The 263,052-nt window shown below is 33.8% G+C and overlaps 17 protein-coding genes across 20 annotated transcripts; 8 read left to right on the plus strand and 9 right to left on the minus strand.

The window, feature by feature from the left end:
* The first annotated feature begins 1,116 nt into the window (after nucleotides 1-1,116).
* Nucleotides 1,117-4,626, plus strand: LOC137932896 (cytochrome P450 4C1-like). Its single transcript, XM_068776583.1, has 9 exons — nucleotides 1,117-1,276; nucleotides 1,565-1,674; nucleotides 1,804-1,894; nucleotides 1,967-2,149; nucleotides 2,830-3,197; nucleotides 3,285-3,353; nucleotides 3,444-3,612; nucleotides 3,684-3,863; nucleotides 4,451-4,626. The coding sequence occupies exons 1-9, from the start codon at nucleotides 1,117-1,119 to the stop codon at nucleotides 4,624-4,626; spliced, it is 1,506 nt and encodes a 501-aa protein (XP_068632684.1).
* Nucleotides 4,627-5,728: 1,102 nt separating this feature from the next.
* On the minus strand, nucleotides 5,729-9,449 carry LOC137932897 (neuropeptides capa receptor-like). The gene is made up of 4 exons (XM_068776584.1): nucleotides 8,720-9,449; nucleotides 8,426-8,526; nucleotides 7,591-7,710; nucleotides 5,729-5,799 (listed from the first exon to the last, which is right to left on the minus strand). Exons 1-4 carry the CDS (start codon nucleotides 9,447-9,449, stop codon nucleotides 5,743-5,745), a joined length of 1,008 nt encoding a protein of 335 aa, XP_068632685.1. The 3' UTR covers nucleotides 5,729-5,742.
* A 5,930-nt stretch (nucleotides 9,450-15,379) lies between these two features.
* Nucleotides 15,380-24,801, minus strand: ninaB (neither inactivation nor afterpotential B). Its single transcript, XM_068776585.1, has 13 exons — nucleotides 24,699-24,801; nucleotides 24,202-24,313; nucleotides 23,352-23,498; nucleotides 23,006-23,113; nucleotides 22,827-22,924; nucleotides 21,763-21,843; nucleotides 21,596-21,676; nucleotides 20,906-21,030; nucleotides 19,170-19,346; nucleotides 18,621-18,777; nucleotides 17,987-18,048; nucleotides 17,668-17,766; nucleotides 15,380-15,559 (listed from the first exon to the last, which is right to left on the minus strand). The coding sequence occupies exons 1-13, from the start codon at nucleotides 24,799-24,801 to the stop codon at nucleotides 15,380-15,382; spliced, it is 1,530 nt and encodes a 509-aa protein (XP_068632686.1).
* Nucleotides 24,802-31,558: 6,757 nt separating this feature from the next.
* On the minus strand, nucleotides 31,559-36,228 carry LOC137932899 (malate dehydrogenase-like). The gene is made up of 7 exons (XM_068776586.1): nucleotides 36,076-36,228; nucleotides 35,228-35,431; nucleotides 34,600-34,794; nucleotides 33,554-33,751; nucleotides 32,726-32,858; nucleotides 31,938-32,112; nucleotides 31,559-31,709 (listed from the first exon to the last, which is right to left on the minus strand). Exons 1-7 carry the CDS (start codon nucleotides 36,226-36,228, stop codon nucleotides 31,562-31,564), a joined length of 1,206 nt encoding a protein of 401 aa, XP_068632687.1. The 3' UTR covers nucleotides 31,559-31,561.
* A 6,980-nt stretch (nucleotides 36,229-43,208) lies between these two features.
* On the minus strand, nucleotides 43,209-103,856 carry Plc21C (Phospholipase C at 21C). The gene is made up of 21 exons (XM_068776791.1): nucleotides 103,511-103,856; nucleotides 103,199-103,345; nucleotides 72,518-72,655; nucleotides 67,930-68,063; nucleotides 57,777-57,962; nucleotides 56,234-56,425; nucleotides 54,331-54,513; nucleotides 52,534-52,796; nucleotides 51,706-51,869; nucleotides 51,344-51,545; nucleotides 50,950-51,107; nucleotides 50,241-50,378; nucleotides 49,686-49,919; nucleotides 49,164-49,340; nucleotides 48,495-48,656; nucleotides 48,243-48,393; nucleotides 46,915-47,104; nucleotides 45,881-46,082; nucleotides 45,520-45,657; nucleotides 45,213-45,332; nucleotides 43,209-44,900 (listed from the first exon to the last, which is right to left on the minus strand). Exons 1-21 carry the CDS (start codon nucleotides 103,604-103,606, stop codon nucleotides 44,853-44,855), a joined length of 3,423 nt encoding a protein of 1,140 aa, XP_068632892.1. The 5' UTR covers nucleotides 103,607-103,856; the 3' UTR covers nucleotides 43,209-44,852.
* Nucleotides 103,857-104,529: 673 nt separating this feature from the next.
* LOC137933096 (la-related protein 7-like) lies at nucleotides 104,530-109,478 on the plus strand. Its single transcript, XM_068776882.1, has 7 exons — nucleotides 104,530-104,900; nucleotides 104,996-105,163; nucleotides 107,028-107,309; nucleotides 107,579-107,906; nucleotides 108,512-108,633; nucleotides 108,861-108,953; nucleotides 109,182-109,478. Exons 1-7 carry the CDS (start codon nucleotides 104,592-104,594, stop codon nucleotides 109,395-109,397), a joined length of 1,518 nt encoding a protein of 505 aa, XP_068632983.1. The 5' UTR covers nucleotides 104,530-104,591; the 3' UTR covers nucleotides 109,398-109,478.
* Nucleotides 109,471-113,652, minus strand: LOC137933095 (VWFA and cache domain-containing protein CG16868). Its single transcript, XM_068776881.1, has one exon. It carries the CDS (start codon nucleotides 113,522-113,524, stop codon nucleotides 109,955-109,957), a length of 3,570 nt encoding a protein of 1,189 aa, XP_068632982.1. The 5' UTR covers nucleotides 113,525-113,652; the 3' UTR covers nucleotides 109,471-109,954.
* An 879-nt stretch (nucleotides 113,653-114,531) lies between these two features.
* Nucleotides 114,532-127,782, plus strand: LOC137932956 (uncharacterized). The gene is made up of 9 exons (XM_068776648.1): nucleotides 114,532-116,075; nucleotides 118,027-118,168; nucleotides 118,485-118,613; nucleotides 119,463-119,666; nucleotides 120,273-120,413; nucleotides 121,033-121,088; nucleotides 121,549-121,658; nucleotides 121,931-121,994; nucleotides 126,235-127,782. The coding sequence occupies exons 1-9, from the start codon at nucleotides 114,532-114,534 to the stop codon at nucleotides 127,355-127,357; spliced, it is 3,513 nt and encodes a 1,170-aa protein (XP_068632749.1). The 3' UTR covers nucleotides 127,358-127,782.
* A 2,309-nt stretch (nucleotides 127,783-130,091) lies between these two features.
* LOC137932900 (TLC domain-containing protein 5-like) lies at nucleotides 130,092-133,467 on the plus strand. The gene is made up of 4 exons (XM_068776587.1): nucleotides 130,092-130,302; nucleotides 130,677-130,905; nucleotides 132,865-133,102; nucleotides 133,408-133,467. The coding sequence occupies exons 1-4, from the start codon at nucleotides 130,092-130,094 to the stop codon at nucleotides 133,465-133,467; spliced, it is 738 nt and encodes a 245-aa protein (XP_068632688.1).
* On the minus strand, nucleotides 133,448-134,867 carry LOC137932858 (RNA-binding protein 7). The gene is made up of 2 exons (XM_068776543.1): nucleotides 134,643-134,867; nucleotides 133,448-134,575 (listed from the first exon to the last, which is right to left on the minus strand). Exons 1-2 carry the CDS (start codon nucleotides 134,727-134,729, stop codon nucleotides 134,048-134,050), a joined length of 615 nt encoding a protein of 204 aa, XP_068632644.1. The 5' UTR covers nucleotides 134,730-134,867; the 3' UTR covers nucleotides 133,448-134,047.
* A 1,114-nt stretch (nucleotides 134,868-135,981) lies between these two features.
* Nucleotides 135,982-142,072, plus strand: LOC137932788 (RNA-binding protein 42). The gene is made up of 8 exons (XM_068776462.1): nucleotides 135,982-136,130; nucleotides 136,210-136,276; nucleotides 136,446-136,671; nucleotides 137,799-137,993; nucleotides 139,188-139,319; nucleotides 140,395-140,511; nucleotides 140,643-140,781; nucleotides 141,300-142,072. The coding sequence occupies exons 2-8, from the start codon at nucleotides 136,230-136,232 to the stop codon at nucleotides 141,431-141,433; spliced, it is 990 nt and encodes a 329-aa protein (XP_068632563.1). The 5' UTR covers nucleotides 135,982-136,130; nucleotides 136,210-136,229; the 3' UTR covers nucleotides 141,434-142,072.
* A 1,642-nt stretch (nucleotides 142,073-143,714) lies between these two features.
* LOC137932901 (phospholipase A1 member A-like) lies at nucleotides 143,715-154,859 on the minus strand. Its single transcript, XM_068776588.1, has 7 exons — nucleotides 154,802-154,859; nucleotides 154,027-154,193; nucleotides 150,001-150,124; nucleotides 145,937-146,182; nucleotides 145,448-145,630; nucleotides 144,485-144,644; nucleotides 143,715-143,952 (listed from the first exon to the last, which is right to left on the minus strand). Exons 1-7 carry the CDS (start codon nucleotides 154,857-154,859, stop codon nucleotides 143,715-143,717), a joined length of 1,176 nt encoding a protein of 391 aa, XP_068632689.1.
* Nucleotides 154,860-158,054: 3,195 nt separating this feature from the next.
* Ccdc85 (coiled-coil domain-containing protein 85) lies at nucleotides 158,055-160,609 on the plus strand. The gene has a single exon (XM_068776497.1). It carries the CDS (start codon nucleotides 158,381-158,383, stop codon nucleotides 159,629-159,631), a length of 1,251 nt encoding a protein of 416 aa, XP_068632598.1. The 5' UTR covers nucleotides 158,055-158,380; the 3' UTR covers nucleotides 159,632-160,609.
* A 508-nt stretch (nucleotides 160,610-161,117) lies between these two features.
* LOC137933005 (radial spoke head 1 homolog) lies at nucleotides 161,118-162,764 on the plus strand. Its single transcript, XM_068776731.1, has 4 exons — nucleotides 161,118-161,212; nucleotides 161,523-161,673; nucleotides 161,767-162,243; nucleotides 162,495-162,764. The coding sequence occupies exons 1-4, from the start codon at nucleotides 161,165-161,167 to the stop codon at nucleotides 162,734-162,736; spliced, it is 918 nt and encodes a 305-aa protein (XP_068632832.1). The 5' UTR covers nucleotides 161,118-161,164; the 3' UTR covers nucleotides 162,737-162,764.
* A 5,898-nt stretch (nucleotides 162,765-168,662) lies between these two features.
* Nucleotides 168,663-219,571, minus strand: LOC137932698 (anaphase-promoting complex subunit 11-like). 3 transcript variants are annotated; one of them, XM_068776344.1, is made up of 3 exons: nucleotides 215,263-216,609; nucleotides 213,012-213,189; nucleotides 168,663-169,335 (listed from the first exon to the last, which is right to left on the minus strand). In XM_068776344.1, exons 1-3 carry the CDS (start codon nucleotides 216,483-216,485, stop codon nucleotides 169,195-169,197), a joined length of 1,542 nt encoding a protein of 513 aa, XP_068632445.1. In that variant the 5' UTR covers nucleotides 216,486-216,609; the 3' UTR covers nucleotides 168,663-169,194. The 3 variants fall into 3 exon arrangements, with proteins under 3 accessions (XP_068632445.1, XP_068632444.1, XP_068632446.1); XM_068776343.1 differs by lacking the exon at nucleotides 168,663-169,335 and adding an exon at nucleotides 211,829-211,987; XM_068776345.1 differs by lacking the exons at nucleotides 168,663-169,335; nucleotides 215,263-216,609 and adding exons at nucleotides 219,132-219,368; nucleotides 219,435-219,571 and having other exon boundaries at nucleotides 213,099-213,189.
* Nucleotides 219,572-220,227: 656 nt separating this feature from the next.
* Nucleotides 220,228-224,582, plus strand: LOC137932971 (protein YIPF6). Of its 2 annotated transcripts, none has more exons than XM_068776664.1 (6): nucleotides 220,228-220,353; nucleotides 220,861-220,980; nucleotides 221,433-221,511; nucleotides 222,383-222,557; nucleotides 223,386-223,543; nucleotides 224,376-224,582. In XM_068776664.1, exons 1-6 carry the CDS (start codon nucleotides 220,327-220,329, stop codon nucleotides 224,492-224,494), a joined length of 678 nt encoding a protein of 225 aa, XP_068632765.1. In that variant the 5' UTR covers nucleotides 220,228-220,326; the 3' UTR covers nucleotides 224,495-224,582. The 2 variants fall into 2 exon arrangements, with proteins under 2 accessions (XP_068632765.1, XP_068632766.1); XM_068776665.1 differs by having other exon boundaries at nucleotides 220,260-220,353; nucleotides 220,871-220,980.
* Nucleotides 224,583-225,631: 1,049 nt separating this feature from the next.
* Nucleotides 225,632-242,764, minus strand: Tps1 (Trehalose-6-phosphate synthase 1). The gene is made up of 12 exons (XM_068776667.1): nucleotides 242,336-242,764; nucleotides 239,336-239,492; nucleotides 233,407-233,688; nucleotides 232,814-232,931; nucleotides 232,265-232,712; nucleotides 231,440-231,682; nucleotides 231,042-231,236; nucleotides 229,446-229,635; nucleotides 227,668-227,805; nucleotides 226,760-226,946; nucleotides 226,541-226,647; nucleotides 225,632-226,426 (listed from the first exon to the last, which is right to left on the minus strand). The coding sequence occupies exons 1-12, from the start codon at nucleotides 242,464-242,466 to the stop codon at nucleotides 226,136-226,138; spliced, it is 2,487 nt and encodes an 828-aa protein (XP_068632768.1). The 5' UTR covers nucleotides 242,467-242,764; the 3' UTR covers nucleotides 225,632-226,135.
* Nucleotides 242,765-263,052: the final 20,288 nt, after the last annotated feature.

Consider the following 263,052-nt stretch of genomic DNA (forward strand, 5'->3'; position numbering starts at 1 on the left):
AAATTATATGATTGAATTTTATGATATACTCGAGATCGGTGTCCGATTTAGAAGTTGCTCCCGCATACTGCTCAACGCACAGCTCACCGTGATGGCAGTATATGTTTATCAATTTTCTAATATAAACTTATGTGACAGCTGCCTTTATTATAAATAATGGTAAGAGGGAGTACTACATTTATTCAATATATGTTGAAATGGTAATAAATAAATTATTGTTTAGCCAGGATATGTATACCTGACTTGTATATTTAATAGATTATTCAAAATTTAAAAGTTTTAAAATGTGTAGGAATAGGCAGATTGTTCCCGTACTCAGTACAACCGATACAACAATATGACGCCGTAAGTAATCTTTATTGATTTAACAGCATACAACCTAATGTGAGTAAAGAACTTGTTTATTAATGCAGAGATCATTCCTAATCGATTAACATGTGTTTTATATGCGATATAAATTGATTAATAAAAAATTAAATAAACCTCGTTTACACACTGTACCGAATATGGAGTGAATAATATATAAACACCTAGAAGAAAGAATGTGATCATTACAGGAAATCGCAATTATGGCAATATTTGAAATACATATACAGACAAATAATCAGTATGTTTATCATTTTATAAAACATACATATTTTTAAATAGTATCTATGTAAAACACTTCGTGATAAATTTTAGGGTTAGTATCGGTTTATGCGAATACGACCAAGTTCCAAACACGCATAGAGAATGCCAACATCAAGTAGTGTTCCTGCGGCACTGTGATAAAGCCGAAGATTGTTCTCTTGGATGAGCACCTGTGCTTTCCGTGGCAAAATCAGAAACTCTTATGGAATAAGGACGACCACCGAGCAGAGCACGTTTTTTCAGGGTCGGAAATCTTGTGTACAAAAGATTATACTCCGTAATGTTAACTTTTCTCGCATATCAACCTAAAACATGAATATTGAGACATTTTTGAAAGAGACACAGAGCAAAAGGTTTGTTTAGATAATTTTTTACCTAAGCGAGAGAGGTCGGGCGCGAGTTATGGGTTCACTGCATCAACTAATACATAAAAGGGCGTTCTAGCGAAGCGATATCGCATAATGTGTTATTAGTTGAAGAATCAAGATGATTGCGCTAAGTGTTGTCTTAGTAGTGGTTGTTATTACCGCACTGTACTTTTGGACAAGGTTTAATTACGCAGGGAAGCTGATGGCTCAAATACCTGGACCGACAGCATTGCCGATCATTGGGAACACCTTGACATTATTATTGTATTCTACACCAGGTATTATATTTAATAAGTAGTATTATTAAGTCGAAGCAGATATGTTTATGGAAAATCTCTCAAATTTTATTTCATGAATTGAAGAAAATTACTTAGTTATGATTTTTTTCTCATATATTATTACAAAAACCTCTAAAAGTTTTGTGTATATAGATCGCTTATTGATAAATAAACGAATTTCTTCCTCCAATGCATCATTCAAATAATCAGTAACCAATGTAAAGTCTTCTGTGCAGATTAAATAATATTGAAATAAGCTAAAAGATCATTAACTTGTCTTGTTTTCAGAAAAACTCTTCATGTTTCCTAGAATCCAGTTTGTTAAATACGGAGACATACATAAACTAGAAGCACCCGGTTTTAGAGCCGTTGGCATTTATAATCCGTGTGATGTTGAGGTAAACAATTTCAAAATATTTTATTTTTTAAAACTTGTTTCAGTAATTAAATGTAAAGTGAGAAATACTAACAATAGATTTACATATTAGATATTTATACCAGAAGCTTTACTTTTTTCTGTATTCCAGACTTTATGTGCATCGACAACTTTTATTCAAAAAGAAGACCCTTATAATTTTCTTAAACCTTGGTTAAACGAAGGACTTTTAACTAGCAATGGTAAATATTTAAACTTAAAATGAATTTCTTATGCATGGAATTAAAAAGTATAATAAAAAATTGTGCTTACAGGACAAAAATGGCAAGAGCGAAGAAAACTTTTAACACCCGTCTTTCATTTTAATAGATTAATGAAATATTTAAGGATATTTCATAAGCACACGGACAGCCTTTTAAGAAAAATCGAAGAAAGTGGAATTGAGCAGACAGATGTAATGACGCTGGTATCAAACACTACTTTGAATGTAATGTGCGGTAAGTATTGTATAAGTTATTAAGTGAAGAAATAATTTTTAACTCGAACACAGAAAGACTCCTTGACTGCTCCTTTTTATCTAGATTTAGTTAAACTCATAAGAAAGTTTTTTTTGTATATTGCGTAAATACAAAAAATCTGAGAGATGCGTAGACGACTTCATTTGTCTATCAAACTGTAGTCTGGTTCTTGAAAATTCCCTAACAGTTTTCTGCAAACGATTCACTTATTATATATAAAAAGAAGTTAAATGGTAATTTGTTAAAAGTTCGTTTGTGGTGAATGAATAGTTCAGTTTTAAAAGACAAAAGCTTTTATCTGAAAACAGAACGTTTGATTTAACTTTGAATAGCGTCCAATTGCCCTTTTTGCTATCCTGGGCCTATATTTATGCACCAATCATATGCTATAGGATAATAAAGCCAGCATGCCAAATAATACCGCATCAGTAGAAATTTTCAAATCGTTAAAAATTTTATTAATAACTTTAACGAATTCTTAATGGACAGACAAGTCCAAATTGTTTTGCAATATTTGCAAAAGTCAAGTTTAGAGTCTGATTTCTTACTTGATTTTAGAAACAAGTGTACTGCAGGTACTATCGCTAAAAATATGTTACGAAAATCACGATACTCATAAAATAGCCACTTAACTGAACTAAAGCATTTACTCATTACAGAAACCTCTTTGGGCTTTTCTATGAATAAAGAAAAAGAAAATGGTTTGCTAAGGTATTTCAAGGCTCTGCATGTATTTGGTGATTGTGTAGCTTACAGAATAAGTAAAATCTGGTTACACAGCGATTTCATGTTTCGATTTGTTAAAGCTGGTTTATCTCAAAAGAAGGCTGTCCAAGATTTACATGCATTTACTACAAACATTATAAAGGAAAGAAAAACCTGTTTAAAACATGAAAAAATAATCGATAACGTGGGATATGACCAAAAGAATCAACTCGCCCTGTTAGATCTTTTAATTAGAAACGAAAATAAAGGAAAAATTGATGTCGAAGGTATCAGGGAAGAAGTCGATACGTTTCTTTTCGAAGTACGTAATACTCGTAATACCAAAAATGAGATGTCCAATAATAAAATAAAATAATTAACAGTTATCTTTGTTTATCTTGTTCAACAGGGCCACGACACAACCTCAGTAGCTCTAAGCTTCATGATAGTTAGGATCGCTAATGAGCCGACGTGTCAGGTTTCTTTTTTTGGATATCAATTTGAGCAATCTTTAATTCTGAAAATACGATATATATCTATTTATAATTGACATTTAACTTTTTTTCAGAATCGTATATATGAAGAAATTATTAATATATTAGGCGATACAAATCGTGAACCGACAATCGAAGACCTTAGAAATATGAAGTACTTGGAATGTTGTATTAAAGAGTCCATGCGATTATACCCCAGCGTTCCATTCATCGCTCGGTTCACGACGGAAGATGTCAAACTAAGTATGTTCAATTAAGATAACAGATAAATTGTTGCTGATAACTTTTTATAAAATTCGCTGTCAATTTTATAGGCGGATACCTAGTACCAGCAGGCACTCAATGTCAAATACACATATATGACATCCATCGTCGCGAGGACTACTACCCCGAACCTGAGAAGTTTATACCGGAGAGATTTACAATCCAGAACTCTGTAAAGCGTCATCCGTATGCCTATATTCCTTTCAGCGCCGGGCCAAGAAATTGTATAGGTTAGTAAAAGAAACCAAAGTTCACAGCGAAATGTAATTAAAATTTACTTAATACGCTATTTTGCGGTTTGCTTATAGTTCTGAATTTCCTACTGCGCCAATGAGAGCGCCCACTGTATTGACTGATCCAACTGTTTCCGTATGTGTTGCCGGTGCATTTTACCACTTAAAATACAGCGCGGCACTTGGTTTACTTAGTACAGAGTTTGAGCCTCTAAGACAGGTTCAATGACTGCTACTCAGAAGGCCGATCTAGCTTTAGTTCTCTTTAAAGCGTTTCTTCTTCAGCTCCTCCAGGGTCAGATAAATGAAATGCTGGAGGAAGTTGATCCCGAGTTTCTGACAGAGCTACAACTCTGGACAAAGGTACCATAATAACAAAATTGTACTTAATATTAGTAAAAACGACCATTTCTATTGTGGAACGTTTAAAAGAAACACAAGGCCTTTTTAAATTATACATTTCTTAATTTAACTCATTACGTTAACACCAAAAATACTGCTACAAGTTTTTAAAAAAAAAGTACGTATTTTGTTGCTTAAAAAATCTGTAGTATACGTATGATATGTAATATCTTTTTATACAGGTCAAAAGTTCGCCATGATGGAAATGAAAATAATGATGTCAGGATTACTAAGAAGATTTCGCTTGGAAGCCGTAACTAAACCGGAGGACATAATCTTCAAAGCCGACCTCGTCCTCAGATCTTCAAAACCACTTCTCGTACGGTTTCATTCCCGACAAAAAACAGAAAAGATTTAAGTAATGTCACCTCGTTTAAATAACACATAAGTTAGAAAATTATTTTCAATAATATTCTACTCAACGGTAACATGACAGCACTATCCGTCAACAGATATTGTCAATATCATATTAAAACATTCCTAACACGGTGAATACGATATTCGATAGTATTTCTATACAAATGTCATACAGAAAAACGTATAGCAAAATATGTATTTAAATTCAGAACGTTATTAACACTATTAATTTTTCTGTTTTTTCTTCTCAATAAATTCGCTCATTTTAATGGTACATTAAATATCGAAACCAAAGAAATAGACCAAAAGATGTCTGCATAATAGCCACCAAATAGCTAACACAGGTCATTCATTCTCTTTCCGAACTGCTGTCACCACATCTGGGAAACTATGTTTAAAATTTTTGATTAGAGTAAAATTTTATAAATATTTAAGCATCCTAACTACTCCTTACTACGGATTTAGCCATAGCTTTGCGTGATTGCGAAAGTTGATTACTATTTCATTTTCGGTTTTAGTATTTATTATGTATATATCTAAAACTTGTGTATCATAAAAAAATTATTCCAAATAAAACTTATTTATTAAAGACAAAAAATATTCCCTCCACGCTATTTAGCCGTGCCCTGCAGCGTCCACGATCATATATATATATATATACATATATACTTGTTAATTGTAAACCTTTTCAAGAATTATTGAATGTGCTATAAATTTATTAATAAAGATATAATAAATAAAGATTGATTGTTAGATTGCAAAATTTGATATAAACAATCATATTAACATCAATGCAAATACAATTAAATATAAAAGCTATTTAATCCACAATTTTTATAAAATATTATGGAATATAAAGTGCCGCTACCAGCTAATGGAACTAAATTATAGATAAAGTCTCAAGTTAATGAGCTTGCTTAAGGATGTTGTTCGTAATTAACCTTCATTCCGCCCAAGTTGACCATTTCCAAATCCAGCTCAAACATTATTAGTTTAAACCTGTTTAACCATATGTACACATTAACAATCTCCAGCTTGATTCAGTGATTATCTCTAAATACGTTAGATATCACGTGGAAAGTTTATAATTAAGTTTAATTATAGTCAAACACACCTTTTATATAACAAACGTTCTTTGTAATTCTAAACCATCGCATTTTGGAGTCCAAAGTTTCTGCAAATAAAAAAAAAGTATTTAAAATAAATGAAAATCTTGTTAAATTCCTGTGATTGCTATTCTTAAATTATACATTTTAAAAAATAAAAGATTTAGTTCAAACATGTCTGATTCTTTTTATGATACGTTTTAGAAAAGAAATTGATAGATATATAGGTATAATAAAAAAAATACAGTGGCAGTGCATACAAACATAGTACATAAATAACGGGTGGTCTGGTCGCAGATTTATGTTTAAAAACTTCAATTAAAAATGTTATTCTTAACATGTAGTTTTAATAAAAGCATTGAATGTATTTATGTGATTCAAATGTTTCAAGTTGCACATACTTGACACAAAGTTTCAGTTGTTGTTTTCGAATTCCGTTTAAATGAAAATGAGCCTTTTCGCTCCTAAAAATGGAATTTACAGTGCGGAACCGCCCCAACAACCTTTGATGAAAAATTTCAGTTCTTGAATGATTTGAATTTTTAAAAAAGATTTAGTTTTTTTAAGGTTATTTAGACAGTTTAGATTAAGATAATTATTTCAAAAAGTAAATTTAGAACTTTCTCTGAAATTTCATAAATCACTCTTGGAGGTGAAGCTTTACCCAATTATTTGCACTTGGTCTATCACTTGTCCTTCGAATATAGAAGTGTGAACAAAATTCTCGACGAGCAGTTACGTAAGAATTATTACTCTTAAAAAATGCCTAGACGGTGAACGCGCCATGCTCACTCGACCGCCGCAAGATCGTAACTAAGTAATAAATTTGCTTCCGATTTCAAATACACCACTCTCCCAAACAGCGTTAATAATCTTTTGCAATAATTGTATTTAAAAACTTAAATCTGGCACCAGAAACCCCAGAAAAAGAAAAAATAGCAGTAAAAACTTCATTTATAAAAATAGTACATGAATAAAACACGACTCATAATAATATTTTATTTATAAAAGGCTTTAAAAACTTCGTAAAAAATGTACATAATAGAGAATCTAGAATATCATTCTTTTGTTATGCAAGCGTAATCGAAACTTTAATTCGATAAACAACTATCAAAAAGCGAAGAAAAAAGAGAGTCTTTTCCGTAATAGTGATTGAAAAAGAAAAGTTTAGTAAATGCAAAATCTTACATTCTCAGAATAATTATTAAATTCTCAAAAATTACAATCTCAAATCAAGACAATTGGATATAATATTAAGCCAGTGAATAGAAGGTGTAGCTTGCTTTTTTTTTTAATCATAAACATCTATTGTTTTCAGGTCTACGTTTAGACTCCTCGCTCTTAGCCATGAGGTAACAAGATACAATATCCAATGAAAGCTAACAAGCACTAAAACTCGATTTACTTAGAAAATGCGTTGATTTTTTTATGGATAAAGACTGTGTCTGAAGATTTTCTTCAAGTACGATTTCGTGATAAATCTTTACCTCTTGCAATTTTATGAATGTTATTAATCAGCAAGAGCCCATTATAACATGTTATGTGCTTCTCGATCTCCAGCTGTAGTAGCTAGATAGTAGATATGGTTCGACGCTTCAAAGCTATGATATTTATACAACCTCTTTTCATAAATGATACCCAATACCCCATTAGTCTAACCTTTGATAAAAAATTATGTAAAAGTAAATTCCCGTACGATTATGTTATAATTACACAAACTATTTCACATCAAATGTTGCTCTTCTTTATTTAAAAATAAACACAGTATACGAGTACATAATAATATAAAATATTCGGCCAGTATGTGTCATAACTTGACAAGACATACACCACTTAAACTTTAAATATAAATTACTAACCTTTATACGTAATTTTAGTGATTTTCTGAACTTAGTTGACATCAAACTAAACAGTATAGGATTGAGGACGATACTGAACCAGTTATGAAAAAACATGACCCTCTGCCCTATACTCCACCACTGAAATTAAAAACGTATAACTTTATTAAATATTGCTTTTATGGAAAATTAAAATATGCCTATTTCGTTTTTAAATTATGATTATGATTCTATCGTAACATAATAAATATCGTGCATCATGCCAAATAAAGTATATAAAATACACTTCAGACATCATATTTTATTTACTAGTGTACATTTAATTTTTTTAATTTAATGTATCTTCCAAGTTAAAAATAGTTATATTGTTATGTACCAAATATTCATGATTTATATTTTATCATACAAAGTGCAAACATCTTATCTAACTGGAATATTTGTGCTTAAATTTAATATAAATATTTAACGAGAACACAGCACAGACCCCAAGCAGCATCTGATAAGAAACTGCTATAAGATAATAAGATAATATATGAACATTAAATTTACAAGACATTTTTTTAAAAAAATTGTTAAGTAAAATGCATTTTTGATACACTACAATTGTCATTTATTGTTATAATTTTACATCATAAAAAAACACACAAGGAAAATGCATTAATAGCTGATTTGCATTTGAAAAATGAAGTTCCGTACAAGTTTATATACTCGTAAGATATCACAACATAGCAGAATGTTATTTTTTAGTAAAGAATGTTTTATTTTGAGGATATAGTATGATCTATATTTTAAAACTTGATTGTTGATGATTGTTTGTGCCTTTGATATATATATAGGAAGAAACTCAATCGCTCACCTTTTTAAGATTCATCAGCTGACGCATGTTGTACACGAATATTAAGACCCGGAAGATGCAAAAGGGTAACCAGCACACCAGGAACGACAGCGTCAGTGCTGCTAACCCACCAAAATTATGTATAGTAACCTCGGTAATTTTATTCTAAATTAAACAAATAAACTCGAACACAAACAAGTTGCCGTTTTATTAGCGTAAAAGCTAAAATTTAACAGATATGAAAGTTTTACTTTCTCGAGTATTATTAATGAAAAGTTTAAATAAATTCCATTAATTATTAACAAAATTACTTACTAACAAGTTTGTTTACTTTTCCTCTGTGATCTCGATGATTAAAAATCTGTGTTCTGGAGTTGGTCTTTTCAGCAAAATTTACTTTTAACGCGATCATAACATATACAAAGGTCATGATTACCAAGGGTATTACAAAGGTTACCAACGCCAGCACACCGTTTACTACGCGTGCAAAGGGTGTTGGCACAGTAAAGCATACAGAAGATTTCTTTGTCTTCACCAACTCGACCGTCCACACTTCGGGGAGTGTCTCCATTATTGCAATGATCCCTACAATCGCGATCACTTTCATGACCCGTCGCCAGTCCGCGTTTGATTTAAGCATGAGAGGATGCCATATAGCTATGTACCTCTCGACAGCTAATGCAGTCATTATTAAAATGCTATTGTTCCAAAGCAAAATTACAAAGAAAAAATGTAATTTGCACGCTACGTATCCAAAGCGATAGGAATCGAATAAATGTTCGTACAAATCAAAGAGTAAGGCGAATGTTGCTAACAAATCAGATATTGCTAAATCAAAGAGGTAGTAATTTGTCGCTGTATGCATGTTTTTATCATAATATATGACAAAACAAGTAAGAACATTTCCCACGAGGCTTACGAAAAAAATAACCAAAAGGATCGTAGTTGATAATACTATAGACCATGTGGGCTCCTCTCCCCTCACCCTCGCTAAAAACTGGGACCATTGCTCGATATTAAATTCACTTGTCACTTCTGTGCTCATTTGCTGGCAATGCAACCTATCTTGATTAAGCCAAAGTACTATGAGATGTTTAACCTGCGCGTGCTCTTTTCTGTAAAGCTAATACCGTAATGAAGCCAAGTTTACAAGCCATCGGAATGATTCCACGCTAATCGTGTTTGCCAAATTGAGCATACATTGCTGGATTAAACTATTACAATATGCGAACACAAATGTTGGGTTTAAACTTATCTCCCGAATTACTCTTCTAATTTTAATCTATCCGAATGTAAAGAAATGCCTCCGCGCATTTTCAGTAAGAAAAGACAATTTTTTCACACTAGCGGTGTTTTCTTAGACAACATAAACAAGGTTATGCATGACATTTTAATTTCATAGGTTATTAAATAAATTCGTTGACAAATTAATAATTATACATATATAGTACAACATTATAGAGACATTTGTACTTGACCTAGGACTTTCCAATGTACCTTACGTTGGTAAGTCGTATGTTTTCTTACACAGAGTTTTCGTATAAATAGTTGTGTAGCTAATAACTTTGATTCTTCTCCCTTACTACGATGTAAATACCGAAACAAAATAGTTATGCACTGTTCTGTCGCCACGACACGACAGAAAACGGCGGTGGTAGTTATCTAGGAAGCATATTGATAATGATGTGTACCACCATGGAGAACACCTGTAACGATTGAAGGACATTTATTTAAAAATAAAGATATCTTAAAAGAAACCAGCTTAACAGTAACGAAAATAGTAACGATATTGTCAGGAGAATATGTTTTAAGTAAATTATAAATACTCACACTACGTGCACTTGTAGTCATTAGTAGTCGTAATAAAAATTCGAAGACTAATTCAAATAGGGTAATAAAGGAATAATATGGAATCATGATTTGAGAAAGATAGTAAAGTAGCCAACCATTCTCTTTAATGGATGTATGTGTCTAATACTATTTTAAATATGTGGAGGTACGAGTACTAATTTACATGTTTTATGTTGCTCTAGGGCTATAAGTAAAAAGGGAATAACAATCAGTTGATTGTACAACAACGCAAGATGTAAAAAAACATTTTGCAACTGCAGATTAAAAACGCTTTTATTATTTCAAAAGGCTAATTTGCAGCAGTAGATAAGCGGGCTGCAGAGAATAAACTAGACGCTGAAAATACAAAAACGCATTGAAAATTTATTCACAAATTTACTGCCTAAAATTTACTTACCTGTCAGAATAACACTTTTGTGTTGTTCTATTTGAAAGCTACCGTGATGTACACACACGCTATTACGACATATCTGAATAATGAAAGTAACAAATGCGTGTAAAAAAGATGAGATAGCCCGTTTCCTGATGGAGCACAAATGAACATCTTGCTCTTACAGGACACTTCTCAAACCCTCCAGGCGCAGTCCTAAAATGGCTAACTATCACCTTGTCAGAAATGACAGAACTCCCAAAAGGGGCGGAGGTACCTTAATGTACATTGAAAGGCCCCCCTTCCACCTTTTACCCCTAGATCTGCCACTCTACAAGAATTTAAAAGTCTTCGCGTTCAGAATATCCCTCATGGGACACCCACCACAGAACTTACTCTCGTCTTACCTCTCAAGTCACAAAGCTGTTCTCTATTCGGACCTTAGAATTCTCACCTCTCTAGGTTGATTACCGGTGACTTGACAGCAATCACGGCGGCTGAAATCCCGTAACGGACACAAGCTCTTTAAAATAGCTGGTGAGCTAAATTTAACCATAAAGTCTCCCTCCACAACCACCAGCTATCTTTGATATATCCTTCCTCATTGGGCATCATTGATATAGCCCTTTTCAACGACGTAGCGTCCGGAACATAGAAACGCTCTGTATTTAGCGCGCTAGTGAGGTTCCTAAAACCCAACAAAACGTCAACTGGAAAAGTCAAAGATATGAACTTCCAGCATCTCTCTGACATCCCAGACACCATCAACTTGTCCTGTAAAGCGATACAGGCAATATATTCAATTGCAAGTCTTGTGCAATCAGCCACCAAAGAATCCACCCAGAAAACAGTATGTAAGTTAAAGACATTTTCATTGATAATACATTAGAGTTCCAACATCCAACGCCAGTCACATCATGCTGCAGACACCCATAACACTGTAAGCACCGTTTCCACTACATCAGCATCCACTCTGCCAGCATCATCACAACGCATACATAAACGCGTGCGATGTAACAAAGACAAGCATACACATAAACCGATACGTATACAGGGCGGTCCATCCGCCCCAACTCCGCAAAGAGCGAAGGCGATCTGAAGTTGGATCAGTATCCTACCTTAAATTGCCTACTGGTCCTCGCTGCCCACTATCCCGCACACTCACATGCACTGCACTACACATAAGCTCGTGTTGCTACCTTCGTACGATCGTCATTATGCAAATAGGAATACAACTGTCTGGTTTAAATTTTGAATAGTTCACGGAAACTTCCATTCCGTGAACTCAGTAACGATGACGCTTTAAGCCCCCAGGGCTAACAGCATCAACATCACCCGAAACAATCCATGAAATGCGAGTAGATTATTAATTTTCCACACTATCGATGTTGGAACTTATGAGCAAATCAAAAAAATTATTTTCAACCTTAATTACAACAAACACTGTTCCTGACATTGCTAATATCCCGATACTAAAGATTACATATCCTCGCCAAACGTAATTGAGCCATGACTGCTGAAGTTTTCATATCACCACGTGTCCCCACTGCCGACGTCATTATTGTTAGCACACGGTAATTCCGACGAGTATGAATAAAATATGCAATTTCACAACAATAGCCCGCATTCGTATGAGCCGAATGCTCTTAGCAAAACTATGGCCAAATTAGTATCCGACGCGGGTAAATAGAACCATGTGTAACCGTTTGTCATTTCGTAATACATGATGGTGCAAATTATAAAGTTCCGTATCAACCTCGCAGTAGCTATAAAGTACTCGGCCACGTGCCTTCCTTTTTCCTAGAAATATTTAAAAACTTCACACAACTTGCGATATCAAATTCTTTTAAATTACAACCGATATCTTCTGCTTTTAAGACTCAAAGTAACAAAAAGAAAACCTTATTATCTTATACTATGGTGTTAATGCTTTTAATGCTTATATATTTCTCAATTGGCCTTTTTACAATAATGTAAAAGTCTCGTGATCATTGTGTTTACTGAATAAAGTGAATCATAAGGTAAATAACAAATACACTATAAAATAGCGGTTTGATATACCAACTATTAACGGATTACTATTTGGTTGCCATCTATGTGATGAAAGTTCAATCAATAGATTTTACTTCCTTATACTGTCAGTGTTATATTCCGTATTTATGTATAAACACTATTTCTTTTTGTTTTCATTCCAGAGATTTAAAATCAGTCTACCGAATCACCAGAGTAATTTTTAATATTCAACTTAAAAGTAATGTTTGCACATTCGATAAGCTATAAAACTAGAATGGAACAAAATAGCAAAAACAGAAGTAAGCTAATCTAATCACGAAACGCCTCAAAGAAATAAACAAAGTATGTGTTAAGTAACTAAAGCTTATTTAGGAACAAATATATTAAGATCCCTTTGTATAAAATATAAAACAGAAATCCCGATTTTTATAAAGTTGACTTACCTAAAAATCTAGAAAGGAAAGTAACAATGTAAGAAAAGAGAGATTATCTATACCTAAAAACAATTATCAGTAACATCGTAAATGTAAACCGAATTTCTTAAAAAAAGGCAAGAAACCATATTGAACTGTTAAATTATATTTTGGTTTGTTGTAACAGGTAGATGCCCAAATATTTTGGATAAAAAAAAATTCTGGAAAGTACTGACTCCTAATACTACGAGGTAGGTTATCATTGAAAAAAAATACAATAATTAAACTTTGGATTTTTTTATTTATGACTAGAACTAATTATTTTCATTATCGAGGCAAGTTGTCAAAGCAATATAACAAAAATAATTCAATTTAATTTTTAAGTATCAAATAAAAAAATATTTATATTTGTTAGTATATTCCTATTATTACAATATAATTATTGTAATATAATTACTATTAGGACCATATATTTAATGTAAGTGTGCTTTTGCTGAAATATATGAAAATAATTAAACTCGATGACGTAAGACGTAAAATCTCACGATTTAATGCGAAAATACTCCAAAAATATTTAAAGAGATTTTATTTAAATTACCAGATATTTCGATCCTTCACTAATACCAGATATTCGACACATACAATAATTACCTGTTACGAAACACGCTCTACGCCATGCATTTTTTTCAAAGATTTCCATTACTAGAACTTTGCAGATAAAAGTATTTTTACATCAACGTAGTATTGGGATATTTTTTTAATAATTTATTGAGGTATCCTAACAAGCTATTGAATAGGTTAATAAAGATTTAGATTAAAATTACTTATGCTATTTAACCATTAAATGCATAATGATGAAAAACTGCAACATACCACTTTAACGTAAAACGTACTACACTTTAAAAAGTAAATGCATAGTAGTAAATATCTGCAACGTAAAGTTTTTTTTTATAAATCAGTTTATAAAATGTTATATATATAAATACATATTTGTATTATTCTCTGCATTGTAGTGTATTTATCTGCAAGATATATATTTTTTTAAAGTATAAAAGTCGTGCATTTAAGGGTTAAAAGAAATCACTGAGACTTCGCTTTATTCAATAATTCAGTAAAACATTATAATAAATATTTTACCCCGTGTTGCTATTTGAAGGTACCGCAAGGAATGTATTTGACTAGTCATAAAATGTAATATCTTTTCCAAGGTAAACGCCTGTATTCGGCATATTGCTTGCGATTGTTAATTGCGTATTACTTGTTGTTAATTCTTTCTTCTCTTTTCCTTGTCAGAGTGTTCGTAGTCATGCCCCTGTCGTTTCTGATGCCCCCGCTCAGTTCGATATTAGGAGGAGTGAGATTTTACTTTAGTTTTTATATTGTTAATTAACCACTTATTAGCACTATGGTAAAATACTTAATCTAGTCTTTGTTTTAAAGTTTTTCGTGGTGTATACTGCCTCGTCTTTAAAGCTATTTAACAAAGGAATTATTTGTGCTATGTGATATCATGATAACAATCTTCAAACATTGAGTGATATTACGCAAAGGCTCGATTCGTTAAGATACACATTTTGCATTGTCATTAGAAACATATCCATATATAATTTTTAATAAATTCAAACTAATTTTCTTATTTACACATATATTATACAATACATTAAATTTTTAATTATTATATTGAATGAAATATAATTAAAGCCATTTTAAGAATTAAATTTCATAAAACTTACTATTCCACTAAAGTGTTTCCGATCGTTCTTATAGGTTTTGGTACAATTTAATTACTATCATAAATTATTGTTACCTTTATGTCAATATATATATACTAATGGGCTCATTGAGAGCTGTTATCATTATATGTTATGGTAATAAAAAGGTAGTTTCTTATTATCATAATACAGTATTAAGTGTTAAAAAAACCTTATAATAATCATCGTGATTCTTTTCAGCAGTAGAGCGTCCACTGCTAGATATAAGCTTCCTACACAGATTTTCTATCAGAACAGATGGAGGCTACATCTAGCGTTTTCCGGGAAACAAAGTCACCTGTCTACCTTGTGATTGGACGTTCTACGCTACGCTAGCTTTCAACCATCGTTGGCTATTTTGTGAGAAAGACTTTTTTGAAACTTGCATTAAGTAAACGAAGCAAGTATAAAAGTTTTATATTGGCGTCAACGTGATTAAATATAATACAAATATTTTCAAATTTACTTTAACATCTATTATTGTCTTTAAAGAGGAAAATTTAAGTAAATCTAAAACTTCTTACTTAATAGATTAAATCAATAAATTTATAATTATCATTTATCCGTTGTTTACATATTAATCACGCGCGTGGTCTCGCAGGAACCAACCGTGCAGACACTTGGGCGCCGGCGATGGCGTTTCGAAATGTACGACCGCGAGCTGCTGCAGCGTGCGCGCGTCCAGCACCAGCAGGCCCACGGCGCACTCGCGCGAGCCCCACACCAGCGCACACAGCAGCACGCCCGCATCCTCTTCCTTAAGTACAAACACAAAAACCGTTTTAATAACTTCCCTGCACGTACATCACTAACATTGCGACGCATATTCAATATTCGAATATCAAATACACGAGATACTACAATTCGAAAGATCATTGGCGCCTACTGATTCTATAACCTCTTGTTTGTTTTCTGTTTGTCTAAGCAACAGGTAATTTCATCCAGCCTCCGGAATTGCCTAAGAATGAATATTCGAACTACAGTTGTACTTAGATGTATTTAAGGCGACTACAAAGACAAAATTTACATGTGAAACTTAACAGTAATTTATTAAATGCAAATGGAAACAAATAAACATTCGTCGTTCGCTCGCTATCCAAAAGTAGTTCAACAAATATGTCAGAACTATGTAGTTTCGTCCGGCGTCAACAGATGGCGCTAGTAGTGTCGTCGCATAAATGCATAAAACGGGCATCGCGCGGCAAAATCGACATTAATAAAGAAGATTCGACATCGACCAGCGCTACCAATGTGCGGGGAATTCTTCGAATTGCGGGAAGTCGATATGGGATTGGTGTGGGGAATGGCACTATACGGGGAAAACGAGGGGGTTCTTTAGCCGATCTTTTGTTACTACGAAAATAGAAATATTAGTCAATTATTAGTTAACATGCTACCGAATACTTTTTCAATATAGGACACTCCTACTTTGTGTATAGCAAGGAGGTGCACCACTACGTGGGGAACCCCTTATCTGGAAACTAACACCATTACTATTCCATGTAATTGAATCTGAATCACTCACACTTGTGTCGTGTCCCATCCTTGTTTTATATTGTGAAGAGTACTTACAATATTTAAGTACAATTACAGATTAATGGTTGTTAAAAAGGAATCTGATGATCCTAAGGTAAGTAATTAGTAAAATTTGTTTGAATAATAAGCGTCTTGTCAGCCGAATCGCCACTTTTGCACCGATTAAAGCCAAAAGTCGAAAAACTGTTAAAGGAACTGTCTTCAAACTACCTGGCAATGAGTTGCTTTAAATCTTTGAATGATATTTTAAACGCTGAGTTCAAAAACACTAAATATTTACTGAATTTAAAGGATATAGGAATAAAAGCTTCACAAAGCATGGTAGAATTAATAGACGACAAATGTACCCCGTTTAGCTATCACCAATTTTTATAAAACGTGTCAAGACTTTTACATGCAGTTAACATCGAACATTGCTAAAAGGATTGATTTCAGAGAATGCCTGTTCAGAATAATATCGATCGTAGATTCATCAGAAGCCCAAAAATTTACTATCTACTAATCTTTGACATCTGTACTTCAGCGATTTTCTATTCTGGAAACATTTGTATCAGCCCAGGATATAGATGATGAACGGCGAGCTCAGGCTATGCTGGATTTCACTGAGCACGGGCTTCATGCGGACATTAATGCTGAATGCTCTTTTAAAAACACCGCAGGACAAGATTTGTTTCCAAATTTGAAAATAATGATCTAGTTTTTACTCGTGTTTCCATTCGCTAATGCACCAGTCGAGAGCAGTTCAGTGACTTAAAACATATTAAAACAGCAAACAGAAACAGACTACATACAGACACGATGGTTCCCCTTAATAACTACTAGAGACGCAATAAAAAGAAACAGGGTGGTATTGTCAAGTTTATACCTTCTAAAAATAAGCTAAATTCTAAGGTATGGCAAAAGCCTGAATAAAAACTGCATGATTTTTTCCCTTTATTTCTGTGTGGGGAATTGGGTTTTTTCACCCCGATTTTGGCGAATATCGCTTTAATTTTCGGGAAATTCGGTGAATAGGTAATGGCAACCCTGACAACGACATAACATATATTAATTTCCAATTTTCTTATGGTACCCAAAAAATTGCTTAAATTCACAAAGTGTATCTAACGTAATAAAAAAGAGGTTTCAGCAAATAATAAATAAGAATGTTTCAAAGCCTTTACTGAAACCTCTACTTCTCCTTGTTTAAATTTCTCAAAAAAACTGCATTATCAGAAAATCTAGATAATCCGTAACTACTCTACGAATGCAAAATAATACAGCATCACTAGCCGACGAGAGAATGGATTTTTACCTTTAGGTCTGTACTATTTATTGATAAATACTCGCCTTGCTACCGGGTTCGGGGATGAAAATCGGTTCGCTGGCATAACAATCGGTGTCGAACCACTTCATCGTTTCACCGCTCCAAGTGTCCACCTTGATTATCTGTAAGATAAGTTTTGTAATTATAATGTCTGTCCTTTCATTTCATTCTAGCTCTCGCGTGGTAATTTTGCAAGCCAATTTAACCATGCTTGATTAACACTTGTAACCGGAAATTTACTAATGAATGTACAAATTACAATAGTGACAGTCAAATAGTCTAATTAAAAGCTTTTAATTTATTCAACAATAAAAACATCATTTATAATATTAAATAACTTACTGCTCCAGGATGATCTGCGTCGACATCCGAACTAATAGCATAGAAATATCTGTACGGGCGTCCTGTTAAATAAAACATAATTAGGAAGAGATATGTGTATTTAAAAATAAAAATCACGAATTATAAAATCGACGCCTTCGTTGTATGAATTCATAACGAGGTTCAGCATTTGCAATTAGAAAACTACGCAAATTCAACGCATCTTTAATTTATTGCATTAGTTTTGCAATTTTCCCAGCTGCTGGAACACAAGCGTCCTCTTAGATTGATGATACTTGTCGTAATATACTACTGCGTTTGACGACTGTCGCAAATATTAAGGACTGTCAACCATGTTATAAGAGAGTACTCAAATTTAATAAAAAACAAAGTGTGTGTCTTCCGGCACTCACACACGCCACCTATTATTTCAATAACTACTACGCTACCATTGCACGTTAGTTTTATTGCAATAATCACATTTAAATTATTACCAAATTATTTACCACGGATTTATTATACTTTTATGAACAGGTTAAGTCTACAGAACTAACAATTGTTCTATCACGCAATCCCTTTAAATGTATTTGCACAAAACCCATCAAGAGTAAGAGAATGCATTTTAATAATGATATAGTAAATGTGAGGATCTCACCATTGCACATTTCATAATGTATCCTTGGCGTTTCGCAGCCAACGTCTGCCAGCAGCCGTGGTGTCACCATGGTCATAGACGGGGCGAGGAGAGACACCTCAAGCCGTTTCGGTCTAGCGCGAAACCATTCGGCGTAGTCAGCATTACTTTGCATTGTCTAAAATTTTATGAACTGAATTAATTTTCAATGTTTAATTATTTATAAACAGTCCATCTTAAGTTTATATATAATTTTTACAGAAATTTTCGTATTAGGAGTTTGTTATAAAATTTTTAAGATTTGGAAATAAATTGGCTTAATTTATTTATTCATTGCTCCGATAATGTTAAACCAATCCCTCCAATAAGTTTAATTGAACTTTAATTTAATCGTGTAATCGCATCAAGTACATTATCTGTGTATACAAGATTACGTGTCACTAAATAAAAAGAAATATGTTTGCACGGCAAAAGCAATTCACGGAATAGAAAGTCACATTAAAAAGCTGCAAAAAGAAGTATATATTATTTATAGTTGATGATATTATACAACAATAAAAGTTCTCTTACCTCAATCGCTTTCACATACATAGCGTCTATAGCCTTCGCATTCTTATAAGCACATAAGTCCACAATTAATTTGCCGTCCTGCTCGAACGCGTTGATGATATGAAGGAAAAACATAGTTTCTGTTCGGAAACGTTTCACTTCTTTCCCTGTTTTCTTGCTTATGAGGACTATATTCGTCTGCGTTCAAATAATAACATAAATCGCTTCTATCAACTTGCATTAATTTGGCAGAACTCTGCTCGTTGTTATCGTGACAAAGGACCAGCAAATTGCGAAAATGAAAATAAAGAAGTACAATCGCTACAAATCTACAAACGTACAAATATGCAATAGGTTAATTAATATACTAAATAAAACTCCTTTTGCCATTTCTCTTTCAAAACTTAATGTTGTGCTAAATTAAAGTTTGTGAATAATGATAAACTTGTTGATCGTATTTTTTTATTTGATTAAATAGACAAAATTACAAAAATAGTAAATTAAAAATAAAATACGAACTATCGCTATTTATTTATGTCTGCTAAAATGGGGAAATCCATCGATAAATTAACTTTAAAAGGAACAATCTATACAAATATAAAAAGAAGTGTAGTTGCCATTAAAGCATTGGAAGCAAAATAATGCACCAATATTTAGCCTCTATGAACACTCAACAAAACTAAACACCGAGTCACTAATCTGTGTAACAACTCCTGAAGATGCCCCGTGGAGGGATGAAACACGTGTTGAGTGAATTTACGGTGGCGGTTGTGTAGTTGGCATTGTCTGTCGCATGCGCATTTACGAGCGGGCTAGCGGGCGGTGCACTTTCATGCACGACAACCACTGCATGTGCGGAGGTGGCTAGATATTGGTCCTTTCTTATTTAGGATGGACTTCCGCAATGTAACGCCTGAATCCATTAAATACAAAATAATGCATCTACCATGTAGCCCTAATCTTAGAAATTTCCGATTTTTTCCGGTAGTGTAAGGTTAACATCAAAGAGAATTGAATATACGCTTTCTTTCTTTCAGTTATATTATTAATACTATAGAGTTTGTTTCGACAGTCAGCGCATTTCCAGTTGTTTTCTAATTGTTTCTTTCATTACTCATTAAGTGAATCCTTGTGCTATAGACGATTGTGCTGTCAATAGCACACATTGACAGCACATGTTTACAATCATGACATGTCAAGTATTCTCTACTTTCGAGCTTTTTGAGCATATATACGCCATCTAGCAGTGATTGATAGTAGGTGACGTATCAATTTCAGAATAAGAATTAGAATTGTTTTTCTATCATAGTTTGACCAGAAGTCGCTAGATATCACTATACGTGAGCAGTTAATAGTCAGCTGATAGCCAGCTGTTATTTGTTTATTACCCACTAACTTCAAATGTTCAAAATGTAATAACTGAAATACACCTAAATTGTTATTGAATATTTATTCTAATTCACAATATAATAAGTCAGACACTTGTATATGCACTTAGGCGCTGGATTTATTTTTAATATATTTGGTAAATATTTGTTGTTTATATTTCGAGTAAAATCACTTCTCACATCAAATTCATTTGGTACAACTCTCATTGTATTCCAATAAAACAATTTAATCATACGAAACTGCTAAATATATTTTTAAGATAATTAATTATAACGGAGCTGAAGTTGATTTCAATGATAAGTATTTTTATAAAACCTAATATCTATTTCAATATTAAAAAACTATTTATAAAATAAACCAACATTCACCTCATATTCTGGATACCACTGCAGATTGGAAGCTAAAGGTTTATTTTTTAACCGGTTGCAAACCACGCCGCACAAGGAGATTGCCATTGGCTGTTCGATAATCACAAAATAATTTTCCGTAACGCCTAAAATTAATAGTACATTAGTTAAAATTTGATTTTCATATAAATAAAGTTATTTAATACAGAATAATTAAAAATACTTTTTTATTTTGCATTATTAAGGCAAACGTAAAAAATTTTCCAGGTTTAAGGAGTCAATAAATAATTTTTAAGTATTTACTGTGGTTTTAGTAAAGTCCGGCATAGTGTACCGTTCATAAATAATTGAGTCGTTTATGCCAACTAACCCAAACATCTGTATCGTTGCTAATAATAACTTGACACTCGCGAGGTCCGGCAATCTTCTTAAATCGGAATAAAAAACTTCCTCGCCACAGATATCGGAGATACACAGAATCGAAGTATATCGAAAAATTGCTCGTCTGGCAGTAGGCGGTGCGTATCGGACGATATGATCGACGGTCGTCAATGCCTAAGGGTTCTGGCAGCCACGAGCTGGTAGACAGGGCGTGGGTAAGCCCCTGACTATGTTAGCCTACGACATAATCAAGGACGCAGGAAGTCGCTGTATTCAGCAGCTGACATTAATTAAGGAATGAATGATCATTAGTAACTGATATATACAAACCGAAAGTGTGCATGTAGGCAGGGTGCAGCGCCCAACGTGTTTTCATAGATCCGACGACCCTTGCACGCTCAAACATATCACCTGTTATTGATAAAAAATCACTTTCAATAAACCTCCTCAAATGTATTTCTAGTATAGGAATAATAAAATTTCCAAGTTTATCATACCTTTTTCTATGTAAGGAAACTTAACCACTACATGTTTTAACTTGCCCTCGACAACGGACATGCCTACGTTAATAACATCACCTGAAAATAAATTCAATATTAACAAAATTCTCAATAATGAACATGAACTAATAGGAGAAATCTATATGTGTATTTATAAAATTTAATTTCTTTTTTCGCTGGTCGCGCCATAACTAGCGAATTTTACCAATTTAATTCATCCTTTAAATCTGTTTGCACAGCGCAATTTTTAAATTGATTTTATAAATTATATAACTATAGAAATAATAATACATAACAATTTAATGTATATTAGGGGGACCAGAAGGTAATGTCGACATATTCTACAGAAAAACCGATTGACTTTTACTGCTCCCTCATTGAAAATTTGTATACTAAATGGAAAAGGTTGTTCATAACGAGAGGAGGACATTACTTTCCGGTTCCCCTTATATATAACTAGCTGATCCCGCAAACGTTGTTTTGCCAAGTATGTTATTTCTAGGAAACATTAAAAAACAAATAAAAAATATGGGTTGATGGTAGAGGGATGAAAATTTAGGGATGCAAGTATTTTTGTATGTCGTATCATAAAAAAATAAAAACAAAAAAATTTGTGTAAAACATAAAAAAAAATTTTAGGGGTGAACCACCCTTAACATTTAGAGGGATGAAAAATAAATGTTTTCCGATTCTCCACCCTGGCTGATATGCACGCTACTATTCACGAAAATCGGTCGAGCCGTTTCGGAGGAGTTCAATCACGCACACCGTGACACGTGAATTTTATATATTAGATAATTTAATATATCAATATATAATAATATATATTTTTAAATTTTAAACTATTTTATTTTATAATAAAAAAACCATTGAATAAAGATCCCGCTGTTAATTTATACTGTCGTGTAACTGCTATCCCGGTTAGAATTGATCGATCACAAAATGAATTTATTTATTGTACATTTAAACAATAAATAAAGTGATAATTCTTAACGACGTTACAATAATTTATTGTTCTATCAAGATAGCTAGTTCTTCATTAATAAATTTCACCAACTTACCGTTAGGCATGACGTGTGGATGGGACGTGTGGTTCACAAGCGCAATGCACTTCTTCATGTTTTTCCTCTCCAAAGTGTCAAGAGTTTTTGGATCTATTCTAAAATTAGTTACGTTGAATTCATTTAATTTTTTTATTAATATTAATTAATGAAATAACTTTATTAATTATTTTACTTACCGATGTATAAACGGGCCCTCGGTGAACGTATACATTTCATCACCAAACGGATACACAGATATCATGGTGTTATCCGACAATTCAGGAGGCTTGAAAATTGACGCAACTCTGAAAGTAAATATTAATCACATTTAATTAAAAATTACTTTGAAAAAAATATACATATTTTTCTTAACCAATTAGTCAGATACTTTGTCCGGAAAAAAATTGAGCCACCTTTACGTGTCAGTCCACTGTCTAAGGTTTACGACTGGAAACGACTTAATTTTTAGTCGGAAACCAAATTAATTGTGTAACTCTTCAGCCGAAGACTACTCTATTGGGAAAAAAATATATCCGTACAGACCTGTCAAAGATGGTATGACAGGGGTCCGGCACAGCTTCTGTACCAAATTCGGTGACAACGATTCGGGCCGCCATCCTATTCTTTTTAAAAGTATTTGTTTCAACAAAACGGCACTGGTACGTCGCTCCGCCGTCGTAAATTGCAAATCTGTAATTATTACCTTTTAATTTACATTTAAAGTTTTAGCTATATTAAAAAACAAAACTCTACTACATAAAAATGTAATCCTGAGACAGATGAGCTAAATTTTGACAGATAGGGACCTCATAAAAACACTATCAAAGATTGCAGCTTACGGTCACAGTGTCCTTAAAACAGAAACACTTTTTGGTTGTTTAAAATCTCTTAATCGAAAGCAATATTTTTTTAGTAATTTGTTCGAGATATAAGGAAAACCGTACACAGTGTCGGTCGTAGGCCACCGGATATGTTCCGCTGCACTCGACCTTGGGTAATACTCTTTCGTTACAGCCGCATCATGGAACATTTGACACACTTTAAACCACAAGGAGACAAGTATCTGTTTACTTAAATGAATAAATAATTAAGTATGGATATAGAATGAAAATTATCAGATACCAAAATATAACGGCATACGACGGTGGAATAAGGGATAAATAAGAAATAAAATGACATGTAGGATTTCCTAGTATCACTGTTTGCACTATTCTAAACTTATTTTTTACGTTACGACCTTCAATCACTCAATGGCTTATTTACAAAACTGTTCGTCGCCGAAAGTTGGCGATAACACCCGCCTAGACCTGAAAGCTTTCTAAAGAAATATACTCTAGTGAAAGTGAATTCATTTATTAATTATGAAGGATAATGTTATAGGTTTAATAAATACCTATGGACAAGTGCAGAACTGTCGAACAAGTGCTCGAAGCGCATTGATCCGACTTTCAAAGAGCCAGGACCATTTCGGAGTAAACTTCCTCGCAACCAGCAAGGTATTTCACCTAGAAATCATGGCACTTATAATTCGCGACATATCTAATTAAATCAATCAAATATTCCACACTAATATTGCGTATAAGAACAAAAATAATTTTCCGAATCATTTTTTTTAAAAACATCAATCAAATAAAGAACTGCGGATTGAATGATTGAGATATGATGAGATTAAATATTTTTGCCTTCAATTGTAAAATTTCAACAAGCACGTATTGTTTTTATTGTACATGCTGTTCATTTAAGTATTTTCATTATTTTTTTGAAGCAATATAGCAATTAAACTCACAAATTAATTAACTTGAAAATTTAGTTCGAAAATACAGCTTAAAGTTAATAATAATCACTGACTTTTAATAATAAAATTAAAAAAAATGTTTGTAGTCATCTTACCTGTAACCTTTCCTGAGAGCGGTTCTGACACCTCCTTTTCGCAGGACCTCAACCAAACCGTACTGTTGCAATTAGGGTACAGCATCTCATTACCCTCCGTCATTTCTTTAAACAAAAAAATAATGTTCCTCATTATTAACTTCACGTGAAAAATTTAAGGTATACTTAACAAACTTATTGAGTAAATAACAAAAGATATATATAACCTAAATAACTTAATAATCCGCCTTTCAATGTTTGATATAAAAAATTTCACCTAAAAATCATAAAATGGCGGATTCCGATTTTCCCTCCTGGATATCTGAACACTGCCGCAGCCCAGAGTAGAGTGCTGAAAACTGCGTAAGGGTAAGTACGTAGTACGGTCGCCCACCGCGTCGTTACCCCACACCAGTGACCTTCTGGGCATCGTTCTAACGAGTATAAGTAATCCTTACTTTGAATACACGTGATCGGTTCCGTAGGGCGCTTGCACGTGTTTCGTGAAGTCTAAAAATATAAAATTTTTATTCACTTTTCTCAACTTTTCAGAATATAAACTGTTTCACCAAGTTTTTTCAAGGTTCGTTGAAAAAACCAAATATTGAACTATATAAATAGGTATTGAGATTTTGAAATTGTTTAAAACATCATCGGCAATTTCACAAAGCGTAATGGCTTGTTGGAATAATTATTGTATATGGGCATGTATGACTTAGACTTGTACAACTTAATATTCTCTTTTTTAAAATCAGGCAACAGCCAGCTTTTCTGTAACTTATCACCAATGATATAATTATACTTGAAAATAATTAATAAACAATAAAATATATAACTCGCCTAAAATTATAAAAAGATTTTGAAATAAACCCTTAGTAACAACTTGACAACCGTTATTATCGTGAACCATCATTAAACTATTTATAAGTTTTTTTTTGTTACAGGGAATTAAGAAATTTCATACGTACGGCCACGAGGACACAGTGTTAAGGCGCATGACATTGAAACATCGGGAGGGGCAGCTGATTATTGCAGTCCGAGGAATAAGTGCACAGCGATATTTAGTTATACTGAATATCACTGTGCACGTAAATCAGAGAAAATTTCAAAGTAAAATAACATTTTTTTACCAACAGTTTTTGTCAATATATAAATAAAATATTAGATTTTAATTCCGTTCTCTATTTGTTGCAGGTTCGAGTAATGCTCTTCCGTCGTTTCGATAAGAAGTCCATTTTTGACCATTTTTTAATTTGATTAAAAAATGAGTGCTATGATTAGATGGCACTTGAAAAACCAGCTGTAGCGCCATTAAATCGTCTATCAGACATTACATGTTTATAGGAAAATTAAACTCCTTATAATGCTAAATTAAAACAATGACAAATGTTAAATAAACCCGCTTTCTCTTATGATTTTGACTCGATGAAAATTGAATCCGGTGGGATTATCTGGGCGCCGGGCGCGGGGGTTCTCCTTGACTTTAACAAGGCAAGGCCAGCGATCAAGTTCAACGTTATTATTTTTTCTGTTCCTACCAAAAAAAAACATCCGTTTGACTATGAGAATTAAAACAATTTATAATGCGATGCTTTATAATGCGATTATGGGGTTCAAAGATGGCAATTTACTGTATATATCCTTGTTATAGAAGGGAGAACATTACTTGTCCTAACAGAACATCACAAAAAACAAGACATCGCTAGAGCATAACATTTAATACATTTCACATTGAACCGTGATCCGACCAACGAAAAGTAGAAGCCAATTGCAATTCATCCATGCCAAAGACAATTACTTTGCATGCAGCTCACGCAATTAGCGTTCAACGATCCATATCCTCAGGAAAATTTTCAAACGCCCATAGAAAAATTTAATGACTATGTCTGTAAAGTACAATTTACTATTGCAATTAAACATTTAGAGAAAACTGTAATAATGTCTATATATAGTAAAATAGTGATTATTGTGCAGAATATAAATCCTACGCAATAATCACTAGTTTTATGTACATATGTTTACACCCTCTCGAGTATTGAACATTTTTCCTACTAAGAAATTGTCCAAATATTGAAAACATTAGAAGTCGGTCGATAATAGTTCTGGTAGTACAGTGAATGTCGCTAAACTAACACTAGTGGCTTAGAGACCGTCGGATTTGTGGACCGTGTAAGATCGTGCGTTTTCATGTGGAATCTGCGGCACAAACGATTTACCAAAGCGGAACGAAGATTTGTGCCGTACACGTCTGCAGTAATGCTAGTGTCATTATAAATCTGTGAGAATATAATCGGCAGTATTCTTTATAATACCCATCACTTCTGTAGGAGTAAGCTACCCGATCTTTGCGCTGAAACTTGCCTATTGCTTAGGTTAGGTCTAACCAACATAATAATCACTAACGATTATCAAAAAGAATCCATTTTTCATATATACTAATAGTGTGGCTGTGCATGTGAAACCCACATAACAAAAGTTCATCTTGCGATTAAGAGAGAGATTGCGCAGAAACTGGGCCGAGCTGTGAGTTATCTCAGAGCATGAAACACAGCGCCGGGGCCCGGTGGAATACCGGGTTGGGTCTAGCGAAGCTATACACGAGTTTTTTTTTTATGGGCCCCGCTATTGGGAGCCTCTCGTACCCCTGTTTTGTTAGGGACAGGGACTTTATTTACAAATAATTTTTTCATGGTTTTATCTTTATTCTACACTCCTCTATACACGAGTTGTCTCCGCCGAGCCACGTTGCCACACACCACGCCTTGGAAGAAGGCACGATTGATCCTCTTAAATAAAGAAGGCAGGGCCGCCGAATCTTCCTCTGCGTACCATCCCATACTGCTACTGGACGAGAGCAGCCCTTACCAGAGACAGGGCGGCTTTCCAGATACGGAGTCGCAAGTGGGTAGACTGAAGGCCCTGAACTTCCACTTGCTTCAGCGAGGGTTTCGGGGGTAGCGTGGAATACGCGTACTCCGGGACGAGCTACCTAAGTGGCAAAGTGCAAAGTTAGAACGCATGGTGATCCCTGATGGTAACGGTAATTTTCGGATTGATTGACCATTCGGACTGTAGAATGCAATGGCCAATGCTCTGGGTTAGATTGAGCCGCTATTCCTACCGCGGCGGTAGTCTGATGGTTTATGTCTCTGTTTATCACCGCCATTTTTTTGAAGCCTTTAAAGATCGAAGTTGGTATGTACAGCCTGCGAGTATTTGAGAACCACGCAAGTCTGGAGCCCGCGAAGGGCTACATAAGCTTTAGGTGGTGACTTTAGAAGTCGCATTAGACACTGCAGGCTTGGTTACTAGTAGCATAGTCATCAGTGCCGCCCTTCATTGTCACGTTAGACGAATAAAAGGGAAAACTGAGGGTGTCGGGACTTGACGCCTCCTCGGTTGGAGTGCCTTCGCAAAAGAGTTAATTACCTTGAGAAGAAGCCATTCATATTCAAATTTCCCTGACAGAAACTTTCAAAGGATATCGTGAGTTCGGTTCTAATGTTGACACCATTAACGAAATACGCACTGTAAAAATATTTCTATGAAAAGAAATTAAACGCAACGATAACAAAATACTAATTGATTAAAAATTATTAACAAATGACTGGATACAAAAAAAGGCATACGTTTGAAATAAGTATATAATTTACTAGCAGCCATAAAAAAATTATCCAAATACTGGCTGTATTATAAAACGTCAAGTTAATAGGTAAAAATCGATTATTAAAAAAACAAGGCATAAAAATATAAATGGCGGAGTGAAATGTCGTAAAGCTTGCAGAAACACGTGTACTTTTAACGTGCCCAGTGTTAAGGACACGTGCCTCATTTCTGCCGCGAAGACATCTCAAACTTGAGATGAAAATAAACAAATTTGTTTACTCTTTATTTTTTTTTTCCTCTTTAATTTCTTTAGTTTTTTGTATAAACATATTACTCGGATACTTACCAAATATATGTTTGTAGTTCACAGGATACCTTTTAAATAGAACCTTCGTTTGTCCACCCTCAATTTAGAAATTTATAATCAAAAAATTTAGTGATATACCACAATATTTCAGTAGTAACAATACTTTATAATTAACTAAACAGAAAGTTTTAAAGTACATTGTCGAATAACAGTGAAACCGGACGAAGTACGCGACCTCGAAATACAATAATTTGAGTCACAATATTTATTTATAATTGTACACGCGTCCTGTACGCACCAATTTTATGAGATATTTAAGTTAACCATAGCGTACACAAATTAATGTCTGTTATGAAAAACTATGAAAATTTGCATCCTTGGTTGCATTTACTTATTACATTATTCAGTACCAAGAAACATTTACGTTAATAAGAAACATAACGGTTAACATTGCGTTTCATATTTTTACATCCTATATGTTTTTTTTTCGACATTCAGGTAATTTTTAAGCATTCTTAGCAGGTTCTTTGTGCGCTAAAAATAACTACAGCCGGGCTATAAATAATTCATGTGGATGGACTTTCACGCCTTCGTCGAAATGTACATCTATTTGTCTTCATTTGGATTTATTTATATAATTATCAGTCGCAAATATGTGCGTTAAATACGGTTTTAGCCACCACAGAGTATCCTTCCATCGTGATATCAATCTATCAAGATTTTCAGAAAACTTTCCTCACCGCTCATTGCAATGTTTTGAGGTCCGATACTTTCTCATTTAATGCCTAGATCAGAAAACTTAAATAGGGTGGTAATCATATTACATGTAAAAGCTTCAGTATTCAACCATTATGACCCCTTTGATACGAATAGCGACAATTTTTTTGTCTGATCAAAATTCTTCGAAAACTATCGCTACAGCTGACTTCACCTGTTATAATTATGGACGCACTTGACGCTATCTCTATTTCCTCACGTACCAAATACGTACAACGCATCACCTTCAGTCAAGTTCATTCATTTATTCGTATTGTTTTCCACAAAGTTACTGTATGCTATGAGAATGAACGCCTAAGAGCTTAATTTTATAGAAATTAGAATCAGATTAAACTCCCATATAGAATATTCTTTAACTTAAAGCTACGAGGGTTCTAAACACGCCCTGATCTTAGTAAAGATTTATTCCTATGCACTACTATCACTGAAGACAACTTTAAACTATAATAGGATTTACATTTTACAAGTTTTTGTTTTGTTTATTTCAAGATAATTTAGAGACATTACACAAGAGTGTATTGTAATAACGTACACAGTAGGTCGCAATACATTTACTAGTTTTATAAAGCCTAGAGAAAGTTATATCAAGGTTTTCTTTATTTTTCTAAATCTTATGTACATTCAGAAGGGCCACCACCTCGTAATACCTTTTACGATGTTTGTTGTACACAGCGTCAAAATGTAGACTCGATTATCATAGAAAAATATTATAATTATAATAATTAAGCTATGTATGATTCAAACAAAAATCCCAACATCACAAGTTCATCTCATCAACATAAATGAAACGAGTCTCGAGTTTCAAAAACTTGCCTGTAAAATGTAATAAGCCGCTTGCAAAAAGTTGCTTTTAATTTTTATGTAACTTCTTTATCATTTGCCTGTGTAAGTAAAATAAGCGTTAACATATGGGGTTCAAAGGGTGTAATTAATAAATATATTTAATAGACAAAATTTCGCTTATTATATATCTAAGAATTGAAAACGTATTTTATTTACAGTTTAATGATATAAATGTAACCTTTTCTAATCCATTAACAATTCACCAAACTGGGTTCCAACTGCAAACACTATTGAATATACTACGAATTTCAAAAACACGGACGTCGAAAAACGAAAATGAAAAACCCGATAAACATGATTAACAATGCACGCCGCGGACAATTGTAGAGGTTTGTTGTTGTAGTTCTATGACCAGAGTGATATCGTAGTCACTTGTAGTGTCGGTGTGCGCATTATATTGTTCACCTCCAGAACCACCACTTCGCGCAGGTCAAGCTGGAATAAACCAAGTACGCAACAACAACAAGCAAGTTTTAAAACGCATAAAGAAACATTTTTTATTATTAAAAAAAATAGCTTTTGACGACAGTTTTATTGACAGTTGTATTCAAACAACTTTTTTTTAATATAGAAGGTTTAATCAAAGGTGCACGTTTATTACAGTGCTCTTTGTTTAATCTAACCATGACACTATTGTTCGGGCGATAGCATTGAGTAAAATCAGACAGAGACGTGTACGTAAATGTAATGAGAAATCAAACATCTGAGAATGGAGAGCGAAAGCCTCAAATACCACACAGATCGGAAACAAAACACTACACTGAAACAATTAAATTAAACACCAAAGATTTTCATCTATTTTATATTCAAGTACATTTGCATACACTTTTAATAAAAGTCAATCATCTGTTTGAGATCCAACTGCGGGGCACATCTCTCGTTGAGATGTTATGAGAGATAATATTCGTTGTATTCTTTCAGCTCATCTTGTGGCTAACCATTAATTAGTACCAATACTTGTCATGTGATTGTTTTTTTATGTTGCACATATTGCAAAAAAATTACTGACATAATTGCCTAAAGTGAACAGAAGTATAAAGACAAACTGAACGTTTTATTAATTTGTAAAGTATGAACGTTATTTTAATACACAACTCGATATTATAAAGCAGCAACATTACGAATAAGAAAACAGTTTCAAATTTCCAATAGTAAAAGGAGTAAAAAATAGCCTGTACTTTATGCTTGAGTCACAAAAAATGTTCACCGGGTACAAGAGACTGTCTGGCGATGTTGCTTGTATCTCAAACCGACATTATTTTAGCAATCTGCACATATCACATGATGTCACAGCCCGGCCATCGACACAATTGCCTTATTAGTATTAAGATATATGTTTTCGTAGCGCTGTTTATTTTGGTTTGGACTGGTTTTTGGAGGCGCACACCTCGCACGGCTTGCTCGGGGTGCAGTAGTAACAGGTCTTGCAGGTGTGAAGGTAGTACTCGTCGCCGACCGCGTAGCAGCGGCCCAAGTTCAACATGTCCTGCAGGTCACATCTATAGCGGCAAAAGTGAAATACTTTCAAAATTAAATTACTTACTAATAGAAAAATACAAAATCAGTTTTCCTTCTGTAAAAGCATCAGAAAAAAAAATTGTCTCTAACAAGTGTCCAAATCTACCTTGTGAAAGGAAAGACGACACTGTTGCAAGATAGGAGGAATAAAAGTTATTTTATAAAAGCATGTAATAAAAATGAAAGATTTTATAACCGTTTGTACGTACTTGCTTTCCTGCAAAAGCTTTGTCTCCATATCATTGAGAGTAGGGACCGCATACTCGACTATGCCTCCTTTGCCGATGGTCACAGGGGTGGCGCAGACGTTCATGTCGTAGCACTTCTTCGGGTCCCCTTGTTCTACTAACGCGCTGTCTATGAATGTTGGCTTCTCCATAAGACCTTAAAAATCAAATAATAATTTTGTTTCCTTAAAAAGAGATTACAAAAAAGGGTCAGTGTTTTTAAAATCAAATTAATCACCAGTAAATTGTAACTGAATGAAACGGAGACTAAGTTGCGCTTGTACGAGTATGTCGCGCCCGTGTTTGTACTTCATTTGATACTAAGGATACAAGTCGTTATTATTCATAAAGCAGCAAAAAACTTTTCCAAAAATCTAAATTAATTTTAATTCAAAACTATTGTAGATAAAGGTATTTTAACAGCAATTTAGGTTATGTTATTACATCTAATTTGAAACTATATTTGATAATTATGATTGTATTTAAGTTATTAAAATAAGAGATGGTATATTGTCAAACCTTCAACAATGTGTGCGTGCATACAACGTCATAGTTTACAAAGCCAGTGGATAAACCACATGAATATTCCAATTCATTCATAGTATAGATTCTATTTAAATATAAAAAAATGAAACAATAGTTCCGAGTGCGACGAAATTTTATAATCCAGAAAAGTACAATAACGAAAACCAGAAGCCTCAACTAACTAAATGAAAAAGAAGTTCAATGACATTCTACATGATACGGGTAATTTTAAAAATAAAAATAACCTTTCATTATGCAAGTAACAAAGCGAGCCGTCGAGAATCCGATGGAGAGATGCCCTTGTTCATTATTACATTTCACTTTGCAAATTATTTCATCCGCCTCGCGCACCAACTTCGTAAGACATTCTACCTGCGTCTTTCAAACAATTTTCACAACGATTAATCAGAAAACTATCACCACAAGCAGTTTTACATTATTAATAACATTTAAATGAAAAACAGTATTTTTGAATGAATTTGTGTGTTCGTTAACCTAACGTTGAACCCAATGGAATACTTAATCTTAGGTTAAGATGCCGAAATAAAAGCTAAACTTCGTCTATAATTTAGAACTATTTCATTTATTATTAGCAAATATAAATTCTGTGTGTACTGGCACTTCGAAGTAACATCACAATATTTCAACGTGATAACTTTATAAACAGAGGAGCATTAATATTTAAACTTGATTAATTAATATTAAATTGTTGCATAATTATTTTTATAATTATCATTTATATTTATTTAATGTGTTTATATTCACAAAAGTCATCAATAGTTTATAAATCATAATTTAGATCTTCTATGTATGGACACCGCAATTGTATTAAAACGTCTGTAAAGCGCTAGTCAAACGCATGCTTTGTACATAACCTACAGTAAACGTAATCCTTGCTTGAAAATACAGTTTATTCAATAACTAAAATCTTTCAAATTTGCTCCGCGTTATGTACGTTGTAAACACTGCATGAATTATATAAACTTTTTTGCCCTGAGTGGTATTAATTGTAAAGTGAAACAATAATGATAAATAATGTGGCCTCTCCTTTTACGTACGTCTTAAACATTTACCTGAGGAAAATTTCCTGCCTTGTTCTTAGAAAAGACAGGCACGCGCGTGCACCTGCCGGTGCCGCAGACGACGGGTGTATGGGACGCACTGGGGTCGGAGCCCGTAAGCGAGGAGAACAGCTGGTTGGCACGCATCGAGTTGATTGCGTTCACGCCCAGCACTCGCCGTTTGTCGTACGTCCCGGCGATCTTTAAAGTCTAATTTAAATGGAGGGATATCATCAGTCATTAAGGTAAATGATTTCAATGTCTTAAATTTGCACACATGTAGTCAAGACTTTAAAAGAGTCCCGCCCATTAAACCGATTAAATAATTAACTTTATATTGAAGGCACTATAAACAACTTTGCTTACCTAAAAGCTGTAAGTAGGTAAAATTTGATGTAGACATACTAACACTGTATAAATACAAACAAACAGCTGGTCGAAAAACTTTTGACGTTGTAAGCGACTCAATTATATTTCATACGTTATATTAATTGCTAAAAAAATGTTTTTATTGTTGATATAAAAACGATTTATTACGGCTCGGTAATTAAGTATTAACTTAACGCTTTTTGCTGTGCATTTAACATTGCGATCCAAAATAAATTTTAGCAGCGCAGAAAGTACAAAGGGAATTCTCATCATTCGAGACAATTTCGGAACAGACGGAAGAAGGGCACATATTAATAGTTTTTATTAAAATATTTACTTATTTTTGTATTAAAATATATGTATATCTTATGGATACAATGAAACATTTTTTACTTTTTATAGTTATAAGCCTTGCAATGTTCTCACGATTGAGATTCATGCCTCTTCGTAGATTTACGGGTCGCAGATGTGACATATTTCTTTAACTTTTGTAGTTTCGTCACGATACTTAATCAGTGATACTTTGTACATGTCTTACTTATTCAACTTGTGTATTATTGTATATCACAAGACAACCAACATCGTAACTGACGCAAGTTCTTTTTAATAATATAAAAGACTCTAGATCCGCGAGCACTGTTTCGCGACCAGCGCTTAATACGAGTCGGATTATAAATCAAACTGCTAACATGCATGCACAGCGCAAAGTTGCAGTCGACGGGAGGCGTCTGTACGGCGATGACGGCGTACGGGCAGAATCGCGCGCTCGCTATACTGGCCACGCGCACGAGCTCCATGTTCTTGAAGAAAAGATCCCGATCCAGAGTGCAGCAGCTCGGTGGCTTCACAAATTCACCGCCGCATATCAACACAACATCTGAATCCTAGAGAAGCCATTAAATTTTTTTTAGGAATTGCCGCGATCGATCCACTCCCAGGAGTTTTTAATTAATATTGTGTAGCACACTTCAGTGTTCAATATTTTGTTTTTACGACATCTCCGCCAATTAAAGAGAAACCTAGTATTGCTTTTAATAAATGTACATTCGTTTTTTTCACCCACAGAAAACATAAAAATCTTTGGGGTTGCTACCATCGTTGGGAGAGAACCTCTCCGAGGAGAAAGAATACGGTCTGTTTCTTCACAAAGGGTTTGGTGCGTAGTATCTGTTTTCTTGTGACGTTTCATTACAATTTGTATTGATTACATATTAGATCAATAATGTACGCTTGTCGGAAAAGAAATCTACGACCTAGGAGAGTTGAATTAAATCGATAATCTACCCCAGTATAAAAATGAAAAAAAAAATTGTTTACGTGCAAGGCGTTATTTAAACACGTGCGACCCTGGTAGACTTCCACCTCGGGACTTGTGTCCATGTATGCAATATCATTGGCGACTCCCAGCACACGGTTTCCAGGTTCTTCGTCGTAAAGTATCAGCTTTTTGATCACTTTCTGCTGCTTAAGGAACAGAGCTGCGATGCGGCCGACGTCACTACCTGCGCCGATTATTGATACCTATACACCATTAATAAAGTATAAAAATAATACTTACATACACCTATGTTTAGGCTACATTATCTCGATTGAATAAATAAATAAATAAACTTATTATGATGCACGAACTTGTCCACGTTTATGGACCCGTTGAATTTTTTGTCTTATACGAATTTTAAAAGTACAACAATACGAATAGCAGGTTGAAGTGATTTACCCGAGCACGTTAGGAAGGAAAATGATAGTCAAGATTGATCGAAGAGTTATAAAGAAAGAAGTACAAAGAAGAAAGAAGTATGAAGAGTATTTATAATTTACACAATCCTAACGCAACGGCAGCAACCATTGGTGGCATCCGAATTCAAATCGGCATTCGATTTTAAATTAGAACGCAGAAGAAGAATTTTACATAAAAGTTTTGTGCACGTAGAAAATCAGATTTCTTAACAGGTCGTCGGGGGACAGATATTGGCCATTTGTGGAAGCCCTGGTTTTAAAGAACACCTTAAATATTTATCTAATCAATTAACATACTGTAAATGTCAGTATGTAATATACTTAAACGTGGTATTTGTTATATATTGGTGAGTTTGTAACACTGCAAAAGTTATTTACTTCATGCAATGAACTATACGCAGTTTCCGTCATGTTTTGGTTCCACTAACCTTATGCGGCGGCACCCGTGGTACTGCGCAAAACTTTTCACAAGCCCTTTCCATTTGTGACAAAACATCAGAGATAACAAAATTTTGATATTTTACTTTTGGTACAATTGTCCAGTTTGAGAGTACTAGTCGCTTGCAGATTTTATGAAACATTTTTATAAGATTTATGTAATATTTGAATTTTAATATTTATAACATTTTCGAGAGGAATTGGTATGTTGTTGGAAACAAAATAGTTGAGTGTTGTCAGTGTTACGTCATAAAAAATTGTCTTTTTTCAGGACAGATTGAAAATAAAGATTGTCTTCTTTTTAATTTTAATGAATCAGAATGTTTCTTTGATCATTTTCATTTCAGCCGAAAAGTGTTCAATACCAGACAGGCCTCCCTCAGACATTTTCATTCGTTTTTTGTCTCATAAATGGTTGAAGTAACAAACTGCAAAAATACCTAGTGCTTCTCAAATCCTCTAGTGTCCGGATTTGTAATCTATAACTGCTATGATGACTTACTGACGTTAGATATTTATTATAATTGTCGAGCAGAAATGCGTCGGTGACCATGATTTTGTAATTCTCTTTGTCGGCCGATGGTGCCACTACGGATATGTCCAATGACCAAGTTGCAGATGTGTGCTTGATGACTTCAGTGATGATAAGATCATTAAGGTTTATTATCATCATTACGGTTCGTTATCATCATTGTTATCATGTTAACTAAAAGACGCCCACTGCAAGGCATAGGCTCAAAGATCGCTATGATGCCTGGTTGGCGGTACACGAGGCATTACATTTTTTTTATAGATCGTCAGTGGCAGACTAGCGTAGACATCATAGTACGCGATATTTTCCGATTATGTTGACTTCAAGTCTTTGTGATATTATGGACTTAGAATTTATCGACAGAGGACTGAGGAAACACCCTACGCGGCCGAGTAATGAAAGGGCGAACCGTAATGAACCGAGTGATATTTTTCAAAAAAAAATTAAAAAAAATTATCCTCTACTGCGGGTATCTTACTTTACCGTTGGCCACTACCAAATTCAGCTATTTATAAGGTGTAATACAGTCATAACTTTACGTTGTCTCCGATGGAATAAAAAAAATAAAACAAACATTACTTTTTATTTTTTAAAGATAATTTTTATGTTAACATTTGCAAACGGAGCAAACAATGTATGTGTAAGAGTCATTAAAGGAAAAAGGAAGGATTTTGTTTGTAAATGAAACCACAAATACAACAGACATCAATTTTAATAGACAAGTTTGACCTATATATAATATTCATAGTGATTAATATTATATTGTCCACCCAATACACTGGCGTACTAACTCATACACAGACACGGAGGAATTCAAAATGACTAGAACTATTCGATGTGAAAGCCCCCAGACAAATTGCACGCACGAGGCTTTGCGCTTCACAAACGCTTCTTATTATTTTTTTCTGCCATTACTGCATTACATAACAATAGGTCTGTGAAAACAAGCATCACAAGTACAGACATTAATTAAACACATTTAGCGGTTATACATACGACTGTGACTTATGTAACTTCAACAGTTTTTTTTTAATAAATTATAGAATACGATAAGATAAAAAAGAAGCATAGATACCATTAATTTTATAACAACGATTCCTTTGGAACGTAATAAATGCTATACGTAATATTTGAAAACGAACAAAAATTACAGAAGTCTAAACAAAACCATGTGGGTGTATTTCTCTACAGATAAATAATTTACAGAAACTATATATCATAAAACGAAAAAAAAAACCTTTTCCTTTCCCATCGTTAATAAAAATCTAAACAACTTTAAACATAAAAAAGAACACTTAATACAAAAATTGTGAATGAATTAAAAATAAAAACGCAATATTAACAATGTAAAAATAAAGGTAATTCTGTTTAACCTAGTGTATAAAAATAATGAAAATTATGACTAAATTCATTCTATTTAACTATTGTTGTAAACGTGAAAATAATTGTGATTGAAAAAATAAAAGCATTCCAACCTAAGATAATTCAAATACAATATACGTCTGTAAACTTAACTGTGAAACACAAGACAAATATTGTAATGTATTTTTAGGAGTATCAGAGTTATTTTCAGAACTTTGACAATGTAAAATTTTAAAGTTAAAAACTTTAAAATTAATAACGCGAACCATTTAAATAATAAATTATTTCAATAAACAGTTGCTATGGGTATATAAAAAATAATAATAATTTTTCATTATAAATAAAAAGCTGCAAATATTTCTAATGTATTGAGAATCTCCTTAGCTGCACGTAGCACTTTATTTTACTAAAGCTTCTGAATGCATGTCAAGCGTACTAATTATCCAAGATTAAATCGTAAACGTAATAAAAAAAGGCATTTGAATTTATTTTTACACCATGGAGCATATTATGGTAAGTACATAGCATTCAGGAGGAGCTTTAAATTTGATGGCAACTTTGTAAACACGTTCGCACACACGCACACACACATAAATGCCCACATGGCATATCCAACAGTTTCGACGAGTTTGCAATGGGTCAAAGATTTTGACCGAGATATTTTCATAGCAAGTACACCATAAAAGCAATGTTCCCGCAAAATTTAACCCAATACAATATTTAGCCATTCTAGAATATTTTGAATCTCATTGTTTTTCAGTCATTTTCGTATGTTTTTATCTTAACTTCTATAGACTTTCTCTCTTTTGAGGCTACAGTCTTCTCTATTAATATTCTACTCATATTATTCTTCTGCAGATAAATTTCATTAAATTAAGTTTAATTTTTCCGGATCATCGCCTTTAAAACCTTTGATCCACTCTGCACAGTTTTATCAAAATGTAATAGATTTTATCATATGTTATATTCACGTATACATATCGGAGAAGTTCGTCAAGAAGGCTCACTTGGAGAAACGCTAACCTCTGAAACCGACTGCAGCAATCACAAGCGCACTCCAGACCTCGCGCACTGCACAACCCGCCACTTAAGAGTACTTCATAAGATATTTCGTTAGACTATTATAAGAATTTCAAAATAATGCTACAAAGAGGCGCTACGCACCGAAATTATGAATAACAAAGTAGTAAAGATTTATAAAACTCATATCTCTGAAGAAGAGAAAAGAGTACATCATGCATACACGTGTGTCAACAGCCGCAGATATCGGCGATATACAATTCTCAAAAATAGCCCATAAGACGGCAACAAGTGTATAACATCATCAAAAATAATGAATGTATTACAATAAGAGTAACAAAGTAAGGTCTTCACATCTATGGGGATCGCCCAATCAACCAACAGCACCTACCACACGCAGACCTGTGCGGGTTCACTCACCCACTAGTTGTACTACGCAAACCCGCACAGGTGTGATAAGTACTGTTGATTGATTGGGCGATCACCATACATCAAATACTCCAAAAAATAAGAAATTCGGTTTAATTTTTAAGGTGACTATGGATAGATATAAATTAAGTTAATTTTTAAGGTGACTATGGATAGATATAAACTAACGACACGTCACGAAGCAATAATAGTCGCAAATGAATCAGTTCGCACAAAAAATAATTTTACTCTGGACAGACAAACGTATATGACGGATATATTTCACGAAAAAATTGTAGACGTGATGCGATGTTTTAGTAATATCAATTATTATGACACTGAAATATGCCATCACCGAATAATATTAATGTTTGTGCAATTCCAAATTTGAGTTTAAGTGATATATATAAGATTGGCAACTTGCAAATTCTGGTTATAGAATGGTATAGTAGAATATTATATTTGTTAAGTTTATTATGTGCATTTATTTACTTTACCTATAGTAAAAATCAAGAAGTTCAAATTCTGTGAAAAATAATTAATTTTTAAGCTGCACTTTGATCTACCATAACTTCATTGCTGTCTATTCAAATGATATATTCGAAGATATGAACAATTTTAATAAAAGGGTTATGTTCGTTAAAAACATTAATTAAGAAAATAGTTTCGAAAATATCAAACACACTTTCCTTCCGCAGCAATAAATCTATCATAAGACGCGCGCATATTTCTTACCATCTAAACCACCGACGCTGTACCGATCGACACGCGCTGGCTGCAGTCGGACATCACACGCTCAAAACTTTCCCGCCAACGCGACTATCTTACAAAAGGCAGGAGTGTGACATCAAATTGATTACACCGCGTACATTAAATATCGTTAAGATCAAACAAAAGAATGAGATTGTAATACTTGAATGAGTATACTCTGAATGCTTCAGCCATCAGGTTAATTATTTAAGACTAGAATTATTCATCTAACTGCTGTCGTGAAACGTCTCACCTTAATTAAGACGGCTATAACATGTAAAAACATCTGTAGCGAATAATAAAGTTCAGTTTATATAAAACTAACACGTTATTTCTAAACAATAAAAATGCGCCACTGTAATAATGTACGAATTTCAAAAAGTGCACGTGGGAGGAGGTCGGGAAAGAGTATTTTCGCAGATACTACTTTCACTTGTAATATAATCTCTTTGGCTTTACTATTTGTCTGTCAAAACAGGAAAAATGTTTTGCAAACCGGGGAAAAACTTTGTGACGTTAATAGAGCTAATGCAGTATCAGTGAGAGCACAAAGTTGGTTTAAACGTTTTCAATTCGGAAATAGTGATGTCAAAGATGGGCTTCGTCATGGTCGTCCAGTAAGCGATAAGTAATGACATTTTTGAAATAATAGATCAAGATCGGCATATCAGTAGTTACAATGTAGCTGAAGATCAGGGGCATTATTTGTCATGGACTTTAACCGCCGGGCAGTACCATCGATTCTTTTGGAAAATCTCTTTGCTGTCATCAACTGAGAAGATTTAAGCAGGAAGTCGAGATAAAACGGCCGGAATTAATCAATAGAAATGGTATGGCCTTTACCATGATAACGATAGATCTCGACCTTAGCCACTCTGCAAAAATTAAATGAATTTGACAGTAAGGTGTCCCCGCCATATTAATAAACCTGCACTTGCGCTTTCACATGTCCACTTGTTTCGATATCTTTAGAATTCTTTAGGCTGTGGTAGTTTAACATCAAGAGAGATTTGCAAAAACTACACGCCTTGTTTTGATTTACAATAAGAGCATCCTGTCATTACTTACGAGCTGACAAGAAGTCATCGAAATAAATGGTGCCTACACATTATAATTAATTTTAATAAAATTTTGAATAGATACTTCTAGACTTTTCAAGTGAAGTGCGAAAGAACTTTTTCCTCGACCTTTTTATTATTCATCTTGTAAACACTCCGTATCTGATAAATATTTAAATTTCACGTAAAATTGAAATGGTGCAATGTATACGAGATGAGAAAATGTATTTTCGAATTAGTAGGATGCGAATGGTTTCATAAAATCAATTTTTTATTTAAAAAATAATGCTAAATAATATGCACGGCGTACAACATCACGAGGGAACAAAAGGTTTTAGGCCTCATTTGAAAGACGCATCTACGAACATCACTAGGGAAGACATTTTCAAGACAATAGTGACAACTTCTACAACTTTTTACCTATAATAACAAGTACTTCATATTATTTCAATCAAGGCAAGATTAAGTGTAATGTGTACGTACACGTTACTATCCCTACTCATAAACATTTTATTTCAACTACACTAGTTCGTGTTGTTTTTTCCTAAAACAACCTCAGACGCGATTATTGACGAGTTAGAGGTAAACAACACCAATATTCAAACGCTATTCTGTGGCATATTTTGATTATGGGCAGACATGCCCGTTAAACGTTTTCAATAAATGGAAAAACATGGAATATCTACAGATTATACAGATATACAAAGACAGAAAAAATTACATTGGCAGCAAATAGCAAATAATTTTACTTCCATTTTCCAAACACGATCGGCCGAAAATTCTACCATTCTACTTCTTAAATGTTAAACGTTAGATAACCGCGACACTAAGGCCTCAAACTGTACGACCAATGGTACGACCGACATAAGGCAAAAGTAAAAACTTTCGACCTAGCGTCCACCATGAGCCAGTGCCCTAAACGAGTATTGAACTTTTGACTTGAACGCTTATGTTACATCTACTTGTCATTTAAACCAATAGTTTCGTGCGCTGTTAGTGTCGGCTTTAGTGAATTATCTTAGCAGAAACGACACAGCGACCTACTAAAATCCATTTGTATCTTAAGCGTCGTAATTCAAAATTAACCGATACTAAATACATTCATTCTCACATTCGTAACATCCGCTATGTTTAGTACAATAATACAAGAGTACAATAATAGGTATAAAATAGATAAGAAGTTCCCTGTTTTATTTTAATCCAAATCAAATATGACACAGCGTTATCGAAATCTGAAAATGTACAATTAAATTTCCTTCATTTGTACAATCATATTAAGAAATAAAATATCTCTTGTACTCAAACAGGAGTTTATATTACCTTCGTATTTACTTGAATGCCTCAATAAACTTCAACCCGCGGGTTAATTACTAGTGTAGAAAATTTTTATTTTGTGAGAATTTTCGTCAAGAAATTTAATAGCGCTGTGTCAAGATAAGTTACATATTATTGATCATTCCAGGAATAACTAATGTGAATTCACTATACAGCTTGTAGCTTGACATGTGCCATGAGAGCCAACAAATGTTTCACGCGTTTTACACTTTCGATAAAAAAAATACAATAGAGATAACAGTAAAAGAGTACAGCCATTAGAAAGCGTAAAATACTCGTAACTCATGAATGATAGATGAATACAAACGGATCACGTTTAGCACTTATTTTACATTAACAAGTATTACTTTTACAAAAACTTATTAAATTGTTTAAAAAAACCATAACAATTATAGAAAAAAAATGATTTTCGAATAATAATAATTTTAAAATAGAGTACAAAATATATATTCAAAAATGCAAATGTTTATTATTTATGAAAAGATAAAAAGTGGCAATATTAATTTTATAAAAATTAAGAAATCTCTTAACAAAAATTAAATTACAATACAATTAATCGATGAGAGAGTAATCGATGTTTCTCAGATAAATCCAAACTTTCAAATTATGATTATTTGTGAAGCGGACATTACAAGTATCAATAATATATCAGTTTATTAAAATATTACAGTACATTCCTAGTTACATGAAAGCACCATAGACAGATTAGTACTAATTCATTGAAGTTAATATTAATTACAAAACACCTAAAATTGTTGTTAAAGATAATAATTGTATAATTTGTATTTTTTTGACGCAAGTTTATTTGTGATATTAAATAGCAAGTGCATACTGTACAAAAATGTAGGGAAAAGATTAGTGAAAAAGAAAGCAAACATGTTTATGGCCCATATGGTGCACAAAACTTATATCAACTTCATCTAGTTATTGTGTGTCTATGAATATATCCCACCCACAAGCAAAAAAACACAAAATTACTAAGAAAACTAAACTGAAGATGTGAGATCTATTTATAAATAGATAAAGCGGACAATTCACTAGAATGCAGTAAAAACCTCAATATTTTGGCACATTATAAACAAAAAAACTAGCTTTAGACATTATAATAAAGTAGATAAAAACACTCCTCACTATTACCCCACTAGTCCACAAGCATCCAGTGAAAATATCAGAGGACGGGTAAAATATTTATGAATGGAATGTTAATCTACAACCTACGCTTACCCACAACTATTAGCGCATTTCATTCAAATAAAATTACGAAGAAAGATACGTATTTTTTATGCAAATTATGTCATTTCGTAACATAAATAAGATGAATACATTACATAAGTTAAAGTTAGATTTGTGCACTTAACACATATGCCGTTCAAAAATTTATAAAAAAGCATACATTTTTAATGTGCCTGAAGCAAAACTATCACTAACCTGAACATTGGAATAACCATCATAAGAATTTAATTTCATTATTTTACTTAGTTAAGGGGAACAATCCTCACTACGTACATAATTAAAATTTGAAACGAAGTTTCGTTCCACACACAACAATACTAACTCGTAGCCTTTTGTGCTTACGATATGTGTTACACGTTATATTAGACTGCATCAGAAGGTAGGAACAAAGTTTTATTAAAAGTAATCACTAAGGCACAGGTTATCCTTTACGAAGGGTGTGTTGCCGCTCAAATAAAACGGTATTTATTAGTAAGAAGTAACTAATCATAGCTTTTCCAAAGTCGTTGCCCTACCTTCGTCAGAAGTAATGCAGTAACCAGTACACAAAAATGACTGAAGTGTTAAATGCTAGTTTTAAAACGATCATCAACACATTTGTGCAATGTACACAGCCTACCAAACATGTCATCGGATATTGTACGTTATCAAAACTGTGCTTCATGTCGTGAAACCTACAAACAATCAAAATTGCTTGAACAAAACGGATTGCCAAACCCGTTAACGCAATCACACGACGAACTCTCTAAGACATTTGTAGGACAAAACTATAACGCACACAACTAAAGCTACTGAGATTGCAGACGTAGGGAACAATACTGCGGCGACTCGGTACACCGGAGGCATTTCATAGACGAACACGCCGGTCGAGTCGCTTCAACTTGCTGCTTAGGAGATAATATCACAGATTCCTAAAAAATTAAACTCAATGACGACATAGAGATCCACCTACCCGACGAGGTACTCGGCTAGAGTGCGGGAGTGATTCGTCGGTGAGCTGTGGTTCGGGCTGCGCGACAGGAAGGTACGCGGCGCGGGGTAAAAGGGGAAAGGCGCACAAGAATGGGCCTTAGCCCTCAGGCGCGCCACCGCATAGTCGCTCCAATTCAAGAAGTTCCTGAAAACCATTAACGCGGGTATTAACAAAAATAGAAATGAATATGTCATTAGCTGTCCATGAAGTTAATTGTTCGTTTTGTTTTTTAAACGAAATGTAGTAAATTATAGATTTTATAGCCTGTACTATTTGTCTCTTTAGATTACATTTACTATATAAAATATATTAAAAATATATAGTATAGGCTATAAGTAGCAAATTTAGAAGTGCAATATTTTAAAAGCTAATGCAATTTAAACATTCAAATAGTGGATGAGCATCCCGAAAGGTGTGTCAAAATAAAGCACTTGAGTGAAAGTAAAATAGTTGCACCTGTTCGCGGTGTTTGTGCAACATGGCGCGCAGGCGCTCGTGCGCGAGCGCCATCTGCTCGCGCCGCCGCGCGTACGCCTGCTCCAGACGCGAGCACTCGGCCACGCCGCGCTCCACCGACTGCCAACAATAGATCAAAACAATTAGTTACTACAATATATTTCATTTACATTTAATTGTTATATGTACAAGCGCACGTGGTTTTTTTTATTTTATGGGCTATATAATTTTATTATAAAGCCTATAAAATAAATACACAATTTATAATTATATATATAATTTTATTTATGGGTATACTGTTTCATACCTGTGAATGTATTTCCCTTTTAATTCTGAGTATTTCATCTTTGTCTCTATTAGTCTTCTTAGCTAAAGCTTTCACGTCTTCCTTCCTAGAATTCGCTAACTTATTTAATATCTCCTTCTTTTCTGCTTCCAACATATCCTTAAACAATAAACAAATTATTTTTAGGACATGTTTGACATGATTTGATAAACTATAAATTTTAACCATCTGTATTATTCGAATTTAACTTTACATGTAAAAAAAATAATCTAAAATCCCATGTCTTTAATGGTTCATTAAACATATCATGAGTCATACAGCTATCGTCAACATCATATGAACGCAATATAATTGAATAATTAAGAATTAGGCCAAGCATTACCGTAAGCGACTTCATCTCGTGGCGCTGCTCGGTGGTCAGTATCTTCTCGAGCGCGGCATAGATGGCGTGATGGTAGCGCAGGCGCAGCTCGCGCTCGGCCGCTTCGCTCGACTCGTCGACGGCGGGCGCGGCAGGTGCAGGAGCCGTACCGCCGCCACTCGCTATGGACAATCCTGTGCCGCTCGAATTTGCATCGCCACTGCTGCAAAACAAAATAAAAATCAAGTACCACTATACGCTGTTATCATTGCATCATTGCAGACACCGCCACCAAATTCTGGCGAATATATCTAATTAAAAGTGAAACGTTCACCCATCTAAGTTAATTGTTAACCACTGTCCCTCGATTAGAACAAACTATTTGTCATTTCTGGGTTATAAAGTTATAATCTTGAATGCGTAATATCTGTTCTTCCTTCAGAGCTATAGTTAATCAGACAACCCTTAAGAGCGATAATCGTTTACCATTGTTTTGTTGTCCCATCTCTATCTATCCTTATCCTTATCACTTACTACCACCTACCATTGTTCTAATTCCGTCTCTTCTTGATCTGATCTTGGTATCTTCTATTAACTATCGTATTCGGCCCTTTAAGGCTTGGTGAAGCCGAAAACAAACGGAATTTTCTTTAAGGATCGAGTTGTATTGACATAGTCAACTTTTAAACCAAAAACTGATTAAACTTTACGGCTTGACAAGCTAAAGCATGCACCTTCGCCTTGGCTCACTAGCAATATCACAAACATAGTATATGCTTTTATTTTCTTTTTCAAGTAGAATGAATAGGTTAATAGAGAAAAGATTCACATTTGTTAATAAATGACAGTTTTTCAAATTTTGATATTAAATTTTATATTATTTTGCTTTTTTAAACAATAGAGTTGTAAATTTTCCTGTCCCGGATAAAACACCGTTATAGAAATAAGTGAGTCACAATCGCGCATCAAATATCAACCGGTCTTCTGACACGTGTTTGTATTGAGAAAAGACTAGCTACTCCCAATTAACGCCGCCATCACATTATCATGCTTACATGTTCTTAGAGGAGAGTCCTCTGCGAAAGAACTTGGAGAGAGGGCGCTGGTCGCGCTTACGTCGCATCAATTCCAGCTTGCGGGCTAGCTCGGCGCGCTTGTCTCTCGCCGGCTTGGAGCTTAGCAGTGCCGATAGCGCTGTTGCTAGAGCTGCTTCAGAAGAACCGTTGCTCTCGTTCTCTTTCTCCTCTGTAATTATTAAATGAATCAGCGAAGTTTCATTGAAGCCGTCGCAATTAAGACAACAAATGTGATTTTTAAAAAAATGTAATATGAAGACATAAATAAAAAACGAAACACTTTTCCGCAGCACCGGACCTTTAAATTTAGTATTTCACTACATACTACGCTCTCTTTAGCGACACTTCAATACGAAATACTGTTTAAAAGTAACTGTTCTAGATGCGTGACATAAACGCACAAATAAAAAATACACAAGTAAATAACTTACATTTTTATATGTTACATCTCAATTTTTATGTTTATGTTACGTGCTAACGCACAGCTTTACACAAATATATTTTTGAGTCCAATGAAACAGTTATTAAAAATAACATAATTGAAACTACGATACAATGAACTCGTGGATACACGGTGTTTTTTTTTTCGGTAGAATCGAACGAAATACGAACACAAGTTTTCAACAACCCAGCATGAAAGAAACAATGTTATGATGCATGCATGTATAGATTTGCTTTCTTAGCGAAAAGCAACTATGGCAAATCAAGCTTAATGCAATTTTCGTGCACTTTCCCTGTTTAAATATATTTCATATCTTAATAGAAAAAAATTAAATCTAGAAAACCGTTTAACAGGAAGCCAAATATTCTAAATTTCGGTTATCGCTAAACAAAATAAAAAGTAAATAGTGTAGTAGAAAGTAGCAGTAATGAAGTATTGCAATGCCTATAATCTTTAATAGGACGTCAACTTAAAAGTAAACAAAAAGGAAAAGACGGTTGTCCTTGTATGTGGTTCGAAAAAAACATTAAGAGAAACAACAGCCAAGTGTCGTTTAGTAGCTAAGTCCTTAAAAGAAAAAGATTATTGCATATTATGTATATAAAAAAAAACTCAAAAAGAAGAGAAAGGGACACGGCTCTCCGAGAGGCAAGAAAATTAACCGTCTATTTTTTAAAGAGAAAAAACGTGTGTGCACAAAAGACCTAACTCTTATAAATACTTTAATAACAATAGAATAAACAGAATTTGACATTTTTGACATGTTAATTGTAACACTTGATTACAAAGATTTTTATTAGAAACCTTAAACAGAGCCCAATGTCGCTATCTGTTACCAGTTTAGTACAATAATACAGTAACCAACCTCGTGCAAATTTATCGTCTAATGGCAGCGGTGCGGGCACGGAGGTGAGCGCGGGGGACGGCACGATCGTATCAATGTCGAGAGACTTGCGCATATCTGCTCCCAGGCCCAACTTGTTGGGGCTCCCTTCTAGTGTACTCTCTGGCTTCATCTGCAAACGAGATGCACACATCAGTGTTGGAGTGAGTAACTTATATCGATATTTCTTATAAGAAAAAAGAAAGAGTAGCTCGTCAGTGTTATTGTAACTACCGCGGAGACGGGGCGGCGCGGGTCCTCGTGCGCGGCGGGCGGCTCCTCTGTGTCGTCGGTCAGCACGGCCAGCTGGTGCTCCCGCTTGTCCAGCTCGCTCTGGTACTTGATGGGATTTGCCAGCGCCTCCGCCAGCTCCGACAGCCGGTCCGGAACGTAGTCCTATGTACATTAATGAAATATTAAATAAATTGCATTTACATTTAAAAAAAATGTTTACACAAACATATCAGCAATTTAGGTGTAAAATAATTTTGGTATCGAAGAATGTTTCAAAATCGCCAAAATGACAGAGTACACGCTACCAGTGTACGGAAGCTCAAAACATCATTCAATCATTATTTCAGTGCACATTTCTGTTAGAAAGCAATAAAACGCAGTGCCAAAGTTTATTAAAAAAATAAAGTAGTTTGTTGAACTCCAGGCCTTGATCGTTCGGATTATAAAATATGCATTTGTTAGAGAGTGAAGTGTGCGCTTGACCGCAGAAAAGACTTAAATCCTTGATAAGAGCAGTGAACGCAATAGACCGAATATTGTGCATACAGCCATCAATCCGAGGCCTGGACAAACTAGAGGAAGGTATCAAAAATACAGGTGCACATTTTGAATATATTTTAACGCCCGAAGATTTAAAACAAGCAGAATAACATAAATGAACAAATGTACCTTAACGACGACTAGCAGCAGTAAGCTGGCCGGTAAAGGCAGGCCCAGCTCCGTCCGCAGGTTCACGTGACGGTAACCCGGGCGCAGGCCCAGCACCGGCAGCACCCGGTGCCCCAACAGTCTCCCGCTCTCCTCGTGCGCCGCGATACGCAGCATCGCCAGCTCGGGCAACACTACCTGCGTCGGGAACAGCGTTACTCAAATTATTTATCTCGTAAATAGGTAATAAAATTACTTAGCTAACCAGACGTGTCTAAACACTAGAAAACCAAAACAAACTTTTTATTAGTGATATAGTTATATTTGAAACAACTTTCAATTAAATACTTTTAAAAATTAAATAATAATATTTAGCAAAGATGTGTGTAAAAAAGCAAGCATATTGCAAAATATAAACATATTGAAGCATTCCTCTGGAAGGATTTACATATGTAGGTACCATATATAAATAATAACAAAACTTTGTCTGTAGATGTTGGTTCGGCTTATAATTTTTTTTTTTTGCGGAAAAGCTATCATCACCTTCTTGAAGACGAAAGGCTCTTCCCCGTAAACGGGGTTGATGCCGTTGTTGGGCGCCACCCTGGTGCGGAACTTCTTGCGCACGGTGTCGGCGGGCAGGCCGAACATGTCCGCCTCTACGTAGGTGCCGCAGCGCTTGTCCGTCAGCAGCTGCCCGGAGAGCACCGTGACCGACAGCGAGCCAGCGATGATGCCGTCCACCGTGCTCTCGGCGAACGGGTCCAAGCGACGGTCCTGAAGTATTGTGAAAAACAGGTTCGTTTCACCGCTGTTACATCGTGCGCGTAAACAGGTACATCATAACCTACAGGCACTAGCCTACTATTACTAGCACAGCGTACCAGATATAATCACTGTCGTAATCAACCATAACCACTTTATTCCTTGTCCTGTCACTTACTTTTTTATCAATTTACTTAACTTTAACCGTTCATTATTTGATCTTCGTTGTACAAATGATAGCATTCTGTAATAATAAAGCAAACAGTGTACAGTGCTGTTTGTTTTGTACATATTATTACAGTTTTCAACAGTAAATGTAATAACAAAACTCACTTTACGTCGCATAAACTCGGGCTTTAGCAAATAACCGCAACGACGATTGTATTCGAAAGCGCCTAGGTTCAGCTGCATCGCAAGGTCCAGCGTTTGGTAGTTCAGAGCCACCAGTTGACAGCCAGCGTTCCAAAATACCTACAAACATAACCCATAAGTAAAAATTGTTTTCAAATAAACCGACAGTGGGGCAATGTGACTGCACATTAAAGAAAAATTTTAAAATACAGAATCAGATTGCTCTAAGGCTAATGCTTACAATAAATAATAGCCTGGTGACCTTTTTGATGCGAAAAATCACAAACACGGGCACTCATAACGTTCGAGTAATTATGTCGCACTAGAAAATCAAAATACATCAAAAATACAAAGTTAAAATTATATTTCTGGACAAACCCTTGTTTTTAAAAGGCATTATTTTGGTATAAATTATCATTGCATTATAAAATCTTATGCCATCCTTTCAAATGTTTCATTGTCAGCCAAATGATTTTAAGTGATATACGCATAAATTAATTTATAAACACATTTGATATTTGTTAATAGATTTCATTATTTATAATTAATTTAATTGCTTATTTCAAAATTAGTCAACTATAAAGATGAAACACTCGGCAAGTGCTTTATATAATGATTGACAAATGTTTTAAGTATTTAATGAATAATAAATGCAATATTATCCAAGAACAAAAAGCACACAAATTTTCACCTGCGGCATGAAATTGGAAGAATCGAACCGCGTACCGGCCGGATAGACCCGCGAAAGCTGATGTTTGTTGTAGTTGACGAACTCTATGGGGCGCTCCTTCAACAGCGTGGTCGCTTGCTTCTCATCAAAAGATGACATTTCGTAGAACCGGTTTTTTTCTGCGAATTTTAATTTCATGTTATGATTTATTATAATAAACTTTAACGATGCACCGTGACACTGCTATAAATACTGTACAACGGTGACATTACTCTTGCCCTTTTCTCTTTTTTCCATAAAGTAGCTCAAAATAGATTCTGTACCATTGGAAAGTTGTATAGGAAAGTTACCAATAAGTGCTTTATTTAAAAATGTAAGTTATTTTAGAGCAAGAGCAAGTTCGATAGGCACTCACTCTCGGCATTTTCAAAGGAGCTAAAGTGCACGGGCTGCACGTAGTTGACGAGCGCGGATATCTCTGCAGCCGCGTGTGTCTCGGGCGCTGCCCCCGGCGCGCCGCCGCCCGCGCCTTCGCCGGGGACGTCGCCCTCCTCTTCGCCCGACGACGACTCCGATTCGGATGACTCCGACGACTCCTTCGATCCCCGACGGGCGAGCTGCAAAAAGTTTAAAATTATATTAACGGCTAAAGCGACGACTAATTTTATTGTTCTGAATATAAATATTCAAATTGTCAATTTGATATGATTTTTCTTTGAAAAATAAAACAGGTGTAAAATAAAGCATATAGTTAAATTGTAAAAGTGATATAAATACCTGTCCATGCGTAATCTCTCCGTTGCCCTGCGCCTGGGCCTGTTCTCGTGCATCCGCCTCGTCGGAGCCCTCAGAGCCATCTTTTTTGTGGTGATGATGGTGCTTCTTCTTATTCTTTATAATTATTTTATGCCGCAGTAAAGATGGCGGGGGCAACTCCCCTCCTGATAAAAATATCGGCCTTTACAAATTATAATTTATATATAGGTACCAAATATTAAAGCCCGTATTTATTAAATATGCATGTAATGATCTTTTACATTAAGTTGAATCAGTCGACATCTATCAGCATTCAGATGATATGTTATCAGAGGACAAATAATGCTGTCATATTCGATGAAAATATCTACATTGCCATATCCGTCCAGATTCCTCGAAAGCGCGCTGGCAGGATGTTCCCGAATATAAGGAGCGGACTCCCTGCGATTGCAATGTTACTATTCACGTCATCACATTTTATGATTTTTTTTTTTCAACATAAGCTCGAAAAGCTGCATTCTCCACAAACTAGAGGAATAACGACAGTTTGGTGCCTAAAGTTTGTAAGACATTGAACGCTGCACGTATATTACAAACTTACAAATCGTTTTCATATCGATTCGACTCCATATTTTGTACTAGTTTAGGTATTACGTGTAATATGTTTGCACTATCCTCAACATGATAGAGGATACTAGAGGCCCCAAAAAACGGAGCCATAAAAATATGTCGGAACAATTAACAGGCAACGGCTTACAAAAACGTTAAAAGTTTCCTGTAACGATAACAATGACCTATCATCGTAACGAAAGTATGACCAGCGCTGCGATTAATAGTCATTTTACTGACCTGGCTCCAGCTGATGCGAGTCTAGTGGTCGATCCAGCAACATATCACCAAATATATCGCGACAGTAATTGGCAATCTTTGCTTGCTGGCGAGGATTGCAGTGGTTCTCGAAACTTAAGATGACGGGGAAGTCAGAGGTCTTGAAAGCACTCTCGGCAATCGCCTCCAGTACCTCACGCGCGCTTATCTCTGGCACAAACGTATACCCGTGGACTATGACCGGTTCCTCGGTGCGCCCGTTCCAGAAGTCGAGTTCTACACACCTGTGAAATTATTTTACATAAACCTTACCGTAACTTTATTTACTTTTGTATTTTATTAAAAATACGTAATTCTTTTGATAAATCTAGAGCTGTTAAAAATTTAAATATATCAATTCAAAACCACTATTCGATTGTAATGCTTCATAAGAATGCAGTCATAAGAATAACAAAATTTAAATTAAAATAAACTTATTGTAAACTTGTGCAAGGTAACGAGTTTGTAACTAGAAAACTTTTAACGAGCAATTATCTCCAGTACATTGTAGCCTAAATGCTTTTACAAGATGATTTATTAATGCAGTACGTCTCCAGATTAGTAAATACAACGTAATCACATCAAATTTATAATAATGTTATAATATTAACACGATCGTGCCCCAGCATTTTTTTAAATATTTTCTATTCAGGCCGCGTGGAGCGTATACGACCCAACCTTTAAAAATTAAAACAAAGTCGTTTAAAGCGTATGCTTTACACTTTTTCAATACTACAAAGCCATAATTAGCGGGAAAAAGTTATAAATTTTAGTATGCATTACGTACGCGCATACGTGATGTAAAGTTATCTATATTCGACCCTACAATTTATTTTTTAAGAATCCTTTATTTTTCTATGAGAACTGCAAATGGCCTGAACGCAAAGTACAGCGGGGGTCGTACACGCCTCACATGGCATGGAATGTGTTAATACTATATTAAAATTTAAACTCTGGGGGACAGAGTCGTTCTAGTCCTCATGCGAGTCCTTGCATTCTAGTACGTCTGTTCCTAATAAGAAAATACAAATTTTTCTATTTTTTTACCATCATATACTTATTGTATGAATTGTTAATTTTCCAGCACAGTTCGCTCTAGAAATTCACTGCGCATGACGACGCCCCAGCCTTTCATTTACATTCAAAGGCTAAGGATATCCGAAACCCGTTGGTGCTCACTCAATAGTAATTTAAATGCAATCCCGAGCGTGCACGTGAGGTTGTCTTCTGAAGGATTTAGAGAGAAATAGCATTTCCTAAGAGGTCCTCCCGTAGATCTCATGTTTAATACTAACTGCGCGAACGGACTTCATGGTATCAATAGCTATTGGGCAATCACAATCCAACAAGAAAAGAAAAGAATTATCTAATAGGTATTTCAGAGTATTGTTTTATTTACTTTATAATGTTAACCTAAAACGAAAACTTACAAAAATAATGTATACATGTTAAGTTTTTTAATTTACATTGTAGTTTTGTGGGATAATATTATAAAATTTCACTCTCTCATTAATAAAATAGCAGAATTAGTAATTATTGAATCGGGATTGCGCTCAGCAATACGTTTATTTAAAAAAAAAATATGTTACTTTTTCCTCTATTCAGACCATTGAATTTTGAATATCGTTTATGTATCATACTTTAACTGTCTGCAAATGAGTTTAAAGCTTTTTACACCTATTTCCAATCATGGTGTATACCAAAATAAGAAAGAGTTAAAATTTGAAATATTCAAAAGACATGTAAAATGGTACATTTAAAAAGCTGAATAGAATGTACCTGCAGCCTGCGAGCAGGCTCTGGCGATATATCTCGACGCTAGACTTGCCGGTAATCTGGTGCCCGGTGAGGTACGTGTTGTGCGAACTGTTGATGAAGTAATGGGCGAGCGGCTGCTCCATGTCGTCGCAAAGGTCCATTTTACTAGGGGCGACAATAGGGTTATCCTCTGACATGAGGAACCTGTTACAAAATAGTACTTAATAAAATATTTTTATTTTATGTACGATAATATGTAAAAAATACCGTGACAAGTAAAATCCGGGAAAACCACGGTGGAACCATGGTGGTCTACGCTCTCAAGAAAGAAGCGATATTTATTTATTAACACTTTTGTACACCATAGATAATAACTACAGAAAAAAAGAAATAATTCATATAGAGGTACAAAAGGCGGTCGTACAACTCGAGGCCACCTCTACCAGGCAAACTTTGGATGGAGATGAGAGACATGAAGGAGAGGGCAGTTAAGGGTGTACATACAAATACATACATTACTCTACACACATATGTACAAGAATACTTATATATACACATATACATATCTATACATATATTTACGTGGAAATGGTATCACATTAATACGAATAAATACAGATGCTATACGATATCAATAGCGTTAAATGAACGCAGAGTAGGATTGTCATTTTAAAATAGTAGTAATAATATACTTTGTTACTAATTCAATTAACAACGGACACTGGTGCTAATCATACAAATATATCAAGATGAGAAGACAAAATTACTAATTAAGTTATAGCGTTCATTTCATTACAAAGAAGAGACGATCGAACTGTTTATATGAAAGATATGGACCACCTAATACTAGTTATACTAGCCAGTTAGTAAGACTAAGGTGTTACTAGGGCTTTGCAACAGAAAACCATATTCTAGAATGATTACATATACAGCGTCCTTGTTAGTTATGTGAAATGAATGTCCGTTCCGTTAGATGATTTGTTACAACACAGATTTTAAAATAAATTATTTAGTAGAAATATATAATTATTTGTTAGAATCAGGGAAACACTGCACACTACGGTCAGTCGCATACACAGATAAACCATAGAACTAATGTTTAGATTAATATCGAAAATTAATACAATATCAACCGCACACTGCAGTCAAATCCGTAGTGGTAACTCTAATATTAATAGAATACTTACAGCATATATACTTTAAATAAAACAGTTAAATTTAATTGTATGTTTGCTTTGGCATTATCTCCATCAGAAATTAATAACAAAACTAAAATTTCCACGTGGCATAATCCTACTATAGCTGATTCACTCGTATTTGTATATTAAGAACCTAACTGTACATTTCGTTCACCGCAAATCCTAATACATTGTAAATTTTAAATTTAGAATCCTAGACGTATTTTAAAGCATTTAATCTTCTATAAATACAAACGGAAGCACGTAGCATATTTCACTCGAAAACAAACAAATCAATGCCGAACAAATTTATCCCCGGCGTCGACTTGTTAACCACTAATAAGCGTTGGTAGCACTAAATAACCGGACGAGTTCACATTGACGCAATATCATCAATCAATTTAAATAAAGTCACACCCGAAATAATTTAAAAATACATCAAAGTGTCTTAAAATGAAACGCATGATGCCTATAAGGCAACGTTATAAACGCTCCACGTGTAAAAATATAATGAATGGCCCACACATTAGTCAGATGTCTTGATATAGGATGGATAAAGCGGTGGATTGTACTTAAAATGAAAAACACACAAACAAAAAAACACATAAAAATGGTAAATTATAAATTAGTTTCAGGTAAAAAAAAAACTTACTTAATGTAACATATATTTAAAATAATAAATATAGGTAAAACATTTCAATTTATACATCTCCCTGTAGTCTTTTTTTTAAGTACTCATTACCCACCTGAGAAATCCGTCGAAGGTGAGTTGGGATCTTTGCTGATGGTACTTATTGTATTCGTAGGTTCTAATGAGATCCTTCGCTCGCTGGATGTCCGCGTAGGGATGCAGTATCTCGTTGAGTCGAGGGTCCCGTTGCACGTCATTGAGGAAATCGACCAACTGGTTGGCCGACAAGTGCGGCTTGTTGTCGGTGCTGAACGGTACAAGTTCGTAAATTGGAATCTATACAATAGATATTTGCCAAGTGGAAGACTACAGAATATTCAAGATATTAATAATTTCAAATAATCGGATCAGAGATTTCTTTTACTAGTATCGCTCCCGTATTAGTGATCCGCTTTTTACGTTGGTTTTTTTTTTATTTTAATGTTTAATATATATATTTATAAGCCACAATAGAAATAGTAATTATTATTTACTATATAAAAATTTACACACATTTTGATTCTTATAGAAATGGTTACATTCCGATTCATAAACAAATAAATCTTTGTCATCAGATATCTCACGGACGTGTATTCGTGCAAGCATTTTTACTCATAAGTTGTAAAGAATATTTATAAAGATTACAATATAAAAATATATATACAATATATAAATATATACAATAAACTGTTAAATAAATAAAATAAAATAGTTGGTGAGTTTAATTACGTAAGTCAAACAATAACAGAAAAACGCGTTTTAGACATAACCAGATAATTTTTTCAAAAATCAATACTATTGCTATTTGTATCGCCAAATAAAAAAGGTGAAGATGATATAACCAATAAATAAGAAATAACGTGTTCGATAATAATTACAAGCCAAAGAAGCGATTGAACTGGCCTTAAGTTATAACAATAATTGAACCATTACACGGTTTTTCGTTTTTTTTTTTAAACAAGTTTTTTAGCATAAACACTTCTTTATTTAAATTATAACGGATAAAGTTTCAGCAAAAGCATATGACGAGTTTTTGTTGCTGGCCTAAGACAGGCTTAGATCAAATACTTTTAAACATAAAAAAACAATAAGGAAGAGTGTGATTGACTTTACAAAGTACAAAAAAAAATGAAAAACATCTTTCAATTTCGCTTTATATTTATCATTAGTTCATCAAACTTTTGTGAAATAAATTCGGAAAATAATTGAAAGGAAAACACAAACGGTGACCACTGACGTCATTCGATTTCGCCGGAGCCGTACGGTACGCTGTACACATCCGTCACCAACAAAAACGCCATAAATATCGAATTTCGACAGTGTTATTTTCTCGCTGATGAATAACTAAATCCGTAAATCTTTTTGGAAGAGAACAAACACTACAATAAATTCATAAATAATATTTTTACTAAAATTTCGGACGTTACAATGTTTGAGAAAAAACAAAGTCGAAGGCGTTTTAGGCTATATATGGGTCTATTCTTTCTTATAGCGCTTGGAATTTAATTTTGCGTAAGCATTTCATATTTTTTGTGTCAAGTGGCTATGCTCGCTTTATACAGATCGTCCACCCACATAAGAATATCAGAAGGTAATACGCAAAACTCTGTCATACTTACAGCCCGTTAAAAATCTTCAATACTTCTGTCCGTTGGGTTAGGCTTTTGTAGAAGGCGAAGAAATCTTCAAACTGGAATTTCGACTGACTGATGGTATCATTCTTTCCCGTCGGCAGACCAGACTCGCTCAACGCTTTCTCTACGCGCTTCTTGTCATCTTTATTTTGCGCGAACAAGCGGACTATACTGTAAACAACACCTTTTTTGAAATACCAAATTTAATATAGAAAGAGACACAGTGAAATATATTTAACGTATAAAAAAAAATTCTATTTATAAGAGCAACACGACTACGATCATCGACGCTATGTACGTCGTTATCTACGTAGTCGTCCAAGCTACGAGACGTTACATCTTATCAGCTTAGTAACTTCACTCGCAACAGCGTCTTTTAAATCGGATCAAAGGAGGATTATAAAGTTAACTGGAATTTTATAAAATCAACTACTCACTATGCGCTTTCATGTTAAGTTAAGTTATTAAAGTCATAAAAGACATTCTTGGTGGGCTTTATCATAAACTGGTGAAAGGAGGCCTTTCATGCAATGTACAAATGTTCGAAATGGACTTTACAGATTAGGAATCTTAAACAGGTCGGTATCCTGTGCGTAGTAGGTAAAATTGATGAATGAAGTTCAAAAAAAATCTTAATACGCTATAACCGATAATTTCTCGTCTGCTGAATACGTCTTTGATTTATAGAGAAATATTCTGTGATAAATGTTTACTTGAGACCAGTTAATAACATTTGTTTTATCAGCAATCCGTAGCGGTTTCCCAATTCAAATTAAACACACGCGACAGTTGCTAACAAAATCAACAAATGTAACGTTAAAACTTGGATCACTTTAACGAATTCTAATTCAAAAGAGAAATGACTTATAAATAAACTAGTGTGTGTATTATCTTTTACTGCATTGTTACCTAAAAACGCTAGTTAAAATAGTTACTATAAAAACAAATAATGCATATCAACACCAATAATGTTATTAGAGTCAACAAGCGACTATTTTTCTGCGCTTTACTAGGTTCGCACAAGAATTTACTTGGATATGACATGATCTCCGTTGTGTGTTTTGTGCCGTTTTTGCAGTAATATGACCATTTTTTGTTCATTCGCAAAAATATAAAAGAGCAGATTTATAATACGGTATATGAAAATGAACATAAATTCCCTTGAATAGTAATGAAACGTTTACTCAGTCCTTCCGCAGTAATTTTTCACTACAAATATGACGTAGGTGCCTTTAAGAGATGAATGAATTGGCATAAGCTACTTACTACCTAAGCAAGTGCTTTTGATGATGAAAGTATATAAAATGCATTGAAGCAGTTTACTTCTATAAAATAGTCAATTTTAATTTTTAGTTCAACCGGGCTTTTTGTGGCTTAAAATTTATATTTAATAAAAAATAAACACGGACAAAACAACCGTAAAACATAACTACTCTTCTAATCACTTATAATTTATTTTTACATATAAATATTCATCATCATATTAGCTAATAGACGCCCAACTACAAGACAGGCCCCACCAAAAAATCTCCACGGTAACCGGTCTTGCGATGTCCGCGTCCAGTGATTTCTCCACAGCGTGGGCGAACCGTGATTGGATCCGGGTCCTCTTCGGCTCGCCTGTGGTCCACGCTACCGTCCCAACCCGCAAGCACACTCCAGCAACACACCACGTCAAAGCTCTACCGCGAAGAGCCTTAACAACGTGCGAGCGTCCCCGTGTATCTGGTAGGCGCCCCACCAGCTTTTAGTTTCTAGTTTTAAATTTTGTTCACGGACCCTTAAGCTCCATGAACTCAGTACCGATGAAGCTGTAAAAGCCTTAGGGCTAACACCATTAACATCTTCAGAAACAATACAGTGACTTCCTAATAACTTAACTATGCCAATGGCCCGTGGTCGCAACTTTAGAGCCCTTCGGCCCCAACGGCCTTCGTATGCACGAGCGATATTAAATAGAATATATTACAAGAAAAATATATTTCAGCGTAAATAAAGTATTTTATTTTATTTGTGTTTGCTAATTTTACAGTACATGCACAAAAACACGCAGACACAACTTAAAAAGCCACAGATAAAAAGTAAGAAAATATACTGTATATTTTAAACCACAAAACACATGTAATTGTGATCAAAACGACGAGGTAAAAATCTTCCTACACCAACAAGTACGCGTCTATTATTTTTTAATGGCTCCCCCGGCAATGAAAAGATATAACGACGAAAGTGTTGGTACTCTCACACCCACAATTAAATAAACATGAAATGCTGTCATAATTATATATTAAAATAAAATATTTTCACGGGTTCTACCGTAAAATGAAACAATTCTATTTATTTCTCGCTACTTTAAGGCATGTGCCCAATGTATTTCTAAAAGAACATCATCTGTGCTGTAAGTAGTCATTGGTAACACAAATTCAAAAGCCTTTTATACATAACGTAATAACATATTATTTCTTATATAAGTCTTTTCGCAAATATTATGTATAAACCATGAGAAATTTGAAAGATTTTAAAATTTTACTATGAAAAAGGAAAATGCAACGCAAGTCGCGAAAAACTTAGTGACTTTTATATACTTAAGGCAGTGTCAATAAGTAAAGTATTTTCAATTCGCGAATTTTGATGTTAAATAAGAACTTCGCTCTGTTCGGCCCGTTACGAATAAAATAGACGCTATTTTCTAAAAACTGGATCAAGATCAGATTATCAGTAGTAACGATCAAGATAAAGCATAGAAAAATGATCACAAAATATTTTTGATCCATTTTACAAAAGCTCACCGATAGAAATCTAAAGAAAAGGAAATGAACTCATTTATGATCTTCATTGAGACGTTTTGAAACCCGGTTCGGTTTCAGATTTTTTAAGAGATAGCTGGTGATAAAAAAATTGATCACGTAATAATGTAAGGAAAAGATCGTGGTTGAAGATCGGTTATGATCCACATACACATTGGCAGACTGTCACAAAACCCGTAACAATGAGGTAAGGGACTTGGAAAGACATTATTGTGACATTGCATTAAGAACTTTTACCGCAGGCTATTTATTTCGGTCTCTTCGAAATTTTGTTAACATCAAAGAGGACTGTTTAAACTAATTGTCATGTTTCTTTGGCAGAAGTCGACAAACGACATCATGCATGTAAGCAAAAAGTGATTTAACTAAATTTTAATTTTACGAGCTGTCGAATAAAAAATCACATTTTTTTTTCAGCCTATTTAAAAAACTACTAGGATTCATGTAAAATAAACCCTAAGAGTTACATTTAGCTAGCAAAACTACAAAAAAATTTATTTTACGACATTAAAAAATATTTATTTGAGTGAAGGAGTAGCGAAAAATTATTTTAATTAGACGAATGACTTAATTGTTGTGTAAAGTGTTTTGATCAAATTTAATTACCTGGGTACTAAAAGTTAACGCAGAAATATATATATATATTTTTAAATAATGTAAAACGTCAAATTAGCAGTACGACGCCGCATTTCTTTCAGTGCAATAAAACACCGTGCCACTATTGCTCAAAATGTGAGAGGATATTTAAATGATAATTTTCCGCGAGGATTGATTGGCATGGAGGGCCTTTCCGGTCACCAGATCATGATCCTGTACATTTAGGGACTAGTAAACATATACTATTGTTGAAAATTACGTTTACGCTTAAATAAAAAAATTAAAACTCCAAATGTAGAAGTTTCTACAGCTCTTTATTTTTGAAATAATCCTCAGTACAAGCTGTAGCTTACAGCTACAATGCATAGCAATGTACTCTAGCTATTACTAAAGGTCATATTAAAAATTTACTGTAAACTAATTTAATAAAAAAATATAATTATATTGTCTTTTCCTTATTATTTAAATGTTAAAGCATGCTACAATAAGAGAGTACGTGTAAAGTAGGCATAACCCAGGTTTAATTAACCAATCCAGTGCTTTTGCATAGACAATATGACACTAACTAATTAATTACCCCACTTTGGATATAAACTATTGTTTACTGATAGGATATGACTATTGTTTACTGATAGGAATCGCAAATATCTATGTAATTAGCTTAACAAAACACTATCAAAGAAGATATTTCACGTAATCAAAATGTTTAAAATTCGTTGCTTCTTCTCTCAATTTAATTTAAATTGTAAAATTACTAGCCAAATGAAATTTTCGGGAATTATTTTATATGAGGCCTTGCAGGTTTTAAGATAGGTAAACATAACAGGTTTTGTGCTTTTTACATTCCACAGCCCTTCAAAATTAATGTTAATTTTTGTATAAAAAATGTTATAATGTTATTTAAAATTTTATATAGCAATCATCAACTGCAGTTACATGATACAAAAGCTTAGCATTCAGCATTTACATTAAGTTTTCTACAGGAATGGGATATTTAAAAAAAAAAAACAAGTTATTAGATATCAGCCAAACCAATCAAAATTGATAAATGAGTCCAAAATAGATATTGAGGTCCCCCCATTCCTGGGCCACGTGTGATCCACCGATCGTATAACCCTTTATATATCCATCTATCAATACAGTTTAATTTTGTGTAAAATAAGATCGAGACGAGTACATGCCCCCCGCGGGTAGTTACACATTACCCACAGGCATTATTATTTCCTGGTTCGATAGCGCCACAGTTGATGTGATTACTGATATGAAATGATGTAACGATGTCTTGAATGTCAAGATGACCAGTGCTAATGTAGCATCATTAAGAATTTTGTATTACAAAATTATGCGTAGCACCGCAACATGACTTTCCGAAATACGGTGTTACAAGTGTGAAAATTATCTCCAAAGGAGAAAAAATGAAATATGCTGTCGGCGCAATCGCAGCGCAGGATGTCCACGATGTGGACAGGCGGCCCTGTTAAGGTTGTCGGAAGACGCTGGATGTTTTTCCAATCGGTCCTATTGGAAAACTCTGGTGGAGGTCCGAGTCCAGTAGTGGACATCTAATGATTACAATGCGATGAAAAAAATAAACTGAGCGTCCCATCCGTAAAATAATACACCACCACACACTATTATAATTCTATATTCAGCATATCAGCCGCTTCGGGAAATCAGATTGCACGGTAAATTCAATTTGTGTATATATTAGCATACACATCATAGATTAAATTAAGTAAAACGCCATCCGTACAACGACGACGTAACAGTGTATCTCATGTCATTAATAACGGTGATAAACGTTACATATAAACGCCCTTTTATTTCGAATAAGAATCAACAAAATTAATCTTTATCAGTAGCTCACTACCCACTAGAGACCCTATGTACCTCAGTACATAGGGTCTCTTTAAGCGTGATTCGATAATACTTGTGCATTATTTCTTATTGGCATAATCATGTGCTCAGGTTGTACCTCCCATCGAAGTCCTCTAGCAAAATATAAGTGAATGGTAATAAACGAATAAAAGTCGACATCTATATATTGATATATGCTATTTATAAAAATTGTAACAGATTTAAAATATGTAAATCTACGAGACGCGACTTCGGCAGTTATCACCCAAATAAATACCACATGAGTAACAAGTAAGTGTTATAATAACTATTGCAATCCACCTGTGCAGAAATTAAATCATATTAAAAAGTTTTAATTTAGGATTAAATACGAAACACTCGAAATTTTTTGGATGTTTCGATAGCCAATATTAATTTATTATTTGTCTTCAAAAGTAAGTCATTGCATATTATATTATATAACCATCTGTACAAATGAAACTATTACAGTAGAGCAATATCTTACTAGGCAAACCATATTCAACGGACTATAGTTATATAACACCGATTCACAGGATTGCAATACATATTAACAAGTAGTTTATTGAAATAAAGTCAAGCCATACCGGATAATTAACGACCGCCACCTTGAACTACCTTTTTACTATAAATTCATATGATAGGCAATGGAAAATTCATAGCCCCACACGACACTCGAGAAAATTGCATAAAACTTTAACAACCTATAATGAATGTTTGACACATTTAAAACGCATAATGCTCTTGAAAAATTATTTGAAATGAGCTTTTATTTCAAATCTTTCCTTTTATTTGCAACAATACCTAGACACGGGAACTATATAGGATCACAATGACCGAGAAATAATCGATCTATTTGAAGTTATAAATATCTCGGAGTTTTTTTCGCATTCGAATGAAAGAAAATAGAAAATACATAAACGCCTATATACATTTGGACGACTCCGCCTTAATCTTGAGGTGGAAATAAGAAACTAGAAGAGGAAGGTGTCCCCACCCTTATGGGTGACGACAAATGACGCTCTCCATTCCTAAAGTTCTGCAAAGTAGTAGTGCTGCAAACCATCAGTAGAAACAATAGTAAGGACTAAAATAAACAGTCCACAGAGACCACAAGGACACAAAATATTATCGGTGTAATTTAATAAATAAATAAGAAGTGAAATTACAAATTAAAATAAAACAATGTTATAATAAGAACCAAATAAAACAAGGAATGAAGATGATGGAAATAAAGCGATGTGCGAAAGAAGATTAAAATGCGATGAATGAAAGAAATTGTAAAGAATTTTATTCAACAAAGTTATGATTGTACAACGACACCAATTTATTCTCATATAGACTTGCTGCAATAGCGACAAGAAAAGCATCAAGTTTTGTGCCACATGCGGCTCATCCTTTACAGCGCCAGTGCAGTGACACCCTCGAAGATTATAAAACTATTCTATATTTCTTTATAATACGTTACATCAATAATTTTATACTGTATGTAACAAGTGGAGGGCCGCCGTTTGTACTCCTATAAAACTACGTTCAGTATGATTCCAAATACTATATTCAATGAGTGCGAAAGAGAAACATGAACACATGCCGAAACATGGACGCGTGAAACAGAACATTTTGTATGTAAAATTAGCTTAATCTGGAGCATCTCAAGCTGGGGGAGGCGTTCACATGCGTACTAACAAACATATTAACTTTGTGATTTATTTCAGCAGTTTATCTTTTGAATAAACATTAAAAATTAGTTTGTGCGCGACATGTGTTGAAAATGAAACAATACCGCTTATTCTGTGTTCAAGAGTGTGACAAGACTAAAAATGCACCTCGAACTGAAACCTAAGAGACCACTACCACGTCCTGAAATTGCACTTACTTAAAAGCGTATTCCGGAAACTAAATCTTTTACGTGAGCTATTTAATATGAACAACATATTAAACATCATGCTCGTTTAGATATGAACAAACCAAATTTCATTCTTTCTTTCTGTTCGAAAATCTATTGTTTGATTGTGTGGTATTTTATTAAAAAAAATGGGGACATTAGTAACAGCTGACGGCACCGTTGCTTCACTTCGACTCGTTTTGTAATTTTCATTTAAATCTGTTTTTGATGAAAGGATAAATGTTTTTGTATTATATGCACCATTCCTATGACATCAGTAGAATGTGGGCGTTGTTTTTAGACGACAAATTTACAACGTTTACGCGGAATACTATGGCGTAATACCATTTCAATTCATTATGTATGACAAATCGATTAATTAACTTCAAATAAGATTTTTACAAGATAGTAATAGAATACAATGCTTCGGGGGAATTTCTGTACAGGTAAAAAAAAAATGATAAACTCTTTATTTTTCGTTTATTTTTTGTGAACCCTATGAAAAATGTCACGAACCACCTGTTTTGTACCACATGGCTTTTAACATTGTCTCCAATGGGGACCCAACATCCTTGACGCAAACAAACTTTATTATATGGACCATTTGTTTTAAAAGTAGTGGTCAATTTTTGAAAAAAAATGTAAGACATGCAATTCTTGTTTAATTTAAGGTAAAAATTTTTTTTCTTTACTAATTTGTATTTAATTTCTTACAACTTCCATTGCTCGTACATCGATTATGAAAGTGATATAAGTCCAATAGAAAGGAGTAGGTGGCTTAGCAGATTTTTGCCGATCAGTAATATATTATTTTACATTATGCGTCAAGAGTTACTAGTTTAGTTTACTTGTTCTATTTATATAAAATAGAAAACTTCATTTATAAATCACATTTAGAAGGATTAGGAAAAAATATTGAACATAATTGACGGAAATATTTACTCCCGGGGCATTTATACCTTCAGAACAATGCAAAATTGGGCATTATCAGCATTTTTCAACACAACACAGATTACTATCATGCATAAAGACAATGATTTACATTATGATAACGGTAACATGATAAATTCTTTTCTAGTAAAAAATCTATTAAAATCAGAAAAAAAAAATCAAATTGACACAAGATAAAATAATTGCAAATATGTCTTCACCTAAACCATCGATTATATTAACTATGTACCACGTATTTAATGACTACTAAAATTAAAAGAAATCTCCTTGGGACTTCGTATCAAGATGCCAAGCGCTTATGAAAAGTGTAAAGATGTCAAGCAGTTGTTTAAAAGGACTGTTTGATATATCTATGACTATAAATTAAAAAAAATATCAGCATGTCATATTTGTTTTGCAACATAATTTTCGTTCTTAGATTAATTAATGCCTTTAATAAAGCGTTTTTAAGTTATTTTGTCTGGCTCTTCTGATTGATTTTCATGACCTCTTTTGAGCGACCTGAACGTAAGGTGTTACTTCCTGGTACTACCTCAGTACACCACTTATTAACCAAACAACCAACCAGAGTTTCCATAGTATTTATTAAGTATCACAGTATTTACCTTAGTTTCAGTTTTTTTTTTTGCGCAAATAGTAGTGCAATTTAATGGGAACATATTTATTAAAATTTACGAGATTGTCTTTTTTTAATCGCTGTCAAACACAATCTAAATGACACCGCTTGTTCAAAATTTCAAAGCAGCCTATTAATAGACGGAGGTTGACGCCAGAATGGTTGCATTTAAAGTTACTGCGAGGAAAATTCAAAAAAGTCACAGTTATGAAACAGTTCTTGTACCTCTGGTGCATCATGCATATGACAGTGTTTCGAAATATACATGATGCAGAACACAAGTAAATATTATCCATGTCCAATTTTAATAACGTAACTAGCGTTTAAAATTAAAAATGCTACTTCGGATTTTTATCCTTTCAGTATTTGTAAAGAAAATTGCATGTATATGGGATATACTTCAAGAGCTACGATTTTTCAAAAGAGATGTGGATTTACAGCAAGGGCCATACATTAGCCATATATATATACACACATACATGAATGGCTTATGTGTATATATATTGTTATGACTGCATTGTCATTTTTTTCGTCGTAATTCCTGTATTATGCCTATTATGATCCACTTTTAATGGAGCGAAGTTTACAGTTTTGACCTCAATATTTGCATTGGAAACTAACCCAACACAACCAGCATTATTTCTCTTATTGTCACTGTATTAGGTCCATAAACTTAACATATTTTTTCTGGCTTGTATTGCATTTTTAAGACAAATTTTTGAATTTATTGAACTTATTAGATTCATCCTAGTTGATACGAAGAAAAACGATTAAAAATACCACGAAACGAAAAGTTGTTATCTTTGTTTTAAGTGATAACGTATTTAGTATTCTGGAAACACGTCGGATATGAATAGATTTCAATGAAGTTTTATTTCTAGCTTATTCATGCTAAAATTTTAGAGGTCTATTTCTCCTACCTAATAGTTAGGAAATTAAAACAAGCAAAGTTGAATTTTAAAACCATTTTAAAATTAATTTCCTCTATAAATTGTTAACAAGAAATTTGTTTACAAAAAATAAATAATTGTTAGTAATCCGTAAATATAAACAATGTAGTAGAGAATATTTTGCATATCATATGAAGTGTATTATTTATGCTATTAAAAAAGAGTTACTATTTATTGTTATTATCATGTTTGCTCCAGTTTGATTGTGCCATTACTCAGTAGCGGCTTAGTCAAAGTTGCAGGGGGCTGCGATTGTTCGCTAAGTTCTTGCAAACTTCAATAGTCTGCGCCGCTGCCGAATTTTGGTATCTCGAAGTTGTGCTGGTTTGGTGTCGTTCTCTACATCTTCTACAAATCAATTACCTTTGTTCAATAATACAAAAGCCAGAATTTTAGATGGTACTTATTAATATATAAGTATCTACATGAATCAATATAAAATATAACTTAAATTACTTACTTTTTAACAAGTATCTTCCCCGACTTGTCAGCTTTGAGGACAATCTTCGTATGCAGCTTTTCGAGGAACTTGATGGTTGGATTGTTTAGCTGATTGAGGTTGTACGCGATAGCAAACAGTTCCTCGGTCCACATCTGACGGACAAAATATTACATCAGTAACTTAACATTTATAAGTGGGGATGGGAATTACAAAAAAAAAAATTAATTATTGACTCAACGTGACAGGTCGCGAAGCGATGTATTTAAATTTTTGTTTGGAAATTACGGACACGAATAGACCACATGACTCCATTATAGATAATCAGTAAAACATCAACCCTTTCTTTACCTCAGTCCTTTCCGCCGAAGTGATGCTACTGAAACGGGCATGTGCGCCGCGAAGCACATTGCATGGCGGTATGCTGATGTTCGAATTTTGTCATTCGTGTTACATATTTAAATAAGATTCCTGATATATTAATTATATAAGTTACGATAATTCTTAGTAATTTATCTGGCTGTTAGGATAAATCTTAAAACAGGGTTCTACACATAAGCCCACATTACAAGGTGGAATGCCAGTTAACTCCGGCGCTGGTAACGAAAGGATTAAATATAATTAAACGCAATATTGTACAAGTACATAATAGCCGTTAACAACAAAGCAATATATCCACAGAAATGGTTGACTGTGACTATTTGACTTAACAACGCAGATTGAGTTTTAGTAATGCACATTTAAAATATGTGGTTATCAAAATCTGCGTAACTATCTGAATACAGTTTTATCGCTAACAAGAAATATTAATGCTCTGATACCGCGTTCAACGTCTTCACGATTCATCAAGCATGACATTTTTACCAGATTATACATAATGCAAGGGCATTAAGTTAATTGTTAAGGAACAACATGATGCTATACAAATGTTCACATAATAGCATTTGGTGCGTGACGGTGCCCATCTATTCCAATTGATGCTAAAGCCTTCCGCTAATCGTTCTAAAAGAGAACTGAGATGTCAACAGCAAGATTACTTGGGTAAGAATTTTAAAATAAAGTGCAACATGTGCAAAACAAGCGTAGCAGCACTAGATAACATATGTTGACAACCAAAGGTTTTAAAATCTATATTTCATTGAATTGAATTCGAGTAAAGGTCAAAATTTATATATATACACCGTTGAAGTAGATTTTTATTCCTCACTCTTGTAGCTACGAGTTTAACAATAAACTTTGCCTCATGTTACTTCATAAAAACTCATACGAGGGTTTAATTTTCATTTAAACCCTTTCAACTTGCATTTAAGTAAAATTTTGCACCGTTTTGTTTGATGACTTTATTTTTTGGTGCACCAAACAAGATGGCAAGATGCATCTTGGTACATGATACTGTTGCTATTAATATTTTTATCATTTCTGACAAAAAACGCGGCAAGTGATAACAGCAATTTTTTAAAGTAAATTTCGCACTGCCTAAAGAAGTTACGTTGACTTCCCAACCAATCTTAATTTATCATAATTGACCACAAAACCTTCTAATGATTAATTCCGGCCGCTTTCTTCCAACATCTTAGTTTAATCACTCCAGTTATTGGTAGTCTTAATTGATGGTTTTACTCGGCAGTAACAGCTCCTATTAGATATGCCCCTCTAATCCCACCATATACGAGCAAAATCACTTTACTGAAAGTTAATACCAGTTTTGTCACAGTCTATAAAGCCTGACCTATCTTCTGCCACGACCTATTTCGCGCGTTATTGTCGTACGTAATCCACTTTTCATCAATATTTATCAATCTCTTTAAAAACGGATCGGTTTTATTACCTTAATAAATAATCAGTGACGAGTGCACAGTTGTTTAGGTTACTTTCTTTCATACTAGAGCTCGCGTGGAAGTCAAATACCGAACCCTTTTGTATACTCAGATTTGTTCAATTAGGTGAAAACTGTTTTGTAGTCAATTTTTAATACTTCGGCTTCGTCCAAGCTACAGATATGCCAATCTTCTTCACCTTTTTCAAATATATCGTCCATTTTATCCGTTATTAGACTGCTGGAGAGGCTTGAACTACCTTTGTACTACTCCCATTTATCCATCTATCCCATAAATCTATGAAAATTCATAAGTCATAAATTTTAAATCTTTGTTTTAAACAAAATTTTAAAATGTTTAAAATTTCTTACATTCACTAACACTTTTAGTATGACACGATAGCAATATTTCGTTTTCTAGTTGCAATACGTACGTATTAACTAAGTATAGTAGAAAAATAAATTGTTGACAATTTTTTCACTTCGTTAGGTTGAAGAAAAATTTTTATTCCATCCAGGAAATTTTATCTAAAATAAAATTAATTCCATAGACAAAAACTCCAGAATATCTAATAGTAATATTTTATACAATTAAAAAATTAATTCGTTCACTTTAGAAGCCGTGTTTAAGCCGCCTTAAGATATAACGTCCGGTGTATGGACGCTATCATAAATTTGTCGACTAGTTTTAGCATTTGGCCGAGAATAGCGATCCAATTTGATACACATCTTACATAAATAATCTATGATTAGAATTCGGATAATTGTTATTTATGCCGCCACAGCGATCTGAGCACATTCTTCGGATGGAGCGTAATAGTAAATGACGTTGACAATGAAAAATAAAACTCTGACACAAATTATTTTACATCGAATTACATAATCCACAATTTATTCCACTTATTTTAGAACCTATGTTATGACTATCACGCTATCTAACTATAAGCTACTAGCTATCAAGCGTATACGGTATTAAATTTTGGAAATAGAAATTAAACTCTTTATTCAAAGACGCATTAACTAAATAAATATTGTTATCTGGAAAAAAAGCACCGTTTGTTATAAGACCGCCCGTTAAACTTCATTTTTATGCCAATTTCATCTAAATTTCTTTTTATGCTCTCTTGATGAAGAGTAGACAATGAGAAAATAAATATTTTAATATAATAAGCTACGGTATTTACGGCGATTTTTTAAACAAAAATGAAGATATTATATCTGGAAGAAAATAAAATGCATGTAGATGACAAATTGTTTTATGTAAATTCAGGTGCGTGAGTGAAGAGAAAAAAAAAAACCTTTTAAAAAAGTATTGAAAATTAATTTTAAAAAGGTCTCAGCGAAATTGCTTTCCGCGCTCACTTTATCACGGCATCAAATGCAGTCTATTACACGCCCTAAGCTGGCAGACAGTTCAAAGGAATTGTAATAGCCTCGTAAACAACTATTGATTTTGTAAATGCGACGTATTCCCAAACGGTGGCAAAGCCCCGAAGGCAATACAAAACATAATGGCAGTTTGTATACATTTGCTTTGTCGTAAATTTATACTATTCGAAATCTTTACTATTTGAGATTCAAATCTAAAACCTATTAACGACAGCTCGCTCCCTTGCTTATTTTGCTGTCTCCGTTTCATTAGTTCGTTGTTATTCACATATATATTCAATATATAGGATCAGGAATACATTCGGAATTACTGAACAATTTTTTTAATCATTGCAACGTTTTTATCCTTATTTCTAGAAAAAAAAGTGCAAAATGAACTTTTATTATCCGTATCTTTTATTATTATCGATATTAATAACAGCAGCGGGGAACATTAACATCACGCCACACCACACCAAATTTAACTTAAAGGTCTTAACTTTATGTGAGATCATTTTCACAGCCATATAAGTAAATAATACACAGGATCAAACATATATATATATATATATATACATATATATATATATACACATAAATATATATACATAAATATATACACATAAATATATATACATAAATATATACACATATATATATACATATATATACACATATATATATACACATATATATATACACATATATATATACATATATATATATATATATATATATATATATCATGTCCTATAACTCTTTCTAAAACTTCTGATTATATAAATTAGATGAGTATTTTATATTTACTTAGAAAAGTTATTCCAATTTAAAAATTCAATAAGACAATTACGCAAGCCCCAAAATATTCTTAAAGTAGGAATGTTGTTCTCAAAGGTACTTTGGAATCGCTAATGTTATGAGAGCTTTTAAAGATTCGCAGCTGAAGCCAATGTATGTGAAAGCTTTATCGAAAAGTTCGTGTACCCGAATTTGCTATTTGAACTTCTAATAATTATAATAGTGTCTTATTAAAAAACCAAAAGTTGGCCTTACTGTTTACATTATCAAATAGAATCAAGTACTCCTAAATACGATAACCATTTGGCTAACAGGAAAGATACACTTTGCCAAATTAGAATAATAGATATTATCTTGCCCGATTCCACGAACATTTTCCTGTTTAGTATTTGTATACATTGTGAAGTGGGGATCGTACCCTGAACCTACAATTCAGTAAAAACCCATTATCATTGAGAGCGACGAGCACGCTGCCTCAGCGGTGTATGCTTTAAATAGATTGCGGATCTTAGCGAAGCAATTCAGTAATTACCTTAATGTTGTATAAAGTTAATAAGTAATACCCTCGTCACTCTCACAATGCTTCAGGGTTTCAAAACTTGCTAGGAATAATTCTGAACGTCTTACCTGCGCGATATCTTTCCTGGTGCAGCAAAAGTTGACGAAGGTGACATTGACAAAATCCGCTCCGTAGCACACTGTCACAGTCTTCTCTTCCAAGGAGCCTTGCGAGCCGATCAACACCACATGACGTATCTTTGGGTCCTGGAGAAAAAAAAATTTGTTCATCGGCGTTCATTTGTTCATCACTTACTAATATAAACACGAGATGATATACTAATAAGGTCTCCATTTCATTTATATGATCTTGATGATTTTATTCGTAACAGTGTAAAAGTTAAATTATAAACTACAAAGTAACAAACAAATAAAAAATGCCGCGTATAAGCTAAAAGCGATAAATATCAAAAAACCAAAATTTCACATACTATGGGACTATTAAAAACTTATTTTTGGGTTTTTATTGTTAATGGTCTTTGATTATAAAAGCATGTTAAAAGCTGCCAATGTTCGACCAATCTTTGTCAACATTATTTGTCATTCACGCCTTACAAAAATGACGATTTACTATGGACACAAAAAAAAATAATTAGGCCGCATGGTGTTTTCAAATTTAGATACGAGTCTATTGTTTAAGGTACAGATATGGGTGTCGCTGGTGGCCTAGGAAAAGCGGTCCTATACCTTCGCGTACCGCAAACATTCCCGGTGTTGCAACGCACCAGTGTCGTTTGTGTATATTGTTAAAAACGGATCACTATATACTCTAAATACCATAGATTACTGTCGGTAAAAGATTTATTCGTTAAAGACAACGTGTGGGTGCATTACAAAAACTATTTCAATATAGATCTTAAAGAAGTATGGGGAACTTAAATATATATAACCAATTTAGATCTTATGCATGAGAAGAGAAAAAAGTTAAAGTTAAACTGAACTCTCTTCCGCAGAAAAGAAGTTATATTTAAAAATAAAAAATACAATTAAAATGGAAGGTTGCAAAAAAAGAGAGTATATATAAAATACGGGTGTCGTAGAACCTACAATACCTCAAGTTTGTTACGCATGATTGATGATGCGGAATAAGAGCTCCATCCAGCCCTGGGTTGTACGTCTACATTACTCGTATAAGCCGTAAAGTGAATCACGATAAAGGTGAAAAAAACTACTACTCTAATTAAATTATTTTCACACGCACTTTTATACTACATACCATTTTAATATGTTGGAACATAACTTTATGAAACACACGTTATATTAAACATTACATGTATTGTAAATATTTGTACGATTTGTTGGTGCGTGATTCTAATGCTTTAGATCGACAATAAACAATAAAATGAGGTTACAGAGATTTGTATGAAACAATTTCTCCCCTCCCCGCCTTGCTCTAATGGCTAATAGCATTCGATTTGCCATCTAACGAACCAATTTTTTTATAGTCGCTTTGGAAATGGTTTCCCATTCTTCTATCAATACGTTTAAGTTCTCGTCAACGTTTGAAGGAGTACGTTTTTTGGCCCGAACGTTTTATTTCAATATATCTTACAGATGCACCGTAAGTATACCGACTGCATTGAAGAATTCCCTAGTGACACGTACAGTGTAACGCCGGTCATCATCATGCATGAAGTTATCCTAATGAATACGGCATAAGAAACGCGTATGATCCGCTCAGAAGTCATTCTTTCTCCTCGGCAACCTCTAGGCAGAGAAATGATCTCCGTTTTTCATCAAAGGTAATCCTAGCCCACATTACATCGAATCCGCCGGGTAGGCAATTTTTACTAAAACAACAATGCAGAAACCCTTTATCCAATACGTCTGTAGAGCCAATTTCTATCTCTACTGTCAAATTAAAGTCGAGCTTGCTGGTATCTTGTGGCCAAATTGGGTCCTATAGCAAGCAGCCTGTTTTGAAATGGGCTACGCTTCTTTCAGGCGTCATCTTATTGTCCACTCACTGACAGCTACCCTGTGGACATGCTCACAGAATGAGATAGGGGGTCCCAATCAAAGTGTAATAATTTGTGTCTAACGGCCAACGACACATGCGGTTTTAATGAAGAAGACGCCGCGTCGGTTCACCAATATGGCCGTTATTCTGCTATAGCGGCTTTCAATTGATCCAGCTCATGACAATGTGTTCGTATTGATCGTACCGCCTTGAGAAAGGTACTCGTTATACACCTTTCCAGTCTCACCAAAATGCACAAGAGAATTTTCTTCGGATGAAGTACAGGCTTCGGTTCGAAGTTGAAGGTCTATTCTTTTCTAATGAAATCCGTTTTTCATGCACATTTTAGTGTAAGATCTAAGTCATCTGACAAAGGCGTAAGTCCGGTTTTCGTTTATAGGTGTCGAAACCAGACTTCGTACAGATTCGCATATCATCTTGTGGCGTATACTATCTTACACACACAAGATCGCCGATTTTCAATGAGTAGCGCTAATAATGAGTCTAATCTATCTATATATAATGTCCGTATCCATGATTGCTGGGCGGCCGCGGAAGTTTTCATCATTCAACCCGCTTTAATTTTTTTAAGATTTTGTGGAACCTGTGCAAATCTCATATGCCGTCTGCCTTTTTTAAAGTATTGAACCATAACAAATGCTATTTTTGACTCTCCATATAAATAAAGAAACTCAGTCACCAACGAAAGGTATTTGAAATAGGTCAGGGACAACTAAGATACATAACAGCTAAAAGACAAGCCTGCGTGTTTACATAAACACAACCACTTAAGAGTCACTCACAGCGTGGTGCGGAAGAAAAGTTATGGTTCTATCGGTAATATAATGAATTAAATATTTTTACATGTAGCTGCTTTTGAAAATACGACCGTCGAGGCATTTATAACATGGCGGGACTTGTTAAAGCAGTTTAAAAAGCGAAATATTATCAATTATCTGCAACATAAACAATAAAAAGCAAATCTATTGCTGCGTACAATTTGTATCATCATAAAAGGTTAATCTGGGATAAGTACCGTACGTTCTCAGCTCTAATCATTTAATCGTTTCACTAACAACGCGTGCTGGGGACAGATCGTTGATGGCTTAATATAATATAAATAACCCGAGAAGATATCTTGTAGGTATTGGAAGTTTAATTAAAATAAAATCTACATAGTTTTAACAATAATTAAAATTACGTGATTTAGTATTGAAAGTGAGGATAATATCGGAGAAAACAGAATGCCCGCTTCTGTTGCGGACATCGCTTATAAAAGCGAGCATTAGCGTCGAAGACACCGTTTTATATTAATCGCTGCAATTGAAGTGATATGTTTGACATTTATGCCGTTGTAAGATGAGTTTAATTAAATAAAAGTATAATTGCGTTAATTCTGACAGATTTACTCGGGAGGCTAATTGCGTTCCCACGCAAATAATTTCAAAAACCATTATTGTGTTTAGAACACAGACAATCAAAAACATCTCAGAATAAAACGTATATTCATCGCGTAGTTCTATTGCAGTAAGTTAGATGTGATATCTAGTTCGGATTTTTGGCCTTCTTATATGTTTTATCTCACTTTTTCATTCGCAATTGGTTAATAGCAGGCATATGCATCTATTGCGAGTATTCTTGTTATACAATAATGCATACCTTTCCAATTTTTCATACATTCGAATGCCTTAAACACAAACCTCCCACCGAAACCTTTTACTACTGATCAAAATATCTCTGTCATTAAAAATAAAGTAAGCTTTTTAGCTTACTTTATTTTTAATGACGTTGGTGAAGAAAGTTAAAGGGATACTTTATTTATGTTAGTGATTTTTTTTAATTACTGTAAAAAGATGGGTTGGGGCAATAACGGGTAAAAGTAACTAACAAAAAGGTTAATTTTTGGCTTTGATCACCTTCTAAAACCTAGTATAACTTAACACAACATTCATTAAAATATCAAATACAGTAATAGAAAGAAAATATTTTTCATCGTCAATTTTTCAGCCATTAGAAGCCTGTCATATATTTACAAAAAAACCGGTATTTTTAAGATACATCAAATAATTATGTTTTAAACACAGATAGACAATATAAGTATTTATGTAGGTCAACTGATCGATTTTGGTGTAACCGTCATACCAATACAACGCCACGAATGTAGCTTGCTAACTAAACCTAAAATTATGTATGACGTACATGTATGAACCCTTCAATACTTGGTCACCATGGATTTTTTTTAAAATAACCTAAAGTATTTACCCGCGAATGACGATTAAATATATATAAAAATTAGGAGCATAGTTATATTATCCTTTTAATAGTTTTTGGAACATGTAAAAAAAGGGAAAAAATTTTAAAATGCGTAAATAATTTTAATGGAAACTTACAAAGGTTTTAGCTTCATCATAAAGTAATGTATTTACTAACCAGATTTGTATTCTCGCCCCACTTAAATTCGTTACGAAATTCAACCATATACTAGGACCGACGGCTCTAACAATAATGTTGGTTTAAATAATAATGGGTATAAGTGGGTCACTACGAGGGTGACCTGCTTATACGGGGTGACATCTCCAGGACAAATCGAAAATAAAAATCTGCAAACATTCTCAAACCCGTACACCATTAGTAGATTAATTTTCGAGATGACAGAGGGATTAAAAAAAATAATTCGATGAAATCATAAGATGCCTCTGGCAGTTAATATCAGATGCAAGTTTTATATAGCTATTCGGAGAAACTAGAATGTGGGTGGATCATTTATACTGTTTTAATCAAGACAAAACGTTTTGTTGTCAACAAGTGTAGCTGAATAACGTAAATTAATCGATCGAAGACAACCCTTACCCAATGGTGACACAGATTGCACCGGGCCATACGGTACTATATAAATAAAGAAAAGCGAGACATCATCACGCATTGGCGAACTACTATCCTTATACACTGCTGCTGGATACCAAAAAGGATCCGCAGAGATTTATGCTTAGACGATCTATAGGAAAAAACCTTATCTTCGTAATTAATACAAAATTTAACCTCAAATTTCTACATTCTTGATTTCTATTTTTAAGGATTGATTTGTTTTCAGTTACAACTAGAGACGAGTAGTATTTGTGGAAAATGTTTTTTCAGTCTTTGGAAATAAATAGGGTATCCTACTAGCGATTCATTTATTAACACTTTTTGTACACCATAGATAATAACTAAAAAAAAAAGAAACAACTCATATAGAGGTACACGAGGCAGTCTTATCGCTCGAAGCGATCTCTACCAGATAACCTTTAGATGAAGATGAAGGACATGAAGGAGACGGCAGTTTGGGGTGTACACATACAGGTAAATATATACATACATATACACAAAAACACTCATGTATAAATATATATATACACATATATTCGTGTGTGTACGTAAAAGGTATTACATAGATACGAATAAATAACATGCTAGACAATATCCCTACAATATCAATAAAAATGCTGCACAATTTCCTATTTTCCATACATTCCATAAACCAACGAAATGCTCTTTTACCATTTTTATCGGTTTACGATCAATAAAATAGTTATTTTAAAAATAACAAAATGCTTATAAATTGTTACTATGAAAAAATAAACCTTTGACAAAATAAAGCAAATGATTAAATGTAATACCAATGTGTTGAAACATCAAATATTTACAGACAATAAATATATTCACATTAGATCGATTGCTTCTATTGAATTAATTATTGTAAAGAGAAGAAATAAACACTCGATCGAGGCCATGATGATGCTTGTACTAAATCACTTGAAAGCAATGTCGCAACTATAAAACATTCTCCAAATAGAAGAAAGGTTATGACAGATGCCTCCGCTATGTAAAATGACGCAATCGCACACCATTTAGACGGGAACTGCACTCAGACTAATATTACTGAACATGAATTCAGCGACGTCATAATAACATGTCGACAAATATCAAAAGTTGGCTGTTGTAATTTACTATTTAATGCGATATGCTATCTAATATAACATCGTAAATATAAAGTTACAGTATTAGCTCTGTCACTTTCCATTGAATCAATTTTATAGCTCTATATTCCTAATAGGCAAGTTGAAATGAAATTCGGCAGATCACATACCGAGCTAACTGGTATCTATTGACGTTAATTTTGTTTTAATACTAAAAAAAACGACTTAAAGTTACTTCATTTAAAGTTTAAATGGTAATTATATCTATTGCCTAAATTGGAAATAAATTAATTTTAAGATAAAAAAATTTAATACCATATTTGAATTTTAGCTTTTAAATTTTATTTTAAGATATCTAAGTTTCCTTTAAAAACATTGTACATAAATATATTTGTAACTAAACAAGTTTAAAATTATTGTTTGAATCGCGTTTTGTTGCCTTTTACTTTAAATTTTTCAAGTAATCATCTGTTTTGGATTCATTAGTTACTAATAATAATAATACTCCTATGTTACGTCGTCTCGACTTAAAGAAATACACGAATTATCAAAACTTAGATACAATCTGAAACATCCTTTGTGTCTAATATCTAAATGTTATACGCTAGGTTACAAATAAGGCATCGTGAGTAGTAGTTTGGTTTTGTGAATTTTCCCAACTAATGGCCTCACTTTGCAACGATTGTTATTACACAGATACATTTAACACTATATTAAATAATTACATTATTTTAATTTGTTTTAAAATTGCTGCATTCGAAATACTGTCTTTGAAACTAAATCCGGATTCAAAATAAAATAAAGATTGAAGCAGATACACGACAATTGCGTTTCAGCTTATCTTCATCAACTTCATGCACTTTAAGCTCATCATCAGATTACAGCAGCTCATCATCTTCAGAATCAAAACTTGATACGACCCCTGGAGAGTCATGTTCCTCGTTGTTTCAGTCCATGTACGCTCACTTCAAGGCATAGGCGTCCTCCAAATATGAAGGGAAAATACCATAATAGCCACGCTTGGCAGCTTGGGATTTCACGATCATACTAGATAGAAGCGTTGCTGGAGTTTCTTCCGCCACTTCTCTCAGCGGTAACGCTTTCCGAAGTGTTAGTAGTGATTGTTACCCAGGCAATAGGAAACGCCCAAGCCGAGATTCGGCCTTCTCGCCCTGTTGTAGGAATGCTAAGCGGATATAGCCCAGCCCGAGGTCCCCTCGTGGGGGCTTATGAGCTTGATCTCTCCTCACTCCATGGACCGCAAACCGAAGCGATCTAAGAGCTCGGCGACCTCCCAGTCTGGTAAAATAGTAACATGTAGCGACCGGAGCTGTGGCTCCCCCGGAAGCCTTCGAGCTTTGCTACTTCAAAAGAGACCTTATGCTAGGCGTACTCTACGCCCTGTCACCTCATACCCGCGGAAGTTGCAAGTGACATGTACGACGCAGTGTAGTATTATGGTATGCAGGGGACGCTCCTGTCCATCCTCTGGAAACTTGTTTGTGAACTGTGGCAATCTTATATAACGAATGCACAAAGTTTGATTTATATAAGATTGTGACCCGGGAATCAAACTCGCGGCCTACGATCGCAAGTCTTAGTCGTCACCGCTGGGCCAACACTGATATGTCCCAGTACAATAACAAACGAATAATTGTTGAAAACATTATAATTATTCCTTCATATGATGTCCCTACTTAACACGTCTACGCAAGAAGTCTGCCTAGCTCACGTTATATAGTAATACATATTCGTTAATCTTAGTTGAATGTATGTGTTACATTAAATGGATAGTCGGACCTTAAATATAATAATAAAATGGTAGTCTTTGATTCAACAGTCTTATTATTATTTTTACGGTTTTACTATAACTTTTTTAATTTAAAAATTATTACTTATAATCTAAATAACCGAACGTAATAATAAAAATAGCAGAAATGATCACAGATATTGATGCAAAATGAAGAGCAATATAAATCAGTTTACGTGATTGGATTTAATAAAAAAAAATGTAATGGAGAAGAGACAGCAATTAAGAATGAGACTTTTTATTCTGACAATTTCTGTGGACCAAACAAATAAATTGAAAGCAATATTATGTTTGTACGCTGTGTTAACATTAAATAACTCAAAAGTTTATTTTACTATTAAAAATACTAATGAATATCCAACGTACAAGGAAGTGTTCCTTATTTGTTTACTCTAACAGTATTATCGTTATAAGAAACATAATCTTTAAAATAAAACTCCCTATGATTATAAAAATGAATGTAACATATTTCTAATAATCAATCTACAATATGCCTTTAGAACAAGATAGTAAACAGAATATTATGAATGGCTTTTTAAAAAAAAAGATTAGAATTTAAAATAAGACCTTAATAAAGCCTCATTACGAAAATACCGTCATCACTTTACCATTAAAGTACCGAATATTTTTTACTACATTATCTTAGTTGCCCTTGAAAACTTCTGGACAGGATTCTTGGATTTATTTCGGGTCAAAAACTTATTTATAAATAATATCAATAAATTAAAAATAAATAGCCGTTTTAACAATAAACTCGAAGAACTCTATTTCAAATATATAAAGTGCCAAACCTAAATGCTTTAGAAACATTCCGATGTCTTTTAATAAAGTGCAATAACTTTTTAACCGCCTAAATTCTTAACAACTATATGTTTTATAATAGAACGAATAAAGTATGCAACATATTTTTAAAACCTTATATTTTAACTTTATTTACGTTATTTTAAATATTAGGATTTAAAAATTACATTCAAAACTTTAAAAGTGATAAATTAAATATAAGCTATGATGGATAATTCTATTGGTAGTATTTACTTTGAAGTAGAATCGATCAATTTCGCCTTTTTGATGGTTTCTAAAAATATGGACAGTCGTATCCGCAAAACTTCAAAAGTAATTTTTTAATTATTTTCGTTTATCATTAAACGTGCAAAATGTTTTGTGTAACAGAAAAAAAAATAATTCTCTCTTGTTCTATTTAAGGCTAGGCTAATTATGGCATATGAACAGATCAAGGACATTTCGACAAGTGTCCGGGAATAACAAAATCCATGCTATGCTTTCATCATCGATTTCACATTAAAATAGGAAAGTGTGATTTCAAACTGGTCCCATATTTAAAATATCAAATTTTATAATTGAGAAGTTATTAATTGTGGACAAGAACATTTATAAAAGGTTCCAAGAACATAATGGTTACCGTTTAAGTACGTATTTAAATCAGTTTATAACAGAATACATGGGCGCATGTATCAAAGAAGGCCATTATTATCTACTAATTATGCGATCCGGTTGGCCATTTGTTTCACGAAGGCAATAAACAATGAAGCGAGGTGTACTTTCGCGGATGTTAAAAACACTTGTGGCGTAATTATCTTTTTGTAGCCACCTCTGTTCTGCGGCTGAGGGCATTTAAATGAATTCTCTCTCGCTGATTACTGACGTTTATTGTTACAAGATTAACACTCTTCAGCACTTGCACAACTGTTAACGAAACCGTACTCGCAATTTCCCACTCTGACAACTAACTGCCCATCAAATGTACATTTATTTCGTAAAATAATTGTAATTTAATCATAATATTATATGTCAAGAAGCACTAGGAAGGATTTTGATAAGGTTGAATGATAAAAATTAATACCAAAATAAAATGAAATTTTTGTGTCCTATATACCAAACATCTAGTCTAGACTATGGTAATGTTATACAATAAGCCATTTAAAATAAGAAAAAGAATTTTTGGACAAAAAACTTAATAGGCACCTTCAAAAATTATAATGATATTTTTTATCATAAGTTTTCTTTCAAAGCCATAATTTTACAGGAATAGTGAAGATATATAAATAGAGTTACTAGTGTCTATAGCAGCAAACAAAATATTTCCAAGGCAAATAACATAAACAAATTACCCTGCAAAAGCTTATCGCTACAATTTTAGTATCGATGTTTAAAACACATAAATTGGTAAGCACTCTGTGTAAGAATATCGCAAGACAAGCAGCCCATAAACATAAAATGATCGTGACAGCTGTACTCGGTTCATCGCGAGCAACAAGTTGGAATGACGTAATAACTAACCAGGTCTACCGTAATATTATTAGATTCATTTTGGACTCCCAGACATGGCCGTGAGATGTAATTAGTAGGTTAAGTTGATGACCAAAGCTACAGACAAATTGACGATACATTAACCTTTAAGTCACAACGTAGGCGAACAGTAAAGAATTGTGATATGAATATGTCTTTGTTGTTTTTTTAGCCATTAACACGATTATATATTTTTAATACAACACAGTGGCGGGATGACTAAGTCATTAATAGCTGAACTACAGCCATTACTTGATGGTTTTTTTCTCGAATAGCTCTTGAATGGCCGCCGCTATTGGAGACATTTCGCTCTAACTTATCATATATATAGAACAGGGCATTACAATCCCATTACAATATATAACATTCTTAACCAAAACACTCATTCACATTCACAATTAAACAATTTTTGGATATTTTAACTTTATCTATTTCACACTAGTATTTTTTTTTAATTCTTTTTTTTTTAAGAAATTAAAATATAAAAATTATAACATGGTGTGCGGATATGGATTATGAGCACAAACTCACGTTGATAGGTAAAACAACAGTATGCAGATTAATAAAGGCGTCGACGAATTAATTAACAACCACCTTCTAACTTGTTTAACAGCAGCTTCTATTGAATAAAATCTTAAGTACTTTCCATTCATCACAAATCTAAGGACAACTGCAGAGCGATGTGCAAACATACTTATTCGTTAGAGCACACTTACTACACAGGTAATAAACACTTAAATGTATTCTAGCCGTGCTACTTCGTGTGATGTGATGTATGTAAATAGTACCGCTCGCTTAGGTGTTTTCTTGCTAAATATGCGAATGAATATCGCTTCTCGACGATGCGATGGTATCTTTCAATATCCGGCGGCCTTCAACCTGAAGCGTTCAACCGATTTTATCACAAAAAGTTTAATAAATAAACGAAGATATTAAATATTACGCAGGAAGGTTAATAACTGAAGCACCTGACTCGTCATTTTCAGCTCGCTCAGTAGAAGAGCGTCAAACAATCAAGCCGAGTGCATTTCCGCCTCGGGTATAATTAACTTCTTTGTTTCCGATTTCGCTCGAAGGGCGCGCTGCGCACAATACGATTTTTCCTTAGTATGGTGGTTTTTATTGATGTTAATCAAACAAAAGATTTTTTTTGTTTTGAAATTCGATCTTAATTTTTTTTTTTTTTTGAAGAAATAAGTGTAATAATTCTCTAACGCGTGATAAAGATATATCTATACATATCTATATATATATAAATAAATCTTTTCTGACTGCAGCCTTATCGTCGTCTAACGCTACTTGATGACTCGAAATCCTAGTTTTTCTGTCAAGCGTTGTTTATTTATTTATTTATACACTCTTTTTGCAATATTTGTAATATCTCTACCAATCAACCTAAGTATATTGCACTAATCTAAACACAACCTTGCTAATATTACAATTCATCTGGGTAGCTCTCCGTTAATATATGACTATAAAATAAAAATATAAGGGGATGATAGAGAAAAAAACCAGAATCGATTAAAGAGAATATGATACTTTTAACTTTACACTCGCGTGGGTAATTTATTAACATATTTTTCTTAATTTCGGCAATAATTCTTCATTTTCGAAAATGAAGAGAAGTGAAAGACCAGCAAGGACCATGAGTCGTCTGTCGTCTCGTTTGCACGTCTTCAAAATCAAAAGGAAATCGCGGCTAATGCATAAGCTTGATCGTTAAAAGTTCATTCAATTTAAGTTCCATGTTTATTTTAAAAAAGGTTGTTTATTTTGTTCTAATGGTTCCTCACTAATTTTTTCTATAATCGTAGCTTATGTACATTGTTATTTGATAAACAGTAGTAAGCAAGTATAACTGTGATCCAGTGTAGGCGGTGCAAAAGATGGCAAATTCAAGCCATATTGTATTTAAGCTTTGGTTTATTACAAATGAAGGGAAAACATTTCAGCGCAGAGTTAAAAAAAATTCTCACTACACTGAAATAGAAGTAACTTTAATGCTCAATTTCCTTTAAACCATTTCTGTTTTGAATGCTACTTCTTGTCCTGTTCTTCAGATACTTCATTACAATTGGTAATAGTCCATAGATCTATATTTGTAGTCAAGTCTTATATTATTCGTTAATGTTTACTTATTTAGCAACACTATTGTACAACGATAAAACATTTAAAATACGCCTGTACATAAAATTTAATTATCATTTTTTGTAAAATTCTAGCGGCATTGTAATTACACTAATAAATTAAACTTAGATAACAAAGGAAATAATTGATTACGTATTTATAATATCTAAACACTTGTTAATTTGTGTTCTGTATTATCAACATACACAAGTTACGCAATTAATATTGGATTTACCGATTAACGCTGATAAGCGTGTGAGTAAACAATTAAACTTATAATTAGTCAAACCATTAAAAAGTCGTTAGTACATTTTGTCAAAGCGATATAAACCAGCGCATATGATTTCAAGCACGTCGACTAAACCTTCTCACCAATAAAACTAAAATTAGTATATTTGAAAAAACACTTTGCATTAGCATGATATATAACTTCTTTTACTAGTTAGTAATTACATAAATTCTGTGAGTTAGTAAGCATAACAAGAACACTCAAAGTTTTTTTTAAATTAATTTGCAGCAAAATAAACTTTTTATAGAATATTACATAGCTACCGTTAAGGAGGCGGTACACAAAGTTTGGAAGTAAATATATCACATACATCTTCTACGCTATATATCATTTTCCATTGCAAATTATTATTTTGTCCCCGGTTGTATTGTCTCAAGATAATAAATTTGAAGAAATTCTAAGCCGTACGAACATTAAAAAGAATAATCAAATTAAAGTTTATTGCATTCAAAATTATAATTCTTTAATTTTTCATGCTAAAAATAGAAATAGTGAATCTTACTGCGTAAGACAACGCTTTAATGAAGTTAATTATGCAATGCACTTTCTCACCGCCCCTCTATTCCTGCGGCGACTATGTTTAGACATAGTTCTATTTATTATTATAACTTTATTGGAATCTGTTCCCCACCATTTATACGCCACGTTCTAATTGCTTACTTTACTAATGAAATGTTTATCTTTCCATATTGTAATACAGCTTGGTGACAATAAATGCTATAACTGGACAGTATTACAGCGATTGGATGTAATTTCTCCAGTATATTTTTCCGGTTTTTAAATAATAACTTCATTGTTTTTGCCCTTTATCCAAAAATGTTAGCACTGAAATTTTCGGCCGCTACGGGACTATGATTTTATTACAGTTACCAACAGGTTGCTACTGTATCACAAGAAAATAAGGAAAAACACTTCGCTGTGATTATGTTAAGCCTCCATGTAATATATTAATAAATATTCTTTTATACAGCAATTACAATTTATTGTTTTACATGTTTAAAATATAATTGTTTTCCGTGCCTACCGTCTTCGTGAAAGAATTTTGAATATTGAAATGTGAAATTGAATACTGCAACATCATTTAAGATCGACATTTAAAACTAAATAAAACTAAATAAAAATTAATAAATAAAAAAATAAAAGCCTTTTTTTTCTAAAAAGCAGGTATAGATTACATAGTACAGTTTAATAGTAAAAACTTAAAATATAGTTTAAAAAATGACAAAAAAATTATAAAATTAAACAGTCAATACAATCTACGGCATGATTTTTAATCTTCTACTAGAACCCCTCTGTAGGTGAAGGCCTCCTCCAAGGACGCCCAATCTTCTCTAGATTTACCTTATTAGCACCAATCTGCACCGGCAACTTTAATTGCATCATTTTCCCATCTTGCGCCGGAAAGAAAGAGAGGAAGACTCCTCTTTCTTTTGCTAAGTGGGCCCACTTGGCCAAAGTAACAGTGTTACTCTTTTGGTCTATCTCTGATATTGCACACGTGCTACGTGACCGGCCTACTGCCATAAAAGCTTGTATTAGCCTATCTTTGGCATTTGTGGTTTCTCTAATTTTTGTGTGTCGTATTTTTTGGATTTTTTTGATGTTCAGCATGCTACGCTCCATTCCGCGTTGACATGTTACTATTTTTCTTTTAACGTTTGTCGTAAACTCCCATGTTTGGCAGGCGTATAACAAACATGGTAAGAGGCAAGAATTCATGAAAACTTTATTGTAACAGTCCATAAATCATTCTTTTTTTCACTGCAATTAGAACCTATTATCTTAACAATAAAGGTTTTTACAATATGTTTGTCAAAATTTCTAATGTTTGCTATCATTAAAAATTTAACCATGTAAGGAGTTCTGCATGGAAAGAAACAAATGGTAGTCTGAAGGCGCAAAATCAGAGCTATACAGTAGATATGACAAAACATACCAACCCAGTTTCGATAATTTTTGGCGAGAAGCTAACTCCGGGGTAAGCTTTCCATTGTTGTGGTGAAATAACAATACCCTTACGATTTGACAATAGCGACCGCTTTATTGAATCGAAAACCGGTTAGCTGTAATTATATTAAGTCTCTATATAATAGGACCCATATAGTCAGTTTTTAGGACGTCCTTACATTTTATATAATTGTTTTAAGGTGAGTTATGAATAGGTCAAAACAGTGGTCAATAAACGATTTGTGAATAAAAATTAAAACAAATACGATACTAAAAAATGGAAAAGATAACTATTATCCATAGTAGAACTGTTCGAGTGCTAGGTTTTTAAACCAAATTAATAATAGGGGTTAATGTTATATAAACGTAGTTATGTGCGAAACGACAACCAGCGGAATACGCTCCACTTGATTGATCGATACCACTGCGTGAAGACATTCGGTAAAGTGATTGATTTGTTTCAGTTTGCACTCAATAATATCGACAGACATGTCTAAATTTACGGTTAAAACATAACTGTACACAGTAAACAATATAAACAACTTCCCCTGCGTAATAGCGTTACCTTAGCCTAGTATATTTTAAATAACATAACGCACTACGTATTTGTTAAAATTGAATGTTACAAGAGAATTCAGTAATGTGCAGTTGCCAGTATATACGTGATAAGCCATAAAAACCTTTAACAAAAAGCTGATATTTATTGCAACGGATATCTTTTTTTTTACTTAACACAAAATTCAAAATATCAATGTGCACATTCATGTACCATATTTCATTGTACGTTCTTTTAATATTATCGATAAAATGTATTTAGTTTTTAACTATAAAGATACAACTTAAATATGAGAGAATATTTCCATCAGCAATTTTTAAATTTATATCTAAGCTTACCTATCTACTATATAAAATTGATTAAGCCATTTATTTTTAGTGCATCTAGGAATGGTAAGCTGCTACGACTATTGAATACTAAAAGATTCGATGCATAGCGCATCCGAAAGACGGTGGGTAAATGCTAGATATTATTTTCAAAAAATTAAAAAGAAATTAATTTATTCGACAAATTATTGAAAGTTTGTTAGAAAATTACCCTCGTATTGAGTCATTTTAGTGTATTACAATAAAAGTTCCTTCTTAATAAGTACCTTTACTATTATTTTTTATTTGTTAAAAATATAGATTATTCAGTCAAATACTGACCATTCTTGTCGATGACCTTTTGCCATGGTTCTACGAGTGACAAAATTCCGTTCTTAAAATTTCTGATCTTTGCTACCAAAAACATAATTTTAATGACATAATTAACGTTTTTAAAATTTGTAAGGAGTTCTGAATGGAAAGATACAAATGGTAGTCCGAAGGCGCAAAATCAACAACCTTTGGATGAAAATGAGAGACATAAGGGAGATGGCAGTTTAGGGTTTACATACATACAAATACATTACTATATAAGAACATATTTATATAAATATATGTTAAGTCCATCAATGGACAAAATTGGAATTCACTTAGTTGTCAACTTATTAATATAGCTGTAAGCGTATTTAAATTACATTAGTTCACTTGGTTATGTTTTCGATTGGATCCAATATCCGTAAAAACCTAACCCTGGTCCTTTGAAATACTGAAAGTCGTAAATAGCCTTAAATACCTTTCAGGCTGAAACAAAAAATATATGAAATTGATATTCGCAGAGTAATGAATGATATTACATAGCTGAAAGGGGGCAATTTATTGTAAGAATATAAGATTTAAGATAAAAATTTAATTTTATGTTGCCTATTGGCCTGGCAGCTGAAAATAATATAATTACATCGTAGAAATCAATGGAAAGGTCTCACGTATATTGCCTTTCAATTTGTTTCATATTTGAATATATGGAAACTCCTGAATATCCTTAAAATGCTTTAACATCTAATTGACACAGCAAATAGATTTTATTCCAGTTGATTCAATAAACACATTTTCGGACACGTTTTAACATAAATAGTATATACCCTTTCGCATTTTGTATAATTTTTTGCCTCTAAAATGTTACTCAAAACCGTTTTTAATATTTTTAATTCATGAATAAATATAATAACTAAAACATGCATTAACTAAAACATCCTATTTACAAGCATATAGTAAAATCTCATCTTGAAACTTCACATTCAGTAAATGTTGTCATGTTAATTAATTATAGGAATTATTAAATTTGGCTAGTTATACATTTTAAATACCACTAAGTAAAGCTATATTAAGATATTACATAATAGGTCGCGGAAAAGTTCTTTCGCGTGTTATTAGGACAATTTTTTGTAAACTTTTATTTATAAACACAACTGTAGTATATACAAGGTACTATAATGTTCGCTGATTTTTGCCGCGTTTTAAGTAATGACATGATGCCGCTGTAGAAGTTTTGTTAAATCTGATAAATAAAAATCATGACATATACTTTTGGCAGTCCCCTAGATCTGACTCGGTAACCTGTATTAAACGATTAAATGCTACATTTCGGAATATCAAATGTCTATAAAATTCTTTACGCTTTCATTAAAACTAATCATGGGTAAAACTTTTAGTTCCAAAATAAGTAGCATGATAGGGAATATACTATCAAAAAACACTTCTTAAATTGCAATATACCTTTAAAGCACGTAATCAGTGAATTTCTTTCGTTAACACGCATCTTTCACTCAAAGAAGAACTTCTATGCTTGTCTTTTTTAATTTGCTAATTCCCTGGCAACAAAGGATCGCTTTAAAACAAGCCAGAACAGGTGTAAAGTGACGGCAGTAAAATACACAAAAGTTGACAACAGACGTTAGTTGTGTGCCGTAAAGCTCCTAAAAGCGAGACGCGCGCGAGGTGTCCCTGAACGATGTTTATCGACGCCGGGTACTACGGTCTTTACGTGACACCTTCTTTTTATTCGCCCGTCTCACGCGAGCGTATATAACTATCGAAGCTTTTAAAATACGTTGGAAAGAAAAAGGATCGCCTAGTCTCCGCTATTCATTTTAATCTACATAGTAAAGATATACAGCCTTCTATGCCTTTTTGTGGAATATCATATTTTGAATTGATATCCTATAAAATAGACTTCACATTAAAAGGAATTCTCAATTGTCCAAGTTCATTTCAACATTCATTTAACCGTGATTATAAGTATTTTTATCAATACCAGTATAAATATGGACATAGTGGTTGCCTCTACCCCAAGAACCGCTAGTCGAATCAACAATCAAGAACAACAGTCGGAATCGAGCAATGCTTGCCAGGTTATAGAAAGGAAGCCACTGCTGCTCAAAAACAACAAAATTATCGTAAAAAGAACATTCTCAAAAACGAACATTTAGACTTTAAATAAACACGTTCTCCTGTAAGTAATATTTGAAAATTGTTAGATACATAAGGTATATTATAGTGATTAATAATATAAATTTTTGGAACTAGAAACACATAAACATAAACAGGCACATAAACTAAAATCATAAATTACTTGTAAACTTACACCGATTTCGTACATTATTTATGCAAAGATAACACTGAATGAAAATAATTATGCGAAATCACGACGAAGCATCAGTAAAAGAGATGTACGCTTAAAAGAGCTTTGGAGCGGGTGCGGACGAACAAATATTTACAATGCACATTATCGACGTCGATCGGTTTTTTTTACAATTGAAATAAATTAAATACAAAATCATTAGCTATCATGTGATAGCTAATGATTGTGAAAGAGAATAAATATTTTGGCAACACTAATTTGTCTCGATGCTGAATCGACCAATTTTTCGTTTGCTTATCTTGAATACATTACTTTCTGCTCGCGGGTACTACACGAGCTCTTATCGACTGAAACCACACGACGGAGCTTTTACAATATAGAATTGCTAGCCACCAGTGTTTACAAATTCCCCGTGTACTACACGCTGATAACCTTTCATATTAGATAAAACAGTGATCCTATCCATAATATTAGCTTAAAATCAACAACACAATATCAAGCAATAATTAGTAAATCCATCGTGATTAATAATATAAAAAAAAAATTTTGTCGCCACCTAAGTTCAAGTATAATACTAGTTTGGTTTAGTAATTACTGGTTCTTAAACTGTATTTATATATGATGATTGGTTAGAGATGTAACAGGTTTAAAGTTATAGCATCATTTGTGAATAACAAGCTATAAATCCTTTCCACCTTTTTCCAATCATATTTACAGTGACTTTATATGCCTAAAGTGATCACTCTAAAATTTGTAACATTTATTTATGTTGTAATAACTTCTGGTATTACAGAGTTTACAGGAACAAATACTAAACAATAATTAATTTTACTATGAAGTGTATAAACTGAATTTTAAAAACGCTTTTTGTACTATATTATCATAACATTTTTTTATTTTTTAATAGTGTATCATGCGGTAATTGATAGAAAATTAGTTATAAATTCACTCCTTCGAAGGTTTCATAGCTATGATTAATCACCTTTTGTACTGTTGCAAACAAAAAAACAACATTATATTTCAGTTTGAAATTTCTTATTATATATACGAATATTAAATATAAGAAACCTTGTGCGATTTTGACACTCTATCCGCTTAGTTTTGATCGAAATAAATACTGGAAAAAAATAGTCTCGAGGATGAAGACAGCATGTAGATACAGGTCAAAAATTTTAAAGTTAACTTACTAACAAATTTATAAATACTAGTCATTATTTGATTGATTACTTAAAAATGAATACGAACATGAAATCAAGAAAGCTATTCAATTGGTTAGCCGAACATAACGTAAACATGTTCAAGCTTCAATAATGGTTTGATGGAGGCGTTAAACTATCAAGGAGTGATCGATCAGTATATTTGTGGTAAACATAGGTACTGGTATATCACGATTCTTGATAATGCAATTAAGGCTCTTAACAAGACTATGTTTCTATAACCAAGAACAGTCCTGTAAGGACTTAGTTTTTCGTTATAAAGTTCAACCAAGAAACTTAGCTGGTAGTGAACTTTACGGACATTATTAGAGCTGGAGATAGGTCGTCATATAGTCCCAATTTAAATATGGCGCGCTCTAAACGCCTTAATAATGTTGTGCTTGACCCATAACATTGACAATGAACAATTTCTTTCTGTACACTATAGATAGATTGTCCCAACGTTTAATGAGAACAGAGTTGAGCATAAGTTTTGTAAGTTTATTGTGATCACTTTAAATGACCTTAGCGTATTTAAAGTTTTAATAATGTATGAATAACACATTTTTTTCATTTGTACCCGTATCTTGTTTTGGGACAGGGTTTTTATTCCTCTTTTATTATTTTTTTTCACAACCTCTTTTATTTTTTTGCCCTTCTGTCATTTTTCTTAAGATCTATCTTTCCTCATCTTACATTCTACAATTTTTTCTCATTCTTTTCTATACTAATTTCCTTTGTTTTATGCTTTATTTACATTACAGTCATATTTCTGATATGTAATAAAATGTGTTATGTAGTATAAAAAAGGATTTGTCTTGTAACAATGTTTATGACTAGACCTATGTAAAAAAACATTTTTGTAGATTCATTATTTTTTTAGTTTTGTATTACAAAATCCTCGATAATAATTCATCTATATATTACGTACTCTAATGTTTTAAGAAAATATAAATAAATACAATTTACTTCTTTAAGCATCAAAAAGAAACTGACGAATGATAATACGAAGGAAATCAGTTTAATGGCTATAAACATTAATAATTGATTCAGTTTTAAAGACTTAATCGCTCAAAACTTAAGTGCATGATAAACGATAATAAAATAAACAAATAATTCATTGACACTGATTAAATAACTAGCTTAATACAGTGGATTGCATCATTTGGTGAATTCCACAAAGACAAACTATTACGTTCCTAATATTAGATTTGGAGTGACAAACTATATCAATGTAAATCTATCCGAACGTACGCCGGCTTGTAAACTTCTACATATGTAGAAATAAATTATTATAGGTGACGATGATATTAATAACTTAACCCTTTCTTTACCAAAGTCCGCTCCGCCGAAGCAACGCTACTGAACCGGGCAAGTATGCACATTACATGGCGGTAAGCTGATGTTCAAATTTTCTCATTTGTGTTACATATTTATAGATTTTACTGGTTTATTAATTAAACATAGAAGTTAGAATAAATCTTAGTAATTTATTTGGCTGTGATAAATCTTAAAACAGGGATCAACACATAAGTCAACATTACAAGGTGGATGCCGGCTAACTCCGGCGCTGGTAACGAAAGTGCTAATTACCTAGACCCACAACGTTAAATCATATATCATTAAATTCACCGTTGCAGACGTTATTAGTAAAAATCATTTTTAAAGCTGCAGATATCAAATAACATTTAACCAACTGCGAACAAGTGAGATTCTTCAATCAGTCGAAATCGTTACCATCATGTAAGTCTGTGTTTATTTAATCATAAGTTGGTTAATGAACGTTCTTTACAATATAAAGATGTTATCTGTAATAAAGGTGGTCTATATAAACTGCAGCGAGCGTTAGCGACGATGACAACTCAGTGCAGTGGGCGGTGTAATCAGAGGCGACATCATTACTGCCCACTAAAATAAATTGTACACGCAGTAGTTTCTAACCCAGACGCAATTATGACAATTACATCCTCGACGCTTCAAAAGCGATTTTATAACACGGGTAGGTGTACATAATGCAACACACAATTCCCGTAATTAGTTTTGATTAAAAACGTGACAATCACCTGAATAAAAAATACATGTATCGCCCGTCTTATTTAAACATGATAGTAATGCCTATATGATAAAGTTAAAACTTTTACTATTATGTGTAGCTTCTTTATAATGACATGGTAATAGGCGAAATTTATGGGATATTATGCCTATTACCATAGAAGACTTACTAATCAGTACTGAACTAGATGAATACATATTTCATTTTGATTTCAATTAAAGTTATTTTTTACAACAATTTTCTATATGAACTATGTCTGACCTAATATGTTAGGATTCGCGGCTAATTATTCGTTATTTGATATTGCATAGAATATTAATAGCAATGATAAGATCGGTAACTTAAAAGAGACTCAAAGTAATTGAATGCTCCTATTGATAATTTGTTTTTGATAGTCGTTTCGCAACGATCGAATTTTAAATTTCAAAATATATTTGTTTTAATTTAGTTTATTTACTCTAAATTGGACTGCAGAATGCCTTTTATTAGTTACTAGCTGATCCCGCAAGCGTTGTTTTGCCATGATGTTATTAACAAATAAAAATAAGTGCTGATCATAGAGGGGTGAAAATTTAGGGTTGCATGTAATTTTGTACGCTGTATCATAAAAAAAATTTTGTCCAAAAAATTAAAAAAAAATAGTGGTGGGCCACCCTTAACATTTGGGGGGATAAAAAATAGATGTTGTCCGATTCTCCGCCCTAGTCGATATGCACGCTAAGATTCACGAAAATCGTTCGAGCCGTTTCGGAGGAGTTCAATCACGCACACCATGACACGAGAATTGTATATATTAAATGTATATTCCACTTGTTTAAAAATATAACTTTATTCAGTTATATCAGTGTTTCCCAGCGTGGGATCCACGTCCCATAGGGAGGCAAATTGATCGTTAAGGGGTGCAATTCGAAAATAGACTCAACACAAGTTTAATTCTTTCTCTCTGAGATAAAAATTATATAAGTTAAGTAGGTACAAGGATTTTAAAGTAAGTCATAATACGAAAAAGCACTGAGGTAGATACACCACGTTTTTTCGATGACATTTTGCCGCCGTTCTGGTAGTGTTCAAATTCTACGTTCGAAATTAAACATGATCTGATATCATCAGTGTAATAAAAATTTTAACTTTTAAAGATTTCTACACGAAATAAATGGTAATCTGAAAGCGCAATATCTGGGCTATATGGTAGATGTAACATAACATCACAACCCAATAATTTTTGGGAGTGGCCAAAGACGTGTCGTGGGTTTACATTATAATGGTGGGAAACAACACCATTACGATTTGACATTAACGGCCGCTTTTCTTGAATTATATGCTCAGTTTGGCGAATTGTTGAACGCATACGTTAAAATTGATCGTTTGGTTTTGTGTCATAAATTCAATGTACAAAATTCCTTTATAATCCCACCAGACTGATAGCATAATCTTTTTTTAGTGAATCTTTGCTTTTTATGTCATATTTTTAACGCAAGCAATTTGACTTTCAGAAATGGATTGGTTTCGTTGCGTTTCACAAGCGCATCGCAGATGTTAATGTGTGACCTCAAATCAATTTCCTTAAGCTTTTAGGGGGTCCATAATTTTTGTATCGACTATAGGCAAAGTATTTGACCTTTGTCTCGCCTGATGTTAAGTTATGAAAAAGTCTACGATTTTAGACGCTTGCTTAGAAGAAACCTACACACTAAACTTGAAAATTCCCAAGTTATAGTCAGCTGGAAATAACGACGCAAGTAGGTTGTTCCATAATTTGATTGTTCGCATTATAAAAGTATTATCAAAACGCTTAGTGAGGGTTGAAGGGGTTTCATTAACCATGTGTAGGTGTCGTAAAACCGTGCATATTATTGTCCTATGAAAAAAAAAGTAGACGGGGAATTAATTGATGTAACATGGATGTACTAAGTCTTCAAAATGCAGTCTGTACAACGCAGATAAACTGGCAACTTTTCGCCGATACTCTAACAAGTCGTTAATTTTCAGCAGGGATAGGATTGCAGAAAGAACTGACCTCTGAGGGTCCCCGGCATTGATTACCAATTAATTGAACATGCAACCATTAATGACTTCTCAAATCAATCGATCTCTTAGAAGTTCTGATATACACGCACACAAGCCTGAGAATAAGCCTGTATGTAAGTATGAAAGAAACTTGCTGATCAGGCTGTAGTGTTAGACCAGTGGAAAACCGTGCCTCGAATCCCGCTGTCCGAAGTTAGTCCCTCTTTATGTGGCTGCATTCGGTGCATCATGCCAGATAACGGTCAGACTTTTAGCGACATGCCTTTGTTCGGTCGGTGGTTAAAAGCCGCAACGTTAGACTTTAACCAGAATGTTGTCACTCGTTTAGCGCCACCCGGGAGACACGTTTAGAGTTCAGAGGGTGAACATACGGACACGATCTGAGACGATAATGGCCTTGGTTTAGATCCCATCGACTTCAACTGAACCGGGGAGAAATTGGTGAGCAATTTTCTCGAGTGAATCCTATCTATACACTTTTAGTTGCTGTTTTTACTCCATGAGAAGTAACATTATTCTTTATATTAGTTTCTATTCTTCAGCCTTAAAATAAACTTTAGAGAACACCTCACACAGTACAGTCGTTGATTATATATGCTGACTTTTTTTTGATGATTTTAATACAATTAAAATCTAAAGCGTAACAAATCTCTAGATTTCCCAGCCACGTGACACATTGAAATTTCACGTAACATTTGCACATTTTAATATATCTAAGCTTTTATTAATAAAAAGTTTAAGGAATTAGCACTAAAAATATTTCCCTATTCTGTGTAAAAATAGTTTGCCGGTGTTGATCATACACATAGCATAGCATTTGGTGCTTTCAGGAAAAAATATAATAGGCAAATACAAACCTAGTGAATCATATAAAGATGGCTTTATTATATCTCAAAATTTGTTAGGATAGCAGTCATGCGCATACCTAGGCTAAAGACCAAAAAAACACGAAGTCAATCGTAAGTAGTCTTGCCAAACATAAAATATGTACCAAAGTCAGTAACAGAATCCAATCCATAACAGCTAGAACGTCACGCTCATGCAGTAGCAGTTTATATAAGACAAACGAACCGTGTATCCAGAACTAACCGTATTTGCATTACGGACTTAGGTCTAACTTCAACCACAACTAAAGTCAGTTTGCAAGTTCATCTTGAAAATCTAAATCCTTTTACTGTAATAACGATGTTATCTTTACTAAAACTCTTAAAAACAAATAAGACCAATTATCGTTAAATTTTTACTAATTTCGATAATTGCAAACTTTACGTTACTTTACATTTAGTTAATATTAAAAATTTAAAAAAATACCAACCTTTTGCATAGAATATTTTTTCTAAGCGTGAGTTTTATTTACAACTACAAACATACATATATATACATGGAGAATTGTGTGATAATACACTTAGTAATCAACATGAAGGACGAAAAATGATATTTGTATGTATGTATATATATATATATACACACACACACATATATATATATATATAAACACACATATATATATTTGTGTATAAATATATATATATATATAGCATTTTGGTATCATTTGTCTATATGTTTATATATACGTACATGTGTCATATGGTCAAATGATTTATGTGATCAAACGGGTAAATATAAATAAATTTACAAAAACTATACAGTAAACACCGTTCTTGTTTATTTATATTACGATTCGCTTATTACATGCGTTTTTTCCTAACTGACTTCAATCCTGAAAGTTTAAATCATACATGTAAAATGAACATGTTCACAGAGCAGGAACCAAAATTCCTATTTCTACAGCTGATATAACAAGAAAAAAACCCGTATGCACCGCCGCCACGCGTCATTACAAGCCCCGGCAAGCCTGCAGCTCCGGGCGACAAGGTTCACGTGTGCAAGAGATATCAGCGAAACCAATTTCCAATATTCACGTTATTCCCTGTATCCGACAGAATTCAATATCGGTTAATTTCGTTTCATTTTCAAACAGTAACAAGATTATTTGCTAAACGTCAATAATTTGTGTTGTCTGTTTAATTTATTTTTAAATTCCTGAAGATACTACTATAACAACCATTGAATTTCTAAAATAGCAGCATCTCCAGAAAACATGTTTTTTTTAATGAGGATCTTTGCAAAAAGTGTCTACAGTGACTTTATCAATTGACAAAAGAATGTGCTATATATATATAGTTGGTATTAGGTATCTCTTGTAAAGTACCTTCATCAACATTATAGCTTCCTCTGAAAGCGATATGCTCATCTTAAAATATTTTTACTTGCACTACCAATTAATACACTACCAGATAAAAAAAGTTTGAAATATAAAGTAAAAGGAGATAGTAATAAGTTTGCTGTATTTTAGTCTAAATTAGTTTAACGAAAGTAATACATTATAAATCACGCTATATAAATTACGTTGCGGTTATGTGTTTTGAACGGCGGAAATCAAAATGAATTATAGAAAGTGGTACAAGAAACAAGAAAAATATAACACAAATGTGATAAAAAACGAAGAGTTTAAATGTTAAATAGTTCGGTTTAATTTTATAACCAATCTACGATAGATACACTGCAGTGCCTTTTGAAAATAACTCTACCAGAGATTCTCTGTACTAGTAATGAAATTCCATGTCTGTTATGCTGAACAGCTGCGTATCAAGAGCCAGTATGCATTGTATGAATAAACGTTAATCATAACACGAAATGTTTGCTCGAGTCATAAGCGTAACCCCGTGTACCGGGGCCGGCCGCCGGGGTGCGCCTGACTCGCCTCCCTCTCGATATCGATTCAGACAGCGAAATAAATTCCTTTTTAGGAATCCTTTGGCAACTTTTAATTTATTTTACAAAAATACGGTCATATGCAATATTGAATTTTGTTCTAGTATATTCTATTGTTTCCTTGTATTATCGGATGAAATCTTGCGTCGAAGTTACCAGTTTAAAGAATTAAAATATTTTAAGCTTTGGCGCATGGCGTTTTACTATGTATTAGACTATACATTAGCTCCCACGATTTTTAATATTAAGCAACTAATGTCTTTTAATGTTTAAAATTTATGCTTTTTTAAATAAATGATATTTGATAGTGATAATTTTACATTAAAATATATCTGGTTTCGGAGTAGCTTAAGGCAAAGACCTCCTCGAACGTCCTCCGAAGCTTCCGGACAGTTGCGACCCTGAGCCACATGGGGCTTGGCGTCGTTATTGTTTTGGTCCTCTCATCTTCTGGCTTTTCGAAAACGACCAGATGGTCACCCTTTTGCCACATTTCATCTTTGCTACGGGGATTATAACCCGTCCACCACTTTTGTTAATAAATTCGTGTCAGAATGTCGGTTAGCTTTCTTCTTCCCCGTATGTCTTTATTTCTGAATATACGGATACTTTATTATACGAGTATTTCTTCCTGATTCTGAGAGCGTTCTCAGCCAACATTAACGCCTTTTAGTTAGTTACCACCACAGCTTACGGAAACATTTAACTTAACACAATAATTTAGATGTAACATTAATTAATCATATCTATAATAAACATAAAATTATCATAATCTTCAATACTCAAAAAACAAACATAAATAATTTCAGCGATCAAGCAATCAATTAAATGACAGTTCTGCTAGATCATTTCTTATTCTACTGTACAGAGGAGAGTCGGTTTTTACATGTGTAATACTTTATTCTCCCCCGGGTGGACGTCGGGCTGTCCTTACATTTAAACTTATAAGTACTTAGAAAACCTGCCGTGTACGGAGTAGGCGGTGATCGCATCCAGAAAGAATATCTAAGGGGTGATATAGGCGTCTGTCCTCCTCTGTAACGGCAGTTCCACTCGTAAAGCGAGTCCGTACGAATTTAACGCTCAACTAAACAAACGGAACTTATAATGCGGTTGTGTTTTTAATTTTGATATTTAGCTAACTCGTCTGTCTTCTCGTTACCCTTAATCGCTGCGTGAGCTCTAGATATAGCTGTTTTTTTTTTTTTATTTAAAATCGTGCGATGCGTTATCTAACATAGAAGTCCTATTCAACAACATTATTTCATATTTCTATCTTTTATATCTATTGACTTCACAGTATTTTAGTTATGCTGAGGGAGTTGTCAGCATTCCTAGGACTAATCGTGTTGGTCAGTTTGATCGAGCTGCATGGGGAGAGGGTACATTGTTCGTTAAATAACCTCCTTGCGTCTTTGCTTTAACCTTCACCGACCAGAATTCTCTCAGCGTAAGCAAATTTTAATGATCCTATCAAAGCTGTACCGGAAGCGCATTTCAGAAATATGCTGATGTTCGCTCTTACGTTCGGCCTTAATTCTTCATCAGGTTAAAGAGTTTTCGCTGTTATACCCTTTCTTGGTCCTCCTGTCTCTAACGAATATGAATTCACTGTCAAATTCCTAGTTATTACGTTAAGTTAGTTCAAAGGTGCGTCTTAGTATCTTCTAAATTATAGACCTCCGATGTTTTCTTAAGTCGTGTCTCAAAGTTAACTCTTTACGCCGTTTTAGTCTACCTTCAACAAACTATTGGTTTATTCACACCATAGACAAGGAGATGCCTGTTTAGACTTGTTGTTAAAAAGTTGTCATAAATCCAAGCTTTTTTTGATATTACTTATAATCAATATACATCTCAAAATGAAGTACGCCCCTGATTTTCATACATTTATAGGAATTAAAATGAATTCGATAGATTATTCGTAGAACCTCCCTGGCTACCTATAGATACAGATAAATGGTGTTCATTTTCATTATTTATTGAAGTTATGTATGTTTGTATATTTTCTTATACAGATCCTTACCTCAGCCGATTTAATAATTAGTAGTACTTTTTATATACGTAATCTTTTCATGTGGAATACATTAATGTTTTTGTCTAGGAGCTCCCTTCCTTTATTAGTAAGTAAGTGCTTACTGTCGATGCACTTTTTTATTTTATAAGCCTACAGCTATTATTCCAATTAAGCATTAGATGTAGAATTTTACTCTTTTATACCAAAATCATTTATTTTACCATTGGCAAAAACTTACATTACAGGCGCTTTTGAGAAAAAGTTTCTATAACTTATCATCAAAATTTTAAAATGGCTATAAAGTCTATTTTATTTTTATTATAAAAATATTATACATAAGATACAAACTTTTATTTTAGTCTTATCTAGAGTTAGTCTTTCTTTATTTACTGCACTCCAGTAAACGCGCGCATTAAAATATTACAATTACAGTAATAGGTCTTAAGCAGTTGCAAATTCTGATCCATTTACTTATTTGAAGGTGCATACAACAAGTATGTAATATACTATCGTCCTTCCTTTTGAATTTAAACATACAGAGACAAAAAAATTAGAAACACTTGCGTCTTGTCGGTCTTATATATAACATTGGCTGCCAACCGTCGCGATAAGGTCCACGGATCGCGATTATCTATTTTAATAAAACGCTAACAGACGAAAACCGTAATTAATTCACGTTTCACTGATAGCGCTGAGCTATTGGGATGCGTTAGCGAGATACTGTTCGTCAAGGTCGCAAGCAATAAAATCATCGACAAAACGGAAAGATAATTTATTTATTGTATAAGGCCGTTAGATGCGTGTTAAAATTGACGCGTAATAAATTAAGTCTTCTTAATCGACATCGGTAGAAGATTAAAGAAAACTGTATCAGAAAACGGACGGTATACCTAATTTTTTTTAGGCAACAAACCGGTAAATCATGACACTACCCGCTCAACTGTCGTCATTATAAATTTTGAAAAGCGTTTACTAAACTACCTTGAAAGTTTTGCGAAATAACTTTATATCTACCGCTGCCAGATATGTATTTTAAAATAAATAAGCAGTAAATAATAATCCTAATGACCGTTGGGGCCGATAGGTTCTCGGTGGCGACCAGGAGCGGGTTGACTGGGTGCCCGACGACATAAGTGAGGTAGCCGGAAGTCGCTGGATGTAGACAGCGCGGGGCCGGCCTTCATGACGATCTTTGGGGTTGAAGAGAGAAGAATAATTCCAATATTAACATTCATTTTATTCAGTTTATTAAAGGCTTTGTCTTCAAAACGTTACAATATTTTAGTATCCGATGATATCTATAAGATTAAACTTAACAAGGCAAAGACATCGTGCCTGTCAAAGTTGATTCTATACGACACATTGCTCTCTTGTAATTTAGTAGTCTTTTTGTGATTGCCAGTGTCTATTTTTCAACCGTATTTAAGTGATGAGCTGAACAACATTCAAACCATTTTTATGTACAATTAACTATTTACATTTTTTTAACAAAACACAAGCGAGTTGAGAATAAATACCTCCACAATACTAATACCAAAAATTTTCTAATGCAGGCTTCGACATTATTTTTTTTTATTTTCTTTATCATGACCTGTGTTACTTTTTGACAACGCATTCGGGTTTTATTTAGTTCTTCAAATGTATCTAAAACCCCAATTCAGTTTCCAACACACGTTTTAATAAAGGCTGGTGCCCTGATTTGTTGTACGAACTCGGCCGCTTTCTTTAGTCTTGTATTGTGGAATCTTCAGCTATTACTGTGATACCAAATCAAATAACTGAAACTTTTTCTTTCTTTTGCGTCTGACTTTTATTTTAATTAAGATAATGGAAGTTTTTTATTCAACGTTCGAAATAATATTGGGCTATGTATTCGGGTTGTAAATAATACTAAAGAGTCTATTTAAAAAAACCGGTTAAGAATGAGCGAGCAATTGGACTAACTAATAGAATTATTATTTTTTACGTAATATAAGCCGTCACCGCACTACCACGGCGTCCGCAACTTCCGATCTCCTCGATCCAAAAATATGACTGCGTTCCAAACGTTGTTTTGCGATTCACTTACATCGCTCCTTGCGTTTTAACTATTTTAGAGCGTAAATAACCCGAATCGTTTTTTAATGATTTATTAAAAATAAAATTTTAATTAATTATTAAAAATGTAACAGTCCTCTAAATTATTATTTTTTTAAATTAATATCACATACAAAACAAAAAAAACAGCAACCAACATTATTCTTTCAACAATGATTATATTTTTGGTCTATAACAGAAAAAATAATTCTATGGGGTAGTGTAAAATTTTACAATTAATTTCCACTCATGAGAAACAAAATTGTTGAACTCTTTTTTTACTGTTTTTAATTGTGTAAGTAAGCTTTGAATAAAATAATTATATTATTAAATCATGTAAGGAAGTTATAGTTTCAAAAAAATTTAAAATGTTATTTTTATACATTTAATATTTTTATGTGTTAGTAGTTTGCACCCAATTAAAGAACCTTGCATTTAATGCAAAAGTATCTATTTTTAAATATATAGTTTGGTCTAATTTTAAAGTCCCAAAAAAGGACAAAAATATTCCTCTTCCTTAAAATGAATGTCCAGTAAAGAATACTCCATAATAAATGAAGGTAAGCCATTTATAATTTGCAAAAAATTTTTTGACCTTGTTCAAAATGTCTAATATTGTTATTATTAAAAAAAAAAACTCGTAGTTAATATTAAACATATGTACCATGTAAACAATATTCAACTGCTGTGAATTAAATGAAAACACTTACCTTGGGAACTTTTGCATGGACCCCAGTTCTTACATCTCTTATGGTAGCTATATCAAGCATCTCCACCTCCATGTTCTGGTCCGTCCAGAACAAAAAAAAACCCTTAGGATCCACACGAAGCGTAACTGGGACGCCTGCGCCGGAGTCCTATGACAGAAAACTATCTTCAGTTATTAAGACAAGACAAGACCGACATGTTTTTAAATTATAAGCTTAAACAACCGATTGCAATGTGCTTAACTATATTTCTTAACGAACGTAATTTCCATTTAACTCATACATTTACGAGGTTAACAAAAATATTAAACTCACCTCATCCCATTTTATAAATTTTTCACCCTCTTGCAAAGCTTTCGGTACCTCGACAGGTTTTAAGCTCACTTTAGACGATTTTATAGCTGCAGACATCGTGAAAATTAAACAATTAAATGAAAATAATAACACAATAGTAGAAAAAAACCGTCATCTTCCTCCCCGTGCTATCTATGAGATCTATGTATGAAGGTTCAGAAAAGTCTAAAATTCATGACGACGTACGATGTTTCATCGAATAAAAAACATTGGACTAAAAACCGTTTTCATAGTAAATATTCCGCCAAAACTCTTTACAAGCCCACAAACAATACTTTATTTCACATAATATTCGCGACGCGACGGAACTGAACCACTAAAACTGGAGTAATGTCAAATGTCTATTGTGTTCGTTCGGATACTAGTTGACAACAGAAGAAATATGATAAATGCATAATACTTATCTATTGCCTATACTTTTGACATTGAGATATTTTTAATTTTGCATAAAAAAAATCGTAAGTTTTAGTTTAACTAAAAAAATAACAAATCCCTATTAATTAACTAAACGCATATTTCCTTTTTTATACGTCCCTTGTATGAATACAATAATTGTTAGTTATATTTAGTATTATAGCTACATAAAATTATACTATCTTGGAGAGATCACTCAAACGTGTATAATTTTAATCTGTAATTAATACCCTTTTCTGTGTCAGTTATACATATGTTACCATTATATGAAAGAACCCATGGTATAGGCTTTTCAAAAATTGGTTGTAGAACCAATTTATAGATATATCTACAACACTGCCTGTATAAGTAATAATGGATATAAAAAGGACTACTACAGAAAGGCTTATTAGCAGGTCGAACAATTTCTTAAATTTCATCGCCACAAATTGCATAATCGTATAATAATAAATTGATTTATAGAAAATTGCTAGTAATATTATACAAAAACAAGTAACTGATTTACTCTGTATACAATCTAGTTTTATCGTTATCTATACCAAACTGTCATATCTGTCAAACAATTTTCAATGAGTCCGGCATTCTGTGGTTGATATATCTTTTCCTAAATAGTTTAATTATAAGAAAGATGTCTGAATCAGAAACAGTTGAGACTGTAGACCAAGATGCGAAACTCGAAAGTAACCATCGGAAAAGGGTTCGACATCGAAAGCGTCAATTGTATGGAAGCATATTAAAACAGATAGAATTTTATTTTAGTGATGCCAATTTAAGCAAAGATCGTTTTTTTAATGAATTACTTAAAAATGACCCGTACGTTTCAGTCTGTGAATTCTTAAAATTTAACAGAATACGTTCAATGACTCAAGATGTTCATGATATTGTCAAAGCATTAACCCATTCGACTACCTTACAACTGTCTGAAGACAAATTGAAGGTAATATTTGGTTTTTAATTATAAATAAGTTTTATTCAAATCAGAATTTTTTTTAACCTTGTCTGTTTTATTCTTATGATACCTGTGTTTTTCAGGTAAAAAGAAAAGCTCTATTTGTGCCCTATGATGCTGATGCAAGAACTGTCTATGTGGAGTCTATACCTGTGAAAGCAACACAAGAGTGGTTAGAAAAAGTATTCTCTGATTATGGCCATGTCGCATATATATCTTTACCAAAGTTTAAAAATTCACAAAAGATAAAGGTAAAATTACCAAATTTTATTATTAGATATCAACAATAATTTTGAAAACTAAAACATGTAGTAAATGCTTGTGAAGTTGAGTCTGCTCAAGAAGTTTTAACTTATCATTTTCATCCAATAGCAATAAAATGTCTTCACTATACTCAACTGAATTTTTATATTATTCATAATTTGCAAAACAGCTCCTGTATAATTTGATTCAGGGATATTCCAATTAAACTCATCTTCAAGTGAAACATATAGGAGCTCTACTAAATTATGGAACTCAAGTTGCTTTTATTTTAACCCTTTGTGCTGATGAGTCTTATTCACTATGGGTTTGATGCTGCAACTTGAGAGGTGACTGTCATTCATCACTTAGTTGGGTGGGTGATTTGATACATCATGGTAATTGTTTATGTCTCGTTTCTTCATGCTCCACATAAATATCAAAAGACATGGGCAGTCTTGACTGTGCTGAGCTATTAGGTATTACTAACTGTTTCTTGTGTAAATCTGTAAAATGGAAGCATAAACTGATTTTAAGTGTGTCTACAAATTTGCTATTAAACAATCTATTAAGATTGAAACTAGCCTCTCAATTACTCGAGTTATGAAAAAACCTTAGTTCAGTAATTGTCTGGAGATTTACATTAACTCAAAATCCACTTAAATGAAAAACAAAAAGTACTAGGCAAAATGGCAGGTTTCACTAAAGAAAAAAGATATTAAACAACTTACTAGTATGATAAATGTCCCCAAAAGCCTTGTACACATCTTGGAAATTGTTACATAAAATATCACACCAAGACACCATTTACAAAGACTAATTATAAAATTTTCTTCATAAAGATAACTAAGCAATTTTATGTGAGACTGTGTATGATTTTTTTAAGTTTGAGGTGGTAAATCTACCCAAAGCACAATGAAATTCCTGGTGTTGCTAATTGGTCTGGGCAGTAATGGTATTGAGTTCAAAGGGTTAAGAATTAAAGTTACTCTATTAGTATATTTATTAACATAAAAATAGTATAAAAGGATTCAATAAAATAATCTTTTTACTTATTATTCACCACTAATTTTATTGTCTCATTTTTTAAATTAGTTTTCTATTATATATATTAAGTTATTCTTCTTGATATTTTTTATTTTTCTTAATTGTGAATTTGTTTTTCTTTCAAATCTATATCTAATATATAAAATTCTCGTGTCACGGTGTTCGAACTTGAACTCCTCTGAAAGGGCTTTACTGATTTTTACCAAATTTTATATGCGTATTTAGTAGGTCTGAGAATCGGCTACTATCTATTTTTCATACCCCTAAGTGATAAGGGTTGTTCACCCTTAAAAATTTTTTTTTATCTTTTTGACGAAATTTTTTGTTTTTATTTTTTTATGATACAACATACAAAAATACATACAACCCTAAATTTTAACCCCCTCTACGATCAACCCTTATTTTTAAATTGAAAATTAAAAATATTTTTTTTGCAAAACAACGTTTGCGGGATCAGCTAGTATATATATATATCTAATATATAAAATTCTCGTATCACGGTGTTCGAACTTGAACTCCTCCAAAACGGCTTGACCGACTTTTACCAAATTTTACATGTGTATTCAGTATGTCTGAGAATCGGCTACTATCTATTTTCCATACCTCTAAGTGATAAGGCTGGTCCACCCCTATATTTTATTTTTAATTTTTTAGACATTTTTTTTGGTTTTTATTTTATTATGATACAGCATACAAAAAATACATACAAACCTAAATTTTCACCCCTCTACGATCAACCCTTATCTTACATTTGTTAATTAAAAACTTTAATTTTTTTTGCAAAACAACGTTTGCGGGATCAGCTAGTATATATATAAATATTTGCAGGGTTTTGGCTTTATAGAATATTCTAAGCCACAAGAAGCGCAGAAATGCATTAATGCTTTTACAAAAATGGGTTGTAAACTACCCATTTGTATGCCTCCTGAAGAGTTGTCTTCTATTAAAATGTTTTCTGTTAATGAAGAACTGCCTCAGGAGTCTAATGAGAGTAAGAGTGAATATGAACCACCAAAGAAAAAAAATAAAAAAGGAAAAGACAAAAAGAAGAGTCTAGAATTAAAATTAGATCAAGATTCTGATTCCGATAGGCATATGGATACATCTGCAGTAAGGGTTTTCATTTAATTACATGCCCAAATTATATAACTAATAATAAAATCTTTGATTTCACATTATATATAGAACAATAAAATTTTAATGAATATAGACATCAGGAATAATTGATTAGTTGTTCAAAAATTTCTTTTATTTAAAATGTTAGCAATATAGAGAACAACTGTTAAGATCAATTCTATTTTATGAAATTCTTTAATAATAGATTAGTATAGTACAACATTATTCAATGTTTTATATCATTTAATTAAAAGTTTTTTCAGGATGGAAAAACTACGGATGCCGAATCAAGAGATGAAATAACTAGTCAAGATGAATCAAAGAATGAACAAGAAACAAGTAGAAAAAAGAAGACTAAAAAACGAAAGAAGAAAAATAGCTCTAAGGATAAGAACAAAAGTAAAACTGATGTTCAAAATGGATTATGGGGATTGCAAGTACTTCCAAAGAAAGAATGGAAAGCGCTCCGAAATAAATATCTCAACTTGCAAAGGAAAAACTTTAAAGAATTTAGAGCTAAACTGCATACCAAAAAAGATGTGTATACTGCAATACCTGCATCAGCTGCACCCTCATTAGAAGGAGATTCCGGTACATTTTGGTTGCAATTTATAAATGTTATATGTATTTCTTATATTTAAGGGATTTTCTTATTTGTCACACTAATTCAAGGGTGATTTTTATAAGTTTCTTTTACATTTGAATTTATTATCACTTCTCCAATTATCCTCATTAAATATTTGTTAAGTGACTAGAGATGATTGTGATTATAAATCAAATCAAACTTTTCCCTCTTTCTTTGTCAGTCTGATGTCTGACTCATTATTTCTGCTCACATACACAACACAAATATAAAAAACCAAAAAATTATAGTAGTGAAGGCGTCTTTTTAAAATGTTATCTAATGATATTGAAACCTGCTTATTCCATAGTACAAGAACTACAATGGAAGAAGTTTCATTGGACATATGTGTTTTATTTTACCAGTCCAGTTACAAAATCTTTGAAAAGTTTGTTTACCTCTCTGTAAGAATTTATTGTATAATCTCCTATATATTATCTCTTATACATAAATTAATTTTTACCTACTGACTTTAAAATTTGGCTCTCACAATAACTTAAAAATAATTACCAATTAAAAATTATTAAAGACGGTCAATAAAACTTTATTAACTTTGTTAAATATATGATTCCAGCAATAAAAATCAAAGGGATAGAAAGCAGTAAGATAATAACTCCCTTGGAAAGAATAAGTGGTGTGTTTGTAGAAGAAGTTTTACCAGAGCCTTGTCTTGATGTAAGACTTACAAAAAGAACTGTAAGTAACTGATAATAATGAAACATAAATATTTTTTGTTTGGTGGAAATCATTTTAAATGTTTCTTATATAATAACTTGAGTTGAAAGAAGACTAATGAAGAACTAAGAATAGCACTTTGACATTTTAACATAATTTTAGTGCAAGATAGGGAATTAATATTTCACAAAACTTAAAACCCGATACTAATTTAAATAGTTATTGATCTTAAAAATGAATATTCATAGATAAAAAGCAACATACATGCTCAACATGTGGAAGCAAAGGAGGGACAAACTGAAGTTATCATACGTTTTGATTCAGCAAAAGCAGCGGATGAGGTGATTTTTATTCATTTACATTTTTTAATACTGGCTTTCAAATTTGTTCAATTACAATAGCTCTGGTAGTAATAGAAGAGTATGAATTTTTCAACACAATTTTATATCACACCTATGCTCACCATGGCTTAGGGTGTGATAACTCTCTTCTGTTGCTTAAATTTAAACAATTATTTTTTTGTTTGTTACAAAATTTTGAATGGCTCAAAATTAATTTTCATTGTTCAGTACTGCACTAACTCAAATAACCGTGCACGAGTGCTCAGTGGTGCTGAAGAACAAGAGCAATGGATCCGTGCGGAGGCTAGCCGAGCAGCAGGGAAGTCGCAGGAGCGTCGGGCCCGCGTTGGAAGACATGCAGTAGTAGCAACAGTAGCTTCATCACCCATACTTGCTCCTGCTTCTCCTCAACCCACTCACACTCATATACGATTTGATGAGTAAACAATTGTTAACTGAGTGAAAATGTTTCATAAGAGATTTAAGGTTAAATATGGATTTAAGCAGCAAATAAAATTTTATTTACGAAAATTGCGTTTATTTTACAATTTACATCAGTCAGTCTTAAGAATACACACAATTACAACTTACATGACTGCGAGAGGCACTGGCACATATAAAAATCAAGTTAAGAATTAACCTTACATATCAATAGCGACATATAAAGATAAAAATATAGTATACTAATATACCTGTATACAGAAACCATCCTGCTTCATATAATTCCTCCACTTTGAAATAATATATTGAATATGACAATAGTATACATAACTTTAATTTTAAGTAACATCTTAAGTTGTAAGTAGTGTCAAAACCTATATCTAAGTACATTCTGTATTCTATGGAACATTAATACCATAAAAATAAATGTATTAAATGAGCACCAAATTGTCAAAGAACATTGTAAGTAAAAAAGTCAATCAAAAAATTGGCAAACAAATATATCACAACAATTAATCTTATTTGATGTCAGTATTATGTACATAAGAGGTAGATGTCAATTATGATGCTTCCATATGCCTATGGACAGTAACAGGAGCAATTACACTGTTTTTACCACATGGAACAATAGTGGTAAAATCTGATTTCAATCTTGGTTTTATTTTAGTTGATATAGGACAACTTATGTCAGATTTTGTGTCATCTGATAATATAATGGGATCATTAATTGAAAACCCTGTCGCCTCAGAATCTTCATGAGGAGTCATAGTAGAATAACCTTGGTCTGAACCACCTGCCGTGTGTGGTCTTCTGTAACCGGTAACAACGCGATATGGCGAAATTGGAGCTTCTATTTCCATAGCAGGTAACAACTTATCTTGACCTGATTGATCGGGTAAATCATCAGATTGCAAATGACTCATTTGCACATCGGCATCATGCCAAGTTTCAGCTGGACCATCTACATATAAATTATGGCAACTTGCTGAAGTTACATTTTGCCGATAACAATATATTGCCACTGCTATTACTAAACTTACTGTTATAATACAACCTGCAATTGGCCCTATTGCGGAATAGCTACCTAAAGCTTCTCTGTTGGCATGGCCGTAAGTACTTTCACCATATGGAGTCACAGCACCTAATACTCCATTGAAACATGTTGATTGAGATGTGCAAAACGGAGATGACAAGGGTGTTCTACCATCAGCATCTATCTGACACCATTCACAACCTAAAACTCCTAAACAAGTTGAGTGTGTTAAGTATGTTTCACACTGAAAGTCAAAGCAGGATTTCAAATTTTCTGCAAAATTAAAGAAATAATGTGATTTGTGATTATTATTTTCTGGTATCATGCCACAAAGTGATATGTTTTGGTTGACACTGGGTATGTTAGAGTCAGGACATTCATACACTTCAGAGCTACACTCGCAGGGGCACTCACACTCGGTTTGTTCCATTCTATTACAATTCAAACAAAGACGATCTACCATGCTGCATGGGCAAAATGCGCCCACATTACAAGATGCGTTAACCAAACCAATGAAAGCATTAGTACCTGGAATTGCAGCAATGTAATAATGAATACAATGATCCCCAGATACAACATTGGAGAGAACATGAGGCAATGAAGTATTAAATTCATAAAATCGTTGTATAGTCTTATCAAAAAAATTATTACACAATCTTTTTGTAACAAAACCTTTGTGATTTAACATATCAATAGCTATCATGGATTCTTTATGAGTAATATGCTGTTGCTCTATGGGTCCTGAACTATTGGGATCCATTAGTCCAGGATGTGATACTAAGTAACCTCGATTATTCATAATCAAACATTTAACATACGACATAGCACATAATGGTAGGCTATCAATAAGTACTTTATATAGGAAACCCATGGTAATGTCCATAGAAACAACCATTGTTGGATATACTGAGCTATTTACAGCATAAGAAATTGATACCACATATCCTGCACCACCAACATCAAGATTTGGTGGAGTTAATATAATTTTACCAGGATTTTCCATAGCGAAAGTGTACCAAGGCCTCTTGACTGGTTCATAATCATACTCTAGAACAGTACCCGGATACATAACTAAAACACCACTTTCTGTGACTGCATATCTTCTGACTACATACTTTGAATAAGGTCCATGTAAATGCTGTCTTTTAAAATATGACAGAATAGAGTTGAGAAACCCTACATCTTGCTGTATCTCATCTTTAAGTCCGGGATTAGACAGCAAACCATGGGCCACACTTTTCAAGTAAGCTAAATAATTTTGCATGTATGTGATAGCTTCTTGCCCATCACTCATATCATAAAGGTATGTAAATGGCGATTGAAAACTTGAAGGACTAAGATACACAGTACCTTGATCAATGGTAGCTATTTGTTTGAAATGACGGCACATTGTACCTGACTTTGGAGGGAATAAATCAAGCCTGTGAAAAAGAATTTCTTTGCCACTCCTTGTAAAAAATATATTTGATTTATTCAATGCATTGTGATTAAGAGACTCAGTGACTAGACACACAATATATAACTTTTGTACCCATTTCCAAGAATAAGTTATTTGCCTAATATTATCTCCGTCAGGGAATGTACTGTTGCCTGCTGAGTTTGATAGCATATCTTCTTTAATTTTTTGTAAAAATTCATTAGGTTCTATTGCTTCAACATTTGTAAATTTAATTTTTTCTGAAGCCGCTTCAGGTCTTGGGTAGTATGTGTGCATGAGAACCTTACCAGAAAAATCCATAATAAAAGCTCTTTTCCACTGGTTTATACCTTTAAAATATATGATGTCTTCTGCAAGATCAGACCAATGTAAATCTAGACCTAGTATACCAGTTTCAATTGGGTAGATAAGGGACATCATAAAATCCCTTTCTGTAGCTTCCCAAGCAGGACCCTCCATTTTAATTTCATTTCCACATTTTTTGGGTAAAAGAGAAATGAAGGCTGTTGCCATTTGGCCTATGACTCCACTATCATTAATATGCAACCTCATTATAGTATGATTTTTTGAGTGATTATGACCTTTATCAATATGCAAGATTTCTAAATAGCCATTTTTATTATTTTCACTTTCATTTATCAATCCAATGGCAAATTTTATATTATCGTCATTATGTTTCCCATATGGAAAGATCTTAAGCCACATTGCACTTTTCAATATTTTTGAGTCTGTTAATAAAATGAATAATTTCTGACTAGGCAATCTTTTTTCAGTCAATATCTTTTGGATTTCTGTATTGATTACTGGTGGTGGCACATGAGAAGTAGATACATCAATTGTGGTTAAATATTCTCGCAAAAGTAACTTGTTATTTTCTGTAGCATTTCCTAAATTTGACATACCATAACTGCATGAATCCTCAAATTTAAAAAAATCAGTTGTATTGGTTATCTTAAGGGCAATTATATCAATATTTTGTAGAGCATAAGCTGTTTCTTTGGTTATAGCCAAGGCATGAGAAAGTGATTCTGCAGACATGTTGTTATCAATTATAAAAACAACCAACTTAGGATCAGGATGAACTACCCTGTGATAAAGATACCTTAAATTTGAATGTACTACAGTTTCACAATCTTTGTCAGTTGCATAATCCATATGTGAAAGAAAATATTGTCTTTTTATTTTCAAGTCCTTAAATCTGTTTAACATTTTAGACTTAAGTTTCATGTAAGATATATTGTCATAAGTATTGGTCTTCTTAATGAAAACAGATTTACGAATAGAATTAAAGGGGCAGGGGTGCGTATAGGACGGAGTATTGCTCTGGTTCATCTCATTCTTCATCTCCAAAAGTATATTGGCGGCCGCAGCAAGCTTGTTACTTAATTTGTTTGCTATATTTTCTAATATAATATTGTCGCTGTACTGATAGCGACTCACCTTAAATGCATTCCTTAATTCGAAGTGAGTGGTGTATTCACTTCCAAGTTCTTGAATCACCATTTCTCGGAATTTATTGGAGAGTGTATCCGACAGTCTACGTACGTTAGACTTATAATCACAACGGCTATCGCTTCTTGTACAATTTTCATTTTCAGCAATTACTAGATGTATGCTAAGGAATCCAAATAATAAAAATATCACTGATATTCGTTTCATCTTCTCGTCATTATATTGAGCATACTTTACATTTAATCACGGATTCTTGGATAAACTCGTTAAAAACATATTATCAAAGGTTATGGATTACATAAATACTTAAGCATTATTACAATTTTTGTGTTATTTTGATAAAACAAAACGATGTAATGGGTTAGAGCAGAGGCGCCTTTTTTAATTTGTAGTCTATGCTTAAAGGCTTTTAGCCAGAGCAAAATTTATGAATATTATTATCGTTTTGCTATCTTAATGAAATTACTACTATTAAATTTTGACTGATCGTAGATTAAATTAACTGAAAATATTTTTGAAACTAATAGTTCAGATTTATTTTGTTTTTTGTCGTCAAGAAACTTAACTCAAGAGCCTATTTACAAATTTGACTTATATCTACAGTAGCTGCAGAAATTTTTACATTTAAAATTTACCTGTTAAGCCTTTTCATTTTTTTTGTAATTTAGAAAAAAAAAATTATTTAATTCGATAACATTTGAAAATATATTGTTATTTAATTTTCTTAAGCAACTGTGTAATCAAAACTGATTAGAATTAGAATGTTTTTAATAAAACCTTGGGAAGATCCCATATAAAAATCTTTGATAATACTGATGTTAATAAATTTTCAATATTAATGCTATGGAATTTTTAAATAGTAGGTGACTGCAAAAAGCTAAGCTATTGAAAGTACATGATTATTACATAGGACAAAAAAATAATGTTTGTGGAAGAATTATTTTATAATCGCAGATGACATCTGAAACTAAAACTTGTTATCCATCTTTTACAATACGACCTTGTACGTAGCTCCATATCTTCTATGTAGACTTTACAAAGCCTTGGAATTCGCCGCTTTTATTGTAAAGAAATAGTAAAGTCAGTGCGTGATACGGGGCTCGCATTACACCAGCATCGATTGGTCAGAGGCGGAGTGACTTACCGTCCGATCATTAACCCAGTTGAACGGCGCGTCGCGGCGCGGGCGGCCACGTTAACCCGCAGTCCGCGCCATGCAACTGCCTGAAACACCGCCGCCGCCACTAGCCCCACTTTGGGACCGGGTACTACGTGCACGGGCATTGCCTCCGGACCTCGATGTTGATCTCCTCTACATCGCAATTAGAGATCGTCTCTTACACCCCGAGTGGGAAGTGCGTCTCCATGCATTACGAGTACTCGCCGATCTCTTGCCGTTATCAGGAAACGCTCTTTCATTTCCTTTCGATCAAGTCGTCGACAACTTAGGACACGGATCCCCTAATGTTAGAAAAGCTGCATTAGATGCACTTAAAGTTTTCTGCACGTATTGCGAAGATACGGAATGCGCGGCAAACTCTATTTTAGATAAGTGTTCATACAACAACATTAGACCACATTCCGCAAGTATCGATACCAAAGTTAACGTTATCACTGGTTTAATCCTTTCCATTCCTTCAGTGATGGCAATTCTTAAACGCAGGAATGCTGGGCTTGATTTATTTCCAGTTTTTAATGTATTGGGAGATAAGCTATTTGATTCTATGCACAGAGATGTAGCATTGCGTTCTCTTATGAAGCTACGGAGGGTTTGCGGATCGCGAGACTACATGTTGTCTTTTTCGAGGCTTGATTCAAAGGTTCAGGATAAGTTTCGTTTATTATGTGAAAAGTTCGACGAAGATTCTCTCGATGTCTTCTATGCTCCAAGAAGAAATTATAGCATACATGATTCAAAACCTATAATGAAAATCAATCATATTTATAACAATAATTTAACCACGCCTGTTCGTTTTTCTTCTGATTCCTCATCCGAAGACTCATTCGTTGTGCCTTATTGCACAAACGATTATGGAAAAGTTATAATCGAAACGGAAATAAAATTCGATTCAGATACAGCAATTACCATGACTGTATTAGAACAAAACGAGACCGAGTCCGAGAAAAACACAGGAAGTGAAGACGATGACGATGACAGCATTGATCGAAATATGTTAAAATACAGCGACGTTGAATCCGAGGACTCCGATGTTGTCGTTAAGAAGGTTAGGTTTGGTGGCGAAAGTGTGAAAATTCGAACACCAGATAGCGACAACTTAATTACTAGCGAAGAAGATAGTAATCATAATTCTATGGCACCAAGGAACCATAGCGATGAGGAAAATTCACAAACAAACCTTAATGAAAATAATTTAAATGACACAAAAAGAGAGTCGGTTGAAAGAGAAATTCGAAATCACGTTAAGAAAAGTGCAATACCTCTTCCTATAATTCAAAACAAAATACGGAAACAGATCGATATAGTGAACAATAATGCTATAAAATCCAAATCTAAATCGCTGAGCGAATTATACGAATATTTTAACAAGAAAACTGATAGTGAAAATAATTTCAATAGTAAAAGAAGAGACAGAGATACGTCGAAATTCGCTTTAACGTTATCCGAAGTGCGGTCGCCAGAAAAAATTCCCAGCCCTGTGGAAACGCACAAGGAGATTGAGGTTCTACACAACCTTCAGCGGAGTCCGTCCACTTCTCCGAGAAGACAACGAACTAGAGTACATATAGAAAAGGACGGGTAAGCAATTAAAGTAAACCTTACAAAATCTCTGTGCCTACAAAATAGTTTAATAGTTGTTTAAATATTATTAACATCAAACAATACAAGGTATCTTATAGGTAAAACTCAAATTTAGCTGTAATAACAATAAAAAATTTATAAAACCATTACATATGCCTACCGCTTATGGTCTGGTTAATCTGGTCAAGGTTCAAAATTAAAATATTTGTAATAAAGAAATAAAACTTTTACTGAAAAAAATAATCTTATGTTACATACATTGCATACTCGAGATTACAGCTATTGTCGTAGTGTACATCATCGAATCATTACGTAACAAACCGAATTATAACAATCCAGCAACGTTTAAGCAATTTACTAGTCAAATCTCAGTAATATGTACTGCGTCGACCTAGCACAATTTTGTAATTTACACATACGTGGGTCGCTCGAATTGGACACGAGGTCTATTCGGTTACTAAGGAAGACTATTTAAAGATATTATCATGGCAGATATTTTACCGGATCATTGAATAAGTCCATACTAACTTGAGTTTAAGTTTACAATTTTTTTGAATTGCCGCCGATGTCACGTCATTATTACTTTGTCTATCTAGTCCGTTTCTTTATTTTCATCTTGTGTTTTGTTTTATTAGTAACCAAAAATCTTTTTTCTGCCGTGTACGGCAGAGATCTTAATCTACGAGAAATAATATATAGAGCTATTTATATATTAAATTTTCCCTTATCTCTAAATGTTATATATATTACGCGGAAATTCTTTCCGAACGGTGCGTCAGCCTATTGCGTGCTCTGTAGGACACGTGTCTGGCCCAATTGTTCACAGGGCACGGGGGATTCTTGGAATATCTACATAGGTTTGAACTCAAGAAGAATCCCTCGTGCATCTGTTACCAGAGGTGAACCAGACGATGGTGCACCAAGAAAGATGATAGGACTCATCGCATCTTCTTGAGATATTGTAAAAAGGTAATAAAACAAAATAAAACTTAGGTAAGGGTAGAAGAAAATACAGGCAAGAAATAAATTTTGATAATAATATAGGATAAAATTGTAAATGTAAATATAAGCCTCTGTTTATTAGAATATTAAATTACGGAGAAAAATGTTAAATAAAATTGGAAATAAAATTTTATAATGTAAAAAGTAAATATTGCGAAATGTGGCCAAATATGAGAGGAGATGCACAAATATTATATAAATGCAAGCCGTGAGAGTGACAGACAATGTGAAGGATGAGAGAAGAAAGAATAGAATAAGTTGTGATGGACGAGAGATAGAGAATAGTAATAAAACAAATTACGAAGCAGTTAATTTAAAAAAAATTCTGTCATAAACGGAGCCATAAAATTATATTACATATTACTTTTAAACTCCTAAATACTTTAACAGCATTTGTATATTTTACGTTTCTATTTCTATTTACTTATCGTCTAATTATCTTACATCTTTATTTTTCCTTTGTTCAATGCCAATGTATTGCTTATGTAACATAAAATATAACTTGTAATTATTTTAATTCTCTTATTTATCTTACATCTAACATTTTTGGGGTCTAATTGCTAAATTGTTATTTTAAATAATTCAAAATGTATTATAAGTTTCTCTACTATTATAATAATTGAATATGAATAATCATACAAGACGTATTAGCAAACGATTCTTACGTAAACCGAGTACTTAAACTAATGCCGTTAAATCTTTTAAAATTTTTGTGTATACATAATAACAAAAGTTAAAGTCATGGAAATTCATCAAACATCGCTTAATCAAATGTTTTTAGGAATGTCTTCCTTTTTAATGAAATATATCCTTCCTTATGGAAATAAGTTATAACAATAATCGCGGTTTTATAACTAGTTTACTATAAGTATCCCTTAAATGTTGTATAAAAGTTAGTTGTAAAGAATATGAAGTATTTGTTTTAATATAAAATATTATGACAAAGGTTTGTACTGAATTTGGTTGCATCGTCTCCCCCCGAGTCGCTGCTGCTGTCACCGCAGCCTGCCTCCCCGCTACGAAAACGCTACGATTGGGAAGATTTGGAGATAGTGCCGCCTTACACCTGCGAACAGCTGCATAATACGGTGTGCTTTATTGTAATTACCAGCACGTAATTCAAGCATAATGAATTTTAGTCTTGTTTATCATGAATTAGGGAGCACATTTATAATCTGTTTGAAACAAGAACATCATTAAACTACACTCTTAACATTTCTCCTGTTCGAATTTTTTATGAACAACAGGGAGACATTCAAATATTTTAATAAGTATTAAAATATGGTTGCACCAAGATAATGGTATGATCACTTTGGAGTTTTGTTCGAGAGGTGCATGCAGGACACTTGTTATTGTAAGCGCATTACAGTCTTTTAATGTGAAGGTGTTTTTTTGAATGTCTAGGAGAATTGGATAGCGGCGGTAAAGGCTGCTGATCAGCTGCACAGCAGGCTACTCGAGGTGGACAGCGTGCACAAAGTGGAACCTGCGGCGCTGTCGCTTGTGGAACACATGTGGGCTCTTAGTGACGCGGTTAGTCTCGCCTTTTTTGATCTAACTGTATGTAGCTATTTTGTCCTGTCTTCGTTAAAAGCAAAAGTAAAGTACACTCACCAAAATAGCTGGAAAGTTTTTACTCTTTTAGTGTATCATTCCTAATGCTAAAATTTTATATGTGTAATGCACATAATCACGAAATGAACCTAAAAATAATCCATTACATATCAATTGTACTAATAATTAATGTAAATTTAACTTTTAAAATTTTCATAAAGCAATACATTTGTACTCATATGCGTCAATATTTTAGTTATGGGTGCCTGATAGGACAGGAAGGTTTATAAGAGTTTGCGTTTAAGTATTCTTTATTCTTTTTTTGTCATGGCTATCGCTGTTTGCTCGTTGATATTGACCCGGCAAGGTTTTAGATAGCATAGTGCTTAAGGCGTTTATTCTTAATCATGTAATAGTAATTGTGTTTGAGAGCTCCCACACTAACCTCGGCACAGGCCTTTACATTATCTATTTGAACTAATCGGGAGGCTCCAAATCAAATAAAAATAAATCCTGTATACCTTATATCGTTATATATAGGCACGTGGACGTGCTACGACTAGAACAATGATAATGACATTGAGGCAGGTGTTGCCTGCAATTAGGGGTAGCTCTACACCTTTAAAGCATAGGATGTCGTTCACGCAGATCATATGTAGGGCTAGTCCGATAGACGTAATGCCAATCTTGTGGCAGCTCATTACGAAGGGAATGAGATTGGGAAAATACTCCCTCATCTCATTAATTAAATATTTAATCATTGAGGAGGTCTGATGCACTCAATTTTTAAGATTCCAATAAATAATGTGAAATTTTATCTTTCACAAGGTTCCTGCGACTCGGGGTCCTGCGGAGAGTGCAGTATGCGCACTAGTTCGTGGTGCAAGCAGCTCGTGCACGCGCCAACTCCTTCCATCGCTGGTGGCCCGTTTAGGACGCGAACCGTCACCCGCTGCACTGCCCCACGCACTTCTACAACGGCTGGCCCTGCATCATCTCATCGATCTCATTTTCGATACAGAAATGATTGGAGTAAATCACTATTATTACTTACTAGCTGGTTTGATGTGCTTCGTTTTGTAAAAAGTAATTGGCGAGTCGCAAGTCAATAAAGATATACTACTCAAAACAAAATAGGGCCCACCATCATTTTGCCCCTTAATTTATGTGCATACATGATTATTAAATTTTTACAATTAGTCGATGTTGAATTAGGGTTTTGCACATTAAGTAAACACAAAATAACGTTTGAATTGCTTAATTTTATCGCAATACACTCAAATACACATTTTTATATTAATGAAAACTTTTTAGACTAATCACATTATTTTCTGGTTTAATGTCTCATTATTAAACAACAATTATTTTGAAAAAATATATTTTCTACTTCGTAAACGGCAAGGCGTGTAAAAGATTATTCTCAGGTGGCAACCACGAGGCGGTCCCTCATCAGGTAGACCGACGACATACCTTGAGTTTTAATTCCTCTCAAATGCAGCTAGGGAAAGAAATTTTAGTATACTCTAGGTGTTTGGTTGGTGGAAAGTTTTTTTACTCGGTAATTCGAGGACATTTATCATTGTAACGTGTAAAAGAAATGCTTTTGACAATAATGACAAGCTGCATGGCATATCGTAGGTGCGAGAGAGCAAGCAAGCAGAAGCAGCTCAGATCCGCGCGGCGCTATGCGTAGCTCGCGCGGCGGGCCCGGCGGCTGTGTTGGCCGCGGTGCGGAGACGGCTGACCGGCACGGCCCGAGCTGATACGTTTTGTCGACAAGTAAGAACTAGTTATTATAAATTAGTTATCATTTAAATCAATTTAAATGCTAAAAAATGTTTCCAACTTTGTCAAATTAACTATAATTTAAATTTCCGAATGCCAATTTAAAATATCTTTATTCGAGTTTTCATTTAAACGAACTTTTGAATCGTCGATTACTTTAACATTACAAGTAGTAAGCTACCACCGGCTCGGAAGGCAGGTCTGCTGAGAAGAGACCGCCTTTCACAACCGTTGCTATATATAAATGAAATTTAAAAATATTTGACGACATAATAACAACTTTGTTACAAACCAAGTTAGACACATTTAGACCAACTAAAATCTCTTGAAGGCTGTGACAAGACTTACTTAGAAATATACTTTTTATATGCTTACTCTCAGACCCGTTAAGGATTTGTTAATTTTTTGGGTTGATTTGGTCTTTAATTCTTTTTTTCATTTTAATGAATTTATAAAACATGATAATATTAATCAGAGAAGGCGCGGCTGATGGATCCTTCTATCTGTCTCCGTACAGATTTGTTACGCAAAATTACTTAGAAAAAGCAAAGCAGTCTTCTAACATTAAGGCTTCCTTTTTAACTACATTTACGTTTTTTTATTTATTTGATAGCTTCGCGAACGACTGAACAAGCCAATTGAAAACATACGGCCCAGCCATTTTACCAGGTGCGTGTTACTATTTTATTATGTAATAGTATTCTTTGAGAATAAAATGACAATTTATTGTTCTTCGATGAGATCAAATTTCATTAGACGCAGAGGTTTAGAGATAACAGTTATTGTCAACGGTCGGTCCACAATTGCATTTACGGTATAGTTACGTTAACGGTTAACAGCTGACGTTGGCTAAGTTATTTAGTTTAAAGAACTCAGTACTGAGTAGATCCGCTTGTTTTCAATTACACCCAAGTAAACTTATGAGAAGGTTAAAGAAAGTCTGAAGTATCAGTGCGTGGACCGGAAGTGGTTACGTGCCACGAACCAGTGGACGCAGCATGGCGCAATGTCGCTGAAATACCAGCCATCGTGGCGTTGGGAATCCCATGCCTTGCAAAGAGTGATAGGATGGTATTCTTGTATGTGCTTTCCGTTAAATTATATGTTGACTAATAATTTCTGATAGCAGGAGTTCTCACCTTCCGGTGCCTACGCGACGCGCAAGGTCGACACCGCCCGCGGCGCCACCGCCCAAGCCGCGGCGCTTGCGACCCCTGCCTGATTCCGCACCCTTGCCGGGTAACATTTAACTTTTAATACTACAAGTCATAAGTTCCTATTGAGCATGTTCTTTATGGTAACACTGAAATAGGCAGTTAAAAAAACAAATTTTAAAACTTTTATCACCACTACATTTTTTCACTTAATGTAATCAAAAAATATTATTTGTTATCGTATTTTACGAAGCTTTCGTAATGTATGAAGTAAAAAAAAAACGTGTCTAATTTATAAATAAAACAATATCATTCGTCAAATTTACTACGCACGCTAATATTATTTATTTATCGTAGGCATTACGCAACCAGGAAGAGATGTCGTGTTCAAACCTCTAACGCCTATAGCGTTAAACAATGGGTAAGTGTGATTCTTCTAGATCGTCTTACACATTAATATATTTGTGTAAACAGTAACTGCTTATTTGGCTAGGATCTGATTAGATAGTTTTTCTTGGCACTATATAACTAACTAAAATATTTTTAATATGAAAGAATTTATTTTTATCTCTGTATATATTTTTAATATAGTAAGCGTCTTTTTTTCATGTGAAAAACTAAGCCTTCACAGTTTTGAAGAAATGAGATTTTGATTCCGGCGGACTTAGTCGTTCGGACCGCACATTGACTAGTGTGCTGTGTCTGGTGAAGACGCTTGCGCTTTAAGAAAACCTTTACAAACTTTTAAAGGGTCGAATTCTAATATTACCTTACTATAGAAGTAAGTTTTTATGATGCTGCGGTTCGGAATCTCTGGCAGATGGCATCGATATTAATGTCAGATAAGTAAACGTTGTTAGCTCAACACTACGGATATGTGGAATATAGTTCCTTGGTGCGCTCCAATCCCATGAATATATTGGATGCGGTACCGAATCTTTCGATCATTTAGAAAGCCTAGTATTATGGTGGTCACACATATTAGCATCGTATAGTTTGTACACGAGACCGTTGCGCTAGACTTTAGTACTCTTTAGCCACGACAAGAAGAAGAATTTTATGTATAAATTTTTAAACAATAATAAATAAAACTAAGCACAGTACAATGTGTAGATTTATTCATAAAATAGAATCAATAAAGATAATGTTATGCGTTTAGTACTTAAGAGCTGTTTAATCGTCTTGTTTAATCGGCTGTGTAAATTGTCCTTAACTATAATAATCCTCTATTTTATTATTGTTCGATTAGAACAAGGAAATAATACTTTTTATAAACTAAACAGGAATGCGCTATCCTTTTATTAGAATGAAAATTAAAATAGAATAGAAGACACATTGTGCTTTGTCAAGTGCATATTTGTTTTAACAATATTTTGTTATTGTAAACATTTATTTCATACAAAAACATATAAAAACAGAAAAAATGAAGACGAGTTTGAAAAATTAGGTCTTCCTATTGTTTAATTAATAATTTTTCATAGCACCTGATAGTAAATGATAGTACTACTCAAGTTTTGTGACTTAAAATCCTGTACAGCATCACATATAAGCTTATCATCCTATGGCGAAGCACCTCGTTAGTTAAATAATTATATGCCTACATATCGGGTACTAGCAAAGTGTGCGTATTGTTGTGTAAGTATCCATTTATACACTACTATCTACTAGTAGAATTCTATCATTATTCTTTTATAATTTACTACCTTTTCTCTTTTCACACTCTGCTATCTACAAGTATATTTAAAGAATTTAGTCATAATTTTTTTATTTTAATCTCAAAAAGTAATTACCTTTACTACAGAAAGACTTCATGACGGAAGTCAAATTCTGCTGGTAATGACGCACCTTTGTACAGGTCCGTTTTATATGAAAAACATTCGCGTTTTCTTTGAACATCGCTGATTGTGACGTAAAAGAAATCAATATGATGACTGTTTTTTCGCAGTAACATCGCAATGCCATAACTAAACCGACGATGAACAAGTTGATGATCATCAACGACTTGAAAATCAACTCGATTTAACTGACGATGATTTTGTAACGAAATGTTTATAAATGTCGTCTTATAAATGTCAAGTCAATCAATATTTAAAGAACTGATTAGCGAATGACTTGCCTCGAATAAATTTATTAGCTTTGTCTCTTTTTCAAAAGATCGTATAAGTGAACAGCCTTGTGGAGCAATTTTCTATGTGGAAATTATAATTTGAGGGCGCCATAACTTTTTATATTATTTAAAACTTTTATCTTAACACATTGTAGTTTGATCGCATGTTAAGTCCTTATTAGTCGACTAGTACTAGAGAGCGGATCACATATAAATATGTCTTTCATAGACTGGCGGTAGAATGCGGGTCGCTTGTAAATATGTATCTGTACGTACTAGTGAACCATTTCGCGGGAATTACCCAGGTTAAAAGGTTAGGTAACATTTCTAGGTAATACAAAAAGAAACATAAAAATCAAATGGGTATTTTCCAAATTATCGCAATTTACCTGATTGTCGAATCCCGCGAAAAATGCCCGCTCCACGCGTAGTCTCACGGCGCGAAGCGCCCGCATGCAATGTGTTAATATATACAACTATCTTTTGATTGAAACGAGCGCACAATTAGTGCCGAACAAGATTTTAATATTTAAAACTCGGGTCGCACCGGCCAGATCCTTCACGTACCGTGCATTCATCTTCTGGTAAATGTCTTGCCACTCGATGTTGTAATGTAGAAAGGTCTATAAAGATAGAGCTTGTCTGTGTAATACTAATTATTGAATCACTGAATCATACGCCTTCCTGATGAATTTCCAACAGGACTGATTGAGAGCCGTCTTTATCGAATGCCTTATGTGTTATGTAGAAAAATTATAAGCAAAAATGTTAACAGTTAACTTTAGAGAGTTCTTAATTTTCTCTTTGTATATAAAAATTAATTAGCAAGTATAGCAATAAGATTATAATTTTCGGCATAGGTTTTCTTCTGGCGGATTAGAGATCACTTGTTACCAAAGTTTAGACGGTATCTATAAGAATAATTTGTAATAGTCTTGTCGATTTTTACTGTACCATTAACATTTTACATAGTTTATTGCATAGTTTTTGAAATATATTGCGAAAAAGGAACATGATTGCATAAACAGAGGTGAACTAATTGTCCATTGTTAAATGAATTTTCTTTGTAGTTTTATTTACTTATCTTGTACTGGAGTTTTTAAAGCTAAGTAAGTAAGTTTTAAAACGGACGTGTTTATTGAGTGAACTTATTAACGTGTATGTTACCGCGAGACTATATCGCTTACGAATACTAATTAGAAACAACAGAACTCGTCTAAAGCAACACAACAGACTTTCAATCGATACCTATATGTGACATCTTATCGAGGTGACTTCACTTACTTTGTACCTATTAGAATTTTTATTTTTTTCTACGAACATTGTATAAACGTTGAAGGTTACAATAAGGTCGAAGTTTGGGCGTAGCGTTTCGTAGCAACGTAGTAATAGTCGTAGATACAAACGAGCATGTGTTATACAAGTGAAACGGAAACGAGGTTAGTGGGTCGCTAATCCAGACGTTTAGCGACTGGGTTTTTCAAGACAAGTTATTTACTAGAAATACTTTTTGATCCTTATCGAGCGAGTCTACGAACGTAAATGCAGAGCCTGTATTAACATTCGACACGCACGTTATGAAACGGCAATAGACGAGTTAACATTATATATAATTGCGTGACTCCACTAACCTACATTTAAAAGCTGAAGTAACAGCTCGTTCCTCATTCAGGGCGTCATTAAACGACCTATTTACCCTATCGTCGGATCGTTCTACTTTGTCTTGAACAAACACTGGCTAATAGATCCGCGATCGTAGTATTCACACTCTTAGCATTTTTCTACACACAAGTTTTATTGCATATACGTGTAAAAATGTCATGCTGTGGCCATGTGATAATGTCATTTTCTGTAAGAAATTAGACTATCAACACCCCTAAGTAACATTTATGAAAATCGATTAACTTCGCGTTCCTTTATGAGGTTTTTTCATTTATGCTAACAGTAATACAAAACAATTTATTTTATTGTTGTTTTACGCAAGTTATTGAAGAAAAAAACGTAATTTTTTTTTTAAAACTAGTTGTTACGGATCCGCAACAATCAGTCAAATGCCTCAATGCGGGCATGTCGTTTACACATATTGAAGGCGGCGTTTGTAGTGTATTCATCAACGCGGCAATACAGGGCAATTGATTGCGATGTATACAAGGGGTGCCAGTGCCGGTGTCGGTGTCGAGTGTTGGTGTCGCGGCGAGTCAGTCGCGGCGCGGCAGTGGGCATGCGCTGGTGCTGCTGTTCCCGCGCGTCCGGCGCCTCCGTTCGACCCACGCCCGACCTCGTCGCCGACCTGCCCCCGCACACGCGGTAACACGTGTTCACGCGTGATTTACCTTCGATGTAGCTTCGGACTTTAAAATTCAATTTCAACGCCGAATTTAATCGTTTTCATATCGAAATTATAGAAACCGATGTACTAAATGCTTGCTATAACATGATGGATGTCTTAGAGTTATTCCCAAAATAAATGTTTTAGAAAAATGTGTTAGGCTACTCGAATTAATATTTTGTCTTTTCATAAAAATAATATATTTTTTTAAAATTCCTTTTACAGAGATTCTAGCGAAATCACTTCTGACATTACTGAAAAAGAAACTACAACAGAAATCGACAACGAGGAGAAGGTGATTCAAAATGATGATGGTGCTGTGAGTCAAGAAGTTGAACTAGGAGAAGCAAATAGTGTACCGTTACCACCGCGGTCACCTTCGCTACAAGTAGAAGACGTTTCGGAAAAATCATACACTTCTGCACTCAACGCAGAAGTACAAAATGAAAAGTCACAGTCAGAAATTGTCAATGAAACGCACACAACTGAAGAACAAAAGTTAAGTGAAGAAAGTATCGAACTTTTAGAATTAGAAAGTCGTGGTAGAAAATCGTCGGCAGCGTCAAAAAGTAAAAGCGTTCCATCGAGTCCGGTGAGAAGCGCCAGACTGTCTCCAGAGCCAACCGTTGAAAGCGGCGGTCGTCGGTCTCTAAGCGAACGGGACGTAAGAACCGCGCTTGCTGAATGCATTATACCGGCCAGACACGAAGATTGGGAGGCTATCGTAACCGGGCTGGCTGAGACTGAGCGAATGGCATCGGATGCTGCGGCACGCGCGCCCGCTAGCAGTTGGCGAGCGGCCGCCCGCGCCGCCGCCGCGCACGTGCGCTCGCTGCGCTCCAAAGTAGCGCGGGCAGCCTGCTCCGCGCTCGGAGCGCTCTTCGAGTTCCGAGGGCGCGCCCTGGACCCCGAGTTGGACGAAGCGGCGGGCGCGCTGCTGGAGCGCTGCGCCGACGTCAACAGGTTCTTGCGAGCGGATGCCAGCGCAGCGTTGCGGCGTGTTGCGTGCGGGGGCGGGGAAGCGCGAGCCGGCGTGGCGTTAGCGCGACGCGGCGCCGCGCACCGCGCCGGTCCCGTGCGGGCCGCTGCCGCGCACGCGCTTTCCGCTCTCGTGCGGCACCACGGCGCACCGCGCACGCTGGACATGGCGGTGGAACCCCGCACCGTCTTGCTGAGAGCTGCCGGCGAACTCCTTGGCGACGCAAGCGCAGAGACCCGTGCCCACGCGCGGCACCTCTGGCTCGCACTCGCCGACGACCCGCGTTTCCCACAGATGTTAAAGGACGCAATGCCACCGAGCAGATACAGAGCGATAGAAAAATATGTCGACAAACTGCGTTGCCGGTAATATTAGATTTGGTTTTTAGGTTAATTTAGTGAGATCGTTTAAATATACCAAATACTTAACGATCTCGCTAAATCAATTTGGAAAGCGATATTGAATCCAAGCAATACATTGTTGAAAAATAATAAAATTAAAAATAGTATAAGTGTATTAAAACAATAATAAACATCGTAATGATAAGACATTGATACACACATATGTGATAAATTATGAACTATATTATTTTTTAAAGAGTGATGTTAGTAATTGTATCTAATATTCTGTGAGGTAATCGGAGTCATCGAATGTGTTGTTTACTCCAAGTAATGTTAAACGTACAGAAAATGGGACGAAACTTGTTAAATTGTTATTCTATGACTGAACTGTGCGAAAGGTATTTTTGTAGTAGTAATGTTTATAAGCACGGAATAAATTTTTTTCAACCGTGACATAGATTATTTATTACTTTCCCTTTAAGGTTCCTGCAGTGTGAAAACAAAGATTTTTTTAAAAAAATGGCTTGGTAGTCTGCAGCGACTTATGAATATCATGCACATAACAGAGAGTACGATGATTATATTATATTTGATTAATATCAATATGGTAATCCATACAACTGAACTTAATTATGCAGTCAACGAATTTCCCTATAATTTATTTTATTTTAGGAAAACATTATCAAAAAAAAATTAAAAGAATAATATATTACTTTACTAAAAAAAGAGTGTAACGGAAAAACTTTACTTTGGCATAACTATTAAAAAAACTAATAATAAAATTGAAATTTACTTTTTAATAAGCAGATGTTATAAAGTTCTATGGGAAAATAACACGTGGACTACACCTGTCAACTTTCCTGGCAGAGGAGTGTAAAACATCCATACATAACTTGTCCCACTTGGGTATCCTTGAGTCGGAATGCTAAAAGCGTTTCGAATGACAGCCCTAGCTTAGTAAAAGGATTATTGCAAAAGGGTTTAGTTTCACACATTCAGCTCGGCAACTTCAGAAGAGAGAAGCTATATAGTTTTATAATTAACACATATTATTATTATTAATTATTATTACATTATTAATTATCCGCACAGAATCATTTACAGAGACTATGTCATGCCAAAAATTCATCGTCTATCCTAGCTACAAGGGATCCAAACGAGCCTTGATCTGAGAAGAACTCACAATAAACTCAAGCGGATTTTTTGTTATCATATTATCATCATCTTTAATACAGTAGTAGAACAATCCATTCCCAAATTTTTATCACTTTTAAAATATATAGATTATTTTTTTACCTTTTTTTGTTTAAAAAGTTTCTTAAGTTTTTCATATTATTTTGAGACGAGCTGAGAGTGTATTGAACAGTACACAGTGGCCAAAAACGAGTTACTATTTTTATTAAGTCCAAAGCGTATAATAAACTGCAAATGTCACGGGCAGACATCGACATAGAAAATGATAGTAACAAAATCACAAGGTATTTCTATAAGAACAGTGTGTGCCTGAAGATAATATAGATACCGTGTAATCGTAAGTGCTCATCCCGCTTACATTTATAATATGTAGAAATTGGCGGGTATGAGAAATTGGCGTCTGGGTGAAGAGTTTGTTACTCACTTACACAATATTAACATTACAGAAAATTACTTTGTACCTACAAAAATTTAATTAGTTACATTTCATTTTTACCTTTTGCCAATCAGAGTAAACCACTTGACACGATATCCATGTTTTTAACTTGGCTTGGATTCCGTGAGTTCAAGGTGGGAAGAGCGAAGTTAAGGGAAAAGTGAAGAAGAAGTGAGGGGCCTCGGCTCGGGCTTCGAAGAAATGATAAAAGAAACTACAGACGCTTCTATCTAGAATAATTAGATCAGCAACCCCTCTGGTACACGAGCCAGTTGGTTAACGGCTGGGAAATATTTTGTGCCGCGTCTGTTGTTGAGTGTTAAGCGGGAGAGCCAAAATAATGGATCGACGCCTACATTTCCAAAATCATTATCCTAGAAATTTAGCTCCGGTCTGATGGCATTTGGTCATGTGTTGATAGCGACGTCAGAAGGACGGATGCTGGTATTGTTCGGAAATACGGCTCACTTTACCTCCTTTTTTTTGCATGTACGGCACCGCTCTTATGACCGATCCTTGGGCCACACTAGCCCCAACTTGGGCGAGAGCTAAATAGACCTAAATTCCCTCCATGCGACACTGAAACGTTTCGATCGCTTAGAAAGTCTCATATTATATAATATGAGACTTTCTAAGCGATCGAAACTAAGTTAAGTTTAAGTATATATATACAAAATGATTCTTCATACCGGAATCGTAACATTTTTATACTAGACCATTATACCAGACTGTCGAACGCTTTAGCCACGTCGGAAGCGTGTCCTATATGATGCGATGCGACTTGATGGGCGCAATAATATTTGACACGAAAGCCAAAATGTTCGGATATTCCCAATTGGGAGTAGTTTCGCCCTCACGAATCTTCTAATGCGAGTGAGGATTAATCTTTCGTAAATTATCCCGTATTTAAGAAACTGATGGGCAGCTATGACGCCTGCGCAAAGCACGCAACTTGACATAAACCTTATAAAAAACATATTGTTGTCAATAAATAATGTCAAAATATTTTCAAGCACACTTTATATAAACGTCAAGCTCATTAGTGCCGTCTGACTCCGAAAATCAACAAAAAAAATGTGAACTACAAAAACCCTTTATTAGTAAATTACGTGCCACGATCTCGGACGTCCGAATGGAATTAAAAAGCGAACTATCCCTTACAACATTGACCAAACTATTATCGTTTCTGTTTTGGTCCTGGCTGTACATATGGTGTGCTGTAGACACGAAACGCAGTCCCGAATGGTGCTCGCGAGCCGTTACGCTGCTGCACGGCTCGGTGGCATCGTGTGTCGGACTAGCCCAATGTAATATTAAAGGAATTACGCCTTGTTCACTTTCAAGTAAGTAATAGAAATACTTAGACAGTTGGGTAGACAGTTCACGCTACTGCTTATTACTGTCACCATAATTTTAAACAAAGAAAAAAGTCACTTTTTAATTACTTTTATGTATTATAATAACACAATTAGGTGAGAATTAGATTACCCCGATTTAATTTTAACCTGTTTAAAACCCATCTTTGATATCTGATCTTAATCACAACGTTTGCATAAGAAGTATATTTCACACTTTGATCGGTGGATCCCGTTGTAGTGGGAGCATTGCGTCTTGACAAGCAGTCGGTGTAAATCGTCAGGTAAAGGCAGTGTAGTCAAGTAAAGTGCCAGTGTTATTTATTACAACATTATATGGAAAAATCTTCTCGTGTTCGCAGTGAAAGTAACGTGGAGCCAATACGCACTAATGGTATGGTCATGGGGGTACTTCCTGTTTGATTTCCTCTGGTGCCTCCTTTATTGGACTAAGAGCTACGTCATGCTGTGTCATCACTTGTGCGCACTCGTCGCGATCAACATTTACCTAAGCACAGACTACACCGGATGCTCTTTCGCATGCACCATTGCTTTATTGAAGATCACAAATCCACTTCTACAAATAAGATGGTTTGTAAATATTTTTCAAGAGTAATTAAAATGTTACAAGATTATATACCTTATTACGTTGCTTGGGAAACAATTTATTCTGTATTTTTGGTTTAACATTTAATAATACTCAGCATTTTGTATAGAGGTGCTACACAAGAGTTTGAATACCAAAACGTTCACGCTAGTAATCGATAGAATCTAATTTTGACTAGAACAGAGTAATTTTTTTTTTAAATTATACGAATAATATTTTATAAATTACGAACAATAAATTTAAATCAATACAAAAACGGCCAAACGGCGCCTAAAATTCGCGAAACTTTTCCGACCAACGCGAAATTGAATCGTCCATTGGGTCTAGCTCGAGCTGATCTCATAGCACGAGTCATTTAAGCCCCTTGTCCACGGCAACTCTTTGTAGCGCGCATAGTAAACGCACGACGATATCGAAAATTATTTACCGCCAATGACGCGCTATAGCGTCGATACAAAAAGTCGCAGTCGGCGACTTTGGGTGCTCCTACCGTCCGTTACATAAACGGCGTTGGCCTTCCGACGCCGCCGCCGCGAACAGCGTGAGCGATCCTAGGCAGAATCAGTATCCTTCCTTAGATTGCCGAGTGGTCCACGCTGCCCTCCACACTTAACTCCTCATCCAGCACACGATCAGTAACACTGACTAGACGGTCTTAGGCGCGCTAGCAGCGAGTTCTGCCGGTCGACTGGGTGGCGCGGGGTTTTTGTCCTCGGGGGCGGGCTGAGTGAGCTCCGCTGCTACTATCTCGCGACCACTACCTTGCTGTGACTTCCTCGTCCTCCCGCCGAGTGCTGATACGGGTTCGAAAACCCGAAACCTTTAATTTTATATAATTCACGGACCCCTCTGTTCCGTGAACTCGTTTCCGATAAACCTGTAAAAACCGCAAGGCTAGCAGCAAAAACTTCACATGAGACAATAGAGACTTGGACATCATCTGTAATCCATAGCTATTTACATTCACAAGCCAGTTCACTTGTCAAAAAATACAATATTTAATCCTTCACAATTTACATGTCATCCCTTAGCAGGTCACGCTATATTTAGTCTGGCCATAAATATTGTTATAGCTTAAAATAATCAAATTACTAGTTTTGAATTTAGAATTACCATTTTTAAAATTATTGTTTTTGTTTTATTTTCACAATTTATTGGATATTTTAAAAAGAGAGTGAAAAAAGAATTTTAAGAAATCCTGTCCGAAAGCAAGATTTTATCTCGGGAAATAGCACCTAGAAATCAAGTCACATATTTTAAAAGATTATTGAAGACTTGAAACCTATGAGAACGCACTGGTCATTTCCTTAATAATTTTGAAAACAGGCTCGTAAAATTAAGAACTGCTGAAGTAGTACGCAAAGGGAGGTCACAGAAAAATTTTTTATACCCTTGAAACAATTTTTACAATAAAGCTATATTTTAATATACATAATGCTTTCCAATTAGTCAACAGAGTACAACATAGGCATTATCCGACTGCAGTGAGGGTTTGTTGGAGAGTTAGAAATGGAGTGAATGAGCCAATTTTTTTAAAAAAAAGTATCAAAACATGGACACAAAAAAAGGGTTAAGCACCTTAACAATGCCTTATTTAATGACAAAGAATGTTATACTGTCAGTAAGACTCGGCACTGGGTGACAAAGCTCAATCCACCCAATCTTGGTAATAAAACAAATGTTCCGAACTCAATCAGAGCACACCACTGGATTATAATTTATGGTCAGTTGTCAGTTGTGAAGAGCAAGACTTGCTCTGAACGCCTTGATAATTTGAAGCCTAAAACAATCCAAATGATGGTCAGTGAAATTTGTCCCATAGTAAGAACTTACAATCAAAGCAAAATCAAGATACCACCTAAAAAATTCCCCTGAAAATGTGGTCAACAATCTAATCTTAATGTAGAGTTCCAGGTCATTAATTAACACTATTCTTTTCACAGGTTTCTCCGCAAAGGAGGATACAATAATACCATCTTTTACTATATTGTGGAAATAACCTATTTAGTTTTGTTCCTAATGCTCAGAGGAATACTTGGAACTTACTTAATGTATAAAATATTTGCTTCTGATACATTTGGAATGTATGAAAAACTGATCAGCCTTTCACTATACTTAGTATCAATAATATTCATTTATGAGATTATTGGCTATGTGATATACAGATACAGTGGTAAAATTGTAAGTAAATTATTATAGCAAAAAATGTTCTTCATTTTTTTTCCCTAGAAATTTTAATGATTTGATTAAGTTTTACCTTTTGGTCTTCAAAGTCAAAACTTATAAACTTTATTGGCACAATTTTTAACCACATTTATGTTAAGAAAAAATCACCATGCTTACAACTATACATATACCTAAATTTAGCATTCTGATTGCAATTGAACTTAAATTTTAGAATACTTAAAAAAAATAAAAATACACTTGTATGAATGCAGTCTATTCTAATGCCTTCACTAACATTATTAAATGTTTCATGGTTCCAGGTAGCATATCAGGCTATTGGAGGAAATGAAATAGAAGTCATATTACAGGAACAGCAATAACTTTGTAAAACATTTTATTAAAAAAATAACTCACATTGCACAAAGTATATTGTCATTTCTTTAAACTAATTTAAAAGCTAAATGCTATTTTTTTTAATAATTGAAAAAAATAATCATACAATCTTTAGGTAAAAAGTTATGGTACATCCACATCATTCTGATTGCTTTTGTACCATTTATATAATTAAAATGAAATTGAGACTTTACTCACTTAAGATACTTGGAAGTAAAAATTAAAAAAAACATGCTTAACAACTACAACCGAATATTCCTTTTTTACAATAACAAGAAATATAACAATCGTTCTTTGCTATGTCACACTCTTAACAATCCAAGGTTACAGATATGTTGGTATGTCTCTTTGTATCTTTGTGCAACATAACAGTGCAATACCTTTTGATTACAAAAAATAGTTTATTGTTTCAGGGAAATGTCTAAAAGTATATGCTTCATTGCATGATTAAAACAGATTTTTAAAGATTTTCCACTTATGTAAAATTTATTATTTTATGTTAAAAAACCTATAGGCAGGTTTAATTGAATGTTGTTGTATTTAAAAATTATTTTTGTCATATCATAATCAGTCTCGCCTATGGTAACCTCCATTCTTTTTGTGGTTTCTTCTATCCCTCCAGTGATGAGAATGTTGTTTACCTCTGCCCTTATAGTTATCACTGTGGTTATCTTTCTTTTGGTAGTCATTATGACTTTTATCTTTTGGGTGGTAAGGATGATGTCTGTGTGACCAATTGCCTTGTAAGCTAGCAATTGTTAATTTATCATTGTAGTCATTTCTTTGTAGAGGGTATTGAATGGCATTCTGTGCTTCATCTTTTAATTTTTCTGTCATATTTGCAAACTGCTGTGCAATGTTTTGCTGATAAATAAAATCCATGCAGGGCTCTGAGCCATAACTTCGTATAGGCGGAGGTAAGGCTGCCATGAGACTCCTGCACTGCAGACTTAATGTCCTATGAAATAACGCCGTGCCGCGAAACAACTGTATCGCGTACGGCACAGAAACGTCATGGCAATACGTTATAAAAGCAAAATTCTTTTGTCGACCATCCCTGTCCCTTGGAATTCGAACTTTTTCTAGTGGTCCTGCCTGTACACACAAAATATATATTAGATTACAAAAAAAATCATTATCTTGTAACTTATGAGTTATATACCTGTAAAAAGAGTTCATAAAGTAATTCTTCAGTAATTTGTTCTGGTAGATTGCCACACCATAAAGTCCTACTATCTTCGTCAATCATGTTCAAACTTATGTCTAACAATTTACAGGAAAAAATAGGGATGATTTTTTGCTGTAAAATTACACCAGTTTATTAAGATTCTAATACTTTTTTGTAAACAGGTGAAATATTTACATCAGTAAAACCATTAACAAGACATCAAATAATAGACAATTGCTAAAATGCTACAGATGCTAAAGCCGATACAGTCTATATTCGAAATATGGTCAGCACTGTCCGTATTTAGAATTTTAAATAAAAAAGTTCGAAAATAAAATTTACTAATATCAATTAATCTCTTATATTTTTAATAAAAACAAATTAAAATCATTAATTTGAAATATTTCAAAGTCCATAGTTTATAATTATAATAATATAAATTACAGATTTGTTGAACTACTTCATATAGTTGGTATTATTCTCAAATTAACTTCGCAACTAAAATGTTCAATAAGAAAAAAACAAACTTTTCATTAAAAGAAATATTGGAAACAATTATTATCTAACACATTAAATATTACTTTTAAGGCAATTCTTCTTACAGAAAACAAAAGAAATTTAGTTAAAATCATTTTTTTTAGACTGCTGATGGTATGTAAACATTAATATATGTTATGTATGTAACATGATATGTAAATATTAATATATGGAGTAAGTTAAACATAAAGAAATTCGGTAAAAACACCCTTAAAGAATGTGTCTAAATTCTGATAGTTAAATTAAAAAAAAAATAAGAAAAAAATCACCCAGTCTAAATTTTTTAGGACAAAGTAAAATTTCTAGTATTTGTTTCTGAAAATGGTGACAAACGTCTAAATTTTTTAGGACAAAGTAAAATTTCTAGTATTTGTTTCTGAAAATGGTGACAAAAATTTAATACATTAACATTATTATTCTGTTGATAAACTCTAAGAATGTAATTACTTTTACTTATTCGATTTTCCATGTAGTGTACTACGGTGTGATGGTTATTCTAAAAATGAAAAATTTGTGAAGTTCCGGAAGAATTGAAATTACCTAAATCCATTTTCTCATTATATATTTTTTTCGCCATGTATCAGTGCGAAGTTTCTTAAACGCACGTCTAATCTTTATTTTATTACATTACATTTTAATACATTTTTGAAGTGTTTATTGAATGTATTATAATGTATCAGTATATCGCAAAACTTCGGCTATAATCGTTGTGAATCGATGAAAACCGTACAACCCCAATTTTGTATTATCTGTTAGGGAACGAAAATAATTTTAGTCTACGTTCAGCGTGTGGCTTTAGTTTTTCATTAATTTGTAACAAGTGAAGTAAAAGTTAATTTTACAAGTTTTAAGAATTAGTCTTAAATTATTATAAAATTTGCATTGATTTATCCAGAACATACATTTAATAATATATTATTAAACTCAATTATGGATAATAATTGTGTAGGTATCGGAGGACCACAAAAACTATAAAATCATTACAGATTTTTCTCGTTACTTGTAATTTGGACTTCTTTTAAAGGTCCAGCGACGTGGTGAACAATGGACGACTCCAACAAATTTCAACAAATGCAAGATGAGATGTCGAGGTAAATAAAACCTTAATTTTATTTGTAGGAAAATTTACTACATATTTAGAAAACTGCTATTTTTGTTATAGTTTTGCATTGTTTTATAAATTCTTGTACAAGTAAAAGTTATAACTTTTTGTTCAAAGGATATTATAACATTTACATACTAAACTATTTATTATTTCAGGTTTGAAGCCGAGATATCGGGGTCGGAGTTGGGTGGTGGACCAAGAGCCGTGATCAGTGCCAGTACATTTGGTGCAGCTCAACAACGTTTGGAAAGAGTGCATCCTCCTCCGCCCCCGCCCTCTTTAATGCCACCACCCTTTGACCCAAGTGTGATGGGTGCTCAGCTAATGTACCCTGGCGTCCCTCCACCGCCACCTCCACCTTCATTAATGGTTCCAGCTTCAGTATGTATATTAATATTTTCATAAATACTAATTAATTATTAGTTATTACATATACTCACAATAAAATAACCTTATTATGAGTAAGTTATGCCAACCTTAACATAAGTTTATGCATAGCTTTAAGTTTAAAATTAATCAATGTGTTTTTAATCAGTAATTGTTGGTAATAATCAACTAAAAGATTAAGAATTAGGATTTAGGAGTGAAAGACTGAACCCCTTTAAAATTATTATAGGTTTTACATTTAATAAGCCTCCTCACTTCAATTTATTTAAATTCGACAAAAAATGGTACTAAATCTAACTCCTTAGATCATTCAATTACCAACTATGTTTTGCATGAATACTCCCTTGTATCTCCAAATAAATTTAAAATGTTATAACATATATGAATTCAATCATGTGGTAGCTTATATTTTACCACATGATTAGTTATACACTTTAATGTTACCTTACGTTTTTAAATACTAAAACCTTGCCAATAATATCAATTTAATAAGGTCTTACACAAAAGAATACTAATAAAGTAATAAACATTGTTCTGCTATTATACATGTAATAGGTTACAGGTGTAAAAACTAAAGGTACGAAGATATAGCTAATTTTATCTCAAAAAATGTATGATGCGCTTTATCAAAAACTCAATGGTTTCTTAAAAAACAAAGTAATGAAAAGATATTATGAAAAAGAATTGACAAAATTTGGATTACATCATATTAAAACTAATGGTTGTTTACTATCTGACTTTGTACTGCCAGAAATCTTTGGCAAGTCTCATTCTAATAAATAAAATTTAATGTAACATGTTTCAGAGCGATTACTTTGTGCAGGATAGTTAGACAGTTTTAACATATATTATGTTAAAACTTTAGAGCTTTTTAATGACCAATGAGCTACATATTCCCCCCTTTAAAGCTTAGACACCTATAACTAGTCACCCCATATAATAATGGCTTCCTACTATATGGCATTTTCATAATAACTTATTTTATGAAATTGTTAATTTTCTCAAACACTTTGTTTTTTCAATAATATAAAAATAAATGACTGATTTTTAACCGATTACTATATTTTGTATTAATTTTATCAATATTGATCATTTTATTAATTGTGATGATTGTTTTTCAGGTACAAAGACTAAGACCTTCAAATGCCCCTGATCCCTATCCTGGTCCAATGCCCTTCCTTCGACCAGGGCTTCCAGGTCCTCAGCTTATACCACCCCCTCCCCCAAAACCGCAGGCAGTGGTACTCTCTGCTGCACCAAAATTGTACAGACAACCTAATGATGAAGAGAAAAAAGAGAAGGAAAGCAAAAAAAGGGTGAGTTAATTCTTAGTACCTACTAACTTTATTGATTTGTACTGTAATAGCCAGTATAACATATAGATATAATATACTTGATAAAAAACACAATAAAAAACACATTAAAAACACATTTTTTGAAGCTAAGACAGTACTAGATCTTTACTCATGAATTTACTGTTTTTCTACACTGGCCATTTGATGTGCAAATCAATTCTTTATTAATAAGTGTTTTATTATCATTACATTTCCATCTGTTTCACCAACACTGACTTGGTAAAAATATAAGTAATTATGTATAATTAATTCCATCATAGTACCAATGCACTACAGAGGGCTCGCAACATTGACAGTGTGTATGAAGTCACAACTATAAATGAACACAACTCATTATTGGTCATACTGATTAAAAATGTGATACAAGAAATGAACATCCAAGTAGCTAGCAAACTAAAATGACTAATTAAATGTGATTTTGAAATCTGTCAACTTACAATTTACAGTTTACTGTTAGCAACACCATTTAATGTTAGCATCAAAACAATATTAATTCTTCTGATTTATATTGATAAGGTAAAAATCTGCCACATGATTGAACACCAGGACAACAAAAGTGTTAAACAGACATTGAAATGAAGGAATTTTGAACTGCCTTGTATAATGAATTCTTTTAACACATAAAGATTCATTATATTCTGTCATAATTTTTTTACTCTATCTTTCAAATTATATAATATTTTTACAATAAAAGATTTAGCGGCTCTGGTAAGAGAGAGAAACAGCTTGTACTATAATGACCAACAATAGCACTGTATGGCTGATAACAGAGATAACAACAGTGATGTAAAAAAACCATCATGAGTTTAGTTAGCAACATTTGGCCTTAAAAATGCTACTACATTTAGGGTTGGAATTTCGGCATCATCCACTGTAGTCACTAAAGCTTCTGTCAACTAACTTACACTACATGATTTGGACAAGTTAATTTAGAAAAAGTTTTAATACTTTTGAAGAAACATGCATTTGAAACATTAACACAAATTTAATATAAAATTTCTTCGACATTTTTTGCCTTTTTACATACATTTATAAAAAGTGTTTAGATTATTAAATAATGTAAAATTTAATAAAAACGTGTTTACTTTAGTATACTGAATATCTATTTCATGAGGGATGTAATATGAAAAATATAAATAATTAAGTTGTCAATAGAAACGTGAGCGGGAGCCTTCGCCGATTGTAGAGCTGATAGAACCCGAGCCCACACCGGCAGCACCGCCTGCGCCCACCACCCAGCCGACTGACGGCACGCCTAAGCTGAAGAAAGAAAAGAAACACAGAAAAGTATGTAATAGTTAACAATAGTAGTGATTTTGCTCATAGTATATGTATTCAATAAAATATGAAGAAGATATAAGTAAATTAGTGGTAAGGTTAGAACTAGAAATAATGATAAGCTTGTTGCCTCTATTGCCTTCATAAAATTAGTAATGCTTTTGTGGGCAACTCAGTTATCATACATTCCAACTCAGTTATAAGACATCATGTCTCTAAATTATGATGTAATAAATTTAAGAGTTGTTAAAACTAAAACTTATTAACAATCCTATTATGGTGTAAAGGATTGTATGTCATAATAAAACTTGGGAATGAATTTCTGTACTGCTGTATTAAAGCTATTGTAAAAGTGACTACTAAAAAATAACCTACATGAGTTAGTTGTGGGCTCTTCTGATATTAGAGCATGTTTTGAACCCTCATAGGTATTAGCTGAATGATGTCATTATAGGAAAGCTTAACCTGAATATAATTTCTGTCAAATTGGACTATTCCAATTGATTACCTGCATTATTTTGATTATAATCATGATGATAATATGGATAAATATATATGATGAAATATATTTTTATATTTATGAAAGAAGTTGCAGTTTAATGCATATTATGTTGTATTTATTCTTCATATTGCGTATTCTCCATATTTACAGTTTTAACTCTATGTGGGGACTAATCAATCTTACATACTATTGTTAATTATAATGAAGGCTGGTGCCAATGCTAAATAAACTGCTATTTAATAAGTTAAACTTAATAACTTAATTATAACTTTTGGTTATTTTTGCTGGTGACCTTATAATCCTCAGAAATTTTCTGCATCTATTGTGGAGTTTCCACTAGAATCCTTTGTCACTTATTTTTCGTATTTTGGATCCATATTATTACTTGATTACTAGTTTTATTGTGAGGTTAATGATTTGTTAGCAGTAGTAACATTATAAATTCAATCAAAAAATACTTCATTGATTCATAATGTCAAGAATAGATATTTAGTTTCCATAGGTACCAATTTAATTTTAGCTTAGTGTTTTGCTTTAAGGATATTTGTATTAGATATAAAATAATACATCAAACATTTCCAGGTGATAAGAACTGCTGGAGGGCAAACGTGGGAAGATGTGACACTCTTAGATTGGCCAGATGATGATTTTCGAATGTTCTGTGGCGACTTAGGCAATGATGTGACAGATGAACTGCTTGTAAGTAAATTTTCATTTCTTCTACTGACATTGTTTACTAATTTTTTTTTGTTGCCAAACACAATTAAGTCTATAATAATGTTTCACAACCATTTGTTGAAATCAAATAATATTTGCGTAATTTTTTTTAGACAAGGACATTCAGTAAATACAGTTCATTCCAAAGAGCTAAAGTTATAAGAGACAAACGAACAAATAAAAGCAAAGGCTTCGGATTTGTGAGCTTTAAGGATCCGGGAGACTTTATAAAGGCCATGAAGGAAATGGATGGTGAGTCATGATTATATATTTTTTCGTTAAAACTACTACTACACTATAGATATGTAATGTGTACACACTGTTCTGTCAATAAAACATCAAAACTGTCTGTTCCAAGTTCAATAAAGACATGTTAAGGCCTGTTGATAAGGTGGAAATTGAATTTGTCTTATACGAATAGACAACAACAATATAAACAAAAGTTCAATTGTTTAATCAATTCAAAAAGTTTAATCAAAGATTATCACTAATTATAATTATGTAATTGAATGTTTTGACCCTGCATTTCCCTTTAGTCTCAGAAATTATAGCTTCAATGAGTTTTTATAAATTAATTAACAAAAGGAGCTACTTGTTACTTCACCTCCAGAAGTATATGTTACCCACTTAAATTTCTTTTAAAGAGTACTATCTATAATGAACCAATAATTCTACTGTATTTATTTGCATCTCTGTTTAAGACCTCTTTTGGGTATAATATTTTTCATAAGCCTTGACTTAAGAATAACTTAGTTATGCAATTTTGTCAGGACGATATGTTGGAAGTCGACCCATCAAGTTAAGAAAAAGTACATGGAGAAACAGAGCTCTTGATGTAGTGAGGAGAAAGGAAAAGGAGAAGGCGGCGCTGCTCTCTCTACTTATGGCAGGAAACAAGAGTTGACAACAGAATTAAGTAATACTCTTTCACTATCAAAACACTGATAATTTAGCCAGAATAAACCTAATGCATGAAATTAATATCTTGCTACTAATTTGTTTTATATTTTTTATTAGTGCAACTTCATAAACTAATATTTGCAGTGTGCTTAGATGAGTGAAAAATTCTGTAAAATATGGCAAATTGTCATGTGCATAATTTATTATTTTAATAGCCTTAGTTCATTTGCATATTGCATAATATGTAGCATATTGTCTAAACAGTAGCTATATACAATGCATAGTTTTTATTCGGAAATTTGGTTATTAAACTTGTCAGTACAAACAAAAGATGAAAATGAGATAGTTTAAAATTGAGCAGATTAATAATAAAATCTTTTTAAATAGTTTTTGATTACTTGTAAAGGTCATTATAATAAAAAACTATGTTATACATAATTGTAGACTTAAATTTTGTACTGTTGTAATTGAACACTGTCCTACAATGCTTATGGGATGAGCAATAGAATAGTAAGTCGAAGAGAATTTGCAACTATTGATATAAAGTTTGTAATTCCTATAAGCTTTGTAAATTTTTTAAGGTCAATAAAGTAATATCATATGAGAATTGCGAAAACACCTGTAAATATTATATATTGTATTATGTGAGTAAATCTGATTTTTATTTTACAACCTTCTTTTTCACCTAAAATAATAAAATAATTATTGTTGATAACATCAGCTAAAGTAGCCTATCAATGACTGTTTTAGTATATGCATATTTATAGATTGACGTACATAAATGCTATATACCAAACAAAACATTTTTTTTAATTTAAAATGATGTTATTAGAAACGATTATGGTAAACACACAGTTCCCTGCAACTTTTTAAAAAATCCTTTTATCTTATAGGCAAAATATCAATTACTTGGGTCAGTTTTTCAGGTAATAAATATTCCTAAAATTTAATGCATAGATTCAATATCAAATTTATACTTTTTAATAAACTTACCAAATTTAAATTTTAGACTTAAAGTAACTAAAAAATATTCTGTGTAAACTTAGTCATTTAAAGATTGTATAATTTATTATAAAAAACCTAAACAATATATTACCTTGCTGGCGGTTGCAAATAACTAACCAACATTTACTCATTTCGTAAATTGGAGACGGTCTATATTTTTCTACCAAATATTAACCTGATATAGGCATTTTGAAGAAGCTATCATTTTAAAGGTGTTCTTCAGTTACTGGGAAGAAATGTCAGTAAATAGTTTCAAAGGCTTTGAAATTTTTTGCTCATATTTGTCTAAATCTTACTATTTCGTCTATTAAAAAATCGTTTTCAACAAAAGTATTTGTAAAGTATTTAGTCATCAATAATAATGAGTTTGGTAAGGAATGACTTAAAGAACAATAGTAACTAATACAGATTTGCAATGTTTCCTTTTAAGATAACAGAATTATCATCAACTATTTGAACTCTGTTTTTTACCACATTTGTATTTGGAATAGGAATTGCTGCAAATAAAAGAAAAATTCAGATTCTTACTTTTTAATGTTATTTTTGAAATTCTTTGGTTCTATATAGTTGAATGAATTACTCAAACCATACAGTTTTTTTAACATTAAATCAACAAATAATACTACACCCCTTCATTATAGATGTAGAAATAGTTTTTGTACTGAACAATTAATATAAAATTAAATTGTTTGAATAGATGATCAACAACATTTTACAATATTTAGATCTTTTGTTCACAATATTAGTGTAATTTTGAATAAATATACATAGCTGTGGGTGTTTACAAGTCATCTGAAATAGTTTACACGCCAGCCAAATTTAAAATTTTTGGTATTCTCTGGTAACGTCAGTGCTATATGCATTCGGAAATCGAACTGACCTAATGAAATTCTTCAAACTGACCTAATGAAATTCTTCTTGGCTTCGTTCTTGCCATCGTGATGACTATGCGAATAGCTCCTGCTATATACCTATAGTGCCAACAGTGTACTTGTACGTCCTTTAAGAAAATAATAACCAATAGCTCTATATGCGAGACAACGATAAGTCATTATTATCTTAAAGCGAATGCACTTTTGTGCTGGAACATTATATAACTATCAGTCAAATTACAGACTATGATCACTTAGTATTTGAACGTAAGCTTTTTCATATATTATTTTGTTGTTATATGGCTTAGGCGATGCGCTCATTAATGAATGTCGATTACGTTGCATTACGCCCTTGCGTTTATAAGTAACCAATACATTAGGCTTTATAATAAACGTGATCTTGACACGTTAATAATCTGTGGAGTTGTCATTTGTGACATAATCGTCGGCGGCGTCGGGCACGCGGTAGCGGGCGCGCGTCCGCTGGAGAGGCCGCGGGCGCTGCCTGCTGGGTTGAGCGGGCGTCGAGGTCGCGGCCGCCGCGTATTGCTTGTCGAGGCAGCAACGTGAGTCGCCCTCCGTTAGGCCCGTGGTCGCGGGGCAGAATGGGGTTGAGAAATCTTCGACGCAGTATGCGCCAGAGGCACTGGAAAACGAGAGGAAAAATTCAGACAAACTGCCCTATGCTTGGTTGATACAGGTTTGTGGGTAGTAGCTTAGGTGAGTTATAAAATGTATGTAAACCATGTACTTTTTAAGTATAAAGCTTATATGGCCAGCTTGCAATCGGAACTTTAGACAATGACCCGCTATTGTTGGGTTTAGTAGTGTTATGACGTCCAAAGCCACCGATCAAAACCATGGCGTTACTACCTTCTTTTCTCTCTACTTTGGGGTTCGTAAGATAGCGCTTATAGTCAGCAACCGACATTAAGCAACCATTTCATTTGCACTTGGGGTATACTTCTGTCCAAATGACATTTAGACCTCTTAAACTTCTTTAAAGGTAGTGAGGGCGCCCTGGAGGTCCTCGGTTCGTGTGGCTATTTACTACAGTTTCACTGGATTGGAGAGGTTGCCGAGCTCTTAGATTGCTTAGGCGCAAGCTCGCCTCGAGGGGTCCTCGACTACCGTTAGTTGCTACCACCTAGCGCGCACTTGGTGTGTCGCGTACGTACGTGACGGGCGCAGGCTGGCCGAGCGGCACGGGCAGCGCGGCGGCGCGCGCGGGCGGTACGCGCACGGAGCAGCGGCGGCCGCAGGGCACGGCCGTGCGCGCGCGGAACAGGCTCTCCGCCTGGTAGCAGATCGCCCACACGTGGCTGCACAGCGCCTCATCTGCGCAGATCATTCGCTTGCTCTACTCTTTGTACTTTATTACAATCACGTCTTACATATTTTACACATTTTTATTCTTCGTTAAACATCAATAAGAAGACATAAATGGTTATTTCCCAATTTATGTAAAAAGAATTCGAAAATCTAACATAAGTTAGGAAGACAGATGATATTGTTGACAGTACTTATAACTAAAGAACAGCTGGACCCTTTTTATTATTTTTCCTTTTTTGGATTCATCTTCGTCCTAAATAAGATGATACTTATCTAAAAATATCATTTCAATAATTAAAATTATTATAAAAAATAAATATGTACCTTATGATATTAACACAATCTTATAAAGTGCAAATATGCCAAATATACTAGTAAGCAAAAACTTAAAAACAGTTCAACTTGATCTTTTCATTCATATAATCACTTTAGACCTGAGGACGAGAATGAAAAAAAAAGAAAAAAATCGATAAACGTATTAACCATGCTTTTCCCGTACAGACCACAAAATAAAATTAAAACACTCCGTCCCTCGCTTTGAAAGATTAGACGACAATGAAAGAAAGAAAAGGCGCGTTAGGACTATTTTTAGTTGCTGACAGTATTACTAAAAAAATGTTGGAATGTACGAAATAGAAAACCAACCCTTGTTCTGTACTAGATCACTAATTTAATATAATATTGCAGTAAGAAGTCTGTCGGGAATTATTTAGGAATGAGAAACATTTGAAACAATTTTCGAAATGGTTTTTGTATACTAAATATACAGTTTAGTAAAAATATCGTATAATTAGTTATGCAAAAGTTACTGGGCGTGTCCTCGCAGTAGGGCTGACTGCGTCCTCCGTTGAGGCAGAAGTCGGCGTGCCCGAGGCGCGCGGCCTCGCCGTAGCGGCCGGCGTTGGTGTGCAGCACGTGCACGGCGCGCGCGTCGCCCGGGTCCAGCCGCAGCGCCGGCGCCGACCGGATCAATGGCCGCGCCGGGTCTAAGCCTGGCCGCACAAAGCTTGCTATGTAACGTTTTGTTCATCGCCATATCAACCAAAGATCGTTACGATGAACAATCTTGCGCTACTTGCATCCAGCGACTTCCTTAGAACTATGTCGTCGGTCCAGGTGCAACCCCACCAGGTAGAGGAGGGCTTACCTACGCCAAGTTGCCACTTCAGCAACGATGCACGAGCACTTTGGGCTACGTCGGCGATTCTAGTTTTTCAGCGGATTTCCTCATTGCTGATCTTTTTTTATTATTATAGCCAAAATATTCTTCAAAAATAAATTAAGAGTTATTATCGTACCGATTATCCTATTGAGCCGGAAAGTGAGGTAGTTGGCGATGATGCCGCACAAGTGCGCGCCGAGTGAGTGCCCCACGCAGGTGAGCGCGGAGGGGCGCAGGCCGGCGTGGCGCAGCGCGGCCAGAGCCTCCGCCGCGCAGCGCGCCACTGGCCGCAGGTTGTGCACGGCGGCCACATAGCACGGCGGCTGGCACAACGCGCCCCAGTCCAGCATCAGCACATTGTAGCCGCCGCGCCGGAGGTACGCTGCAAAGTTGCACCGAAACTCCACGTTTAAACGTTTTCTAGCTCTTGTTTCAAAAGGTAGCAAAAAGAGCAGGGTATTCAGCTGAATGTCGCAGGAGATGACTATAGAAAGAGAGAGAGAGAGCATCAGAGATCCTCAGTCACGGTCTGTACCAGAGAGGAGTAGGAGGTTTCACCAAGTCTTCCTTCAACGAGAGTTAAAGTTCTGCCCTGTCATCGACGTACAAAACCAGTGTTCAGAAAGCCAGATCTATCTTTAACTAGATCTAGATCTAGCTTTAACGACAGATCTGCTTTGAAAGATGAATCTGTTTATTATAGTTATCTGATAAAGATAGTTCTGTTTGAAAACAGTATAAAATGAACTGGTGTAAACCGTGAACCTCCAAAAAAGTATCGGACAAGTTGATTTTAAGTTATGACGTGGATAAGGGAAATCGGGATTAATTTGTATTCATAAATATAATTTACATATATTATGAATTAATCCATATAATAATTAATCAATAAATTGATAAAAAGAAAGAAATAAAACTAATAATTATTTAGAGAATAATTATCTCTTTGATTCAATAGCAGATCTGCAAGCTCCTTCTAGACATAAAGCTAATATTAAATATTGTAACTAAATAATATTTTTTGTTCGAACACGATTCACGGACAAATGGTATATGTCTCCAATACATTGTATGCAAAAGGGGGGAGTTAGTTGTACTCCTCATTTCTCTGTTCATTATATAAAGTTTCACTAAATCAATAGCAACGTGGTAGATTGAGCTGCGTCGTTCTATAACTTTTCCATTATTTATTATATTTATCCTTACTTTTCTAATATAAAATTAGTTTCTAATATCTGTGGACGAGAGGCGATAAATTTGAACTCTGCATAAGAATGTAATCGACCAAAAATGGAAAAAAAATATTACAATATTGGCTGTGTATGACAGAGCAAGAAATATCGTCTATATCTGTATGAATGTAACATTAAAAATATTATTAAATCGTTATTTCATAACAATGAAAGTAATATGTCAACTATAATACTTTTATTAAATAAATCTCATTTTAAATATTGTCTTTACAGGTATAATTTTGTAGGTTAAGCAAAAAAAATGCTTTTAAAGTTCTACAATATATTTTTCTTATAATACAGTGATGCGGAAAGACTGGGCAAATGTGAACAACCTCTAATCAGTGAAAGTTGTGGGAAATGCGTAAAGTGCATACTGCCTTGTCTCGCTACCAGGATAACTTTCACTCTCCTTGTGAAGTCGCTGGGAGCTTGTATGGACTTTTACTGGGCCTTATAAATACTTCATAGCCGCTAAGTAAAAATTCCGTAGGCAGTCATTACATCTATATAAAGAAAGTAAAACACTTATTTTATTTCCTTATATATTCTTAATCTTTTTATTCTTCCTATTTTAATCTTTCAATTGAGGATTATCGAAAGGTTCTTGTCGTGTGTATTTCAACTTAGCAAATATTTATTTAGATATTTGTCAAAAGTGTAGTACTTTTTTTATTAAAAGAAATGTTGATTTTAGTCGAAAACAATGGGTGACAGTGTGAACAGGGCTTTAGCTGCAACGGTCTCACGGTTCGTCCGGAGCCGTAATAATTCAACTAATTAGCTTTTAAACATTTGTAGGATTGGTGAGAAGTTACAAATAAATTCAGAAGCAACGACGTAATATAGAAAGTTCGGCTTGATACTGTGGTAGAAACAAATACAAAATACTTAAAACTCTTTAAAAAAAACTCCTTAATATTACACATAAAAAAGAGCGCAGTCAGTTATAATATCGTAACTATTATTTTACTCCACAATCCACAACATAGTATTATTTTCAATGGGCTCTTATTCCTGGTCCTAGCGATACAACTCTGGAATATCATGTCAAGAATACAGTTAGTGAGCATTCTTTTAAATTGATAAACAAGTTTTGTTTACGAAATAAAAATACAGCCTGATATAGTTAGTGGTCAACGACAAATAAAAATTACTTTCTACTGATTAACAAACTTGAAACTTGTATCATGATCATTTTTGAGACATTTCGTACCACAAGGATAAGTTAAAAAATGAATGTCAATTTTATCTCACGTAACATCCTATAAACCTAGTAAAAAGAGGCCAACGCAGTATTAAATATAGCACATTTTAACTAATAATACATCACATGGTGTTTCTCGGAGAGGAGTCAAAAAGATACTTCTAAGACGCCAAACACCACCTTAACAAAAATATTCCCGCTGCGAACGATTACACACCAGAGATCAATCTTCCTAAAACAACATCGGCCACTCGACGCACTGACTCCGACAGGGAACAAGTACCGCCTCCCAAAAGCAGGGAGGCCACATGAGTCATTACATGGACTAAACACGCCATGTATGAGGGCCGCTAGAAAGAAGGAAACTTCAACACAGAGCTATTGAACCAGCCAAATCGATAGCAACAGCTACGGAATGAGGATTGCCCCTACGAACACCAACAGGAGGGACGAAGAAACAATGTACTCGAGTTACACAGACCCGCTACATATCGTCCAAGTGGCGCACGAAAACGGGTAGAACTAATAATAGGTAGTAGTAAGTAGTAGTAATTTGCAAATGGTGTAAACTTAATTGTAATCGTCGTTACAAATTTTATAACACACTTTATTTATTCATCAACATAATGTCAGCCAAAAGAAGGCATAGGCATAGGCAGCTGTTCAAGGAGTAGGTAAGTTGTCCAGATGACGAATACCGAATTGAGCTTGTGTATTTATCTATGATGTTTACCATCGTTGTTTTTGATCGAGTCGATAATTCGCACTCCTAAACCACTAAGCTACTAATTTCTATGTATAAAGTATACAAATAATTGCGTCATCGCCTGGGCAAAAATGTGTGTTGAATTTGTGTTGCAATTCAAGTGAAAATTTAAAACGCGAGCGGAATCGTTTTATCCGTCCACAAACACGTAATTAACCTCTCTGAAGGAATTTACTACGAAACGTGTTGCTTATCTAAATGCGTGTCTATGCGTGCTTTTGGCCAGACAAAATATTCATTCAGAGATTCATTAGCGCACTTATTATATGGTATACTACGTAAAAATAGCACACTTTGTTGTAAAAATGCGTACAGTTGAATACGCAAATATTTTTCGGTATGGAGTGGTACAAGAGAAAAGTTGGGAAATACTGACATAAGTGATTGTATTATGATGATATGTACATGTTATTGGTAAGTAAAAATGTTTCTAATAAGTTATCTAGGAAGATTGAAGATTTGTCTTCCAGTTTTTAAGTGTGAAAATACTGGGCTTATGTGATGTGCCGTGTGACACGTGGTGAGAGTAACAGTGATTGTATATAGAATTTTGATTTACTAAACTTCGTAACTCTGCTTAACTATGAACAAACCGTAACATTTTTTTTGCATTGTCACCGCCACGTACGTCTTACCACCTTGTGTTGAAAAAATAAAATGTAAACAATATAACTTGCTTGTCGCCATCGTCCTAATTTAAGTAAAAACCGCTTCGAGATAAAAATCGTTCGTGTTACTTGATCACATATATTTATGTATGTTAATATATCTGAGAAGGGATTTAAAGCGAGACGTAACTCGACGCTTGACAATATTTAAATATTTACTTTTTCTTTTTCGCGAGTGTTTGTGTAATGTACTGTATTATATAAATAGAAACCAAAAAGTTGGGATCTTATGAAGTAAATAAACCTGTTATATTTGTATTTAGAATGATTTAGTTGTCGAGTCTAATTTTGCATGCAATATTATTGTTTGATCTTTAATAGACTTACCGTCCCGAAGGACAATTATAGGCAGCGTGTCGTCGCCTCCCGCGTAGCCGTGGACGAGGAGGATCGTCTCGTGTGACGGCTCCCAGCCGCTCTGCCTCAGCCAGTCTTCGCTGTACAAGTCTACCTGTATACACACAAACGAGGTCATTTTAGTTAACTAATAGTTCTATGTCTTGACTGATAAGTCTTATGAGTTGTTGACCACCAGAATCGTGTAAATATTATTCCTTTTTGGAGATACCATAGTTTGTGTAATTTTTGCTAGTAAGATTATCACAAGGCGATCAACGAAGGTGTGATGTTACGCAGAATTTAGTGGAAGAAAGTTTTGTTTCACAAAGACCTGTTAGAACCAGCCCTGTCACTCAGTATCGTTGTAAATTCCGTCCTTTACTTTTGAATGTTAAAAAAATGTTCTTCTGGTGCAAAAAAGATGAATAATAGTTATTTAATAAGCCTTTTTATCCAGATTTATGGATTCAAATTTACTTTCAAAACTAACCTCAGGCGAATTGATGCATACTCATAAGATCAATTTGATTTTAATCCTATAATGTGGTTTCCACGTGAAGTTTTTTTTTTCCTACAAGTAAGAAAATTCGTATTAGTACATTTCTGTCTCTTTTTTACGTCGATAAATAAGTTTCGTCATAAAAAAACTTTATTATGAATTAATTCATTTAATCAATTTTTTTTGAATTGTTTGTAGCAATTTGAAAACATTCGAACGACGAACGTCTGGTCTATCGGTACCATTTATTCCGCGCGATTGTATTTATGTTGCTAATAGATGTTGTAGCATTATTTACAAGCTTAAGTAAACTGAAAAACAACTGCGAACCAAAACTTTTAGAATTTCTTTTTCATAATTACAAATTGAGACAAAAACTGCCATCTTTCGACCATAATTTTTATAGGATCCACTTTAATCATATAGCAGTAACAGCATATTGGATAAGGTACGTCCTTATCTAATAAGCTACTGACACGAGTCTAAGAACGCTAGTTGCGGATTTGATCTCCGACCGAACCATCATATGAGTATGTCATAGTATATATCAAGTAATGAGTATACCGACATATTCTAGAAGATTATAAAGCTACTCATTTTCCTTCGTCTCCATTGATTACGACTCTTATTTCCTGAGCTTGTGGGACAATAAAAAACATAATAAAAACGTCGATACGAAATAATATTTATTACTCAATAAATACTTAGGGTAGCATTATTTTGCGAGGCTAGCTCATATTTAATATTTTTTGTTTTAGCGTATTGGGCCCGAGGCCGACTGCGCGAGCCTATTGTTTACATTTGCACGTCTACACGTAGCCTCAGAACTTAACGAAGAAAGGATGCCCTTGAAGACATCTTGTTGTATTTTGACCTATGATTAGCCTACTAATGCATTGAAAGCAATATATCAACGCAAAATAAAAACGTACATTCTACATCTGCGCAAAATTCCTCTTATAGAGAGGAGCGTGCCGTAATCCTTGTAGGGTTCAAGTGAGAACGGCCACTACCGCTACACTAAGATTTTTGGTTAAATTGTTTTTGTGCGTTCGAATCTAAATTCGAAAGCCGATTTAAATTCGGGCGCCATTAGTGGTATAGTTGCTGTTATTATATGAGAGTTGAATTTAAGGAATAAATGTATGCACAAGTGGTAACTCGCGTTAACAATGGACCCGTTGTTGGGTATGGGGTATATGTCTCTATTTTTTTAATTTATGATAGGCTGATTTTTCACATGTAATGTCTACTTGCCAAGAAAGTACTCGCGATTGTGGATTATGAGTGACGGAACATAATCAAAAGTCAAACACTCTTAGTAATGCTATATTTTGGTTTCATTAATCGATTTTAACAATACTGGAATCGATATGGACTGTTTCTGCTAATATGGTACTTATCTGAGCTTTATAATATTATACTATGTGGGGTACTAAAGTAAAATGTTGCGAGAGTTTAGTAATATCACTAATTAATTATTCCCGAAATAGAGAATAATGTATGCGTTACTGTTTTATAATAGGAACTAACATCGTGATAGTACACATTTATACGTCATTTGCTAAAAATAGTTATTAAAATATTATACATTGTGTTTACTTTCAGTTGTAAATCATGGTCTTTTTGGTAACGAATCAATCATCGATAAATGTCATCATATTTCGTTAAAAATAACTACTACAGCCCTTAAAAGCATCATACTGTGTTATTGTTGAGAATATTCAATAAATATTTGGCTTTATTATATATTTAATTTAATTTATTGTTATTTGACAATAGAACAATTTTCCGTTTATTTATAATGGTAGCCTATTTCGGGCTTTGTTAAAAAGAAAGTGTCGCCTTTTAGAAATCGATAGAAAAACTGTTTTGTATTCTTCGAAGGCGAGCGTAACGGGAAAGGCGCGTGCGCTGCTGTGCCTCCTTATCAACATAAAGTTTAAAGAGGGCGTGGAATGTATCGTTTGCCTGATTCTATGAACTAGTTAACCGAAAAGAATTACTTGGATACTTGTCACATGCCAATGACATATTTTTTATTGAATACTACGTTGAATTGAATAACATTGGCAATGTATACGCCGTGAATTGACATGACTATTTTCACATTGCAACCGACGATTTTAAACGAAATATTGTTGGATTGTGTTAGTAAAGTAAAGTCATAATATATTTAAACATCCGAATGCCGGTTAGGCAAGAAGATTAAGAAGGCGACCATAGCCTCCATCATTTTAGAGGTAGAGGAAAGAAAATCCTTCCTTAACTACTCTAATAGGGTAGCCAAAACCGCAATAGATAGAAATAAAACTAATTTATTGGCTCAAATATTGTCAGGTAGGAAATTAAATAGTAAGTAAGCACTAAAGTAAAATAATAAAGTAAATTCAATGTTAAATAAAAATATTGCAATAAGTAGAACAAAAGATAAAAACTGTGATAAATATGTAAATAATAGAATGTAAAGCTGTATAAATCTGAGATTTAAAGAAAATTGTAAATAAACATACCTAAAATGCAGTGGTTGAGAATGAACGTGTGACGAATAGAACGGCAGAGAAAGACTGAGAAAATTGTGGAACGAAAAAAGTAGAGAGATAAATTATGTGATGAATGAAAGAAGAGAAAGGTAATAAAAAAGAGCGTGAAGAAATCAATAAAGAAAATAAACGACCCTGTCCTTCTCAAAGACAGGAATATGAGTGGAAATAAACATAAGAAAAAAAAAACAATAACCTAAACATGTATTTCTAGATGGTGATTGTATTTGTTTAATGCAATTATCGTTCGTTTTACTTGCTTTTACATAATCATTTAAATAACTTTTGCTATCCGCATAATCTTAGTACTTTTAAGATTGCAAAGTTCGTTGTGTTTTTGTTTTTAGAGAAAAGTTACGAAGTCGACTACAATATTGATCAATTGGACTAAGTTAAAACATATGATAACAGATACGGCCTTTTTATGTTAAGGATAGCATTCCATATAACATGAAAAATATGTTATTCTAAAAAATGTAATCGAGTTTAACCCTTCGTGTGCTCCGATATAGCGCCTGTCATTGTCAGGAACGAATTTTAAATTATAAATGAAATATTATTGTTTGTGATCCTGTGGTCTGTAATGCGTCCAGAGCCAGCGATTTTAAACTATAATTTTAAGGTGATTCAAATTAGTCTTTATTTATTTCGGGCAGATCTGACTCGTGTGCACCCGGGGAGTTCGGACAGATATAACATTCGACAGGTTAATAGAACGTTTAACGCCACATACATAAGAGAACTGTGTTACCTAGAATTTTAAGTAAATCACAGTAAACAATATCATACAGGTGATGTATTTAGTACATATGTACTAAATATAATTTGCATTAAGCCCGTTATCTGTGAAACTATTGTCTTCCAACCGCTATTATATAAATGACTTGTCGCGATCGGGAGTATCGATCATGAAACACTAGTAATTCCAGAGAATTCTTGTTGATACATCATTGTTATGGTGGAAACACATACTGTTTTTTTGTAGGGCTCTGCTTCGGTGTAAAGATTGAGCGACACACTGGGGTCCGGACACGGTTCCCGGTCGCGTCGCCACACGCAGTCCTCGAACGAAGCATTGCCGTAGATGTCGTTGTTAAGAAAAAGGGCCTCCTTGATTGGCTTCCGCTGCGCAGCGACGTCTAGAACAATGAAATTGTCACACCTGTACTCTCTGTTATATCTTTTGATCATAGATTAATGAAATAAATAACAGATATTAATTTTAAATGAAGTGATACAGAATCCTTAACATTTTCCCTCCTTTTTTAAAACCGTTTTACTTTTATAAAAATATGCAATACCACTTAAAACACTTTTCACACTTTTATTTCGAGATTTAAGCAATATTTTATTTAATAGAATTAGTATTTTACGCATACAGCCGAATACAAGATAAATTAATATTTTAATTTTTAATTCTACAAACTGAATTTTTATTTTATTGTTGACATTAAAATAAACAGTTGAATTAGACGTGGTTATTTTGTCATATCAATTATAATTATTCTTTTGTAAAAAGAGAAAGTGGTTTAGCACTAGCAACATAAACATATATTTATACTAATTCGATAGACATGAAAACATTTTAATTATATTTGTGCTTGATGTTAGTTTTTCATTTTAAAGATTTATAAATAATATTAAAGAAATTGATGTGCTTAATAAAGAGAAATTATAATAATAGAGTGGTTAATATGATTAAAACAGTATTCAGTGACATAAACAGGCTTTCGTAGTGTTGACATACCGTGAAGAAATATCGTAACCGCTACGAAAAATGACGCGAAGCAGGCGAAAGACACCATCCTCACCGCACGCGCACCGTACTTGCACTAACTACGCCAAACCGAACGCAACGACCGTGTGACGACTTCGTAATATGCAATATGAAATTCGCACATTCACATTTCCAGTTACGTTTAACTAATATGTTAAGAGGGTTAAGTTTTTATTGAGAATTTACTAAAGTAGTACTGAAATCAATAAGAAATGATTTGGACAAAATAAAAAAGCAAGAAAAACAAGAACTAATTGTCCATTGAAATTAATAATAAAATATAACACCAGCGATAGTCTAAGGTAAGGATGAAATATGTTGTACATAGAAATGTGTTTTCGTTAAAAATTATGTAAGATATTACACAGTACAGCATTGGTAGTCATCATATTAGGAAATTTTGAACTGTTATGTACTCGTGAATTTTATGATTTTACTGTCTGCAACAAACGACACTAAAATAAATGTTAAGAGAATTGTTTGGCAACAGAAAAAAATATTTATAGGCGTTGTTTATCTTATGCGATTCCTTCTAGAGCCGGTAGCCTTGAGGTAGTAACAACACGAAGTCCGAAGTAGAAGTATGTATATTCATTTACTGTACCGTACTGTTATGAAGAAGTTAATGCTGCTAGCCCTAAGGTGTTTACATCTTCATTTGACATGAGTTCACGGAGCGGAAAGATCCGTAGAATTATTTGAGCTTCGCTCGTAAATGAACAATATTTCTGTGGAATTCTCCTTTTTGATGCGTCGGTGACGACGACGTAATGTTGCCCCTACAATATATATCACTTTCTTTAAAGAAAACGGCGATCATTTAATCTTTCTATATTAATTCATCCATATTATTATCATATACGTCATGAGAATGCCAGAAGAGTCCAACTTATAGAACTGAGAAAGTGAAGAAGGAAGGAAGGAGGTCAGATCAAATTGTTTTTTCTGTTTAATAAACTTCTTAATGATAATTAAGAGACATCACATTGGAGTGTATTGTAATACCGTATATAGTTGCCCACAATAAAATATTAGATTTATCTCAAGACGAAATAAATATTTCTATTACATATTAACTTTCTACAAGTTAAGCTACTTATCTCCAATTGTATTTCATGGGCATTAGCTTCTTACTTTTGTTTAACAAAAGCCATCAGCGGTTACGCTATGAGAGGTTCTTCTCCCTACAAGAGAACTAATCTCATTGCGATTAATGACTTACTGTGTGTCTGGACTTGTAACATAATTGAGAATCGATAGATTTTGATTTCAATAAAAGTGTTATTTTTTCGAACAGTTTAACGAAGAATAATTTCCATCTATTACTTTTCTTCTTTTGAGGGAGCAGAGTGCAAAGAGGGCTTGGTCTAGACCGCCTTATAACAAATAACAAGACTCAAGCACCCTCGTGAGCCTCTTCTCGTGCTGCTGCATAAATTTTTCATTACCGGATTAAGAGAGTACCGCCGAGTTCGAAGATTGCTTCGGAAAATGCTCCGAGAACCTATCGCTTTATTGTCAGCTGTGTTGTGCTGTTACAAAAATATTTTGAACTTTTCTTCAGGCGCCGAAATATATTAAAAAAAGATTTCTGTACATATTTAAATAGCATTTATAAAAATAATATTGGACCGGGGTAAGTAAAAGAATAATATTCTCCTCCATTAATGTGTATATTTAACAGATGCCATAAGACTATGAAATTAATTTTCATATGTATACGCACTTGTTCCTTAACCTTTCAGTTGCCGAGGGCGATAGCAATTGTCTTATCTTTGCTGAATAAGATCTTGTAAGGTCCCAGATACGGAGATGTGTGAAAATGTCTTACAGTTTCATCTCTAAGAAAACCGTGTGTTACGGACTCAAGATCTTTACAGACGAAAACGGGTCGTTGACCGTGTCTAGGCGTGGCGACAAGTCGTAAATCTGCCATGATCAGACAAAGCGGTTCGTCTTAGATTACTCGGCAAGTGAGCAATGGACATCCTCTTTCAAGGCCACGAGCCTTCACTTCCTAGTAGTACGACAGGCAGGGCTTCATACCAGGATACTTGATACATCAATGCCGCTTTTAATTGCCGGTGCATACGTTCGACTAAACCATTGGCGATGATACGAACTCGTCTAATATAGCAAAGTTGAAGAAAAAACCGAAAAAGAGCTGATTCGATTTGGCGACCCTTATCACTAGTAGTAAAGGGGGTACTTCGAATCGAGAAATCATATTCCTGTGAAACGTTTCAGTGCTCATTGTCAACGATATCGATTAATCAATATTGACTGCCCTTGCCATAAGGCAGTGGTCCGATTGTGTCCAGATGTAAATGATGGAAGCGCTGCGTTAGGTTTGTAAAGGTTCCGAGTGGCGTTTGAATGTCGGTCGATTTTGCTCCTTTGACAAGCATGAGAATTCGGCCCAAGTTAAGCAATCATTCCCGGGCAAACCAAACGTAATGTCTTTTTCACCAACAAGAATTTAATGGTAGGTTCTGACTAGGTCTACAGTACTACAAACTTTGAATCCGACGATGTTTTGCCCAACATTTCTAATGTGACAGAATGCGCGCGCTTAAAGCTCGATAATCGTCTCAAGGTCTTTTAGATAATATTTGCACTCAAAATCTGGATAGTTTTTTCGACAGGTATGCATCAATCTTCAGAAGTTTGCAAAAGTCGATTATTCGTGTATGTCATAATCGTTATTATGACAGGCTTGGTGAAAGCTAGTTGCAAGTACTTTTTCTTACTATTTCGAATTATTTTTTCGTAGAAACGACCGTTGCTACAAATCTGGTGTAGTAAGTTTTGTAGATTCATGTTTCCGATAACATTTGCAGATTTCTGCTCAATATTTTATAACGTAAAAATTGGAACTAAATGCTTTTTTTTATTTGTAGGTAAGCAAGAAATTTTATATATTTACTACAAAAATCCCATTTTTACGTAAACAAAAAATCTATTTTAAAATAGAATTCTAAGATTAACTAAGATATTTACTATGAATTTGTATAGCTTTTGTTCAACTACGAATAGAATGGCGGAATCCTAGAGATGGTACATGGAAGGCTGTAGTTCGTGTATAGAAAAGTGAACGATTGTTGTTTAGTTGTGTGCGTGCGCGCAAGTAAGAGGGAGAGCGCGGCAGAGCAGGACGGCGCGACACACAGACAGCCTTCGCGCTGGTAACTCCGGCCGAGCCAGTCCGAGCCACGCGCCCGAGCGCCTCCCCGTTCCGCTGTGCATAACCTTGTTTTGAAAACACAACACCACATAGTACCACGAAGCAACATTCACGTCCTGCAAAAAGATCATATTATATATACAAAAAACATTCAAGTGATTAAGCCGGCATGTAGAAACATCTCGCGTTAATCTTCGAAGTTATTGTGCGAATGCCACGGTCTAAAACCCACGCAGCCGGCGGCGTTCCCCTGCTCCGTTCATTCAAGGACCATTCGTTGAACCTATGCGGCTCTTGCGCACCCGCAGTCCTGTCGAATTGGAAATGAACGTAAAAGTTCGCGCGGTGGAGCACCCATTGAGCTGATGACAGTCCGCGACTCGGCTCCAACTACAATGTCAATCAGTCAGAACGCAGGCCAGTTTAATAAACAGAAGCAACAACTAGGTAAGCAGGGCCCCGAACCGGTCAACTTTCCACCGCGCTACCATCCGCCTCCCTCCGCCGCTGCGAACTCAAAAGTAGCCACGATAGACGCGGCCACAAAGGAATACAAACCGCCGTACACAAATAAAGCTATCGATCCTAGCAAGTTACAGTATCCTCCGGGGATACACAGTGCGATACCGGGCCCGTACCAAGGTGGTTATCCGCACCTGAAATACCCTCCAGGCTATCCAGTAGGATACCCTGTGCCTCCAGCAGCAGTGCGCGTCCTGCGGCCCGGCGGAGAGATCATAACGAAAGCTATTGTGCATGAACCGGTGGAAACGACAGCGCGAGCGCGGAGTGCAGACGATACACAAAGAGCTCAGCGTAATTTAGACGAGGAACAAATTCATAGGAGGTCAGCGGATATGTTAAAGTTCACGAAGCGCATCGAGACAGACGGACCGCGCGCATCCACGGACCAGAGGCGGCAGCTTCAGTCACTATTAGACGAAATAAAAGTGCTGAAAGAAGCTAATCGTCGATTGAGTGAGGATAATCAAGAGCTACGTGACTTGTGTTGCTTCCTTGACGACGACCGTCAGAAAGGCAGGAAGCTGGCGCGCGAGTGGCAACGATTCGGTAGGTATACAGCCTCGGTCATGCGCCAAGAAGTGTCCGCTTATCAAAATAAATTGAGAGAGTTGGACGATAAACAGCAAGAATTGATTCGAGATAATTTAGAATTAAAAGAGCTATGCTTGTATTTAGACGAAGAAAGGGAAAGAAGCACTTGCGCGAATTGCGGCCGTGCGGCGGGCAGGGAGAGAGATGACGGAGATGGCAGCAGTAGTGGTACTAACGCGGAGGAAGGGCCGCGACCTAATAATCAGGCGCTGCCCATTGCGCATCCGCAACTTGCGGAACGGACGGTGCAGTACGTGCGAGATTTAGAGCAGAAAGTGCGACGTTTGGAAGCTGAAAAAGGCGTAGGCAGTGCAATTAATGAGAGACCAGAAGCAGTTGTGCGAGCTCTGCAGGTGTTGGAAGTCAGAGAAAGAGTAGAGAGAGAAAGAAGAAGACCAGCGCCCGACCTTGATACGGGAGAACAAGCCTTAGTACGCGAGATGTGTAACGTAGTATGGGGCAAATTGGAAGAGGCGCCGCCCCAAGCTCAACCTCGCTAGTACGCACAAAAATACCGAGTTGTTAATTTATTCGTGTTATCCGAGCCTACATTCATCGGAAGTACGTTAAAAGTGATGAAGGCTGGAATCCGACCCTATTAAGGTCACAGTAAGTGACGACTTTCGCGAACCAAAGCGTTATCTTGTGTTGACCTTGTTTATTAATCGAGTGTAACTGAACGTTTTAGTGAATCGGGTTCATCTTGCCTGTATCAAGCTAAGACAACAAGACCTCTCAAAATATGAAACCGATAAGTACAAAAGTAGACTATTAAGTTTCACTAGAATAAATTATTTGTTAATCACTTCTCGACTTTTTTATGGAAATATGTTTTAATTAATTATGTGAAGATAAATATAGAGGCTATATGTATTATTGTATACATAACTGTATTTCCCAAATTTAACAATGACATGAAACGGTAGTTGTTTTGAAATATTTTTTTACAAACTGTTTGTGTAGTCAAGACGGTTAATAAAAGAAATTTACATATTTACTATCAGAACCCATTCAAGAAATCTGTTATTAAACTGGCGAAATTAAGACTACAACAAAATTATCTCCTTTTAAAATTGTTTTAGATGATGTTAATGTTATACAATAGTTTAGGTTTAGCCTAGGAGATCTTGTTTATTTGTCGAAAGAAGCATTTTGAGGCATGATTAATGTTTTCAAGATAAATACCAATAAAAATGTTAAGATTCGTTTTCCAATTTGCGTAGTAATATGTTACGAACCAACCAAACTTGCTCCTTGGCGGCTAAATGTTTACTTCTCGATGTTAAATTTGTTACTCTGCCAACATCAATGTTTTTGATTGATTGCACTTTGTTTGTTTAGTAGTTTACGTCCGTCACGCACGTTCACGTACGCTTGTCTAGTCAATAACATTACTGTTTGAAATCGAATCTGCCACTATTAATGTATGCATTTCTTAGTTCTCTCCAAAAAGATGTTTTATTAATTTATTAATCTTGTCTGTATTGGTAATAAATTATTTACGTTTATAATTATTTTTTTTATTTTTTCATTGCGTATACCTGGTTATGATTGTTAAGAAACGATAATTAGTAAATAATGTTACAAGTGATCACTCTTTGTGAAAATAACAAATTACTAGGATATTGTAATAAAAACGTCTGTTATCATAATATTCATTATAATTACTGGTGCAGATAAAGGGATCAGTGCCTTTTCATACCGCCATTAAATTACTTTCATTAGGCTGTGGCAGTATTAATGTTAGACCGCGTATTTTAAATAGTGTATGTGTTATTTAATAATATGGTTTTATTTTATAAGATACTCATTCTTTTAACTTATACTGATGTGATCAACGCGTATTATAGAACACCAAAAAATGGAAATAAACGAAACGAAAACGATTTGCACGCAAGCCATATAGTATCAATTTTAAAAAGCTATAGTTTGACATCTGTCAACTTTTTTTATAAAAGACAGGTAAAGCTTTGCAATAAAGTACTCATTTGTAATTTGTGGTTTTCTTAATTTTAGTTAAGGCATAAACAAGCATGCCGGGCGTTAAAGGCGAGGGTGGAGAAGACGAAGATACAATAGGCGTAATAAACTGTTTTCCATACTATTTGTATAGTTTACATTACTATATAAATAAATTATTCATCATTGGACTGATGATGTATGATGATAATTTTTCTGATTTATTTATTTTTAAACATTGTTGAAATGTTTTTGTGTATGATATATATACACGAGCATTACATTGTATCTCACGTAAATTCATTACCTTGTCTTACTTATAATAATGAATAACAAATACTTTGAATACTAAATCGGAAAGGAGCATTAGGCGCTTTTAGGTTATTTTACCAGTGCTGTAATGATCAAACAAATATTTACTTATTTATATAGATTTATGTAGGAGGGCGAAATCTTGACGGTGATAGACACGGCGAGGGTTGGGCAGTGTTACCCAATGGGGATTTTTACCAAGGTTGCTATTGCCGTGGCATGCGAAACGGAAAGGGATTGTACGTCTTTAAGAATGGAGCACGCTACGAAGGTACCTATTAAGATATATGTTGATATTATTACATACGACAGAAGTTGTGTGTGAGACCTGTTTAGATATCAAACATATCACTTATATTTAAAGGTGAATGGCGCCGTGCCATGAAGTACGGCGTGGGTCATATGACGTATCCCGATGGCTCCCGTTATGAAGGCGACTGGAGATACGATTTAAAACAAGGTTTCGGTGCATACTATTACCCGAATGGCGATATTTACGAAGGTGCCTGGTTCAAAGGCAGACGCCACGGCTTGGGGACGTATTTCTTCGCAGAATATCAAGTTAAATTCATGGGAACCTGGGTTGACGGCGTGATGTACGGCCCCGGTCAAATAATATATCCCAGGGTTCGTTTTCATGGTTCCTGGTTAAAGGGACTTCCTAAGGGGCCTGGCTGTTTCGTTTTTGATACAAATTGTATGCAACATGGATTTTACGAATTGATTAAAGATCCAAAACTTGAAGAATTTGGCGAAGGGGAAGAAGAGAAAGAAGATAAAGAGCAGAAGGAAGAAAAACTGGGCGAAGGCGAGGAAGAAATAGAAATTGACGAAACGTTGGGTAAATCAAATTAATTGTGTTGACAATATTGCAAACCCTAAAGGCGTTCGACTTTTATATGAAAAACATTTGAGATATTTTTTTATTTCAGTTTTTGTCTTAACTCTGATTTTTCTCGTACTCGCACTACTTTTAATATTTTATAAAAAAATTATAATTACTAATTTATTTAAAAAAATAGAAATATGAACATTTTTTTACTCTATTATAATTTTTGAATTTGTATAGAACTGTACGTTTTTAAATTAAAGGTAAGATTGCTGTGTGGCGCGCTCGCAGTGTAACGGCCTACATGCCCGAATACCTTCCGCCGGAGCCCGTCCCTTTGCCCATTCACGACTCACTGCCCTCGCTCTCGCACGAGAGCGTCACAACGGAGTTACTGCAATTCGAGCCGCCGTCTGTCGCGTCCGAGCACGAAGGTGGGGATGACAACGACTCGTGGTTACTCCATCGGCAGCAATTCCTCGAAGAACCCGAACGAAAGGAGTAATACGACGTATTAATATACATAATACATATTTCCGCATTATGTGTTTTTAATATATACAATTTCTTACACTATTAGTGTTTACAGTTCATCATGTCAACCGACTAAATGACGTGTTGAAAACTTTATACGAAATATAAATGTAGAATAACAGTTTTTAACAAGCGTACAATACAATAAAAACCTAAAAATTTCTATTTTTTTTATGAATTTTTAGTTAAATTTGTTATGAAGAGTAATAATCAATGATGAGAAAAATGTCATTGGTTTACAAATGATTATTTCCAAAAAGAACTCAGAAAAATATATTGATACGTACCAGGGGTGGCCAGGCTGATAGTGAGAGCCATTTTTAGTAATTTGAAATTTTTTACGAGCCGCAAATGAATACGCATTTAAAAAACGCAAAAGAATTTTTTTTACAAAAATATTTAACCAGATTATTTAAACAAAAGTAAAAAATATGTGTATTGAAGTTAGATATAATGGCACCAGTATATGACAGCACTCCTAACAATACTTAAGATACCGGTTAATTAATTATGATCCGTATTTGGATTTCGTTAATTTTATGGTGGAATAATAATAATATATACTAAACTAATCAAACGAGTAATTAGTTTCGATTTTCCAGAATCTGACATAGGTAATGTAAATTTTAATATAGAAATAATTCGACACAATAGTTTAAAGTCGCATGTAGCACGTGAGCCGCAATTTGGCGGCCCCTGATACAAACTAATAATAAAAAATGAGATCTGCTTATAATCAACAACAGGGATTGCTTGCTTCCTTTTCTACAGCTGCATGCTGAGGATAAAAACCATACAAATTTGTTCCATGTCACCTAATTTTTTTTTACAAAAAACATCAGTTCAAATTACTATAGATTAACTATGGTTAGTCTGATATAGGTAAGTGTATAGTGTTTCTTTCATTTACACCGTACAAATAAAACTAAGACAACAGTTTAGGGTATCTCTGTATATTGTGGTGCACTTTATAAATATACACAAATCAGATCGAAGCAAGTGAAGTAAGTGTCTTATTGTACACATATTAGAGAAGGCATTATTCGGGCCTCTGTTCTATGAATTCTTACTGCCTTTTGTTACTGTTTATCACTAATAAAGTAAATAAATAAATATTATATTGCTTCCAACAAACTATATGTCTTTCCAGCACAATTGTTAGGCTACCATCCTGTGAACATCTAATATACAAATATTAGAATTCCTCCTACAAGCTTTAACAAAGTGAATATAAAAAGAAAAAACCCAAATACAAACAATACTCTCTATAAATTGCCATAAATTCATTGTATTATCTAAATATTATAGTTTAACACACATGAGAGGTCTCAGTATATTTACACATTTTCACAATTTCATATGCATAAACGTCTAATACTTACAGGTATACTAAAGATCAATGGACATGAATAAAATGACATATAAAGCTCTTCAAAAACAAAGTAATACATTTACAGTACCACTTCCTTGCAATAAAACAAGCAGTGAATTATTATTTTATTACAAATATAGTTAAAGTTAAAGTCATTCAGGCAGTAGGTAGATCAAACAGCATTCAGATGGATGACCTACTGAGGCCTTAAATTTCTATCAGAGACCATATACCTGCATTTGTAGCATATGATGGTCACCCAACACAATAAAATAGACATACAGTCTTGTTAAGGTCATTACCACTCCTAACTGGTCCTACTGGAAATCTATGAGCATGGTCCATGTCTGTCGGCAGTCCTGCAGCTAAATGAAAGATGAATATATTTAATAAAATTTAAGTCTTAATTAAAAAATTACTTATCAAATCTCAATTATTTATTATGTTTTAAATAGTAAATTACATGGAAACCTTAGAACAACAGTATTCAAGCAAGCACTTTTTGATTGTAAAGAGATTTTACAATTTAATGAAATTAAAGAAATGTGAAATATTTTATTACATCAGTTATATTTTAAACTAATAGATACAGTTAAATAGATACGACGTAAATACTAAAACATTCTGGAAGTATAAACATTTACATATATGCTAATAAGTGACTAACATACAAGAAGAAATTTAAAATAATAATAATTAGAATAAAAGAAGACTGATTTCCAGTATCATTGGTTGTTCAAAATACGTTTTGCTATGAGGACATTATACTAGCTAAATCTAAATTTATTTATGTTTGTGGATTTGGTGTTGGGTTATTATTTGAAGCAGAATTATTATTATCAAAAGTAGCCTTATTCTTAAGTAAATAGGCTGCTAAGTAGTTTATGGGGTCTGGCGGTCTCTCTTTGGCTAAAGCTGACAGTCCTTGTAATAAAATAGGAACAACGGTTTGGTCTAGGTACTGGCGTGTTGGTAGTGCATTGAGATCAATTCTTGACTTTCGATTAGCGTTTGTTTCGTTTTCTTTTTCCATTGATATAATTTTCTGTAAGTTAATAATGAAAATTTAAATATATTTCGTAAACAAGGATTTTGTTAATTAACTTTTTTTCCTATTTACCTTAACAGAATCCGGTATTTTTGTTGACGTATGTTCGTCTTTAGGCGTTTGATTGGTTTGCAGCGAGCTCCCTGACATCGGTTGCAGTTGTTGTTTAACAAATAACTCCCTTATTAATTGTAAATAACGTACTCTACTAATAAAATTTTTAAAATTTTGTGGTGACAGGTCTCTTGATTATTTGACATATGTATTTTTTAATATAGTGGTTAAGTTTCGGATACTTACCTCGCGAGTGTTGACATAAATAAAATGGCACAGATTAAATCTAAGAAATTTTAAAACATTAAAAGTGAATCTACATACATCTACATAAGGCTACAGTATTTATTTTGCTTAAAGTTAATTCATTACATTTATTTGTTTTTCCTGAAAAATTAAAAAAAATATTGTTTATTACAACGGCAAACTCAATATTAACCCTGTCGAATTCCTCAGTATAATTTCAATATTGACCGGAATCTTTTTTACTTCAGCCTTGTGTATAATAAAAACGTAATACAGGTTTGAGTGGACTTATAGTAAGTATTATATATGAAAAAAATAAATAATATAATTTTTGTTTCGTCATAAATAAGCTAAAATGGCAAAGGAAACCAAAATTAATAACTAGTTTTGAAATTTGGTCGACATGTACGCGCGCTGGTCAAAAGTCTCTTTTAAAATTGCATTTGTTATATTGTACGATGAACACAAATTTATGAAAGCATATTGGTAACAGTACGTTTTAGAATCTTTTTTGGATTACAGGAAAATGAAATAAAGGGTTTTTAAAGTTTAATTCTTATTTTGGAAAGACGTTAAGAGTACTTTAGCAGGTACTTACTTGAACGCTATAGTGTGAAGCATACCGCATGGCTTTTTCACATGGAATGTTCGTATTGTTAAAATTACATGGCTACATGGTCCTTCCACGCTCAGCAGTAGACTGTGCTTTAGTGATTTTGAATTAATTCTTAGATTTAATCCTTCATCTTATTACCATTCTGCAATCGACTTTTAGAAGAAGTAAGGTAAAAAGAATTGTGGCTGAAAAAATCGAAATAATAGGAGCTCAAAGAATGCGGCAACTATGAACCGAAACTGTGATAACTATGTGTCCCAAGTTCAGATTACTTAAAAGAGTGTCTTAAACATCTAGATAGGAAAAATATATATATGGACAAACAAGATCGACGCTGTTACATTTGTGATGCAAATTTGAGAATAAATAAACAATACGATATTAATCTAAATAAATAGGCGATGACATAAAATCTTGAAGTGTCGCTGGATTTCTTTGTGAGGTTTAATTAGGAATGAGGAGAACCGTACCGTAAGTTATTAACAAACTCCAGCGAACTGGCAAGTTAAAGTGGCTGTAGGCAGATCGTCTAGCGTGCAGAATAGTCGGCCCCTAGGGCTTTATGCTTCTGGAGTGGATATTATGGACGGGCAAGCTCAGTGTAGGACATCCACCCACAATGTAAACAAAAGACATTGTTAAGGACGTCGGAACACTCTGATACACGCCAGTCTTATGAGAAATCCCGGGGGGAGGCCAATGTCCAGCAGAGGACATGCTGCGGCTGAAATTATGATCATTAAGTTTTTTGTACTCGTATTATTAAAGTTTTTCTTTACATATTATGAATGTATCATAGGGCATCTACGACAGAACGATAACTACAACAGATTGAGAACTCCAGTTTCTCAGTGATATGAGTCCTGATGGACACAGATATAATGGAGATTCTCTATGCCCGTGTTTATCGATCGCACATTGGTGATCAGACGAAAAATAAGCTCATTCGATATCTGTATGTGCACCCCTTCTGCTCAACTCGTGCTACTAGGGGATTTTAACGCCCGGTTTTCCCATAACCCTTCACTGACATTCTGGAAGACAAACGCGCAAACTTGCCTTAACTCAGTTGGTCCAAGGGGCTACAAGGGTACCCGATATTAACGGATATACAGCTAATTGCTTAGATCTACTGACAACAGATCCACACTTCAAGTAATGGCTTATTTTATTCTATTTGCCGATCTGCTACAATCCTATTAAGCTCGCCCATAGTTTGTGAGCTGAATGTGGACGCGTTGAAGCGCAAAAACATGAAGCATACCTGGCCTAAGTAATGCTTTATCCCTCAAAGTTAAGGACATTCGCAAAAATAAGAAAGCTTCTAACAGGAATGCCAAGATCTGCAAAAAAGTTCATAAGATGTCTTACTTCGACAATTCAGCCAAATAGGGATCAAACTTGCTTGATATCTTGCGGGTAGCAAAGCGTTTTAGTCTTTGGTCTAGTTGAAGCGAATTTCTATCGATATTCTGTGCCTCCGCTGTTAAAACAAGACGGGTAATTGGCTCACACCGCACGGAAAAAGTAGAAATGTTTGCCTAACTCTTCGCGGAAAATTCTCGTCTAGATGCGGCCGGTGCGATACCTCGTCACTGGAAAATCACATCCGCCAGGCTGTCGTACGCAGAACTCTGCCCCGCCTAGATATGAACAAAGCTAGTTGCTCTAATGGAATACCAGCCATTGTTCTAAAGCCCTATGCTCCTGAGCTTGTGTCAATTTTAACACGCTTGTTTCGCTCACGCTCTCCCTTAAGATTGGTCAAGTACCGAAATCTTGGAAGCTTGCAACCTTTGCCCAAGAAAAGAACTCGTGGCGACCCCTCTAATTATCACTCCATTTCTATTACGTCAATATTCTGCAAGACTATGGAACGTGTACTGAATAGTTGACTCCTGACCTAACTCGAAGCCAATAATTTTCGCATTGAACGGCAGTACGGACTTCGCCGAAATCGGACACACCAAGATAACTCTTAAGTCTGTACGTAGAACAGATCAGATCATGTGTAAATTACTTAAGCCATTTGTGGAATGGGCCGGCGAAGTGCCAGCTCGAAGCTTTAAACTCCATACTGGGACAAGATAAGAGGCTGATTGGTAATGGTGCTTTAGTTTGCTCTAACCTTGAAGCATTGGCGAAAAGTTGCCAGTTTATCGGTATTCTTAACACTGCATCTTGGAGAGGGTGCGTCAGAATTACGCCAAATAATTGCTTCATCTCTTTTCTTCCATTGCGTCTTGTTGTCCAGACGCACGGATTCACGACATCCGTACAAGGTTGAAATCCCTTCTACCCGCACTGAGCGTTTCGCTAATAATTTTATAGTGCGAATTGCACTGTTTCCAGACAACTATCACTAAGGAGTCTTCGAGACAAGAGTGAATAGGTTTCTTATAGATATGTAACATAGTAAACTTCGACATCAAACGAGACAAAGGTCCAATGCTTCGTTTATAAAAGGAAAAAAAAAAGAATTATTTGGAATCAATGTCAATCTAGAAAGTTGGACAGGATAGAGCTAAAATGAATTATTAACATGAAATAAAGAAAACAAATATGTTTTTACTATTTAATAAAAAAAAATTAACAATGAAACTTATTATATAATTCACACCATATACATAACACACATTAATCACACTTTATTTTTTAATGTTTTATATTAGTGATAGGTTGGTTCTACTTCAACAGTTCGCCTCCCAAATCCTGTAGTAATCTGTGGATTACTTAAGAATGCTATATTACACTATTTGATTAGTCAGGTACCTAGGTTGCTAGTTGTCTATTAAAACACTGCAAGTTTAATAGATAATAGCTTGCACAGAAATAGTAAAATACTTGTGAAAATTTTCTTTCTCCTGTATAAAAGGATAAGAAACTAATTATTCTTTACAACGATACCTATACCGCAGTAGTTTTTACTCAACTTTAGTTATAGGTATTTCGCGCAATTCTTTGGATGTTTAAAGTGGTTTTTTTTATTTTAAAAGCATTGATGTTTTGTTTTTTAAAACAGGATTTAGTAAGCTAGGTTGTACTTAAAACAAAATGATTTCGGTGGATGGAAGTGAAAGCAGGGCCAAGGCACTAAGTGCGCAGGTAATGCGGGGGCGGCGGCGCGGGACGCAGGCGTGGCGCGCGCTCAAGCTGCCGGCGCCACGCCGCCATAGCCTCGCTGAGGGACCATAGCTCCGACAGCAGCGACAGGTCCAACTGCCGTAGACTAGCCTGGAAATGATAGCAAACTAAAGTTAATCACTTTATTCAATTTAACGTTGCTTAGCTGGTTCTAAACCTAGAAGATCATAATTGACTAATAAAATAAATAACCTAATTGCTCACAACAAAGCTCAGTGTAAATTAAAATACTTGTCCTTATCTGTCAATCATTTCACGGCAATCAAAACATGTAAGTTATGATATATACGATAAATATATATATTATAAATTGCACATATAAATAACGACAGTATTATTACATAATTACTAAAGTGTTGTAGTGAGAAAATGGAGAACTTATTTTTGTAAACAAATGATATAAATAGCCCTATAAATAATAACTCTGAAAACGTTTTTATTAATATTTTTGTCAACAGATAGTGGGTAGACGAAAATATTGAAAAATAAATATTAAATAATTATTCAAATAATATTGGCTAATTGTCGAACTACAGTTAAAGAAGTTGCTGAAGATATAAATGCACTGATTGGCTCTTGTTATTTGCTGTTTACCAATGATTTGCGCCAATTCGCTGCGTAATTCGTATCAATATTTCTCAACTTCGAACAAAAACAGGGCTTTAAAGCTGTTGGGCTCTGTCTGCAAAACTCAAAATTACTCCAAAGCATATAACTGATGACGAATAATCGGTTTATAGTTATGACGCGCCCACCTAAGCTCACACATCCCAATGGAAGCTGCCGCATGAGTCAAGAACGAAAATAATTCGGTTGAATGTCAAGGTATAGTTCGTAGTTTTCTCCGGTTGCATGGGCGGGGAGCATTAGCAGTTCTTGTTATAGGGTAGACCGATCAATAACGAAGACTACCTGTAAGTGCGCAATTTGCAAGGAGCAATCGGTCAGAAATGCCCGGATTTGTTGAAGAAAAAAATTGGCTTGTACCATGACAACACAATCACACGAACACTGATGATGGCATAGCCATCCTATTCCCCAGCTTTTTCTAAAATCGAAAATGATAATGAAAAGACGATGCTGTGCTGCGATTGAGAGGATAAAGATGGCATAGAAAGAGGAGCTGAACATCACAAAATAAAATTGGAGTGCTTCGAGGATTGAAAAAACGTTGACACAAGAATATAAGATCTAAAGGGGATTATTTTGAAAGAAAAAATAGACCTTCTAAAATTATTTTTGAACACTCGTGAATTTTCGAAGTTTTATACACGTACCTCGCATTTTGGTTGTAAATGCATATTAATGAAAAAAAATGGGATATTTTGATACTGTTTCAGAATTGTTTTCATATAAGAGTTTTTGATATAAGAGGCGTGGCAAGGTTTTCTAAACTTTTAATGGTTTCTTTTTATTATTTAATTGTGTTTTCTAGTACTGTAAACTATTTACTCAAGGTAACTAACATTTACTACTGAAATGGTGCTATGCCAATAATATAACCACCTCTATCCTGGAGAATTGATAAGTTCATATTAATAATACATAGGAAGGGAATAATTGTTTGTGGCTCCTTTTATTGAATTTATACTCGTTCAAACTACGTGTTGACGACACGGTTTCGAGTCGATGTACCGATTATATGGCCGGTGATATCACATAATTAGTTCCAAAGTGGAATAAAAAAAACTAAAATCAACGAGGAAATTCTTTCGTGAGTGTCGTGATCCCTAACATACACATGTATAGACACAGTGTAGGAAACGCAAACATTAACTTATTCCTCGTAATAAATGGTAAATATAAATAAAATAATACTAATAATGTAGAAATTACAAACTTAAATACAAACAATCGTTTTGATGTATGTAACGGATAGAATTTGTAATTTCTTTCAAGTAACGATTACCTTAAATACAAAAAAAATAAGGCGTTATCTATACTTATATACATTTATATATTCTGTATTACCACTATTCTATAAGAGAATATATCTATTATTTCTGATATAAATTTAATCACAACAACAAGGACCATCACGCAGTAAAAGTGCTATATTCGGTTACACAACTACCTACACTACTCAGCACTTTTCACGTCGTTACACAAAAAGAAATTTGCATGATTGCTTCTGCGATAGGACTTTTAAAAATAATCAATAAAGTCGCCCGTTTATTTGAGTTGGCATGGTTGATGTAATTGTGAATTTATGATAATTATTCTTAGCTTAAATTTTATTTTTAATGAATATCATTACCAGCATAAATAACAAAATTTCTGTGGTATGTCAATGTCCGCTAAAACTGTTTTTGTTGAGTTTATATAAATGAAAAAAAATTGCATAAGCAACTACTCGTATTATATACAAAGACCTTCTGTGTACTCGCTTGCGTTCACTACAACCAGGTTGCACAATGCGAGTGATATTATTGAATTTACTTATATATTCTTTTCATATTAAAGCGGCTTACAAAACTATTTTTATAATACCTGAAGGTAATTCTTTACTGTTTTATTACAATAGTATAATGGGATTAACAGATACGTTCCGTTTTTCTGGTCAGAGATTTCCGTCCGTAAGGCCTTTTGTTCGACATAAAGTCGGGGTCAAGAGGCGACACCTGCGACTCGTTCTGTGAAGCGTGCTGGTGCTGTAAGCAAGTACCACTTGTTCGAATTTGAGTCGATCCGGTTAACACAAAAAAGACCAGCGAAACGACCATTAACATCAACATAATTTTAGCCGTAAGACGTCCACAGTTGGACATTGGCCCTCCTCAATCGCTCAACGTTGCTTGCAGTTAATTTAGGTGTAAATTGGCATTCCTTGGCTAGTAGTATGAGAACAATAGAATGAGTTAATTGCGATCATGATATGAAAAGGAGTAAACGTTTTTTGTTCGGTATACGTGTATCGTAATGTATTTCTTATAAGAATGCTTATAAGAATATTCCTAACTCAATTTTCCGTATTAAATCTAAATCTATTTTTAACGTTTATATTTAAGGAACCCCGAAATTAGAAAAGCAGCAAAAAGGGATTCTGGGATGGGAAATTTAAGATAAAATTAAAGAGTAGTCAATAAGTGATTGTATCGTTCTGAAATGTCAAGCCGGCGGTGGCAATGTGTAATTAAATAGTGTTTGATTGTCGCTAGCGTTTTTAGTATCGCAAATATACAATTCGTGTTCGGTCGACAAGCAGTCGACCTTAGCGTTAGGAATGCGGCGCGATCGCTTGGATGTGGGTCGGCGGGCGGTGAGATATGCGGACCGCTTGCTGCTGCGACACCTGTCACACCACGAGCACGCGCTAGCGGACCCTACGATTTTGCAGAAAAATAACGAGAGCAGACAGAGTACACAATGTACTGGTCAACTGGTCTTTAGAGAATTAAAAATAGAAGCGACGTGGACCGTACTCAATGCAACCGATCTCTATTTATCAATTTGTATTACTTCGGGTTCATTACACTGCAGGGCGACCCAGGTTTACAAGTAGGTTCGCAGATGCTTGCGCATTGCATATGCGCGCCTTAAGACGCAGGGTGGCTTTATTCCAAAGGCATCGAATTATCGCACGTAAAAATTGGACTCTTTGGTGGCAGAAACAGACGCTGATTTACATAAGTACGAAAAGTCTCTTATGCACAATCAAATATCGTTCGTTTTTTTGTACCGTTCGATATTAAAAGTAAACTATTTTTATCGAACTATTTGGTGAGAATGCGAATAGTTTACATAAACTTTTATAGTAAATAGGTGTCGCGGTAAAGTTCTATAATTAATGGAATAAAAACGTAATACTAACTAAATGTTAAAACTTGAAATCGTTATTTTTGCAATAGTATCAGTATTTAAAACCCATATTAGGCTTGCGACGTGGATTTCCAAAGAACACAATTAAAAAGAAATCAGCAAATGGACTATTTTATGCCGGCATGAAATTTTATGATCTGAGCTGATTGTAGATTGCTGCAACTGTGAACAGTGCATTATAACACGTTGCATTGGTGTGGGGGATATTACTGAACGTAAATATTTTGCAAACGTTACATATTTGTATTTAAAAAGTTTAGCCAATTTAAAAAAAAAAAAAAAAACAGACACGTTTAAAAAGTTTATTATTATAGTTATTTTTTAATTAACGCGTATTTTTGATGTATTCGATGTACAGTAATATTTTAGACAAATAGATACGAATGTGAAAATGCGTTTTGTCATAATTATTTATCTATTTTTTATTGTTGTACAGTGCCACGAAACAAATCCTTATAAAAAAAACTTCGTTATTCGTTGCTTTATGCATCTATGATCCGGTCCGTAAAGGTACATTATACCTGCGATTAAGTTGAATGAATATTGTTTGTTTACACATTTGTATAATATTACAACCGTTGGTTTCGTCCGACGAAAGGTAAATGACCTAGACGCTACAATGGACAACCAGATTAACAGAGCAAGACCTTCTCACTAGTATCAACTCGACAATATCCCGGTAGTATTAAAAATTAACTATTTGTATTTATGAATTTTATAAGAGACATGTCTGTAAAGCTCGTCGTACGCACTTAGGGAGGCAACAAGGAATTAAAAAATAATTTATGTGGAAACTAAAAAAAAACAAGGTTTATTTTAATCGAAATTACAGATATCATTTATAAAAAAATGTTAAAGTAAAACACATATAAAGTGAGGCTGTCTTGCGGATCGAATCTTGGGCGAACGGGACACCGCGGTGTAGCGTGACGTCAGTAGTCATGCGTGAACATTGCACTTTTTCTTCGCATTCCCGGCGAGATTGAGCAGGAAAGGGGGAAAGTGGATATTAGAATCCGCAGCACGATCCGGTGCAGGCGAGGAATGCAATTTTGCATACACGACTGCGCATCTCGTCGACGGAGCGGTGTTGTGCGCGTGATGTTCCATGAAATACGACGCGCTCAACACGACACCGCTACTCGTTACCGAATAACGTTTTGCTTCTAATTCGATTATTTACAAAGGAAACGTTTCTCGCTACATCAAATTTCTTGCTGCGGAAACACCCAGATATTTATTTCGATATTTAATTATTATCATTAAGGCTAATCCATTTCATACGTGAAATTAACGTAATTAGTGCTCTTTATACGTTTATAATAAGTGCACCTTTTATTTTCAGACCGCCCCAACCACTGCACTTGCAGATATCTGCGCGATTTCTGAAGAGGTTTTACAACATTGTAGTTGACTACGTTGATAAATATATATATCTTCATAGTTTGACGTCAAAGCTCAAGTGATACTATTTTTGACATCGCGCGCTTATGAATATGGAACAACCTCTTATAATCGTGCTCAAACCAACGTAGAAAAGGAGAATAGATTCATTTAAATACATTTATTAAGTCTGCAGGTCCTTAGTTATCTATTAATTTCGCGACACGGTCTTGGTGCTATCTTCGACTGTAGGGATAAAAACTTCTGCTTTCGGACAAGATTTCTTTGAATTCTTTCCCTTGCTGCTTTGATCGCCTTTTTCGTACGAACATTACATGGATGGCCAAATCTTTTACTGTCACAAACAGAGGAGGTTTCTTTATACCTATAAACAACCCAGTGCACAAATATTGGACTAATACAAGCTAGCTTATAGAGATTTTTAATAATTATATTTGGTACACTATCCACTTTATGTAATGCTATCAAAGCCACTCGGATTTCCTTATCACTCTTTTATCTTAATATCACAAAAAATATTTTACAGGTATACTGTCGCGGAAGTAAGAAAACACAATAAAAAATCATTAAAATAACAGATTCCGAATTAAAATTTTGTATATTTTTAATTAAAACAGTATTTATGGCCAGACTAAATATATTCGTCGAGGAATAGGGCTAAATAATATAATGAATATAACGAGTTTTAGGTTTAACGGTATGCCATCGTACATACATACATATTAAATATTGCATTTACATTTTAGATGAAGTCAGTCTCACCACGCAAAAAATGAAAAATATGTATGTAAAAATAGATAGGACACCCGGCGTGTAAGTTACATGTAATGCATGTAAACAATGTTAAATAGTAAAATTTTCAAAGTAATCGTATTAAAGAACACGCGACGCATTTCTAACAAACTTACCTCAATTGATCTTTACAATACCCTTCTACTGGCGTGACGGAATAGGGTGGAATGTAATCACACGTTCACCAAAAGCCAAAGATTGTTAAAATATTATCGTTTTCATTCTGTAGTATATCTTAATATCTAGTAGTACATTTCTTTAGCTAGAATTTACTCTGCAAGCATTACAGATTTTAAAAAGATGTAGCTACTTCACATACATTCAGACGTATTATTTAACGCCCACAGAAAAATCAATTAAATACTCTGCACGTGGTTTCGTGGTTCAAAGCCATGGGTAAAATCATTTTGTGTAATAAATAGGGCGTTTAACAATATTATGAATTATGAATGGTTTGTTCATGTCGCTCATTGTGTAGCTTAAAAGAGCTACATAAAAATGCTACAATACCTGATATAGATGAAGGTTGCGAGGGCAACCAGAAATGATTAAAAAGTCATTTATATGTCTCTTTATAAGTATTCTTTTGAAATTCCTTAAGGTTATACAGGAAGAAATAAGCGGGTTTTTTTGAGTTTTAAGAAAAAAATTACGCAGTCAGTCAACCATGTGATGTAAATAACATCAAACGTAAAAAAAGTAATATTGAAAGGTAAATGATATGTAATACTCATCGTCAAATGAGAGCAAATCGGTGGTAATCTAGTGAAGTTCGGTTTTGAACAGGATTTTTTAGTTTTGTATTACACTCTGTATGAAACGTATAACATGTACAGAAATTGCGCAATAACAGCATTATTTGATCTTATACTATCTTGTTGTTTTATAATGTTAAAATACCCTAGTAGTGTAAGAACAAAGTTACCAAATAGACTACTGGCCCACGAGGTGGAGTGCAGTCCGTACCCTCTCTGACAGAAGCCTTGGGTATCAGCAATGTCTGATAAAACAGTAAACGCGTACGTTTATTATTGTAGGCTCGTGTAAATCTTGCTTGTTCAAATATTCCGTTGCATATTGTAAACCAGTTTTGACATTTATGATGGTAATTAGAAGATTTTAGTAAACAAAATGTCTGATCGCGGCAACTGCCAACCCGCTGGTTTATTTCGGATATAAATAAATTATCGTTGCTCGCGTAATACGCGCCACGAGAGAAATATGTCAAGGAAAAATTCATGTTTCACGTGAATACATTCTTGATTTGAAATGTAATAAATTTAATGGAAACTATATCTTGTTTTTCCCAATCAAAGATAAAATAACAACTAATAAAAATGGCTTACGCTCGTTTTCTCCTATAAGACGTGTCATGTTGCAGCTTCTTACGGCCAACTTAATTGAAAATCAATAAAAAAAAATATGTATATAAAGTAGTTTTTCTTCACCTTCACAATCAATATAACCGTACTATAATAAATTTATGTATTATGAGAGGTCATGAAAATCAGCATTTTCTAGTGATATTCGTGTGGTTTATTATGAGGCAAGTTAATGAGTACACTACGAGTGCAGGCTGATTACGAGGAAGCTATTCATTAACGGCTTAATGCAGTGGATGGCAGTAGAGCCCCGCGCCGACCGCAGCAGTCCACGCGAACCGCGCGCCGGTAAAACGAAAAATATTGAAAATCCCGTCACGAATTGCGTAAATGTTTTCGATAGAATATATCAAATAATTAAATAACAGTAAAGTTTATAATATTTTCTCAGTGTTTATAAGAAGCAACAAACTTTTTTAATACACTATAAGTAATCAAACTTTAATTATAAGAATATAAACTAGGGTAAAATATACAGAGTTCATGATTTTACTATCTACATAACATGGTAATGCAATATCACTGGGCACTCAAAGTTATAGTCGTCATCGTTCCTCGAATAACGAAACCCGCGTCAAATTCTGCGTACTTGAACCAATAACGCTCGCGGACGGTGCATTTCGTTAGCACGTCCTAAAGTACCCGGTTACGGCTACCTAGCGCGCAAGGGAGCAGTTACGTCAACAATCGATCGAGTTGTTATTGTAGAAGCAACTGGTTCAAAGGAAACCCTTATTAGTGCTCCGCACGTCCGGCCCATTGTGTAGTGATCCGTCTATAAAAAGGCGCTGAGACGGGAGTGCTAGCTGCGAGGCCATTTGTATAAATTCCGCGAACCTTTTTGTTAAATAAGAAAGTTTGGAACCAATATCTTTGATGTTCTCTTTTGCCACTTGACAGGGTACTATGCTTTATTTGGCGTCCTCCTTTTGTCTTTGTACTTTTTTCTGCTATAATATGGGCCATAACCGCAGGGAGCCTTAATGGTGTTACTTTAAGAAAACATCTATTATAAAACTAGTCCAAATAATATTAGATTATGTGTCATAGAATGGTAAAATTTAGCTCTTGCAAATCATGATGAAAATAAAGCCCCAGCCCCTCGGATCTGCAAGGCACAATTTCATCATATAAATGTAGCTTTGACTTCTTATAAAATATATTATAGGATGCCATAGTTAGTGTAATTAAAAACGCCTGTTTGTAGTTTCAACAGTATAACTAACGATCTAGTGTTTTGGATGGAAGTAATATAACAAATATGAATTTATTCCTTTTTTTTAGAAGAGTACACCAGAAGCAGATGCATTAAATGGTATAATTAAGCGTAGTAACAAGTTTCTGATGCACTTTTTATTTAAGATGAGTACAACTTTCACAATATTTATGATACACAAAAGGAAATAATTATGAACTCTAGGTTTATCATCACCATATCAGCTGATAGACGCATACTGCAAGGTATATTCTGAAAGATCCCCACGAGGTTAAGGTCTAATAATTATCCATATACATATATATATATATATATATATATATATATATATACATATATATATACACACATATGCATAATTATAAAATGGTAAGGTACAGCTTAATACTTATTTTACATTCACATCACAGTTAACATAAATGATTAACGACACATGACCATATCGAAGTATGAAAAACAGATTATGCTAATAATTGTTAATCCAGATATAATTCAATACAAGTATTCTCTGCTAATTCCACGTTAAGCTAGCATATGATAAATTCGTGATGTCATAATCATCCTCATGAACGCTAAAGCGAAAAAAACATTGTGTGCCTCCATTAGTTACAAGGAAACGAGACGAGGTAGCGTGAGTGCCAGGGTAATTTTGTCAATTTTGATAAAAGTCGAAATACCGTGTTTGTTTCGGCGCTATGTAAATGGTACTTCATACACACCTGGAGGCACATGCCATGTTCCTTCTTCGCACATTGTTATGAAAGCAGTTCGTCGTTGTAAATTCAACTTTTAAGGTTTCGACATTTTATTTTTATGACTAGTTAACTAGCCATGATTCTTTTAGAAAAGGTCTTATATGACCGGCGCCTCCTTGTGCTATGCTTTTGTTTTTGAAGTTTTTTTCATTAGTAACTACAGAAAAGAAGAGCGTCTGTACGACCCTTACATTGAACGCATTTTTGTTTGCCAGAAGTGGCGACGGTTCCCCAAGATGGCTTCCACTAAATACAAAACATAATAGATACAAAAACAAAAATAATACCGTAAACTATAATTACGTTGGAAGAACCAAAGAAGTAGTAACACTACGAATTAAATTGAACAAATGCCGTGTACAACTTGATTGCTTTGCGAAGCACACGCACTTTGATGTAAAGTTGTGAATATAGCACGGCGAACAAGATGTTGCGCGAATCAAGATTTAAAGCACCATATACGCGTGAAACCGTAAGGCATAACACAACTGTATCCGGCGCAGGTGCCCGTGAACGCGGCGGTTTGTCATCATTTCCTACTCGTACCTATGGTAATTACTATTACCGATTATAATTATAAAAAACACACTCCGATCAGATCAGAACTGAACTAATCCCGATATCGATTTTTGTCACGCATTCCCCAACACGAAAATTAAAATAGAACCATGGATAGGGCGGAACTGGTCATGATTCTCAATAAATGAGGAGACGATTTTATGAAGTACCGACGAATATTTTCCGTAATTTATACAGTTCAAATGTTTCTCTGCTTTGTCATTATGAATATATTCTACCAGCGATTTCATAATGACGATTCATTTTTAGTTTAAAAAAAGATTTTTCGAAAACAACTTCAAAAGGTTTACAGTGTTAAATGTGTGTCTCAGATGGATGAGCCGTGGATATATTTGCCATAATACGACGCAGTCGTTCGTAGATATATATTATCTTTACAGATTCGATCAATGACATAGAACTAACCATTAATGCGGTGTAAATAAAGTTCGGAAATTTTAGTTTTTTTTCAAGTAATACACGGAGGAACTTCTTCGCTTAGTTAATAAAACGATAAAAACAAATCAAAACTCTTTTTCTATATAATAATACCATATGTGTATGACAGAATGTCATAATCAAAATTTAATTTAATAATAACTAACCAATTATTAAACCACTGCCTAATCGTTCGTAAAGTGGCACAAAATTTGAATATTAGAATGTTTTGCTTGCTCAGCTAATGTCACAGTAAATATCAAGTACCTTTTACTAGAAATGCATTTCTTTTTATTAAATTTATTGCTAGAAGGTCTCTCTTGCTAGAAGCCTTTGATATCTTCGCGGCGCTCAATTCTCCTTTTTAAATAGTAACGTATAAATATTAAATATCACCTTAACAAGTTCGTCTGTTCTTATGGGTGAACGCCCTAACGTTTCAACTGCGGGCTTAAACAGGCTACTTACAATTCGTCTTATTGGACATCTACAAGACAGGCCCACGTCCTGTAGTGGACCTCCTACGGTTGAAATGACGGTGTTGAAGCAATACCGTGTTTCGGTTTGCAAGCTTCATAGACAATGAATGCTTGCATGCTTCATAGACATGAAACAAATCTCATGTTTAAAGTTATGAGCGCAGATGTGAAGTTACTGATATTTACTTTCTGGTATTAAACGAAATCTTTCAAAGAATGTTGCAACAGGTGTAAATGTGCTGGGTGCATTGGCGCCGGCGCCACCGCGGCAGACGCTGCATCGAGCCCCGATAACCCACATGGGTTATATAGGAATACATATTCCCAGTTGATTTGCATTCAATGCACTGCTGTAGGATCCGGAGGTGGGATATTTATTACTTACGCCTGCTAGACGTTGTCGTAAGGAAGTACGCTGGATATAAACGACTCTTATAAATTAATTTATTCTGATCACAAAATACTCTAAAAGCACAGTTTTGTACGACATTGTTTATAATGTGATAAATAACATTATTTAGTTGGAGTACGCAAGCAACTTCATATTGAATTAATGTTTATAACGCAATAGCAACATAAACATTTTTTAAAACTCAACGGGTGAAACTTATAAAATTATGAAATATTGATTGTTTTAACAAATATACCTTAATGAAAAGTTTTATTATTTAAATTAAATAAAAACTTGATTTGTTTTCTTCAATACAATCATGTATACGTAAAAATGCATAGCAAGAGGCATTGAAATTATAAAATCGTAAAGGTAATTGTATAAACAAAATATTTATCACTGAATTAAATCACTAGTGTATAAAGTAAATAGGTACTACAGATCTCGTAATAGCAGGGCCTCTGCCCTTATAAATCGACGTGAACTGGTCGTGTGCTGGTATTTGGTACAGTTAGTTTGGAGGGCGGCAGAAAAAGGAAATGCTCGGCCAGTCCACCCACGGCACATCGATCCAGTCCCGCTAGCCAAGTATGTGTCTATCGATCTACCATCGTCGAGTCCGCGGCTTGCCAGTTTAACGTGTATTTGACGTGCTTTGTGTTTATTACGTAGTACCTCTTCTATCTTGTCTTACGCGATATATATTTCATATATATATTTTGGAATTAATCCACTGCAGCTTTAGTCAAGTCTATAACGAAAGTAGTATTTTTAAGTGTGACAAATAGATTAACAAATGTTAAAACAAGATGTTTTAACATTTCTTTCTTTTATTATTAATGTAAAATAATTTTGGAAATAATTTAAAATTAAACTAAAAGCCAGCCATTATCAAAATTTATAAAATTAATGGTCCTTGTAACATTGCTGTAAAATGGCCTGAAGACCGAAAATTCTTAATGAATGATCAGAAAATTGCTAAACATTTATGTTACTGATATAGCTTGCTTGAGTGACAAAAGATGTAGATAAGAACTGCATCGCTAAACTCTACTACGGACCTGCGAAACCATCATCGTATCACTTATCGGATAGTGGGATAAAAAGCGTGTTCCTGCTTATAGTTAGAGCCAAGCTTGTGGTAAAAACTATAAATATGACCGTGGCATGGCAGGGAGCGCTGCGAATAGAGTGCCGCCATTAACCATGTCCGCCAGTTCAGACAGCGAGACACAAGCATATCGTTCATCAATAAAGTATTAAATATCTTTGAATGTCAACATTGAAAAATTAGGTGTGCATGAACCTTACTTATAGTCCAGTCTATTTTACAAAAGACGTACAGTGAAGCGGTCACTCTTTACTTTACCACCGTAAAGTTACGGCTACACCATATTATTATTCGACAGTTGCGACTAGAAAAAAGACCGGAGGCCGGTAGATAGATGCAAAAGATGACCGTCTTCTCGGGCAGAAAGCTCAAGACTCGTTTAGGGCCAATGAGGTTCTCGCCCGTGTTCAAGAATTGGGCGGCAGAAACAAGCTTAGGTTCGCCCCTCACAAAACATAGGTAATGGTGCTAGTCAATAAGCTGAAGTACAACAACCCATTACTGAGTATAGGAGGCACTTAGTTGAACTAGGGAGGTCCGGATGTCAGGCCTCACAGTTGATGATAGGCGCATGTTCAATAACCATATTAAAAACCTGAGCAGGTAACTGGGCCTCCTATTGTCTTCTAAACCTAGGGGTGATCGAAGCGATGTATCGATAGATAAATTCTTGATAGAAAATAAATAGTTTGTCTCGTTGTTGTGGTACAATTAATAATATTAGACAATTTTCGGCTTCTTATGTTGGCCCATTTTAACAATAAAATGGATAAGTAGTTGGGTGCTGCTATACGTAATATGACATTAACATTCTTTTTTAATTGTGTAATAGCTGTCAAAAGAATGCGGTGAAAACGTAAGTTTGCATTTTTTATATTTAATCGTTTCGAGCTTTAATCGTCAATCGTTACTTGTGTTGAGCAAGAAATTGAACACGCAGGACAGTAACGGTGCGGTGAAATCGAAACCGCTAAAAGTCTGTCTGTTTGCGGCGTAGAAGGGTGTCACAGGCTCAGCGAAGTCACTTCGGAACTAAAATGAATGACAATGTGTAATCCACGAATTTAATTTTTTTTTTGCTAACATAAATGGCGAGGCAAAAAACAGGTCGGAGTTGGTGTTAGCTATGTCTTATCCAAGGCAGTTCCACACTCAAGGTTATAAATTTTTGTGACTTTGGAAGTGTTAAGTCATAGTACGGTTGTTTTATTGGGTGTTAACTACTAATAGATAATTATTTAGAGGCAGGAAATGTTTTCGCGGTTAGGACGATCTCTTATATAAGAAACCTACAACAAATGAGAAGGTAATTTAAGCTGTAAGGAAATTATAAATAATTAGCAATACTAGGCTAGAAAGTTTACGAACGAAAGGTCGCTAAACTGACTAAAACGCAGTTATCTTTGGTTTACAAGATAAGATGCTGTTGATCATTTTATTTAGTTATACCTGTAGTAAGATTTTTGTAAATAAACTATTTCATGCTGACTTCCGAGAGACAATGCATAGATTATAATTACGCATTTATAGTTTTTGCTGGTGTTAGTCATTTAAAGGCAAGTGATGAAAAAAAAACAACTTTAATTTCTTTCTTGCAGACTCTTCTGAGCAAATAGGCGTTCGGAAATGGTAGAAGCTTACTCATGGACTGAATGTCTTCTAATAAAATTAAAAATAATTGACTATTCAAAACTGAGTGTAAATGCCTACTTGAATAAGGATATTTTAAATTTGTTTTAATTTCGACAAAACTTTTTTTTTCAAAGTAAACAATGATGTTTTACAAATACAATTACGCGGCTCATTGTTTTATGCAATAAATAACTGGCTATGACACTCCAGAAACATTACTATTAATAATGTCGTATGTTAAGAATTCAAAATACTACGTGATAGGGCAATAAATTAAATAAAAAAAAACTTTGGATTTCATAGACAGCAGTTATTCCTAACTAGCTGTATTGACCTAACGTTACTTTTCGAGATAGTTCCAACATTGAGTACAACGTCAATTTATGTAAACATAAATTTATGAATTAAACTTCATTCGTAGTATTGCACCTTTTGAGACAATGCTATTAAAATAACTTGTAGTTGCATTTCTCGTCTAGGCGAAGAAAGCCGGTTCATAATAATTGTTTGAAGTATCCAATATTAAAAAGGCGGTACAGTCTAGCGAAGCCTACTTTCTCTTGTAACAGATAGCCAATAATTACTAAGGTTCCAACTAAATTTTAAAAATTGCTTGTTTCAACATTATAATACACACGTAAAGTCATTAAAAATATAATCACTAGAGTAAATTTAAAATGTTTTTATTGATATTTACTTTACTCATAAGAAATTAAGTTTTTCTTTTTTATTTAACGCATTAGGATAAAATTACGTTTCTTTTGTTGACCGTTAAATTATTTTATTCACATTGCAGGAAAAGAACACGGTTGGTTGTGCCAATACAATTAACGTGTCTGAAAATAGGACGCTGATGTCATAATTCTACATATTTTTGATCCAAAACAAAAAATATTATTATTTTCCTAACTTTATGACGTGTTTAATTCGTTAAATATAACTCAATGACCACTGATATGAATATCCCCGTGAAGAACCGCGTTTGTATAAAACATTAAATTGAAATAACAAATTCATCGAATAAACATGATAACATTTGTTGATTACGCGTTACGAAACTAGACGTATCGGAAATTATTGATGTCCTTCAATATAAAATAGCGATATTTTAAAAATGTGCCGCATTTTGTTGTTTACGTAAGGTAGTGTAGAAAATTTTCTATTGTCTTTTGCGGGAAGAATTACAAAGAGATTGTAAATTATTTAAGTGCTACAAACGTTTTGTTCATATTTTGGTAATCTTATATATATATATATATAAACTGCTATTTTCTTAGCGATTTCATGTATATATAACAAAATAAAACAAAAATGTTACAATACAAAAATACTAAACAACACAATGCGGTGTGCCCTTGACAGACACTACAGGAACTAATATTTCAATTCAGAACTCCAAAAGAACCTTTTAAACAAACAGACGGAACCAAACAGTTTAAAAGTTTCTGATACTGTCCTATTAAATGTTTAAAAAAGAGAACAGGAAAAACATTCTGCACGTGCGGTAACCACGATAGGTAATAAATCTCACAGTATGCTAAAACTTAGCGCCGATAGGAAAAGGAAGGTGCAATCAATTAATATTCATTTCAGTTTCTTTTTGTAGTCAATAGTGAAAGTATTTCACTTGCGATGTTTGCATATGCAAAGGCGAATAGGAAACAAAAAATTATTAGTTTCCAAAGCTCTATTAGTTTTCATTTGATTTATTGGCCTTGATAAAAATCATAAGCATTGCATCTCAGTATAATGTCTTTGAGTCAAGTCTTTGAATTCAATTCCAAAGATTCAGTCTTCCTGATCATACCACAGGACAAACACAAATTTCTATTACAACGCATTCACACCTGATTAATGTGATATACAAATGACTAAAAACATAGTCGAATATCTAATTGTTTTTTTTTTGTATAAGTATATCTCGTGTGCGTTTAGTGCAGTTGACGGATCGGTTGCGCGCTTCTTGTGAGAGAATCGCGAAGGTCAGAAAGGACGAGCCATTGACGTCACACAGACCAGACAAGGTCGGTCGCGGGCTCGCGCTAAGACAGGACTGGCTGCCTGGATGACGCAATCACATTGCTAAAGTCGACGATACTCTTAATACTACAATACAAAGCTTAATACAAATTGAAAAGGAAATAATGCAGATAATATTTGATTGATTTTTATTGTTGTGAATATTAATTATACTTTTAATCATTATTATAAAAGTCGGGAGATTTTACCACGACTTGCTGGAGGACACCCAAGCAGGTAATGTACGATTTATTATAACTGTTCGGATTGTACTGTAAAACATTGTAATGTTGCACGGACCGCATCAACTGACGATCAGTTAGTTTAACGTCCGACTCGTTTTATCATTGTTATGTGTAAGTACATTTACATTTCTGTTATAATAGCTTTCACCTAAATGAAAATGCAGTCTCTGGTTATTTTTTCAAATATCACATCCCTTAGTTAACGTTTTTGATATTTGAATAAGTAAAACTAAGACAAAGATTCGTTGCAATTTTTTTACAATACGGTACCAAGAATGAGTTACTAAATATCACTTTTAAAAATTACTTTTACTACAGTTAGTGTAGCAGATACAGTTATTGGGCTACTGAAAAAAAACATATGCTAAACTAAGCGGTGGTACATAGGATGTTCAGTTTAAACATCTGTGGACATCGATTTGTTGCGAATTAGATGTAACGCTAACCATTACGTTTCTCTTCGTTACACTTTCAAACCTTTGAAAAAAATTTAGTTACAGTAACCATAAAGGCTTTATACAAACAATTGGTCACTTCAGCAGCAGCTGCTTCCTAAGCCTGCCAGGTCGTCGAAACCAAGCGCACTAAAACACAGTTTCTACTAGCAGGTGCTCCATAACATGCCGAGACATGTCCACAAGCTGTACAACTTCAGTGACATAGTTAAATCGATACAATATGCTTATGTGATACTGAATAAACAATGTGAAGTCACTAATCCTCCGTAAGTAATTTATTTCATTAAATTACTTATTGAATCATAACTTCTATCCAGTGTTATTTTCTTATATTTTTATAATTATAAGGTAAATTATCGTTTTATTTATTTAAACCGATTTCTTTTTTAGGTTATAATAAAAAAGTTTTATGTATGATATCCAATAACACGTAAAGTCATCCGAATGAATGTGACGCCTATACATTTTAGCGACTCTTTAGCAGTTACGGATGGAAGTAAGTATTGTATAACAACACACGTATTTCGGTGATTCGCTCGGTTATAAACCGATAGAATAATCATTTAGCCAATAACAAGATAAACAGTGACCTTCCGTCAACGAAAAAAAATTTGAATCCTTAAATGTCCGCCAACAGCGCTGCGAATGTCCAAGCGCATGATTAAACTGGCCGTTCGAACTTTTGTCTGTGTCAATGCTGGTGAGCTAGCTTGCATCTGAATATCTGCACGTATTTGACGATTCAGACCACCACGGTGTGCAGTGCATATGCAATACTCATCGCAAAACTAATTGCACTAACCGACATTAACGTATAATCGTTTAAGCTTGATGTCATTAGCAACATCTAAATTTCTTAAAATAATGAGTTAAATGTGTTTAAATTATTTTTTCATACGATGCGGATAACTTTGTGAATATACAGCTGTGTGAATAACAGCTTGCAGTTTTCTTCAGTAGAGCCTATCCCTGATTAAAATACCACTTAAATTAAACGCAAGTTCCGTACAAGAAGTACGTGTACACTAAACTGAACTAAAGTTAGTTTAATGGTAAAATAGTGTGCTTAGAGTCGCGGACCGTTTACACCACTGCCGCTAAAAGTTTTAAAGGTATCAGACAGTAACTTTACCTATTAGTAACAGCCGTCTCGAGGGAGACCAGTCAAAAGGTATTTTTAATAGGACTCTACATTGTAGTACAGACTACATGTTTTTAGCCGTGTAAATATAATTTACTTTGTATTTTGCCTTCTATTATTGACATGTTGTTGTTTGCTTATTACTTTATAAAGCAAAACAAAATGTAACAGTAAATTAAATGTACAATTTATCTACTCTAATCATACAATGAGATAGAAGATGAATTTAATTTATTTATATCATTACCCTCCAACCAACAGTACACATTTTATTTATAATAAAGTAGTTTTAGTTAGGACACATTCTGATGTGTCAAACAATTAACAATGTACACAACACCCAAATAACATTCCCAGATCTTCACTGACATTATTCTACAATTAAGAAATGATCAATTTTAAAATACAAGAAGCAAGTCTAAACAACAATATAAATAAAAAAATTCTAAAAAGAATTAATAAAAAGTATTGACCTTAATAAAGTATTATTTTAATTTTTTGGAGTATGCAATTAATGACTTTAATTGACATAATTTCGTGTTGTTATTCTTAAAGTTGTGTAAATCGTAAATGTGTTTAAAGGCAATGGCCTTAATCAAATCTAAGTTCTAAGTGAAGAATATATGTATTTCTATTTTAAATCATTTACGCATTGACAGTGTGTTCAATGTCTAAACTAATGAGATAATAGCGCAATTCAATACTGGTTTCAAAAAGAACTAATCTAGTTTTATGTGTGAAATCGATGTTTTGAATTCGTTTTCAGCACGTCTCTCAATTGTGGTTACCTTTTTTAATCATAATCGAAAAACAAAGTACTATAATCTTTTATTCCAAAAAGCTGTTTTAGCGTAACAGGAATAAAATGAGTATAAAGGCTAATGATGCTCGCCTTGTCGAGATGCAGCAAAGGAACTCTCCGGGGTCTCTCTGCCGGCTAAATCATTATTAAAAATAATTTAATTTATTTTAATATAATTGAGAGTCGGTGTGCCTATTTACACTTCGTTTCACGTGAATCAATTTATTTCTTCAATACTCATTATTCATAGAGTAGAAAAGAATCTCAACCTAATTGACTAATTAAAATAAAAAGATTTTCCATAAATAGTACAGCAAATGTTGCATAAATAATAAATATGTAAAAATGAAATTTTCTTTGTTAAGAAAGCAACATTTCGTTTCTAGCGAAGGATTTGAGACAGATGCTTGGTATAAAAACGAGAGAGCACGTTCCCAAAATACGTGTTTATCTGCAAACCCTCAGGGTTGTCGCACGCATCTCTGATAAAATTATATAAGAAATAAATATATTATATTGTTGAAAAACCTTATTAAGTTATTTACGGGAGTTTTCTATTGTATAAACAATAATCAAGATTTATTACTAATTGTTAATGTTTTCTCATTTAATCATAATAAAATGCGATTAATTTGCGCCGTCAGAGCATTAATCGGTTTTAATATACAATGTTTTCGATCAATTCAAACATCATATTTTTTAAGAATTTGTTAGTGTGAAGTATCCACAGTTCTCAAAACCAACGTTCTCTTGTTTATTGAATTTGTACGTATCTATTTTTGTACTAATGAATGACAAAATGGCATTAAATGATTAAAATTTTATTCTCTATTTTTCAATCGGCAGCCCTTGGTACAAACACGTGTCCGTGTCCCGGGGCACTGCCGCAAGTGAGTCGAGGGCGTACATCCGCAGCATACAAAAAACTTCGGGGGCCACGATTTGCCACTCGGGGCACGCCTCATTAGATTCGGTAGGTCATCCGGTGCGCTGAGGCCTTTATTCACTAGCGTGGCCGGGCCTACGGTAAAGAGAAATCAAAATCACAATAGTTGACCCTCAAGGCGATTGCTGTTAGGCCTTGGCGAATTGTTTCCAAATGGGAAATTGCACCTATTGAACGCCCGTCTTACATGTGCAATACAAGTTTACCTGCGTATATTTGGCAACCGTTAGCTTAGTTGAAAGCGTGCCCAAATCAATGAAAAATGTGGAACAAAGTTTGTTAACTTGAACAACTGAGATACGTTTATATCGTCCATAATATAAGAAAAATTCGGATTTGGATATGTAAATAATTTATTATTTCAAAAGAACATACATTGTTCTTTATGCGTCAGACAGATATACCAAAAGATAAAACCATGGATCTTGAAATAAACAAGACATACAAAATTGGCAAATTACTAGATTTAGTGTAATGTTAATAGTTTATTGAGTTTATTTGCTCATGTAATTTAATTATAAAATCTTGTGATCTAGTCGGTGAAGCGGTGTTACTCGAAATAAATAATAAACTATTAAATATAATCAAAACAAAAATTGTATATTTAAAAGTCTATGTTGCTTGACCTACTCTAACTACGCAGTTACCTACGCAATTGACGGATTACATTACAACATTTTTACTTTCTTGACATTAAATTGTTTGGTTTTGAAAAGCTTCGTCGAATAATTAAAAACAAGCCATTAACATTTACGTAACATTTTCGTGTCACGGTCTTTTCAGAGACCGCTTGAATAAAAATAGCGTCATCAAACAAAAACGAAACACACTGGATACAGCAGCAGGTTAGGTTATGTTAGTTGAACTTCTATTTTAGTGTTCTGAGCGACGAATACTTAGTAACCAGCCGAGTTCGTAATGATGCCGTATTTATAATTCTTGTCTTCACTTGAACACATTTTAAGCCGATACACGGCTGTAAGTGTACTGGCCTACAGAACAATTGGTACATTACCAATTCAGTATCTTTTGTATTGTACGTATTGTATGCGTGTCACTACCGTAGTAAAAACTTCTCACCGTAACGACACGTGGAAAGTCAGGTAAAGATTTGCCTTGTAAGTGAAGAATTCGTGCTTCTTTTATAACCATCCTTTATCAAGTTGCGATACCTCTGTCGACGTTTCGTCTTTTACTGATAGTCCTATTCGTTAACGATGAGTGTTTATATTTAGAAAACCGATCTCTTCTTTGTTTACACCTCAGTTCTGAAAGGTCAATTAAATCAGTTACCATATGTAAGTGTTTATTAAAAATTTTGATATCTTCAACTTTACCTAGAAATTATTTCTGAAAAGTATGTTTAAGTAAAATTAGTTAATCACTGTTAAATCACCCGTAACACATTTTAATCTTAGTCTATGTCATGAATACTATTTTCTCGGTATACTGTACAGTAGTCTTTTTATAGATAAGCAAAAACAATGACATTGACATTTCACTGTCGGCGTGAGTCTTAAGGTTAATTAAATATTTTACCGATCTATGATACCGATAGATTCTCTGATTAGTCGGTGAACAATTGCAAATCGAAATCGGAACCTGGGCATTAGTCTCCCTTATCCGAGTCACATTAGAATGTTTTTCCCTTCAAGCTTCTGTACTTGTTCTGTAGCAATGTGTCGGGGTCGACATACTTGAATGGACATAGATAGTAACGTCTCGTTATTTCAGCAATTTCAAAAGGAAAAACAATTATATTTGTGCACCTGTTACGCGGCAGTGACGACTATCTAGAACAGTATTTTTCAACCTTTTATGTGCCCTGTCCTAACTCGGGTTTTCTTAAATTCTTACGCTCCCCAAGAAACATATATATTTTTATATTAATGCGAAAGGGTTAAACTCGTGTCGATTCCACTTTCGAAATGCCCCACGGTGACCACACTCGTCTAGAAACTCAATGACATCAAGAGAACGATTAAAACCAGTAGGAGTGTACATTAAAACAACAAAATAACAAAGTTGACGCTTAAGAGATAATCACATGACGCAGAGAATCCATCAATAGGATTTATATTGACGGGCTAATTTCCTTGTACGGTTTCCTTGTGTGTAACTAATCAGGTTAATGCACTTAGCGCATTTTTCATCTAATAGGTGATCTATTCCTTTTTTTAATTTAAATACAATATTGAAACGATTATACAATTTTGGTTCTCTATAATTTTTTACAAACTATGGGCTAGCTTTTCCTGAAACACTAACTTTTATTAGTAAGACTAAAACCACACTTTTAATAAAAAGAAAAATAGAAATCGTTAACAAAAACATGTCTTTATTAATAATTATTACGTTCATTCGGTAAGGCAGGTCGTTAGCTTCGCGAATTTAGATTCGGAAAAGGTCGTCGAATGATTCACACGTTGCGGTTTAGTCGCGAGCATATCTCTGCGGATCAATTTACATTTAAGTATGGGCCAGTTTATTAAAGGTTGCCAACATGAGAAAATTTTAAAATTTGTTGAGATTTATTGCACCGTCAAATCTTAGTACAAAATAGACAAGCTTCTGTGTGTGTATCTTTAAATAACCAAAGTTAATTTCTTAAATTCGAAAAATTAAATAAATACTGTTCTAAATATTACCGCTACATATGGTTAAGGTAAAAGTAAATTGTTTTGAACAAAAGACTTCTTAAAATAAACAAAATTGGGATTGTGATGTTTATCGAAACTAATCAAATTTATTTTTCATTGGATCAAAAAAAGTTGTTATTATTACAATTCGGTTTATAAACATCACGATCTTTACAAGTAATGTATTATAAATCGTAAAGAATTTACCACCCACCTACCAACATGGGTAATAAATCAATACAAAGAAACTAAAATTGGCAACGAATGCTATGATAATGAGCTAAAATTTATATAGCTGACAAAATTATTTATACCTAAGTATATAATGCCGAAATTTGTCGTTGTGAGATTGTTTTAACATAATTACGATCATATATTTATCAAGTTGTTAGGAGTATCGATAGACGGAAAAACTTATAAAAATAAAAGTTATGGTAGTCGACATAACTGGATGTACACATCTCGAACACACTGGACAACTGGCAGACCTTGAATTCATAAACGAGTTTGTTTATCTCGGCTCCACAGTCAGCGATCAAAGAAGCTGCCTATGACTAAATTCTCGAAAATCTGGCCAATCATTATCTTTTATTATCTTTATCATTCTTTAGCATATGAATGAGAAACGTGAGAACGTTGGCATTCTCGATATAGGTGTACAAACCATAGTAATTTTTCGATAAGAATTGGGGCCTTTTGATTGTGGTATTGGCGGAGAATATTGTATAAACCATGGATATTAGGACGCAAAAACAACTCCATCTTCAACTAACTCAAGGTCAAGACTAGGCTCTCTACAATATGTTACCAACGGATTTTAAGTTAACCTGGCAACATCGTATACAAAGAACTTCAAATTACTAGTTACAAGGAAAGTCAATAGTAAAAGACTGATCAAATCAAGTCTATAAGTATTTTCATTGCTCCGAGGAAAGCTGAAGACATTAGGTCATAGATTTAGCTCGTCGTGGTTCCCGTTAAGGCATTTCAAGACCGATATTCAGCAATGAAAACTACTATTAAAAAGATTAATAATGGGACAGAGCAACCATTAATTTCTTTGCACGTGTCTGTTTCGATAAATCTTATTTAAAAATAGGAGGAATGTGCGACATCTCTGTGAGTGCGACGGTTAGAGCTTCTTTTCTTAAAAATTAATACAAGTAAGAGAGTATTTTATATTTTTCATCATAATCAGAACTGTTCATAAATTTGTAATTATACTTTAAAATATTAGATCTATATGATTAATGTTCTAAAGAAATATACATTTATATTGATTCTTAATGCAGTATTAAAATTAAAAAATACACATTATCTCCAAATCCACATTCTCTGAGTACAAAAAAAATATATAAATTTTGACTTTAAACTATTATTGCTGATAACTAAGTAACGTATACTCTTCGATAGATATAGCGAAGAGATAAAAAGCGCACATTGGTGCAATCAACGTTTAATTAAAAAAAAAAAAACTGGTGACGCATAAGGCATCAGCGGATGTCAAACACCGATCACTTTCTGAGGATGGTATTTAAGAACTATGTAGGTGACGTTAATGTTTATTATTAAAAAAATACACGTTATAAATTGACATCAAGAAAATCTATTCATTTTATAAATAGTTGTATTGAAAATAATGAGATACGGTCGGTTTTCGGTGCTATTTATATTGTAGTTACGTAATTAACAAGACGGCTACTAGACGCGGAATAGAAAATATAGCATAGTACAATGAAATAAATATTTGCTGCTATCGGATAAGAAAAATTTTATGTGAAAAATGTCCACTCTAAAACCTATTACGAAACGAAAACTACTCGGAAGGCGACGTGCATTTTATTGTAAAACAATCTTCTGATCTGTTGAAAGTCTTGGAACAGGACCAGAAAAGCAATGTCTGTCTTCAATATTAACTCGAGATGAATTTTTTTTACACGAGTACAACATATAAAACAGGTATTGTTAAAATGTTAAAGAGATCAAGCACAAAGTTCGATCTATTCGACAATCAAACAGGGCTGCAAGACAAGTACTGCGGGATGTACGTGAGTTTTCTTTTGGCCCTGCTATATGCGAGCAAATAATAATATTGTATATATTTCAGTACTTCCAAAAGAATTTCTGTCCTTGTTGTCGAAGGAGATAATTTGCAATGGCTTTTCACGTAAAACAAAAAAATATCAGATTCTTTATAAAAGCTAGATAGCTTCCCGCCTAACCAATGCGGCAACTTTGTAATCATAGTTAAACATAAAATCTTATAAACCCAAAAGAAAGCATAAACTATTACACGATTTACATAAAACAACCTTTATAAACTGGAAAACATTTTATCATCAATCTCAATTTCCTGTACAAACAGGGCTAGAAGAATAGGGTCGGAGTAAATCAGACAAGGATTGTCTGTCTGTTACTATTTTCATCGCTCTAAATATAATAAAATCAGTATACATTAGCCATAGCTAAAATAAGCAGTCTATATTATTTATGCAATAGGCTGTCATTAAAATATTGACATTAATTTTTTTTTAAAGTTAATCAACGCTACCCAATACTGTATAAGATTCCGCAAAGCGTCGAATTAGGATCGTAACTCTCAGACGGAAAATCATACTTTTCGTCTATACAGTGATTCTTGTAAGGCGCCCTTCATACTGTAACATCGCGATACTTACGGCACCATTGTTTGACGGAGCAAATGGACGCCGTTGTGGTACCCACTCAGACCGCCTGTGGTAAGAGTCCTGTTATATGAAAAAAATATTTACCCTAAAAAAAAGGTCTATGCTATTCGGAGGAAGAAAATTTAAAAAGAGACCTGCCCGCTTATTGGTTAGGAATATTATCCTTGTAATTAATATTAGTTTTCGGAGTTATTAGAAATATACATAAACAATCATATTGGAGAAATAGATTTAGTAGTGATTTTTTTTGTAAAGAGAGTCTTCGAGTTGTGAGTCAGTTTTGCCAACCTCACTAAATTAACTTCGGTGATTAAAAAAAGCTTTCATAGTCGATACAACATAGTTTCGCAGAATCTTCTTTAACCGAATAACAAATCACAATAAGTATACTCATAAGCGTGCAATTTGGGATTACACAAACTTTACAGGAATCTCATTATTTTACTTCAAGCCTTTATGAATAGACATAATATAATCCTTAAGAAATTACAAAATTTATTGTGAATGCAATAAATTTATTCATAAATTAACCTTGTAGATACGAAATATTCAGGCCCTTCTTTATTTAACGTTACCCAGAACAAACTAGAGACAACTCTTAAAACCATAGAATGAGAGCAGAGCAGAGCTTAACTATACGTAGTCCTTAAATGTCTTTTGTTTAACAAAAGACATTTAAGGACTACGTATAGTTACGACGAGAGAGACGACGTATTAAAATTAAAAAGGTTTTATTAGTTCGAGGGCGGCCTTTTAGCAAACAGATGCGCCATGATTGTTGCTAGTTTACAACGTTGGCGGAGAGGTGCGCAAGGGGCCGTAACATGACTTAATAGTTTTGTAAAACCAAACGCAAGAAATCAATGATTGCAGGTATATTCAATAGCATTAAAAATATTTTAGAATCTAAAGCTGCCTTTTCGAATTTTTTAAATTACAAACCATTTCTTATCTTTAAAAAATCATTAGTTATGTTTACATTAGGTACTTATATGCCGGGAAGAAAGTCTTTTCCTAAGCTTAAAGTAAAAGTGACATGGATTTCCACAGAATAGGTGCATTTAAACGACTATATGTGAACAAAGCGCAATATTACAGAGTACAATCTGTTGTGCGGATTTTTAAAGCGGTTCCAAGCAACTTTCAGGTCGCATGCGCGTCGTGGCGGTTTCACAAGGCAAATCACATCTCGCGAATCTCCCGCGAGCGTCTCCGCCCTGGTTTAGTTCACGTACTGCACTCGGTCGGTTCTGCTTATGTACGCTCACGTCCAACAGAAGGTACAACCACACCGTCGAGATACTGTGCCTTATTGAGTTGCGTTATGGTTCAATCGATTTTGAACTTACTAATGCACTTAACTGTACAACTAGAACCGTGAAAACTTGAGCCAGTTGACCTGCAGTCGAAACTTTCTTAGTTTGAAGACATCTTCTGATGTTTATACGTACAAAATACAGGAAAAATGGACAACAATTTATTTTAAAAAATATTAACAAATACTGAATGTCCCACTTAAGCAATATGTTTATTGTTTATGTATTCAAAAAAGGGCAAACTGCTTTTCATTAACGTAAAAGCCGAAACTCAGCCAATTATTCTATTGTAAAAAATTATACATATCTAAGGAGAATCAAATGGGTCATTAGGAATGAATGAGAGCTTCTTCAAAGTATGATAATGCGGAGGGCAAGACGCATCAAACGAAATTCTTTTATATCCCGCATTAACCTCTTGGCTTGAAACACGCCACGATTCATACGATACGAATTATTGCCAGTACGTCTTTTTTCTAAGGGTTTGCGTTATGTGAGGGATAACTTTTTTTACGGCTTTGTGACGCAGAAATTAGTTTTTTTTTAGATTGTCCACGTTATATTTCTCCCTACATTAAGACCAAATTATAAATTATAATGTGCAAACTAATCTTCCAAGTTATGAAAGAAAAAAATTTTTGACATACACCTGTATTTTTATATGACCTTGTAAGATGGATTAAGCTATATTTAATTTAAGCTATTCAAGGTATATAATATATATACAATGGTTTACACGAAGTTATAAGAATACAAACTTAACTAACTTATTTTGCAGGTTAACTACATATTTTTATTTTACATTTATAATTTTTTTTTCCAATTAGAAGCCCCGTTGATGTTGTTCCATATATAAGTTTTTTTTTTATCTACAGAAACAACAAGGAAGCAGTACCAGAACCGTGAATGAAGTAAACTAAGAGTACATATAAACGATAATTTTCTTGATTAATGATCTAGTAGGTCTAGACCTTCCAAGGATGAAGGAGATGGTAATTATAATTGAACCTTAGCTTGACGTACTATCCGGCTAAACAACCGTGCGCTGAGAAATAATTATTCTTAGTCATTATTCACTATGTCAGCAACGCCTGTTTGTCATATATTTTATAAAGAAAAAAGAACACAAAATTTTTCAATTCCAGCAAAACATTACTATATGAGGTGGGTTTTCTATTTGCCGTATATTTGTTACACAACAGCAGTGAGTAATAATTACTTTTTTATTGTACTTCAAAATGGACAATTCGAGTTTGTTCTGTATTTTTTAATTTAAAATCTTAGCAATGTCTCAAATCTTTGCATTAGAATCATTATCGATAAGAAAATATTTACAGATGAACGATTTGGTATAGAACGAAATTTTAAGTTCTAATGAAAAAAGTATATACAAATGAATAGTTCTTTAATATGAAGAAATATAATTTGCCATTTAATTGAATATTACGTAAATGGGACTCTTAGAGAACAAGCTGAAGTAACGGAAAGATTCACGGCATTAAAAGTAAGTTAAAGCAATCGCACTAATTACTGGCAAAGTGAAAGTGAATTCTGCGACCGGTAAAGAGGGCACTCCGTCAGCGTTACAAAATATTAGACAATGGGACGATCTGCGAGACGCTGTGAATTACACTGCATTATGCAATTCGATAACACTGCATCAGCTGTAACGTACCAGAATATTTTCTTTTCCAACCTTACCTACGTTTCTTAAATGAAAAACATTTACAACATGGCACGCCGATAGCGGAGTTTATCAAAAAATCCTTAATACGGATAAACCGTAGTCCATTTATGGTGACGTAATATAAATTTGAACCGCGAACAAGATTAGTCCTTAGTTACATGATCAGGTTGCTGATATTTTAGCTTTCTTCGCTAAATAGAAACTATTCTTTTAATATTTTACTTTACAACCTTCACTCCACAATTCTCCACTCCAATTTGCCAGTCGAGCAACCGTAACACGACTGACATAGAGTACTACCAAAGTGTCGGTGCCGTATCGGCAATGAAAGTAAAAAATAGCGATAAGATTGTTATAACAGATAACATAGCGCATGAGTGATAATTTCTAAGTGACATATTTAGCACACACCACGAAACGTAAAAGTATTCATCCGACCTGTGTGCCTGTGCTATCAAAATAAATACATAAAAATTGTTTTTTGCGTACAGTTATAGATTACAGTTGCGGTCTTAAATAACGTGTGAAAGTGCATTGCAACGTGCGTTGGAGCATCCGGCACTCGTGGCGCGAGACCGTCGCGGGCTAATGCTCGTGCTGTTTGGTCTCCTATAAATATCGATTACTGATTCAATTAAAATTTTTACAGTCTGATTCCAAAGTTAATTCAGTCTTTAGTATACTTTGAAATTACAACACAACAAAAAACGGAAATCTATTCTTCCAGTAATTTAGATATATTTTTATTTCTTGTATAAACTTGCATATATTATATTATAATGTGACGTAAAGCAATTTACACGGGGACATATTGCCATTCTTTTCAACCTATAGACGCTCACTGCAAGGCCTAGCACATAGGCTTCCCTCAAAGATCGACATGATTAACGGTCTGGCGCTGCTCGCATCCAGCGACTTCCCATGACCATAACTCTGCCGTTGGTCACACAGTGGGTGGCCTACCTTCGCCACGTCTACCAGTTCGTGATCGCCGCTAGGGGACCGTTCGGCACCAACGGCTATAGGTTGCACGAATGTCCCGCCGACTTCCACTTCTGACGAGCGATTCTTAGAGCTACTTTGGTGACGTTGGTTCTACTGCGAATCTCTTAATTTCTGATTCGTTTTCTTTTCCGTTCTTTTTTCCGTTTCTCGCTTTTTACTTAACATTATTAATTGTTATTATAGGTTAACTTGTGCCATCTTATCCGGCCCACCGTAAGCGACCAAGCTAGGATTTTTAAGCAATCACCGGCAACACAATGATCAAAGAGCTTCGTCTTCAGGCATTGCGGCATTTTGAACGAAAAGATGTTTCAGAGCTTTAATTGCCATTACATCATGTCAAAGTCAAGGTCAAAACAGGTTTATTATATGAGCTCATTACAATCATTTATAATCATTAGAATGTATGCTAAGCAATATTTGAAAAAACCAAGAACTTTTTTTAAATGATTTTACTGTTTTTGGTTTCCTTTTTTTTGGGATATATGTTAACTTCTTTGATGCGTAGTGTATGAAACACGTCAGAATTCTTGAAGTATTGCTTAGGAGCACGCACGAAGTAACGTAATTGTGACGTCTTCTTTTCATTCCTATCGGGGATAATTTTCTCTGTAATATACATATAACATAGACGGTACTTTCAGAGTACATAACCGAAATTGGAAGTTTAAGCCGTTTTTTTTGTGTCACTCCAAATGTCATATTTTGAGTACTTCGTGTACTCTATTAATATTGGTTGTATATTTCATTAGATAATGGTACAAACATGAGGATTTAACTAGTTTTTGAATACATTTAACTTTGACAGAAAAATTTTAGTTCAAACTAAAAACTTTACGTATAATTTATTCAGCTCGTAATGATATTTAACTTAAACAAATACCTTTAAATTTGCAAGTTTTACACAACGTGCCGGAACCGGTTTACACGAAACAGATCTTAGAATCAGTGCTAGAAATGTATATTTATAATGTACGTTATTAGTAGTGGAGTTTTTTTAAACGAGAAAGAGACGTGTGAATTTATGAATACTACTACAGACTAATAACTGCTCATCTGCATTGAACGCCTCAAGACAAACTCGTAACTCAGAATACAGAACACGCGCTACTCTGTGGAGTAAGTTTGTTGGTGAAAACTTGCGCCAATCAAGCTTCAAACTTACAATTCTACTTAATGCTGACCTTGTGTAGGAACATAAATCGCTAGTCTTTGCTTGATTAATCACTTGATTATATTAAATATTCTATGAGCTACTTGATTTGTGATCTTTTTATAGACTTTATAGCTGGACAAACAACACCTAATAATTACTTTTATCGCTGTAAAAGGTATAATAATATAATTTTTTTTATTTAATCAACCTTGCTGATGGTAATATGAACTGTGAACAATTATTGAGTAGGATGTCTATACGTACAAACCCAATCTAAAATCAATGGCAAGTCTTCATCGCATGTTATATTAACAACTACCAACTACAGACGCAACGCTTCCGTCATATGTACAGCAAGTAAAATCAATGACGTGCAATGTCATACACAGTTTGATTTATTTTTGTGCCACAGCAGTTTGGCGGTGAAGCACAAAAAGTGTGAATTAATTTTTGATTCACGATATACGAAGTAGTAACGATACGATGTTGAGCTCGAACTATCCTCTTTTGTTTAAATTCAGGTTTTAATTACTGTTTCAATATATTATTAAGAAGCTTAAGTTATCAAAAAATTAAATAAACTATTAAAGTTAGAATATTTATTATTGGTCTGCAAGTTTTCCCAAAATGAAATTTAATAGGATTGTGTATAAATAACTGGTCTTGGTTAACGTGTGCGTTCATCGCTAGAACATTGTTTCTTTGATTTGAAAAAGAATCTTTGAACGTGTATCAAGGCAAACAGCCCGGCTGTGAGAAATAACTATTGGAATTTCAAGGTCATATTACGTTCAGGTTAACATCTATGTTTTATTTAATTTTATTATTTATTCCATTAATATTGATATACAGATAAATATTTTTTTACATAACGTTTTATCGTGCTATCGTGTGTTTGATAGGTTAGTATACTTTTAGACAGAAGGTTGACCTGGAAAAACCATATCAAATCAAGTCGACACGAGCTAAGCATGAGATTCAGAAACATTTACTGGTTAATGGCACGCAACTGTTAATAGATTAAGTACAGCGCTGATATACAAAACTATGAAGTCTTGAAACCAATATAGAAATAACGGCGCATAACTGTTATTCAAAGGCTGCAAAAATGTATACTAAGAACCAGAGCACTGAATAAACATACACAGCGACTGGAAAATGACCTGAAAAACTTGATAACAGATAGTGAAGGATGAAGTACCTCTGAGAAGGGCCTGAAGTGTGATAAAGGACAAAGGACAAATCTGCTTATAGTCTGAGACTCATTGGAGATAAAGACGAGAGCCAAGTCCAAAAAAATAAAGATTCGGTGCTTGAAAATAATTGATTGACGATTATAGATCTCGCTGACAGTGTTGGAATACTATCTGGTTTAGCCTAAACCATTTCGAAGGATGCTTTGTGTCATCACGATAATGCACCGTGTTATATTTCTTTATTTCGTCGCGACTTTTATTGCCAAAAATTCGACTTATATCGTTCCGCAATCACGGTATTCGCTTGATTTGGACACCGAGAGACTTATTATGACACAAATGAGGAGTTTAAAACTGAATCTAAGGTCTTGAAGGCTATACCGGAAATAAACTCTATCGAAGACTGGAAAAAGCGTTGCCAAAAGTGCGTTTTATTGGACTTTTAAGAAGATAAATTTGATTTCGAAGAATGAATAAAGAATTTACATTTTATGAACTAATTCACCTTACCTTTTGATAACACTAATATATAACATTGGTAATAAGTATTGCTGCTAACTACGCAATTGTTATTACAATAATTACGCCACGCGCGGATCGTAACGAGTATTTCTCTTTTTGCCGCCATTTACCTGCGCGTGTAACAACTTGTCCTATAATCATCCGGGTGCTAAGTTTGCTTTGGACATAGATGCAACACTGTCTGCGATTTCATTCTGACATCATCGAAAATCGATATGTTAATAATGACACTGGTTTAATACATTTGTTAAAAAAGTATTTTTATGGAAATTATATTCTAATTATATTCTAATTTTGGATAATTGTTATTCTCTTTATCCGAACTATAATTATTGATCAAAATTTTAAGCAAGTTACGAATTTACGTAGTTGTCCATTTGTATTTAACAAGTCTAGCATTTAGGCTAAGTATTTAAAATTTTTATGTATTTATATTGTTAAGCACACAGCATCATTAACAGTCACCACTTGTGTACGTCATGAAAAGAATGCCAGAAGAGATAAATTTGACAAAAACTAGAATAGAGCACAAAAGGTTTCACCCATTTTATGAAGTCTAGAGAAAAGTATAATAAAAATCCACATAACAACTGCGATATTGGCAGGGTCATCGTGGTGTTGAAACGCAAAACGAAATGGCAACGCTTTAGTATTTTTCGTAAATATATTTTTTAATAATTAATTTAACATCGATTACATGAAGTGTCTTTATTATTCTTTAGAGAACACTTTTATTATTCTGCTTCATTCGTTTAGTAACGTTCAGTTACAATCTGGCATAATTATGGCCAGGGCTGTGTACGTCTAAGATAGACAAAACTATATATAATTTAAATTTCTGCCATGTTACACGACACTTATGTACACGAAAGTTATGTTATACAGCTCGGGTAACTAACTAAAATAATTAACTTGGGTAGTAGCAAAAGTTAAGATTCATCATTCACAGTTAATTAAATATAAATAACCCGAGCTTTTAATTAACTATTTGATTTGTACCTTCGATTTGTTTATCTTGTGGATGAAATCAGATAAACTGATCAAACATTAATAACGTTTTCACTGATAGCAATTTATTGCCAATTCACTTCTCTTCTTTTTGTCTACATTTTATTTAAAGTTACTTCATCGGCTAACTTTCGAATTGATCTCATAACAGTTAGAGATTATTTTTCCTCTATTTGCTGTGTAATTAGATTATTTCACTTCTTCCAACAAATTTCCTTTTTTTAAATTACTTTCTAATCACAATCGCGGTAACGCTCAAGTTTATTACGTAAGAGTAACATTACGATAACAATAAACAGACATTAAAGATCCTGTATATTAAACAAACATTTTAATAGGATTATAAAGTTATAAGAAATGTAATATTAGGGTCGTATTATCTAACTTATCCGGTTCAGTTGCACTTAAAAGGATTCAGATATTGCTCTCGAAAGTAGCACGAGAAGCTATTAAGCGCTGGGAATTATGCCGGCGTAACGGACAAATTCAATTACAGGTATGGACAGTGTTGCCAGATATTAGCAATATTTCTAAGCAATATATTGATTCTTAGAATATTAGTACGTAAATGTTGCACTACATAAAATTTCATGAAATTAAAAAAATAAAGTCACGAAATTTTTTACGTATGTAAAAAAATTCCTAAATGCATTAACAGTAAAAAATATAATGATAAAGCTTGGTTTTATGTATATGTTTAGTCCACGTTGCAAGACATTTTAGTAACCAGCAATTGCTGCCTTGTTAAGTTGTCGCCGTACCAAATGAGCCGCGTGCGCAAGCGCTATCACGTGCAACTTGAGTCAATGACCTCATATTTAAGGTTACCATGACAACTCGTTGGATCGTATGATAAAAGAACTACTCTAAGCTTTTAAAGCGCCGATTTAAAACCTAATATTTTTGGAAAACTGCTCTAATATAATCTTTATTAAAATTTATATCAATGACATTTGAGTCTAAATATTACTTTGACTTGAAAACGATATTAAACGGTTTATTTATATTTATATATAATTCATAGTTGAGATTGTTTGAAGAAAATCATATACCTTAATGAATTAAATCACGTAACAGCGCTAACTAATTAAATAAATGCCGTAACAGGCTGCAGTAACATGTCGCGGCGGTAACACATCGGGAAGGCCGTCACTCTCGCTAATGAAGACGGCGCACACTTTGTTTTGGTTAATGCTCCATCGACTCGCGTAAAAATAGACGCACCGTAAATTCGAATCCGGCGCTACACTTCACTTCCAAGCGGATCGCACGGGAAGAATGTCATTTTTGAAAACGAAGTTTCTTCGTTACGACATATATTTTGAAACTTCAGTCATTTATATGTTTTATACATTTAATCCCTATTCGTCTTGGTTTCTTTATTAAAAACGAATAACGATTTCACGCATCTTATTTTTATAAGTATCATAATACTTTGTAGAAGGTACTTTTTAAAAAATATATCATAAAGTTGCGCAAAAGCTGTAAACTTTTTAAATATATAATTACTATATAAACTGCGTTTTTAACACTTCAGTTTATAGTTCGCGAGTTTGGCAATTAACCGATTAAAATATAAATTAACTGCTGCATGGTCTATATTTATAAATAACAAAAGTATCCATTATTCATTAACTGATAAAGTGATCATTTAAATATGTTACATTGATTTGATTTTCAATTAGAATACGTCAGGCCAACAATATACACGTATACAATTAAAACACCCATTACTCTTTTCCTGTAAAATAAAACAAAATAGGATTATTATGTCAACAGGTTCCCCGTAATAAAATCTGCGTTATCCTTAATTGTAACAATGTTCTTCGAGGATGATCATTTCTCTGTCTGGTCAAGCCTTATGCACAAGAATAATATGCAATTTACAACGTGCGTCAGACGTAGTTGTAACGCGCACGCAACTTTATAACAATAAAGAATGACTACGACTGAAACGCACCAGCGCCTCGGTGAGAACCAAATTATAGTGAACCCAACCGTGGAGTGAAGATACACTGAATCCTATTTAATTTCAAACTAAAAACCTTTAGTTTAATGATAGATAATAAAAGTAAAGATTTCTGTTGCCATAGAATTAATATTTATTGCAATTTTAGGCTAATAATTACCTGAGAAACCATGTACAGAATTCAACAAAACACTTCGATGTTTATGGAATGTGTTTATTTTTCTTTGTATTACAAAAAGACTTGTATTACGCCACAAATTCTTTAAATTATAATGCATAATATGAATCTAGTAATGACTATTAAAAGAATGTTAACATTCTTTTCTCTGTTCCGCCCTTCCTTCAATCGCGCATTTGTTTTCCGTTTTCTACCGAAGTCCGCGGTTAGTTTAACGGGTATTAAAATGACGTAATCCACCCCGGGTGTCGCGCGTGCTAAGAATATCCTCGCGTGCTCTCCCTAAAGGACTGCGGCCCCACTGCTTCTCTATACACGTGTGTATTATAAATCATCTAAAAATTTACAAACTACTAATTTACTAAATAATAAAATACATAATTCGTTTTTGCAATATTATATCCACTCTCTGTAAATATTGATGATTGATATTTTTTAAATGCGTAACTAAGTATAAATCTCAGCGGCTCAACAAATATTTTTTACTTATTCCAGTTCAAAGCGATACTCTTCAGAAATAAATTAAAAATGTCTGCGCGTTAAATAACAAAAACAACACTTTTCTTTTTCCATTCAAACCACAAAATTAAGACACCTGTCAAACACTTTGTGTCAATCATAACCATATAATATATTACATAAACATATAAAATTAGACCAAATAAAAAAAATGTTGAGAGTACATCAAACAAAAAAATAAATCATATGTGTAAAGCATTATTATGATAGATACTAAAGAGTGTACGAAATAGCAAATTGATTTTTATAAGTAATCATCATTTATTATTAAGTCGTTAAGTGTAATATGCATAAATTAATCATTGCAAGATACGCTTTATATATTTATTATATATGTATACGTCATGTAACACAAACCAATTACTTGTGACAGTACGAAGTCTAAAGTTTGAAATAGGTTACACAACTGGCAATTAACAGGTAGGAAAAAGTTTATACCATCCAACTGTGCCTGTTTAAAATCAACACGTTATTTACCTCGCAACAATTATTTGTTAAGAGAATGAGATTGACAAAGATATTGACCGGTTAAATTTAGATCTGACCTACTGCAACGCTTATGCAATTGCTTGGAAGTGTAACGGCGCGCCTGTGAAGCGCACCAACCCGGACACGAACGTGTGACATTAGACACAATGCGGGTTAATTGGAGCGCCCAGTGTCCGACGTCAATCAGTTACGCGGTGCACAGCGAGCGCGGGCAATGCGGCCGCTGCAAATGTCGAGTGACGCTGCTTCTTAAAATGCACTCTGTGGTTCCCGGGGGTCAACCAAACACGATACAACATATAAACGTGAGCACATAAATTAAAAAGATAATCTCCATGGAAGGATTTTTCCTTAAACCAAGTGTAAATATGATATTTTTAAGCTGCCATTTGGCTCCACCTAATATGAAGTATGTTGCTTTCTTATACAGCTTTTGTTTTATAAAAAGAATAAACCTAATAGAAAAAAGTGTCATATACTATCGCGGTCTCTACCTAAACGACTGTGAATCACTAATTAGTCTACGTCTCTTGATATAAATAACTACGATAATGCATCATACAATTTATATACTTAACAAAACCTAGGTTGATACCTAACATGAAAGCGATCGTTATTTTTTTTTGTCAGCAAAGTGAGAATCATACAAGAACTCGTATCAACTAAAAACATTGAGAAAAAGAACTGTTCAAAGGTACATGGTAATCTTTAGCATATCTTCCATACCGACAACAGCAAAAGTGGGTTTACGTAATTTTGTGAAGATTTATAACATTCAAAATATAATGCCACCGTTACTAGATATCCTTTATTACTATCTTATATGCCGGAATATAGTCTATAACATCAGTATCCCATCCGTCTCATTGCTAGGCGCTGACTTAGCACTACGGATTTGACTGTATTACCTTTGCGCAACGAGCGCAAACGCGATGTTGATTTGGATTTGATATTCAGAGCCTAGCACACTATTGCGGTCAGCCACCAGATTATCTCAACCTGGTACGTAACAAAGATATGAATCGTATAACAACTATGTCATCAAAAACAATAATAGGCAATAAATAACACGCGCCGATTATTATCATCGCGGTCGACAGTTGGTTTGAACTAAACAAAAGCTATTAGTCAGGAGTTTGCTAATATTAATTTGTAACATTATGGTTTTATAACAGTATTGACGCAGCGGCCACGGCAGTGCCATCGGGGGAGTACCGCTAATACTGATAGAACGTACGCAGATTCTGCGCTATCTATTACTCTTTAATTTCTTTCAAACTAGATCTACGTAAGTCACCTTATTGATTTTATTGACTCGTCAGGCTTGTGGGCATACAACACAGGAGTCGCATGGCCTTAAATTCGTTTATATAAATATAAAAATAGTATAGGTTAAAGTTGAAAATTATTATAATGGTAATGGTATATAGCCTACGTAAACAAGAGTTTGAAAAAAACGAGCTTTTTCAGCGTTCAAGTAATCATTTACTTTAAACGAAACGCATTCGTTTTGTATTCAAAGTACTGTTTGTTTCTTTGACGAAAGTTAAATTAGTAACAATTGTTTGCGCTGCCTTTCAGAGTTACAATGGTGAGCATAATGTTGTATGAAAACCACCGTGTGATTAAATGTAAAGTTTTACATTTTTTTATTCGCACATTGCTTCACTTTAATATATTCTGAAGGACCATTTCAGTATTTACTAAATATAGGGCAATTACTTAAAGATGTAAAATCTTTAAATGGATGAATGTTTAGCTCATTTGCTGTCAATTTATGTAGAATAAAATCATACAATAAAAATCATAGGTTTCAGAAATAATAAATAGCGTAATGATAATACAGTAATAAAACGTGTTTTCGGATAATGTTTACTATATGTTCATGAAGATTTTGTACTACCAAGTTATTGGCCTATCGTATACTCGTACCAATATAAAAATAAAAATATAACGTACCAATTTCAGAGTGATAATCACTTTATTCATTGTGGTTGAAAATAGGTGTAAAATATTTATATGAGATAGATACTTTGAATCAACTCAACCTGTATATAGGCAGCAAAGTGTTTAATAACAACATTATCGTAGTGTAAATCTATGAGCTATATTAAGGTACAATACACTCGATACTTTACATATCTAATCATAATCTATAACTATAGTTGAACAATTGCATGGGAACCTGTGAAAAGAAAAAAAGAAAGTCGTCGGAAGCCCTTCTCGGATGTTTGTATGGGACGACTTTCATAATGCCTTACAAATCTTCGGCGATGAGCAAAGAGACGCCATAACAGACATTGGAAAGTTATTTACGACCTAGAATTTTATTGAAACATTACTGCGAATGGCTACGTTGCTGTGGTTAATTTGAATAATAGAAAAAAAAATTCATTTAAAATAATATGATACGTAATAAAACCAAAACACTTTTTTCTATTCAAGTTCCTAGTACAATATCAATCTAAAAATAATTCTTTAACAATTATTCTAAATTCATTCATGTCAGTTACATCGTTTGATAAAAGAAAAGAAAGATAGCACCATATGTTATTTACTGGCGAGCGGTAGTAAAAGCTATTGTCAAAGAACAATGCGGTCATGTTCGGGCTAAATACCTTATAATTTATCGCACACAACAAATGATAACCGCATTTCCATTATCCGAGGTATCGTTTGATGATGATGAACGCCGATGAATTAAAATCAAATTGAACCTACTTAAATGTACGCTGATAGATATATCTAATATTGTTACGAATTAAGTGTATTTTACTGATAAGTTGGCCTGGCTTTCTCTTGATTGTCAATACAACTATTATTATTACTCCTTATAGTATAGCGCTTATTATCCCGAGTCTTTAAATACAGCAAAGCCCTAGTAAGCTAACTTCGCGTTTCTACTCTACCGTGTTCAGTTTAAAATATAAAACGATGTCTCCTTTAATTGTCCCTTAATATACAGCGACTTACGAGTTAGCAAATTGGTGTCTTGCTTAGGGACCTTTCACCTGAACGATGCAGATCTGTGTCGTACCGACACATATACATCAATGATTAATTTAGAAGGTAATCACGCTGAGATAAGGAACTAAGATATTTCTTCGGCTTTGAGAGACGCGATTTTTAACAGCGCATCACATCAAATATTTCTTATTTCTCAGATAGCCGCAAAACAATGCTCGATTGGCCGTGTCATGCGAACAGCATTGAACGGAACAGGTTTCTCACTAATTGCGCCGCGCAGCGCAGCCTTGAACAATTAATGACTCGCATCCTACACCCGCCACTACATTAATTATACAATCTTTTCGCCGTGGACATTATGGTGATATGGCACGGCTATAGATTATAGATCGGCATATAAGTGCATAGCGCTTATTAACTGTCTCTTCTAGTATAAAGATTTCTTCATGTGTATTTATTAATAACAACCTTATGATGTTCCCACTGATGTCCACACAGGATTTCTTGCATGGAGTATGTGCCATAATCTATTACGTTGGTCCAGTGAATATAACAAATAATGTAAAAAATTTAACCTGCACATCATTTGTAACAGAGCTTGAAGCTGCAACATACGACTACATGCTACAGCCGCTGGCTGCATTCATCTTGTATTTAGTCGACCGTAAACCTATTTATGACCTCCATTATGAACATTTACTTTAGGTACAAAAATTCCTCTTGCTTAAGTTGTGTACAGTGTCAGTTTTTGTTATTATTAAATGAAATTTTTAAAGATACTTATTATAATTATACGTTCATGCATAATGTATTAAAGTAAAACAATTCATAATAAACCTGGCAACTACGGATTCTTTTTTAAATAATTGCGAATGATGACTAGTTTGAAATACAATACCCACTACATGCAAAAGTACACGTAAATCATTGTACAAAATTTACTGCGATTACTCAATTAGGATTGCAAATTAGACGTTGATGTTGGAAATAATAGATTATTGTGATGGAAGCGGTAATGCAACTGCTATGTCTTTATAACGTAGTAGCATATTGTTTATCGGATCTATTCTTGGCCAGTTAATGGCTCGCCAGTTCCGGATCTGCGAGTCCGTACTACGATGTCAAAGCCGGAATGACTAACGGCGCCGAACAGGAGCTGCTATCCTCCTGGTTCAAAATAATATTTTTGGTTCGCTATTTATAACTTATTTTTAATTTTATTATATTACAACCATTGCCATTTTCCAAGGTCTACGAACAAAGAACGCAAAAATAATGTATGAAGCTAAAATGATAAGCTGAACGAAGATAAGCTAAAACACATTGAATGTGTGACATGCAATCGACAGTCTGTCCGCCATGCGTTTAGGAATGTATTACATTATAAAAATATTAAAATGTCAACAAAATAAATTTAATAAACACAAACTTAGTTACATTAAGTGTAAACCAAGGTGAATCAGTACATAAAGCATGGATGTGAGGTTGAATGGATATTCGAAGCTACAGAGCGCACATCACATTGCGTCACCGTGCGCGTGCGCAGCGCAAAGCACAGCGCCATACGACTGATAATCGGCGACGCAGATACAAGCATTAGTCATGCTTAATTTATATTAATTTGTATGATTATTTCAAACAAACTTCCACGGTAACATTACAATTTATTACATTTGACAATTTATCTGTTACATACTGGAAACGACTGTAAAAACAACCAGTCTACTACAAAACAATAATATTTAATGTTTAAATAATTCAGTTATTTACATAATCCATTTTAAATCATTTATAGCAATCACTTGTCACGTAAGAAAATGGCCAGTAGAACCAAATTTAATAGAAGCTAGAATTAAATGGAACTCCTCTATAATGACAGCAAGTTAAAACAAAGTTACCATGGTTCTTAACGCGTCTTGATATGAAAAGAGTTCACAGCAATGTCGGCCGGGTTCTTCACTTATATTCTGAGTACGGTAGTTATAGTGATTCATTCCGTGGCTGATTAACCCTTTACATTGGGATTTTTTTAAATAGTTTTTGATAGATAAACGTTTAAAATTTATTGCATGATAAGTCAGTAAAGAATTACACAGAATTATTTTAAACGTTATATGCTTTCCTTCAAAAGAGTTTTTAAAATATAAAGCCTAGAGAAAAGTATAATAAGCTAGTGTTTATTTCTAGTGCTAATCTTCGTTATTGTCCTGTATTTATTTTTAATGTTTTGCAGTTATCCAAGGATTTCATGTAAACATTGTTTATGAAGTCATAATTATATGCTATGATGCGTTTGATGCTATAGATAAATTACCTAAAAGTAAACCACAAAGTCATGCTAACATATTTCAATAATTACCCACTAAACATATGTACTCTATGGAAACAAAGTAAACAAAAATAAACCATAAAGCGCAATAATTTAATTACGATTCTGAATTCTCATTGAACGAGGCAGCCGTTAACTAATTTTTATAATTTTTAGTGGTCAATAGGTAAAGTAAGACTCAGAGATAAAAATGCCCGTGAAAAGATATTAAGATGTGATCTTGCATTACTATTAGTATAATTTCTTTTAATAAAATTTGTCTATCTATGTAAATATTTAATTATAACTTTTATGGGTACTGCGGTTGGAAAAAATATGCCATGTCATCGTTAAGACATTATTAATACTGTACGCCTACTTTACATGGAGCAATAACCTACGTGGGATGGTTTACAAAACCTACAAAAGATGTTTATTTTGTCGTTTGAAGGGAGACATGTATGTTTAACACTAATCGAGGATTAAATAAAACATATCAACATATTTTTGTCAAGTAATTCGTTCAAAAATTTCACGTTACTCGGGGTATTCAAAGAAAAAAAAATCCTTTCAATGAATGTGTATTAAAAAATAATCGACTGCATTCTTACTGTAAAAAAGTATGATCTAAGATTCTGTTCAAAGGCGACGCAAAGGTTTGGTCCTGTGCTATATTAATTAAATCGTTAAAATGTAATTAAAAATGTTATTAACACCGGTCCTAACTATGACTATTAAACAAAATACTTATTTACTGCTTAGTTTTCGATTTCTACAATTTACAGGTTAATGACTGTACTATTAAAAATAAAAGTCAGTAACAGCATCGGGCACGGGTTGCAGTTTTAAAACCAGATGCGCACGCCTTAGTTTATATTCTGTATTCACCGGGCGTGATGCCGCGCGCTACCGGCCCAGCGTCGTGATTTAAGAGGAAGCCACCAATTGATTTATCTCTAAATCAAACATTAGCAAACGCGAGATTTAACAGACGGAACGGGTTACTAAGGTTAAAGCACTGAACGTAAATTCAATATGTTGCTGGTGCTGTTAATCTTAAACGTTAGAGTATGGTTCAAATGAAATGTATGACTAAAAACATACTTGCATATAGGACTATGGAGGCTAATTCATAATAAATTTTAGCGCCTTTCTACGGATTTCAAATTTATTTAAACGAGAAAATGCTAAAAATTACTTTGAACCACAGGTAATTTGTTCTAACTACAACCACGTTGATACTTCCTTATAATGGACTTCGTATATTACCGTCATATTTTTATATAAAGGAAATCGTTAAAACGACGTGCTTTTGTAAACATATTTTTATTATAATAATTATAAAATATAAATAAACAGCATTATTATGCGGTGCACATTTTTTTCTTCATCGGGTTTCGTTTCGTAAGACGCCTTAAAGCTGCACGGATATTACGAGAACAGGACGTGATATCGAAACTCTCTGTACCTGTCAAAAATTTTACTGGCACGCAAACATGCTTTACGCACTGCGAAAACATTATTTTGTCATGTTAGTTGTTGTATTTATTGTTTATTGCTGATGTGTTATTATAACTATGAAATAAATTAAAAAAGATATAATGCTCTTATACTGTACTGGTAAAATATACAAAAAGGTGTTCCAAACATATTCAACTGAATCATAAAATAACGAAGTTATGTATCTGCTATCTAATTGACGTTAGCGGTAGTCTATTTCACATTGTTTATGCTTTGAACCTAAAAGGTGCATGCTTATAAATTTGTAACAAGAATTAAAAATATTTTCAAATTTTAGTTTTTCGATGTACATATCTAGAAAATTCAAAATAAACTAGGCCTGGAATCAACACACCAGAACTTAACCCTTTATTACATCATGTAGCCGGTGTGTAACGAAATTTATTATTTTCGGCGGTTATAAAACTTTATATTCCCGTAATTTACATTAATGACGCCAAGGGAACTCCGGAGACGGGAAATGTGCACATATTCATAGTGAGTAATAGATTCGGCTTTATTATTTATCGCCTAGAGATGACTGCATTTGAGAAAGAAGTGATACTCAAGACTTAAGGTATGGAATACAAATTTTAAAAAATTATAGAGAAACGAATAACGAAATGTTTTAAACTAGTTTTTTCCGTTATCGTAGTGAATATCTTTGACAGAAATTAAAAATAATATTTAAAAATGAACATTGTATTATATATATATGTAACTAATATAACTTTGCGTAGTTTCGTTTTGCGTTTTGTGGAAGTTGAGTCGCTAATTAATTAATTACTAATTTTCACTGTGCGTCGTTAGATTCTAGAGGTTGCCTTGTTTTGAGTTCGAGTCTTTACATGGTATACTATAGAAAATCTTAATTCACTTTGCGTCGTTTCACTTTGCGTTTTGTTTTTTGTGCATTTTGTTTTTTTTTTGGAACGTAACCACGACCCAAAGTGAGGGATTGCTGTAGATTTTAACTCTTCTTAAGATATTTACCGTTGACCATTTAATATCGATAAAAAAAATAAAACTCACCATTTCCTTCTTCAAATAAGTAAGTTGTGAATCGAGGTCCGTGGGAGGTGGTTCTTGGACGTTGGTCGGTGACTCGCACAGATCGGGCTCTCCTTCTGCAAAGCCACTGAGACTCTTCGGGAGAGGCGGTAATCCTTGAAGAGACATAGTGCTAATTGCGCGGAACTGCTTTCGGAGCCTAGGCACAAAGAAGGAAAGAAAATCTTAAATCTTGCTGCTATATGAAATACTGCTCTGTAATAATACGAAATAAAAAATAAGAATTTTATCGTTTGTTTTTATTTTATTTTTGTAACTATCAAACACACACGCGCACACACACACATATATATATATATATATATATGTGTGTGTGTGTGTGTGTGTGTGTGTATATGGATACTATGCAGAACGTCTATTTAAAAAAATACGTTTTGAAACTATCCTTCTCGTCAGAATTATTCAGATATATTGTGTATATATGTATGTGTTATATATAGGGAATATATATCCCACTTGCTGTTAATTTGGTATCCAAAAATTAACTGTTTTAGATATAATGAATAACGTTATGACTGTATAGTAAGATTTTTAATTTAAATTCAGATTACATCATGTTCTAATTATTTATTGTTTATTATATGTGTCTGTAGACTTTACCACTAGAAATATTGGCTTAAAAGTAATGTAACATATTCTCAAAGTGATCACTTCACAGGGCTCCCAATGTGGTGCAATTGGAGTATGTAGCAGCCAAGACCGTGGCTTTCCAGGGATCCCTCGAGCTGCTCTACCTTAAAAGAGGTTTTAGGCTAAGCGTCCTCAGCGTCTTAACTAAAAAAATACATTGCTTTTTCCTGATAATGAGCAATACGTTCACCCCTTTAATGGTTTCATATCTAGCCAATCACTTGTGTTATTTGTCACGAGGTGAACCTGCTGCAAAAGTGTAACATCCAGTTGAATTATCAGGGATTTAGAGACATCAGCATTGATCTTTGATATGAAAAATAATTGCCTTTAGAACAAATGACCATAGCCAAAATTTTTCATACAGTTAAATTTATCTGTTAGTCTTAATTTAATTTCAAAACGTAATAATCGGACCATCGACTTCTTTTACTTTCACTCTAATTCGTGGGTACTACTAAATTTATCTATAAGACATTGTTAAACATATTTCTGCGCTAGGCACAGTAAAAGAAATCAAACTTATATTTTATATACAACACATATTCAATTAAATACGGTACATGTCTGCAAACAACTAACAAGTACTAGTATTATTTTTATGTACACGATATTATTATGTGTGTAAGCCGATAGTTTCGTAACTGCAGCCGGATAGCGTACTGATTCTAATCTAATGAATACAACAGATAACTAAACACAAATAGGTAGTTTTAGTGCGGCTGATTCAACTGGTCAAGCACTTTGCAAACGTCGGATAACATGACTTAAATATCTTTTATGTTGTTCAGGGCCATTCTTTAGCACAGAAATCGCAGGCGACTCATGGGTCAACAATTTAAATATATTCCTACTCATTTAACATACAAGTTTTAACAGGTTTTTATTATTAAGGATTAAAGTTTTATGTTTATTGACAAAAACCTTTGTGCTGATGTTATATACCAGTCAGTTAACGTTACGTGTATATTTTGTTCATCACTGCATAAAAAAATAATTTCTGAAAGTGACTCGATTACTGGTAGCGAAGGTTTACTACGTCGAATCCTTAATTTTAGGCGACTTGATCATCATTATCATCTTCGATCATCATCACATCCATGCAAGGATGGAATAAATTTTGAAACATGTTACAATATTACATACATGTATCATTTATGTTTTGTAATACCAATTGGTCAGTGTCTTACATTATTTAAAACACTAATCTACATTTAAAGGAAAAAATACTGGTAAAATAAATGAGAATTTTTTTTAATTTCCTATATGAAAAAAATAATGCGCGCTACAATGACAGTTTTCAAACACTTGAATCAGTTTTCTGTTTTAAAAAACAATGGAAATGTAAGAACAATGTGTCCACAATTTGTTCGTGCCCTTAAAACCTTAAAACAGTCTAACAACTCGCAGCGTTACTGAGCAATTATACTGTACTTAGTATGTTCGCAACGAGTGACCTTTCAACAACGTATTTAAAACCACCGTTGAGACGGCGCTTAAAGGTAATAACCGTACAATACCTAAATATGTGGGCCTACATTGAGAAAAGCTTCGATTTGTTCGACTCAATTAAGAATCTTACCTAGACTTTAAATCGTCGTCTACAATATAGGCGTACGCTTGTTCGTACAAATCGTCAGTTTGTTCACTGGTCACTGAACACATTGCGTAATTGGGCTCCGAGTCGGAATCGCATAGCTCGCTGTGCGGCGACGGATCCTTGTCCTCGGGGCCTTCAGGTACGTTAGACTGCGAGCGCATTGTTTGCAGCTCGTATATTAACATTTCGTGGTTGTTCATGTCTTTAGTGATCTCGGGCGAGTCGTTGCCATTGGTCAGCTTCGTGGAATCCTTGCCTTTGTCTATAACTGTATTCGCTTCATCTGTGTTGTTGTTTCGACTCGCGAGTATTTCCGAGATGAGCATTTCGGTGACACGGGACGTTTTACGATCCAGAGAGTTATTTTTATTAGGATCCTCGCTATTGGCATTGTCATTAATTTTTTGAGTATCTAAGGTGTTTTGTAGTAACGGGCTACTTCTTAATCTATCGTCGAATTCTTGTACTTCGTCTACTGTGGCATACGGTGCTTCCGTAATTAATTCTGTATTAGATTTTACGTCTATTGGTAAAGAATAATGACATACTTCTGTTGCTTGTTTCTTCTGTTTATTTTGGTTTATTGTTGGTTTATTTACTGGTAATGCTTTCATTGGTTTCAACTTAGGTTTAGGAGACAGTGGTGGTGGAGGCGCTTTCCTCAAAGGTAACGTTTTCTCTGCAAAACTAGAGGACTTTGAAACTTTACATTTGGAATCCTGATCCAGCTTATTTGACGTTGAAAGAGATCGCACTAAAATTTGCCTACATGTTTTCACCGCTTTGGAATTTAAGGACTCGTTAGATCTTTTCATAGATGCCGGCCCATGAAGAGAACTGCTATCGCTAGAACTTCTTCTAGAATTTTGACCGCTGGATTTCTTTTCGTCTGAAGATGAGCTGCGATCGCTAATTACATCTTTGATGAAGGACTTAACTCTCGCCAATCCGTTCTGTTTCGGAGTAACGACTTGTTGACTTGCAGCGTACGTCCTGTCCAAAGTTTTAGCTTTTGCAATATTATTGAGATCTTGTTTGGACGAGGCTCGAGATTTGGAGAGGGTCGTCTTGGAGTCCGTAACGGCTTTTCTCGTTTTAGCTAGAGCCTCGGCAACTAAGCTCTGACTAGGCCTGGGTGGTACCGGGGGTGGCCCTTTTATTTTATTAGTCTTCATGGGCTGCGCATTTGTCTGTACCATCAACATGCTTAAAAGAGGAGGCTCACTCGTACAATACTATAACTCTGGCACTATAGTATAATGAGCGCGAGGACAACACGAAGCATGCCGTTTACAACACACGAACGCAAGCATGCGGGCACGTCCGTCCCCACCGCGGCGCGCGGACAACTGAGGCGAAGCTAACTAAACTACACCTCCACCGCCGCACCGAGCGGCCGAAAGATCTGTTTTAAAATTTACTCCGTCTCCTTAGAACACATTTTTAAGCGGTGACCATAATAGATTGCAATTTTAAACAGTTTGCAAAGTTGGTAACACGCACGGACCACAATGAGTTGACCCACACTTTAAATATTGTAAAAGTGATTGTTTACTATGAGAGCGGTCGCAACGCCGGCTACCTACTGCACACACCATGTTGCAGGGTGGTCTATTGTCTACACGTAAAGCCACTTACCGTGTCGCCCATTGTTCTCGAGCATCAGAACGTTGCTGATGGAAGCTTGCGAAAATGAAAACTAATTAAAATCTCAACGACGAATAACCACATACAAGTGTCGAAGAGATTTATTGTTAAACCAGACAAGGAATATAGACCCTGCATAAAATGATCACTATGAAATATATATTACATTAATTCTATTGAAATGCGACAGGACTATAACTCTTGACAATACAGTCTGCAGAGACAGAAAGTAAACAATAATTCATTTTATTATGTAGTAATCCTAATTTTGAGTACGAGTTTTCAAGATCATTACATTATTAATTATTTCTAATATGATCAATTTTGGGATAGGATGTACCTACACATCAAATTACAGTAAATGTGCTATACATTCACTTCTTTAAACGTATTGTTCATAATTAAAGTGAATAAATATTTTATTTCCAAAAAAAAAAAACTAAGACATGTGTGTATATATAATTCTAAATACATAATCCATTGTCCAAAAGTTGTCACTTTTCAGTTTCTTTTAAAACATATTGTTTCTAATTTTATTCAGTTACTAGGTAGTTTCGTAATTTACGAAGGTTTCATTTTTGTTACATATCTACTAATTGCAAATATATGTTGTTATATTTTGTACTTCATATCCCTTCAATACAAACAATTGGACATTTGTGGTAAACCTATATTGCTTATATCTTTCTCTAGGCTTCCATTTTAGTAACTCTATAGTGGGCAACTGTGTATGTGTATTATTACAATAAATAGCCATTAAAGTCTCTAAATAATGTCATATTGCATTTAATAAATTTATTAAACAGAAAACTCGTAAAAAAAACTCCTATTTTAATATTGAAATAATAGAGCTAGAGAATCAATTACTGCAAAGACCTGTTCTAAAAAGACTTGTCCGAGTTTGTTGTGAACTCTTCTCAGATCTGGGTGCATTTCCCGTCTACTAGCTAAGTGAGTTTGCAAGTTGAACTTGAACAACTTGAATGCCATTTTAGTAGAGTTCAAACTGAATTCAGTTTTAATCAAATTGAGTTCTAGCATTCTTCTTATTATGAATATAATTATGCCTCTTTGAAACATCTTCCACTTTATTACGAGTTTTTATTGAAAATCAAGAACAATGTGTATGTTGTGTTTAAATAAACATGTCTCATTCTATATTTAAAAAAGGTAGTGACAACTACATGGTATGGTTTCTGTAAGATATTCTAAATACACATTCAGTAAAATGTGTTAATAAGAGGATTGAGGCTAGCAGGCTGGCGGTCTTTGTTGAATACTTAGAAGGCTTAAAACTGACAAAGTACTTAGTGCCATTGCAATAACAACTATACTATACTATTTTACAAAGACAGTTTATTAATATTTTTTTTCTTTAAAGTTCAGCTACATCATTCTAAAATTTTTAAATTAGGTTTTGGTAAAAGTTAGCTAGTTCATTAATATAATCACAAATATCTCTACATATTTGCTTAGACATAATCCAAACAAAGCACCAGCAATAGTTATTATAAAATCTGCACTATGTAAGAAAATAATAAAGTTTACATTATTTGATTTACATTCTCTCTTACAAACATACTGTTTAGTACTCAGTTATATTTACATGTAGTATTTATTACCTAAAACTATGAAAAAAATATTTAATATTTCTGTTTATACTTTTTCTGGGATTGAAGCCTAGTGTTCAAAAAGGAGGTATACATTAATACTAGATTGAGTAATGTAATCCCTTAATACTAAGGTTGGAAGGGATGTGCTTCATTTTAACATATTGAAATTACTACATTAATGTTGCTTGTGAAGATTATAATGTGAAAATTACATTGCTTGTCAGCTCTGGGGGTAAAAATTATTTCAGTACTATTTACCAGTGTTTGAAATACAAAAATTCAAAGTGAGTGTAAGTATTTTCGAGAAGTTGGACCAATGGATAACTATTTAATCCAAGTGTTTCAAAAATTACAATGATTGAGTGAATAAAAATTATTATCTTACCGTCAACATTGTAAAATGAAAAATGAATGCTTTAAATCATAACATGGAAACAATAATTGAAAATCCTATTTCATATAAATATATAAATATTAATTCATAAAAATCTAGAAATTAACAATGATGAATTATTACTAGAACATCCTTAGAAATTAATGAGCGATTATAGGCGCAAAACGCGCCAAGAAATGTAACAATTTCACACTTACTCTACTTATTGTTGAACTTCCAATCTTGACGGCACATGGGGCACTGCTGTTGCGGTTGGGAATGTAACCACTTGACTATGCAATGTATATGGAAACAGTGTGAGCAGGCACCCCAGACTAACGGGCAGTCGTCTCCAGGAAGCTTGCAATCTGGACAACAACTATCGAAGGGCATACGACATATGCCGCAATTATCGTCGTTCGCTATCCACCTCCACGTCGCTACACCGGTCCAACCTTAAACAATAATACTATTAATAAGACGAGACTTTTAAAAACATAATCAAAAATAACAAAACATACTTTTAACGGTGACCTTCATTGCTTGACGGGCTTCATTTTAATAGAGGTTGCAGGATAAAGATTGTGAATAACTGTTTTTTTTTTAATTTTAAACTAAGAAAGAATTTTTATTTTTTATTATTAATACTAGCTGAAAAACTAATATGATAACAGCATGAACAAAGATCGTTAGATTCTACTAAGTTTGACAACTTGTTTATTAACCATAAATAAAACTTTAATTTCATTGATTGTAATTAAATAACGACCCGCTTATAATATTTATTTTCTTTACAATAAATATAATTTTAATTATTTAAATCATTTTCTCTGTAACTCCAATTATTTATAAATTTAAATATTTTATAGTGTATAACACTTAAAAAATACTTAACCAAACGTATAATTACACTTAAAACGAAGCTGAAAAATGAAATAATAAGAGCATTTAAAAAAATCAAATGATTCCAACAGTTTCATTAGGGTTCCAAAGGAAAATTATTCATGAAGTACCTGATTAAGTAAAGATATATAATTTTAACACAATTTACAATAACAAGGTTTTGTCTATGTGAATTGAAGACATATAATAATTTGGAAAAAAATACAAATATAATAATTATTTCAATAACTAAACTATTAAATGTTACTAAAATATTAACAAACAATATAATTATATTTATTAATTTATAGCCCATATTAAATAAAAATTATAATTTTGTAGTGTAAAATACATATATACTTTTTTTATCTTGATTGCTAATGTAATAAATTTATTGAACAAAAATTAAAATGTCAAGGCGGCTATTGTCAAACAAGTGTCATCCTAAGCAAGCTAAGTAAATTGTTGATGTGTTGGAAGTTTTCTGGTTTTTACACGCAATATCAATAAAAGTACCCTGAAAATACGACAATGACTACATTTGATTCAAAATACGACGTAAGTTATTAATGCAGCTATTAAAAACTTTAATGTATTTTTTTTATATTACAATATATCAATTATTTTCATACTCCATTTATGAATATAAACAAATAACTGTTTTTATTTAAATTATGACCATGTATCAATTCATTAACGTTTAAATATATTTTCGTAACCATTCGTATGGTAAACATATTGTTAGCCATTCAATTATACACCATTTTGATTATCTTGTAATTCAGTATGTTATGAATCATTTTACATGAAGTTGGTTAAATTACTGGATAAGATAAAGATTAAACATAAATTTATAATATTGTCAAATAAAAATTTTCTGCTGTTTTATTCACAATTGACAAAATTTATTGGGTTCTTAAAAGCTCTGACATAATTTTCTTAAGTATCAAATATATTTCAATGAGTAACTATTAATTATTTCCTGAATAATTGAACCGAAGAACATGTCCTTGAATCTTATTGTAACAAAAATATGTTTAACTCCTGTAATTATTTTTTATGTAGATGTTTCCAGCTGGTGATGTTGGGGTTGTAGAAGGAGAAATGAATATTCCAACAAGGGGTGTGCCCTCTGGGGAAAGTATGGAGTTTAACACACTTGATGAACCCATCAAAGAAACATTTGTAAGTTGTGCTTAAAAAATTCTGTAGAAGTTAACTACAAAATACCTTATTGGGATTATTATGACACATAGGACAATTAATCTCATGCTCTACTTAGTTAAATTGCAAATAAAATTATGCACTCAATACTGTGATCCAATTGGCTACATTTACATGTACCTGAGATTAATACAAAGGTACTGGTTTATCTTTGGATTTCTCTCTTTTTATATTTAAGCCATGCATTGGGCATCTACTGGCTGACATTTTCTTTTAAAGAAAAATATGAAATGTTAAAATTCACTCAATTAAGTTGAAAGTTACTTGCTGCAAGTTACTCATGCAAAAGGGCGAGTGTATTGCTTTTATTCAAGCTGCATTCACTTTTATCTTTGTTTAACTGTAATTGTAGACCAACTCTTATTCAACTGTAAGTTAGTTTCGAGAAAACATTTATTATCATATTGTTTCAGATGCGTGATTTAAGAGCTGTTGGAAACAAATTCTTTCATGTTCTGATTCCAAGGGAAAAATCAAGTTTATTGAAGGAATGTAAGTAAAACCAATTTTAAGGCTAATGGTTATTTGTTTTCAATCTAAAGATTTAATTTCAATAATAAAATATCAATGCAATTTTTTTAAATTTCCTTATTTATTTTTTACAAACATAAGTTTAAAATGGTTAACAGCAATATATTGCATAGAGAAATATACAATATTTCATACCAAAATTACATTTACTTTGTAATAAGCAAAATACAGTAACCATTGTTTTTCTTAATTTTAAACCAAAATATGAAGTGAAACACAACTTTGTGTACAATAATATATAGTTTGAATTGCATAAATTATAAACTCATGAATTATAATAATATATAGTCAATTCTATACTTTTTCTAAGGGTGCATAACATTGATTAATGATATTACATCAGAAGCCAATTGACATTAAAATCTCAGAATTTTTTCATTGTCAAATCAATGTTATGTCAAAGTATGCATATGTTAAACATGGTCCCAACGGTGCTTGTATCAGGCCACTAGGCTACGCTGCTCCAAAAGTATTGTAGTATAAGCTTTAAATGGCTAATAATCAAATGAATGAATATAAAAAACATTTAATATACAATTTGCTTTCATTAAGAATGTCTGGAGATAATCCGATGAGATACTAAATGTTGTTGTTTGTGGCCTTATCGGTATAAATATATAATTATCCATCTCATTTGCACATCCTTGTACTTTGATTATTTTGTGCTTAAGAGTTTTGTACTTTGCAATTATTTTTGCACATTGTAATAATATTCTTTAGTTTTTATTTTTAAAGAATCGGAAAGTATTCTGTTTGTAATGTCTTCTTTCAAATCTGATTTCAGCAAAAAGTTATATTAAAAGTATGACAATAAATAAGTTTAAATTTACAGGGGATCTATGGGGTCCACTGTTACTGTGCACCCTCATGGCCACAATCTTGCAGGGTTCAACAGAGCGTGCTGACAATTCCAATGACGGAGGGCCGGAATTTGCAGAGGTGTTTGTATTGGTGTGGATTGGAGCGGCTGTGGTCACGGCTAATTCTAAACTCTTAGGAGGCAACATGTGAGTTTTATGACACAACAATAAAAAAAAATTGTTCAATGAGTATTGTAGGAAGTGTAGTTTCTAATTTATCAAAACCTTCAAACAAGAAGAATATTCCACATCCTTCAGTATTGACGCTTATTCCATGAAGCACTATATTTATATTTTTTAATCATATTATTTAAAATGGCTACCAAAATTATTATGTAAATAATGATCTTGTCCACCATGATGGGGGTTTAACGAGTGGCCCCAAAAACGAGGCCATAAAACAACAATGGCAACCATATAGGTTTTTATAAATAATAAACATTTGTATTCATCAAAAAGGGTCCTAATGTATACAACTTAGTTTGATTTAAAATTAAATTTGGAGGTTTTGCATGGTGATGGTATGCAACTATTTATATATATATATATATATATATATATGTATATGTATATCTATATATATATATATATATATATATATATATATATATATATATATATATATATATATATATTAATACTATTTCTATTGTCATTTTAGAATATCATTAATTTAGCGATACTACAAGTAAGACAGTGAATTATGCTTGCTTTAATAAAAGGGAGCAACCTCGAAATTTGTCCTTTTGTTGTTATCATAGTAAAAGAATATTTATATGAATCTTGAATTCCAGTGTGTTTTACAGAAATACATTAAAAATATTAGAAGTAGTTTGTAGCTTATAAGTTGTACATATTCCGATTTTTTTTCCTCATATTAAAACTTTGCCTTTGTAATTATTCACTAAACAATAATTTTCAAAATGTATACATTTAAAGATTTAAATCTAAATTTAGTGTTACATTCGTTTACAGATCGTTTTTTCAATCGGTGTGTGTGCTGGGCTACTGTCTATTCCCAATTGCTTTGGCGCTGATCATTTGTCGAATTATTCTCTTCACTACACAGAACTCATTTCTTTTCTTCCTCCGACTAGTTATTTCAATGGTTGGTTTCATCTGGGCCACATTTGGTAAGTGAATATTGATATTATTGTTTTAATAAACTATTTACACTTTGACTGCCATGGTTGTTAGAATAAATCTTGCATCTAACACTTAAAACATAAATGTGTCAGATAAGCTGTCACCTTTGTTTAATTTTTAGCAATTTGTAGGTTCCAATTTAATGTGTATTGCAATCGATAAATTTTTTGGCCAAGTTGATACTAATGTACCAGTTTTCCGTATTAATTGTGTGGCCCCTATGTAGGATATTGTTACATATATACATAAAATATCAACACTTGTGAGTTACGCATGGTTCGTTTGGGTTTTTCCCAAATATATTTGAAATTTGTATGTTTATATAAATATTAAAATTTATTTTAAAAAAACATATTTTGAAAACTTATATGTCGTATTTGTAGTTTCTGTTTCATAAATTGCCTAAATTTTGTAGCTCATTTATAGCCATCAATAAGATAAATGTCAAAAAAATGCCTTGGCGTTTTGGGCAAAACAAATGATTTCAGGTGGCAGTTTTAGAAAAAATTATACATAGTCTTTTATCACTGAATCGCCGCTGATCTGATGTCATATTAATCAGTAACTGATTGTAAGACATCTTTTTTCAAATCCAGAATGTCTTTAAACACTAGTCACAGGCTGTTCAACATTACTTTTGTTTTGTACATGGAATTAAATCATTGCGGACATATTTAAGTTAGAACATGAAATAAGTAAGCATTATTATGGTATTGTAAAATATTTTAATTCCGACACTCTTTCTGAAATTTATTAACAGGTTGAACTAGAACTTTTTATTCATATCTTCACTGTACTGAATAGAGGTTTTTGTTTCAGCTGCAACAAAGTTCCTTGGAGACAGTCAACCCGAAGGCAAGAAAGCCTTGGCAGTATACCCCATATGTTTGTTCTACTTTATTCTGTCGTGGCTGGTCGTTTCCCACAGTAATGTATAAGCGCACCTCACTTAGTATCCACTATATTGTATTTATTGTTGTGATATGAACATTTTTAGACTAATTTGTGAATAAATGTTTTCTTTTTAAGATTAAGGAATTTAATGTATTTCAGTAATATGAGTAATAACCACTTTGGTATGTTATTTGTAAAATATTCAAAGCCAATTTTTAAATAAGGAACAAGCACAATTAACATCCCTAAAATACATAATCTAAACAATTATGAATTACAAGACTTACACTAAAGGGATTTTAATGACATTCCATTTATACGTTAATACTCCAAATTACTTACTGCGCGACTTTTGTACATATTATTAATTAAAATACTATTTTCTGTCCGTAGTATTTTATTGAATACCTTAGAAAACACATATGTCTAAAAATACATATAATTGTGGGAAATTCGAAACACTCAGTACATTTTGGGCTAGTTACTGATAATAAACACAGGTACACTAGACTTTTAGATCGATGGATTGCGTCAAAGCATACATAGAAGTACTTAATTGTATATGTAATACATTTATTTTCTCTACATTGACACAAGAAATCGTGAAAACGAAATCATTACAAAGATGAAGGCCGTGCACTTTGATTTTCATCAATAACTGGGTAAACATTAAAAGGAAATATAATTGATTTCATTCTATATTTTATACAAAGTATTAAACATTCATTCAACATAAATTTAAAAAAAATATATCACTATTTCTCTATCACATAAATAAAATAATCCTAATAACATACAAAATGTTAGAAACACTTTCAAAATTTATAACAACCTCAAAACGCGTTTGGAATGGAGATGTAAGTATAGATAGTCTCAAAAAAAGTTGACATCTATAAAACGAAAAATAGTTTAAAAAACACGGATCAAAAATCTTTTTTTCTATTTTGAGTATTTTAGAAATTGTGAAAAGTTTGGCAGTATTTAAAATTTTGGAAAATTATTACAATTGAATCTCATCATAATTGACAACACAATCGTGCGTTAGGATCATGAGTGTAAGGTTATCTAAACACCAATGTTAATGAATTTACTATAGATATAGATCACAAGTTCTTTTTTGCGCGTTGTCCGTGGCTCATAATTGCATTCTAAGTCAAAAAGCCTCTCTGTTAAACACTTACTGTTAAGAATTAAAAGGAGTAATGCGCATTTTCCGTAAGCATTACTATTGTACAGATTGCAATATTTATCCTAGAAATCACGATTATTTCGGGCCGTAGATCATGAGAATATAGTTCAAACATTGTAAAGGAAACAGTATATAAGTATTTACTTTGTAAAAATATACACATATAAAATTCATTGACAAATTTTTGCTTGCAATTCTTAGACTATTTTTCTATTACGCATTTTCAACCGTATACAACTAAAATACGTAATAAACTTTCATTGCATGTAGTTTAAAAATTTCACGGGCAGTAGCGTTTTATTTTTAAATCATATTGAGTTGGTGCTAAGCTGCGGCCTAAAATAATATCCATTGCTTAATAATAAACTTTTCAGTCGATACCAGTCTAATCTAACACCAAAAGCAAACATTTAATGTTTGACAGGAACAAAATTGGCGCCAATTAAAGTAGACAGGTAAACATTATATTAAATAGTGAAGGACACCGACAGTCAGCCTAACTAGATTCGGAGCCGCTCGACGATTTGTCGGGGCTCCGCGGAGGCGACGGCTTGGGGGATGTTTTTGTGGGAGGTTGGTAGGACATGTGCATCTGGATGGTGTCTCTTGCTTTCCTCGCGCTCTTGTACGTGAGCGAGTTGGCGCGCGGCTTGCGGCGCGAGAAGTGCCGCTCCACCCACTTGAGCATCGCGAGCACCGAGTCCGTGGAAGAGAGACGTCTTTCGGCGGAAGTCTTTGTTATGTGCGACGATGCGATGCGGAATGTGGCTGCCATTCCTTTCAGTGCCTAAATAAAATAATAAATGCTTCAAAATTGAATTATTTTTACATTGTCATTAATTTTTTTAATGCTCTAAATAATATGTAACATAAAACTGCTGTTAAAAATTGTTATACATACCAGCATTGCGTCTTCGTCAGTGACGTCGTCACCTGCGTATATGATTCTGATTCTTTCACTCCAGTCCAGACCGAAGGCCGTCCTCAATATATAAATTGATGCTCGACCTGAAGCAAAAAATTTTAGGGGATGAATCAAAACGAAACGTGGGACAAAAGATAAGGCATTATTAATTAGTTATCTTTATGGGGTGGTGTGCTCCGGTGTAATTGACGGTACCTTTATTCCACTGCACGGGTGGGCGCGCCTCGAGAGCGCAGTGTGCGGGCGCTGGGGTGAAGCCGGCTGCCAAGATGAGGCGGCGCGCCTGTTCGACCAGCGCCGGACGCTTTGCTAGCGGAGTCTCTCGGAAGTGGAACGTCAGCAATGCACCTTTATTCTCGACCCACGCACCGTCCTTGCACACCTGACCACCAAATGTCACATTAGCCAAATAATATTATGTTATGAAATATAATTTACTAGCAACCCCCGCCCGCTTAGCGAACTCAATGAGCGTCTCCTCAATTCTCTTTGCGGGAGGAATTTTGTAAAATTCATACTCGGCTCAGTTCTATTCTGAAAGCTATGTTTCAGTGGCAGCCATACTACTTAATAAACCTACGTTTCGCTAGCCATAATTAAAAACACTTTTAAAAGGCATGCGAATAAAATAAGCTTATTTATTAATTTAAAAATTATATATATTTATTTTACTTCTCTTGATTATTACTTAAAATTTTATGTAAGCTTTTCTTAGTAATGCTTTAAGATGTTGGTAAGTACTTGATCTGTGTTTAAATTTCACAATGATAATTTTTAAAAATATAATACTGCAAAAATGTAAAGTGTACTGGAATAACAACTCAAATAATCCTTCAATTACCCGCATGTGGATATAACATCGCGCAGTGCGGCCCCTTTTGGCTTACGTCTAACAAAATTTCAGAGCCTTATGATCGCAGAGATATTGTGATTAATACATTTGTGTAAGTCTCTTGTGCGATGAATAATATCAAAAATTATTTATTTAAAAGCTTGCAATCCATTATTATTGAAATTGAGACTTCATATGGAATGTCTATAAATAAATACTAATATGAATTACAATAAAAAAACATACATTTATTAATTTGCCAATGTTTTACCTGCTCTTGCAGAGACTTGAGTAGCTCCACAACTTTGTCTTGCAGCTCCATGGGCATCGGATGTACGAATTTGCTGCCATCTGGATGCAATATTTCCAAACCGTGATTTCCGGCATAAGTTATACCTTCAATTCCCACCTAAAATAAAGACAAAAATTGATGTAGTTATTTATTAAATGTCATATAAATTAATGAAAAGTAGAGTGGAATATTTACATGAAGAAATGAATAACCTACTCTATGCCAAAAATCGTGTATTTTGTATGCCTATAATTACGACAAATATCGAAATAATTCTTAAAGAGGACCATGAAGTTTGCATGGTTGATATTTATTGATGTATTATTGAGGTTATGATAATTAAAAAGAACACAAGACAAATGGTTATTAATATATATGTCTTGACCTTGTTACAGTAATAAAATTCAAGAGGAACCTCGGCACCGCCGCTACACTGATTATTCCACAGGGTGGCTAACTTAAGTCAATTATTCCTCGATATTAGGTTTTTAATCAAGGGTGTCCAAGAACGCACACCCAGGATCGGTTTCTATTATTAATTTATTAAGTAAAAGAGGCCAACCGCCTTTGAATGCGTATTAGATAAATATTAGAGTTGACTAACTTCTGGACGCGGCACTTCGATACGGAGACCCGGTTAGCTGGGGCTGTTGACCGAATACCTACGTACAGATGTGCATACGTTACATACATACGTACGGTCCAACCGCGTAAATATTTTTGTTTAAGACATCGTTATCTCCGGTCAGGGTTCGACGTGATAAGTCGCTTTGTTGTTGCAAATCTACGTAGTACGTTATTTTGTTGTTTTAAATGAGAAAAATTATTAACGAGGAAAATTGTGGCCTTTGTTACATAAAGCACAGCATCTACGCCTAATATATTACGTTTGAACGGCGAATATTCTTGCCATTTACTTAGCTTAGTATGTGCTTGCATTTTACGGATTATTTATACTTGAGGAAGAAGATTGAGACGCAACGATGACTTCGTATGAAACCAATTTTAATTTGATTAAGGAAACATAATTTGTAATAAAACGATTTATTTTGATTCTTTTAACTTTTTTAAAGATTGCATACAAATGTGCCTTAAATAAAATTTTGAAATTTGTTTTACCGGGCTATAGAACCTACACATCATTTTTTTTCGCGATCAAAGGTCGCCGGCTGACAACTAAGACGGATTGTAAATTGTCACGAATAATGAAACTTCTCGATAGCCCTGACCGAATAATCGTAGTTGATAAAAAGCGGAGCTCAACCGTGCCCCGCATTACAATATCCGACGGTTTATAACATCACTCCGTCCATTGATAAGTTCATATTTAAATGTTTTTGTTGTAATAATTATTATGATAACACAGTTCATCTATTTCGCAATCCAGAAATCTAAATAACGAAACGATATTAGCTGGGGCTCCTGACGAAGACCGAGGTTACTTATCTACTTTTAATTCAACTCTTAGAGATATATTAAGCCTTGAGCAAGATGAGTTTGCAAAACTCATAAAAGTTAATTGACACAAACGTCATCTGTATGTACCCACAACAATGCTTTCCGCCATGTTGTCATACAAGATAATTATTTTTTTAATGTTATATAATGTTTAGGTGATTATAAAACAAAATTTGTTTAGACCAATATTACTTAAGCCAGGATCTTCATCCATCATTAAGAGAGTGATATAATAAGTAATGATAATGAGTTATTATCAGTAAAAAGTATTGCTCTAGGGGTGAAGTGCGTGTGCTCACCATGTCCTTGACGTTGTTGACGTTGCGTCCGGATATGATGGCGATGTAGACGTCGGACATGTTGGAGAGACGCTGCAGCGTGTGCTTGGTCTCGAGCGGCAGCGTGGCGAGGTCCGGGTGCGGCGCGATGGGCGCCAGCGTACCGTCGTAGTCTAGCAGCAGCGCCAACTTCTGTGTATAGCCGATATACCTAGAGAGCAAAGGGCGGTCAGCTATTCAATTGTGTTGTACATACTATTCATCAAATCGATTGTTGTATTATATGCTGTAGGAAGGAACATTATTCGATATACACTGACTAGTCAGCCCAGATGATTTTTGTCTCTCTCGGGAGCTTCAATCGAAACGTTTTAAGCAATTATAATGCCAGTAAACAAAGGTTCGCCAACATAACACCTTGGCGACATCTAACCAGTTGTAATTATTAATTTATTTTAGATGACGTATAAATGGATTTTTGCCATATTTGTCTAAAAATCCTACAAGGCCTTCTGCGAGGGCAACGTAAAAAAAGAGCAACGGAATTTGCATTTCGCCGCCTAAATTCACTGTAGTATCGAAGAGCTAGAGCTCCCTATTAGTTGTAATGAAAAATGCGAGCAGAATTAGCTTGCACGCCACTGCAGCCACACGCCACCAGGACATACATACTTAAAACTACACAATCCTCCGCCAAAACATTTTGCAGGGATTGGAAGAATGAGTGGCTTTAGATCCAGGTTTACAGTGGCAGTTGGGGAGCTCTAAAGTTCTCTCTCTCAACCTCTTTCTGCAATATTATTTTTCTGCTGTAGGTTATATCCACGCTCCACGACTTTTTGTTTTGCACAATGACCCTAAGAAAGACTGACAGCGAATCCTCGACGCAGTGTCCTCGTCGGCACGAAATATGTGGCAACATGATTATTGGCTCTTTTATTTTATGTTACAAGTTTATATTGAAGCCGGAGGGTCAGAGCATCGAATCAACTGTTTACCCACTCCTCGTAAGTCCGGACGAATAACTACCAAAAGTTTTGTACTGAGTAAGTAGCGTTATATTGAACGCAGCTCTTGAATTCCATTATATTTTTTCCACCGTTCTATGAGCCTCTGTCGAGTGTAAGAACTCCGGAGAGCCCTTAGTTGACTTTTATAATTCGGCGTCAAAATATGTACATGTCACATAAAACATAATGCAGTAGCCGCGTATAATACCGAACGACATATTTTTGAAGGCGTATAAGAAGAGCGATAGTATGCTACGACAAATAGCCGCGGTCTGCACGGGTTCTCTATGTTCACTATTCCTAGCGATATTTTGAATTAAATGCTCGACTTATGACCGTAAGTCAAAAGAAAAGTCAAGGATTAGACTACCAATATCTAAATATTCATAAGTAACGAAACAGAAGTTTAATGCAAATTATGAAAACCACAGAAAGGAAAACTATTACTCTGAAGTGTGTCAGGATGCGCTGCTTTGTTTTTAAAGATATGATATACTGTGCTTAAACAAAAAAAAAACTTTTAGGTAGGCTATGTAAGATTTAAAAATTAGGAAAATGTCAAGTGTACCTAAATAATTTTAAAACAAATAATGATTTAAAAACTCACTTGGATAAATATTCATCGAAGTCGTCGATGGTGACGGGTTGCATGGAGGTGGCTCCAATGTCGTCCGCCTCCTCTTCCAGCGAGTCCATTGCCTTCAGGAAACTCTTCATCCAGCTGTCCACGTCGTTCAGCTGCTCCCGCCGCCGCAGGTGGTTCATTCGGACTATGCGCTCGTCCTCTGGCATTATCAGAGCTCTGCAAGCATATTTCAGTATTTGTTCATATTCCTATACAATAGATACATAAAAATAATAATGTGTATAACCAATATGTATAATAAAAATAATGAATACTTAAATTGATTGAGAAGCAGCCAAACGTCTTAGTTGGCGCATGGGAGTCTTGCTTGGGGTGTCACTCAATACGTGTTTAGCATTTAAAGATACCGTGGAACAGACCTGTGTATGACCTCCGCGGCGTCGTCCAGCTCGTAGGGGTTGCAGATGAGCGCCTCGTGCATCATCTCGCCGGCGCCCGCGAACGGGGACACGATCAGCACGCCCGGCGGCTTGTTTATCTGGCACGCCACGAACTCCTTCGCCACCAGGTTCATGCCGTCGCGCAGCGGCGTCACCAGCGCCACGGCTGCGTCGCGGTAAAATGCCGCCAGCTCCTCCTGTCCCACGCACCCGTAGATATATCTATGGATCACAATCATATTTGTTATTATACTAATTAAAATAAATAAAAACGTCTCGTCAACTATGTCACAAGTTCAAAACTCGAGTACGTTTCGACTCAATCAGCAATTTTTTTCCATATTGACTTATGCTATGAGTTTCGTTTTTGTTGAAAAAAAAAAAGCGTTAAGATGGTCAAAAACAACAATTTCCACAAACTAAATTAAAATTTTTAGTGGTAGTGATGTAATCAAATAAAAAGTATCGTGTATAAAATAGTCGTCGTTTCAACCCATAGACGTCCTCTGCAAGTATTATTAAGTTAATACCTTCATATACTATTATTGATGTTTTGCAGAGCATAAAATATGAAACTTATTTTTGTAAGTAATAGCAGTGAGTGTATTAATAAGTGTAAAAATACATCAGAGTGATCTCTTTAGTAATTCATTGAAATACGTTTGAAATATATATTTGTTCTTTTGGATCGCACCAGGCCTTTTGACCGTATCGTCTACGTGGGCAGCTATATGTACATTCCAAGAGTTGTTGTTGAATGTTGTACGATATTAATAATGTATAGGGTTATATTCAATTGCTCACCTGATAGGAGACCAATTGGGGGTCGTGAATCTTCCATTAATTCTGCCCACTAACTGATCCATCTCTTCCTTTAGGTCCTGATACTCTTTTACATCAGTTCGTGAGGGCACCGAGATTTGCAGCAACACAACTTTCTCTATGTGCTCCGGATGTTTTTCTAGCAGCCTTTCAAAAGCTTTGAGTCGATGGACTAGGCCTTTTGTATAATCGAGTCTGTCCACGCCGAGAATGATCTTCTGAGTGGTAGACAGGACCGGCTTAGCATTCTGGGCCAGCTGCACGAACCTATCGAAAGGCACGCCTATGGGTAACGGCCGGACGCATATCGTCCGCCCGCCGAGTTCCACCAGCAGGTTCTTCCTGTCCACACGGCAACCCAAGTTTCGTTGGCAACAGTCAATGAAGTTTAAGCAGTAGTCGGCTATATGAAAACCGACCATGTCGCATCCTGTGTGAAGTAGATAAAGATATAGTCGAGGGTTCACAATGTCAATGTAAACGTTACTTTATTAAATATGATGGCCTTTAAAACTGTAACTGTTAGTGTACCTAGTATGCCTTGCAAGACTTCGTCGGACCATGGGAACAGACGGAAAATGTCCCACGGCGGGAATGGTATGTGAAGGAAGAAAGCGAGCTTGCATTTTATTTCGTCTTCCTCCACACGCTGAAAACAAATTTTTACCTGTTAGCAAATATGATCGCGTGCGAATTGGGCCTTATTAATAAACTTAATTTTTGTAAAATTTAAAAACATAATTGCCAGTTATCTCATAAATCTGTGCAATTAAATTTCTGCACCATTTGATTGTTGCAGTTATAATTTTAGAAATTGGATGTATTTTATCTTACTTCCTATAATTATCCTAGCTTTCAGTTTTATTGAATGAATTATTCAATGGTTCTGGAGTTCTAGTATTCTTTATGAAAATAAATTTACGTACATTTATGTTTAGTGAAGTTTTTCATTTATTTAACATCGACTAAGATATAATGCACATTTATTAAATATCATAACATGATCATATTGGTTTAATAAATTAATTAAGAAAATTAAACTTAACCCAAAGATGCATAAAAAACTAATTTATGCAAGGAAGATAATACAGGCAAGTATAAATAAGTATTATACTACTACCGACCTGTCTGATCCAGTTAGCTGCCAGCATGAGATGGTAGTCATGCACCCACACGATGGGCGGGGAGTTGCAAGTTTTCTGCTTGCTCTGCTCTTGGTTTAGCAGCTTGAGGGCCTGAACGGTTTTTTCGGCGAATTCCTCATTGATCTTGATGTACGCCTTCCAATTGTCACCGATGAAGGTGGCCCGATCCGGCATGGAGTGGAACAATGGCCAGAACGTTCCATTGCAACAGCCGTTGTAATAGCTGTCGAAGAGTTTTGGTTCGGCATGGATGGCCACGATCTGTGAATGTTCATTGTAATTAGGTTTTGCTAATAAGCCCATACATTTGTTGTTTTATTTTAGTATTATTTGATTATATAAAGAGCATATATAATAATATCGGAAATTCTAGCTATGTATAATCTTGGAAGGTTTATTATTTTTTTTATTTTCACCTTTACAAACACAAAGTATAGTACCAGGCGATAAATCTTGCACATCGACTTTTGGAAAGAGACAATCGGCTAATTTCGGCTTCGCAGAGCATTATCTCTGTCCCACATTACCTACTCGACATTTTGGCAGTCGTGCGTATTCTTTTAATCGCATTTAGATGATATTACGAGAACTACCATAAATTTCTAAGCCCGAGAAAAAGGTTTCTTTCACATCTTTATGAGCATGAGTAAAACTTAATAGAGGATTAATTTCTACAATATGAATTTAAAAATATTACGTAATTGTGTTTTAAGCACGGATCGGAGGGTAGCGCTGAAAGCATTTAGCCTAAACCTCTACAATAATTCCTCAGAAGCCACACGGATCGAGTAGTTACATAAATTCATTACCGGAATGGGGGCATGCACCCTGGTCTGGGTAAGAAACCTAAAAGTTTGGCCGGTCTTTAAATTCGGCAGAGCAATTAATGTAGTAGTATGGGCAAAGAGCTCTTCCACTTTGCAACGGGTTTATACTCGATGAAACTGTGAATGTCCCTTGACAATATAATTACCGACAAAAAAATCCTAAAAAAGTCAACGCAAGATAATTATAAGCTATGATTTATTTCTGTTATAACATTGCTATAAAAATATCATTTAATTAAACAGTTTATATATCGTTTAATTAAATAGTTACACAATAAATGCAGCGTTCATTAAATGAAGTAAAACAAGTACACATGAGTACTGCTATTAGATTAAGCTACCTACAGTGTTTGTAAACGCCAACAGTTATTTATTTAAATTTAAACAGTTTATCACGTAATTGCAATGCGCAATTACATCTCTTTGCAGTGCATTAGTTGTTTTGTGACTCGTGGAAAAATACAACGATATCATAAGGAACATAGACAACATATATATAAGGAACATAGACAACATATTTGTAAGCTATTGAAACCTGATTGCTGATAAATGAATTTATTGTCAATGGTTATTGATTCAACATAGACATTGCTTGATTGAAATTTACATATAAATTTACTGAGATGAAATTATAAGGCGAGTAAACATACAATATACATATATATACATATATAAATATAAATATTTACATACATATGAGTTGAACTTTAATGGAGAAATTAGCGACTTTTATTATACGACTAGCTTTTTCAGCCCGTTTAGCATGATTTAGAAGTTCAAAATTTTGTTTTATTTTTACGTTGGTGTATTTTATGTAATTAATTCTAACTAATTTTTAACATGTCATTAAATATTCTTGCAAAGTTTTATACCTAGTGCATACTTTTCAAACGTCTTCTTTACTTGACGAAAGGAATATCTCTACAAAATTTTAAATCTCAATACATAGGGAAAATCTCTTCTATGTAAATATTGCGTCATCGTTTTAAAATAAATATTTATAAAATTATTAAATCTGCCAGAGAGTGTCGCCGGGGAATTGAAAATATCGATCCGTTCGCGGAGTCTAGACAGGGATATTTGCGTCGTTCACGTGAGAACCTTCTAACAATGCATCCATAACTATACCATGTGTGATATTTCAATGTTATAAAATCAAACGCATTCGATTATTATTAGAAAGCACATAATTAATTAAAACAACCTTTAATTCTATAACGTATTGTGTTTAGTAAGTCTCATTAAACCAAGACGAATATGGAGTTCGATCTTTTTTGGATACTGGAAAAATTCATAATTCATGCACTCTAGTAAAAGAAAAGGGATGCTTTCATATCCTTAAATCATTAGGGTGATAATAATAATAAAAAATGTTTATTCCGATAATAAGTTTTGTTGTATTCAATTCACATGTATGAATTCTCCTTTTAAGCGAAATATTTTTCCTTGTATCTATACTATGATGTTACAAGACTTCACTCTCGTTTGAAGGTTTCTGGGAAATTATTATTATACATGAATAGTAAGGTTTACTTTAATAAAATGGTGATTATGAATAATTTGTGTGCACTACATGTGCAGTACTACATTATAATTTGTACAGTTGCTTCGATTCCGACATAGTATAAAGTCTTCAATTAATCAATTAGAATATACTCGCAATCTTAAATTATAATTACGCAGTTCTTTATTTATAATATTTACGAGAAGTCTGTTTACTTATTGGCATACAAAAGCAGATTTCTACTGGATTTGGAAAATAAAATTTTTTCCTTTCTATTTTATGTTTTTGCTGCATTAAAATACAGTTTTGTTGTTTTTTTGTGCAAGTTATATTACATAACTTTCTTACGATTATGAATTTGGTTTTTGTAGCTTCGCCAAAATAATTAAACAGTAATTAAAAATAACACTTAAAGTTTATTAAAATTACAAGTTATAAGACTAGAAGTTTAAATTTAACAGTTCATAATTTTATTAATACGTATCAACGTAATACTATTCCAACCGAAACAAGGTAAGGACGGTTCCAATAGGTCCTACCAAAACACAGCACGTATCGTTATAAAATACATTAGACGTCTACGACGTAAACGTGTTTCTACGACTTAAATGTCCATTTATACGATTCCACTTTATCCTTCACGCTACGCTGTTAGCGTTTAGGATAGTGACGCCGTTCCTTGCACGCGCACGTCCAATGCAGGTCTTGTTACCTTTTATATACAGTTACATAATGCTTTTAATAAAAATGCAAGCAAGCGATGTTATTCATCATAGCTCGCGCATACAATTACAATACTCTACCGTTATAAGCAATCCATTATATTGTTTTCCCATATTCTCAACTGCGTTATATTAATTTTAATTAGTACGAGCTTTTAAAAAAAAAACAACTGTTAAAAGTTATGTGGAAAAATATAAAAAAAATAAAAATGTGAAACATATATAGGTATTTTGGTAACATTAAATAACTAATGCTGTTGTTGAACGACAGCAAAAAATTTGCAGAGCAGTAAAATCTGAAACGCTCGAGATATACAGAAAACTGTCATATGCACTAAGTTTTATAAGTCACTAGCTGATCCCGCAAACGTTGTTTTGCAAAAAAAATTAAAGTTTTTAATTAACAAATGTAAGATAAGGGTTGATTGTAGAGGGGTGAAAATTTAGGTTTGTACGTATTTTTGTATGCTGTATCATAATAAAATAAAAACCAAAAAAATTGTCTAAAAAATTAAAAATAAAATTTAGGGGTGGACCACCCTTATCACTTAGGGGTATGGAAAATAGATAGTAGCCGATTCTCAGACATACTGAATACGCATGTAAAATTTGGTAAAAATCGGTCAAGCCGTTTCGGAGGAGTTCAAGTTCGAACACCGTGACACGAGAATTTTATATATTAGAAGAAGAAGATTAGAGTATCTGAAAATTTTCAAGTTTCTTCGATATTTTATAATTGTTTCCTATAAAATCTTGTACAAGTGTTAGGATAATTATAAAAAAATAAGAAATGAATCAGTAGTCGTTCTGAAGCTATAGGGGTATAATAGGGATTTTCTATTATGTATGCATATATGGGCTTGTACCATATTTTTCATATTACTAGCTTAAGCAAATAACCTAATGATTTCTATTTTACATGACAGTCAAGGTTTTCTACAAGTCTAATTTTTATTGGAGCAGGGATTGCCGATTGGTTAAGGCTTCCCAAATTTTTCTTTTCAGTCTTGATCTACTCTGTTGCTTTACTAGTACATTTTTACGGATTCCTAAATTAGGTGTTGACGGAACAAAATGTTTTTAGGCACGTGCTTTAAATTTAGTTTTTCGACTCAAGATCACTCAAGAAGAAACCTCGACATTATTACCGCTTCGGAAATCCTGGCAACGGGAGGATTACAATATTTGTCAGCATTTATTAAGAATTAAAAAATAAAATTCAAACAAAAACAGATTTTTATTAAGTTTAAAACAGTCCAAAAAATCGGCCTTCCATTAAGTGATAATAAAGTAAAAAAGTAATCTCTTGAGATGATTTCCTAGAGGTTCCAGTACTTTAAAAGACTATTTATTTATAAGGACATAAAGCAATTGAATAATTTTCAACTGTAACTCATAATTACGTGCTAATTACTTTAGATTGAAAACTGTCTAACGCTTATAATGAAGCTTTACAAGATTGAATTGGAAATTCCAGTAAGATTTTATTAATAATTTATACCTTTTCATTTACTATGTAATCAATATTGGTGTTTTGCGTAGTGAAAAAAGAGGTCGTATACACCAATAAAAGGATAAACAAATAATTTCGAAGTGTTTAGATACTTCGCAATTACTAATATTATTTTCCTTATAAATATTTCTTATCTAATAGCATTTTAATTTATTCCAATAAAGATTTGATTAATAGTGACTATTTTTAAATATGTAGGTGACATAACATCAGGCTCTAATTACGGGTCGACGCTTAATTACAACTGATGTTGTTGCTTCTTAGTAATTTTGATTAGATCATCTAATTTAAAACTATCCAATAATGGTTGTTTTTGTATACAAAACGTTTATCGCCTGGAGACTAATAACATCTTCAATATTTTAAACTATTGAACTGAAAACTCTCTTAGGAGAAATGTTTGGTGAAGCAAAAATTACAATAATATAGTCAAAGTAAAAATAAAGCACACATGGTTAGCACGAGATTAATACAACTTTTTTCTATACTCCGTGAATTTAATAGTTACTTCGGTCGGTATCTAATTACGTATTCACTACAAACTTGCTCATGGTGCCTCAGAATGATCTGGGAGTAAATAAGTAAAAATCCTACAGTGGTGCAAAAGATTTTTTTTTATCATGGGTACTGAAGACATTTGTGTAAGTAATTACAGATAAAGAGAACTAAACTCGTGGGCTCCTTTCAGGAGTTTGATGTCGCACATTAGATGTTTCACCGGATTGGGAGGCGGCCACGCTCGGGTCGATCGAGCGGACGTTCTATGGAGTGACAAGTCACGGGGGGCCACGGCTTTAGATTGGCGCGATAATAACAAAACAATGAACAATCATATATAAATAACGGATTCCAAATTCGATTGTGTTTTTTTGATTATTTTTAATAGTAGCAGTATTCATGACCAGACTAAGTATACTTGCCAAAATTACTAGTATAAAGAGATTTAACTAGTAAAAATTTGCTCTCTTAAACACCCCTTACAATCGGCGGGTCAACTTTATCTGCATTGTTTGTCTTGCCTTCAAAATTATTCTTCTCAGTGTTTGTTAATTTCTGAGGGTCGTGTCCGAGAGTGTACTTTAGTATTTAAGACCATTTGACATTTCGATATGGTGGGGGTCGTTAGGGCTGATTTCTAGAGTAGCCGTCATCGATATCAAAGGGATGTACAACATGAAACAAATTGGTAAAGGATTCTCTTAGCATGGGACTTTGCTGTAGAGGGGAAAAAGTTTGTTTGACGGACACGAGCGTCAGAAATGACAGAGTTGAAGGATTTTGTAGGCAAACAATGTAGAGATAACGAGTTAAGAAATTAAATACGTTTTCTAATTAACAGTACCTTACTGGACAGTAGTCCTGCGGTTGGCGTTCTGTCGTTGGGGTCGGACTCCGGTATCTTCTCATTGGGGTTGTCCAAGTGGATGCCTGGCCAGCCCACCCAGATGCCCTTCCCGCGGATGACAACCGGCGCCACGGCGGTCACAAGACCGCCGGCGCTGCAAATCGTATGGCCAAGTTAGTATTCAATTGAACAAAACTATTTAAATCTTAATCTATACTATTAAGATATGGGCAGCATATTGTACCAAGATATCAATTTAATTTGGTAAAATATTATGCTGTCCCCTTTATTTCTAGAGCATTTTTCGATTTCAAATCATTAGGAGAAAAACTAGCTCTGTATATTTACATTTATTTTCATATTACATTTATTTATTTCATATAATTATTAATTATTTGCATATGTATGTACTAAAAACTCGAAACTTGTGTACGAATAACATACATTTAAAATTTTAATGTTTCACTATATACAAAAATAATACTCGTGAATAACGTAATGATAGTAAGAAAAAGCATTTTAAAATTCGAATTACTGCATATTAAAAGTAATCATTGTTTACCATCTCTATTAATATTCTCAGAAGATATTGGCTTGTCGCATTTTAATAGAAAAAATCAGTTTCAGAGCGATAACTTTACACAGGTTGATTGGAAATAGGTGTATAAGTTTTATAACTTTTTGCTGACTAAAATATTCATACCTTTAAGGTTTTTCCACCTATAACCGATCCCCCTGTATAATTGGGTTTTACTTCCGACTGAATATAAAAAAAATATTACGATGTTGTTTTAAACTCAGCCTAATTAATATTTTTACATATCTTAAACATTTTTTTGAATTGCTTATATAAACTAGTGTAATAATTACGTTGAAAGTAGATATAATTAACACCTTCTATGGTACAGTATTATTTTTTAATACGCCCCAGGGTTTACTCTAGTGAAAACATGTAGCCGAAATATACAGAAAGTTGACTTGAAGAGATAGTCGTTTGAGCCCTGATGGTGATGAAGGAAGTGATGATTATATAAAAAGAGACGTCGACGACTTTTACTTCTTAAAGAAATGTTCTTTTTGGAGCGTAATATCTGTTCCTTGATATCACAATACGGATTTTTTTAATTTTGTAATCTTTTATAAAAAATATAATTGTTCGCGAAATGTTACGTGATATTTTTTTAATTATCCCGACAAATTCTTTAAATATGGCAAGGACAAAGGATTATACATACAAGTTATTAGTAGCTAGGAGGTAAGATCTTAATAGTGTTAATAAGTTTGAACCATCACTTACGCAGTTATATTAAGTTATGTATGAAAAACCAATGGTATGTACATAGTCACACAATATGTTTATACTACAATAACAACGTCCCTTTGGATTCATCATTTCATCTAAACAATTCATAGTACTAAAGAGAGTTCAAGGTTTTGCAACGTCATTCAATTTGCACATACGCGAGGGGAGCGTTTAGACGTGACCGACCGTTCTCACAGAGCATTGTAAATGCAAGAAGCGTTAAGGGTCAATGCAGAGGACATTTTTGAAAAGATGTATAAGAAGTCGTCCTTCTTGCTAATTATAAACTTTTTTATTACTTGTCTTGTATTTAGAAATATGGAATATATGTCTCTAGGTGCAAAAGCTTCTAAGTTTTTGCCGACAAAGGTGCTATATTTTTATCTATTTAAAACCTTCACGCCTATTATCGATCAACCTGAATATTAACGAAAAGCGTTTGATTGTAATACTGCTTAACAGAGAAGTGTTACAGAGATTTTTGAAATATAAAATCCTAAGCAACACTAATTTTGCAGTTGATATCTATAATAAAACGCAAGTTTCTTTACCTAAGTAATCGTGTTTATTATGATGGCTTTTTAATGAAATATAAAATATTTATATAAACCTATCTACAATATTTGGTCACAAAACATTCTACCTTTTTGCCATTATTATACCGGCGATGACTTTGAAATAGAAGTAATCTTTATAGGCTAATATAAAATATTTATAAACCTACGATTTCAATAAAGAATTACAAACCATAAAAATGAAGAAGGCTTTTCTAGAATATATAGAATAAGAATATAGTTCGAATAAAGACTTTATTGGAAGACGTTGTAGTTCGTCAACTATTCACGATTAAAATTATTATTATTATTTCATAATCATCATTACATAAAAAAGTACATCAAGATGGCTTCGCTTTGGTCAATCCACAATGAAGAAAGACAAATTTATTGCTAAAAGACATTTTATTAAATAATTATAACCTTAAACGTGTTAGACCCCTGAGATAAAATTACTTTATTAACTATAATAATATCCAATAAACAAAAAGCCCCCTTTTATCCCTATTCCCTATATTATAAAAATGTATACATGATCATTATATCAATTTTACATTTATTTACAAGTAATCGTTCTGAATAAAGTGTTGTATATGTATAGGAATTTATAACAATAACGTAGTAATTGTTCATATATGAAATTTAAAAATGATTTTAAATTATTATCTTGATTCACTTTAGAATGTTCCTAGAGATTCCAGAAAGTTAACGCGGCATTCTGATCGTAAAGTTATTATAGACCCACAGAAGTTTCCCGAAGACGTTTTCAAAAGATTAAGCGTAGGTACTAATTGAAAATATTTACTATTTAAAATTTATATAGTTTAACACACTGAACATTGGAAAATCTTGACTTTTTCGTAAAACATTTTTCTTTGAATTTTTACAGTATTACCAATGAAGTTATTTTTGTAAAATTCACAGGATATTGAATTGTGAAATGTAATGATGTATTGTGTATAAGATAATTGATATATGTAATCAAAGAATAGTGATTTATTTGAAAAAAGATTTTAATAATAAGTTTAAAGGGTAAGAACTAAACTAACCTAAATCAAAATCCATTATATGGATTGACTTGAAAGACCGTAAATATTAATAGATTAATTTTGTTTCAAAAAAAACGAAGAGAATATTTACCTGGCTTTCCTCTCTAATTCACCGGTTTTCTCATTTCTCTTTAACACAAAAGGCAGGCGATTGGAAACAACAATCATACTACCCTTGCTGTTACACGTAGAGCGACTGACACTGTTACCGATTTCACTCATGTTGTTTTTTTTATTTAGAACGTTCCTTTACACGTCCAATCACAGTGAAGTATGAACGCATGCGCAAACAAAATAGAGGGATTTTCGAAATATTTTGACAGACTATTGACTGATTTGGCTTGTTTTGCGTGACATTGCAATTGATTGGGTGTTATAAAATTATTGCTCGGTTATATTAACAAAGCATCATCGGCTGAGATCGAGTGCGGACTGTTTCTTGTGTGTACGCTGGTCGCCTTTATAGATTATAAGAGTCGCGTCGCATAAGGGTGAAGTTCTCACTTGCGTCTGGCGGTGTCGGAGGTCCTAGCCGATGTGCGAGGTTATCACCACTGACCCACCGAGGGTTGTCTCAGATGTTATCTAAACAGACTCGCAATTTTTTAAAGTGCTTCACTTCGTCGTGCGCATGTCGCAGATTGTTTTCACAGTTCTTATTCATTTCTTACAATAGTAACTTATATGTATATATGTACGTACGTATATATATATATGTATATATATATTTGAAATTTTGTAATATTATTTTGGAACTTAAATACCATGAAATTATAAAAAAATATTACATTTGACTCTTACTAAAAGTGTGATAGTCATATATATATATTAAATAATTCAACCTAATAACAAGTACCGACATTTTAATGAGGTTTCTTTACATTTTGGTTACATGTATATAGGCATCAAAGGCTTTTTTAAAACGCACTCGGGTTAAATGTATAAATAAAAGCATTGAAAGTTTGATTTTGCTATTTATCTGCTTGGTTAAAATTAAAACGGGAAATTTACGAAATTGTAATTTTTGGGAAAGTCATTAGTACTTTGTAAAACAATGTATGTAACCTATTATGCATTTTTGGATTATATGAATCATTAATAAAAGGGTTACGTTTTCTTTGTCTTGTGATTTAGAACTATTGCATACAACAGTCAACCTTGACATTGAACTGAATCAGTAATTAGAGCATGTCGACAGATATCGTCGTGTTGGGAGATTTCATATTTAATTTCCGCGCTTCGCAGTGAACCGTGCGTGTAGAGGAACGCGCGGGCATGAGCGCTGGGCGTGCTGCGTGCATGGCTCGCACGCGCATGTCTCATGACCGCTGCAGACCGCGTAGCTCTACTTCTGCGGATGAATGGAACACCGTCGTAATATTTACAATAAACAAATGATGTAATTCTTCAACGTAACGTGAACCATGAACTCGACCGGTATTTTGACAAGGCACAATGTATATAATATATTACACCAATTTATCTTTAAAAATATATTTTAAAATACTGACCGTTTAGCCAGTATTAAAACATCTTTAACGAAACCGCAGCGTAGTGTCATTGGATATCTGCATTTTTACTTCGGCGATGTTGTAGTCCACGTGTGACTGTTTGCGACATAGATTTGTTGTTTGTTTACGTCGTTTGCGCATAAATGTATTATAAATACAGCCTTGGAGTCAATTCTCATCAATGATAATAGGTTTCTTACAGTTACTTAAGACTATTTACAATAATATTATGCAATTACAATAATAAAGTTTGTTAGGACCCTAGTAGTAAAACTTGTGGATAGCAAATTTGCTAAATGTGCTATAAAAGCATCGCGTCATTACAATATCCAAATTTTTTAGTTCATAGAGGCTGTCAAAGCTTCCTTAACATTTTTATTGTTATTACACTTTTTCGTCAATAAAATTGATAATATCGTTTTCACCGCGGTGTATGTTTAAAATTTTTTTCATATTTCGGCTGATATTTGAATGTTTACAATTTATGCAGAGAACTTAGGGTACAATGTAACTGTTAGATTTTTCGCCTCAAGCTAGTTTAAAACTAGGTCTGTATCTTGTAACCGCAGTTAGTTTTTACGTATAAAATTTGAAATAACATTGAGATGAATAATTTTTTGACACCTGTATACTATAGCTAAACGTAAACAAAGTTTACATATTCAATAAATAAAACCTATCTAATAAATAAGATATACATATTAAATTAATAAATCGATCATTTGATATTTAGCCAGAAATTGAGTATGGCATACATTATCTCAATTTTAATTTCTTTTTATCTAAGTTTCGTACTTAAAAGCTCTTTTAAATAGGCATGAAATAAACTTAGTATATTAAAGATATATTTGTGAATTCATTGACATGTTATATGTTTAGACAATTTTAATGGAGGTAATAATACAATTACACTAATTTTAAACATGAATTCCATATTTTGAACTTGGATAATAACTTTACCTAGTATTTAGTATGTTTATTCCGTCTGGTGATACAAGCTTTTCAGGTTATTTTTGCTATCTTTATAGTATATATGATGCAACAATATTACACTGAAATCATGACTGAACATTTTTATAACAAATAATGGGCAAAAGATATGTAAATAATATAACTAAACAAATTAGAATGAAAGAAGTTTAGTTGAAAAAAATGTGTTCATGGATTTCGGGTGTGAACATAACTCGTAAGTGTTGTTGTAATAATATTCCAAAGTTGAAATAACAAGTAGCTGCAAGTACCCAAACACACTGTTTAACGAGTATTAAGTGTTGAATAAACGAGTAACTTTTTCAAGGTCCATCGTGACTGTTGCGCTGAGACGGTTTAACTTTATTCAGGTTAAATTCTGTATTGACGTCACCTTTTGTGTGCGATGTGCTGCCACAATCGCGCAAATTGAATATTCCCTGTTCACCATATCACCATTCGTGTCCATGGTATCGATTTTCTTTGTTTACGTCTAATAAAAGTTCCGGAAATAGAATTAGACGTTGACACAAGGTTTATTTTCGGATTATGTATATGAGTGCTCTTGTAATGAATTTAGAAATAACTTAGGAAAAGCATTGTAGCGTTCAGTACCGGATTCGTTTGGCAATGAAGACTATTAGAAATTATCAATATATTTATATTAAAAAAGATTTCAATTATTGATAGCTGTGACAAGAACGGATCAAATAAAATATTAGATGCTGTTTTGATCATCATTTCTGCTTTAGGATATCAACGGTTGGACATAGGATTTAGATTCCCGACGGAACTGGTCGGACGCAGCCTGCTTTCAGCATCTTGTGACGACTTTAGTAATGTCCTCTGTCCGCCTTGTGGGTGGACGTTCTACCCTGATTGCCACTTCGTGGTCTCATGTGGTCACTTATATGTGGATACTAACTTTAATTTAGTCATTTTAGAAAAAAAGTTTGGACTTTTTAGTCAAAAATTTAAATTTTAAAATTGGTGCAGAATTGTCTTTAAAATTATGACAAAATAACTTATTGTGCTAATAAACTTCCTGGCAATACCGATTATTATAACAAATAGCAGGTATTCACGCCAATGCATACAAGGTGGTAAGATCAATAGATGAAAAGAGAAACCGTGTACAAACAAAATCAGCAAGGCCAAGTTTAAAACGCGTCCGCTGATTATGAGTTTACGTAAAAGTTGATAACTAAATAATAACATTCGCTCCGTTCTTTACTATCTTCACATGACTTGTATTTCGATTAATCTTGTTCCTAAAATTTTCCTGTCATTATTGTTATTTATCTTAAGTTTGCAGAATGTTCCCGCGCAGTTTCCACTGCATTATTGTCCCGATGAGAAATTTTCCGACTGTGAGTGAATATGTTAATTAGATTAACATCGAGCTGCCTTTTACATACATCATTTGATAAATGTTATAATTACGGATATAGACACGGTCGCTTCTGTCAACATGTATGTAATCCCAGCAATGTATATACGTAAGATATAATATTTATGTGCAGACGATGAAAATATATCTTCCGACTTAAATGAAATAGTGTGTGTATGGTGCGTGTGTATGTAACGTGAAGTGAAATGATAGGCATCGTTTATTATCTTTTACCGCCAGACAGTACCATAGATTCAAAATTCTACTGCTAGCAACAGATGAGGGATTGATGGTAAAAAATAGCCAGAATTAATCTATAGCAGGGGGGTGGTCATGTTAAAATTTTCATTTCATAATGGTATTGATCATATATAACTATATCCACTTTGCAAATATTACAAAGTTTAACACGTTAACTGCGGGCCCAATTTTGTAGAACTTTCAGCTGGTGCGGCTGAGGTCGGATCAGCCTCAAGCTGAACTTCCTAGTAGTGCGGTTGAGGCCTTTTCTGCCTCATGTTCATCAATATTTTTTTACAATATTGAGTCAATGCTTCGCAGACATAAAGAAAGCTATATTTGTCTTTGTCATACCTCATACGGTTGAGTGTAAACAGCCGCCGCACTAGAGAGAAAACACGAGTTTTACGCGCCGCACCAGTGCAAAGTCTACCATGAGGCTGAATCGACCTCAAGCCGCAGTGAACGTGTTAATACCTCCACCATGTAGCCCCGATTTAGCATTTTAAGATTTCCACGTACTTCGGTGTTTTTAAAATTCTTAAGGCAGTGTTAGGTTAATATAAAACGAGAATTGTAAAAAATATTAGTCGCCTATTTTAAATTAGAAGTCTCAAAATTTATTTTTAAATACCCACAATGTGGCAAAATATTGTCAATCAAAATGCTAACCTATATACTACAGTTAAATGTCTATAAGCAGTGACAAAAAAAAAAATATCGCGAAAGTTCATATAAAATGCGAACGAATTTTCTATTTGACCGTATTCCGTAATCCGTTTTTTCTAGGATCCCCGTTTTTGGGAACCTTTCGTTCACCCCTGCATGTTGGATAGGGATTTTGTTTACAAGGATAAATGATTTTCACAGTTTTGTTTTTATTATATTTTCCTTTTTTGTGCTAAATATTTTCTTTTGTACATTATCTTTCTTTGCATTTTGTTCAGATTTCCTCCTTCACCCATCTTCTGCATTCCCAAGATATCACCAATTTGTTTTAACTATCACATTACTTTGTTATCACAGACATAGTTATTGGTTTGCGACTTGTGTTAATATCATATTTATTTTGTTCTTTCAGGAAACACCGATATTAATTACAAATTTTATCTCAGTTTTTATTTATGAATCACAGTATTGAGGTCTTACTCGAACCTACCTTACATAACTAAGTCTCATTACTATGTACTGCACTATGCACTGTCCTATTGTTTTGCACAATCTTAAGAATATGGGGCGATGTTCTTCATAGCCTACTAGGAAAGAGATGTTACTTGCTTTAATCCTTTCTCCTAACTCTATCTCACAGACAGATTGAGGTCCTCCAAATACGATATTCCAATTTACTGGATTTTTAGTATAACAACCCTGAAGCAAAGACGATCATAATACTGTACGTGGTTTAGTGCTTATAAATTGTAGGGAGGAAATTATCGAGGATCTAATATTAGTAGAGATCGTATATAACTTGATTTATTGCTTACTTAAACACACAAAAAAATGTTATGATTTCGAAATTGAAATAATTTGGTTAGTAATCTGAAAATTTACTGTATATAAAGATAGATGACGAATCACCTAATATTTATATGTTCCAACATAAACATAGACAATTTTTAGAATCCTGAAGGCCGCTTCAATAATTTATTTCCTAAATAATGCTAAGTAAATATGCATGTTATTATCAGATCTCTTTTAATCAATTATCAGGTGTATTACCATAGCTTTCTATTATTACGACGAAAAAGGTGTTAAAGTATGGACGGTGTTCACGCTGTTGTTGTTATATTTGCATCATAAGTAAAATAAGTAAAATGACTTGGATATTTAAAATATAATTACAGTAAAATATCTTTACGCTCAGGGTTGTGTGCCTCGTGACTGATACGTTTATCGTTAGCCCACCATTGAGAACTCGGCCGGTTTGATGTGGTTATTTTATCTCTTTATTTATTACTGCCTTTTTAATTTACGATATTTTACAGAAATAAAGTTGTTATATATAAGAGATGAACATAAAAACATCTAAGATTCATTGGTGGAGCCCCTTAGCAGTGTCTAAAATTTTAAGTTTGTATACGTGTTATTGTAATTACTTATACATAAAATATATCATTTTTTGGCGGTTCATCTTTCAATTTAATACAATGATTAATTTGTTGTTATTTTTCTTTTATGGTCGTATGTCTTATACAGTACATAATGATAACTCAAGATTTCGGAATTGTTTTGTGACAGAAAATTTCATGGCACTGTCACAACAAGGCGTACTTTTCGTAAAGATCTTATAAAAGACAGGAGAGATTCTTACATGTCCGTTTTTAAAGTAACAATTCTTGTTTTTTATAGTGGCCTGGATTTCGGGCACTAGCTTGGTTACTTAAAACAAGGGTTAGCGTTTACTTAAGACCAGCTCTCTACGCTTTTTGCCACCTTTCAACACACGGAATCTGCAAAGTTGACAAAAAATGCTGCAAAAGAGAATAGAAATTTATGAATATATTAATTTGTGTGAAGTAACTTCTAGAGGCTATGTGTGACGTCATTAAGGCTAATAAAATAAAGTATATTTTTGTTAGAAGAAAAAAATGTTAAAATATATTGAAGAAACTCGCTAATCGTTTTAATAAATAATTTAAGAGCACGTTAGCTGATGTATAGATTGAAAGAGATGTCCGACTACTTAGCGATTTTTTGACTCAATTGTTATTATTCTTATTCTTTTATTAAATAATTAATTTAAATAATACTTTGATAAACGCAATATGAAAGTGATGATATTTGAGTATATTCTTCATTTAAAATTAAGTTTGATAGTTAAAGGATTGACATAAAGACAAAAACGAAACAAAAATCGATTTGCTTAGATAAATTGTTGGCTAATGACTCACCAGCGTTACTATGATCTTCATTTAATGCAAATTACTAAATTACTGCGGACTGTCAGCAAGTCGTTCGTAACGGATATTGATTGTTAATAAAGTCCTACCTTTTGTAACGCTACTGTTAATGAAACCTAAGTACTATGCACTTACTTTAACAAGAGTGGATAGTACTTCTTGTAGGCGTTTGTGTAAAGCGCTGTAATTGTAGTTTTTTGAAATTGGAATTACATTTTTTTTAATTAAATTATATCTTGAAAAACTTATTGAAATAGCAGGGTTATCGGAACGAATGTTTTAAGTGTTTAAAATCACGCGCGTTTTAATATTTACCAAGTTATTGGGTAATTGGTTATAGATGCAAAAGCTTAAAATTTGTAAGTATAAAGCTACTTTGCTGGTAATTAATATATGCATCATATCTAAGCTATACATATACCTCTTCAAAGCCATAGTACATTCTATTAAAAATCAATGGTTTTAGAATTATTAATTAACGTATTGATAATATATTTAATGGAATCAGGCGTTACCTTGCAGAAGTCCATCCTTAGTAAGGAAAGGACCTATATTTAGCCACTCCGCACATGCAGTAGTAGTGGTGCAACAAAGTGCACCGCCCGTCAGCCCGCTGATAAATGCGTATGCGGCAAACAATGCGAATTACATAACTGCCACCGTCAAATCACTCAACACGTGTTTCACCCTTCCACGGGGCTTCTTTAGGAGTTAGGTTACACCGATTAGTGACTCTGTGTTTGACACTAATCGGCCGCATACGCATTTATCAGCGGGCTGGCGGGCGGTGCACTTTGTTGCACGACTAGCACTGCATGTGCGGAAGTGGCTAAATATTGGTCCTATTCTTACTTATTGATAATATAGTAAGAAAAACGTTTTCAAAATTCGTATACTGCATATGGACTGACGTATTTCAATAGAAAAATAAATTTCTTTATCGCATTTTAAAATCATCGCTTTATACAGGTTGATTGGAGATAGGTGTAAAAACTTTGATTTTATTTTGACCCTTTTAAGGGTTTATACCTTAACCTATAACCAATACATTTTTGTTTGTTATTTATCCTTTTTTATTATTTATTTTATTTCATTTACACCTGTAACCAATCACCGTGTGTAAATAAATGGATTTAAAAAAATAATAAAAAAATTTAAATTAAATTAACATGGCACTTAAAATGTACTTCGTTTTGTCGTAAATAATTAGCGCTCTTAGTACTCGGTAACGTCTGGCATACACACTCTTTATCGGCCAGAGGCGTGGCTGTTGCGTCGATAATGTCCTACACGGATGTTCTTGTGAATCGACGTACCGTGGAATATAATGTATATTTAAAAGTAGCTCTTTGTTATGTTATATTTCAACTTATACATTTATTAGTACTGGTTATATTCGTATTTATGTATACGTCCATTTATCGATCAACATAGGCGCGCTTCTTTAGAACGATATAATATTCTATCGACCCGTACCTACATGATACATTGAAAAGGATATTTTTAGTTTATGCCCTATAAAGTGTTGTTAATGTCAGAAAAATAGACGAAAATAGCTGTTGATGACCGACATACAATCTGTCTCCGTTATTTTTTATTTTTTACTTTTGTATATAAGCCGGCGTTATCTTTACGTTGGTATTTCTTACTAGTACGAGTTTTAAGAAAAGTCAAATAGAAAACATTTGTATCTACGATAGAGAAATAAAAATTTTTGGTAGTATCAGTCCATAAAAGGGCGTGTCTTATATTTACTGTTGAACAATCGATGTCTGATAAGGGAGTAATAACATTTACTAATAATTTAACAATATAACAATCGCAAATTAAAATCACTGGTTTAAATGTAAGCTTTGAGTTGTGCGAACGTGCCAGTCGCGGGCATTAAGAACGTTTGACCTCGTCACTCCCGACCTCATCACAGAGGGCATCTCTGACGTATACAATAATATTTATTATTACTTATACCAACTAAAATAATAATTTATTAAACTGTTTACTGTTACCAGGAACGCATAAAGTAAGACGCTATAAATTTTCTTTTAACTGCAGAAGAATGTTGAAGATCTTTCAATAGAATCGTGACTTTTCCGATTTTTTCCATCATTACTTTGATCTCATTTTTCATACGAATACTACGAGGAAGACTAAACCTTTGCTTGTCATTAACAGAGGATGCTTCATTGCACCTATTATATAAATAACTCCGTACACAAACATTCGACTAATACCAAGGGGATGAAGAGGTATTAAGAAATTTCAATTCGATCCATACGTACTTTATATAATCCAAGTCATACATACAAATTGCAAGGCTGGACAGTTTTCATCCCTTAGCGTTAAGAGTAAAAGAGAACATCATGAAAGCGAGAGAAAATGGGAAGAATGTAGGGCTTTATGTGGTGAAAGCGCAAGCGGGGACGGAGGGGAATGAGAGGGCGGATTAACTGGCCAAGGACGCGGCCCTAAAGTGTAAAAGAATACCAGTTTATGAGGAATGCCCCATTCCATTCGTCAAGCGACAGCTTAGGCCGGGAACGCTTGACGAATGGAATAGAAGGTATGTGGAAGGTACGACGGCATTGACAACGCGGAAATTCTTCCCAGACGCCATCGCAGCCTATCGCGTGCTCCGCAGCGTCGTGGTGGACACGGTCTTGGTCCAGCTCTTCACGGGGCACGGGGTGTTCTCTGCGTACCTTCACCGGTTTAAGCTCAGGGAGGACCCCTCGTGCTTCTGTGAACCGAGTGTGGACCAGACCGTGATCCACCTGGTTGCCGACTGTCCCGCATTCGGGAGGGCCCGAATCGAGGTAGGTAGAAAGATAGAGGAGACAAACATCGCCTCCATTATGATAGACACAGAAGGAAGAACACCCTTCCTCCACTTCTATAGAATAGTAGCCAAAACAGCAATAAATGGGAACAGATGATAACTTAAACAGTACAATACAAAAATGTATATTAGAACTAAATTATAATAGAAATAAATTGAAAAGGTAAAACCTAATATTGAAAATAAAGGAAATAAGAGAACTGTGATATACAGGTATAGGATGTAAAATTAACTAAAAAATCCGTGATACATATAAATTGTATAAATAAATTAAACTGCAGTTATTGGGGATGAATGAAAGGATATTAGAGCGGAAGAGAAAAATAGACTGAATTATGGAATGAAAGAACAGACTGATAGATATTGTAAAGAATGGAAGAAGAGTATGAAAATAATATAAAGAAAGTGAATAATTTAATAGATAAAAGTAAATCCCTGTTCCCAACAAAATTGGGGGTGGCACAAGAGGTCCCCAATAGCGAAAAACCTTTTAAAAAAATCCAATTACATTTTATTTCCCCAAAAATTATTATTATAATGTTGTGCTCAATGGGAAAAATATTAAATATTCGTATCAAAATGGTAAATTCATAAATTAAAAATTTTGCTATGCTTTTTTTTTTATATAGCAACAGTATTTATGGCCAGTGTAAGTATATATTCCGAATTATATATTAATATAAATTTAAATAATAGCAATATATAATTCGTCAATATTGATTATTTCACATTTTATTATATGTTTTACACATTTTCGATTGTGTGTTATAAGGTTTATTTAATTATTAATATTTTTAAAATTGTGTGCTTTACACCATTAGAGACCTATAAATGGAACTTTTTGGGTGTGATACATAATAAAACCTATTGAATCCTTTGATAATAAGCTTGTATACAAATCTGTTAATATAAAGAATTGCGAAAAGAATAAGCCACTTTAAAGCCACGTCATTACAATTCAACTTCGACTCAAATGAAATATTTTTTTAATAAATATCTTTATAACGTAAAAGTTATGTCTATTTTATAAATTATTTAACGGTTACTAAACTTAAATATTTACTCTAGCAAAAAAGAATACTTTTGCCTCGTTGTCGGGTTATTAATCGTTTGCTCGTAAATGTATGCTAATAGACAATATTATTTACTGACAATAAACAATAAATGATATCGCTCAAATTTTAAACAAAGTTTATTGACCCTTTACAATATTGCGTAAAAAGTATACATTTGTTATCTAAAATATACATCTAACGACGTTCAATTATATATATATACATATATACACCCACACATATATATATTATATAAATAATCTGTATATTTTTGCGGCAAAATTAGTGTCTAATGATACCAGAGAAAAAGATAAACTACTGCTTTCTTTATTCGCCATTTAAATTCAAATTTCCATAATGGTAATAAAAATGTGACTCAATTCTCGGCAAAAGGTATATATGGCTTGGAGAAATAAAACTAAAAAAAGAAATAAAAATTTGGTTATAAAATTTGTTATAGAAATATTTTAAATTCCATCCGTAAGGGAGATTTAAGGCGCGTTCGTTACGTTCGCGACGTGGACAGGGAAGCTAGTGAAATGAAATCATTAATCACTAATTTTACTGCAAAAAGTTATACAGAGCTTGTTTGCGCTCATCATATAGTTTTGTGTGCATGAACAGTAAACTATATAAAGACTTATAAATCTCTTATTGTTAATTGTTTTAATTACATCTATCAATTAATTATTTTTGTGGACTTATATTTGAGTAACATGTTTATAATTATTATCAACCCTTCAGTGCAGAGGAATCGGGAACCAAAATATAGATAGGATGATATAATTTATACCAAAATCCACTATTTTTTTTGATGTCGGAAGCTTTTTAATAGTTTATATATGTTTAAGTGTTGTATGTTTGTTAACAAGGAGTTTGTTTATAAGAGGAAGTTATGTCTGTTGATATGAAGTCAAGTTTTGCTTTTCCCATTTGAAATTGTATATAGTCATATTTTTACTTTACACAGGATAAGTTATGTGCTACAGAGGTTTCTTGGGCGCCCACAGAACTGACAAGAATATCGTTATTACTTTTCTTACTGCAATCTATTCCCCCTAATAGCTGTTAAAGAAATTGTGTTTTCACTTCAGAGAGCCTTCAGAAAACTGTAATTTTTTGACTTATGTACTATATACATGGTTTTATAAGATTTACGTGGGTGCAACTAATTCAAATTTTAGCTTCAGATTTTTTTGCATGGTTAATGCTTTTAGAACAAAGGTCTACGCATTCACAGCTTCTCCAGGTGAGCAGTTCGTACAACTTTACTGGCATAGTGCTGATGCCCCTTAGTGTCGTCAAATAAAATAATAATAAGTGTTTTTGTTCAACCCATTACGTAAAATGAGTTTCTTCATAATGGTTAGCAACTAATACACAGGACATCGATAGCTACGACACGAGTCTGCTTATATATTATATTTCAATCGAATCAATTGACATTAACATCAAATGGATTTCAATCCTGATTACTACGATAGAAAAATCAACACGATAAAACTGAGAGACAATAAAAAATAAAATTCTTGAGATTAATTTTGTTGTCCAGAAGTTTGTAACTCAAAGTATTGCGAACCATCAAGATTCTACTTAGAGTTTATTAATCTTACGTCATAATGCTGTCGTTTAGACTTAAATATAAATAATAAGAAAATTATATGTTTGTCCAGATTTTAAATATCGTCGAATTGCCACCGTCTCCGCTGTACCATCTGTTCGGTATGTCACGTTATCAATATTTTTATTCGTCGAGTGAGGTCAATTTGTCAATGTTGTTCAAGTCCTCAATTAATGACCAGGATTTGAGCAAACAACCGAAGTACCGTACCGAAGTTATGGTACATGCTTTTTTTATAAATCAGACTCGGTATGATCTCGTAACTTTTTTCCTGCAAACTGTTACCATCCAACGAAAAATAACTATGAAGAGAGGGATAATGTAAAAAGAAGCTAATGAATAGGTTTTTGAGAAAAATACATTGTTTTTACTAATAAAAAACTTGCCTCAACCTCCACCAGTGTCAAATGTAGGTTATGAAACACGAATGCTTTAGTTTGTATAGTTCACAGACTCTTCCGCTCCGTGAACTCATATCTGACGAAGTTGTAAAAGCCTAAGGGCTAACTTCATCGAAATAATAGAACAATAGATAAATAACCACGATTGACGTGAAAAAAAAATGTATTACTGTATTTAATTGTTTTAATGGATGTACCTAAATTTATTTACAATAGTTAAATTAGTACAAAACATTTTTTATTACTAAGTAAAGATCGCGCTGTTTTACAGAAGAAAGGTGAGTATTATACATAGGATTGTCGTGAAGATACTTCATTCAGCCGGAGATGAATTCTTATCTATTGGACGTAAACAATCTCTGTATAATCTGCGTCCAACCGTTTCTAATTAGTGTCATTTGATTGACGCATAAAATCACGATTAAAATGGCGGTACGTGCATGATCGTACGGGTCGGTTGGTCTTGATATTATACATGCATGTACATGCGTATGTTTGTATTTCTTAATCAATTTAACACGGTTAAACTGTACATGTCATAACCGTGTTTTTTTGGAACAAATGTACAATTTTATTGTGTAGCTTCTGTCTTTAATTTCATTGGGAAAGGTAGTCTTTAAATTTAATCTACCCCTTAGGTAAAATGGAAAGCTTTCAGCATCTTTTCCTACTAGAGAGTAAGTCCATTTGTAGGCCGAAACTTAGCTATTTTTGCTACCAATATACTGTCTATACTGGCGCACTATAGCGTTTTTAAGGCATTTCCATAATTTGTAAACTTAGTCACGTAGATAGTGTTAAAATGTTTCAGCCTTTGAGATTAAAAAAATATACAAATACTCGACATATCAAAACAAACGCAATGTCTGATGTTTTTGTTGATGTTTTCTTTGACCAGTGAGTGTTGTTGGTGATAAATTATAGATGAGAGACGTGGTAGTTTACGACGAGTCTTATAATAAGGCACAAGGTCACACAGCGAGCAAAGGAGAGTGTTATTCGTTACGAGAACCAGAAATGAAAAGATCTGCAGAACTAAGGTCACCGACGTAACTCGAAGAATTACTAATCTGAAGTGACAGTGTGTGGGGAACATTAGAACTGACGGCCTTAGTGGCCAAAAGGTTCTAGAATGCTGACCTAGGCCTACCTATCAGGTAGACCGATGACAATGTTAAGGTCACGGGATGCCACTGGAAGCGCGTAGCGTAAAAGCACTCATGGTGGCGATCTATAAAGAAGGCCTTGGAGTGGGCTTTTATCGGCTGACAATGATGATAATGATGGCACTATTTTGGTGATAGTTTTTTTATTCCATGGTAACAAAATGGGAAAGTATTTTACTATAATATGATAAGTGAAATGGTCTGCCCATAGCAGGTCGGTGGTAAAATCTTGAGTTGAATGGATATTTAAATGTGACGTAGTTTAGTTTTGATTAATTCTTTCATGTAAAGATTTACTTAAATATAGAAACAATAGAAGTTTGGTTTCTTCTTGTGTGTAAACATTTCTGGAATAAATATTTAATCGAATTCATCGGTATATTTACCGGGACAGCACTAGTGTACTGGATTTTAGCTAGTGAGAATCAGACTGTACTAGATAAATCTTATTATATATCGACACGCATACTGCGGTGTTCTTTGATAATGAATTACTGATTAGTTGATCTCGGGTTTTAGTTGTGTAATCAATTGACCGCTTATTATCTCTTAACCTCGTAGCCCAATGATCGGTACCTGCTGTTGGTAGTAAGTTCGATTACTTGTGCACCATTGTACAATTTTACGTGCACAAAACAAAGACGCACTCTTGCATATATATGTTAAGCATAACAAAAATTGTTTTTTATATACCACCACGCTGTTCCCCTTATAATTGAATGTTACTTTTGAGAAAAAATCCCATACAAAACATTTAGGTGTTCGTTATACAGTATAATTAGTTATAGGTGCAAGCACTAAGAGGGTGAGTGTATAGCTCATTTTTGTCAATTAATGTATGTCCTAAAATCAATGGTTTCAACAATAATAAAAATCGTAATGATATTATAGTAAGAAAAACCGTTTTCAAAATTCGGATTACTTCATATTAATCATTGTTTACTATCTGTTCGTGCAGACTTTGTGCTGCCAGAAGTTAATGGCTTTAAAATAGGAATAATAAATTAATGTAAGATATTACAATGATTGTAATAAGTTGTAAAAGTTTTGATGCATTTTGCTGAATATTGAGAGCACATTCACATCTCTAAAGCTTTTGCCTCTCCTTTCGTTGTTGTAACACAGAGGTGTTTCCATGGATACCCTATATTTTATTTTTTCATTTCATTTAATTTGTTTAGAAAGAAAATCAGTCTTTGTTTAACGGACAATAAAAACCTTCTTTCCTAGCGCCCATGAACCTGTTGTTTCTTAAAGTCGCATTCTACTACAGACCGGGAATACCGTAACCCAATTAACAAAAACCTGAGACTAAAAGTTTTGGTCTAAGTGCTCACCATGTGGCTACGATGCCTTCTTTTGTTATCACCGATGGATGTAAATATTAATAGCATAGACAAAACTTTTAGAAGCGCCTGCTATAAAAAATAGCAAATAAAAATATCTGATTATGAGTAGTTAATTTATTTTAGGCGTCATGTTCATGTAATTAGTACTTTATTTTTACGAAAGTAGAGAAAAAGTGCTAATATTTTTATTTTCGTACTAGATTTTTATGTTAGAAATTACTCCTAGAGATACATGGTCTAAATTTGGAGATTATTCTGTATTTACTTACACTACCTCTTCCAACTGTATATTTAGTATATGTACTAATGTGATGTTCACGTTTTAAGATTTATTTTTTATTATTATGAATTTCGCTACCTGTTTCCATAAATTTGTTCGTTATTTGTGGTTATCATTAACTTTATGTCAGAGTCTTTAGTAATCATTGATGAATACCGAACGACAAATGTAATCGTCGTTGCCCAGCGGGTTGGCAATTAGTAGTGGCGGCGGTAAGACGACCTGGATGCAGACCGTTTGCTGCCGATTCTTTTGGAAATATATGCGAAGTATTGATGGCTGCTAGGTTTTGAAGTAGACCACAAACCGGCAAGCGCAGTGTAGTACTTCCACGTACAAGATGGCCAGAAGACCTGGACGCAGACCGCTTGCTACCAGTCCTTTTGGTAATATATGCGACAGGCCTATGTACAGCTTTGGACGTCCTGCGACTGAAATGATGATAATGATAATGATAATGAAAATATCATTGAGTCTCAATTTTAGCAGGTCACCGATTAAGGCAGATGATAAAAGAAAGCTTTGCTTTTTCACTCTAACATGACTCCTTACGACGTAAATTTAATAATAGAAGAATGGATAAGACTGTAAAGGTCAAGAAATAAAAATTACATAACGATAGGAGAATAAAAAAATGTAAACAAAGAAAATAAATACAGGTCAATCTTTAGTACGTAGGAAAGTCTGTCTGTTTGAAAATAATTAATATAAATAATGATATAGGAATATGTATAGGGTAGGGAAAGCGATGCAAGGAAATAGATTTGCAAGCGAAGAATGACAGATCGTGTGAAGCATAAAAGGAAGAAACAAAAAATAATGTGAAGGATGAAAGAGAACGTGAAATAAAATTAATTTAAAAACAGTAAAACTTATTTTAAAAACAGTAAAATCACTGTCCCACACTAAACAGGGGGGTACTAGAGGCCCCCAAAATCCACATGAAAAACGACGTATACTTAGTGTGGGGAAATACGGCCAATGTGCGTGTGATATTAAATATAATTAATAGTATATTTACACGTGGCGGAGAGATGACCTGCTTGCTGACTTGCGGATTTAACCTGGTGCCATTTATTAACGAAGATTATTTCATCTATTATCATCACGCGCTGTCAAGTGTTAGTCCACCATGACCAAAAAAAAATTTTTTTTTCCACAAAAAAAAATTCTATTAAATTTAATAAATACGTATGTATAAAATGTCATGTAAAAATTACTTTCCGCATATTCAACATCAAATTTGTGGTTACCAATTATGTTAGATCTTGTGAATAATAAATTACATAAGAGGTACGAAATTAATTACCAGTTTAGTTTTTATCACTGTGTTTGTTACAATTAATTATGTTGTTAAGTTTGTATTACATAATTTATAATTAAAATTAAGAACCTGGATTATTTTTTTTGTATGTATTCTTATCTAGGATGGTTCATGACGCAATCATTGTGTTCAATAAACTATTAAAAATCTATTCACGTCATTGTGTTGCCTTTTATAGAACCTTTGTTTAAACACTTGGAATTTTTTTAATAGATTAAAATTAGTTACTAAGATTCTTAAATATTTGTAACTATACTTCTATACTGAGGCGGGATCTGTTTAAGCTCTTAAACAAAACAATAATTTTTAGTTTAATTTATACATAGCTTTTATTTAACCGTCCTTTTTTCTAACCAAGCTTTATTCGTGGTACGTCAAGACATTCTAGTATTTAATGGCAGATTTAACTGCCACGCAAATGTCACGAGTTGGTGACATAATCAAAGAAATAGACAATAATAAATTTATAGTTAGGATATTCATTTATTCATTTTTTACACTTTATTGTACATTATAGATTATAACTAAAAAATAAACAATTTATATAAAGATACAAGGGGCGGTCTTTACGCTCGAGGCGATCTCTACCAGACAACCTTTATATACGTCAACTCCCACTTTTTTTAACGCCTTTATTTTATTATTGATGGGTAAATACCAATACTGAGCCTAGATTCCCGAGTGCTCGTTCAAAATACAAAACATTCCTTTAAAAAACCCTAAATCTAAAACTAAAACTTCTGTTACTCATCTATTATTGAATTCAGTGACATCTTTTAATAATTAACATTTACATAAAACAATGTAGATTTTATAATAATTAAAATTAAAATGAAATTTAAGCCGGAAATGGCTGTGTTTGTGCTGCTATATATATTTATTTTATCGCTGGAATAAATGAGGCTCTACGTACTGTAGATCTTTGGTTAAGCCTTCGATTACTTTCATTCAAAAGGAAAGTTTTATAATTTTTTTTACATTAAAATTATGCTGAAAATTGGTATTATAACATACTTACACACCACTAAGAATTCTCAAGCGTTTTCATAGTGAAAGTTATTTGTTAAACAAAACACTTCAAAATCTACATACTTAGATATTTAAATTTAAATAAATAAATGAAACAATAAGGATACCAAATATCTGTAACGCATTTTTCATATTGAGTTTTTTAACATTTATACCGTATTCGCGCTCCTGGGCGCTCAATTTACGAAATATTGTTATTTTTGATCTGCAAATGACGATATTGTAAAGTCTAAGAAAACGACCGAAAGATTTCGTTAATATATTTCATTTGATGAAATATTATATTTCATGATTTTAAAAAAAACTCTCAATTTAAGTCCTTATAATGTTTAATATTATTAATATATTTAAAATATTTTTTTACTATCGTATATATTATCGTATATTTGTAAACACAACTATGTTTAATTATTAGTGCAAAATTGCGTAAAACTTTTACATACATCGTTTTTACCAAGACGTTTGCTTCGGGCTCTGCAATCGGAAATGTAAAAAAAAAATCACCACATTTGGTGTTGCCACTCGACATGTATAAAAATAGGTTGATGTGACCACACAGGACCGTGGCAGTAGTCCCTCTGTGACTTTTTTATTAGAAAAGTTTCCTGTTCTTTTTTCTTGTTTTTAAATGAATTTGATTAATGGTATGACAATACTTATTTTTTTAGATGCAGTTTAAGAGCCCTTATAAACTCTCTGTGTTTTGTATATATGTCAACCGCACGTGCTGGCCGAAATATTCGATATAGAAAATAGTTTTTTTTGTATGGCAATACTTTTCGTTTTTCTCTTGCAATCATTATGGAACAATGGAACAATTTTGTCATAAAATTATTTCATCTGTATTTTCATCTGTATTCTTGTTACATTAAAGCTTAAGTTATTTATTTGTATTTTGTTACTTTTATTGTTCTTCTATGTTTTATTCTTTTTTAAACTGCTTACACCACCCTGTTTTCATTTCTAATTTTATGTTTTATTTATCACAATTACATTCTCGATCCTCCTTCTGCAGTAATTGAAGAAGAATGCCTCCTTCGTCTTTTACAATGGAGGCGATGCTCGTCTCGTCGATCATTCTTCCTAAACGGCATTCGAAATCGTGTCTCAGTCCTCCGAATGAGGTACAGGAGGCTATCAGGTACGTCATGGTCTGGTCTACACCCGGTTCACTGAAATACGCGGGACTTTCCTTGAGCATGAACCGCTGAAATTACTCGAATAATCTCCAGTGCCTCGTGAACATCTGGCCCAAGAACGCGTCCAGCTCGATACTGCGGAGCGCGCAGTAGGCTGAGATCACGCCCGGGAAAAGTTTACACGTTGTCGATGTCGTCGTTCGCCTTCCATGTAACTCCCATTCCATTCATCAAATTTTCCTAAACTAAGCTACCGCTAAACAACTGAGATGGGGCATTCCTCGTAGTATGCTCTTCATTTACTCTTCAGGGCCGCGTCCTTGGCCAGTTGATCCGCCCTCTCTTTCTCTGTATCTAGTATATTCAGGGGGTAGCGTCTCCTGTGATAGGCAATCCGACCTCATTTCGACGAGACCGGTTGATTATCCAATGGCTACGATGACGGTGTCCAGTGTACATAACTTTTTTATTATCGTTCTTGTCGACCGAAAAACTAGATTATTTTAAAAGTTTCCTTATCTAGGATATTTTATGGTACAATCATTGTGTTCGATACACTATTTAAAAATCTACTCACGTTATTGTATTGTCTTTTATAGATCCTGTATTTAAACAGCTGGAATCATTAGTGTGTCTGTGGATTGAAATTAGTTACTCAGATAGCTATTGACCTTGACTATCCTTTCTTGGCACTGTTTATTGGTTAACAGACACTAGAGGTTATTCAAGCTATGCGTACATTAATTTACTACGCTTGTATTGAAGTGTTTGAATTTAAATTCTTTTTGGGACAATTTTTGCATTTTACAAAATTTTGTCTTCTGGAATTTACTAAATTATGATTTTGAAACGGGCACTCCTTTTTCATCATTTTGAAAATTGAAAAATGTGTACCTTATATAGGGACGGAAGTATGGATGATAAGAGAGGCGGTCTTTTTTATGTTTTCAAAGAGGGTGAGAAGATACTGTCCATTTTGGGGAAAAACCAGGATTATGAGAGACTCTTACCGTCTATCAACCCTTCCTTCGTCGTTCTCAGCATTTTCGTAGATTACCGAAGCTCTTATTTCATACAGGAGAATATGTTATAGCCTTATTCTCAAATAACAGAAAAATTGCCTCTGGGGCCGTAAGGTATTGGAGTAGAGACCTGAGATTGGCGTGCAGCTCTATGGCCAGTCCTATGGCATATTCTATAAGCAGTGGACGATCTATGGTTGAAATAATGATGACGATGACGTCGATTGTTACAAAGCCGCGTCGAGTACGCCCACTGTAGAATGAACCTGTTTAAGCAGTACAGTTTACATTTGTCCCAAAAACAAGCCATCGCTTAGTTACCTTTAGATGATACGAACAAGAACATATTTTATCACACATTTTATGTTTAAATATTTCGCTCAGCCCTCTTATACTATAAAGAGAAAAACAAATTTGCTTTTAAATACATCTCACTTTGTATATCAGCTGTTTGCACGACCGCTACACCAACAGCTCGATTAAATATTAATTACTGAATTTGAACGGCATATCCGTTATTTACTCCCGCATCTAAAAATCAAATAGTTTTCGAATAAAACGAGTTTTTTTTATTTT

Source organism: Battus philenor, unplaced genomic scaffold (assembly GCF_028537555.1).
Source record: "Battus philenor isolate CCGP_79_NKW_IND1 unplaced genomic scaffold, ilBatPhil1.0.hap1 SCAF_12, whole genome shotgun sequence".
In the NCBI taxonomy this organism is placed as follows: domain Eukaryota; kingdom Metazoa; phylum Arthropoda; class Insecta; order Lepidoptera; family Papilionidae; genus Battus; species Battus philenor.

What these genes read in the sequence shown, in the direction of transcription:
- LOC137932896 (XM_068776583.1), top strand. Translation starts at nt 1,117, where the DNA reads ATGATTGCGCTAAGTGTTGTCTTAGTAGTGGTTGTTATTACCGCACTG. An exon ending in ATAATCCGTGTGATGTTGAG is followed by an intron (nt 1,675 to 1,803) that starts GTAAACAATTTC and finishes TCTGTATTCCAG; the next exon opens with ACTTTATGTGCATCGACAAC. An exon ending in AGGACTTTTAACTAGCAATG is followed by an intron (nt 1,895 to 1,966) that starts GTAAATATTTAA and finishes TTGTGCTTACAG; the next exon opens with GACAAAAATGGCAAGAGCGA.
- LOC137932897 (XM_068776584.1), bottom strand. Translation starts at nt 9,449, where the DNA reads ATGAGCACAGAAGTGACAAGTGAATTTAATATCGAGCAATGGTCCCAG. An exon ending in AGCTGATGAATCTTAAAAAG is followed by an intron (nt 7,711 to 8,425) that starts GTGAGCGATTGA and finishes TTTTAATTTCAG; the next exon opens with TGGTGGAGTATAGGGCAGAG. An exon ending in CACTAAAATTACGTATAAAG is followed by an intron (nt 5,800 to 7,590) that starts GTTAGTAATTTA and finishes TTTTATTTGCAG; the next exon opens with AAACTTTGGACTCCAAAATG.
- ninaB (XM_068776585.1), bottom strand. Translation starts at nt 24,801, where the DNA reads ATGACGGAGGGTAATGAGATGCTGTACCCTAATTGCAACAGTACGGTT. An exon ending in TCCACACGTCATGCCTAACG is followed by an intron (nt 21,844 to 22,826) that starts GTAAGTTGGTGA and finishes ATTTATTTTCAG; the next exon opens with GTGATGTTATTAACGTAGGC. An exon ending in TGTATGTGAAAGCGATTGAG is followed by an intron (nt 18,778 to 19,169) that starts GTAAGAGAACTT and finishes ATAAAATTTTAG; the next exon opens with ACAATGCAAAGTAATGCTGA.
- LOC137932899 (XM_068776586.1), bottom strand. Translation starts at nt 36,228, where the DNA reads ATGTTTCATAAAATCTGCAAGCGACTAGTACTCTCAAACTGGACAATT. An exon ending in ACTTTGCGCTGTGCATGCAT is followed by an intron (nt 33,752 to 34,599) that starts GTTAGCAGTTTG and finishes CATTTAAATTAG; the next exon opens with ACTTTAAAGATCGCCGGGAC. An exon ending in AGGCAGGAAATTTTCCTCAG is followed by an intron (nt 32,859 to 33,553) that starts GTAAATGTTTAA and finishes ATTGTTTGAAAG; the next exon opens with ACGCAGGTAGAATGTCTTAC.
- Plc21C (XM_068776791.1), bottom strand. Translation starts at nt 103,606, where the DNA reads ATGTCTGCAGCTATAAAATCGTCTAAAGTGAGCTTAAAACCTGTCGAG. An exon ending in AGACGATAAATTTGCACGAG is followed by an intron (nt 47,105 to 48,242) that starts GTTGGTTACTGT and finishes TAATAATTACAG; the next exon opens with AGGAGAAAGAGAACGAGAGC. An exon ending in ACGAGATGAAGTCGCTTACG is followed by an intron (nt 45,658 to 45,880) that starts GTAATGCTTGGC and finishes TTATTGTTTAAG; the next exon opens with GATATGTTGGAAGCAGAAAA.
- LOC137933096 (XM_068776882.1), top strand. Translation starts at nt 104,592, where the DNA reads ATGTCTGAATCAGAAACAGTTGAGACTGTAGACCAAGATGCGAAACTC. An exon ending in AAAATTCACAAAAGATAAAG is followed by an intron (nt 105,164 to 107,027) that starts GTAAAATTACCA and finishes AAATATTTGCAG; the next exon opens with GGTTTTGGCTTTATAGAATA. An exon ending in CAGCAAAAGCAGCGGATGAG is followed by an intron (nt 108,954 to 109,181) that starts GTGATTTTTATT and finishes TTCATTGTTCAG; the next exon opens with TACTGCACTAACTCAAATAA.
- LOC137933095 (XM_068776881.1), bottom strand. Translation starts at nt 113,524, where the DNA reads ATGAAACGAATATCAGTGATATTTTTATTATTTGGATTCCTTAGCATA.
- LOC137932956 (XM_068776648.1), top strand. Translation starts at nt 114,532, where the DNA reads ATGCAACTGCCTGAAACACCGCCGCCGCCACTAGCCCCACTTTGGGAC. An exon ending in GTACATATAGAAAAGGACGG is followed by an intron (nt 116,076 to 118,026) that starts GTAAGCAATTAA and finishes ATTATGACAAAG; the next exon opens with GTTTGTACTGAATTTGGTTG. An exon ending in TGATTCCGCACCCTTGCCGG is followed by an intron (nt 121,659 to 121,930) that starts GTAACATTTAAC and finishes TATTTATCGTAG; the next exon opens with GCATTACGCAACCAGGAAGA.
- LOC137932900 (XM_068776587.1), top strand. Translation starts at nt 130,092, where the DNA reads ATGGAATTAAAAAGCGAACTATCCCTTACAACATTGACCAAACTATTA. An exon ending in TACGCCTTGTTCACTTTCAA is followed by an intron (nt 130,303 to 130,676) that starts GTAAGTAATAGA and finishes TCGTGTTCGCAG; the next exon opens with TGAAAGTAACGTGGAGCCAA. An exon ending in ACAGATACAGTGGTAAAATT is followed by an intron (nt 133,103 to 133,407) that starts GTAAGTAAATTA and finishes TCATGGTTCCAG; the next exon opens with GTAGCATATCAGGCTATTGG.
- LOC137932858 (XM_068776543.1), bottom strand. Translation starts at nt 134,729, where the DNA reads ATGATTGACGAAGATAGTAGGACTTTATGGTGTGGCAATCTACCAGAA. An exon ending in TTTATGAACTCTTTTTACAG is followed by an intron (nt 134,576 to 134,642) that starts GTATATAACTCA and finishes TTGTGTGTACAG; the next exon opens with GCAGGACCACTAGAAAAAGT.
- LOC137932788 (XM_068776462.1), top strand. Translation starts at nt 136,230, where the DNA reads ATGGACGACTCCAACAAATTTCAACAAATGCAAGATGAGATGTCGAG. An exon ending in CATTAATGGTTCCAGCTTCA is followed by an intron (nt 136,672 to 137,798) that starts GTATGTATATTA and finishes ATTGTTTTTCAG; the next exon opens with GTACAAAGACTAAGACCTTC. An exon ending in AAGAAAAGAAACACAGAAAA is followed by an intron (nt 139,320 to 140,394) that starts GTATGTAATAGT and finishes AAACATTTCCAG; the next exon opens with GTGATAAGAACTGCTGGAGG.
- LOC137932901 (XM_068776588.1), bottom strand. Translation starts at nt 154,859, where the DNA reads ATGGTGTCTTTCGCCTGCTTCGCGTCATTTTTCGTAGCGGTTACGATA. An exon ending in CAGAGCCCTACAAAAAAACA is followed by an intron (nt 150,125 to 154,026) that starts GTATGTGTTTCC and finishes GTGTGTATACAG; the next exon opens with GTAGACTTGTACAGCGAAGA. An exon ending in CCGGCTCAATAGGATAATCG is followed by an intron (nt 145,631 to 145,936) that starts GTACGATAATAA and finishes TTGTGCGGCCAG; the next exon opens with GCTTAGACCCGGCGCGGCCA.
- Ccdc85 (XM_068776497.1), top strand. Translation starts at nt 158,381, where the DNA reads ATGACAGTCCGCGACTCGGCTCCAACTACAATGTCAATCAGTCAGAAC.
- LOC137933005 (XM_068776731.1), top strand. Translation starts at nt 161,165, where the DNA reads ATGCCGGGCGTTAAAGGCGAGGGTGGAGAAGACGAAGATACAATAGGC. An exon ending in AAGACGAAGATACAATAGGC is followed by an intron (nt 161,213 to 161,522) that starts GTAATAAACTGT and finishes TTATTTATATAG; the next exon opens with ATTTATGTAGGAGGGCGAAA. An exon ending in AGAAATTGACGAAACGTTGG is followed by an intron (nt 162,244 to 162,494) that starts GTAAATCAAATT and finishes TTTAAATTAAAG; the next exon opens with GTAAGATTGCTGTGTGGCGC.
- LOC137932698 (XM_068776343.1), bottom strand. Translation starts at nt 216,485, where the DNA reads ATGTTGATGGTACAGACAAATGCGCAGCCCATGAAGACTAATAAAATA. An exon ending in GACGACGATTTAAAGTCTAG is followed by an intron (nt 213,190 to 215,262) that starts GTAAGATTCTTA and finishes CTTTGTGCCTAG; the next exon opens with GCTCCGAAAGCAGTTCCGCG. An exon ending in CTTATTTGAAGAAGGAAATG is followed by an intron (nt 211,988 to 213,011) that starts GTGAGTTTTATT and finishes ATGTTTTCGCAG; the next exon opens with TGCGTAAAGCATGTTTGCGT.
- LOC137932971 (XM_068776664.1), top strand. Translation starts at nt 220,327, where the DNA reads ATGACTACATTTGATTCAAAATACGAC. An exon ending in CATTTGATTCAAAATACGAC is followed by an intron (nt 220,354 to 220,860) that starts GTAAGTTATTAA and finishes TTTTTTATGTAG; the next exon opens with ATGTTTCCAGCTGGTGATGT. An exon ending in ATCAAGTTTATTGAAGGAAT is followed by an intron (nt 221,512 to 222,382) that starts GTAAGTAAAACC and finishes TTAAATTTACAG; the next exon opens with GGGATCTATGGGGTCCACTG.
- Tps1 (XM_068776667.1), bottom strand. Translation starts at nt 242,466, where the DNA reads ATGAGTGAAATCGGTAACAGTGTCAGTCGCTCTACGTGTAACAGCAAG. An exon ending in TTCGATGAATATTTATCCAA is followed by an intron (nt 229,636 to 231,041) that starts GTGAGTTTTTAA and finishes TTTGCTCTCTAG; the next exon opens with GTATATCGGCTATACACAGA. An exon ending in TCAAGTCTCTGCAAGAGCAG is followed by an intron (nt 226,947 to 227,667) that starts GTAAAACATTGG and finishes TTTGGTGGTCAG; the next exon opens with GTGTGCAAGGACGGTGCGTG.